General features: G+C 45.7%; 2 protein-coding genes across 2 annotated transcripts; one reads left to right on the top strand and one right to left on the bottom strand.

The window, feature by feature from the left end:
- The first annotated feature begins 29,911 nt into the window (after positions 1 to 29,911).
- Positions 29,912 to 159,843, top strand: LOC146856222 (transforming growth factor beta receptor type 3-like). Its single transcript, XM_085654283.1, has 12 exons — positions 29,912 to 30,294; positions 72,607 to 72,867; positions 80,308 to 80,552; positions 81,317 to 81,478; positions 83,045 to 83,137; positions 86,109 to 86,285; positions 87,074 to 87,394; positions 92,109 to 92,241; positions 129,235 to 129,300; positions 131,222 to 131,332; positions 143,253 to 143,368; positions 149,477 to 159,843. The coding sequence occupies exons 2-11, from the start codon at positions 72,774 to 72,776 to the stop codon at positions 143,342 to 143,344; spliced, it is 1,494 nt and encodes a 497-aa protein (XP_085510409.1). The 5' UTR covers positions 29,912 to 30,294; positions 72,607 to 72,773; the 3' UTR covers positions 143,345 to 143,368; positions 149,477 to 159,843.
- A 27,883-nt stretch (positions 159,844 to 187,726) lies between these two features.
- LOC146856221 (uncharacterized) lies at positions 187,727 to 253,324 on the bottom strand. The gene is made up of 7 exons (XM_085650712.1): positions 251,038 to 253,324; positions 231,693 to 231,779; positions 226,265 to 226,456; positions 215,814 to 216,037; positions 214,918 to 215,058; positions 198,839 to 199,004; positions 187,727 to 188,773 (listed from the first exon to the last, which is right to left on the bottom strand). The coding sequence occupies exons 2-7, from the start codon at positions 231,775 to 231,777 to the stop codon at positions 188,580 to 188,582; spliced, it is 1,002 nt and encodes a 333-aa protein (XP_085506838.1). The 5' UTR covers positions 231,778 to 231,779; positions 251,038 to 253,324; the 3' UTR covers positions 187,727 to 188,579.
- Positions 253,325 to 263,110: the final 9,786 nt, after the last annotated feature.

Below are 263,110 nucleotides of genomic sequence, written 5' to 3'. Positions count from 1 at the left end.
AATGCGATCCAATAAGCAGGCGATAAGCCGAGTTAGCAGTAACAAATTAACATCAACCTTTAACTGGTGTAAGGAGGTCGACTATCTACTCCGTGAATTGGACCCAACTCACAGCCACATTTAAAGACCAACACATGATAGAGCTACTGATCATGCAGCTCCGACACCCAACAAGGCCACAACACCCAGCGCCACCACCACCAGAACCTCCCCCCCCCCCCCATATCCCCCCCCGGACCACCCCCCTACTACCACCGAGGCAGCGCATAACGGGACAACGGACCTTCCCAAAACACCATGCCCCTCAGCCACACAATAGCTGAATGTTGGGAGATGTGACAACCAACTATATATGAAGGAGGCAAGTCATCCATCAATAATAAAGCACACAATGCCAAATGTAACGCTGATGTGCTGCACAGACCTCACTATGCAAAGCACAAACCTCTCCATGTGGAGATATACTATTGATACTTGTAGTGTAGGGCACAGTGAACGCAACCATGCTACCTCAGGCAGTGGGGAAGATCTCGTCATGTGGCTGTGTTGTCCCCCCTCCCCCCCCGGAAGCGGAAGTGGAGTGGGCTGCTCCAACGTACGCCACTCCAGCGTAGGAATATAAATAAATAGGCCAGGCCCTAGGCGTGGTTCACTTGTGGGAAGACCAACGAGTCTGTCAGAGCGGCAACCCTCACCCTGGTGACCGCGGGCCTCCTCGACACAGGCCCCTTGCATACCCAGTGGCACAGCACTGCAGACTTATGTCTGTACCGACTACTGCCTTTAATCTACACTGTGGACAGGAGGGCTCACAATTCAGATGCAGTGGCGATTGCAGATGACGCAGTCCAGTTTGCAAGACACGTTGCTCCCAGTGCGACCCGCCCAGACCACGCATCATCGCAGGGTGCGCACACACTGTGTGCTTCAGGTGCTACTAACTCACTGCACCATAAGTCATTGCCACGTGGCCTTATCAAGGCAGAATTCATTAGACAAAACATATTGCTCCCAGTGTGGCCCACCGGGACCACGTATCATCGCAGGGTGCGCCCACGCTGAGTACTCCAGGTGCCACTAACTGTGCAGCGCAACTCAACGCCACGTGGCTGTGCGCTCATCCTGTCTGCTGCCTCCGCCCTACACCGGGGTTACACGGTTCACAATTCAAGATAAGTAGCGACGCAAATTGTGTAAGAGAATATAATGGGTTAAGAAGACCAAATGCTCCCAATCTGTGCAGCTCAAGTCAACGTCACCTGCCTGTGGGCCTTTGCTGACCGCTACTTCCGGCCTACACTGTGGAAGACCGGTGACACGTGGTGCCAACTAACCCTGTTCAACACAAGCTGATCCCAAATGTGTAACTGGGTCCTGAGTCCTAAATGGCAGCAACCACAGCACCAGACTCCCTTCGATCAGTGAGGGGTATTTGCATATGGAAGGCCGGTGACACGTGGTGCCACAGAACCTGCACTACGCAGACCGGTGGGGCCACCAACATATGCACGTGGCTGTGGGCCCTTGCTCACCGCTACCTCTGACCTACACTGTGGAAGACCGGCGACAAATGGTGCCACTAACAGTCTTCAACACAAGCCGATCCCACATGTGGCACTGTGTCCTGAGTCCTGAATGGCAGTGACCCCAACTCCGTGAGACAACCACAGCACCAGACTCCCTTCGATCAGTGAGGCATATTTCCATATGCAACGGCGGCGACACGTGGTGCCACTAACCCTGTCCAACACCAGCCGATCACACGTGTGTAACTGTGTCCTGAGTCCTGAATGGCAGTCACCCCAAGTCTGTGGCAGCGACCACAGCACCACACTCCCTTCGATCAGTGAGGCATATTTCGATATGCAAGGCCGGCAATACGTAGTCCCACTAACCCTCTTTAACACAAGCCGATCCCACATGTGTAACTGTGTTCTGAGTCCTGAACGTCAGTGACCCCAACTTCATGACAGCGACCACAGCACCACACTCCCTTCAATTAGTGAGGGGTATTTGCATATGGAAGGCCGGCAACACGTGGTGCCACTGAACCTGCACTACGCAGACCGGTGGGACCACCAACGTATGCACGTGGCTGTGGGCCCTTGCTCATCGCTACCTCTGGCCTACACTACGGTCAGCACGCCTCACAATTCAGATAGAGTCCTGATTCCATATGACGCAGTCCAGTAGCCAAGACACATTGCTCCCAGTGCGACCTGTCCACACCAAGCATCATCACAGGCTCATACAGTCTCAATGCTTCTGGTGCCACTAACCCTCTTTAACACAAGCCGATCCCACATGTGTAACTGTGTCCTGAGTTCTGAATGGCAGTGACCCCAAGTCCTTGGCACCGACCACAGCACCACACTCCCTTCGATCAGTGAGGCATATTTCGAAATGCAAGGCCGGCGACATGTAGTCCCACTAACCCTCTTTAACACAAGCCGATCCCACATGTGTAACTGAGTCCTGAACGTCAGTGACCCCAACATCATGACAGTGACCACAGCACCACACTCCCTTCGATTAGAGAGGGGTATTTGCATATGGAAGGCCGGCAACACATGGTGCCACTGAACCTGCACTACGCAGGCCGGTGGGGCCACCAACGTATGCACGTGGCTGTGGGCCCTTGCTCATCGCTACCTCTGGCCTACACTACGGTAAGCACGCCTCACAATTCAGATAGAGTCCTGATTCCATATGACGCAGTCCAGTAGCCAAGACACATTGCTCCCAATACGGCCCGTCCACACCAAGCATCATCACAGGCTCATACAGTCTCAATGCTTCTGGTGCCACTAACCCTCTTTAACACAAGCGGATCCCACATGTATAACTGTGTCATGAGTCCTGAATGGCAGTCACCCCAACTTCGTGGCACCGACCACAGCACCACACTCCCTTCGATCAGTGAGGCATATTTCGAAATGCAAGGCCGGCGACACGTAGTCCCACTAACCCTCTTTAACACATGCCGATCCCACATGTGCAACTGTGTCATGAGTCCTGAATGGCAGTCACCCCAACTTCGTGGCAGCGACCACAGCACCAGACTCCCTTCAGTCTTATTTGTTGTTCTTTTCTTTAAATACATTTTTTTATATGTAAATCTATACATGACTAAGATTCTTCTTTGTCCAACTGCACAGGGACACTTCCGGGCCCAAGAAGGTTGTTGAGGGTATGATGGTAATGTGGGAAGAGGGTGCGTTACCTGCTGATGTGGGGAGAGGCAGCGCCAAAGGGGTATCTATCACAGAAAGAACTCCGATATGTTTTCACAAATGCCTCAGACAGATGCCAGCTGACGGACTGAATCACAAAATGATTTTTCAATACTTATGTTGTGTGAGTTATGAACAGTTCACACCCAGGCTCGCAGACGGACAGCTGCGGCCCGTCCGCTTGACTCAGACGCGGTACTACAAGCCGTCCACGTCATTGTAGCTATCCCTGCCCTGTTCTGTTGTACGCTACACCACGCCACTCCAATTACGTTCCGACGTTGGCCCCACATAGCTACCTGTCGCAGGCGTACTCGCTGTTGGTTTGCAGGTCAGTGGTCTAGTTCTCAACATCTCACGGCCACTCCCTGAGGGCAGGTTTGCACACACACCACACCCATCCGGCACATGCGTCACAGGCCATGTAACCACGCAAATATAATAGATCGACAACGTCACATCCTTTATTGCCGGTGCTGACTGCATGGCGGACGCTCCACGTGTCTCAACCATAAAGAGTCTTTGAAAAGTTGCGCAGAAGGTTAGTCGCACCCTGATCTGTATAGCCGTCAGGGGCCTACCATCCTCTTGGCGCGGACATCAGATGCACAGGGTTAGTGCCACCCGAAACTCATATGGCCATCAGGGGCCTACCACCATGTGGCACGGACTTGAGTTCCACAGGCTTAGTGGCACCAAAAGCTGATGTGGTCTCTGCCATTGATGACTCAGCGACATGTGTGAGAACTGCCAGGCCGTGGAGAAGATGATGTGGTCTCCGCCATTCATGACTCGGCGACATCTGTGAGATCCGCGGAGAAGCTGATGTGGTCTCCGCCATTCATGACTCAGGACTCAGCGACATATCTGGGATGCGCAGAGTTTTGACGGGCACGTGGAGTGCCCACTGCTGCACACTCCGGTGGCACCAGGTAATTATTTGCTCATGGATGCGCAGGGGCGGCAGTGTCTCTCTCTCTCGCTCTCTTTCTCTCTTTCCCTCTCTTTCTCTCTCTCTCACTTCCCTCTCTTCACTCTCTCTCTTCCTTCTTTTCCTTCTATCTCTCGAACCCTGTCTCTTCCTTCTCCCTTTCTTTCTTTCCTTCCCTCTCTTTTTCTCTCTGGCTTTTTTTTCCTTCTCTGTTTCTCTGTGTCTCTCTCCTTTGATATGTGCATTACAACCGTCCTTATTTAGTGCTTTATTTTCCAGGCTCTGTCGTCGACATCCATGGTCCCCACAGGAGTGTTCCACCTTGTTGTTTTGTATTATTTTTGTTAAATTTTGTTTATTGGTTTATCGTTTACATATATATGTTTATAAAAAAATAAAGTTTGGAGAAAAAAAAAATAATGTTTTTGGTTGTTTTCTTAACTGCTATGTGACTCTTTCTTGTTCTTATTACTGTTATTTGATGGTGTCCACCATGGTGTTACATTTTGGGGCACTTATCACGGGAATACTGGTGATGTCTGCAGTTTGCACCAACTTCTGAATAGTGTGTTAGATTTATCTCAACTTTACACCCATTAAAGTGCTGATAATGAAATGCAGACTAGCCGTTCCCGTGCAAAAAGACATGAGGTGCACCTTTGTGATTTATTCTAAATACTAAAATCCTGTATTGAATTGCACTGAGGTAGTGGCTGCACTTACAGTGTACACACAAAATCAATTAAGAAATCTCATTATATTTATCTTGATTGGGAATAGTGCGTCAGGTGCTAGATCTTGACGGGATGCACTGCACCTCACAACTTTCACACCAACTGCAATGCGAAACAAATTTTGGCGTTAAGCCATGTTAGCACCAGGGATTTTACACCTGCTTTCTGCTGGTGTTAAGCAGGACGACTACCTGCAGCATGAAAGGGAACACAGCCAAGAGCCACACCAGAACACCCACAGGTGCAATAGAGTCAATGGGCATGATACAGGGATACCCATGAGGGCCACAAGACTCATCGCAACAACCCCAGGACGCCCCCCAAACCCGCATCTGAGCAAGTGTGTCCCTGTGGTCATTGTGTTAGCATGATAGGCACGGGCCCTGCAACATCACAGTGTGCTGTCACCTCAACTTTGGCAGTGAGCCTGGACATGTAGCTATGCATGCATCCTCCTGCATGCTGGTCCGGCGTACACAGGTCAGCGCAGGGGTGTGCCTATCCGGCAAGGGGAACAGGGTGTCTCGGACATGTCCGTGTACAGGAAGTGCGGTAAGGGTGTCTCTGTGTTCTGGTGTGGCCTGCCACAAGGTCCGCAGCAGTCGATGTTGTAAAATGGAATGCACCACCTCCAAACGGCACTGTGATGGTGTAGTTGGAATGCAGCAGGACATGCGCGAATAGGCATTACAATGGTGTGCCGTACGAGTGCACAAGATACAACAGCGCACCGTACAAAAGTGTGGGGGCTCATGGGAGGGAGGAGCAGCTGTTTGGCAACGTAACACACAGTGAACTCGCCCATGTGCCACGTGCTGGGCATCTCATCCATGATGACCACGGTTGCAGACATCCCACAACACCCACTACCGGCCTTTGTACACATCCTGTATGAATGCAGCGTGGTTTTCACTTCTATGCTCATTCAGTGGTGTGATGTTGTCGGGTTGTGTGACTTGTGCTCCTTGTTGGTGTGTTTCATTTCGGACATTGTTTGTCTATACTTGTGCTGTACTTAATTGTGCATGTGTGCCATTCTGCCCATCTCACCCCGTCCCCCCACTCCCTGCTTCTTCCTCTTCCTGGTGCTGTTGTGTCTATAATTTTGTTGCTGCACACATAAATACATGTAAAGAACAAATTAGAATAGTTCCTTGATTCTTTTAGGTTTCAAAACTTCCTTCTATTGGTTTCTTTTTAATTTTCCCTATATACAGTTTTTTAAATATTCAACAACACATAGAAGTCAGAATTGCAACGTATTCTATCAACACACTTTCCAGAACATTCTACAACACGTGCAGGTTAAAAGTTCATCAATTTTTTTAAACTTAGCAATATTTTTTTGCAACATTCTCTCGAACATTTAACAGCACGTGCAGGTTAAAAGTTCACTATTGTTTTAAGTTCGAACAGTGCCATCCAAATGCAAGTAGCAGGTGTGGTTGAGTTGAGCAAATTTTATCCTATAATATGTACTCCACTTTGAAACTGCTTTTTCTTAACCAATCACAAAGATGTTTTTCCACAAAACGAATGTGCACCTTACTTTTAAAAAAGAATGCTTTTCATCTCCCAATCACGTATCGTTTTGTATGGCAAAACCAAGTAGTTCCCCATCTTTAAACATATCTCTTATTCTACGAAGGAACTGCATGAGCTACAGACATCTTTCCATACCTTCCAGCCATACCTTCAAAATGCTAGTGTGGATCGTAGGACATAGCTATGTTTTCTGGTGCAAGAGGTATGCAGAACACAGATGTATTGACTTAGACCTAGGTTTACAAAATGTGGACATTAAATGGTTTGCACAGAGCGGATTGAAGTGGCACCAATTGCTACCTTTGGTTAAAACCTCTTTGCATCTTCCACACCCTGACCTCATGATTGTGCATTGTGGTGGAAATGACCTAGGCACATTGACTGGGGTAGGTTTGTAAATGCCTATGAAGGACACCTTTGGACAATTGATGTTACTTTCGCCTCAAACTGTCTTTGTATATTCCAATATATGCCAAAGACAGAAGTGGAAATGGTCAAAACAATTTTGTCCTCATATTGAAATATCTAGGAAGAATGTCAACAAAGCTGTGTCTGCATACCTCAGAGACCATAGACTGGGGTCTATCTACAACAACAACATACGTTTTGATATGCCTGATATCTACAGTAGTGATGGAGTACACTTCACAGATCAAGGAAACAGGGTTTTTCTGAATAACCTGAAGTTGTGCATCCGCACCTACATGTAGCTCCAACTAATAAACACAAAGGCTCTTTTTAGAGCCAGCCTATAACTGACAACTTAGGCCCGCTATTTTAGGGCCAGGTAACAGCAACTCCCGGACACTCGACAAAATTTATTCTCCACAGAGCTGTGGCGCAGCGGCCAGACAATCTGACTTTGCAGCACAGACCTCTCGATTTGATCACCGGTTCTAGCGACAGCACAGGATACCACCATGTGACTCTGCACAATAGCTCACTTAATTTCCACGCCGGCCACCAGCGTCTGCAGACCTGTACGAGTGAGTAGTTTGCACTTTACAAATACCGGATTGATTCAAAACTGCAGAACTGAACTTCACACTCCCTCTATAGCACTCCCCCAATCACCCTACAGACGTCACACTGTTTAAAACAAAAGTTCCTCCTACTACGTATGCACACATGCTGACACTACTTGGACAGGTGTGCCGCAGCGGGCAGTAAACATGAGTTCAGAGCACAGGGCTCACGCTTTAATCCCCTGCTCCGGCAGCACCTTAGCTCAGCACCATGTGACTCTGGGCAATAGCTCACTTAATAGCTCACATAATTTCCATACCGGCCTCGAGGGCCTTCAGACCCATAGGGGTGAGTAGTTTGCACTTTACAAATACCGTATTGATTTGATACGCACAAATTTACCTTCGCACTCCCTGTATAACACCCCCTAAGCACCATACACAAGTTACAATGTTCAAACAAAAGTTCCTCCGAGTAGGTATAACTACATGCTGACACTACTTGACAGATGTGGCACAGCGGCCAGAGCACATGACTTCACAGCATATGACACACAGTTTGGGCTCACGCTTGCATCCCCGAGTACGGCAGCACCTCAGCTTAGCACCATGAGATTCTAGACAATACCTCACATATTTTCCGTACCCCAGGACTTTCAGACCAGTAGGAGTCAGTAGTTCATCCTAGTAGGTATAAACACATGCTGACACTACTTCCACAGGTGTGCTGCAGCGGCCAGGGCAAATGACTTCACACCATAAGACACACAGTTTGGGCTCACGCTTTCATCCCCGACTCCCGCAGCAGCTCACCTTAGCAGCATCAGACTCTAGGCAATACCTCACTTAATTTCCGTAGCCCAGCACTTTCAGACCAGTAGGTATGAGTAGTTCACTTCGCACCCCCTCTATAGCACACCCTAGATACCCCACAGAGGTTACAGTGCTCCTACCCTACTCTTTCCTACATTTTTCGTACTTTTTTCCCCTTACTCGCTTCAACAGTATCACAAAATGGCAGCCAACACTTCCTAGTTGCAACCGCTCGCAGCGCTCCCAACCAATAAGCAGCAAGCTCGTGCTCGTAACGCCTCAGCCAATCAGATGGCAGAATTCCCAAATATCGATATCTGTAAATTTCGATATTTCTCAAAAACTACTGAGCGGATTTACACCAAATAAACAAAAGCGTGCTTTCTAGACCAAGACCCTTCTCCCTGCCAAATTTGGGGTAATTCCGTTTACCCGTTCGACCTGTAGCCTTGTCTAAAGTTTCCTATGGAAATGAATATGGAGAAAACACGTTTTGGGACCCCCTTTTTTCTAGGCCCCCCCCTTGACGAATCACCCCCAAACTTTCAACATAGGAGCTGATATGAACAAAGAATTAGTTTGGAAAATTTCATGAAGATTCATCAAACAACGCCAACATTATAAGCAAAACAAAAAATTCTCTTCCTATGGAAACTTGGTCCGAACTATAAATACCTACTGGCGATCGCCAGTAGGTGATGTATGTTTGTGTGTGTGTGTGTGTATGTGTGTATATATATATATTTATTTTTTTATGGGTTCCAGAGTAGCGTGCTACTCGCCGAAAAAGCACTTCAACACCTCATCAGGGGTAGCAAGCACTATATAAATGCAAACCTTTTTTTCCATCTTCTATCCCTCCGCTACCCTTCTCCATCCAAAAAACTGATTAACATATCCACCACTCAAATTACTTTCGTATTTCACTATACTAGTTCAACACTAATCCTTCATGGGTTCTGGAGTAGCGTGCTACTCGCCAAAAAAGCGCTTCTACGCCTCGTCAAGGGTAGTAAGTATATCAATTCATTATGTGATCCCATCGTCAACGGGTCAGGCATATACTGTATTAAAGGACCTCTGGGCCCTTGAAGGCAGCTGGATGGCACAGATACAGGCTATGCATGCCTGCTTTAATATTACACTCAAGTACTAACAAGACAGGCCTGCCAACACCAAAGAGATCTACCACAAAGTGCAGGTTATCGGAGGACTCTTAAAATAGTCCATCCTGCAGGTCCAAATAATCACATACTCTGAGCAGTAACATCCTATAATGACAAAAACTATGACGATAACGCAGTTCATCTTGAAAAATTACCAACACAATAATGGTACCTGCACAGTTAATCAAACCTACCAGCATAACACAAATTATAAAAATGTGCATCTATCTCTCACACTTCTACTTCATCACACTGATAAGCTCTACATCCTCTAACAAGATATCTGCACCTCTGCAATCATCACGCAGGTCATGGAAACACATCCCACATTAGCTCGAAACAAAGATAACAGTCTTCCAGCCACACACCCACACAGGTAGCAACCTAACCCTGTGGACAAGCACTTCAGGGACCCACATGGTGATAGTAAGCGCCACACAAATATATAATACAACTTCTGTGTTCTTTGGGTCGAGCCTGTGATAGCTTGCGCTAACGTATGCGTGTCGCTTGCGAGACACTGTTGTCAACAGAAAGGTATAGAACCCTGCACATTGCTTACCCATTCTTTTGGCATGCATGGCACTCTTCTTTACAGCCTTGTAATTTGTCACGGCAGGCCTAACATAATTTCCGTTTCGCTGTGTGGAGCAGGGACCAAGCACTGATTGATTCAACGTAATCAGTGCCCGTTCGCTACTCCCGATGTGATTGAGTTACTTTTTTTTTTTAGCTTTTAGTGACCTGCAAACAGAAGGCGTGTGACTAGCAAAAACTTGCCCAGCAGGACAAACAAAATCGCAAAGATTTATTTTTTGTAGTTAACGTTCTTTTATATTGCCAACTCTTCTTTTCTCACTGTGCACTCATGTTTTATTTTGTTTTTGGGCGCTGTTCTCAAAAGATGAGGATTATTTTATTGCAAAGCGACATTGTTTCTTTCTTATGTGTAATTTCTGAATATATGTAAATATGTATAATCGTACAATACACCCCACTCCAATCAATGCCAATCCACTTTCCTCACCCCACACCAATCCACCCCACTCAATCCGATCCACCCCACACCAATCCAATCCTCCCCAATCCAATCCAGATTACTCACCCCAATCCACTTCAATCCACCACACTCCAATCCTCTCAGCCCACCCCACTCCAATCTGCCCTACTCTAATCCAAAACAATCTGCACCACTCCAACCTGCATCACTCCAGTCCAAAACAATCTGCCCCACCCCAATCCAAAACAATCTGCCCCAATCCAACACAATCTACCCTACTCAATCCAAAACAATCGACCCAACTCAATACAAAACAATCTACCCTACTCAGTCCAAAATAATCTGCCCCACTCAATCCAAAACAAGCTGCTCCAATCCAATAGAATCCGCCCCACTCCAATCCGCCCCACTCCAGTCTGCCCCACTCTCTAGTCTGCCCCACTCTCTAGTCTGCCCCACTCTCTAGTCTGCCCCACTCTTGAGTCTGCCCCACTCCAATCTGCCCAACTTCAATCCAAAAATATCTGCCCAGTCCAGTCGGCCCCATTCCAATCTGCCCCACTCCAATCTGCCCCCCTCCAATCCAAAACGATCTTCCTCACTCCAAACTACCCCACTCCAATCTGCCCAACACCAGTCCGAAAAAATCTGCCCCACTCGAATCCATCCCACTCCAGTCTTCCCGACTCCAGTCCAAAACAATCTGCCTCACTCCAATCCAAAACAATCTGCACCACTCCAATTCGTCCCACTCCATTCCAGTCCACCCCAATCCAATCACTCCATGCCAATTAATCCCACTCCAATTCACCACCCTACCACATCAATCCAATCGAGCCCGATCCAATCTACCCCACCCCACTCCAATCCACCTCACTGATCCAATCCACCCTACTCTCTCCCCAATCCACCCACTGCAATCCAATCCACCCCACCCCACTCCAAAACATTCTTCCTCACTCCAATCCAAAACATTCTGCCCCACTCAAATCCAAAACATTCTGCTCTACTCAAATCCAAAACAATCTGCCTCACTGCAATCCAAAAGAATCCGCCCCACTCCAATCCAAATGATTCTGCCCCACTACAATCCAAAACAATCCACCCACTACCACCTAAAATCTTTCCACCCCACTCCAATCTGCTTCACTCCAAACCAGAACAATCTGCCCCACTCCCATGTGACCCACTCCAATCCAAAACAATCTGCCCCACTCCAATCCAAAATAATCTGCCCACTCCAATCTAAAAGAGTCCCCCCACTCCAGTCCAGAAAACTCCTTCCCACTCCAATCCACCCCACTCAATCCACCCCAGCCCAATCCACCTCACCCCATCAATCCCACTCCACCCAAATCCAATCCACCCCACTAATTCAATCCACCCCAATCCAGCCAAATCCAATCTACCCGCCTCCTATCCACCCAATCCAATTCACCACAGTCCGATCCACCCTGTCCAGTTCACTCCACCCCAATCCAATCTACTAAATCCAATCCTTATCACTCCAATCTAACCACTCCAATACACTCCACTCCAATCAAATCTACTCCACTCCATGCAAATCCATTCCACCCCACCCCAACCCACTCCAATCTTATCTACCCCACTCCAATCTAACCCACCCCATCTGAGCCACCCCATTCCAATTCACTGACCTACAGTCCACCCCACCCCACTCCAATCCAATCCACCTCACTGATCCAATCCACCCTACTCTCTCCCCAATCCCCCCACTGCAATCCAATCCACCCCACCCCACTCCAAAACATTATTCCTCACTCCAATCCAAAACATTCTGCCCCACTCAAATCCAAAACATTCTGCTCTACTCAAATCCAAAACAATCTGCCTCACTGCATTCCAAAAGAATCTGCTCCACTCCAATCCAAATGAATCTGCCCCACTACAATCCAAAACAATCCACCCACTACCACCTAAAATCTTTCCACCCCACTCCAATCTGCTTCACTCCAAACCAGAACAATCTGCCCCACTCCCATGTGACCCACTCCAATCCAAAACAATCTGCCCCACTCCAATCCAAAATAATCTGCCCACTCCAATCTAAAACAGTCCCCCCACTCCAGTCCAGAAAACTCCTTCTCACTCCAATCCACCCCACTCAATCCACCCCAGCCAAATCCACCTCACCCCATCAATCCCACTCCACCCAAATCCAATCCACCCCACTAATTCAATCCACCCCAATCCAGCCAAATCCAATCTACCCGCCTCCTATCCACCCAATCCAATTCACCACAGTCCGATCCACCCTATCCAGTTCACTCCACCCCAATCCAATCTACTAAATCCAATCCTTATCACTCCAATCTAACCACTCCAATACACTCCACTCCATTCAAATCTACTCCACTCCATGCAAATCCATTCCACCCCACCCCACTCCAATCCACCCCAACCCACTCCAATCTTATCTACCCCACTCCAATCTAACCCACCCCATCTGAGCCACACCATTCCAATTCACTGACCTACAGTCCAACCCATCTCACTTTCGCCCATTCTAATCCACTCCACCCTACTCAATGCAACCCATCCAGCCCACCCCACCCCACTCCAATCCACCCCACTCTCATCCACCCACTCCAACGCAGTCCAATCCATGACCTCCACTCCTGTTCACCCCAGTCCAAACCACCTTACTTTATTCCAGTCTACCCCATCCCGATCCAATCTACCGCATCCAGTCCAGCCACTCCAATCCACCCCACTTCAGCCCAATCTACTCCATTCGACTTCACCCCAATACCTAAATCCACTCCAACGCACTCCACGCCAATCCACTCAACCTACGCCACTCCACTCTACGCTACTCACCTCTATGATACTGCACTCTACTCCCTACTCAAATCTACTCTAACAAAGCCAGTCTGTGACACTCTACTCCCCCTTGCCCCCCTTCACTTTAGGACACTCCACGCTGAACAGCAGCCACACTGGTGTAGAACATGGCAAAAACACATTGCCAAATCCAATAGCTCTTGTATAGGTTAAACCTATTGGCTTTGCCAATGCTTGTTAAACATGCTCACTATGTTTCACTACACTGGTCAATGAGGCAGGCTTCTCCTAAGCTTCACTTGCTTCAAATTATTCCCCACCACGAACCCTCGAGGAAGTAGCCTCAAACCTGCGGCTTTAATTGAGCCATTTCTGGCTGCACTCTGCTGGTAAAGGTAAAACAGCCCCTTGACACCCTTGCATTTGTTTCTGGCAAAGTCCTGCGTAGGTTTGGTAAATGCTGGCATGGCGCAGAGAGCATGCTGGTCAACGGCCCAGTGCATATCTAAAGGATGGCCTCGGTGCTTCCTCGGAGTTATTGCCTTGCTCAGCGGTGCACTCTGCAAAAACTCCCTGCTTCACAAAATGTAAATCCACTGGAGGACCCTGACTGCACAGGGCCCTCCGTAATTAAACTCTCTCCTCCCTGAACCTACCATTAAAAGGAACTTTAAAACTTTCTCTAAAAAGCTGACATCTGTTCTCTTTTTCCTATGGCCTCGAACAAATCTCTTATCACGTTGGTTGATCAGCATCTGCACCAAGACAAAAGCAAACCAGTTTCCACCACTTCTCAATTATGAAAAGCGCCTTGAGGTTGCAAAAAAAGGGACGCATTGCTGCATGAAAACGTTGGCCTAGCAAGTGCTCTTACACGGTGCTCATCCGTCAGCCAAAACAACTCTATAAGAGCTCTGTTTACTGTTTCTGCCATCGACATGGGTATGTCATTGTCGCGGTGCATTGTGGGGGTGGGGAGCCATTCGAGAAACACCCGAAACCATAACATAGGCCTTGGGTTTACAACACTGCGAGCTGCAAGCGACTGCTATAAGTATTCTGCGTTTCTTTTTCCTTCTCCCTTCGTTCATACCCAAATGGAAGGTTCAACTAATCTTTTTCATGCGTCATATCCAAGGCCCTTCTAGTTTCACCAGCACTGAATCAAACATCAATATTTCACTAATGCATCACTTTTAGATTTCAGAAGGAGGGGAGAAGAAATGATTGAGACTCCAGGTACAAAACATGAAAGTCAACTGCCCAGTTCAAGATGGCAACCTTTGCACAAGTGTGCGGTCCGCGTCTCTGTTTGTGTTACCTCTGTTGTTGTGTCCGCTTCATAAACGGTGCAAACTACAAGGTGTTAAATTGATTTATTTTCAGTCTCAGCAGCAGAGTGTGTCTTGTTCAAGAAATAAAGCCACAGAAAACAGCTTCAGTGTCTAGTATTGGTGTTTGTTTCAGAGCAGAGTGTCTGACGCGGAAACCTCAGTCACGCGCTATGTCACCGTCACATGGTCAGGCATAAACAATCTTTCACATTCAGTGTTGATTTGAACGTCTCTGTTTTTCCCCTTCATTGTTGCTGTCCTTGTCAGGATTGAAACAATCCCTACTCTAGGTACACTGACGAGGTTTGGTTTTTCCACCATTCAGGCCTCCTCCCAGACCTGGAACAGAAGACTAGAGCAGAGAGCATCTCATTGGCACTCTGAGCAGGGTGGATTGTCAGACTTGTTTGGAGAAGTGTGAGTAATTTTTTATTTTTTGTTGTTATTATTTTTTTTAAGACTAATGTGTCTGGTGAATGTTTTTTTATTGGGTGATCTCTTGGTAAGGATCTTGGCATGACCAGTGACGCTCTTTGTTAGCATTGTCTTTGTGATTGGCTCTAGAAAAGAATTTTTCGGAACAAATAAACTGTATAACATCCTCATGTTTTTTAAGAAGATATTTCCTTTCATTCCACACGACATGCAAAAGATGGTGGTGGTTGCTCTGATCATTTCGAGGATGGGTTATCGTAATGTCCTTTATTTAGGGGTAAACAAGCGATTGCAAACCAAGCCTCAATCATTACAAAATGTGGCTGCTCGGCTCCTATACACAATACCTAAGTTTTGCTTTGTCAGAAAGAAGTTACTGGAAATACACTGGCTACCAGTACCTGAAAGGATCTAGTTCAAGGCACTGTGTACAATGCATAAAGTGAGACAGACAGACAGACGGACAAAGCCACTTTATTCGATTAATTAAAATCATAAAAGTACAATACATAAATAGAAGGTTAAAATAACATAAATAATCCAGTCTACAGCAAGATGTCACAATCCTAGTTAAAATACAAAACCAATTAGAGTTCAATCAGAGTTGACCAAGGGCAATGTTCTTTTTCTGCGGCGGACAGCAGCAACAAGAAAACTAGCCACACAAAAAATGGTCCTAACATCATCCAGCAGTTGAAGGTGTAATAGGGCTGGTCTAACCTGAATAAAGCCCTTTTCCTTCAGAAGAGGGACTAAAAACCTCCTCCGTAGGTCGTTATAAGAGTCGCAAAACATGATAAAGTGCAAGGTGTCCTGTGATGAAAAGTTGTCGCACTGGCACTGGCCCATCTCCTCTATTTTACACCAACCAGAATAATTATCCAACAAGGGGTGAATTAAGTTAAAACGAAATCTAGTCAGGAGCCAGCGATGGTAAGGTTTGGTCACAATACTTAAATAGGGCTCAATCAATGGAGAGGAAATTGTTAGATAATGGGCCTTGACCATGGGTTTTTGTAACTCTAATTGCTCCCGGGCCAACATTACTGAGGTTAAAAAATGTGTTTTCACCCAGTTTACATCTTCTTTTTTGATCCCTGCTGGGATATTGTAGATATCAGGACGCCCTAGTTTATCAAACATGCACTTAACGTAGGACAGCCATGGGATACTACTAGCATTATCCAGAGCAACACAATCCCGCAAGATCTCGTGATTTAAGGTCAACTCCGGGTTTAGCCAGGTTTTCATCCAGCAAACTAATGGGGCCAATCTCAGTTGGTCAGTCACATACCCCAACCCTAGTTCCTGGTGGATAGAGAATGTAGGGGATGATTGGGGCACAGACAAAAGCGTACGTAAAAAGTTATTTTCCGCCGACTGCACCCCTATCGCAAGTTTGTAGCCCCAGATATCAGCACCATATGTGGCAATGGCCAGACATTTAGAGCGATAAATAGCGAGAATGGCTTCAAAGGGTCTGGCTCCCAACCGCTTTGAAAACCCCAATAATGCTGAGGTTGACCTAACTACTGCGTTTTTCTTGGCTTTAAATTGGGGGACCAGGAGCATCTTTCATCGAACAAGACCCCCAAATACGTAAAAGAGGACACTTTGGAGACCTCTGCCCCGTTACAAAAAAAGGTTCTGGCTTTTCTGGGTCTTTGACCCATTATCATGACGTGTGATTTGGACATGTTCACCACCAAGTCCAAAGATTTCATATGGGCCCCAAGTGCATCCAAAAGTCTCTGTAGCCCTATGACGGTCCGTGATAATAGCACAGCGTCATCCGCATAGAGGAGGACCGGGACAGACTTGTTCCCCATGCGAGGAACGTCCAAACTAGCCTTGTCCAGGAATTTATCTAGGGCATTAATATAAAGAGTGAAAAGTAACGGCGCCATGATGCACCCCTGTCGGACTCCTCTATCCGATTTAAAAGGTCTGGAGCATTTGCCATCCCGGGTAACTCTAACTACCGCTGAGAGATCATGATGTAGATCTGCTAAAAAATGAACCAGGCAAGAATCAATGCCCATATCAAGTAAAATGGACCACAGCTTCGATCTGTTGACCAGATCAAATGCCGAGCTGAGGTCCATAAAGGCCATTAACAGGGAACCTTTTTTAGCTATCGTATATTTGCCAGCCAGTAGATGCAAGTTGAGGCACTGGTCCATGGTACCTCTTCCTGACCTAAAACCGTATTGGAGGTTGGATAACACCTCATTGTCATTGACCCAGTCTGTGAGTTTGGCCAAGATGACTTTACCCAAAATCTTTACGGCAGAATCAATCGGAGATATGGGCCTATAGCAAGGTGGGTCCCCTCTCTGGCCGTTTTTTAAAAACTGGTATGATGGTCGACTGTGACCAAGATTCTGGGAACCCCTGGGCGACTGAAGCATAAAAACATTTGTTAAAATTTTATCCCAGAATTTGGGTTCACCTTTGTACATGTCAGCAGGAACACAGTCAGGACCCGGGGCCTTATTGGTGGGGGTCTCCAATATTGCCTTTTCGACATCGCCCACATTAAAGACCAAGGTGGGGAGTCAACGGGTCCTGGGACTCGCTTGAACCATAAATGGACTCAAAGTGCTCTAGCCACTGTTGTTCTGGGATATTAGAGTCTAGGCTATCGTTCCCTAGACCCACAAAAAAGGGGGTATTGACAATGGCCCAAAATTTCGAACTATCCTTGAGGACTTCTACCGACATTAATGCGTTCCAGGCCTCAGATTTAATTGTACTTTTACGGGTATGTAATGTTAACTTATAATGCTTCCTGAGACTGGCTATCTGCTTGCTATCTCTTGGTGTGCTTTTTCAGGGCTAGCATTAAGGTTTGGTGGGCCCTGGAACAGTTTGCGTCGAACCACCTTTCACCAAGTTTAGGTTTTAGTTTCGAAGGAACGGTCAAATCGGCTCCTATACACAATACCTAAGTTTTGCTTGGTCAGAAAGAAGTTACTGGAAATACACTGGCTACCAGTACCTGAAAGGATCTAGTTCAAGGCACTGTGTACAATGCATAAAGTCAGCGCTATATAAAACTCTGCAAATAAATAAATAAATAAAGTCCTGCCTGGATAAGGGCCGCTCTACTGCCAAAATATTTGTAAGTGGTATTCCCCACGGAGAGAGCTGAGGTCCTCTCGTACTAATCTGGAAACCATCCCAAAAATAATGAAGGCTAGTTGGGGTGGAAGAAGATTCACGTTCCTACCTAGCACACTGTGGGATTCCATGCCGTTGCATTTAGGATCGGAACCCTGCCTTATCCATTTTAGGAAATCTTTAAAGACATGGCTTTACTGTCGCTGTTATAAGTAGCCTGGGTTGTTCTTTGAGCTGTTTTGGTCTGCTAGCGCCAAGACACCTCGGTATTGGGTGCTCTAGAAACACCGATACTGGACCTTTGTCATTCCCCGTGCACGAGGTAGGAAACAGCAATGATGTCTAAACCTGTGTTTACTTGAATGTAGAGAATTATGTGTATTGTATCTGAGCTAATGGTTGAATAAGCATAATTCACCCCCCTCCAAAAAAAAACATACTTACTTAGGGTGCATCAGCTCTCCAGTCTGTCTCTTCTTGGGGCCTCAAGTGTTACTAAAAAGTCGATTTGTTTTGCACGGAAATCAGTTTGGGGGGCACTGATGTCTGTCATTATCTTCCACCATTCTTGCACTGTTCTTGTGCCTTCACCATAGACTTTTTTTAGGCCTCACTTAAACCTCAAAAATGGGGTGATGACCTGTTGTGGAGCAATGAGAAAGAATATTCCCAACGTTCGTTATGTACTCCTACCTTCCTTCTGCTAACACCCATATTTACCAAATCTGGAAATTCCGAGTTTGATAAAAACTTGAGGGTTCGTCCGCCGGCCAATGATGAAGCATGTCACATTACGTGAGTGAGCCCACCTCGTCCAATTCTTAGAATTGCCAGGTTTTGTGGTTTGAGTGTATACTAGAGGCAGGCATGTGGGGCCTTTCTCAGCCTCTTTATCTACTTTTTAGGTCTCGCCTGACCAAGCGCATGCGCTGGTCTGGCGAGACTTTTTGTGAGGGCTCAAAAAATGCTACCATGGCCAGCCTAGAGCTACAGTGCATGTGCGCGGGCGGGCGCACGTTTAGGAGCAGAGGCACCATATGACAAACCTCGTCATGCTCATTAAGCGTCCGTGATCACTATCACTTTCTCCCGCGATCACTTTCGCGGCGCCCCTTTGATGTTCTCGTTCAAAGAACATCAAACATCAAAGAACATGTTGTGTTAATGCTTTGCTGCACCCGTTTGACTTACAATGTGCTTTTTTTTCACAAACTCGATGTTTGTGTTCCTTTATTTTGAGATGCTTTTAGTATTACTGTTTTGTGACTTAAAGAACATTAAGGAAATGTTACTGTGAAACTGGACAACGTTCACAGTGTTTATTTCTGATCGCAGCGGCTGCTTCATGTCCGTTGCACCATTCAGGGAGTCCTTTTGTTGGTGCTTTCATGAGGACATGATGAGGAAGCTGGAAACTTTTGGCACATTCTCTTTAAAAGCACAGCATGTTGGTGACTGGTTAATCGATTAGACCTATGTAGCGCTTTAGATCTCAAAGAGCTATGGTGGGTGCAGCAGTTATAACTCATGAAATATGGGGTGCAACTCACAAGGAGGGGGCAGGTTTGAGTGCACATTGGCTGCAATCGAACTCTTAAGATGATGGGCTGTGTGTATCCATTATCAGCACTCAGTCTTCGCTAAGTGATCTTGTTTGTTTTGCTGTTGTGTTAATGCTTTGCAGTGCCCGTTTAACTAACAACGTGCTTTCTCTTTCCACAAACTCGATGTTTGTGTTCCTTTATTTTGAGATGCTTTTAGTTTTACTGTCAAACACACAACCACAACCACACGCACAACCACATGCACAACCACACACACGACACACACAATCACACACAACCACACACACAACTACACACACACATATCCACACACCCACACCCGCACCCACACACACAACCACACACACAACCACACACACAACCACACACACAACCACACACGACCACACACACACAACCACACACGACCACACACACAACCACACACACAACCACACACACAACCACACACCCAATAAACACAACCACACACACACAACCACACACACAAAACCACACACACAAAACCACACACAAAACCACACACAAAACCACACACACACCACACACACCCATGACCACACACACCCACAACTACACACACAACCACACACACACATAACCACACACACAACCACACACACAACCACACATCCACACACACCCACAACTGCACCCACACCCACACGCACACACACACACCCACACACACACCCACACACACACACACACAACCACACACAACCACACCAAGCATTGGCATAGCCAATAGGTCTCGCCTTTGGGACCTCATAAGTGTTTAGCCATGTAACAGTTGATGTGGTTGCACCAAGGATATTGTGCTGCATAACTAAATACTTAGAAGGTCCCAAAAGCGAGACCTATTGGCTATGCCAATGCTTGTTGTGCTTGTGGTGGCTTTCTAGTCCCCAGCCAGATCCGGTGCTAGAACCTTTTGAGGTCATCCAAGCTTCACTCTTTCATGCTTTGGGTTAAAAAAATTAGTTTAGCACTTCTATCTTACAAGGTGTGACCGAGCACTGTATAAACTGTAGGTTCATTGCACATAAAGGAAAAATTAGCTTGAACAGTCAATTCTGATGAAGTATAACATAAACAAGCATTTGCAATGCAATAGGTCTCGCATTAGGAAAGTTTGAGCTTTTTGTATTGTAAATTGACTAATTTTTTATTTATGTGTTGGTATTGAAAATATTGAAATTACTAGCTCCCTCATGTACAATGTCAATAGTTTTAACTGTTGCAAATGTAACACCTATAGCAGTGTCAAAGAGCAGTGTGGCTTGGGCTGGAGTTCCAGAACAATGCAGCATCACACAGACAAGTGTGCAGGGAGAAAGTTGTGTAAGATGCCTGCGCATGGGGCTGGACCTCAAACAGCATCACACAGCTGAGTGTGCAGGGAGAGAGCCGTGTGGATGTCTGCACATGGGGCTGGTGTTCAAAAATACTGCAGCATCACACAGCCGAGTGTGCAGGAAGAAAGAGACAAATAGATGCGTACGGAAAGGTCTGGAGTTAAGTGACACTACACCATGCCAAAACTGAGCGGGGGGGGCGCGAGTGGCTGGGATGGTGCGTGAATTTTAAGAACCTTTAAGTTTCAAAAGTCTGAGCGTGAAGGGGGAGAGCTGTTTGGAAGTCTGGACGCGGGCTGAAGTTCCCACATACAACAGCATCAGAGCTGAGTGTGCAGTCGCAGAGCGGAGTGTGGCCTTTTATTTTGGGAACTGCATCCTACCAAGTCCGAATCTGGAGAGGTAGAGCTGTGCATGTGGTGTGGGCAGGGTGATTTTCGGGAACAGCACATTATGATCACAAAATAGCAGGAGTGTGTGCGTGCTTGCAAAGCGTGACCGCTGTCTGAAGAGGGGGGTACTACAAGGCAGGCAGGTCGGTTTATAAATAACCCCATGGTAACAGCTGGCAGATGAATCTGTACAACAGCCAGGGCCGGACTGGCCGTAGCGGGCACCGGGCAATCCCCCGGTGCACCGCACGGGTGGGGGCCGTTTCTGTTACAGGGCCGTGTTTGTCGGCCCTGTAACAAAATCGGACGAAAACCGGCCCTGGCAAAGAGCTCGGCGCACCCCCGCCCCGGGGGGGGGGGGGGGGGGGGGGTGGAGGGGGGAGGAGGCTGGCCGGCTGATCACTTTGCCAGGGCTGGTTTTGGTTCCCAGTCCGGCCCTGACAACAGCTAGAGGCCCACACACCACAGAGCAGCAGTCCGATACAACTGAGTAAAATGTACATTATTTTGCTACAAGGACTACTTCTATACACTGGTTTGGCACTACAGCGCCCCATCCGGCACCTCTCATGTTACCAACCATCTATTTAACCTCATCAACGGCAAATGACAAAGTACACTTTATCAATAAGTACTGGCATTCAACAATAAATACAGCTAAATAAAGGTGTTATCACCCAGGAGACTCCGAGGATAAAGTGTAACAAACAGGAATGTCTTTCAGCTGGAATCTGGTGGAGAAGGAAGGTTTATGTCCGTATCCGGGTCCCAGGGGGCGAGATCTGTTTCACCAACAGCGTTTAAATGAGGTTCTTGAAGGCGACTGAGATTAGTTTTGGGATGAACGGAAGCATATGAATTTCCACAAGTACCCCGAATGATCTACTTCTAGCGGTGTTTAAGCAGCAAACCGAGATCCCGTTTCTGTCCACAGGTCATAAAAAGTAATGACGCGAATAGTGAAATGACAACAGCCACTATAAGGGAGAATGTATGGACGTGTGACCGGCCTAACACATTAAGCCACAAAACTACACCGACAATAAATAACAAGCGGCCGCGAAAGTGAAAGTGATCGCAATCGCGATCAGACATCAAAGCGGCCGTGTGCGGCCGCAAAAGTGAAAGTAAACGAATGCTTTCAGGCTGCCAAATGGTGCGCGCGCCCGGAGCACATGCACTGTAGTTGGCGGCCTGAAATGCATTCGTTTCCACTTCCAAATGTCCCTTACTAGAAGTCTCGCCAGAGCAGCGCTAAAGCGCTGTCTCAGGCGAGACCTAAAAAGCTAAACAGAAGTGCAGTGACGACTTGCAAGGGACATAAAACAGGCACAGATATAACAAGCATTGGCAAAGTCTATTGGTCTTGACAATCCGAGACTTATTGGCATTGTCAATGGTATTGTCTTTTAGCCATGTGTTATGGAGTGGCTATTTAGCCATAGTTTAATTAATTATTTAAAACATCCGTTATGTGCTCCAAGTTGCTACAAAGAGAGAATTCATAATTTGATTATAAAGAAGATGTGCATCCACCATCGAATAAACTGATGAAATTGGAATGAAGATATTTTACACAAAAATAGCAACGTTTCAGCATGTTTTCTGCTTAATTCAAGCCAAATCACTTGCAGCTTTCAGTCACAGGTGAACTAAAGCAAACAGGATAGGATGTCCAGTAATTTTGTGATCTCAATACTTGAGCAACGCTAGTAGACTGAACCAAACGTACAAAAGACCTGGGTGTTCCAGTGTGAACCGGGGGAGTGACCAAGTCCCAAGGGCTGGCCATGGCAGAGTCAGGCAAACCCTGGCCATATAGTGATGTCAGCATGGAAATAGAAAGGAGTGTAGTACATTATAGAAGCCTTACGAATTGCTAAAAAATGACTGAGCAGGCAACACTGTGGTAGCTTCCCTGCATTTGATCTTTCAAAATATTAAAAGTAGTGGATCGTGCTGCCTAAAAGATGTCTCGAGGAAGGACTAGAGTGTGAACCCTTTAAAAGGAAAATAAATTGCAGGCATACCCTGTTAGCTGCTGGAAGCATGTTTATTTTCAAAGCATTATCTCACACAATATCATGCTGGCTGCAGGTCTTGTTGCTGCAGCCGCTGTAAGGTAAGAGCCTCTTCTGTGCTGGAGGATATTAATGGCTGCTGAAAGAGGTGGGGAAGGTGTAGGGGTGGGGTGGGAGGAGAGCGAAAACAGTTTCTGGGGACCGTAAACTTTGGAAATCATAACATTTAACGGCAGGCCCTGAAGCCCTCAGGGTATTAAGAGCAAGGCTGAATGCACAGCAAATGTGACGAGATAAAAACAAGATTTCCAGGCCTGTTTACAGAAACGGAGCGGAGCTCAGAGTGAGTGAAAACAGGACCAATAATATGAATTGCTTTTGAACAAAGAAAAAGGTAGTTCCTAATACAGATGCTAAAATGGTGGCCAATGGATTGATCTAGTACTTGGTCCTTGATTTCAGGGAGGGCTAAACACAGAAAGAGGCATGACAAATGCATGTCATGGACAAATTGGGAAAAAGAATAGGAGAGTGACGATGGAGCCAGCAAATGGGAAGACTATGGGCAGGCTGAAGCACACAAAGTATATACAACATGTCTCAAAGAGACAGTGCAATCTCTATCTAGCCTAGACTTAAAAAAAGAAAAGACATTTAAATATATATGCAAACTGTAGTCAAAGGCCGTCATCAAGTAATGTTCACAAACAAAGTGTTGTACATCAGCAGGGATAAAAACAAAATACAAGTTATCTATAGACTGGAAAGAACTCCTCAGCAAAGCATGTTGAACACACACTTGTTAGAATGAGATTGACTAGCTAGAGTTTAGTAAATTATCCTATGAGTTGGATTTGAAAATGTGGAGTGATGGAGTAAGAATGATCTTGCCATAGCACAAACCAAGAAGAACAGTTGTAGACTAAGTGCGACTGATAAGTGTTGCCACCTCATTTTCGTGAAAGAGCCGTGGGACAGCGCTTAGTGGGCATATTAAAAAATAAAAGAGTTTGCAAAGTCATTAGGTTTAACCTTTAGCACCTAATGTCTTTGCCAAAGGCTTTTGGCTATGCCCTGGAGCACTAGCATGATGCTGTGCAGCATGGCCAAAAGTGAAAACCAAAAAAGGTGCAATGACGCAGTCCTGTTATATTGTAGGCATGCGCTTATATGATGATGTATGCCCAGATGTGTGATTATGCATGTGCTCCAACAAAATGACACAGGTGCCATTTATTTTTTTACCAATCAAAGATGGATCATCAAATTAAAAAAATAAAAAATAAATTGTGTGAAAGTGACATCAAAGAGCGGCATGGTACAGATTAGAAAGTAATGTGTTTTCCCCAGTCTTTCATTATAATAATGTTGCTAAAAATGGTTTTATGGGTGGAAATTAATTTGTATTATTAAAGTCAACCCTAACCAATGTGTTATGTTCTGAATCCTGGGTTTGTGCTTCTCCAGACCAAGCACTCTTAAAAAGTGCCTACCAGTATTGATGGCGTGTGAATCCTACACCTTGTAGTCTCCTTTACCTTATATGAAATTTTCTATACACTGAGGAACTCTGGGGTGCTAGAAAACAAATAAAATACATGTCAGAGGAGGGCAATGGAGATATGGGAGGCTCTGTAGGGGGGGGATAGTGAGGGAATCATTAAAGAGCCCCAATAAAGATTGTGGTATCCTGATGCACAGTAAGGGCATCATTCTTTAAAAGCTAATACAATTGAATATATAATGACAAATGTGTTGTAGAATGCACCATTTGTACTACTTTTTCTTGAGTCGGAATCTTCCCCCCAAAAAACTTTTGTAATCGTCAGGCTCACTTTCTGAACTATCAATGCACCGTAAGGGAGAAGGGACATCTTAATGATTTAGGGGCCCTGAGCCAAACCTATTTTGGGGGGCCCTTTTCAGAACAGCTTTGAATTTGATCCAATTTCGCCTCTTTCATGGCCTCTTTGGCCATATCACTGACAGGGCACAGGCACACTGGTCTAAATTCTAATTGTATTTACAACTAATATTCTGGGATAGTGATGTATTTTCAATGTTGTAACACAGCTGTAGCTCACTTATATTATTGAAAATAATCTCTGTGACCCCCTCCCATTTCTCATATGCGAGGTCCTGTTTGGTTCCAAAATAAACGTTTTTATGACTGTGGCATGAAACCTAAGCACAGCATTTCTCAGCAAAATGTCTGTAATGGACTCCGACACATCGCCCACAGTTAAAAAGAATTTTTTTTAAGGAAAACTGCATTTAAAATAACTGTTTAAAAATTATTCAAGTTCATCACGTTAAGATTCTCTGCAGAAGAGAGCTGGTTCTATCGGGGGGGCTCTCTCAATAGATGAGAGAGGCCCCATTACTCCAAGAAACAGGGTTCCTTATACAGTAAGTGTATCAACAGAAAAAATCTCTTGGAGGAATCAACACATTCAGGTATATCACACTTCACTTTCTTCACGATCAAACACTCCTCAATGCCAGTATTAAAGGGACCCAAAAGGCAATTATAAAAAAAATCGTTTAATGAAACATTCAATAAAAACTAAGTATACAGTTATAAAAAATGTATATGTTTGAAAACAATCTTGGCTTCTGATAAAAAAATATTGCACATATATCACAGAACTGTTATATCGAGAGAGACAACAACCAAGACAAATTTTTCATTAAAAAAGTGTTAATTTGAAAGACTCAACAAAGCAAGAACATCTAGGGATTAGTCCACTTTTAATTTATTGTTCTTCAAATTTAACAAAAAAACATGCGGGGTGTCGACGCGTTTCGGTGGATTAACAGTGTAGAACCATCTTCTTCAGGACAACAATTATTCAGTAGCGGCCCGTGGAGGGAGTTCCGTGAGGTGGGGCGGGGTAGGGGCTGGGTGGGGGGTAGTAAACTCCGGCTCACGGCCGACCGGAGTAATGTAGAGAAAAAAATAAATAAAACGAATTTCATTGCGCGCGCTGAAACGCCAAATGCGTTCCAGCGGGCGCAATGAAATTCTGTTTTTTTCCTTTACATTACTCCGGTCGGCCGTGAGCTGGAGTTTACTACCCTGCACCCTGTCCCTCGCCCACCCCGCCTCACTGCCCCATGGAACTCCCTCTACGAGCCGCTACTGCAATTATTATATCCCTCAAAACGAATTCTCAGTGTTCGCCTATATCTTATTAAGGTGAGGCACACTGATGCCGACAAAAGCTGGTCGTTGCAGATCAATCCTTAATTTTTTATGTCAAACTTTTTTATTTTGTTGCTCCCATAGATGTTAGGGGCCTACACGTCGAGATGCCAATGTTGCTAGATCTCACGTGATAATTACGTGAATGTTACATAGGCATACTGCCCTTCGCTCCTGTACTAGAGAGTGTGATTCCTGTGGGTATGAGTAGATCCTAACCATGATGAACAAGTTGTTGTTTGGTCCGAAATTATTTGAAAGAGCCTTTATAAAATGTTCAACGTCCAAGTTCCAGGACGTGGTAGTGGGGACTAAACAGCCCTCCAAATCTCTCAAGGTACCGACAACCACACCTATAGCATTTCCATCGTTTATGGTGTTTTCCAGTTATCCGTGATTTAATCGTCCCACGTCCTCCTTCAATTCCACACTAGAGATTATATGAATTTTACATAATTGGGTTTTATTGAAAGTTTCATGAAACGATTTTCTATCATTTCCTTTTGGGTCCCTTTAAGACTGGCATTGAGGAGTGTTTGATTGTGAAGAAAGAGGAGTGTGATATACCTGAATGAGTTGATTCCTCCAAGAGATGTTTTCTGTTGATACTCTATCAGGGGAGCCCCTGAATGTCTGGGGCCCCGGGCCAGAGACCACTTTGCCCATGCCTTAAAACGCCTCTGGTCTGACTAAATTTGCCTGGGCTGCTTTGGGGTCCCAGTCCGGCCCTGGACTCATGGCGGTGTTAGGTCTCACAGAAGATGGAGTTGGGGTTGCTTGGCCCGAGGCAACGATGTGTACAATTTTTGGAATGCTAAAATATTGCAAAATATATATTGAAATTTGGGTTTAGAGAGAATGTAAAGGCTCTCAGAGCCTCCAGTCACCTCCACGGTGTTTGTTGATCTGTGACCCGACACTCACCTGTGCGTCTAGTTCACAGCGAGAGAAAAGCATGTTCCCGAATCATTCGTAAACAGCCCATGTAATACGATGCTGGCCTATCTGGAGTCTGCGGATAATCCCTGGCTCAGCCCACGAGGTCCCAGCGCTTTGAATATTATATCTCAATGTTCGCTGCCACCGTCGTGACCAGCACACCGGGGCACAGAGGCCTCCGGCGCCGTATACTGAGGGCGACCTAGCGCCTGCTCGATGTTTCTGGGCGCACAGAGCCGCTTCAACATGCAACGGGGAGCAGAGCGCACGAAGCACAGAGCCCAATAACAACGCACTGGTGAGATCAGGGCAGGCGTCTCCGGGCGTTTGTGCAACACATCAGCTCCTCTCGCAGCGCACGAGTGAGATCAGGCTATTTGTGCAACACACCAGGAACACGCGAGCCCCCTCGAAGCGCACCGGTGAGAGCGGGGCATTTGTGCAACACACCAGGAACACTCGAGACCCCTCGCAGCGCACCGGTGACATCAGGGCATTTGTGCAACACACTTGGAAGACAGAGCCCCCTCGCAGCGCACCGGTGAGATCAGGGCATTTGTGCAACACACCAGGAACACACGAGCCCCCTCGCAGCGCACCGGTGACATCAGGGCATTTGTGCAACACACCAGGAACGCACGAGACCCCTCGCAGCGCACCGGTGACATCAGGGCATTTGTGCAACACAGTTGGAAGACAGAGCTCCCTCGCAGCGCACCGGTGAGATCAGGGCATTTGTGCAACACACCAGGAACACACGAGCACCCTCGCAGCGCACCGGTGAGATCAGGGCATTTGTGCAACACACCAGGAACACACGAGCACCCTCGCAGCGCACCGGTGAGATCAGGGCATTTGTGCAACACACCAGGAAGACACGAGCACCCTCGCAGCGCACCGGTGAGATCAGGGCATTTGTGCAACACACCAGGAACACTCGAGACTCCTCGCAGCGCACCGGTGACATCAGGGCATTTGTGCAACACACTTGGAAGACAGAGCCCCTTCGCAGCGCACCGGTGAGATCAGGGCATTTGTGCAACACAGCAGGAACACACGAGCCCCCTCGCAGTGCACAACGGAGCTCCTGGCATCTGTGCAACACAGCAGGGAGCATAGAACCTCTTGGTGGGGCACCGTGGTGGGGATCGGGGCATTTGTCTTACACACACAGGGGAGTAAAATCTCTACATATACCCACATGCAGAGTGCGGAGGTCTGGCAGCGTCCAGCCTCTGTATGAGACCGAGGGGAGCAAAAGGGAGCCCGAGCCTTAGAAAAGCGCACGGTTCTAGAGGGCGAGCCTTGGATGGGCAGAGCTCCGCGCAGCGCAGCTGAGAGCACAGCGCCCATGACGGCACATGCATGGCTTTAAGTGGGCCGGGTCCTGCCGGTGCTAAACAGCAGGTGCTGCGACGATCACGGATTTCCTATAGGGCTCTCCAGTTTTGCCCTCACCCTATATGAAAAAATAAATATTAGTTCTGCAGCAGTGCCACCCTTTGATGTAACTTCGAAGAGACTTGTTATAGTTCTTTCTTAGTCTCATCATTTCAGAACTGAAGCATTTCCAAAGTCCTATACAACAAATCCATAGTTGTTGCTTATTTATCTTATGCACCTAACCATTGACAAAGCCAATAGTCCTGGCTTGTTGTAGGTGTAATTACTTGCATAATATATCTGGAAGCAGTGACAGTAGCAGCCAAATACCAGTCAGGCGGCACACTATGCTAAGTAAGCACAGATTTTCTGTTTACGTGATTTTAAGCCACACCCTTAATGACACTGACCACGCCCGTTTAGGAGACCCCCACACCCCAGTTTTTTCATCCCACTTAAAGCCCTGGGCATACATACCACTGAACCCTTTAGCCGTGCACTGGAGAGCACAAAGTCTGCAGAGCATAGAGGGGAGTATCGTCTCTGGGCGCCCCAGCAGCGAGGGAAGGCTTCACAGAAGCGCTCCCAGGAGCACAGTGCTACTCTAGCCAATGAAGAACCCCGGGTGTAGCTTCTGGGGCCCCTGACAACATACCCGAGCACCAGGGCCTCACACCAGGGAGCACAGACCTATTGTGGCACTCTGGCCAGGGTGAGCATTGGTGCAGCTCACGGAAGCGCCTCTGAACGGCGTATCTGGGGGCCTCGAGGCACCGCTGCGTCACGAGCCTCTCAGAGCAGCGCAGCGGGAGCACAGAGCTCCGCGATGCAGGGGGTTGCAGAAATATTGTAGCACCTCGGTCAGCGCACAGCCTTGGTGCAAGTCTCCGGATCGCCGGAACAGCACCCGGAGCATTGTCACCTTGAAGAGCAGGCAGGGGTCGCAGTGCAGGGTGTGGAGATCCGAGCAGCTCACAGGGGAGGAGTGAACTGTAGAGCACATAGAACGCTCCCCCCGATCGCCAAGAATCGAAGGCAGTGGGCTGCACCAGGAAACACAAACTGTGTATAGCTTTCTTAAGAAGCACGGACACCCGGCGTAGTACACCGAGGCGCACTAAAGAACACGCATCCTCTACGCAGCGCACTCGGGCGTACGGTGTCACCGAGCAGCGCCACAGGGGTCTGCCCAGCGCACGGGGGTCACAGAAGCAGCGAGCAGCACTCTGGGAGCACAGACTCGATCACACGGTCACAAGAGGGAGCACAGAGCGTCTCCGGCTCAGCAAGAGGTGAGAGCCTTTACTGAAGTCCGGGGAGCACACCGCCTCCGTGCAACACCGCAAGGTAAACTGGAACATAAACAATGACCCCAGTGGCCCAAGAAGGGAAGAAAGAGAGAGCGACGGTAAAGTGTGAGATAGACGAGGAAAGCGATGTAGAGAGGGGGTGCAAAGGCGCGACGTCAGAGGTGTAAAATAAAGAAGTTTAGGGCATATGTACATATTAATACAATGTTGGTTAGGACTAAAATACCACAATAATTCGGCGAATAGGAAAATAGGAGAAGGCATGAGCTGTCAGGTGCAGCAGAAACATCCATCATTCTTGCCCATTTGACCACAATATTTGGTGTACCAAAAATAGCAAACGTCCAGGTACCCTAGGACACTCGAACTCGCCTCCTTCCCTTAAGCGGATATGCACGTTAAAAAACAGAACGCCTGTTTCTTTCTAGTAATGACGGAAGGACACCTTTTGGGATCAGATTTAAGAACCAAACAATGTTTTCCACCTGTCTTATTTTGAACTTCTCTGCGAGCCTTGTTCTCACTTCGGCTCTCCTGCATTTTGTAAATTGCCTTTTGAAACGGGAAATTACGTCAGAGGTGAACAGGAAGTGCAGATCATAACAGCAGTAAAAGTGCAAATTGAAGGCAGCATTTCTTTAATTAGTTGCTAAATAGTACAACAATTACCGAGCCGGGTGTGAGAACACTCTACACACATAGCAGCATTTGGTTTGATGTCAACAGCGATAAATCGAGGTAGATCTGAATGCGACAGTGAATAATAATGGTAGATAATACGAAGAGTGTCCTATTTTAAATTGTAAGTGTGCAAAACACATTTTTATGTATTTAGCAACAGCATCATAGCATATTGACCAGAAATGTTGTACCGAAAACCTAAACTGGTCAAGAAAGTTTGGGGTTTGTTTGCATGATAAAATAGGTGATTATCAGAGTGCGATTGGCATGGGTGATATGTAGGTGAAGAATATTACCCCATCACCCAAAGTAGGCATCTAGGCAATGGATTGTATGTTATCTACAGATGTTCACTACAGCAGGTTTGTATCTCGTTGTGATAGAAGTCCCCTCAGTGTAGTTTTAAAGTCCTTGAGTGAGTCTGAGACCCAGTGATGAATGGGAAAATGTTTTTTTTGTCTAAGTTTTTATTGGGATTTATACAACAAACAGTACAATATTGGCATACTGTAAGAACACTTCACAATGTCGATGTAAAATGACAAAGAGCCTAGCTCCTCCTCCCCTCCCCGCAGCCTCAATAACTTTGCCTAATGCTGGATTTAACACCACGTAACAAACCATGTGCGTTGTAGAAGGCATAAAGATGGTACATTCTCCTCATTAAAGATAATACTGTGGAACCCTCTTTGTCCCTTTCCTCAGTTAAACATCATGCGCTCTCTAACTCCATTCTACCACCATGCTCAAGAGGGTAGGTTATCCGGGGTCCAGTAGCTCTGAGAGCATTGCCACCCATGCTTGTAAGTCATTTGCAAGTTTATTCTCCCTGCACGTTTTACGCATGTGCAACTCCTTCGCGTTCGCCCACTCAGCCATATCACTCATCCATTCTGCGATCACCGGAGCTACTGTGGCCATCCATCGAATGGCAATCCTGGGTTTGACCAGTTCGAGGCCCAGAGGAGGGACTTTGTTGTATCTTGACTCCAATGTTATTCTTGCTCTCTCTGTGGAGCCTTGTGAGGATGTCATTCTACAGGATGTTGGGAGTCAAATCTTCACAGTTGGCTGGGCTGAGCAGCATGCTGGCTGCTCCTGGTGGGGTCTTGATATGGACTAGATCTGGTCTATTGTACCCTCTTGAATAAAACTACCTGAAACCCATCTTGTGTACCCGACTCAATCATTACAAGCTTTTGGCGACGATCCTGAAGCGAACCTGCATCTATCACCTACCTCATCAATCCTCAAGCTACGTCAAGGTACATATTAACTCAAGTCAACCTAAGGCAACTGACATCTTTGACCCCACCAGTGACCTATACATCGGTCGCCCCCAGCAGTCTGCCAGTTCGTGTTCCTGTGCTTTTGGGGAAGTGCTACTTAGGAGCTGCCCATCGACTCAATCACTACAGACTTCCTACTCAGTTTCTTCTTTTCCTTTATTGTAATCCGTCCTAACAGACATTGCCCTATATCACTGGGACTGGACCAACCAGTGGTTGCTTTCCGGGACTTCAATACCGCCTCCCAATATTCATCTATTTTAGGCATCCCCACATCATGTGCATAAAATCCACATCCACCCCGGTGCAGCGGGGGCAGGAGGAGGGTTGCGTGTACTAAATTACATGCAAAGCACTAGGGGTGAGAATTCATTTGAACCTCAAATTAAAAGAGGTGGTCATCACCCCCTCGTGAATTCCCTCCCATTTCTGGTCGTAAATGGCGCCTCCAACACTTCATGCCATTTGGCTTGTAGCGGTAGTTCTGCCAGAGGCAAGTTCTCTCTCAATGCCCTTTAAATGTGTGAACTCAATTCTCGACCCACTGCCAAATTCAACAGAGTTACCAATGTCAGAGGGGAGGTGCTCTGGGAAAGAGTGCCATATTCCACAGGCCGTTGCGGCTATTTTTACAAATTGTAGGAATTAACCTGTTCCGAATCGGAATTATTCTGTGGCGTCTGTCAGTGATAAAGCAACCATTGGAGTATATGTCCCGCAAGGTCTCACAGCCACCCCCTCACCACCCATCTATCATCATCGACTGCACGATAAGCGAGAATGGGCGTAGTGCCCAAATATTCATGTCCGATGCAAATAGGGGCCTAGGCAATACCAGTCGGACCGCTCTCTCTCTCGTCCTGCAAACCTGTCTGACCTCGTTGGGCATGGAAGCCGGAACCTTCGCACCTATCATTAATAGTTCCAGCAATGGAATGTCGTTACAAGTACCCCTCAGCAATCTGGATTCACAATTCTCAAGGTTGTCCATCCAATCCAACGCTGTATTTCAGCTGCAAGATCGTAGAGCTCCAGGTTTGGTAACTTGAGACCTCCCTCACTCCATGTACGCTTAAGAGTAGACAGACTAACCCATTTCCTCCCTGAGTCCCACAGAAGTTTGACTATTAATGTATCCATTTCCACAAAGTATTTTCTAGGTATCTCAAAGAGGGTCCTCTGGATAATAAAATATAAAGGCATCAGGGCAAGATTATCATTTTTTGATTTCAAAGTATTTTATTGATTTTATAAACAAGACATCAGCGTCTCTGTACAAGGTTAGCCTCTCGAGGTTTGTGCAACATGTTTGAACCATATGCTTAGCTAACCCCATCTGGTGTGGTTTAGTGAGAGCGAGAAAAGAAACAGATGTAAGAAGAAAGCAGAAGGGAAAGGAATGAAAGAAGGGTACAAGGCAGGTTCTGTGATTGTGAGGTGTGTGGGCCCGTGGTCAGCCGCCACGCCCCTTGCTTGCGAGTTAGGGAGACACGTCGGTCAACCCGCTCCGTAGGGCCTTAGTGATTGCTCCTTTATGTTATTTTTACCATACTTAACAAGATTATCATTTTAACTAATGCCAGTTTCCCCCCATCAAAGATAAGTGGAGGGTGTTCCAGAATTTTACTGATGGTTTTAGCGCTTACAGTACCCTACCTATATTTGCAGCCTCAAACTCCGGTGCACCATGTTTGAGTCTGATCCTCAAATACTTGACAATGTTCATTTCCCAGGGAAGATCTTATTGAGGAAGGGTCTTTTTGCAGCCAGGCAGCCAATTCGTTTGGATTTGGAGCAGTTAACATGCAATCCAGGCACCTCGCCAAATTTGACTAGGACTACTAGCGTAATGGGAACTGAGTATATAGGCTGGCGTATATGGAGTAAGCGTCATCAGCATAGAGGGAGACCACTTGTGTATTCTCCCCAATCTCGATTCCCCAGCCTCACAGCACATCCCAGAGGTGGCAAACCACTGGGTCGGCTCCTTTACTAGCGCAAATAGCCGGGGTGATAGACGTCAGCCTTGTCTGGTTCCTTAGTGTCGGGAGAACCACTGTGACACCATCCCACCCACTCTCACTGTCTGGTCGGTCTATAATAGTTGCACCCAATTTTAGATAACGCTCACCAAGGCCTACCTTCCGCAAGATCCTCCACAAGTACTTCTACGACAGGGAATCAAAAGCTTATTCGATGTCGAGAAGCGCTGGTGCAAATTTGCCTTCTCTGAGAATGGGTGCACGTATGACCAAAAAAAGCCTTCTCAAATTGCATAGGGTATTCCTGCGCGGCATAAATCTGTGTTGGTCCTCATGGGCCAATGGATGGGAAGATATTCCAATAAAGTGTGCCTAGAAGGGGAAAAGTTTGAGGATTGAAAGAAGCACAAGGTGGCTTAGGAGAAGTTAGAAGATTATGATTGGCAGATCGAAGGTTAACCGATAGCGAGTAGTGTGTTGGATGTCTGCAACATAGCCGTGGCCTGATTGTTTATTATTTTTTGTATACCACTATTAGTAAATTATATACAGTTCTGTTTTTAGGTCTCACCTATGACACCGCGTGTGCTGCATGCATTCTTGTTGGCAAGAGATATTGTACACAACAAGAGGCTTGCAGTCCACCCATTGGTTAACATTTGTTGGATTCATTGTCACTCTTATTTGCTGCCTTCTAGTTGGTCAGCGTGTGCTGGCTTCATTACCTTTTCTTTCAGCTGGAGCATGGACCAATTAATGATTGCTTCAGCTTGGTCACTGTCCTTCTGCTGATCGCGCTGTGATTTATGCACTTCTTTTATTTTTTAGTCTTCACTGTTGTCCTTCTTGAACCTCTTTCCATTTGTGTTGATTTACTGTGCCACACAGTTTGAAGAAGCCTTTTTCCTCTTTTGAAATTGATTTTTTTGTGGCAATGGATGCTTACACGTGTATTTTCACTCTTACATGGGCACAATTGCTTTCTGCATGTGATAGGATTGTTGCCATATTTTTTTTCTTTTTCACGCATAGAGAGAGTAACCAATTTGCTCAGAATCACAGGGGTGTTGTGCCAAGACTTAACCAGCATTGGCAAAGCCAATAGATCTTGCCTATGAGACTTTTCGCTCTGCCATTGTTTTTTGCCATGTTGTACAGAATGGGCATTGCTGACTTTGGCATTGATTTGTAGTCATGCTGTATAGCATTGTAGCTGCTGTGCTGTATTACTAAAAATAATAATAAACAAGCATTGGCAGTGCCAGTAGGTCTCACTTATGAATGCACTTTCAAGCCAGACCTAAAAATCCATGTAGATTAATGATTTCCCTCCTCTCATCTGTCGCGCTGCCAGAGAAAAAAAACATCATACATTATTTAGTGACCTAAGACTCATTAATAGCATTGCACTGACATTTGTGTGCCTCGAAAGTTCAACCTCAGGCTGCTGGATGAATTAACAAAATGATCACAGCTGTGAGGAGAGCAAACGCTTTTATTGTGGAATCGCACAACTTCTGCCCAATCAAGACATGTACTCCTGGCTCCCAACATGTGGGTGTAGTCAAAGCCCCTCACTAGTGATGATAACATAATTGTCTGGCGGCACCTGCGCTGTCAACCCAGGCCATAAAAAGGACTATAGGGCATCTAGCGTTAATGCACTGAAAAAAACTGCTTTAGTCCTGGTTGCATCACAGCGCTTTTTAAACTTAGTTTTAGCCGCACTGCAATGCATCAGCGCTGCTGTACAATATGGCTACAAAACATTGCCTAAGACAATAGACAAGACCAATTGGCTTTGCTAATGCTTGTTGTCTTTAGTCATATTGGCGACGGTAGATGGAAGTGGGGCAATGCTTGAGGAGAATAAATAATGTTCAGTTTTCAAAGTTCAAAATCTAGGGGCGTGTAGGAGTCCATGAGTGAGTCTGAGACTGTGAGAGATGGGAATACATTTCAATAGAGATAGAGGGGATCGGACCAATTGACTTGATTGTTTTACCTATGTATTAGTAGGATGCAAATGTGGAGTTTTTTTACGTCTCTTATGAGTCTTTTAAGTAATTCTTTATGACTGTATATATTGTTGATCTCTGACGAGATCTAAATCAATAAAACGGATTTGTTTGTTGTTGACCAATTAACTATTTCAGTGATCTGGTGAGTGGTTTTGCAGTGCCGAGCTGCATCAGGGAGTATATCTTACATATTTTTAGTTGTTGGAATCTTGTTGCTGTGGCTGTATCGATGATGAACATTAAAATGAACAAGGACAACCCAATACACGTATTGCAACTTGGGTCATGGGATAAAGTGGTTCACAAAGTGCTAAATTCAATCTTATTAACATTAATACAGCTCAGGTATTTGTAATGACAGCATTTAATGCTACAGGTGTTTGCAGAGACTGAATAAAACAACAGGTAACTTGATAAAATGGTTCAATCAGTTGCCCAGAAACAACAAAAAATATTTTAGCATAGAATCAACTTATAAAAATGAACCTCTAAATTGTGCTCGGTGTTAGTGCTGATCAAACAATGAACGAACAAAAACAAAGATTTATGTAAATATTATGTAATTGACTTTTGGATGTGATCGTATAATGTAGTCCACTCTTTGAATACACAATATAAAACATGATGTGGAACCTTCTCAGTGGGGCCAGGGGTTACTGGGCTCATAATGTGACAATTTGATTCTTTTACTGCTGGTGTCTTGTGGCTTAACCTTACTTTCTTGCCCAACACACAGCACTAGTACACCCCTTTAGACCCTGACCCTTAGTGAAGCAAAGCAGAGCGATACAAGGCTTACCCAGGGAGGTGGTGTAAGACTGAGCACTCAATAAATCATCTAACAGAAATGAATAGCACAATGTTCAGCCGGTTCTTTGTCTTAAAAGAGAAGGTACTGTTCTGTTCTTGCACAACACAATACTGTGCATACGTTTTGGAGGGCAACGGTGTTTGCTCTGTATTCAAGTAAAGAGTGGTGTCTGGGCAACAGCCTGGTGTGCTCCCATGGAGCAATTCTCAATTGTACTCTTAGTACAAAGCAAAACAGTCTAAGGTGCTCTCCCTGGATTCTAGTACAGTAGGTGATTGGAGAGAAGGTGACCAGGTGTAGGAAGGTAGGATCCTTCTGCATGGTTATCCCCACTTTTTGCCTGGTGCTAAGCTGTATTTTACTAGTCTGACTGGGATCCTGCTAATGAGGACCCCAGTCTATCTGCTTTCTCCCTAAATTGTTCTGTTCAGTATTTAGGTACATCCCAGATTGGATACTGGGGTAATCGTAGAAGTACCTAGTATATGGAACCCATATACCCAGGACATAGTTACCCCATAGGCTGAAGCATGCATTATGCCACCCATGGGAGACCATTCAAAATGGAACGACAGGCCTGCCATTGCAGCCTGTGTAAGCTGGTGCTTGCACCACTTACTAAAGATATAGGGTTTCCTCATCTAGGGTCACTGCACTTAAAACCTATAAGTCACCACTGTAGCAGGCCTTTGTAATCCTGAAGGCAGGGTGCTTGGTTCTAAGTGTGATGGGTGCCCCTGCATGAGGAGGACACCCCTACAGCCTACGGAGTCCATTCTCACGGGTTGTCAGTTAAGCAACCATATACTATATAGAGGAGCACTGCATGAATACGCGATGACCATCTCAAAACTGGAGCAACAAATCCTATCATGTTTGGTATTAAACATGTTGGAATCATACCCACATACCGTAAACGGTGTGGGAGGTATGATTCCAAGCACTGGAAGAGCCCTCCGTTAGGCTCTCAGTGTTCCCGGTACCAGCCTTCTTGACCCGGACAGCACAAAATGGTTGCTGCCGATCAGAGACACAATTCTGTCCTCCTGCTGCTGAGCTAAGCTCGAGCAGGGGAAGGCACAACAATCAGCATCCTGTCACAGGGAGGTGTGACCACCTCACAGACAGGAATTAGTGTATTGGGGTAGGGTAGGTACGCTTGCCAGCGCCACTCATTCTGCACGAGGTACACATTTGGGGTCCCTGTGCACAGTCCAGTTCAAACCAGTCCTGGGAGCCATTGGCTCCCGTTCTGGCACGAAACTTGACAAAGGACATGGGAGTAACCTTCCCCCCCCCCCGTCCAGACCCTCCCCTGGGAGGGTTTCCTGAATCACCCTAAGCATTTTCATATGGTAATTAAGGGCTTACCTGGGTGTAGGTCCCTAGATTCGTCGTTGGACAAGAGTCAGATCAGATATCACTTCTTCTACTGTCTGGGCACTCTGGACTTCGTTTGGGCTTGACTTCGACTCCCTTCCAGTCTGCTGTATCGTCTGTGCCTGTGCACCATACAGGAAACTTCCAAGGCTTGTGGGCATCAAAGACACCCGAAGGAATCTCCCTTGGAGTGAATGAGTCACTCCCCTGCATTTGCAGGCACTGCAACTAAGTCGACCGGTCTGCTGATCCTGAGTTCCTCCGGACTCCGTAGGGTGTGCAACACAGGTGGTGGTTTTCCTCAATTCCAGAGGCCTGCCCTGCCCTCTCACCAAGTTTAAGGCCAGTAACCCTGTGGGGATTGCAATAACCAAACCCCTGTACACACAATCAACTTGCAGTGGCAAAGGCTTGTTGGCTTCCTTCCAAGAAGATCTTCAGGCTCCAAGTATCCCCAACCTCAAGCACCTCCAGTGACCAAAGTCTTCATCCACATCACATTGTGTGCATCGTGGCCTGCATCTTTTGGTGAGCTGCTCGAGGTCCTCTCGAGACCCCAGTGCCTCCGGCCTGTGGGTCCATTTGAGGGTCACACTTGTTTCATTTGGGCTCCCCTGATTGCTCGGGCCTGCCCTGACTCCCCTGCTTGTGGTGAGTCCCCTGGAACTTGCTGGTCCGGACATTGCTCCTTCTTCACTTCCTACGTTGGTTGCATTTGCCAAGACTTGTTGGTGCTTCACCCGGACCCCGACCCCTCAGCACTCGACATCCTTTGTGGAACAGCTCGTGTATGGCTCCTGGTCCTCCTCAGCATCGCCTGGTCCTCACAGCTGCAGAGTCAAGGTCATTGTCACCCATCCTGCAACACCGACATCGGAAGACATTCGTCTTCCAAGTGTCCTAGTCACCCTTGAGTGACATAGACTATGTCCTCTCTGCTTGCAGGTACCTTTCAACTAGAATCCACCTTTGGATTCCACCGGACACTTTCCTCTTCTGCAACAGCGGCACTATCCTGAAGTCCTCAATTGGGTTCGACGGCGGTTTCCGACACCACTTCACATGTATGCACCCGTCTTCCCTGGTGTAGGTAACGTGGGTACTAGGGTATACACGGGTGGAGTGGCTCTCCAACCTTCTGTCTTCCACGGGGTTTCTTCATGGTCCAGCGGGAAGGGTCTTTAATCTTTAAAAATCCGACCGCAACTTACAAGTAGAGTTGTACGGAGCACGCAGTCGTATTCCCACACTGCACATGCTCTCCGTGGGGTTCCTAGTCACTCACCTTGGGTGGTTCCTTGGGTCCACAGCACTTCTACGTCCTCTAAACATTGTCTTGACTTGAGTCGTGGTTCTTATACCACTTTCTTAGTATATATTTTGGTCCCCCCCCCCCAGGGCCAACTGTATTCTGTGCTATTCACTGTGTTTCTTTGCAAAGTATTGTGTGCATTGTAATTATCTCTGGGTAGGAGATATCTAAACGTTAGAGAGTATTATATAATAAATACATATTTTTATAAATACTTTATGTGGTTGTTTTTCACTTAATCTATTCTATAAGATTGCATTCTGGTAAAACAAGTTGCTTTACACTCCTTCTGGACTAAGCCTGAAGGCTGCCCTTCACAGATACCACTTAGAGAGCTTTCTAAGGTTGTCTAAGACCTCTTAAATGACCATAAGCGTTGTCTGGACTGGTGCAAGGTGCCCACTTACATTAGTGGACATCATATACCAGGCCCACCAAGCCTTTGCCGAAGCTGGTAAATATTCCTTCCCCTACACTTTGAGCTTCGCCCGTCCTATAGTATTCTTCTCTTTGCACCACTCTTCGTTCGTTTACTTTTGCCAGGGCAGTAGTAACTTGTGGCCTCCGTTGGCCAGTGGGGGCAGTGTTACCCCCGATCAGGGTGAGCTCTGCATGGCCCACTTAGCTAGGATGTCTGTCTTTTGCCTTACCCAACCAGTAAGCTCAGGGCCCACGACTGAGGTGCTGGCACGCCCCTGTTAAGCAGAGGCAGTACCAGTATCCGCTGAGGAGGTTGAGCCTGTGTCGCAATGGTTGTGGACTGATTGATGTTGTCCCTTAGGATGTTCCTCCTGCTCAATCATAAAAACAAAACAGTATTCAAACAAGCTAAGTACACACCCTGGTCACGGCTGTAAGTACTTTGAACTGGTTGAAGTCCCTCTCCGTCATTGTCATACATCCTCTGGCACTCTGGTTGTTTTGTCGAAGGATGGTGAAATTGAATCGGACTGCTTCGGTTTGTCCCTCCTCAGCTGTTTCGCAGCCTCTTCTTCTAAGCAGTATCTTCCTCATGCAAGGGCACCTCCAAAGCCCCACCAGAGCAATTGGTGAGCTCTATCCCTTGAAGGAGGGTCAAGACAGCCTCTCTTGACTGACCTTTAGAACCCCCTAGATTTCTGGTCCTGGACGTGGCAAAGGGAGTTGACAGTAGTTACTCCAACACTGAATTTAAGAGATTTTGTCACCACTAGCGCAGAGACCCTGGGTTCTGGTAGAAAAATCTGGGCACACTGGTTGGAAGTTTCTGATCAATCTTTATATTAAAGTTGTAGATAGCGTTTGTGTTATGAACAGTCAGCTCTGAGGCTAGTTCTGGGCATATCCTACCTTTTCTTTTTTTGTTCAGACTGGTCCGACTTCATTCTTTGATTCTAGGTGGCACCATGAATGTGGGTAGAGCTGGGTATCTCCGATTAGGGGAGACCCAAACCCAGAGCACAAAATTGGGGTTAGGTTGTCCAACTTAATTGCCACTGTGAGACTGGGGATGCGGCTCTTCCAGTTAACATAGGGGCAGAAAAGGGCTGGGGAAATGTCCAAAGGTTGACACCCAAAAGACAAATCCATTCTACGGGACCCCTGGAATGTCCTCGAGGAGCCTTGCAATTCACACTGCTGTCTGTGTCTCTCTCCGCCCTTCATCATAGGTACCACTAGAATTTCGAAAGGTAAACTGGGTTCTCTATTGCCACATGTGACTTGCAAGCTCCACACACTCCTGTACACAGAAGTATTTAAACACATGTGACATCCATATGCCACATGGATGGCCAAAGGACCCGGTTGCAGAGAACTAGCAGATCAATTTACAAATGCAGGACAGCCCAGTAAACTAGTCTGTCTGGGTGAGACAGGATAAAAAGTCCTGTGGTGCCATTACAATCATATCACTGCCACCACTGCCACTCCTCCACAGCCTCACGAGCTGAAGGTAATCACACTAGATAACAAGCATTTGCAATGCAGTAGGTCTCGCATTTACGCGAGTTTAACCTATAGGCATTGTAAATGACAATGCCTTTTATTTATGTTTTAAAAATTAAAACAAAAATAAAAGGCATTATTATTTGCAATGTCGCTAGCTCAAACTTTCGTAAATGCGAGACCTATTGCATTGCAAATGCTTGTTTAACACATGTGACTTGTTAGTTAAGCTTCAGTAGCAAAATAACAAAATGAAAGATGGATACAACAAAACAAAGACGTTGGTAGACATTTTGAAAGCTTGTAGCTTTTGCCAAAATGCCTTATATGCAATACAGTTTCTCACTGAAATTCGCAAATGCAATACATTTCTTTGATTATTTGACTAATCTATCATTCGGACGGGTTTCATCCCAGCAGTCTATTTCTAAGCAAATGAAGGACTGAAACATTTGTCGAGAGACAAGATAGGAGAAAGCAATCCAAAACAATAGTAAAAAAACAGGAGAAAGTACGCCAATACAATAAGAAAAATCAATAGTATGTGTGTTATTTATTACCGTTGCAAACAATGATTACATATATCGAAAGCACACAAAGCAGCACATCTCGTCAAATTACATCACAAGACGCAATGAAGCCAGCTTTCCCACAGTCAGAAAATGTAAAAAAAAACCCTTTAGATCCAATCACAGACGCAAACAAGCACATCCGTAACCATCATGGCGAGGTGTGGATCGATTACTAATCTAAACGCAAAAAGAAGCTTGCCCATGAACCTGATCCCACAGTTAATTCCATTCCCCATTATTCATTCGAATAGCGAAAAAATACATATAAATTCATAAGTACCGAAAGGTCACAGCATGCTCGTTAGGCTGTAATGGCTAATTTAAAAGTGCACCATTGCGTGGACCAACATTTTAATCACAGCACGGGCGCTTAAAATGCCATTACGGCTGCTGTGTACACTACAACCAGCTTCAAGAGATGACGGGCGCAGAGCTGGAGAACAGTTGTTCAAAGAATTATGAATCCGTGCCACCGAAATAAATGACTGTATTGCAGTCAGCGTATAAAAAAACAGGGCTCTTCTGGTTTGCCCTTGGGCACCTGACTGCTCTCCCCGCCACCACGAGCTGGTGTTTGCGACACGTTTGTAACGTCATTTTATGCAAGCACCTCGCAAAAGCATCCACACGTGGGTGCGAGCTGCAGCGCTGCGAAGCAGACCAGCTTCCCCTCGGTAGCTGACTCCTCTCTGTGGACACTGACGGCGCCTGAAAGGTCCATCGCACCCTCTGACTCCGAACAGGGAGCGTGCGGCTGCGCACGGTTCAGTTTCCTGTGTTAAACAGTGTTTTATGAGCAGCGGAAACCCTTCCTGCCTCGCATGGTATCTGCAGCTTCACGGGTTTACTGATAGCAAGAGATAACAAAACCTTTAAAGCCGCCAGCAAGTATTTTCGTGACATAAGGAGTTCTCGTTCTTTAGAAGAGTTCTTTCAGGGCATTTTATATAGACTTTTCTAAATCTCCGGGGGAACCAGAGGCTGGCAGCTGGCACAGAGCGGTCGCCCAGGATTGAACGCGGGGTTCAGACAGCAGTAAAACCATTTCTTTCCTCAGTTTAATCGGCAGCAGTACACAGCGGGACGCTCTTCAGTGAGTCCAGGACATTATATGAAAGGCGTTATCTAAGGATCCGCCCCTTCCCGTGCATCTCGGAGTGAAAAACTGCCATATTAGGCAAGGGTGGAAGAGTGCACCGGCGACACATTTACAAAATGCCCATACGGGCGGCAGCTCCTTTCCGGAAATAGGTTGTGTGATTAGCAGGCATGCGTGATTGAAAAAATGTGTAGCATAGCTGGGGAAGAGCTTTCATTATTGGAGAAAATAGGGGTCGATGTCGATGAATCAAAGGCTTTTATTGACCTCATGCCTGCCACTTGCAACAGCTTGGCAACTCATTCAAAACGAGTGGTGCGCGCGCGCACCACAGCGAGACATGTGGTTTCAATTATCGCGTCCGTGTCTGGGCACGATAATTGAAACCACATGGCGGCGGTGCAGGTAACCGACACCAATAGGCCATGGGCGGAGCAATGCGCCCGCTTTTGGCCAATTGCGTGCTGTCTTTGTTGAAAAGACGCACGCAAAGGCCAATAGCGTGTCCCAAAAGGAAAAGCACACACACGAGCGTGTGCGATTCCTAGGTCAGTTTTGAAACCCCCTACAAGAGGTCTCTCGCTGCGCGAGCAGTTCTGCGCACTGCAACGCTAGGCGGGAGACCTAAAAATGAAATACACTGTTTGCCTCTCCAGTCCATGGGCCTGGCTCTTGATTGTAATCCATGTCACAAAAAAGCCTCCCGCACACACGATTGTAATGTGTGCTGAGGCTGAGGTAGGAGATTCTTGTAGATTTTGTGGCTATGTTATATGTGCGTCAATATATTGCAAGACACTCATCTTGGTATTTAGAGCTCTGTTGTCACTGAGTTTATGGCCGTCAGCCTATTAAATTTGGGGTAAAGGTACTCAGTGGATCAGGGGCGCAACTAGACTCGAACTTCGGGGGGGGGGGCCTAACACTCCCAGCCAGGGCTGGCCCTAGCACTGGTCGCACATAATGCAACAGGCTTTTTTGGCGCCCCATCCGCCAGTTCCTCCTTCTCCATGAATTCCCTCACTATCACTCACCAACAAGGCACTTCATCTCTCTATAGCACCTTTCTGACAAACATTTAATTTTTTTGTAGTTTAATCGCACTCAGTCCTGTGATCTGCATGGTACACGTTCTTTGTAGGAGGCACATTAACCCTCTGTGCTGTGTGGGTGTCAGGCCTGCCCATGTGAGTGCACGGTGAGCGGTGCGACAGTGTGAGAGTAGGGTAAGAGGAGTGACTGCAGGGTGAGTGAGGTGATCATATGAATTTGGGTGTGGATGTAACTGCAGAGTGGGACAAATGAATGCATGGTTAGTGATGGGCTTGTTTGAGTGAGAATGCAGATTGAGCAGTGAGGGGGACATGTGAGTTAAGTGTCACATGGGTACAGGGTGAATGGCGCAAGTGCATTGTGAGTGTAGAGTAATTACTGTGAGTACAGGGTGAGTGGGTGAAAGGTGTGAGTGGATGGTGATCAGTGTGAGTGCATTGTGATTGCTGTGAGTGCAGGGTGCATGTGAAAGTGAAGGGCGAGAATGAGGAGTGAGTTGTCTGAATACAGGGTGCATTCCCAGACACTTGAAGTAACTCAGCTTGTTATTGACGGCAGTGTAGGGTTTCTGATATAAGTTAAACTATTGCTGTTATGACATTAATCAGGGATCGAGGGTGGAGGAAATAAATAATGTGCAGATCCTGCAACAATCTTCAAGTCTTATGATTAGGTTTGCCAGCTCATTATTTGATGTCCCAGATGGTACAAAAATACCAGTCACCTAAAGCCGTATTTTCAACACTTATCTGTGCACATATAAATAGAAAGCACTTTTAATCGTGTTCTAGGGCAGCCTGAACGATCCATGAATAATAATAAAAGGGAACAAAGACAGTAAAAGTCACATTACAAATGAATACATACTTTTTTATGTATAACCCTGTTTAGTGTCAAGATGAGGCCTTTGCTGGCTCTTTAAGCTACATATGGCTGGCATTTTATTTTTGGCAACCCTACTTTATATTCCTTTTCATGAAATGCATTCTTACACAACAGCAGTAAATGTATAAATACAAATGTAAGGGGGCCCAGGGGGTACTGGAACCAGAAAAAAAGCTAAGCCTCGTAACCAGTTTACAGAGGTATGTAAATATGCAAATGGTCTTTAAAGACCTGTGAAAAACTTGGGCGTGCCGGAGATAAGACTCCAGACACTGCTCAGCTGAGCCCACAGCAGCTCGAGCTGCAGCAGGCCGGGCTGAGACACACGAGGTGGCTAAAGCCCGTTTATCCCTAAGGGCGATGCGCGTCTGCAGTGGATTGTGAGTATTGAAAGTGTGTCTTAGTGTGAAGATAAAGAGTGTGTTGTGCAAAAGTTTCTGCCACCATCATGAGTTTGGTGGAGGAGGGCTTGAAGAGCACTCGGTTATTTTTGTAAGGGGAGGCGGTACAGGCGGAATATTGACTGTCGTGTATCACAATGTGATCTGATTGAAGGTTGACGGAAGATGTGGAGTGGGACAGCGTGTTAGACACGAGTGTGAGATCTAGGTGTTTGCCGTGTCTGTAGGTAGCTGCAGGGCCGGACTCGCTTTTTATTCCTCCGGGCATTTCCACGGTGGTCTGGACCTCTTGGTGGCCGGTTTTGAAAGCCTGGGGCCACTCCTGGTGCCTCTGTCCCTATCCCCAGCTCCCACGGTGTTAATTTGCAGCAGGCGTGGAGAGGCTTCAAGAGAGAGAGAAAGAAAGGGGGTAATGGAGAAAGAAAGAGACGAGAGAACTAAAGAGGAGAGAGAGAATTATTGGGTGGATGGAAAGAGATTGTGTGAGGAGATGGTAGGAGCGGATTGGTTTGAACATTTTTCCAGTGATGCTTTGGTCCCCCAATCCAGCCTTGGGTAGATATAAGATGTGTGTTGATTCAGGATTGGCCAGAGAAGGAGGCGTATTGTAGATGGTTACTGAGTGTAAAGTTGAAATTGACAAAAAAGATATTTGATGTAGAGATAGAAAGCAGATCAAAGATTGTGTCCAGTTCTTTAGAAAATGCATAACTCTTGGTGGGCAATAGATGATGATAGTATTTACTTGTTGAGCACCATGTCCACTCCAGAGAAGTGCTGCAGGTGTGGCGGAGTCTTTCAGACCGACCCAAGTCTCTTTGGCAGCTGTGAAGCGAGCCTGGGGTTCGCAAGAGTCAGTCATGAAGGAGGTTTCGTTGCCAACAGATCTAGCATTCCACAGGGGAAGGCGACAAGATGTTCTTTGGGGATTTAAGGTTTACATCAGCTGTTGTTTAGTGCCAATAGATATTGTGGTTGGGTTTTTGCACTTTGGCTGCGATAATGTGCGGGGTTTTAGGGTGTGATGAAATGTGAGGGCGATGGGATGGTGATGTTGCGAGTGGAGTGATGTGTGTGCAGGTAGTGCTAGGGAAACCCAGAGGAGAGGGGACAGTAGGAGCATGATGAAGTGAGCAAAGGTGCATTTAATGTAGTAAAGGGGTTTGGGTGTTAGGTGGTGAGAGGAGTGTCAGATTATAGTGGGTGGCAGTTCTACAGTGGATCGCAGTTCTCACATTAACTCACAGGGTGAGTACATCTGTAGAGAGAACGCATATTTGTATCTTTAACTCAACCCGTGCCTTTGCTGAAATGTCAGTGTAGTTGGAATAAGTATACTGCTAGTAAGTACGCGTCTGTCGTGCATGACAGAATGACATGGGTAGCCTTGTCAAAATAGCACAGATTTTCTATTGGGGGCAGCGTGAAGAAAGCTTCCATGTAGGGTACCCGTTTAAAATTATTAGTTAATACCCTACACACATGGTACAGTCCACAGAGATGCATACAGTCCGATGGTGAAGGCAAGCAGTTCACAGTCGTCATGACAACCTGGTAGGAAGTACAGAAAGTGGTTGATTAAGTTGGCCTGGTGGGTGGTGGAGGGATGTCAGTGGAGGATAGGGGCAGGGCCATATAGAGACAGCTCCCTCGAGTCTACATGCATATATAAGGGTTCAGCGAGAAAGTGTTCACAGATGTCCTAGAGTTTCCGTAGGCATTGTTGTTTGAGGGGTCTCTAGAGCGAGGGGAAGGAAGTGTCTTTTATGTTATGTAGAGGAAGGACATTTTGTGGTCTTGGGGCATTATCAGAGAGAGTGCATGCAAGTGCAGATTTTTCTATTTTATGTATAGGACTTTTTTTTGTATTTCTGGCATTGCTTGGACTGAGGAAGATCCTCGCTTTCTGTTCAAAGGAGATTGTGGGTGCTCTGTACTAAATATACTTTGTACACTGTTTGGGGATACTACAAGATTCTAGGGGAAACCATTTTAAAGAAGCTAGAACAGGCATGAAGCAGTTTAGCACTGTCCCGCCTATGCTGATCCTTGAATGCTGCGTGTCAGTCAATATGCTGTGGTCAACCATGTGCCAAAGGCTGATGAGAGGGTGTCAGTACAAGAAAACCGCATTCTTCCTGGTTAAAGATGTGCAGGGCATCATCCAATGCTTTCCAACAGGTGGAGTCAGCGCTTTGGCATGGACTAGGTACCCAGGAGCCAATTTTGAGATAGGTAAACATTCATTGGGTTGCGACACACCTTCCCATGATTTTTGCTAAATACAGGAAGCTTGCGATTGGCTGATAGCTTTTCCAAAATGTAACACATCTATCCTGCATTTAAAGAGCCAGGTATAGGGCATTGGGTAAGGGGTGTGCTCAGAATGCGTAGCCAGTGGGTCAGCAGTGCGTTTAAATGCTTTTTAGTCAGGGCAGTGGAATAAGATCAGCAGATTGACTGGTGTTCAGTGCTGCAGACCAAAAGGCTTCCATGATTATTGATTGGCCCATTCCAGCTAGCCTGTGTTTCCTATTTGTTTGGCATGTATTAGTTTTGAGAGGAAAGACGATGTAAGCTTTTAGGATGCACCTTTATTACTTTAAATCATCTACATATTGCACTTCCTGTCCTCCTCTTATGTCACTTACTGTTTCATGAGTGCAAGGTCAATAGCTGCATTAGAAGCTCTGAAGGGCCATGCCCAAGTGTCAGCTAACATTTACCTTTGACTGGGGAGGCCTCTTAAGAAGTACACCCCAAGTGTCATATGAAAGACCTCACCAAGCCTGTCAAGCAGCCTGCATATTCTGTCAGGTTCGGACAGGTCATCTCTGCCCTTTCAGGTCAGCCTATTGTTTTCTCCTTGGAGCAAGTTCACACCTCATTCACACCTATTCGAATGTTAATTACTGGCTGGCGGAAATGATAGAGCAAAATGCAGATTTAGCTTACAGGGACTTCATGCAAGACAAAGGTAACTTTCTAAATGTCCTTCTTCCAAAATATCTTTGACAAATCTGGCTTTTCTGGTGAGTTTGGCTTGTAATAAATATTTCTGATAGAGGCTTCTAGCTGCACTGATGACGTCCCTCTCTAAAAATGATCTGCAGGGCCTTTCTGGGCACCACTCCTGCTTGCCGACCTCAGTTCCATTCTTTGTGCACCACCAAATATGGGTCTGGACTCCAGAGCTCCCTCTCGTCTCTCAGAGACACTTACTTCAATATTTTCCACATTTTCTTCACTGTGTTAGGGATTTCACTCCCTAAAATGACAAGTTTCAAACCATGTAGCAACTATCACAAATAAATGACTGACGAATCTTCGTCAGGTGTGCCTGTGGTTCCTGGGATCGAGCCACAACTCCAAGGCCTGTGGCGACTGTGCGCTGATAAACCCTAAGGCCATCACGGAATGCGAGGTGAAACTTTATCAAGAAATCAGTACTTGTAAAGCACAGCACTGTCACCTCCAGGGTATCTGGGCGCTGAGGATGCCTTGTCTCTGTCAAACAGCCAAGTCTTGAGTCTCTTTCTGAAATCTGCCAGGGAGGGTGCTGTTCGGAGTTGGAGGGGCAGGTAGTTTCAGGTCTTGGCGGTGATGTAGGAGAAGGAGCGGCCCCCACTACAGCTGCAACTGCTGTGGGGTGTGGGCGAGTGAAGAGGAGCGCAGGTGTCTGGAGGGTTGATGGAAGTTCCGTCGCTGGTTTTAAGTAGGGTGGTCCTTCATCTGTGGAAATATGGATTTTTATGATCAGTTATGTCCCCTATCTTGGACCCCAACGGTTTCATGTATAAATCACAAGTACATGTATGTTCCCTCCAGTTCCAGTTATGAAGACGCAAATACATGTGCGTCCACCGTTAACATGTCCTCTTTTCGATCCACCATGAATGGGCCGGATATTCCATTCCTAAGTATGAAAGGCCACCGGCTTTATATGGTTCACTTATGCCATTTTACAGTCCAGGCGAGTAGGCCCTGATTCTGCCATCAAGCTTTTCCTGCCTTCTGCCTCTGAGAGCTCCAGTCTGAGCCTGCATCTGTATCCATGAACTTTGTCTCATTCTCTGCGCGGCTCACGGTGCCTGACATCAGCTTGTTGCCTGCCAAAAACTGTATTTCACCTTCGAAATTATCTGCTCCGCTCCCTGCCCAATGCATTCCTGTCTAGTAGTTTAAGTAAACATTCTTCCAGCTACCGAGCAAAGGCCCGGCTTCTCTGTCTTTATGCAAGTAATTCATAGCCCTATTATTATGGAAGACTTCTGCCCTCGCATCTAGTGTAGACACTTAGACGCTTGTACACGCACTAACAGTCAGTATAGTCAGTATAGAATAAGATTCTACTCTAAGAGACCTCTCTTTTGGATAACATAGTTCTTAAAACATAGGATGTTAGATATGATTTGGGATAAGGTTGACTTGACCCTCCAGACATCTGTCGCCACATGTAGAGTTAAATGTCAAATCCCCTTCACCCCCTAGTCGCACGTCAATCATACGTCATGCTGCTGCGCGCGCATTTCTGCCAAGTATTTCTGCTGACATTGCGAAATTCTTTCATGGAACCACCCTATTATGACATCATACCTGATGACGTTCTTTAGTTACACCCAGTTACGCCCACTTTGGCTACGCATGTATGTTTTATCTCTATTATCAATTGTTACGCCTCCTGCATTTGCTTCACTGTAATGCCTATTGTATTAAAGTGATTACTTATCAATAAAGTATGTACTTCACTTCCTGAACCTCCGTGGTGATGGAACCTGGAGTCAACGATTCGAATCGTCCATTGGAATAAAGCCCATTCCGAACCTCTAATGTCACGGATTTTGCCTCTTATTTTACTGAGCTATATTTATTATTTTTCTGTATCAAATTAAGTCCCGGTAATTAAATTATTTACCACATGAATGGCGCCCGAACAGGGACACTTTCTCATCTCACGCGCCGGCGGTGCGTTGCAGGCCCGGTCTCCTGCCACAGCTGGACGGACAACAACGCGTACCAGCAGGATTTCCTGTATCTCCCTCCGGTCAAGCGGGGGCGACTGAGGCTGCGATCAACACCCAGACGAGGCGGTGAGAAGTGCGAAGTATCCCGACCAGAGCCTAGCTGAGAGAGCAAGATCCGAGGTATACAGAGGCCCACCAAGTTCCGAAGTTCCGAGGTTTCCGATGTTCCGAAGTTTCCGAAGTTTTCGAGTCGAGTCCAGTCCAGTTCAGTTCAGTTCCGTTCCGAGGCCTTCCGTTCCGAGCTACCCGGTGAGTACCATTACTGGGGAGGCGTTCTGGCGTGCACATAAGTTGTGCCGGTCCAGACGGGTTTGGGTACACAAATCCGGTCTGCACTGTTTTAGCAGTGTATCTGTACTGTTTAGCAGTATATCTAGTATATCAAGTATATAAATTCAGAATAATTCAGTTAATGCCGAGGATTATGTCTTGTGATTAAGTTTTCTTAGATCGTCATCATCATTGTTGCTCATTTAAACGTTAAATGTTAAATGTGTTAATACGTCCTGCATATTGTGGTGTGAATGACTGTTCATTATTGTGTTTATTGTATTAAGTTTGTTCAAAACCAAGTATCAGATCAGTTCTCAATATGCCGCTCTTTTCGAAACTAAGACAGATCACAACTAGAAAAGGGGTACTCGAAGAAGCTGTTCCCATTCCTCCTAGGGACACTCCAGGGTACTTCATGTATCATAAACATGGCCTAGACGCCATATTATTTCTTGATCTATGGGTAGACTACACTAAGGAATTACCAGAAAGTCAGAGGTGGCCCGCAGCTGGGACCTGGGATGCAGATTGCATCGTGAAAGTAGAGGAAGAATTATGGAAAAGGAAAGCTAGACAATCACAGAAAGACGCCATTGAATTATGGCGTAAAGAATCGTATAGACGTACAGAAAAAGCACATAGACAGGAAGAGAAGAGTAAGGAAAATTCAAATAAAGTCCGAGAAAATCTATTAATTGAAGAAGGTACACGAGTGAAATCAGAACAAGTAGACAGACAAAGAAATGCCCTTATGAATGGTATGTATCCCCTTCTGGCCGAGGGATTACCTAAGGCTACTCCGGAGATACCAAAAGACTTGCCACCCCCATTGTTCCCAATAAAAATGCATCCTAAGGGGCATCCTAGAACAGCAGAAGATGTTTTTCTTTCCTCATATTTAGACGAAGCAGCTCCCGAGTATGCTAACCCCGCCCCACATAGACCGTCGGCCGGGGAGGTTCAACGCCAAGATCCTGTATCTGTATCCCTACAGCATCAAATCCTGACACAAGTTCCGGCAAGCACATCTGTTTCCACATCTGTTCCTACAGCTGCTTCTACAGCTGTGCCCACACCTATAGTTGCTGTATCGCGTTCAACGAATCCTTTCACGCCCGATACCCCAGATGGGGCTACCGGAGGTGCTACCAACATTTTTTCTACGCCACCCAGAATAAATAAACTTACTTTTCAAGAATCAGCACATCCACGTACCCCCAAACTCATAAATTCCCGCACGCTTAAGGAACTTCTTGTAGATTGTAGATATGACCCTGTGCCCGGAAAAGAGGACGAAATGATCCTGGCATCATTACGTATCAGACGAGCTGCGGTGTATTTAGGAAAGCTACCAGGAATGACTATGCATCTAGATAATATATATCATTTTGTCCAAACAGGGCGAGATTCTGAATATATTAACAGAGCTATGGAATACCAGAAAGTGGAGATACAGGGGGAACTGTTACGTTTCCTCATAAATTGTGTAATCAGAAATCAAGACCGACCGGGGGTAGATCCGGAAATAATGCAAACCCTTACCAGATGGAGCCAGAATATATCAGAGGGGAGACATGATAGGCAAAAATGTATAATAGCCATGTGCCGAAAGATCCGTAAAGAAATAGAACGCCTACACGAAGAGAGATTAGCGGTAGACCAGTTTGAACAAGATGAGGAGGAGGAAGGATCAGGACTGCCCACAGGACAGTCAGAAACCATAGCCTATGTAGGTAGAGGAAGATCTTGTAATAGTACTAGATGTTTCACTGACCCGATACGTCCGATATGTCCAGATAATAACAGGAATTTCCAAACACCTATAATAAATATAAGGTCCCCCGAGCATTCGTTCCAAGCCGCTGACAAATTACTCCGAGAACGAAGGGGTTATCATTTACTCGATTCTATGGATGAACAAGAATTAGCCAGGTCAGCCGTTCATTGGGTTGACAGTCCCGGAAAATATGGTGATGATACAGTAGCACACACATTTTTGAACCTCACCCCAGATGAACAGCGTTTAGCTGGGATTTATATGATTCAACAACTTCTTATACTTTATCAAAGTCAACATTCCGATCCTGGTCCGTTACCTGATATATTGACTGAATTACTCACGAATAGATGGAGAGGTTCAGGTACTAAGTTAATTAGAGAAATACTAGAATCAAGAAAGCAGTACATTCTTTTCGTATGCCCAGAACATGTCTCACTGCCCATCAAGGAAAGAACGGCGTATTACATGGACAGACAGAATCCCTTACGAGAAGTACACCCAATAAAGGGCGAGGACAATCAGTTTAAACGTGTATATGTATATACGCCCATATCGAAAATAGAATTGTTAGAAATGAAGAAAGTGGTACCCAGTCATGACAAAGACCCAGCGGGTTTTCACCGAGAAATTAAAGACATGTTACTCATGGGAGAGTATACCTATCCCGACATTATGACAATATTAAAGGTATTAATGCCTGCTGGCATTTATGAAAAACTCAAGGAAAAAGAGTGGGAGGTGGGAGACCAAAAGATAGACTGGACAGCATTAGAAAATGAAGAAAGGGCCCGAGGTCCAGGTTCGGGGCTTGGGGATAAAACTAAAGCACTACCAGGTTTACTAGTACAGGTACTGCCACGTTTATTAACCACGAAAAAGGAAGACTGGGGTGCAATCTCAGCCTGTAAACAAAAGCAAGATGAAGACACTAGTGATTTCTATGCCCGATTCGAAAAATGTTTTGGTATAAATAGTGGTATAAAAGCAAGTAGCGAGTCATACCCACATCTGTTTGTGACAAAATTAGTTGAAAATTCCTTGCCCCAGGTGAAGAATCGAGTATTAAAATTCGAGAGTACCTGGCAAGGTAATACCCCATCACAAATGTTACAAATGTTACAGTACCATTACAATAGAATTAGAGAGGAACAAGAACATGAACAGAAACGCATGAAAGACACAAAAATGAAAATGCTAGTCTCCCAGACAGTTCCAGCTGAAGGTCATAAAAAGGGTACGACACAGTCCGGTGATTCAGCAGGACCTGTAAAAGGGACATGCAACTATTGTAAACAACTAGGTCATTACATACACGATTGCCCAGTCTTGAAGCGTAATATCGCCACAGGTAAAACACAAGAAAGACCACGGCCACCTAGACAGGATCAGAATGAACAAGGAGCACCGCAGCATGCACAGTCCATGCCAGCTCCACAACAGTCTATACAGTTTGTGCCAGCTGCACCAGCGCTGCCTGTTGCTGCCACACAAACCACGACACGACAGCTGTACCAGACCGCACAGTATGATTATCCTGATTATCAACGATACGCATGAACCAGCCTAGAGAGGGAAGTTGACTTACCCCTTATCGAGGTCCCTGTAGACCAAGAAGGACCTTATGTACATAGTGAACTATTAGGCCAAGATAGAAAATTTTTACTTGATACAGGGGCAAGTCGAACAACTATAAAACGTAGTGAAGTTCCAGGGGCACCCCTCTCAGGCTCACAGAATATTTCCCTTGGTTTTTCAGGAAAACCTATTGTTAATGAAGTATCACAGCCTCTTCCACTTACGATAGGACCCTTAACCCGAACTACAGATTTATTGCTTACTAAATCATGTCCAGAAAACCTGTTAGGTATAAAAACACTGAAAGCTCTAGGAGCTATAATATGTTGTTCTCCGGAAGGAGTAAGATTGTTTTTACGTGATTTCAAAGGTCACTATGTGTCTCGAGACATGGATCCCCGACTGCAGACTTTACCTACACATTTATGGGCACAAGGCCCTACTGATGTGGGTTGCATGAATATTACACCATATCGAGTTACACTAAAGGCAGGAGTGGTACTACCACGAATGCGACAATACAAGTTACCACCAGATGCTGTAGTGGCTTTACTGCAAATTATTGACGAGCTCATTGTCCAAGGAGTGGTTGTGGAAACAGACTCCAATGTATGTAATTCTCCCATAATTCCGATTCTTAAACGAACAGATCCAAAGGCCCCGCCAGTATATCGATTGGTTATTGATCTGCGCGAATTGAACAAATGCATTGTGCCACAATTCCCTGTGGTCCCAGATATCTCGTCATTACTGACAGCTATTGATTCCGAAGCAACATTCTTTACTGTAATTGATCTCAAGAATGCCTTTTTCAGCGTCCCAATAGATCCGGAAAGCCAATACTTGTTCGGATTTAGTTTAAATGGACGTAGCTTTAAATTCACACGCGCACCTCAAGGATTTACAGAAAGCCCCAGCATCTATAGCCAAGCACTGAAACGAGAACTTGACAGTATCCACATGCCAGTCAACACTGCCCTGCTTCAATATGTCGATGATCTGCTGATCACCGCTAGAAGCGAACCTGAATGTGAGAAAGCATCACTGACGGTATTACAATTTTTGGCCGAAAAGGGGCACAAGGTGTCCCCTTCTAAGCTGCAATTCTGTGTCCAGCGAGTTGTTTACCTTGGTCACTCGCTGTCCAAGGAGGGAAGGCAGCTTACACCAGATCGCATCCAGCTAATTGCAAATATGCCAATACCCAAGACACAAAAGGAGGTGCGGGCTTTCATAGGCCTCACTTCATATTGTAGGCAGTGGATCCCTCAGTATGCATTTCTAGCAAAACCACTCATTCAATTGACAACACAGGAGGCAGCCACATCGACTGTCATCCCTTGGACTCAGGAACATACACACGTTTTTGAAAGTTTAAAGAAAGCTTTATGTCAAGCACCTGTCCTAGCAACACTATGTTACAATAAACAGTTTACACTCTTTGTTACAGAACGCGAAGGTACTGCCTTGTCAGTACTCACACAGGAACAAGCAGGATCACACAAACCATGTGCTTATTTTTCTAGTACATTAGATCCCGTAGCTCAGGCTTTGCCTGCATGCCTAAAATCAGTGGCAGCAACAGCCTTAGCAATCAGACAAAGCGATGCCATAGTATTAGGACATCCATTGACAGTACAAGTACCACATGCAGTAGAGGTTCTTTTGAACCGCACACAAACACAACACTTGACTATAGCACGACTCACCGGTTACGAATTAACATTGTTTCAGCCACATATAGAAATCAGACGTTGTAGTACATTGAATCCTGCCACACTGTTACCTGTAAATGGAACAGACCCACTTGCACATGATTGTATTGAAGTTATCACTATCACGACGAAACCCAGACAAGATTTAACAGACGTTCCATTATCAGACCCAGACCTGACGTCGTATGTAGATGGTTCATGTATGAGAACAGGTACAGGAGAGTTAGTGGCCGCTTATGCAGTCACAACAGACGCTGAAATCATTGAAACAAATTGTATAAATACCTTGTCCGCTCAAGCAGCAGAGCTCATCGCTCTGACACAAGCCTGTATTCAAGCCACAAATAAAAAAGTCAACATATACACTGATTCACGTTATGCATTCGGAGTTGTACATGACTTCGGCGTGCTGTGGCGAGAGAGAGGTTATTTAACTTCTCACGGTGCCCACATTCAGCACGGACCCCTCATTCATGCCTTATTAGATGCAATACATCTACCCACTGCAATATCAATTATGAAATGTAAAGCTCATACGAAAGTTACTGATATCATTTCTCAAGGCAATGATCTAGCTGACAGAACAGCTAAACAGACTGCTCAAACTCAAACATCCGACATGACAAAGACAATAGTCCCGACACCAACACATTGTATGATGGTTAAGGATCCCGCTCTTGACGTAATTGACATACAGACACATGCTACTCCAGACGAAATAAAGAAATGGACTGAATTAGGAGGGATCCAAACGGATCAAGGATGGATGATAAAGGAAAAATCTGTGTGGTTCCTTCCTGATTCAATGGTCCAAGTCGTTATTAACACTGTACATAGTCCAGCACATCTAGGAGAAAAAGCTATGCTAGACAGCATCCAACACATTTGGTTCAACAAACATTTACGAGCAGCAGCTAAACAAAAAGTCCGTACCTGTATGATCTGTTGTCAGTTTAACCCAGGAAAAAGCATTCCCGTAGAACAGGGTGGATTTCAGCCTCCTGATCACCCTTTTGAAATCCTCCAGATGGATTATATCCAGATGGAACGATGTCGAGGATTCAAATATGTTCTCGTAGTTGTCTGTGCTCTTTCCCGTTGGACAGAGGCATACCCGGTTTCAGATTACACTGCCCCGACTACTGCCAAACAGTTAGTTCGAGAATTCTTCCCACGGTACGGTTTACCACGTGTTGTCTACTCAGATAACGGCCAGCCGTTCTCATCCGAACTAATGAAACACGTTTCACTTTTGTTAGGTTATCAGTGGAAGTTTCACTGTGTCCGACACCCCGAGGCAGCAGGCCTCGTGGAAAGACATAATCAGACCTTGAAAATTAGATTGTCCAAAATTTGTAGAGAGAAAGGTGTCGACTGGGTAGTAGCTTTACCCGTTGCACTCTTTTACATGAGAATGGTAGCACATTCTCGAACAGGGCTATCCCCTTATGAAGTGATCTTCGGTAGACCACCAAATATGTGGGGGACGCCTATACCACGCAAAATAACTGATATTGACTGTAATATGCTGACAGATTACTTGGCTTCCTTGATGTCTGCACTACAATCTTGTCGTTCACAGGTAGCTGCAGCTTTTCCCGACAACACTGAGGTGAAACCCCATGACGTAATTCCAGGAGATTTGGTCTTAGTGAGGAACTTTGATCGGAAGTCTCAGCTGGATCCTAGGTGGAGGTCGCCTCAGCTCGTATTACTAACGACGAGGACAGCCGTGAAGATCGAGGGTCGAAAAGGCTGGATACATTCAAGTCATATCAAGAAATTTCATGGACTACCATCAGATGTAAACGACACACCTTGCGTGTCTTCCCCGAGTGACTCTAAACTTCCTTTGGTTGAATTGAATAGTCGTGAACTATATAAACTAAAACTCAGGTCTAACCAGTCAGGCAATTTGATTGTTTAAGTCCTCTCCAAGGTGAAGCGGTCGAATTTGTCTCTGACATGTATCCCTTAGACCTGTACAGAGAAAGAAACAAAAGGATAAAGCTGAAACGACATGCGTACTGTAAATCACTGCGTAGTCATTGCACAGTGACGTTATTAATTCTGTTTTTCCCAAGTCTTTTAATAATTACTGCAAGTATATTGTTGCACATATGTTATCCTATTTCTAGACATGTTTATAATGTTACTGCTGAACATTCTTTTAGTGAATTACCTCCGCATGAATTGTCATATAGATTTGCGCTGCGCAATAACACTTTTATTAGTATGTTACATCATTCCCATCAGGTTAGCAATGCTACAAATTGTTGGATATGTGGCCGACTCCCTCCCTATCAGAATTATAAAGGAATTCTACCTCTCTTTCCATACCCGTTCACACACAACGGCTCCTGTGGAGCATGGTTTAGTTTAATTAATTCCCAAGATTCGAATTCTGCAGTTTATCAAGACAACTGGGTATGGGGAAATTTGAACTTAGTTTTACTTAAAGTCTGCCACCCCAACAAGGAGGGACTTCCCAAAAGAACAGGAACTGATCTAGAAAATGAAGTATATGGATTAGGTAATTTTACGCTTAACCTTATGATCCTAAATGTCGAATCCGAAGCTACTCCAATTTTGCCCGCCATGTCAGTATTTCCAGTAAAAGGTGAATTATGTGTAAGAAAGAATGGTTCCATACATATGGGCCATAGTAGATGCACCACTGTAATAGAATTTAGTGATCAAGGCAAGTCGACATTTAGAGCTTCCCGCCATTCCTATTTTATATGTGGTCAGACGGCATATATACGTCTGCCTCTAGATTGGGATGGTACCTGCTACATCGGATTCCTTTTGCCACTTGTTTTCCTAGCTCCTCCTGATTATCACAGAAATACTCATTTAGTACACAATAGAGAAAGGAGAGATCTCCCAATAGTCGATTACACTGAAACAGCATGGGAAAAATACACAGATTTCAATAAAGGTCTCTTTCCCTATATAGGTACCGTTACTAATAGTAAGCTGATACGTAGATTAACTAGAACCCTTGAAGCAGTAGTGAACGAAACTATTTCCGCCTTAGGCAATTTAACAGAAGAGCAGTCTGCTATGCGGATTGTTGTGCTTCAAAATCGTCTTGTCCTTGACGTCATCCTGGCCGATAGGGGCGGAGCTTGTAGGGTCATCGGATCAAGTTGTTGCATTTTCATACCAGAAAATTCGCCATCTGTATATAAAGCCATAACCCGCCTTCATAAGATTGTAAGCCAGATACACCAGAATCCAGGCACCTGGACCTGGTCCGGTTGGTTTTGGAGTGTATTATCAACCTTTGGATGGAAGGTCCTATCCTTCCTAGGTATTGGCTTTCTCATACTATTCAGTTGCTGTCTATGTTTACAATGTGGACCAGCGATCTGTGGTCTGTGTGCCACATCGTGTATTCCACCACCAAGATTTCATTCGTCCCAGAAGAAAAAAGAAGAACAAATGATGCTATATGAACAGATCAATGGATTGATGAAGATTGATATCTCTTGACGGGCAAGTAGGGGACAAGGAGGGAATGTGGAAATATGGATTTTTATGATCAGTTATGTCCCCTATCTTGGACCCCAACGGTTTCATGTATAAATCACAAGTACATGTATGTTCCCTCCAGTTCCAGTTATGAAGACGCAAATACATGTGCGTCCACCGTTAACATGTCCTCTTTTCGATCCACCATGAATGGGCCGGATATTCCATTCCTAAGTACGAAAGGCCACCGGCTTTATATGGTTCACTTATGCCATTTTACAGTCCAGGCGAGTAGGCCCTGATTCTGCCATCAAGCTTTTCCTGCCTTCTGCCTCTGAGAGCTCCAGTCTGAGCCTGCATCTGTATCCATGAACTTTGTCTCATTCTCTGCGCGGCTCACGGTGCCTGACATCAGCTTGTTGCCTGCCAAAAACTGTATTTCACCTTCGAAATTATCTGCTCCGCTCCCTGCCCAATGCATTCCTGTCTAGTAGTTTAAGTAAACATTCTTCCAGCTACCGAGCAAAGGCCCGGCTTCTCTGTCTTTATGCAAGTAATTCATAGCCCTATTATTATGGAAGACTTCTGCCCTCGCATCTAGTGTAGACACTTAGACGCTTGTACACGCACTAACAGTCAGTATAGTCAGTATAGAATAAGATTCTACTCTAAGAGACCTCTCTTTTGGATAACATAGTTCTTAAAACATAGGATGTTAGATATGATTTGGGATAAGGTTGACTTGACCCTCCAGACATCTGTCGCCACATGTAGAGTTAAATGTCAAATCCCCTTCACCCCCTAGTCGCACGTCAATCATACGTCATGCTGCTGCGCGCGCATTTCTGCCAAGTATTTCTGCTGACATTGCGAAATTCTTTCATGGAACCACCCTATTATGACATCATACCTGATGACGTTCTTTAGTTACACCCAGTTACGCCCACTTTGGCTACGCATGTATGTTTTATCTCTATTATCAATTGTTACGCCTCCTGCATTTGCTTCACTGTAATGCCTATTGTATAAAAGTGATTACTTATCAATAAAGTATGTACTTCACTTCCTGAACCTCCGTGGTGATGGAACCTGGAGTCAACGATTCGAATCGTCCATTGGAATAAAGCCCATTCCGAACCTCTAATGTCACGGATTTTGCCTCTTATTTTACTGAGCTATATTTATTATTTTTCTGTATCAAATTAAGGCCCGGTAATTAAATTATTTACCACAGATCATGCCATGCTTGTATGGGAGCGTAAAGATCTTGAACTGGCATCTCTTCTGGATGGGGAGCCAGTGGAGGTTCCTGAGATGGGGGTGATGTGAGTCCATTCGGGAAGGTCCAAGATGATTCTGGCGGCAGAATTCTGTATAGTCTGGAGTCTTCTGAGGAGCTGGGTGGAGATGCCGGCGTAGAGAGCGTTGCCGAAGTCTAGACAGCTGGTGACAAGGGCCTGGGTGACGGTCTCTCTGGTGTTGATTGGAATCCATCTGTAGATTCATGGTCAGTTGGCTGTTGAGGAGGATCCTTAGGTTGTGCGCATGGTCTGTTGGTGTTGGAGTTAGTCCAAGATCAGCTGGCCACCAGCTGTGGTCCCAGGCCGAGGTGTTGTTCCTGAAGATTAGTACTTCGGTCTTGTTGGAGTTGTCTGAGGCAGTTTTCTCTCATCCACTTGGCTACGTTAGTCATGGCGTTGGAGATGTTTGTTGTGGCGTTGGTGGGGTATTTGGTGAGAGAGAGAATAGGTTGAGTGTTGGCTGCGTAGGAGATTGTTGAGGTCATGGGATCAGATCACGTCTGCAAGGGGTGGGTCATGTAGGTGATGAATATGGTGGGGCTGAGAGATGATCCTTGGGGTATGCAGCATGTGATGTGCTTGGGTGCGGACGTGAAGGGAGGAAGTCGGATGCTTTGTGTGTGTCCTGTGTGGTAGGAGGCGATCCACTTGAGGGCGTTTTGCTGTATGCCGATGTTGCGGAGTCTGTTGATCTGGGTGCCGTGGAAGACGGTGTTGAATGCCACAGAGAGGTCGAGGAGGATCACGGTCACCATTTCTCTGCAGGCGAGGAGCATTCTGATGTCGTCTTTGGCAGCAATCAGCACAGTCTCAGTGCTGTGGTCGGCTCAGAATCCTGATTGTGAGGCATCCAAAAGATGGTTGTGTTCCTGGAATCTGTAGAGTTGTTTGTTGATAGCTTTCTCAAGTACTTTTGCCAGGTAGGGGAGCAGGGAGATCGGTCAATAATTTTGGAGTTCACTGGGGTCAGCGGAGGGTTTCTTTTAGGAGGGGTATGACATCTGCGTGTTTCCAACTGTTCGGGAAGGTTGCTTTGGTGATGGAGGTGTTGATGATGCTGGTGAGTTCTGTGCTGATTAGGTTCGATCCCATGTTGTGGTGGGGCCTGGGGTCGGTGGGTGCTCCGGGGTGGATGAAAGACATAATGGCTGTTGTAGTCTGGGTGGTGAGCTGAGCACAGAAGGTGATCGCTTGACTGGTGTTCGCTGGTTGGTTGAGGTTGTTGAGGTTGAGGGTGGTGGGTTGGGGGTCAAAATAATGGTAGATGGTGGCAATCTTGCTGTGGAAGTAGTCTGAGAGGGTGTCACAGAGTTCTTGGGAGGAGTGGCTGGTGTTCTCTGTTGCTGTTGGGTTGGAGAATTTCTTGACTATTTTGAAGAGTTCCTTAGTGTGGATGTCCGTGGTGTCGATCCGGGTGGTGATGACTGCTTTCTTGGCTTCCTTGTTGTGTAGATGATAGTTGCTGAGGGCTGTTTTGTGGGCTGCTCTGTCGGTGGGGTTCTTCATGATGCGCCATCACTTTTCCAGTTGGTAGCAGTTGTGCTTGGTGGTCCTAAGATGTGGGATGCACCAGCTGGCTTGTTTTGAGATTTTGTTGGCCTTTGTTGGTTCCAGCGGGGCAACTCTGTCGTCGCAGTTGGTGATACAGGTGGTGAAGTTCTGGACGGCTTGGTTGAGGTCTGCTGAGGCTTTGGGTTGGGTGGTGGTGAGAGGTTGTGTCCACTGCGTTTCGGTGACTTGCTCCAGCTGTGGTGGGGAGAGATGTCTGATGGCGGTGTGCTGAGCATCGGAGATGGTGAAGTGCACAATGACGTGGTCAGTCCAGTTGAGTTCCGTGGTGTGGCTGAATTTGATTCGGTCGCTGGAGGTGATAATGGGGTCGAGTGTGTGTCTGGCTTTGTACGTGGGTTCGGTGACCAGTTGGATGAGGCCGATGATGTTCATGTTCTCCAGCAGGGCAATGGAGTTGGCGTCGTTGGGATGATCGATGTGGAAATTGAAGTAGCCGAATAGAACGTAGTGGTGGGAGTCGATGGCCAGGGGGGCAATGAGATTGGAGATGGCATCACAGAAAGCTGGTCGGGGTACCAAGGGTCTGTAGGCGAGGGTGCCTTTTATGATGGTCTTCGCATCAGTCTGTAGTTGGAAGTTGCTGTGTTCCATGAGGGGTCTGGGGTCATTGTTGGTGATGGTGCATCTGTGGTTTCCTTGAAGACGATGCCAATGTTTCTCCCTTGTTTGTTGGTGCAGTCTCCGTGTACTCTCCTGTAACTGTCAGGAGTGGCAATGGTGAAGTCAGGGTTCAAGTTGGAGTTGAGCCACATTTTGGTGATGAAGGCAATGTCTATGGAGAGGGAGGTGATGGGGTCCCAGATTTCTGTGGCGTGTTTGCAGAGGGAACAGGCGTTGAGCAGGATGCTTTGGAGTGGTTCTGGGTTTTTTGAGCTTGTCTGGGATGGCATGGCGTGGGATCCTTTATAGATTGTGTTGCAGGAGAAGTGGCAGTGTTGGCAGGTGAAGTGCCCTTTGGTTGATCGTGGAGAGGCTGTGAAGCAGCTGTTGTTTCGGTGTCCAGGGTAAAGGTCCCGGAGTTGCTTTGTGCTGTATTTGCAGGTGGCGAGAGGGCCAGAGGTTATGGCTCTGGGCACGGCCCAGACACGGACAGACACAGGCGGGCTTGCCTTTGGCATGGCCGCAGAGTGGCTACCATTTGTAGTTCTGGGAGATAGGAGGGGCTTTCAGGGGGGCGGGAGGGCAGGGTTCAGGAAAGGGTGGAAGCAGGAAAACAGCAGGTTTGGGAGGGGGCGGTGACTGTAAGCGAGTCCCCCGGGCACCTGTAGGCATAGTAAACCACAAAATAAACTAAAGATTATGGTGCAATTGAAATAAAATAGGGGGCACAAGTGTAAAAAAAGAATATGGCACAAATAAAATTAAAAGGGGCATTTGTGGAAGTGGTTAGGCCGGGGACAATTCAGGGATGTCAGGCAGGCTGTGGTCCCTGGGACCGAGTCTGCATCCTCAGGCTAAGGGCGATAGGCAGGCTGTTGAAGCTGTAAGGCTGATGGCAGATGTGGCTGGAGAACGGCGCACTGGACCAGGCGGTCTGGGGCTGCCCCATATCGCCAAGCATAAGAAAAATCTGTCACAGGACCATTCCAAGTCAGGTTCGGCATCCAAGGTTCTATCTTGATCCCGTTCCTCAAGTTGACAGAGCCGCTCCAGTGGTTGGACTTTATTGTGATCCAGGTACTCAGCTAAGCATAAGAAACACAAGAAATCAAAGTGGTATTCCGCTCCGTTGCACCACTTACAATCGCCAAAGCAAGCACGGGGACAACTCTACCCTTTTCAATGTCCCTTACAAAGTTGGCTGACTCCGAGGGCCTTAAGCCATGCAGCATCAGATCAAAGAGTTCTGCACAGCCATCTTCCAACTCTTTTGATCTCTACTGACTTCCCCTGGCACATTTCAGACCCCCAAGGCCACCCACCTGGGATACTGCTGGTGTGTTCACCTTCAGCACCAACTGGTACCTCCAAGCCTATTTTACCTCCAGCTCTTGTTCTGATTCTGCTGCCAGCGCCCAGATCCATGCTGGCCCTGGGCACGTTGACACTGATGCTGACTTCACTGCCTGATGAGATGGCCCGATTGTTCTTTACTACCCAAGTTGGACCTCAACCGACGTTGTACCCTAATCTGCCCAAGGCGCCTCTTCCCCCACTTTAATTACCATGAGGTGGACAACACTCTCTGCATTCCCTCTTTTGGGGACTGATTTGGATTATGACTGTGACCTGGGTGATGAGTTTGCTCTGTCTTACCAGTATGACGCTACTCACAAGCCCTTTGGGATTCAGTGGCATAATTTCTTTCTGGTGTGCTCAAAGACCTTCTCCCTGGGGTATCCCAGGCAATCCAAGATGGTCATGGTGCAGCCAAGTTCCCTATTGGTTATGTCCTGGATACCACTGATTCCATCAGACAGGCCATAGGCACCGGTATTGCCATTCACTGCCATGAATGGCTGTGATCGACTTGGTTCTCTGGCGATGTACAGTCCTCCCTCATGGACATGCCCTTTGAGGGGACTCGCCTGTTTGTGGATAAAGCTTATTCTGCTCTTGAGCGTTTTAACGAGAGCAGGGTTACCGCTGGCTCTCTGGGCCTTTCAGCAACCCAAACAGTCCCAACACTCCGTTTGTAGCTTTGGCCAAGCTGTCCTTTACTGCTAACCTATCCAGCCCTATAGGCAACCCAGCTGTTTCACTGTAGACAACGTGGCAGCCCACAGGGCAGGGTGCACTTTAATGAAAATGCTGGACATGTACTTTAAGTTTTACATGTCCTGCTAGTAAAAAACTCCTAAAGTCATTTTTCACTACTGTGATACCTACCTCTCCCATATATTAACATTGGTTTACCTTATTACATTTAATAAGTGCTAACTTTTGTTTGGGAGAGAGTAGGACTTTCATGTTTGGTGTCAGATAAATTGTAATTTAAAATTCTCTTTAATGGTTAAGCCAAATTTCAAGTCTCAATTTTGAACATGCCACTTTTAGAAAGTTTTCATTTTCCAACCCTAACTATTTGGGGCCTGCAGCCTGTCCTGTGTCACATGGCGAGGTGTAGTTGGGGGTTGGCCTTTGTGTATTGCAGTCAGACAGCCAAACAATAGAGGAACTTTATGTTGGCTGGATGGGCAATCTCAGGCAGGATGGGGGGAGCAGTACACAGCCTCACTTGCACTTCAAAAGACCGTGCCTCAGCTCTCACAAAGGAACTTCACACTAGCCTATCGTGTCTGCAGACAGATTGGGTCCAGGGCAGGGAGGCATGAAATTTCAGACACTTCTGTGGTCGGAAGCCTCAAAAAGTTTCTCCCATTTCAGAAATCGGAATCAGTTATAAAAATATGTCCCTCAGACTCATTCTTCAGTTCACTTCTGGACCTGCGGAACCTGGACCTGCAGAAAGACTCTCAGAGGACTGCCTGCAGCTGTGGCCTTCTGTCTACTTCAGAGGACTGCCTTGCTACACCAAAATGATGGTCCTTCTGCCTGGAGCCTGTTCTGTGCCCTCAGGTGACTGCCCTGCTGCTTGAGATCTGCTTTTCTGCTTGAACCCAGGACTTCTAGAGTGACTCCAAGGGCTAGTTGGCTGACCTCCTGAACAGAGCCTCAGGGCCAGAAAAGGATTCCTCCATCTTGAACCCGCAACTGGACCCAGCCTGAATGAGCCCTGACACTTCAAGTCTCGGACCCTTAGAAGTGGTGCTAAATATGCCCAAATAGACAAAATCCAAAATGTGGGTCTTACTCTTAAACCACAAATTTTCTGAGAAGAGACCGGGACGAACCTGCTCCCCTATCTGACTTTGCGGCAGCTCCCGCTTTGTTCTTCGCTGCAGCAACACATCCTATTTAGCGGTCCATCTCAGAAGGGATATCTGGTGTTGTGGAACCCTTGCCAGCTACAGTCTTCAGCCTTGTCCTGCCGGAGATTGTGGACTTACAAAAAAGGGACTGTCTGAAAGTCTGAAAGTGGAAATCCTCACTATTTCGTCCAGCATTTCTCCGCCTCCTCGGACAGCGCCTGCAGCCTTGCCCCACTGATACAAATGTTTCACAAAATGTCTTATATGTCTGAAGGTAAATGCTGATTGAGCCCAATCTATTTTTCACAAAACAACTAGCACTTAATCGTTGTTGCCACATTTTTCGCCTTTGACCCTGTCTCGGGTGACTAAATGTCCACAGTTGGTGCTTTGATCTTTTGGGTGCTAGTGTTTACCTTAAACTCTAATAATGTATAACTCTAGTTCCAACGATTAGATTTTTGTTATTTTGGTGTCAAATAATTTATTAAAATTAGCTCTATTTGTCTAAATTGCTGTGGGATTTTTCTTGTGTTGTGTTTTCACTTTATTACTGTTTGAGTGCTGTATAAATACTTCACACATTGCCTCTGAGTATAGCCTGACTGCTTGTGCTCAGCTTCCAGAGGGTAAAGCACAAGTTAATTTAGTAACTTTAGTGGTTCCCTGTGATAGGGATTGTGGTTGTTGGTTGCCTGAGCAGGGTTAACACCCCACTCAACCAACTACCCAATTTCTCACAGTATACCACTTTAATAGGGACTTATAAGTAAATTAAATCTGCCAATCAGGTGTAAGCCAATTTTACCATGATTTAGGCAGTGAGCACAAGCACTTTAACACTGGTTAGCAGTGGTAGAGTGCACAGAGCCCTAAGGCCTGCAAAAACAAATTCAGAAAAAGAGGAGGGGAGTAGTCAAAAGGTTTGGGAGAAGACCACCCTAAGGCTGAAAGGTCTAACACTGCACAATGACCAAAAAGCAGAACCCAGGAAGGAATGTGCGCATATTCCAACACAATAAAGCTGCTAGTAGAACCTTGGATTGCGGAGTCCCTGTCCTAGACATTTGCCAGTGGCTGCATGTGCTTCCCACCGTACGTATGCAAAGCACTGCTGCCTGGACAATCAGGTTAGCAGAAATGGGCATTTTGCTTGCTTGGCCCTGCGGAACTTCCTGATTTGAGTCCATTCAGAGTCCTACCTTCGAGCAGATATTGCTTTGGTATCCATTGAAAACATGAGGAGTCTGCAGCTAGAAGTCTCTATTAAGTTACCTACCTTTGGTAATGCTCTTTCTGGTAGAGACTTTATCTAGCTACAGATTTTTCACTGACCCTTCCCTGATCCCTGTTCCAGCCACGGTCGGTAGTGGGAGTAGCTGCCGGGCGGTGACGTGGGGAGGGGCAGGGTGGTGGGTAGTAAACTATGGGTTATGGAGGTTTACAGGTAAGTAAACATATAAATGAATAAAACCAATTTTGTTGCATGCACTGCATCGCATTTGGGGATGCAGTGCGTGCAACGAAATTCGTTTTATTAATTTATATGTTTACTTGCCTGTAAACCTCCGTAATCCATAGTTTAATACCCCCACCCTGGCCCTCCCCCTCCCCACGTCACCGCCCGGCAGCTACTCCCACTACCGACTGCGGCTGCCCTGTTCCGTGATTGGACTCTAACCATTAAAAAGATTCCAAGTCTAGGAATCTGTATACTGTCTAGCAATTTGCTTTTGGGGCACTGACAGTCTTGAAAGCAACTGACATCAGCGCACAGGCATGGTTGTATATGGTCAAAAAGAACAATTGATGGACAGAATGCAGAACAATGTCATAGATTCACCCCAGTACAGCGATCTGGGCCTAAATCCATTGTTGTTTTGCTCACCATGCCATTCCAATTTGGACCCAGCCACATGCAAATCAGTCTTGACCCTGTGCCCAATGGGAACAGTCCAGCCCGAACTGCCAGGCCAGGTCCTCCCTGGACTGGAAACAAGCATCCTATGTGAGGAATCTGTGGCTAGATAGAGTCTGTACCAGAAAGAGCGTTACCAAAGGTTTGTAAATTGTTCGTCAAAAAGTCCCAAAATGAAATTTGTAGTTGTTTTCTAGCCAGAGAAAACATTTATTAAACATAATATTGCATCCCAGTGCTTTCCAATGGAACAGCCACCCCTCCTACAATGAAAATAGCTTTTAGGGCCTTTTCACCATAAGGACGTTAAACCTTTATAGTTCCTTCTTTAAAACACAATGCAATAAGGCCTACTTAGGAGCAACTTATTAATATTTGAAGGAACGTTTAGGCCTGTCAAAAGGGGCATTTTGACAGGCGAGATTGGCACTTTTAAAACTTACTAGCCAATATACAATGGTAGGCCTGGAGATAGGATTTCCAGTGCTAATGCAGTGGGGGGCACAGTGAGTGTTGTAGCCCACTGGTAGCATTTATTTTCAGGCCCTGGGTACACTTGGTACCATATACTAGGGACTTATGAATAAATTAAATGTGCCAATCAGGAGTATGACAATCTTATCAGGTTTAAAGGGGCACACAAGTACTTAACTATTGGTTAGAAGGAGTAAAGTGTGTAGAGTTCTATGACCAATCGAAATTGGGTTCAGCAAAAAGGCAAAAAAAAATCTGTGTGACCATACAGAAAGGTCAAATTTCCAACAGGTATGGATGAGTGATGACAGCATTTGTTATCACTGAGTTGGACTGCTCTTTAGACATCAACTAACCCTAAATAGTGTATAACGTTAAGTATTTGGACATAGAGAAGCTAATTGTATGTTAACACACTGATATTATAGAGTACCCAGAATACATTAATGTTTATTTCACATTTAGGACGCTATTCACAAAAGTAAATATACATGTGAACATATCTGCACGTTTCAGTTTACTCTAACACCCTCAGGCCTCGAAAAACCTACTTGCCCACTCGCTACGGCGAGGCAGATTTCATCAGGTTGAGCTATTTTTAGGACCCACTGGTCCGCGCTGGCGAGTGAACCTGATCTGGAAAGGAACAGGTGTTCTGATCATTTACAAAGTGAATGAGGAATGAAGATGCCTTCAAATCTTGTTTTTCTCATGACACGTTTGCTAATCTGTTCATGGACAGAGGTCAAATGTCAGTTCGTCTTTTTACTAATTGCTGCTTATCTTATTCTGGAAGATTGTGTTTACCTTTCTTTCTCTTACTACAGTTAGAGGATTTTTGTAAAGTGAGCCGTCACAATCATTATGAAACAAAAGGCTGTAGGATGTCAGTTTTGTTCTAACACACAACATTTAAATAGCTTGAAAATGAATAGTACAAATATTTCAAAATGTATCAGGAATAACGAAAGCACATTTTGTTTTGTAATTTGCAAACAAAGAATTAAATAGGAGCAAAACAAATCACAACTCTTTACTCGGTGATGTGCAAATGACAAATATTTGCAGAAACTCGATTTTCAAACATTATCTTTTGTACATTATATAGTTTTATCAGTAAAACAAAGTTTAGTCTATTAAATCAAACAAAAGAGTTTTTTGTACAGCAGACATGCTGAACTCACATATTCAATGGTGCTCTTATATGTGATAAGGACGATAATGACAAAAAAGACAGCTCAGTGAATTAAAATATTTGTCCAAAATCACATAATTTAAAACCAATTTATGGGTCAATAGTATTACAATTAGGTCCAGTAGATTATTTAAGTCACAAAACCTGCAGGCATGGTAATATTTGTAAGATTTTTTCGAGGCATGCACTTTGTTGTAATTTTACTTCTTTATGCTAATCACCATTTAGAAATGTAAATTTACCACAAAGTGGGCACACTTGTCTCCATCCCCTGAATTCAGGGGGTGGAGACTCATTTATAAGTGTAAAATTACTACTTGTAACTTTTCACATGTAGACCAAGATCTCCCTATGATAAAGTATAGGGAAAGGTTGAAAAGTTTAATAAAGTGTTCTACAAAATACTAAACACATTTTGAGATATATATATATATATATATATATATATATATATATATATAGTAAATTAATAAAAAAATATTTTTAATGTAGAACAAAATAAAAAAGCTACAACATTAACTTAATTTTTAATTACATTTTTAAATTATTTTGAATACATTAGCCTCAAATTCTTTTTCTTAAGATTTAAAGAAAAAATCCCACATAACGTTTAAAAGTTATATTTATTTATTATGTAGTGAAAAATGATAAACATTATATACATAATTGATGTAATTATTTCATAACAAGGTACATACATTTTTACATTTAAAAAGCTTAACATATTTAGTGCTAAAATAATAATTGTTTTTTTTTTTTGCATTAAATCAACATTTATTTATATTTGTATACAGTTAAAATAATTTAATTTAATGTAACATTAGATCCTAAAGGCCTTTATTTTAAGTCCCTGCCTCCATCATCTTCAATGGGAGGGTGTTGTACCAGTGGCTGGGCATGTGTGGTGCTGGACTTACCCAAGCTCTGAGCTGGAGTACATTTACTACTGTTTGGGTCCTTTTTAAGTGTATTAATTATAGAATAGCAGTTTGTGAGTAGCAATTGGTTTGCTGGTTTGTGGGTGGCTGCATGTTCCTCCATAAACCCCTCCTTCATACTCTCTTAGCCACTCCAATTTTGTAGTAAGTTTTCCCATTTTCTAGGGACTCTTCCCTGTCCGTCCCACATGTACTACTAAAACTTGTGTACGGAGATCTTCGCAGTAGGATAGCAGTTCTCTGCACATAAAAATAGGAGAGGTGGAGGTACAGACCTGCGCATGTAAGTCTGTGAATAGCATTTTGTAATTTGTTAGTAGTACTATTGTATAACTACCAAATGTAGTTTGTGAATAGGCCCCAATGTCTATCCTACACCGGCCTCAGACGTGTTGTACGTCCACCTGAGAGATAAAGAATTGCTGCTAACACCTCTGCAAATGACAAGCATTTGCACAAATCGGAATTTGTGTCAGTCTTAGATCATAGGGGAGGATGAGAAGCTACTCAGATGTTTATCCCAGCAGTTATGGCTCCACAATAATGGGAGCTGCCAGCATGTTTGTTGTCCTATGCTTACCCTAATAAAAAAGCACTTTAATGGTTCAGAATTGAACAATAAGGGGCAAATTTACAAGAAAGTGACGCATCTGTAGAGAGGAGTCACTTTCCTTGCGCCACCCTAAAAAATGCTTGCGCCACCATGGATGCGCCGTATTTACAATACGTCGCACCATGGCGTAAGGATTGACAGATGCATCAGAAATTCTGACGCATCTGTTGAGGCAAAAGTCACGCATTGCTGGAGTCGTGTCGCAAGCACAACGCAACTCCAGCAATGCATTTTGTGGCCTATTCCCACTACACTGCGTCACTCCTTACGCCTGCTTCAAGTAGGCGTAAGGAGTGACGTCCTAAAAGTGACACAGTGAAATCTTGTAGATTTCACTGCGTCACTTTTCCATGGCTTTCCTGCGTAGGAACGCCCCCCTGCATACATTATACCTGACGCAGGTATAATGTGACGCAGGGCTTTACAACGTAACGCATCTCCCCAGATGCGTCACGTTGTGAATAGGGAGCATTGTTTGCGCCGCCGTTGAGTAAAAAAAAGTGACGCAATGGCGGTGCAAAGAGGCGCAAGGGGCTTGTAAATCTGCCCCTAAATCTTTAAGAACACATTTTTGTCAGCTTGCCAAAAGCTACCTCTGACCTGCAAAGATTGCCCCAGATCACCCATACTGCACTAAACTCACATCACACTGCACACCAACGTTCTGTGGTATGATGTAAAGCTTTATACTCTGTGCCCCAGAAACATAGCACCCAGGATCAGCATCTAGTTCTCAGGCATGATCATAGTTTCCAGGTAATGTTTACAAGCTTGGAGAAGAAAGAAAAAGATTTACTAATGATTTCTGCTTTATAGGCATTACTTTTGTAACCCATGGGTTTTGACACAAATTCAAATTTACAAACATTCACAGTCAGGGATTTTCACCAAAATCTTACACCTCCTCATGACGGGCATAACCATGAGAAATGTTTTAATTTTTCCTTATTTTTCCAACTTTGCATGCATGCTGCATTGTACAGCACACATACAAACCAGGCAATGGCGCAAGAGTGTGTGCATTAAAAGTGAGTGTGTTGGTGCATGGCAGCCTAAAGTGCACCAGCACAGGGAGATTTGTTCATAAATCTGTACCGAAGTGTGATCTTGAGCAGGCATTATCTACCAACATTGTATCATTTTGTCATCATGTTTGTGTTTTTTACCTCTCTGCCCACATGAAATTTAAAAAAAGCTTGCTTCATGATTTGACTTGACTATGGTCTGGATAATGAAAGTCCATACATTGATGGTTTTATTTGTTTTTCAGCCTGTGGTTTCTGCCAATTTCATTTTCTTTAGTTTGAACCCCTATTTCTGGAAACCTATGAGATTCGGGGAGGCTGCAATGTTGGCTTGTTGCCTCTCACTTGCAGAGGTCTAGAGAGTCACTTCAAGAAGTCGAAGGCTAGACTGGAAACAGCCTACTCTCGCGCCATGTTTCGTCCGGACTGGCCTCACGCAATGTTGGTGGTCGCCTGTCTGATCCCGCCCCTCATGTCTCTGGCGCAAGTGGGTGCCAGAACAGTAGGTAATTCTTTTTTTGTTTTTAAATCAAGATTGTGTGTTCATGTTATTGTGTTTATATTTAAGATCTCGGTAGTGCTTAGGAAAACATAATTGAGAGTTGATGCAGTATCAAGAGTGGATGTGTCATAAAATCGAGGCCCAGATTTAGCAGGGCCAAAGCATACCACATGACACAAAACAGTGCAAATGGCAGCATTGGTCACATTTTGCTGGCAAAATGATTTTTGCACCAAAATGTGAAAAGTTGAGCTCAGTGCTGAAACATAATTGTATTGCATATATAAAAAAACGAGATATTCTAGGCAAAGTGTAAAAGGAACAGCAAAAACAGCCATTGACTTCCCTACAAAGCCAGATCTAAAATCCTTTGCATTTTCTATGTAATAACACGTTAAACAAATGTAAATAATGTCAGGAGTGGCCTTTTGCATGTCTCTGTTGCTGACACGTGTTTGACGACACGAGGAAGAGAGTGTGCATTACTTGCTTCCACACAAATCAGGATAATTAATTCCCTGAAGGAATATATGATCTATTTTTAGAGGTACGAATCCTTCAGTTGATAATGAGTGTATTGTTAATTCATGCTAAAGCTCCTGCTCTGTTTTTAAAGAAAGCCACTTTAGCTTTAAAATGTGTTTTTATTTATTTTACATTGTCACTTAGTTATCATAAATCTGTATGACTTCATACCTGTGTAACAAATTTGCCTTTGTATGAAATCGGAAGAAGGGGAGGGCTGTAGACGATTGTGTCGGTTTTTGTTATGGGGCGAGACTGTTTTGTCTGTGTCCCTCCCTGCTGGAACAAAGGAAACGCTGGTTCACTACCAGTGTGGCGCAACAAGCCTTGCGTTGTATGATAGATAACCTAAACCTGTCTTTTGTTCTTGGTAATGCCAGGTGTTCTCACTACCTTGAGAGGCTGTGAAATGAGGAAAATTGTATATTTAGGAGATATAGGAAGCTGTGTATTTCTATAATATTCTACGGTAGTCCATACTTAATTTGTTTACCAACTTTTAAGTTGGTTATTATTCTTTTGGTAGCAGGTGTATTTGCTTTGCTAAGATCCCTCGACATCGAAAATTGGATGAAACACTTAACAGCCTTTAACTGCCTTCCACACATTATAGATTCCACAAGATCACTAGGAATTACACTTGACAAGAATCTCAACATGCAGAAACACATCAGCTCAGCCACCAAAGTTGCAAACTTTCAAATTAGCATTCTAAGAAAATTAAAACCCTTCCTCCCCTTCGACAACCTTAAATCAGCAGTGCAAGCTCTAATGATCCCCAGATTAGACTATGGGAGTGCTACACTATGACGTCTGCCGAGAACCAAGTTGGCTCCACTAAGGGCATCCCTTAACTCTACTGCAAAGCTTGTCACCGGATCGAAAAGGTACAACCACATCACTCCAGATCTAAAGGCACTAAACTGGCTCCCTAATGAGGCAAGGATTCAGATGAAAATTGCTTGCATGACCCATAAAGCCCTACACTTCAACACACCGAAGTACCTAGCTGACAAACTGGAACTGTCCGGCGGTGGCAGATCATCCAGAAGTACCAGCACCTTACTGTTGAAACCTCAAAAATGTCGGAAAAAGAAAACCTATAACCGAGCCTGCTCCGGATTGGCCCCTGGAATCTGGAACTCCCTGCCCCCTGCAATCAGACTGATCACTTCAATCGTTTCATTAAAAAAAAAAAAAGTAAAACTGCTTTTAATGAACAAATCTCTGAACTAAACCCACTGATTCTTTCTCTGGATATTGATATGACACCGTTCTCCAACCAGGGCTTGCACATGCCATCTGAGTCCTGGTTTATTACTCACTGTCTTACTCTTGATTTGCAACAGACAATGTCAGCGTATATGTTTCTTGGTTATCGATTTTCTACTTATTGAACTATTTGTAAAGCACTCTGATACCCTTCTAGGGTCAAGTTTATGCTATATAAAACTTTATAAATAAAGTGGTATGACTTGGGCAAAATAAAACACAACACGTCTGAGGACCAAAGTCTAACATGCGCTTATTGCAAAAAGAGCAAGCAGCTAAGCAAAATAACATGATAATTGTCAAATCAATGGGCCAGAACAGCCACTCAAAATCCAGTTGGAGCATATAATGCAAAAATGTATTCAAATTACACAGGTTTATATTCACTTTCTTCCCAATACAAGTCAACTGCAACTTGAACACATGATCAAAACTGTTACTTCAATGAAACTAACTAATGAGAAGGAGGCAGGATCTTCACACAAGAAGAATGAGATGCAGAGTAAGTTACATGAACAAATTACTGGATGTACTACTTTCTGAAAATCACACTTCTGATTTCCAATATTGAAGCAAGTCCCAGCCTTACTACAAGATGCTCAAAATGTGCAAATGAAGAACACTAAATAAAAAGGCTAATGAACACTCCAGACTAATACAACAACATTAAAACTTGGTTGAGTAATATATCAGTGGATGTTAAGGCTACATGTGTAACATACTGGTACTAAGCCAACAAATAGGAGGTTGTGCCTTCCCACTTGGTTTCTGTTGAATGCTACCACCAACTGAAATCAGGCACACACATGGGGCATGCTCAATATCACTTGGTATTTACAGATATAATATGTAATTTTATGAAATGTGTACTTTTTTAGACTGCCTGCTCTTGAGTGATAGTCTGCTTGTAAAAATCTGAGGTGGAAGCCGGTGTGCCCAGAGTACAAACTCAAGCAAGACACAACTCGCTCACTTTTGCACTGCGGTATGCTTTAGCCGTGTGTTAATGTGGCATTTTCAGCATGACTGATGAGATGATCAGTGAGCGACTCTTAGTAAATATGGTGCTGCACAATTTTTTCCCCATTCGAACAATGCAGCACTGCACTGCTTCATTTAATTTTTCTTTTTGTTTAGTATATCTGGTTTAACGTGAGCAAAAGATATAGAAAACACTGGAGGTCAGAAACTATAGTGGACATCACCTATGAATACATGAATGGATATAAGTGATTTTGATGGATGTGAATGAGCTATTTGTGGTGGCGGTGTGTGTTTGCTGTGGCAAATGTACATGGCTTGCAGTTGCCAACATGGCTTCTGGCACCTGCTCCTCGTTTCTTCGCTTCAGCAGCCATTACCCATGAGCATAGACTTGTAGACCTGCGTCTGCTTGCACAACTTCTTAATCTGTCAGCTCAGCTTCCAAGATCCACTTGGTGTGGCACCTGGAATCTGCTCCTGCCTGCACTACTTTACTAACTGGCTGTTTTCCTGCGAGCATAGTTATTAGTACTGCCTCCACCTCCGCGGCTTCCTTGATCTGCTCTTACCATGATAGCTTTTTGGGCATTTGCACACAAGCATAGTTCCCTGGGCCAGCTCCATCACAACACTGTGAACTATGAACTTGATGGACTGTTGTGTCTTCTCTTTGATTGTACCCAGGGCCAGACTGACCGTAGCAGGCGCCAGACGCCTCCCCGGGAGGCTACTAAGGGTGGGGGCTGGTTTTGTTACTGGGGGCAGGTGTTGCAGTGGTGGTGGGGAGGGGGGGTATCTTGTCCCACAAAATTGCCAGGGCTGCTTTGGGTTCCCAGTCTGGCCCTGACTGTACCTTGCTGCCATCAGTGCGAGGAAAAAACGGGTCAGGGGCAGGGCAGCTGCCAAGTAAGAGCCACTTGTAGCTCTGGCGGACAAAACACATCTCAGGTTACCCACGGTGACTAATCCTGCTGCCCTTGCAGCAGCCGCTGCCAGTGTAAGTCTATCTCCTACCACAGCAGGGTGAAATCTCAGAAACAACAAGGAAGAGGAGACCGCGGGGGTAGGCAGGACATCAAATTAGCATAATGCAGAGTTATCCAACATAGGTGCAAAAGTGTCTCATCCAATATCAGTTTTTCAGAATAACTACATCTAAATTTATTTCATGTGGCTATTCCCCAAATCTGCCTCTCCCCTCTGCTGCACCCGCGTTGGATGACACTGGGCTTCAGCGTTTACCCCACCTTTTACCGCTCAACAGAAAAAAAAACACAGGACTGCTGTATTGAAATTAAGAGCCTTCTCACAACTGATGGGCTGACGATTCCTTTACAGATAACACCACACCTACAATAAGGTACCAAGAATGAGTGGTTCTTATGAAGATCACCTCCTGTCGTTACTTTAACCACTAGTCTCCTTTACATGGGCCAGACTGTAGGAATGTTTTTTTACCTATTTCTATTCATTTGCGTCAGAAGTGCTGTTTGGAGTGAACAACATCATCTTGTAGTTCAACAGGAAATTATGTATCAAGCGCTTCTGTGTTGGTGATGTCAATTCCTTCGTTCCATGCCTGTTATCCAGGGCTGTTAGGGATCCTCTCAACTGTTTTCCGACATTGTCAGCACCCCCAAAAGGACTTGTTGCTCTCTACTGATAAACGAATGAATCCAGAAACACATGTATAGAGTTACACACCACAGGTTACACCAGCAAGGGTGCAAAATTAAAGGCCGCTAATGAAGTAAGTGTTATCATGCACTGCATTTACAATGATGCATTGGAGCAAACTGGGTGCTGGGATGTGAGGCAGTGTGCTACCACCCTCCTTCTGTTTGAAAAGGCTGATGAGCTACTGAGCAGACAAGCTTGTGTTGATGTACCTGCGCCCAGTGAGTGCTACAGAGATCTGAGAAGACTTTGGGAAGCATTTCCAGCACCACAAAAGGACTTGTTGCTCTCTGCTGATGAAGGAATGAATCCAGAAGCACATGTCTAGAGTTAAACAGCACAGACTGCACCAACAAGGGTGAAAAATTAAAGACTGCTACTGAAGTAAGTGTTATCATGCACTGTGTTTACCATGATGCATTGGGGAAAATTGAGTGCTGGGATGTGAGGCAGTGTGCTCCCACCCTCCTTCAGTTTCTTTTTTTGACATTGAGTTGACTTTTTTCAACATTTTTGAGATATGTTACCACCGAAACCACCTTACTTCAAGTTATCGAAGACTCGTTGCCGGCACATATCACTCACAGGCATTCACGTATCCTGCATTTGTTGTATGAGGAATTATTATGATCCTGGTTCATGTGGTCTCCGCCAGCTGATGCATCGGAAGACCCTTAGGAAAAGATATGCCAACGTTTTTATGAAAAGTCCTAGACTTCTTTCTGGTCCAGGTGAAGATCCATTGCTAGATCGAATTACATGACTACAGGTCCAAGAAGCATAAAAAATAGCACTTTTGTCCTCACTATGACAAGAAGCAAAAAAGAAAGAAAGATAACTCCACCTTCTCTTCACCGAGTGCCTGTGCGTCAACCTAGCCTCCTCAAGTTATTCCCTCTGTCAGTGACTTTAGATGAAGAAACTGCAGCATTCAATAAAGTAATAGTGGATATATTTGGCATTCTCCCCATTTGCAGCACTCTTCCAGCGCCCCCAAGAAGGTTTTACCCCAGCAGGCACCAGTGGCATTAAGTGGTATGGTTCTGACATAGGTGATTCTCCTCTTGACTTTGATGTGTGTTTCGGCTTCCATGCCGTCGTCTTTGCTGGTGCTGAAGCCTACTGTGAATCAAGTACTGTCAACCACTGAGGATATGATGCTGACGTCTGCACCATTAGCATCATTGCTAGTGTCATTGGGCTCTTCTTCACACACTATTCAGATTTTGCAGTCTTTACAAGAGAAAAGTGAAACCCACATGCAGAAGGAGTTTCTTCAAATTCCCATGTTTTCTAGGTACGAGTGGAAATGGAGAGGGTTGGTGATCTATTCAGTTCAGTTTCAGATGCATTATATTTCCAGAACGTGGCGGAAAAGGATATTGACAATAACACCGATGAGGATGGTTTCTTGCTTTCCTCTAGAATTTAGCATGGATGTGCATGTGAACATTAAGCATGCAAGTGTTCAGAAGACCTTACCAGAAAAACTAATTACCTGCCGCCAAATGCCCTTCTTTGTCAGACTAAGCTTATTCCATTACTGTGGTTCAGATTATGAAGGCAGCAGAAGCACTTAATATTGCTCAATCTTCAGAACAACTGAAATCTTTTGCAGTCACAAAAATCTCAATGGAAGTAATCTGAAGAAGAGATTCTCCCCTTTGACAGGGCCAAGTTAAGTTAGCTAGGGCCAAATCATTGACCGCTCCACCCAAGTATTGTGTTCAGCCTCACTAAAATATTAACCAGCTTCATTGAGCCCGCTTTATTTACAAGGTCATCCTTTGGTGTAGACAGTGGCGTAACGAAAGTTGAGAGGGCCCCCCTGCAAGGTACACGTAGGGGCCCCCGCTCCGGATTTAATCCAGGGTTCTCAGGCCCGAGTACTGTGCTGAGGGGGCCCCCTGCAGCTCGCCCCCCCGCACCGCCGGGACTGCGGGGGCTGTGTTACACCCCTGGGTGTAGAGTTTGAGAGTTGATGCTTTTTCCACTAAATTGAAGTAGAAGATCATCCCCTCAAAACCTATGAATAGTTAAACCATGAAACTAGATGCTCTTAGTAAGAAGTGTTTTGCATCAGAGATTTTGGTCTACAGATATTTACTAACCAGGTACTCTCGCACCTCCCTTCACTACTGTAAGGTAGCACCTCAGGTGGAATTATCTTTTCTACTTAAGGTGGTAGAATCCTTCTCTAATCTCCCAGTCTATTACACTACCAGCTTTCTTCCCTCCTCATCCATCAAAGGGAGAGGTGAGGCTTCACAAACGTCACTTTAAATTACTACATTCATAGGTCTAAGGAACTCAGAAATTATGACAATCCTTTTGTGTTCCTTTGAAAAACCTGGAATTGGCTTTTCTGGTACAAAACATACCATTTTCCAGAGGATCTCAGTTACAGTTATAAATTTTGAGTAGGCTAAGAACCATCCGGGAAACATCCTTTTGGACAAAGCCGGAATCATGCTGTGCCAACACAGCACTGGCAATAGAACGAATGCGACATTAGCACACATTCGTTCATCATGCAAGTCGTTTTAACAACTTGCTTTTAGGGGGGTACATTAGTGAAATGGTGTTGAATTTGAAGTCCAACATCTTCCCTACTGTTGTGCAGACTGGATTTGGAATAGTAAATTAAACTATTCCAACATCCAGCAGCCCCCTAAGGCAAGTCGTTAGAACGACTTGCGTGCTGAACAAATGCGTCCTAAAGACGCGTTCCTTTAAAAGACGGCATTCTGAATGCATGCGTCCTAAACGCATGTGGAATACCCTCATATATTCAACCTTCCTCCTGGAGGTTTAAGGGCTCATTCCAGCACAGGCTGCTCTTTTGATGGGGGAACCTCTGCATCTAATGTGATTTAGGGTGGCCCGAACAGCCAACATTTTTTATTATGACAGCCTAGCAAAGTTTGTGCTCTCCACCCATAAGGCAGATAGATGTCTTTGGAGTCTTTCTTCTTTCTCTTTGCAGAGAAGCCGCTGCTGCGAAACCTTGCCCCGCAATTCTGGCAAAGGCTCTCGACCTCATTCGCTAGGTCTGGACACCAGGAGAACTTCACAGAGAAGTTGATAGATGACTGGAGCAAGGCCAACCTCTTCATGGCAGGCATGAAAAGCTGGGGAATAAAGGCAGCGAGCAGCGGGATTGAGGCCGCACTCACGGTCAGCTGTCGCAGGAAGAAGATGGTGGCCCAAGTGAGGAAGGACATCCTGGTGGTCAGTGATGCTTCCCTCTGCATAAGTTGGTTCTTTTATGACACTTTACACCTGTGAGGCATTTTTGTTGTAATTCTCATGCGGTTTCAGCTGTTCTATATGGCAAAAAGAAAGGGCAGGAATATTGCATATTTCTCCTGGAAACAGGTGTGCCATCATCTTTCATCGCACAGAGGTACTGGGGCTACACAATAACACTTACAAAGAGAACAAGTACAGCGCATGCTTCATATACTTCCACACACAAAAGGTGATGCACGTGCGACTGTAGTGCAAGGTTATCTTACCTGCAGGACAAGTACAGGAGTATCCAAGTAGAGAGAGCGTATGCCACTCAGGCAGCAGTAGTGCATAACTCACCAGGTACCAGAAGAGGTACAGCCCAGACATGCGCAATGCAAGCTTCCCTCACATGCAGAACAAGTGCAGCTCAGATAGCCAACTTCACCAGCATTCACATGGACAGCAGCAGTGCAGCTTTACTTATTCAGAGCAGGTGCAGCTCACACATTAGAAGTGCAAGATTCAGTCAAACACTGAACATGCATATATGAATAGTAATAAGAGCAAGCTTTGTTCACTCTCAGAACAGGCACTTTCAGGACAGCATTAGCATTTGTTCTTTCTCTACCAGATAATGTCTTTCAAATTCACTTTACAGGAGCTTCGAGACACCCCCAAACCTGTTCTTCCTAATTTCGTAACTATGCGATTGTTCCCTTTGTTTCCTCCCTTCCCCTATAACTTTCCTACTTTTGTCTTAGGCCTTAGGCTACTCCAGAGCCAGACTCACTCTTCAGGATCCACAGTGCACGGCTGAGTCGAATAACAGCCACTTCCTGTTGAGCTCCCCTCTTACTTCCTGTGGAACGTTGAGGCTCAAGGACCAGGACTCTGCCCCCCACGTCGTCTTGTATCAGAATGCAGTAGGTGCACGGCAGGCAGCTGTACTCTACTGTACGAGGGAGACGGGAGCGGGTTGGAACGTTAACCGGCTTTAACGACAGCATTTCAAAATGGGCGTTGGGAATCTGGTCTATGGACTCTAAACGCTTTGAATAAATCACTGTGTTTGCCTAATTGACAAATCTGGGATATTCATAGATAGTTCTCAGGGGCTCAGAAGCAGGTATATGTACACAAGCTGTATCTCCTGTTTACTTCTTAAAGCTGCCCAAAGAGTAAAATGCTCTTCAGTGTTCCAAAGTGGGGTTGTGGGCTCCAATCTCCAAGTTAATGCGCTCTAGTACTGGGATGGTACTGGCTGAAGACACCTTATTGATTTGCTTTCTACTTGGCTTTGACATTAGAGTTGAACAACGGCCGAGATTGCCAATTGGGAGTGTACTAAATCTAACTCCGAGATGGACACCACAAACTTTTATTCCATTGACGAGACCCTCAGTATAGGTTTTGAGCACAGCGCTCTGCTACTTTTTGACTAGGTTTGCTCTAAGCAAATATCACATACATACATACATTGAGGTAAACCATTGCAACTGAAACTCACTGGCTAAAAGCGTAGCTCCTGCGTCAGAAGTAACATGTCTGCCTTCACATTCTTTTAGAGGCAAGGACATCCAACTACGAGAGTCTGTTGTACATGAGTTACGTTTGTACATAGATACGATCCAACTTTGAAACTATTCTGTTTAAATTGAACTGGTTCATGCCAACATTAAGCTAACCCGATGGGTCCAATTACAAAAACAAATTGGCTGACTCCTTGATCATTTGTGATTTAATTACAGTGCAGGTTTGGCTAAACCCTTTGCGCCTTTCAGATCTAATTACAATACAAGGTTATCCAGCTCTGTCCTACATTTGTAGATTTTTTTGCAGTCTAATTACAATATGATGTTGGCTAGCTCGGTGGATCATTTGTGATCTAATTGCAATACCACATTGGCTAGTCCTATAGAGCCTTTGCAACCTAATTGTATCACAGGCTTGGCTCACTCCTACATAATTACAGTACCAGATTGCTAGCTCTGTTGATATTTCCATGTCTGTTTACTATTGAAGGCTGACTATATGAATTGGACCTTAACGTTCGAATGACAACACCACAATGGCTAGCCCCATTAATCCTTTGCAAACAGAATACAATGCAGTGGTGGCTAGCTCTGCTTTTTTTCTCTTTTTATATTTGAATGTGATGAAAATATTGGTGAGCCCCGTACATCCTGTGCAACCTAAGAACAATACCAGAGTAACTAGCCCTGTTTGTCCTCTGTGACTTAATTACAATGTCTGGTTGGCCAGCTCTGGTGCCTGTGTTAACCCACTGGAGGTAGGCTACACCAGAAAGGGGGTTCTGGGAAATCAGCAGGAGTTAATAGGGAACCAGAGAGGTGCTCGCTTTCTAGCCCTATTTGGAAAAAAAAATCATCCCATGTGACTATAATTTTTTTTATGTTGTTAGTTAACTGCTCGTGATAGCAAAACATTTCCACTCAAGATGAAGCATGTTCAATTGTTTCTTCTGTTAGATTTTGCTTTGGAGGCTTCCAGAAGGGCCCCCTCACAGTAACAGATCAGAGGACACCCCGCCCCCCATGGAGGAGGATCTCAAAGTCATCAATGTAAGTGCAATTTTGCCCTGATATGATCCTTTGAAGTTTGTCAATGGTGAAGTGACAGCACTGTGATCTAAAACCACATGGCATAGTTGTAAGCACTTTATGTTGTGAACAAAGTTATGTGAGTTTTTAGGGCTTTGAGAAGCCTCCGAAAGGGATATACATTTTCACCGCTGAACTAGATGGAAAATCTTTGGCAGGCTTTATTTATTGTAATTGTTTATTGTCAACGGACCGATCGGATCTCGGTGCTAGAAAAGAAAACGACTGACGTCACAGTAGCAGGTGGCTAGCCCATAAGCTCCTTATTTACTGCTTTATGAACTGATAAGAAGGAGTATGGCATGGCATTGAAGAGGGATTTCTTCTTCAGTGGTGCATCAGCCATGAGGACAGCTCATTCCAGGGCTCAGCCTACCAGCCGGAAAAAGAGCATGAAAGCTTACCGTATGCACCTGAGGGGGAGCTTAATTTGCCCCAGGGTGAGCTAATCACCAAAACTGTTGACCAATCTTTCCAGAATGAAGAAAGAACAGCACTGAGACTTCGTTTCCTGTAGCTCAGGGTTTCCCAAACTCTGGGTAACAAGCCGATTTTTGAGGGTCGGGAAAGTCCAAGCAAAAAATAAATATGCCTTTAAATTCTGTATTTATCTTGTTACAGTTGCTTTAAGACAGAGGTCAGATGTCCGGCTATGTCTTTTGACAAATTGCTGCTTATTTTTTTAAACATGGGTATTGGTTTTTCAAACTCCTCCCACTTTGCAGGCAGGGAAAGAACAGTAAAGTGAATTGTGTGACAATGGCTGGGGTACAGGGCGTGTGAAAGGAAAGGCTGTAGATGTCATTTTTGTATCACACAACAAAGTGTAAACACCTGCAAATTAACTGTACACATTCAGCAGTTAGTAGAGCAAAAATGAAGCACATTTGTTTGTAATTCTGAAGTGTGATGGAAACAAAGATTTTAAAGGGCTCAAAACAAATCAAAACACTTTTCTCTGTGGTACACAAATTATAAATATTCACTGAAACATGATTTCTGCACATAAGCATTTGTGAGCAATATAGTTTTATCAATTAATCTGTATGTCTGTGCAAATTTAGTGGCTATTTTAATGGAACATTTGCTGTCTGTAAATAACAGTGCGCTAACGTGATGATTTAGTTACATAAACAAATAGCCTCATGTCCATTAAATCTAGGTGGATTACGTAAGTTTGTCCTACAAATTGGGCCATAGATCTAAAACGTTTGGGAAGCACTGTTCAATTTAGAGGTGCAGAAGAAAATCTGAGAAGTTGAACCTCTGATAGGGTTTGGAGCTCTGTGTCTCTTCACCTCATTGGCCAAAGTTAGGTTCACACAATGAGGTGGATTGACTGCATGGAGTTTATGACTGTTTCACTGTTAGTTGAGTGCACGTGTGTACTGCTATGTGAACATTAGTTAAAGAGGATATCCAGCCCATCAGCGGGAAATAATTCAAGCATGTGAACCTATGAAAAATAGCAGCGCTGAAAAATAGTATTTACAGTAGTTATCTTGCACCCAAATCCTTGAACAGCCTGCACATCAGAACCTTCTTCTCAGTTCTTGAATTTCCACAAGAAACTGGCTCTTCACCTAACCCCGACACTGGCTCAGCCAATACAGCTCCTGCTTCAGCGCCAGGATACCCTCCCGGGTGAGTTGGTTGTTAAGCAAATTCACATAACTTAACAGGTGAGTCACTTTTCTTCATTCCAGAGGTGAAGTGATAGATGACGCCAGGGCATGTGTCTCAAAGCTAGAACCTCCGGCCGCCATGTGACTGCAACTAGATTGGGGGACCACTGCAAGAAAAACATCCGCTGAATAGAGATGTTTGCTATACCAATGTCATATAACATTCTTTGCTGCGTAGCATGGTGCCAACGGGTTGAGGCCCTCATATAAAAGCATAGGAATTTTTGAATGCACTCTGGTATTTCACTGGTAACTAGTAAATGTTGTTTCTCAAATGAAAGACATGACACTGTCTGCACACACAAAAATGTAACTGTATCGCGGCAGTTCATATTGTAGGGTATTTCTGTAATCTACATTGGATCTGATCAAGGCAACCACTCCTACTTTGTGAGAGTCCAAAGGGAGGAAGTAAAGTATTATGCACAGTTGATATAGCCCAAACTAGCTATGCACAGACACAAGGCTCACCACTGAGGTGTTTATCCCTGGAAGTAGTGCTATACCTGATGTATCCTCTGCATGTAGACAATATCTGGTGTACCTCTCTATTTACTGAACTTCCTTCACTTCTGTGTACATTCACTAATGTGTTAAAAATAATGTGTGTTTAATTTGCTTTTTAATAACTTCTCCTTATTACCCTTTCATTCAGTACTCTCTATCATTGTTGAACCGTGTGTCTGTTTTACTGAAATCCAGTCATGAAGAGGATCCCTCTCTTCCTGGAACCTGAAGCATGGTGGAGTTTCATGGACCTTATCTTCATTCACTTTGAATGAGATAAGGCATCCCTCAAGATTGTCTTTTCACGTTGGAGATTTGTCTCCAACATGTCTCATGGAGTTCAATCCTGCCCTGTCCTGTCCTATCCTCCACTCTTTGTTTAGTTATCTCTCGATGTGTAGTTATGTAGTCTGTTTCCTGGTAACACTGATCTGTTTTAGAAATACTTCATTCATCTGTACATGCATCCTGGGATTGCAGTCATGCTACCTTGTTATACTGACCAGCTGAAGATATCTACATATTTTTTTAAGTCTGGCCAAATCTAACTAATAGGTTTATGCAGAAATCCTCATTTGATAACATGCAGGAGAAGCCTTTGCTTGTTTGAAAACTTGACAGACTTTCTTTTGTAGCATAAATACATTTTGTTACATCCGCAGTCTAATCCGATTATGGGCTGAATACTTTATTAATACTTTCTTCACAGTAATGATTGGACGTTTGTTTTTGTCTTTCAGTTCACCTGTGTTTACCTGATGCGAGCCTTGCCTCATCCCAATGACCAAGATGGTGCCCAGTACCAGCCACCTCGTTCAAGTCGTTCTCTATTCAGCCTTGAGGTCTGCAGTTCACGCATTTCTTCCCGGCATCCTGGGCCCTGCATGGTGGCATCCAACAGCCGTGTGTTTGTGGAGGTAGGCAAGGGGCCATAAAGAAGAGGGCAACAGATGCTTTGCTACTACACAGGCCAAAAACCCCACAATTTTTAAGAGGATCAGCAGGAGTGTTGGAAGTACCTCCATTACTTCCTATGCCTTCCCTTTGTCTCACCTGATTACCTCCTTGGGAGACCTGGTAGCTCCAGGGGAAGGTTAAGCATATGGGTAAGTATGAATATTGTATTTTTATAGCGCAAACCTACCCAAAAAGCAGGTTAAAGCATTGTGTAGTAGTGTTCCTCAAATATGTTCCTCAAAAGCTCTTTTCAAATTGGAGCAGCGTGGGGCAGTGCTAACAGATATGGAATGTTATTCCAGATCCTGGGTGCATAGATGGAAAAGGCCGGTAGTCTTGCTTTTTTCTTTTTGACACTTCTTAGTCTGCAGTTTGGTGGTATCCTGGCTGTGCCAAGAACCACCAGTGATGGTGTGGGGTGCTGGTTGTTTTGGCTTTGTCTATGATGTCGCTGGTTTTAAAGTTGCTACGAGCGGCAAAGGGAGTCAATGGAGTTGTATCATGGGTTGGGGTTGATGTGATAATATGCTATAATATTTCTTCAGGCTCTGGATGATATGTGCTGTGTAAAATATCTTCAAAATGGTATTATGTGACAGTCATTTCATTAAAAATACAGTTCTGAAATGTATGTGAAAGATTTCTTTGTTTATAGGGCTTATAATACTAAACCATTACTCCATGTTGTATAACTGCTTTGATGATGAGTATTGTTCTGCAGTAATTTGTTTGTGTTTCCAATTCCCAGGTTTTCCCATCTCCACTGGATCCGGACATTCATTTCAGCCTACAGATGTGCTTTGTCTCCCCCTCTTCAGACCCCTGGGTGCCATCAGAATTTCTCCTCATCTGCAGAGGTTGTCCTGCTGACTCCACCGTGACCTTTTCCACCCAACACATTGCCTTCCGGAAGCGCCAGCACTTCAGCTTCCAGTTGAGGCCTGTCTACAATGAGTCAATTCAGTTTCTGCATTGCCGACTGGTTCTAGAACCAGGGGAGGCTGTGGTGAAGGCCTGCGATAAGGAAGAAGAAGCAGGGACTCCAGAAGCTGAGAGAGGCAATGCCAGGGTCAGAATTGGCTTTATCAGCTGTCTGTGTACCCTTGAGTTTTAGATGTCTTTTGGGTTAAATACCTCAATTTGTCAGTGTGTGGTTGACAGGAGGGTAGGTGCAGCTTAGACTACACAAACATTGTGTGTGAATCTTGCCCTAAGCATACAACTACTGCTTTACCAGTGCAAGTCTAGCAGAACTGAATCTTCAATTTTTTTTTCTTAATTTTGTAATCTTATTTGCTATGTTAGACAAGAAATATAGATTAACAAGTAGAAGTTTAAATATTGCACATACCGTCTTTATAGCCATCAATCTTAGAATCTACCGAACATTATTCACATTTATAGTATAGAGGAAGGTTTAGAAAGAGGAAGACAATGTTAGAGGAAAAAACATGTCATTTCCATCTGCAAGGGTTTACAACATATCTATTAACAATCTCTAGCATTGACCACTTATTTTAATTTATACCGCACATCTATGTGTGATGCAGAAAGCACCAGTCAAGTCACAAATAAGATGACACCTCACCAATCATGGAACACTTCCAACTCCACACCGACCACAAAACCATCAGCAAAGGCACCCCCACATGCAGGACCGCGAACAGGCCTCAATGACGCAATCACAGAATTCATCACCGTGCTCGCCATCGAACCCGAACACTACGTCTCCCTGGGAGATCTCAACCTCCACTACCAGGACCCCACAGACACCAACTCCACCGACCTCCTGGATCTAATTGGCTTCACTCACCTGGTTTCAGACCCCACAAACAGAGCAGGACATGTGCTGGACCCTTTCTTCACATCCAGCAACAGAGTCAGATATAGCCTCATCTCAGAACTCACCTGGTCTGACCATTTCATTGTGCACTTCACAACTGCCGTCCCACACTTCACCCCCTCCCCCAACCGCCATAGCTTCCCCTTCCACAGCTGGACTAAAGTCACACAACACCAATGGACAGACGTCCTCTGCATCACCCTGCTGGATGTCACCACCAACCTGGATCAGGCAATAGAGAACTTCAACACCAGGATCACCGGCGCTGCCAATCGAGCCACCCCCATCAAACCAGCCATAACGCACAGATCAACCAAACAAGCCAGCTGGTACACCCAAGAACTCAGCGCAGGGAAAAGCAGGTGTAAACAACTAGAGAGAAAATGGCACGCCAGCAGAAACAACACTGATCAAGCCTACTTCAAGTCTGCCCTCAACAACTACCACCAGCAACTCAAAGACACAAAAAAGAGGTCCTGGTAAACCGCATCGAGGCCAATGCCAACCAGACCAAGGAACTCTTGACCATGGTCAGCGAGTTCACCTGCCCATCAGCCTCCGACAAAGCAATACCCTACTCTCAGAAGCTCTGCGATGCTCTAGCAGACCACTTTCACAAAAGATGGCCACCATTTACAGAAACATAGATCTACAACCCACGGACCTTTCTAGCCTCCTCACTCCCTTGAAGACCGCCACTGACCACCCGCTCACCACATGAGAACAGCTCAGAACACCAAACATTACTGCCTAAATTAACTCAATCCACTCATGAGCACCCTCCGACTCATGCCCCCATCGACTCTTCAACCTCAGACGCGATGACATCAGCTCACCACCATCCTCAGTGCCTCTATCACCACAGTCACCTTTCCCAATGCCTGGAGACACTGGGAGATGAGACCCTCTTCTCAAGAAACCCTCAGCAGACCCCAACGATCTCCATAACTACTGCCCCATCTCGCTTCTCCTGTTTCGCGCCAAGGTCCTGGAGAAAGCCATCAACCTCCAAATCACCAAACACCTGGAGAGAAACAACATACCGTACCCCTCCCAATCAGGATTCAGAGCCAACCACAGCACAGAGACATCCCTGATCGATGCCACAGATGATATCCGCACCCTACGCTACAAAGGAGATTTGGCTGTCCTGATCCTTCTCGACTTCTCTGCAGCCTTCGACATCGTCTCCCACGACGCTCTCATCAAACGTCTACACCAGATCGGAATCAAAGAGGACGCTATTAGATGGATGACATAATTACTCTCGGGGCGCACCAAGAGAATCCGCCTCCCTCAATTTACCTCACAAGCCAAGCTCAGCATCTGCTGCGTCCCTCAAGGTTTGTCTCTCAGTCCAACCCTCTTCAACAGCTACATGATGCCGCTAGCAGACATTGTCAGGACCTACAACATCAACATCATCTTCTGTGCCGACGACACTCAGCTCGTTCTCTCACTCTCAACCGACCCCACCACCACAAAACCCAACTTCCACAACTGCATAAAGAACGTCTCACCTTGGGTGAAGGACAGCTGCCTTAAGCTCAATATGGATAAGACCGAAGTGATGATTTTCAGCAGCCACACCACCCTCTGGAATGGCACCTGTTGTCCATTGAAACTCAGCCCAAACCCACACTGAAAGATTACTCTTGCAACCTCTGCATCATTCTGGACAGCAAACTCTCTATGAAATGATAGGTCAATGCCATCTCCTCACCCTGCTTCCACACTCTTCAAATGGCTCCCCATCAGCACCAGGAAAACAGTAATGCAGGCCCTCATCACCAGCCACCTGGACTATGGCAACGCACTCTATATAAACACCACCAGAAAACTCATGAGAAGACTTCAGGCGATACAAAACACAGCAGCCAGACTGATCCTCAACCTAAAAGGACCCACATCACCCAGAAACTGAGAGACCCCCACTGGCTCCCAATCCACAAAAGATGCCTCCTGACCCACGCCTACAAAGCTCTTCACAACCTAAGACCTGCGTACATGAATCACCTTTGAACTTCGACAAACCTTCCAGGAACTTCTGCTATACCCACCTCGCCCTCGAACAGACACCACGCATCTGCAGTTGCCGCACAGGAGGATGCTCCTTCTCCAACCACACGGCCAAGTCCTGGATGCCCTCCCCCTACACCTCAAAACATCACCCTTAATGACAGACTTCATTAAGAAGCTCAAGACCTGGCCCTTTGACTGAATACCGCAGCCAACCGCCTCGATACCCTCATGGGTGATAAGTCACGCTCCACAAATACAGTATGATTGATTGATTGGCAAACTAGAAATAAACATACTTCTCTTCAATAGCCTCTATGTGGTAGGCATACCAAATGTAAATAATTCCAGATTTGCAAACCTTAGTAAATCTAGAATTGAGTGAAATCCATGGGTGAATGCAGGGGAACGACAATGCTCCCCTTGAAATGCCTACTACAACTAAATGTAACGCAACGCAGCACAAGCTGCTGCATTGCATTACATTTCTTTACAAAGCAATGCAAGGCCAAGCAAATCAGGCCAGGTGTGGCTTATAAATCCCAAATCAGCCTTTGTGTTGTCCTGCGTGACGCAAGGGCCAGGAAAAGGCTCAGTAAATCTGGGCCAATATATGTAAAATTTGACTTATGCAATTTCTGCCTTGTCGCCTTTTTTAAATACCCTGGTGTATTTAAACACTTCATTACCGTTTCTAATCTTGTAGCCCAAATCTTAGTCCAATTTGTTTAGACCACATAAATTGGTAAAACAGAGATATAACTCATAAAGTCCATTAACTCTTTTCCATTCTTAGGCACCACTGCTATTTGACTCTTCACATTTTTTTTAAATGGCTTAATATTGTGATTATTATTGAACATCCCTTGCACAATTGATTATAAAATGCTTTGTAGAAAAATTAGTATTTCTTGTTTTAAGATGAAAGCCTTACTAGATTTGTAATCCTATGAATGATAAGGAACCAGGAGGGCATCTAAAAATATTTTGGCTCTGGCCGTATCAATTTGCATTTTCCTAAAATGTTTCCTACAGCTTCATAGCAAAGTTGCAGAGTATTTCATTTATAGAAGACCTTTTAGTTAGATGTTACCACTAAAGATATCAGTACCCCCAATAAACTGGCTTTTTACATTTGGATCAGTCTATAAGGCAGTAGTTTTTAATCTTTGTCCTATTTTCCAGAAGGATTGGTCCTTTCTGAAAAGTGCTTTAGTTATGACAAATGCTTGAAAAATAGTGCTTGCATCACCTCCTATAACCTCAACTGTTTACACTTTTTACAAATGCACCACAATCCACACGTATATCACCTCTGGCTAATCCAGTACTGGGACCCACACTGTCATTGCACCTCACGCCTTCTTATTAGAGAGATGGTTAAAGAATGCATGCATGCCAATGTGCAGGGGGGAATTGAAGGTAATGACTTGGTGGTCTACCATCCATTTGACAGGGATGATCTCATTGTACATAGTCCATAGGGAGACCACTAGGCGATAGTGATATTCCTTTGATAGTGTTCTACTTTTTTGCGTATTAGGATGTTTTGTGTCTGTGGTGTCTTTAGGTTGTTGATATACTAGAATTCCATCAGTAATGTTTTAAGTCAGTCACACAATAATGTGCACCTGATTGTGTAGTTCTATACATTTTCTTACCCTAGAATACCATTCTGACATAAATGAGCTGTAAATGTGTCATGCTTTAGGGCAGTGTCTATGTTGAAACACAATATGAACACTGCCGCTTCAAATGATATCTTTTATACAATTGCTCTGGTGCCAGCATATTGGTATGTGTATGGTGCAATAGTAGTGCATGTGATCTGCAGCAGTGCAAAGGTATCATAGTAATTGTTCTTTCTTTGTGATCGCTTTTAATTTTGGGGAGTCTTTGTATCCCCTTTTATCCCCTCTAGGTTCGAGCTTGTGCCGACCCGGGTGAGAGCACAAACAGAAGTCATATTCGAATTATCTCTAAACCAATAATTGTTACCGTGGCTGGTGAGGTTGGGGTTACGGGAGGACGAAATACTCCTAGTCTTAAATCAGGTGAGGCGCTTAAAGAGACTTGATGCATGACCATGTGTAGATCCCCTAAATTGTAGACTCATCTCTAACAATTTCCCAAGCTGAGTTAAATGTAAGCTTCACCTTCTAAGGTTGCATTAGCTTACACAGTAAACCTGTTATATTGTTAAACTTTGTTTATACATTGAGTTACTCTTTGTTCGATTATCCGTGTGATTATGCGAAGAGTGTGCTGTCTGCTGGGGCAGCACCAAAAAAACGCACAAATGGTGTTGCAACAATTTTTATCCCGATGCTTATTGTAAGGTGAGTGCACATAATGCTACTTTGGTCAGATTTTGAAACCCAGTTTACTACCATCTACTAGTTGATTGTTTTGGCAAGCCTTGAAATGTTTGCTAGTGCTTCTTTAGGAGAAGACCAAGAGGGCTATGGATACATCGGGTGTTGGGAGGCGTGGCCTGCAGGGGCAACATGGCAGACGCGTCTGAGTTCGCTCCGTCACTTATCCCCTTAATCCGGAAAGTTTCTCTGTTTTACTGAGCCATATGCAGCGAGACGCCGTGGTGGATTGCTAGACAAACCCCCAGGCACCTGATGGAGTGACAACGCCTCCATGGTTATTCTCATATGAGCGCCATGGCCAGGAGTCGGGTCCCGACTGGACACGCGTGTCCTTGGAGGAGCCTGTGAAATCACCCATAAGCGGACATGGCTGCCGTACGAGAAGGGAACGGCAGCAGAAAGAGGCGCACGTCGCGCCACTCCACAAAGGAGCAACAAGGCAAATTAGAAGCCGCAAACAGCGCTGCCCGGTAAGAGAAGGGACAGGTGGCGCTGTGAGGGGATTGATCTTGGCCTTGGGAGCGGCCTGGGCCCACTCAGGCCAATAGAAGAGGCGTCGCGAGCAAAGAGCGTATAATACAGGAGCGAGGTGTGGAGGTAACCGCGAACTGCGCCTCCTGGTAAGAGTGGGTACGCGCAGCACAGCGACTAGAGGAATTGACCGCGGCCTTGGGAGCGGCCCAGGCCTGGGCCCGCTCAGGCTGGCAGAAGAGGCGGAGTGCACACAGCTGCTGGTGGGCCCGGCTACAAATAAAACTACTGAAGCGGGGGCCTGACTTTGCGAAGTAATCAAAATCACTAACAGCGCCACCCGGCAAGGGTACGGACGGGCGAACATTGCAAAGCACGAAACTGCGAGAGACCCCAGGAGTGGTCCGGGCCCGGGCTGCCCGAATTGCCTACAGAAGAAGACTGGGTAGGCATGGGAGCTAGCAGGAGAGCCTGGTGAGGAGACCGAGGCTGCCAGTAGGCCCCACGATAAAGCGTGGCGCTGGTGCTGGTGCCTGGCCTGGAGGAACAACAAGCGTTTGAATCCCCGTGCATGCAGGCGCTGAAGATAAGCTTTGAGCGGCACTGAAACCAGAAATTGAAGCTGTGAGAGCGCTATAGGGTGAAGGGGCACTCTGGTGAACAAGGGGGAACCTCGTCAGGGCCAAGATTAGTTGGGAGAAGACTGAGGAGTATTCCTTCAACTGTTGCAATCCTAGGTACGGCTGGGCCTGAGGCAGTGTAAACTGTTGGCCACAGTCACACTGGCAAACAAAGGCAACTGCAGATGGGAATAAAGGAAAGAAGGCCTCCGCCTGTCGACATCCTTGCACAGAGGATTATTGCAAAACGTGCTTCATCCAAAGGAGGGATTGATAGCCAGGACCATGGCATGTTGGAGAAGGGGGCGGCATATGATGCACCATTACAAAGGGGGAGCCCTGGGCTCATAACACAAGGCGCGGGACTGGTGATATAAGGAAGCTGTGTGGAAGGCCCAGAACACAGTAGCTGACCATCCTAGTGAGGGAATTGTGGGGGGGTTCATCTTGTCGCTCCTGCCTGTAGGCATAGCGCAGCAAATCGTCAAGTCCTTCCAATTATACTGCTCTGCCCTGCCGGGAGCACCGAGACAACAGGTGTGCACTGGACAGCGTACCTGGGCTGATGGGTCATACTAAAGGAGCAGGGTCGAGGGCCTCCTCGCAAGTTGCAGACCCGGTAGACATGGATCAAACGCAACCACTAACACAACAGGACCCCCCCCGAATGATTGCTTAGATGCCATCCTGAATGCCATAGAGCAATCCAGGGAGTTGATGGAATCCAAAATAGATAAAGTTGAGCTTGATCTTACACTGCTGCAAGCGGATCACCAGAAACTGAGGGACAGAGTCACTGCGGTCGAACAGCCTGCCATTGACTTCCTGGAAAAACAGCACAATGCGCATGAGGCCAGAATACGATATCTGGAAGACCGAGTGGAAGATGCAGAAGGTCGTTCCAGTAGGAACAATGTTAGCCTGATCGGGCTGCCGGAGGGAGTGGAAGGTCAGGATGCAATAGCCTTTTTGGAACAATGGCTTAAGGATATACTGCCCTCCTCCTCCTTCTCTCCCTTCTTTTTACCATAGAACGAGCACACTGCATCCCCTGCAGGAGACCGGTGCCAGGCACTGGGGCGCACCCACTTATATTCAAACTGCTACACTTCAGGGACAGAGATATGATCCTGCGGGAAACAAGGAAAATGTCTGAGGTAAAGTTTGACAATGTAAAGGTCCTCTTCTTTCCGTACTATACAATTAGGATCCAGTGTGAAAGGGGGTATTTCCTGCAAATTAAACAGAAGCTTAGGCAGCTAGACATTGCATATTCATTGCTCTATCCAGCATGACTCCGAGTGGTCTTTGATGGGAAAACAAGATCCTTTGATACACCACAAGACACCTGGGACTGACTGGAAACCACAGGTCGGGTCCCAGACCAACAGGCATACTGGGCACCTGGCGTGGAGAGGCCAGCGGAATGAGGAATCGTCGTTGACGGCCCAAGAAACAGAACCCTGGCCTAGCAGCAGCACCTGGCCCAGATCAAATTAGACAGGAGCGACAGGCGGCGGTTTGAGTAGCGGAGCGGATAGCTGAAGTTTCAGAGACGATCAGCAAAGAGGAAACTCCAATTCGCTCTTAGGAGGATGAGGGCTCGTTGGCAGCTGGACTATGGGACGTAGTATCGCTGCGAATGCCTGATGTCACGCCACAGACTTCTGATAGTATCGTATAAATGCTGCAGTCACAGTGATGGCATCACAAACTATCTAAAGAACTGCACCTCAATGACATTTGGTATTGTCACTCTTGCGTGGTTTATTATACTGGGGGATTGCACAGTTGGTGATGCACCTAGGCTTACACACGGTGCTTACTGGTTATTTCAGCTGTTTACATTACTATATGCAAAGACATGATACACTGGGGGATATCATAGTGGCATGCCCCGCACGGCCATCCACCCCCTCACGTCTGACCCTCAGATGAACTGTAAACTGGTAAAGTTCTTCCGCATAAATGATCAGGCAACAAAGTCAATACAGCAATGAGTGGGTCCACCAACAGAAGGTCTAACGTCAGCATTAACTGATTCTTTTGAACAACCATCCTGAGGATGATACCCCAAGGAGGGAGAAAGGGGACCGGATCACCTCAGAAGTAGAGACTTCTATTCTTAATCTTAACGACTTGTTGCCGGTATCGACCCGATTAACTTTTGTCACCTGTTAACTGCCGGTTTACTCCTACAAACCATGTAGTAAAAAGTAGGGTACAGGCACTATTTCATTGAATCTTAGAGTGTATTTATGGTCAACAGTTGATTTTAAATTTGTGATATATTTATTGGCGGGACATCAGCCAGTTGTTTGATTTTTTGTTTTTATCATAGCTGTTACAAACAGTAAAGAAAAATTGTTATGGTTTTAATTAACTAAACAATAAAATTTACACACCCTCACATTTTCCCTCATAAAGGGAACCAGTTGGTTACACGGACAGTTTCCTTTCTGTCAGGGTTTGGGTAGCACCTCTTGTTTATGGGGGCCGCTCTAGTAATGTTTCTACTCTGCCATGTTGGCCCATTCACTTTCCCTTTAGTTGTAGAGGCTTTCCTGGGGGAAATGGGTGATGATATTGTGTTCTGCCGATTCACACACATGGCTTCATGCAAAAGTCAGATTACATTCCATTTTCACATCAAGTAGTGTCATGAGAGACCATACGATACTCACCTGGAATGTGCGGGGTCTCCGCACACCATCGTGCAGGTATGCGGTTTATTTTTACCTCAAAAGAGACAACGTGCACATTGCCCTATTACAAGAGACACACTTAAATAAGGTTGAAACGGTCAGGCTGCAAAGAAAATGGAGGGGTAAGGTGTATGCTACTGTTTACTCACTGTTTGCATGTGGGACCTTAATTTGGGTTCGCCTGGGTACACTTTCATGATGGAGGAGGTCCCTGCTGACAAAGATGGCAGATATGTGTTTCTAAAAGGTATGCTAGGTGCCATATTCTGCTAGGTAATGTGTATGCCCTTAACACAGACCAAGGGCAATTCCTTAGATCGCTCTCCCAAATATTAACAAAATGGTGCGACATACCGTGGCTGATCGGAAGGGATTTCAATAGCGTTGTGTACACTGGTTTAAACAGATCCTTTCCCCCATAAGATGTACGACTGCCACAGCCAATTCCACGGTACTGAGCGGATGGGTGCATTGGTGGGATCTGGTTTATGTTTGGAGGCATCGTAACCCTGGAGAGATGATATAGTCATTCTACTCCGTGCCTCACGATCTACATGTACAATTGGATAGATTTCTAAGCTCACCCTCCCTAATTCCCTACATAACGGCTTGGATTACCGGGGTTTTACGCATTCTGACCACAACCCACATTACGTTACACTGGCATGGGAATGCGGGACTCCTGACATCCCTACACGGCGGCTACAGCCGGCGATGTTGGAGGACCCGTTCTTTCGAGACTCAATAGGGGAGGCCATCAGTGAATATTTCACACACAACACTGGGACTGCTTCATCCACTATAGTGGAGTGGGCTGCCATGAAAGTTACACTATGTGGGGAGTGTCTGGGCAGGGTGTGGCATGATAAGGAAAATAGAATTGGAACTGCTTGTAGTGGAAAAGGACATATTGACAGTAGAATCTCAAGCAATAGAAGATGTCCGAGACTCCACCCCACTATTAGAGGTGCTTAAAAAACATACAGAACTCCTTGAACACCAGAGGAGTTTGAACTTCGTGGCACATTCAACAACAGCACACGCTAAGGCCTAATTGGCCTGGTTGATCAAACAAGCTCAAGCCATAGAACCCATCGCTGACCACGCACTTTACTCAATTATATAGATCTACCTTGAACGTCCCCTAGACAGACATACACTCCTTTCTTGATGGTCTCACCTTCCCCACTCTTACACCCAAACAGCGTAGAGAATTGGATACCCCGCTTACACTAGAGGAAGTGAGAGGCACAATGTGATCACTGCCGCCTAGCAAGGTCCCAGGACCGGATTGCTTTCCCCACAAATTTACAAGACATATGCCGATCTTTTAATCCATCAGTTATTAGGGGTGTACACGGAAGCATTGGAGGATACCTCCCTTCTAGCCTTTCTGACAAAGGCAACCTTGATTACACTCCCGAAATCGGATAGGGATCCCACACACACAAGCGTTTACCAACCCCTGGTGCTGCTAAATGGAGACTACAAAGTACTGGTATGTGTTCTGGCAGGCCGATTGGCACCTGTCACCCCGCTTCTGGTCCATCCGGATCAGAATGGCTTTGTTCCGGCTTGAAACACCATTTTAAATATTCATAGGCTTTTTCAGGTAATGCGCAACGCTACGGCGGCTTGGCCGGCGGCTAGCTGCCTAGTCTTGGATCTAGAGAAGGCCTTTGATACGGTGGAGTGGCCTTAAATGTTTGGGGTGTTGCGACGTTTTGGTTTTGGGCCGTACTTCTTAAGATTAGTTAGACTATTGTATGGAGCACCTGCTCTAGTGTCAGCTTGGGAACGCTATTCTCAAGGCCCATACCGACTGGGGGAGGAACTAGGAAGGGGTGCCTCCTTTCCCCTCTAATCTTTTCCCTGGCTTCAGAGACTTTGGATATAGATTTGCGTCAATCAGCAGATCATTGGGGTATACAGCTAGGAGAGGAGACACATGCCATTTCGCTCTATGCGGATGATATCTTGCTCACCTTAGGGACCTACAAGTGATACCCCCGATTATCTCCAACACACTAAAACTATTTGCTATGATTTAAGGACTGGGCGTGAACTGGAGGAAATCATGTTTATTTCCCTTTACTCCTAACACAGACGCCCTTCATTTGGTGGTAGATAGTGCGTTGGTGGCTTGGCAGCCGGTTGTGTTTCGGTATTTGGGTGTAAGAATTTATCACACTGACTGGATCTCCTGGATGGTAATCCAGGAGCTTTAAGATCCCAAATAGAGTTCTGGAAAACGCTCAACTTCTCAGTTGCAGGAAAGATAGCACTTATTAAAATGGTGATGCTGCCCAGACTGCTATATTATTTCGCTAACCTTCCGATATATTTACCAGCATCATTTTTTCGACCGTTGGAGGGTATAATGAGAGACCTCATATGGAGCAATACGCACTCTGGGGTGGCGCTTGTTAATTATACTTACCCCAGACACAAGGAGGGTTGGCTCTGCCCAACAATGAACACTATTACCTGGCGTCCCAAATACAATGGGTGGCGGATCTACACCTTACAGATACAGCAGAATGTGGTCCTCCATACACGTTGGGCAGACTCCTCTTTATCTTTCACCCATGCACTAGGGCACTTGCATCACTTCCTCTCCTGGTGTAGATAGCTAAAAAATGCTTGCGTAGAGCTCTGCATCTTACTAGACATGTCACACCATTTACGCCTGCAATCCCACTGCTAGGAATGCTTAAGGGGGGAGGGGGGAGGGGGGAGGGGGCAGAGTTAGAACTGCAGAACTCATAGACTGGCAAGACGCTGATATACACACACTGGGAGACCTATATGTGGAGGGTGCGTTACAGCATTTCCTTTCCTTGACTGAAGAAGAGGGCATCCCTCCGAGACAATTCCAAAACCACACCTCCCTGATGGCCACTTAGGGCGTCACTGGGGCAATATCGCGCAGGAACCCCGTGTCGTGGTCTGGTATATAACAAGAGCCACTAACCTGAAAGCCGGGTACAGCAGGAACGATGCTAGGTAATCTCCTCCCCTAAGAGGTGACACCTGTGCGCAGTTTTATCTTTACGACACAAATGACACCCCCACCGGGGAAGGGAAAAAAGGGACAAAGGAAACAAAAACAGAGTTGTCGCCTGCACTTCGGACCCACTTGGCAAGAAAGGTGATATCTCTCTTCGGGCTTCTATCCCTATGCCCTGCAACGAGAATACAACATACATTCAGCAGGTTCGAGGTCATGCACATCCTAACCCCCTCCCCATCCTTAATCCCTAGGTTGTCACTTACACGTGTAATAGCAGGGAGAAGGACAAGGTAACAGGCGAGTTCTCCAAACAAAATAACCCCTCAATGGGATAGGTTCTATTATGCAGTCTTGTAAATAGAGTTAAATGGATACTTATCCGTCCGTTGCGTGCCTGGCAGTCCATGCACCAACGCTGTTCCGTTTCTTGCTGAAATCCGGCGCTATCATAAGCGCGCAATGTACTCAGCCTTCCACTCTTGGACCAAGGTTACGGCACTCTGGAAAGTGGAAAAGCGGACGGGACCCTGGGGAGCGTGATAGGGAAGAGTTTGAATCACCGCTGCTGTGTGGCTTCGCTATGGGGGTCCGCAAGGAAACGGGGGCAAAAGGTACTGCGGTCTTACACGGGACTTGGAGCCTCCGCGGGTTCAGAGTACTTAGAACGCTGAGAGAATGCCCCTTCTACTTCCGCATCGGTGACGGAAAAGCCACGGAGTAATGGGTAGAGCGGGTTGGATGCGCAGCGCTCTCCTGCGTCTTGAAGAGCCTGCGTAGGTCTCGTGATGAAATACGACCGTCTCGCCGGTTCGCGTCGTGGAGGGCGAGCGCTGATCTCTTCTTCTCCGGTTAAAGCCCGTAACGGCTTTGGAACGTTGCCGGCGTTGCGGTGCTTCCGCGCTGTGGTGAATATACGGTTCGCTCCTTCTGGGGGTATTGTCTTCAGTATTCAGCCTCAGAGTAGAAACGACGTGACTCCTCGGAAGGTCTCTGGAACTTGAGTGACAAGCACCGATTCACGTGGGGGCGGGGCTTATATAATGAATGCAGTTCTTCCCCAGTGCACCTTGGGAATTGTAGTTTATAAGCCCCTCTGTCATACATTTTCACTCCGTACCTGCTCTACGGCGTCCCCTCTGCTGGGCCATGACAGTACCCCCTCTCAATGTCCGCCGTCTCGGCGGACCTCCTGGCTTAGAAGGGTGTTGGGCATGGAAACGTCTCACCAGACTGGGGCAATGTAGGTTGTTCTTAGGTTCCCATGACCTGTCTTCCGGCCCATAACCCTTCCACTCTACTAGGTAGTGGATCTGAGCTCGTAGTACCTTGGAATCTAGAATAGCCTGTACCTCGTATTCTTCCTCCACTTCTACGTCTATTGCAGGGGGTCTAACGGGAAGGCATGTGCTGGCGCGGCAAGGTTTCAGAAGGGACACATGAAACACCGGGTGGATATGCCACGTGGGGGGCAATGTGAGTTTCATGGCCATAGGGTTAATGATTTTGCTGATAGGGTAAGGACCTATATATTTGGGTGTTAGTCTATTGTTTCCCTTGAGCCGTAAATGTTTTGTGCTCAACCAGACTTTATCACCTACAGAGTATGTGGGTTCTGGGGTCCACTTTTTATCAGCCTGTGATTTATCTCTTGCTCGAGCTTCTTCGAGATGTATCTTAGCTGTGTCTAACACGGTTTTGAGGTGTGCGTGGTGTTCTTGAATGGAAGGGAGTTTTGAGATAATGGGATTGTCAAAAGGTAGCATGTTGGGATGGAAACCAAAAAGACAAAAGAACGGAGAGCATCCCAAGGATGAATGGGTGGCATTATTGTATGCAAACTCAGCAGTCCATAGGAGTGTACTCCATTCGTCGGCATGCATCGGGGTGAAACATCTGAGATATTGCTCCAAGGTTTGATTGAGCCTTTCAGTTTTCCCATCTGTTTGGGGATGATAACTAGTTGATAGTCTTGCGTCCACTTTCATTATGGCACACAGTTCTTTCCAGAATCTGGAAGTGAATTGGGTCCCTCGGTCAGTGATAATGACGGCTGGTATTCCATGTAACTTAATCACCTGTTGTAGGAAGATCGTGGCGACTTCTGCTGCCGTGGGTAACTTGGGGAGAGCAATGAAGTGCCCCATCTTGGTTGGATGATCTATGATTACCAGGATTGTGTTGTTCTTACAACTAGGCGGCATTTCCACTATAAAATCCATGGCAATGGTATGCCAAGGAGCCGGTGGCGTGGGAATAGGTCTAAGGAGACCGCTGGGTCTTTGGTGAGAGGCCTTTGCCTGAGTGCAGACGGCACAATCTGTCACATAGGTGGCGGTGTCTTGTCTTAATGTTTCCCGCCAGAAATAGCGTGACATTGCTTGTTCTGTTTTTTGTCTTCCGACATGACCGGCTAAGGTAGTGTCGTGGACCCAGTGTAATGCTTGTTCTTGCAACGGCTTACTGGGAACGTACAATTTATTGTCGTGAAACAGTAGCCCTTCTTTATGTGTTCTCCGTTGAGGCCCTTCCTGGACCCAGGCTGTCGTGTCCATAGTCTTCACGTGACTTTTTACTTCGGTAAGGAAGAGCTGGGTGGAGATCGACGCCGTTGTCTTAGTAGGGAAGGTCGCCTTTTGTAAGATTATCGGAGGCTCTTCTTCTGTCTCAGGTACTGAAGGACCCTCGAGTACTGGGCTTGACAAGGCATCTGCCTTTCCATTTTGTGGTCCTGGTCGATATTTAATAAGGAAATCGAAATCCGCGAAAAACAGGGACCATCTTAGCTGTCGGGGGGTTAAGGCCCGGGCACTCTTCAAGAAAAGTAGATTTCTGTGGTCGGTATAGATTTCGACGGTGTGTCTAGCCCCTAGTAGATGGTGTCTCCACTCCTCACAGGCGCGTTCCTTGTCAGTGGTGCTGTAATTGATTTCGCAGCTTGTCAATTTCTTCGAAAAGAAGGCAACAGGGTGGAGTTGCCCGGTGTCCGGGTGTCGTTGAGAAAGGATTCCTCCTAACGCGTAATAGGAAGCGTTCGTTTCTAGCATGAAGGGCAGGGAGGCATCCGGATGTCTTAAAATCGGTGCTCTGGAAAAACACCTTTTTAGGTCTTGGAAGGCTTCTTCAGCTTCAGCTGTCCACTTGAAGGTGGCTCCTTTCTTCAGTAGATATGTCATTGGTTGGATGCGGGTAGAGAAGTTTTGTATAAATCTTCTATAGAAGTTTGCAAACCCCAAGAAACTCTGTAGGGCCTTGACACTAGAAGGTGATTTCCACTCTTGGATGGCCTGCGTTTTCTTTGTATCCATGCACACTCCATTGGGCCCAATGACATACCCTAAGAATTTTACCTCCTGAGTGTGAAAGAAGCATTTCTCAAGTTTTGCGTAAAGTGAGTAGCTCTGGAGCCTATCCAATACCGCTGCTACATGGAGTGTGTGCTCTTCTAACGAAGAGGAGTAGATTAAAATGTCATCGATGTATACGATGCAGGATACATCTAGTAGGCCCCTCAATACCTCATCCATGAAGTACTGGAAGGCGGCAGGGGCATTACAAAGACCAAAGGGCATAACTTGGTACTCGTATAAGCCAAACTTTGTTCTGAATGCCGTCTTCCACTCATCCCCCTGCCGCACTCTGACCAGATGATACGCTCCCCTGAGATCCAATTTCGTGAAGAATTTGGCTCCTTTCAGTTTATCTAGCAATACCGGGATGAGGGAAAGGGGATACCTGTTCTTCTTGGTAATTCTGTTTAGGGCTTTATAATCTATGCAGGCCCGTAATCCTCCTTCACGCTTCGGAATGAAAAATAAAGGAGATGACGCAGGAGAGGAGGAATGTCTAATAAATCCGTTGGCCAGTAACGAACTGAGATATTGCTGAAGGTAAGTAGTTTCCGCTTCCGTAAGGGCATAGATGCGGCTACACAGGATACTGGCCCCTGGTTCCAATTCAATGACGCAATCATAAGCCCTGTGCGGAGGTAGTTTATTGGCTTCTTGTTCATTGAACACGTCTTGATACTTCTGGTATTCGGGGGGTACTTGTGACGTACATCCTATATTCGTGGAGCAACTTCCACTAGCCAAGAATGCTGCGGGGTTGTCTTTCTTCGAAGGCTCTTCCTTTTGACTGAGAGTGCAGTGTTCTTTACAATATGCCGAATTCAGGGATACAGTACATGCGGCCCATTGGATAAGAGGGTCATGGAGGGTTAGCCAGGGCATCCCCAATATCAAGGTAAACTGAGGGGCGTCGATCAGATCGAATTGGATGGATTCACAGTGGTTTTCGCCTACGGTCATCATGAGGGTTTGCGTGTGATATTCCACCGGCCCTGATGTTAGATCTGTGCCATCCACGGCCTTCACCATCTCGGGGATAGACTTTTTGACTGTTTGAAAACCCGTTTCTTTTGCATAGGTCTGATCCATAAAGTTACCGGTTGCACCGGAATCTAGTAAGGCGTGTACTGAGACCACTCCGACCTCCGTAGCTGCTAGTTCCACGCATACGTTCATATGAGCCACCGCACTTTGGATTGTATTGACGAGGGCAGGACAGACCTCTTTCTCCCAGGGTCTCAAACAAGGGGTCTGGTTCTTGTCTGAGCTCTCTAGTTTTCCGACGGTTCGAACAGGGTGTCTGTGGTGTTCACATTTTGTGGGCTTTTTACGTCTCTGTACGGGGCCCGGGTTCTGGCCTTGCATTCTTTTATAAAATGCCCTGACTTTCCACAATAGAGGCACAGGCGTAGCTTCCTCCGTCTTTCCCGTTCTTCTTGATTTAGTGGGCCCCGGATACCACTTATTTGCATGGGTTCTACCCCGTCCACCCCGGGGAAGGAGCAGTGCTAATAGGTCGAGGTCGCGGGGTAGCATAACGAGTTTCCATACGTGTTTTGTCCCCTCTCCTTTCTTGTAAGCGGTGATCCAATTGGACTGTGAGGTCGATGAGTTCCTCACAAGAGGTAGGGAGATGCACCACCTGCGCGAGGACATCTTTCAACTCGCCTCTTAACCCCTGGTAGTATAAGGAAGTGCGCTTCTCTTGAGGCCAATCCGTTTCAGAAACCAGTCTATTAAACGAGGTAATGTAAATCAATAATTCTTGATTTCCCTGTTTCAGGGTAATTAGTTCACGATCTAGGGAGAGGGAGTGAGCCTTCCGGTCAAACAACTTGCGCATTTCCTCGCAGAAGGAGTCAAAATCCCTCAGGGCCGGGTCATTCCGTTCGATGAGGGGGAAGGACCAACTGGCAGCGTCACCTCCCAGATAGGACATCACGAAGGCCGTTTTGGTCTGGTCATCGGGAAATACTGCAGGTTTGCACATGAAATGCAGCTTGCACTGCCCCATGAAAATGCCAAATTTCTTGGGATCCCCAAAGAATCGCTCGGGGGGGCTAAAGGCAAATGTGCTGGCTGAATGACCTGTATAGTAGAAGGTCCCACACTACCTCCTCCTGCCTGTGGGGTATGACCTGCATTGGGACTACTAGTGTTTGGTGGTGGTAGGGTCCACTGCCTAATGTAATGCGCTCCTCTCTGCTCGCTGGGACCTGGGCGAGATAACCCAGCTACCTCTCGTCGCATAGTGCTCATCGCACTACGCAATTCTAGCGCGTCCCTCCGAAACGCATCTACTTCCATCCTGGGGGCAGTCAGGGTTTCTAATACTGACGTTAGTACGGTATTAGTGCCCATCGTTCAGGCTGTATATCGCCGAGGGCTTGTCACTCTGTCGTGGTCTGGTATATAACGAGAGCCACTAACCTGAAAGCCGGGTACAGCAGGAACGATGCTAGGTAATCTCCTCCCCTAAGAGGTGACACCTGTGCGCAGTTTTATCTTTACGACACAAATGACACCCCCACCGGGGAAGGGAAAAAAGGGACAAAGGAAACAAAAACAGCGTTGTCGTCTGCACTTCGGACTCACTTGGCAAGAAAGGTGATATCTCTCTTCGGGCTTCTATCCCTATGCCCTGCAACGAGAATACAACATACATTCAGCAGGTTTGAGGTCATGCACATCCTAACCCCCTCCCCATTCTTAAACCCTAGGTTGTCACTTACACGTGTAATAGCAGGGAGAAGGACAAGGTAACAGGCGAGTTCTCCAAACAAAATAACCCCTCAATGAGATAGGTTCTATTATGCAGTCTTGTAAATAGAGTTAAATGGATACTTATCCGTCCGTCGCGTGCCTGTCAGTCCATGCACTAACGCTGTTCCGTTTCTTGCTGAAATCCGGCGCTATCATAAGCGCGCAATGTACTCAGCCTTCCACTCTTGGACCAAGGTTACGGCACTCTGGAAAGTGGAAAAGCGGACGGGACCCTGGGGAGCGTGATAGGGAAGAGTTCGAATCACCGCTGCTGTGTGGCTTCGCTATGGGGGTCCGCAAGGAAACGGGGGCAAAAGGTACTGCGGTCTTACACGGGACTTGGAGCCTCCGCGGGTTCAGAGTACTTAGAACGCTGAGAGAATGCCCCTTCTACTTCCGCATCGGTGACGGAAAAGCCACGGAGTAATGGGTAGAGCGGGTTGGATGCGCAGCGCTCTCCTGCATCTTGAAGAGCCTGCGTAGGTCTCGTGATGAAATGCGAGCGTCTCGCTGGTTCGCGTCGTGGAGGGCGAGCGCTGATCTCTTCTTCTCCGGTTAAAGCCCGTAACGGCTTTGGAACGTTGCCGGCGTTGCGGTGCTTCCGCGCTGTGGTGAATATACGGTTCGCTCCTTCTGGGGGTATTGTCTTCGGTATTCAGCCTCAGAGTAGAAACGACGTGACTCCTCGGAAGGTCTCTGGAACTTGAGTGACAAGCACCGATTCACGTGGGGGCGGGGCTTATATAATGAATGCAGTTCTTCCCCAGTGCACCTTGGGAATTGTAGTTTATAAGCCCCTCTGTCATACATTTTCACTCCGTACCTGCTCTACGGCGCCCCCTCTGCTGGGCCATGACACCCCGACACCTCCCCTGATACAGTATTTACACGTGATGGATACGGGACGGCACCTTATAAAATGGTTTGCAGAATCAATCCACGAACATACTTTGACTGACTTAACACCCTTGTTTAATAGGTGGGAGGCAGATCTGATACAACCCAGTACACCCAAAGAATGGGCCATGTTGCTGGAGAGCACTAGACAAATTCCCAGAAATGCATGAATTAGGCTGATTCAATTCTATATAGTCCACAGAGCATATCTATCCCCTGACAAAATCAATAGGTATTTTAATAGAGTGAATACTTGTTGCCCAAGCTGCAAAATGGCAGATGCCGATCTCCTACATATGCTGTGGTCATGCCCCAGTTGCAAGGTTACTGGCACGGAGTGATTCAGTTGCTGACCACAAGCACAGATAGGGCCTTGCCGAGTATGTGGGAGGCCTGCATTACAGGGATATTTCCCAGAAATAAGAAACACAAACCCTCCTCTAGATTTTTAGACCTGGGTTTAGTGGTGGCCAAAAGACTTGTTATGCATCGATGGAAAGCAGAAGACACCCCACCACTTAAAGCCTGGGCTCAATCTATGCTGAACTGGGCTAAAGCTGAGGCTGTCTCATTGCTAAGGGAAGACATACTAGAACTGCACAAGTACTCCATTTCAACAGCCTGGAACACAATTCTGACAGCGCTTCAAGTAGCAATAATCTAGCCTACACATAGGTTGTAGTGTGACCTGACAACAATGCGGTCTGGAACATGCATCACACCTCATACACACTGGCCCAGCATGCAATAGTATGACACTAAGGCTGACACATCAAAACTTGTGAAAATTGCATTATTGTAGCAGATATGGATCGACTCATCCCACCCTAGGCTACCCTGCCCCCCCCCCTTTTTCTCATAATTTGCTGTTAGATGTTTTACTGTTATATATATGGTAGTTTGATCACCAACCCTGACGTCACGGCACAGCTGAAAGGAGTCATTAGAAATGTGCAAGTGGAACAAATTTGTATGCGAAAAAGACACCTGTAATATGTATATATTAATATGGTAACCAGCCATGATCGACATTATCTGATTGTTGTATTAGACGTAAGATATTACGATGCACGGATCTAGATAGAATATCTGCCATCTGCTCATATGCCGGTATATTGTATTGAACAATTTGATTCCTGTAATTGCTTACTGATTCTACAAATATTATGTATGGTTGTAACATGTATCACATATATCAAAATTCAATAAACAGATCAAACAAAAAAAATGGATACAACGGGGGTGTTATCCTTACACACGGGAAAGTAGCTGTAGGAAGGTGGATATCTGACTATGGTTACCCCCAACTTTTTGCCTAGTGTCTAGCTGGTTTTTCGACTTAGTTGGCCTGAGATCCTGCCATTCAGGGTCTCAGGCTGTCTGCTCTCTCTTTAAAATGGACTCCATGTACCCTAGGTACATTCCCAATTGGTAAGGACCACCTTATTGGACCCTGTACAGTGTACCCTAGGTACCCATGGCATAGGTGTACCCTAGGCCTCCCAGGGGCTGCAGCATGTATTATGCCACCCCTGGTCTGGCCTTCCAATCAGACACAACTGGCTGATCACTCAGCTGGGGCAAGGTCGTGTATCACCACTTGCTTAGATATAGTATACCTATATCTACCCTTAAAATAGACACATGTGTACCTATCAGCCACTCCTATGGCAGGCCTTAACAATCCTGGAGGCAGAGTGCTTGGTAACATGTGAGATGGTGCTCTAGCATGAGCTGAGCCTGTCTGCAGCTTTCGGAACCGTGTCCTTATAGCTGTTCTATGATATAGCCTACCATATACTCTTAAAGTACATTATAATCTTAAACGGTTATGGTAACTATGGTTTGGCTTTATCAAAACATGTCGTGTAAGGTGTCTAACACTTTGGAATAATACCCCCATACCATTTCTGGTGATGAGGATATTATTCCCCCCTTCTAGAGGGAGAGACATGTTAAAATCCTAATTTGCTGTTTAACTCTAACCAAAGCCTCAGCATCACAAAATGGATGCTGCTGCCACAGACACGAGTCTGACCTCCTGCTGCTGGGAGTGATCCCGGAAAGGGAGGCTTGGACAATAGGTTTCCTGCTTGGGGAGGCGCTAGCACCTCCCCAGACAGACTTTAGTGTATTGGGGCAGGGAGGGCTGAAAGGAATGAGACATGCCTGGGGCACACAAGGTGTCCCATGCATAGTCCAGTTCAAACCGGTGCTGTGGCACTCCAGCCCCAGTCCTGGCGTGAAACTGGACAAAGGGAAGGGGGTGTAACCACCCCCCTCCCAGGTCCCACCCATAAGGCGTGACCTAGCAGGCAACCCAGCCCCCCAGATTAGTATAAGAGTGGTAGCTGGGCCCCAGGAGATTAGATTATCCTGAACCTGCAACTTGAACAGAAACTCTGGACCTTCGACATTCGACGAAAGAAGAAGACTGAAGAATCTCCCTTGTGGCCAAGGAGTGGCTACCCTGTGCAAACAGGAACCATCAAGAGACTTACCCTTTGCTTTGCTGAAGTTCTACGAGGGACCGACTGCAGAGCCCGACCAGAGCCTTGACTTCCAGACTTCTCCGACCCTGATCCACATCCACAGCCGAGCTGAGATCCGTGGAGGCGACGAGAGACGTGGGACCGGCTACCTGGGAAAAGTGGCGAGTATCTTCCAGCGCAGCTTCTGAGGTACCCTCGAAGTTGTGCACCGGGGATTGAGAAGCCCCAACCCCAAGCACCATCTGCACCGAAGATCAGCCCCCCACACTCCACGAGTCCTGCGTGGGGCCCTTCTGCATTTTCCTGCTTGCCGCGTCTGTCCGGTTGCTTGCCCGTTGGCTAGCGGCCTTTGCGACGACACCCCTGTGAATCTTCACTGCTGGTTTGGCTCCTCCAGACTGGCTCCTGCTCCTCTGCAAAAGAGAAGCACCCCAGACCTTCCTGGTCTGCACCAGAAGCAAGTCCTCCATTCTTCGTGGGTTCCGCTTGCCAAGGCTTGGTGAGTCCTAGTTCGACTTCGCCGCCGCCGACAGCAAGAGCCTTCGTGGGACAGCTCGCCTCCTGGTCCTGGTTGTCCTCGACGTCTCCTGGTACCCGTGGCTGCTGCGACAAGCTTCACCCTTCACCTGCAATCTTCACAACATCGCCTGGTTCCTTCCTGGTTCCACGTGGTCACTGGCTAGTGACCTTGACTCCGTCCCTTCTGCTTGCAGGTACCCTTCCTTCTTGATCCCGGCCTTGGGATCCACCGGACAATCTGCACTGACTGCCTGTCAGCAACTTTCCTTCAGGCATCCATAGAAGTCCACGACGAAACCCGACGCAAGTTCACACCTATGCACCCGCAGCCTGTGGGCTAGGTAACTTGGGTACTTCAGTGCTCACAAGGGTAGTGACTATCCTAGGGTCTAGTTTCCGAGTCTTGACTTTCTAGCTACTCCAGAAGTGTCCTAAAACTACTTATTTCAGAACTGTACTATTTCTATCGATTATACGCATTACGCGTGAGTGTTTCCACTCTGCACCTGAATCCCGTGGGCCTCCCACTTCCTAACTGTTGGTAGTGTAGTGTAGCCCCAGCGATTCCCTAGGCCTAGGCCTATCCTATTTCTGTGACAGTGGTCCTTATGCCACTTCTTTAGTATATGGTTTGCGTGGCCCCTAGGGCCTAACTGTATTACTTACCTGTGTGACTTAATGTATGCTTGAATAAGACTGTGTTGTACTTACCTCGAATCTCATAAAGAGTGCTGAGGGTTTGACTAGAATAAATACACTTTATTTTATATATATATATATCAGTTGTGGTGTCCTTTCATTTGGTATTCAAGGGATTATATATGATATCACAGCTGGCTTCACATGCCATTCAGAGTTTAGCCTAAAGACTGCTCTTGTCCATGCTACCACTAGGATAGCTGGTCTATAAGGTTGACTTTACAACCAATCACCATAAGGGTTGTTTGGACTGATATAGGGTGTACACTAGAACTAGTGACATCATACATCAGGCCAACTTCTCACAGTAGCCTGTTGTGATCAAAGCATTATGATCCCCCCCACTTTGTCTCTATAACAAAACCTTGAGAGAGTCAAGGTAAAAAGCCCCTGGTTGCAAAGATGTAATCAATAACTGAGGAATGCCCTCACCCTCTGAAAGAGGCGGCCGGATGGATTCCATCTACGTTGAACAAATCACCAAAGTCTACAAGGTCATGAATGGCTAAATAATATCCTAACTCCTTCCCACGACTAACTGAAAGACTCATGGTCCCTTGTTCCTCTGTCTCACCCGTTAACTTAGCATTGAAATCCCCACAAAGAAGAAAATTTGGTTGATACGAGACCACCCCTTGGGGGCTTCAAGCAACTTAAAAAGAAAAACAATTGCGGATAATAGGCGCATTCAAAATTCATAAAATCATTATTATAAAAATGTACTAAGTAAAAATAAAAGGAACTTTCGCTATCTTTGATAACCAGAGCTTGAAATTTGGAGCTTCCCATATCTAAAACTGTTACTTCAATATTAAGGTTCAAATGGACCCATACGGAAAGGCCACCCTTTGCTCTGCCATATATCGAAGGGATTGTGGGACAAGAATAACAAGAGAAGCCTTGTTGGACTTGTCAGCCCTAGGGTGGTCTCCCCTTCTATTTTTGATCGTGCCTCATTTTTTCCACCCTCATTTTTATGTTGGACTAGGTCTCCGAGTGCCTTTTCATTGCCAACCAGTGTTAAGGTGCAGGTGCTCCCTTCTCCCAAGATGGCTGCCACAGACCCCTGCTACTGCAGAGTGGTCTTTCATAGTAGCACCCTAGCTGCCAGGAGCTGGCTGGGACCCCACAACAATGTTGCGACACCAGCCCGCCTTTTTGTCCCATAGGTAGAATGGGGAAGCTCCTGGAATGTGCTGGAACCTTCTAGAAGGGAGGTGGGGTTTTACTTTTGCCGCCTTGGCTAGAGATCACCTGACCTAGGGCTACTTAAGTGAGGGAGGGAACTTTTTGGAGTGAGTTGGCCAGTGGGGTGAAGCAGAGCTGGAAGAATCCACGCAGGAGTGTAGGCGGTAGGGCCTAGCCAGGGACTTATGCCTCTGGGAGTGACAGGATTTAGGTGCTGCCTCTCAAGTGAGTGAGGGACCCTGTGAAACCCACTGATCTTGCCCAGCAGTAGGAGGACCCAGAGAACCTCTGCCCAGCCTGACTAGGAAGGACCTAGTCGTCATCTCCATCCCTACCCCCCTGTAACAGAACCCCCTTAAGGGCGCCAGATACATCTGCGCCAACTAGATTTCATCTAACATCTGAGAACAGAAACTGAATGCTGAGACTGCGTGTCCAGACTGAACTCTAAACTTATATGCCAAGTGCTGAGACTGCGTGTCCAGACTGAACTCAACTTATCTGCCAAGCGCTGAGACTGCGTGTCCAGACTGACCCCTGAAACCTGATGCAAAGCCGATTGGAGAACCACCGGGGATCGACCAGGTATTAGCGCTGTGACCCCCGCGCTCCCTGACCTGGCCTGAGTCCCCCGGTAGCGTGCTCCGCTGAGCGCGGAACTCCCTCCTTAACTTGAGCCCCCCCCTTGCGACGTGGAAGCCAGCGCGCTCACCGCAGTGGCCCGGAGGCCGGAAGAAGTGCCCTGCTGTGTCGCGAGGCCCGCGGAGAAGCCCGGGGACCCGTCGCTGCCGTCGCAGCTGCGAGAGAGGTGCGCGAGGTCGAGGACGAGTTCTACCATCATCGCTGGAGCGGACGCCTTCTGACGTCGAGATCGAGGTAAGCCCGGAGGCTGGGATTGACCCTGGTGCGCCCCCTACTGGTTGGGAGCCACACCGCACCCTTAGCCCGGGTCCCCTCTCCGTGGGAGTCCCCCGGATCACCCCAACAGAGAGACCCCGCCGAGGGATCCTTTCCTGGTGCCCCCCTTGACTGTACTGAAGCGTGGTGCCCTACGAACTGCACCGGAGCCCGAGAGACTCGCTCCGCAAGTCCCGTGCGCTCCCTGCTAACAGCCCGGGGTGAAGCATTGACTGTCCTTGAGTACGAGTAGCGCTCTGGTATCCCCGCTCCGTATAGAAGTGCTAAATGTCACTGCTCACGAGTAGCGCTATGTTATTTATGCTCCGTAGTGAAGTGCTAAATATCATTGCTTACGAATAGCGCTCTGTTACTCATGCTCCGTGTTGAAGTGATAAATATCATTGCTTACGAATAGCGCACTGTTACTCATGCTCCGTGTTGAAGTGATAAATATCATTGCTTACGAATAGCGCACTGTTACTCATGCTCCGTGTTGAAGTGATAAATATCATTGCTTACGAATAGCGCACTGTTACTCATGCTCTGTGTTGAAGTGATAAATGCCACTGCTTACGAGTAGCGCTATGTTATTTATGCTCCGTAGTAAAGTGCTAAATGTCATTGCTTACGCATAGCGCTCTGTTATTCCTGTTCCATATTGAAGTGCTACGTGCCATTGATTACGAGTAGCGCTCTGTTATTCATGTTCCATATTGAAGTGCTACGTGCCATTGATTACGAGTAGCGCTCTGTTATTCATGTTCCATATTGAAGTGCTACGTGCCATTGATTACGAGTAGCGCTCTGTTATGTATGTTCCGTTCTAAAGTGCCAATGTCATTGATTACGAGTAGCTCTCTGTGCTAGATGCCCCGTTCTGAGGTCTGTCCTGGGTCCCTGCACTCCCCCAAGAGTGGCGCTACGTTCCCCCCAAACCCTGTGGAGGGGAGCCTGAAGCGCAAGGGTGGGCTAGGGCCTGCAGCGAACCTGCTAGTACATGGCGCGCTGGGGAAAGTGAGGCGCGCGCGTACATCGCATTGAATGGCCATTGTCTCTCAGGTAGTGTTAAGATCTTTCATGAATTGCATTTATGGTATGACCAACATTCCTAGCTCCTGATTGACATGTACACCGCCAGGAATTGTATTACCAACTTATGAAATGTACTGCTACCTCATGAACTGCATCTAACGTGATCTACTTGGATAAACTTGAGTATTTACATAACTTCTACAGTGTGGCGTCCCTTATTGTGTGTGGTCCTCGTTTCATGAGAGGTGCGTGTTGTATGGTTGCTTTACACACAGACCTTTGGTGGCCCGACTGCTCGTGTCACGTTACCGCCCCATAGGTCCTGGAGACCCCAGGTCCTACATTGTTGGCGAGCGGTGGGATCCTTAGGACCTGTGACCATACAGCGCCCTTCCGTGAGGCGAAGGGCGCCACAATTAAATGCCTATTTGTTCCAGAGCTTGAAAACCATTGATTGCTGCATTGTTATTTCCACTGTCCAGGTTGAGAGTGCAAGAGTCCTGGTTAGCTGATAACTGTTGCCTATACCCTTGGAATTTTCTCCTTAGTGTCTAGGTCCCCACCTGCCAGAATGGAATTCCGGTTAGCTGACCTCGAGGGGTACACTGTGAAGCAACTAAGGGAGTTCGGGCAGGGGATGGGGGTGCCTGGGATGCGGAAGGCCAAAGGACCGGAACTCCGCACCGCCATTAGGGCATGGTTAGAGGCCCACCCAGAAGGGAGAGGGGATGAGGGACAGGAGGCGCCAGATGCACCTCAGGAGGAGAGCGCCCAGGAAGTGATCAACATATTAAATGAAGAGGGGTCTGAAAATGTGCCCCCAGGGAGACGTTCTGGGGCCAGTAGTAGGACAGAGTCGAGGAGGAGCGCGTCTCCCGAGGAGTAGGAGGACAGGAGGGAGGAGAGGCAGTTAAGGTGGGAGCTGGCCAAGTTAGAACAAGAGAAAGAAAGGGAATTGGCCAAATTGGAACAAGAAAGGGAAAACAAGAGATGGGCAATGGAGGAAAAGAAGCTGGCGCACGAGCATCAGCTAAAAGAGCTGGAGTTACGCGCCCTCCAATTGAACGTGTCCAATAAGGACAATGGTGGCAGCATACCTAAGGAACCTCACGAGTCAAAATTCTACCTACCTAAGGAAGTAATTGCCAATTACACAGTGGGGGACGACATCATGAAATGGTTGGAGGCATACGAGGTAGCCTTGACAGCCCATGGGGTACCCGAGAGTTATTGGGGAGGTGGTTTATACCGGTATATACCTCCCAATGTCAGGGACACCCTGCTATATTTGGCCAAGGCGGATCAGGTCAGGTATGCCCCCATGAAAGAGGCCTTGTTAAAAAAGTTTGGTCTTAACCCCGAGAGGTACAGGCAGAAGTTTCGTGGCAGCCATAAGCTGACCACACAGACATGGGTAGATTTTTTTGATTATGCGAGGAAGGCACTAGATGGTTGGGTGCGTGGCAGCGAGGTGCAGGACTACCAAGGGTTGTTCGATCTTTTTTTAAGGGAGCACCTCTTGGATAAGAGCTTTCCGGAGCTGCGCCAACATCTGGTGGACCGCAAGTTGATGGACCCCCGTGAACTTGCGGAGGAGGCAGATATTTGGGTGTGTACCCGGGTGTCTCACATGGGCCCCGAGGGAGATGGCTCGAAAGGCGGACAGGGTTTCCCCAGAAGAAAGAGGGGGGAGATAAAAAAGTGGAGTTCTCGAAAGGTCCCCAAAATAAGTTTGGGAAGGGAGTAGGAACCCCACCCCCGTCCAATTCCACAAGACCCACTTACCCTGACAGGAGTCAGCAGCCAAGGATTGTGCGGTGCTACGAATTTGGGGAGATTGGACACTACAGGGGAGATCCCAAGTGTCGCAAGCGACCCCCAGCCCCAACGGGCGGGAAAAGTCCCGGGGTGAGTAGTATAGCGCTTGGGGTGGAGCTGCCCTTAGATAGGGAAGGGGAGTGGACAGGCCTGACGCTGGTTTCACTCGGGGATAGAGAGGTGGTCCCCGTAGTGTCCCTGCCCCCGAACACTGCTAAATATCAGCAGAGGGTGAGAATTAATGGGGAGGAGGTGGAAGCTCTGAGGGACACAGGGGCCAGCATGACCACTGTCGTGCGGCGGCTGGTGTCCCCAGACCAAGCAGTCCCCGAGGAGTTCCATCCGGCCGTATTGGCTGACGGCAGTCTGAGTCACTATCCAGTGGCTCGTGTTCCATTTGAGTGGGGAGGAGTCAAAGGCCTACTGAAAGTTGCTGTGAGCCCTGCCTTGCCTGTGGGGTGCTTGCTAGGGAATGACCTGGAGCACACCAAGTGGAAAGATGTCGAGTTTCACGCTCACACCGAGATGCTGGGATTACCAGGGTGGACTTGCGTGAGCAAGCGGTTCATGGCTGCCCGGCATGGAACTCACCCTGGGTTGGAGCCTGGAATCATGGCCCAACCCAAAGCCAAACATGGAAAGAAGGAGGTGATGGAGGACATGCCCCGTGAGATGGATGGGGAGGCCGCAGAGGTGCCCCCGGAGTCCGCGGAGGTAGATGTCGTTCCTGTGGAGGACTTGCCGACCCTTGCTGACTGGCATGTGGAAGGAGGACCTACCCGGGAGGAATTTTGTCAGGCACAAAGGGCGTGCCCCACGCTTGAAGGCATGCGGCGGCAGGCCGAAGCCCAAGTGGCCAGTCAGGAATTGGGAGGTTATCATGTGTATTGGGAGGATGGTCTCCTATACAGTGAGCCCAGGGTGCCGGTACATGGATCTTCGAGGGCCATAGTGGTCCCCCAATGTTACCGGGCCTTCCTGCTGGAGTTAGCGCATGAGATACCCTTAGCCGGACATCTGGGTCAGGACAAAACCTTTGCACGGTTGGTCCCCCATTTCTATTGGCCCAGGATGAGGATTGCCTCAGACACCTTTTGTAAGACCTGCAAGTCTTGTCAGGCCAGTGGCAAGACTGGGACTAAGTTGAAGGTCCCGTTGGAACGGCTCCCCGTGGTCGGGACCCCTTTTGAGAGGGTCGGTATCGATATTGTGGGGCCATTGGACCCTCCGACCGCAGCTGGGCACCGGTTCATCTTGGTTTTGGTGGACCACGCCACAAGGTACCCAGAGGCTATTCCTCTGAGGACCATCACTGCACCGGTGGTGGCGCGGGCACTGTTGGGAATTTTTACCCGAGTGGGATTCCCCAAGGTCGTGGTGTCGGACAGGGGCACGAATTTCATGTCGGCCTACATGCAGGCCATGTGGAAGGAGTGTGGGGTGACCTATCGGTTCTCCACTCCTTACCACCCCCAGACTAACGGACTTGTAGAGCGCTTCAATAAGACATTGAAGGGGATGATCCGAAGCCTGCCAGAGGGCTTGAGGCATAAATGGGACGTCCACCTCCCCTGCTTGTTATTCTCCTATCGGGAGGTACCGCAGAAGGGAGTCAGGTTCAGCCCGTTTGAATTGCTCTATGGCCATCCCGTTAGGGGTCCCCTCAGTTTAGTGAAAGAGGGGTGGGAGAAGACTTCGCAGAAGCTTCGCCGTGACATTGTCAGCTACATGCTGGTGTTCCGCAGCCAGATGGCCAAGCTGTGGAAGGCGGCCACAGAGAACCTGGAGGCTAGCCAGACCGTGATGAAGGAGTGGTATGACCGCAATGCTCGGACGGTCGAGTTGGACGTTGGACAGAAGGTGTGGGTTATGGAACCTGGGGAGCTTTGTGCCCTCCTGGACCGGTGGACTGGCCCGTACAACATTGTGGAGCGGCGAGGCCAGACCACATACGTTGTAGACTTGAAAAACCCCCGTCAGCCCCTCAGGGTGCTCCACGTCAACCGCCTGAAGCCGCACCATGAGCGATCGGAGCTTGCTCTCCTTATGGTGACGGATGGGAGCGAGGAGGAAGAGTGTGAAGCTCTTCCTGACCTTCTAGCGGTACAAGAGAAGGATGGTTCGGTGGAAGGTGTAGTCCTCTCCCCATCCTTAACCCCAGAGCAACAGAGGGACTGTCGCCATGTCCTGGGACAATTCGCCTCGTTGTTCTCCCTCACGCCTGGAATCACTCATCTGTGTACCCATGATGTGGACACAGGGGACAGCCCCCCGGTGAAGAACAAGTCTTACCGGCTCTCTGACCGAGTGAAGGATAGCATCCAGCGTGAGGTAGCAAAGATGCTGGAGCTGGGGGTGATAGAACCTTCCAGCAGCCCGTGGGCTAGTCCAGTGGTGTTGGTGCCGAAAGCGGCCCCACCGGGTACGACGCCAGAACTACGGTTCTGTGTGGACTACCGGGGGTTGAACTCTGTCACGAAGACAGATGCTCACCCCATCCCACGTGCAGACGAGCTGGTGGACCGGCTGGGAGCAGCCCGGTACCTCAGCACCATTGATCTGACATCCGGATATTGGCAGATTGCCATGGCCGATGGAGCAAGGGAGAAGACAGCATTCTCCACCCCAGAGGGCCACTACCAGTTTCGAGTGATGCCCTTTGGGCTCAAAAATGCTCCGGCCACATTCCAGCGGTTAGTGAATCAGGTACTATCTGGCCTGGAGTCCTTCTCAGCGGCCTACCTGGATGACATAGCTGTCTTCAGTAGCACCTGGGAGGACCATCTGCAACACCTCCAGGAGGTATTGCAGGCGCTGCAATGCGCTGGCTTAACCATTAAAGCCAGCAAGTGCCAGATTGGACAGGGATCTGTCGTGTACCTGGGACACCTGGTGGGCGGAGGTAAGGTGCAACCCCTCCAGGCCAAAATAGAGACCATCTTGGCTTGGGAGCCCCCCAAGACCCAAACAGAGGTCCGAGCTTTCCTCGGCCTCACTGGGTATTACCGCCGGTTCGTCAAGGGATATGGTACCATCGTAGCCCCCTTGACGGAATTGACCTCAAAGAAGCAACCTCGCAAGGTCATATGGACAGCGGCATGCCAAGAAGCCTTTGACACGCTGAAACATGCGATGTGTACCGCTCCAGTACTAGCCACACCAGATTTCAGCATGGAATTTATTGTACAGACAGACGCCTCGGAGCACGGCATAGGTGCGGTGCTCTCGCAACTCAATACCGAGGGCCAAGATCAACCAGTGGCCTTCATATCCAGAAGACTCCTCCCTCGGGAACGGCGATGGAGCACCATTGAGAGAGAAGCCTTCGCGGTGATCTGGGCCCTGAAGAAGTTGAGACCATATCTCTTCGGAACTCACTTCCTTATTCAGACCGACCACCGCCTCCTTCGCTGGCTCATGCAGATGAGAGGCGAAAACCCCAAAGCTCTCCCCTCTTTCAGCTGGGTGGGACGCATGTTGGACCTGTCAGCCCTAGGGTGGTCTCCCCTTCTATTTTTGATCGTGCCTCATTTTGTCCACCCTCATTTTTATGTTGGACTAGGTCTCCGAGCCCCTTTTCATTGCCAACCAGTGTTAAGGTGCAGGTGCTCCCTTCTCCCAAGATGGCTGCCACAGACCCCTGCTACTGCAGAGTGGTCTTTCATAGTAGCACCCTAGCTGCCAGGAGCTGGCTGGGACCCCACAACAATGTTGCGACACCAGCCCGCCTTTTTGTCCCATAGGTAGAATGGGGAAGCTCCTGGAATGTGCTGGAACCTTCTAGAAGGGAGGTGTGGTTTTACTTTTGCCGCCTTGGCTAGAGATCACCTGACCTAGGGCTACTTAAGTGAGGGAGGGAACTTTTTGGAGTGAGTTGGCCAGTGGGGTGAAGCAGAGCTGGAAGAATCCACGCAGGAGTGTAGGCGGTAGGGCCTAGCCAGGGACTTATGCCTCTGGGAGTGACAGGATTTAGGTGCTGCCTCTCAAGTGAGTGAGGGACCCTGTGAAACCCACTGATCTTGCCCAGCAGTAGGAGGACCCAGAGAACCTCTGCCCAGCCTGACTAGGAAGGACCTAGTCGTCATCTCCATCCCTACCCCCCTGTAACAGAACCCCCTTAAGGGCGCCAGATACATCTGCGCCAACAAGACTTCATCTAACATCTGAGAACAGAAACTGAATGCTGAGACTGCGTGTCCAGACTGAACTCTAAACTTATATGCCAAGTGCTGAGACTGCGTGTCCAGACTGAACTCTAAACTTATATGCCAAGCGCTGAGACTGCGTGTCCAGACTGACCCCTGAAACCTGATGCAAAGCCGATTGGAGAACCACCGGGGATCGACCAGGTATTAGCGCTGTGACCCCCGCGCTCCCTGACCTGGCCTGAGACCCCCGGCAGCGTGCTCCGCTGAGCGCGGAACTCCCTCCTTAACTTGAGCCCCCCCCCTGTGACGTGGAAGCCAGCGCGCTCACCGCAGCGGCCCGGAGGCCGGAAGAAGTGCCCTGCTGTGTCGCGAGGCCCGCGGAGAAGCCGGGGCCTCGTCGCTGCCGTCGCAGCTGCGAGAGAGGTGCGCGAGGTCGAGGACGAGTTCTACCATCATCGCTGGAGCGGACGCCTTCCGACGTCGAGATCGAGGTAAGCCCGGAGGCTGGGATTGACCCCGGTGCGCCCCCTACTGGTTGGGAGCCACACCGCACCCTTAGCCCGGGTCCCCTCTCCGTGGGAGTCCCCCGGATCACCCCGACAGAGGGACCCCGCCGAGGGATCCTTTCCTGGTGCCCCCCTTGACTGTACTGAAGCGTGGTGCCCTACGAACTGCACCGGAGCCCGAGAGACTCGCTCTGCAAGTCCCGTGCGCTCCCTGCTAACAGCCCGGGGTGAAGCATTGACTGTCCTTGAGTACGAGTAGCGCTCTGGTATCCCCGCTCCGTATAGAAGTGCTAAATGTCACTGCTCATGAGTAGCGCTATGTTATTTATGCTCCGTAGTGAAGTGCTAAATATCATTGCTTACGAATAGCGCTCTGTTACTCATGCTCCGTGTTGAAGTGATAAATGCCACTGCTTACGAGTAGCGCTATGTTATTTATGCTCCGTAGTGAAGTGCTAAATGTCATTGCTTACGCATAGCGCTCTGTTATTCCTGTTCCATATTGAAGTGCTACGTGCCATTGATTACGAGTAGCGCTCTGTTATTCATGTTCCATATTGAAGTGCTACGTGCCATTGATTACGAGTAGCGCTCTGTTATGTATGTTCCGTTCTGAAGTGTCAATGTCATTGATTACGAGTAGCTCTCTGTGCTAGATGCCCCGTTCTGAGGTCTGTCCTGGGTCCCTGCACGCCCCCAAGGGTGGGCTAGGACCTGCAGCGAACCTGCTAGTACATGGCGCGCTGGGGAAAGTGAGGCGCGCGCGTACTTCGCATTGAATGGCCATTGTCTCTCAGGTAGTGTTAAGATCTTTCATGAATTGCATTTATGGTATGACCAACATTCCTAGCTCCTGATTGACATGTACACCGCCAGGAATTATATTACCAACTTATGAAATGTACTGCTACCTCATGAACTGCATCTAACGTGATCTACTTGGATAAACTTGAGTATTTACATAACTTCTACAGTGTGGCGTCCCTTATTGTGTGTGGTCCTCGTTTCATGAGAGGTGCGTGTTGTATGGTTGCTTTACACACAGACCTTTGGTGGCCCGACCGCTCGTGTCACGTTACCGCCACATAGGGCCTGGAGACCCCAGGTCCTACAAGCCTGCACAAGAAATAGAGGGAGTATCCAAGGTTTCCTGCAATACAATCAAATCATATTTAGCCATAGAATTGTGCCAGACAGGGTTGATGATCTTGTCCTTAAGACCCCCAGTGTGTTCCAGTTAACTATGAACACCTATGCCTGTGTATTAGGAATCATTTGCTGAAACCCATCCGGCATACTCAGGTCAGTCATCGGTGGTTCCATAGGCATTGCTCAGCCACTAATCGCCATCTTAGGATTGCACTATTAGCTACACCCAGAGATCCCATCAAGGTCCACGCGGTTAGGATGTTCTACCAAAGTTTCCTGAAGTCTAGAAAGGAGGCCATGAACAAAAGGGATTGGGAATGACTAGAAACATCAGCATTAAGAAACAATATTAAAGTATTCTGGGACACGGTGTATCAGGTTCGACAACTTTTAAAGGATGTAATCTTCCGGAAGAGTGAAGACGCATTATTTTATCTTAGGCTTTTAGGTAGTCCTGACATTTGCTATAGAGTTTGTTTCTTTCTCAAAGCAGCAGTAAGATGCAGTAAATCGATGAAGGGCTGGGCTTAATCATAGATTATAAGCAAGTGATAGGTGCAATATTTTTTACATATTATGATTGATGATTTATTTATTATTATTGAATCCTGCTGCACCCTTTAGTCGCTTTGCTGTAAGTATTTTAAGCTATCTCCCCTGGTACTTTTAGTAGATACATTTGTAAGAATTTTTAGGTTTGCAATTTTAGTATTTTGGATGCCAACTTTCTGGGATTTGGAGTGGTGTTTTTTATGTATGTTTTATATATTCACCATGTTACGGTGACTGTTTTTACGCTGTTGTTGATGATTGTGTACTGTAATTTGATGGTTTATCTTTTAAAACCGAATAAAGCTGATGATGATAATACTAGTTAAACATAAAAAAGAATGCAAACATTTTGCAAAATGGGTGGAAAGAAAGTGTAAAATATTTCATGAGCTTTTGGCCATTGTATAATACTAGCAGAATATTCAGTATTTATTATTGTGAGGCAAAACCCAACTTAACAAAAACGTCGACTAAAATATTGACACAGAATATATATATATATATATATATGCCATTCCCTTTCAACAAACTTTGTTTCGGTCATAAAAAGCCATAAAAAGTAAAAATTCATATACAAGTATAGCATTGTTAAAACAAATCTTGAGAATTCATTGATGGCAAATTACAAAGTATAGCCAAAGGAGCATTTTAGTTTGTCCAATATCTTTGCACCAGTTAAAAACAAGAATGATTAAAACCAGATAAAAAAATATTAAAATTTAAAAGCTAAAAGCGACAAGAATGCAGGGGACATTTTTTACAGTTTCTGAGTTGTGTTAAAAAAAGCCCTACGCCTGTGCCACATAGAATTAAGGAATCGGAACACGGCAAAGACTATGGGGGGGTGTATATCAGATCTTAGAATTCTATGCACCTCCAAACACTGTGTACAGCCAATGTTTCTACATAATGGTATGAGCCAACGCCGTCTGGCAGATTTATAGCCAGGGCAGAAGAAAAGAACATGAAGGTCGGTCTCATCAGGGCTGTTAAAGGCGGGACACCCAACAGAGGTATCTTTTGACCATTTATTCGTAAAAGCATTAACCGGGAGGGTCCCTGTTCTAAACTGGATATACAGCTTCCTTGCCAAGGAGTGCTGTATATCATCCAGAAAAGACTCAAAAAGATACTCGGCTTTTATATTAAAAAATTCAGCCGTTAAGTTCCCGAGTTTGGTGTCTGCCTGCAGATCGACTAGTTTGAGTGTTCTATAAGCTCTAACAAGTTGTAGTCGAGATATTGTTGGGGACACTTCCTCGGGATTACTCCACAGGTTGGGCATACCTATTCTGGCACATGTTTCTTTGATGTACTTGAACCATGGCAATTTTCCCACCTGTGGTAGTCCCAGGACCCCCTTGAGTTCAGTTTGATAGGATGCTAGTTCAAGGGTCGCCCATAGTCTGCGCCAGAAGCTCACTGGTCTTAGTCCAATCTCTTCTGCAATGGATTTGATTCCTAGATCCAGGCGCAGGGGGATGAGGGGAGTGCTAGGCGGTAAGCCCAAAAGCTTTCTCATAAATTGGTTTTCTATTTTGGCCAATCCGCCAGAGGGGTGGTGACCCCATAGTTCTGCCCCGTACATTGCAGCACTCCATACTTGCACTTTATAAATTTCGGCAACCGGGCCAGGCAGTTTGTATAGGGAGTTCCTAAATGTTTTGTGATTCCCCCCCACTAACTGCGCTAGCCTCAAGCCTGCCTTGTCTAGTTGTGGGCCCCATTCGAACGTTTCGGAAAACGTAACACCAAGGTAATCAAAGACAGTCACCCTCTCTAAGAGGGTGCAATTTAGGGAGGGGTTTGGGCGAGATGTTTTGGCTGGGTTGAAGACCATGAATTTGGTCTTTGCTGTGTTTATCTCCAGCCTCGATTTTTGCAAAATAGAGAGAAACTGTCTAGGATCCTTTGAATGCCCATGGGAGACTTGGACAACAGCAATGTGTCATCCGCGAACATCATTGCTGGCACCCTGCCTTGCACCCGCTTCGGGGCATAATTGTCCGCTACTTCATTTAGTTGGGCAACCAGAGCGTTAATAAAAAGACAAAACAGGGTGGGGGCCAGCACACACCCCTGTCTCACTCCTCTGTTAACTGAGAAGCGGGGGTCAGTTCTCCGGATTTCCCATACCTGAGTAGAGCAAAGTTGCCTGTATGCAATCGCATGATCATTGTCAACAGGTAGGGCGGAATACCCAGTTGCTCAAGAACATCCCACAATTTTACTCCAGGGACCAGATTAAAGGCCGATTTGAGGTCAACGAATATCAAATAGAGGCTGCCACCCTCCATTGACACAGTCTTCCAGTATAAACGTTGGAGCCTGAAGAGCTGGTCAAATGTGGAGGTGTTCTTCCTAAACCCAGCCTGATACGCACTCAGAACTTCACACTCTTCCATCCAAGAGTGGAGACGCTCAAGGAGGATGCTGGCAAACAACTTCTGAGTGACATCTATCAGGCTGATTGGCCTGTAGTTAGAGGGCAAGAGGGGTGAGCCTTTCTTGAACACTGGGAAGATTTCGGCCCCTAGCCACATATCCGGGATCTTCATGCCTAGCAAGATAGCGTTAAATATTGCCCAGAGATAGGGTCCCCAGATGTTAGGTTCCTCCCTGAATAAGTCCCCAGGGATCTTGTCTAAACCGGGGGCCTTTCCTAGGGGGAGCTTCCTAATTGCGTTTGAGACTTCTTTTAAAGTAATCCATTGGGGGTCTTCATTAGGATTCCCTAGGATTGCTATAACCTTTGCATCTTTGGGCTCCATGGGTTCCTCAGTTGAATAGAGAGCTTGGAAGTGCCATTTCCATGCAGCTGCAGCGATGTTTGGCTCTATCGCTGAGTTCTCAACACTGCCGTCTGCGCTCACTAAAGACCAGAACTTCTTCATGTCCCTCTTATAAAGTGCTGCCTTAATGTCTTCCCACCTTTGAAGCTCCCAGTTCTTCTTGGCCAGCTTGATGCAATCTCTATACTGGGCCCTGCTTGATTTGATTAAGAATCTATCCTTGAGCTTAATAGCATCTAAAATGGCGCCCTTTGCCTTGCGGCAAGAATTGTTAAACCAGGTTTGCTTGACACCCTTGTTGGGCGTAGAATGTGTCATAGGGTTAAAGATGTTAGTCAGACTTGTTGTCAGTTCTTCATGCTGTGCCTCTAGTCTACTGATGGTAAGTGGAGTGTTAAGTGTTGCAGCATCCAACTCCATTTCCATTAAGGGCGAGATGATTACAGAATATAATACGGCCTCCTTATCTGGTGACTGCTTAAATTTTCCCCACCTGATTTTCCTTCTATTGTTAGCGAGTATTAGGTTGGTAAATGCGGGGATGCCAAAACACGTGGAATTGTAAATTTCTGGTGGCTCAAGCTCCAAAGTCAGGGCGTTATTATCACTGTCAATTCTTGGCATGACAGCGAAGTCGACCACCCACCGCCACATGCTTTTCTCCACTAAAATATAATCCAGCAGGGAGGGTTGTCCTGTTCTGTTAAAGGTTAGCTTCCCTGGCTGATCAGAGTTGGTACGGCCATTACAGCCCCTCAAGTAGTGGGTTAGGGTTGCTGCATTTATCTGGAGTACCAGAGGAGTCCAGGCCTTTACTGGTGGAACTTGAGGGTCGGGGATTAGCCAGAGACTGTCCTCTTCGCTAGAGGGGGCATCCGTGGGGGCAGCCAGGGGCTCGAATTGGCAGTTAAAGTCCCCCCCAATAATCAATCTAGCATTTGGGTGTACTGTGTCGATGAAGGTGTTAAGTAGGTCTATGGTCGGGGATTCCTGGGTGATGTTTACAGGAGGGGAATAGATGTTGATGAGAGCAAGTTTTAGGCTGGAGGGGAAAATGAGTACAATACACTGCAAATCGTTGGATGCGGTACTCAGCTGAAACGCAGTACAATCCAGGTGGGTAGCGACCCAGGTGCATAAGCCCCCCGAGGATCTGCCTCTTCCCCCAGAGGTAGCCAGCACGTTGAAGGTTGCGAAGCCTCCCCTCTCTATATCCTCTCTTGCCCATGTCTCCTGAAACATACACACATCGTAGGTGCCCACAAACTGTCCCCAATCTGGGGTGTGGAGTTAATTTTTTATTCTAGCGATATTCCAGGATAAAATCCTTAACTGGTGGCCAGCGGAAGGATTGTCGCCATGGGCGTCATGACAGTTGGTATTGGGGCTTCGGATGACAACTGGCCCAGCCATAGGGATTACTTTAACTTCCTCCGTTGTAGGGGCTGGGCTGGGGATTACATGATCCATAGGAGTTAAAGATGATTTATTATACATGACTGGTCCTATCCCATAATGATCAAAGGCTCCCATGGGAGGTGAGGCTTGTTGAACCCCTGATTCGTCTTCTTTGCTACTGAGGGTGTACTGTGTCAGTAGCCCAATAGTATTCACCCCTGCTGCCCTCTTGGGCCCCCCGTCCCAATGTTGGGGTTGAGGCCCCCTTGCAACCCAAGTCAATCCACCTCCTTGAGGGGCCCATATCGATTTGCCTTTGGAATGTTAAAAAGAGGTCTAAGGGGTTGGCCAGAGTATGAGCTCGGTGCGCAGTGCCTGGGTGCTAACAAACGGGCCTGCAATATTTTGTATGGTCAGGGGGTTGCTAAAGTTGATGACTATACAATCTCCTTGGGTTGTTTTGGGATTTTTGCCCACCCATCCCACTCTTCGTACCATTAAAATTCCGCCAGCCCTGTCATGGAGAACTGCTTGTGCCTAGTTAACCAAAAAAGACACTTGTTCCTAACCTCTAGCTGCAATTCTTTATGCCCATTGTTGATCTCAGGGACCCCTGTTAGTATGATGACATAAGGGAGTGAGGCAGGAGGTAGGTTTATAGTCGGTGTCGTCAAGAGCACTGGTCCTGTATCCTCGGCCTTTGCTGGATATAGCCTTTCCCTGCCTTCCCTCTGCTCTAAATGGATAGGTCCTCTTCTATGTGTGACCTCCCTAGGAGGGGCAGGGCCGGAGGTTGCCCTTGGATCATGGGAAGGATAAATGCCAGGTGTTTCAGGTGTGTCGAGAAGTTAGCAGCCGCCATGGCACTAAGAGCCTCTGCCCTTTCGTCACTTGGTTGGGCAGCGGAGATTGAAGCCATCGTGGGCCCCTTTTTACCAGTGGAAGATTGGACTATGCTATCTGTCTTTGGGCTACAGTCTTTCCTGAGACAATGGTGGTGCTACCAAGGGGATTGCCCTTGCTACTCGACCCAGTCAGTTTACCTGCGTCAAAGTGCTTGAATATGAGAGCAAGCTCTTCCTTTACAATAGCTCTGATCTGGTTCTCCAGCGCCACTATCAAGTACCTCACCCACAGAGGACAATCAGAAGCTGTTGGGAGGTTGGCGGGGGGCTCGGTCGTTCTTGCACTGCTAGCTATTTCAGCTACGCTGATTATTAAAGCTGAGTTTTTCCTTCTCTTAGTTTCTGCCCCATTTCCAGTCTTGCGTTTAGTAGTCTTAAGAGAGGAGGTGATGGTGCCACCTTTACGAGTTGTTGGCTTCACTGGGAGTTGTTGAAGTGATGGTGAGGATGACTCTAGTGTTCTAGACAGGGATTCTGTTGGTCTCAGTGGGGAATCAGGGGTGTTTGGTTGGGGGCTGAGTGATTCAGGCCATGGTCTAAATAAGTCTGGAGTTAGAGACAGGCGCCTCTCCGTCAGTTCTATTTCAGTTGAGACCACCCCAATAGCCCTCTGAAGCATCCTGTTATTGAGGTTTGGGGCATAGGGGCCGGAATGGGGGCCTGAAGCCCTTTTTTTTTTGCAGCGCATGTGCACCTACCCATGTTCGATAAAAAGAAAAAAAGAAAAGTCGCCCCTGGAACAAGCCTATAAGGCGTTGGGCCACCTAAGGCACAGAACCAAGATTATGATTTAAGACGGGAGATCTTTTCTACATGAGCTATATGCCAGAACAAAGACACTAAAATTGCAAGCGAAAAATAATAAGGGATCAAAATGTACAGGTGGCCTAGATCCGCCACCAGGTCCAACTAGAGGATACGAGGAACGGACCAACGCAACTGCGAGATATATTTAGTGTGCCGGGTAAAAACAACTGGATTAAGAGTCCCAAAGCAGTCTTACCAGAGTCTCTGGAGCGGAGATTCAAAAGTCAAGGGGGTTGGCCCTGGCCTGCCTCTTCCTGCCACTGACGGGCGAAGGACGGGCCCGCCCTTGGCCCGGACGCGGCCCGGGCATGGCACACGCCGCGGGGAGCAAACCAGCGCTTTGAGCGTGATGGTAGCTCCTCCCCCTCGTTAGCGGTAGAGGGAGAAGGAGTCTGCGGCACCCTGGGACTTGTGGTCCCCCAGGGTGTGGTGCAGGTTGACGGGAATGCGGGCAGTGGCAGGCAGTACTCCCTGGGACTTCAGTCCCACCAGGGTGTTGCTGGAAATGCCCCCGATCACGGTCCCAGCATACAAAACACAGTGGCAGCGTCCCACGCCACTGGGAGCGAAGCAGCACTTTGAGCGCAATGGTAGCTCCTCCTCCTCGTTAGCGGTGGCTGGAGGAGACCGTTGCACCCTGGGACTTGTGGTCCCCCAGGGTGTGGTGCAGGTTGATGGGAATGCGGGCAGCGGCAGGCAGTACTCCCTGGGACTTGTCCCACCAGGGTGTTGCTGGAAATGCCCCTGATCACACATACACATAACCCAGTGGTGGCTGCCACTGGGTAGTTCTAGTTAGGACCACGTTTCCATAGGATAGCATTTTTTATTTTGCTAATAACTTTGGCATAGTTTGATGAATCTTCAAGAAACTTTCCCCAAAAATGTTCTTTCACCTCAACTCCTTCCTGGAAAGTTTCAGGTTGATACGTCATATAGAGGCAGAGAAAAAGGGGGGCCCAAAATGCGTTTTCCCCTATAAATTCAGAAATGTAGCCATAGATACAACCCTAGCGGCTGAACGGGATTACACAACATTTGGCTGAAAGCTAGAGCTTAGTCCAGAAATGTGCTTTTTAAAATTTGGTGTGAATCCATTCAAAGGTTTTTGAGAATTTAAGACTCAAAACTGTATATTTCATGTCATGGAGGATCTGCACACTCAAACATTTGTTGTGATTGACTGGCCAGAACCTGATGGAAAAGTTGCTGCTGCCATTTAAGGGTTTAGGAGTTTGGTCCCTGAGTACTAAAAAATAAAACAAAACAGTTGAGTATAAATCTGACCTAAAGATTGGCGAGAACAAGATGGAAATGCTGTTTAGGATGTTTTGCTCCCTGTTTAAAGCCAAAAACATATAAATTGCTTCATTAATGTCATCAGGCATTTAAGATTTTTCAAACTGGAGAGTACCTTTTTCGCGTCATTTTGCCAGCAACTAATTTTCCCATTTGATAGAGATAACTACTTTTTTTATGAACCCTGGGCCAGTGACCACCAAACATCACAAGTATAACCTTCAGTGGCTTTTATATTAAAATGCAGCATATTGTGAATCGTTATCAAACATTTCCAAAATCAGAGACCAAAATGCTTTTTGATGTTCTTTTAAACTGTGATATAACTTCATCAGAATTAGACAAAAACACATATGTATTTATGTAAAATGATTATGGGTTGATTATTATTACATATTAGTGAAAACCTCAGATACTAAACATTAGATACAATTGCTTGAATCTGCAGCATTACATAGCAGACAAGTTTACTTGTATATGTCCTACCATTCAAGATATTCTGGTTCAATTATAGTAATGATGAGAGTTTCTGAAAAATTATCAGGGGACGATTATATTTCTGATACAATGACTTACTTTTATAAAGGCTTTTCTGAAGAATTGATCTCTCTTCTGCTCTGTTCATTGTTTATTATATTCTCCTCCTCAGGCTGGAAACCTCGCATTATGAAGAAGGACATGCCTCCTGACATGCATGTAGGTCTGCTGCACTCTGGTAAGTGTTTTCGTATCTAGACGAGGGATTTCTACACATTGGCCAAGTATTGTACAACTGTATTCATACACTCTCACCTGCAGTCTGGGATCCTGTTTCATATTTCCTACTTCATTTCTATATTCTAGGAATTTCATAATGTTGCTATACTCTTGAATTTCTAACACCTAAAGGGTTTACTTCATCAAATGGGTTACTTCATCAAGATGCATGCTCAGAGCCATGCGGTGGGGGGGTTGACATTCACCAGTTATCTATAATAACTATAACTCATGCCCTAAAGTAACTTGTAAAAAGGCCAAGAGGCCAAGAGACCTCCCTTGCCATTTGCCTGTCCCTGAACAGTGCCATTTATTGGCACTAGCCACAAGCACAAGCGAGGCTGGGACGCCCCGTCGCTGGCGCAGCCATGAGCTCTACAAATCTGATAACATATTATAACATAGTGCTAGAGAGCAGCAGATACCATTCTGGTTTGATGCTGTTTGGTCACTTGATGTATCAGAAGCAACCCAGAGAAGGGCTACCAGGCCATTTTAAATATGGCCAGGCTCTGGTATGTCTACCAGAGAATAGCCAAGTGGTCGAGCAACCCTAAGGCAACCAAAGAAATTGGTATAAGTGAAGCAAAGTGAAGAATGTAATAGGTGGGATCCAACGCTTGGGAGACAGCATGAAATTCCATTGCACCCTACAAGAGACCGGTAGGTGACAGACACATTTGAATAAGAATTATATATCGTATATGGAGATTTTCAGTAGTAGCCCCAGCTGATTCAAGAATAAGCAGTCTAATAGAAAGGGAGCATGAGGTAACAATGTTATATGTCTCAAAATCTGTATAAAAAGGAAAATTCAACAAATTTTAGAGTTTTCTTTGGATTATTAGTATAATCCTCAGTTCTCTCTTTTGAACGTTTTGTCATCTTTCTAGAGATTAGTAGGTATTATTGCTGTTTATGCTATTTAAGAGGCAATTGTGAAACTGTGATATATTGTACATAAGTATTATCCTTTTCCAAAGTCAGTATTCAAAAATGAGATATGTGCAATAGAATGTTTCTAAATGCCGCTGAGTGGTATGCATTTATACTATTTTTCTTCTATTGATTTGTTGCCAATAATCTTTTGTACTGGAATTTCTTATAATCCACATAAGCTCTATGCCTTATACTACTGCATTAATATCATTTGATGTATGGTATATTTACATCATTGAATCTTTAATGTAGTAATACCGTTCTAGCTCTAATTCCTTTATAACATTAAATCATTAATAGACTAATATCATTAGATCGCTAATACCTTTTTGGCATCATTGCTATATTATATCAATACCATTAAACCTCTAATCCTGTTATACCGCTTCATTTCATGTCTGTATATCATTTACTCTTTAATATCTCTCTCTTTATACCATTTAATGTATATGTGTACCACAACATGTTTAACATCTTTAAACCATTCAGTCTTTAATACTTTATACAATTTAATCTTCAGCATATTTGTACCATTTAGTGTCTTTCACTATACCACATAATATCCAATACGTTTATACCTTGCAATTGCTAATGTCTTCAGAGCATTCAGGCAATAATGTATTCAGTCAATTAAATCCCAAGTGCCTTAAAACTGTGCAATCTTTAGTATATGTATATCATTCACATAATCTTTTAATATGTGTATACTAATTGGTTTCTAATATCTTTATACCATTACATTTTTGTTATATTTGTACCATTTTATATCAGTTTTTATACCACATAAATTTGAATATCTTCGCACCATTCATTTTGTAACAATATATTCTTTAAAATATATATTACATTCAATTCAATCTCTCATGTCTTTACCTAATGATGCCTTTTCCCATTAACCGCTAATTTAGGTATTCTATAATTACCTTCTATTTTCTTTGCAGCTAACATGCAACAAGGGCTTGGCTTGGAAGCTATTGTCGGTATTGTTTTTGCAGCCTTTGTGATTGGTGCTCTTCTGATGGCAGGACTCTGGTTTATATACTCCCAAACAGGTATGCAATGTTGGCAGCAGGTATGCAGCAGTAATGACAAAGCACATCAAGACTGGGCATTCATGTTGGGCTGTACCAGGGGAGAGACAGACTGGCGACTCAATCTTCAAGGATGAATGAATGGTTTAATTTCTAAAGCAAGAACAGCTGCCCTAGGGTCGTCCCAGCGCTAGCCATATAAACAGAGTAAATTGCCCAATGCACAGTAAATTTACGTCATAGCAAATAACCAGGTTTTGAGCATTTTTTGTGACGGAGACTCCTGGTTGGTGGAGAGAATGGCAAGAGGGTGCTTGTTCCAAACTTCTTATGTTAGGAAGAAGAACAATCTATCACGCTTTCTTTGGAATTTGAAAGTTGGAATTTTTTTAATAACAATACTTTGCTAGACCTAAGAAGTCTACTTGGAAAGTAGGGATGGAACCTATCTCAAAGTTATTTTGGACCCATGCCATAGTATGCTCTATGAGCCAACACTGCATTTTGTGTTCCTTGCTGTCGGCTCAGCAGCACTTTAGGGAGGCCTGAATACAGGCTTTTGTCATAATAAAGTCAGAACGTGATTAAAACATGAACCGCGGTCTTGTTCTGGGAGACAGCCCCAACATTTTTTTCAGTATCTCAAGATAGAAAAACATTTGCCTGTTACCTCAATCACTTGGGGACAATAGGAAAGTTCATCGTCGGAAATAAATCCAAGGTTTGTGGCTACAGATGCTGGTGGTTGAGGGGATGTCAGATCTTCTGGCCACCAGTCACTGATGGAGAAACTGGAAAGATTTTTCTCTTGGAGCAAAGAGAAGGATCTGCATCATGTCTGAGTTGCATTTAAGTAAGGTAATAAGCATCCACTCAATGACCTCAGATAAACACATTTTAAAAGAGATTACAGGATTGTTGGTAGAGTGATCCATCGAGGAGATCAGCTGTGCATCATCAGCATATGATACTACTTTAAATCCAAATTATTCAATTAATGTTGCTAAAGGAATCATTTATACATTGAATTAGGTAAGGCTCAGTGACGACCCCTGGGGAACGCCATATTTAAGCTTTTTGTTTCCTGAAGAGATCCAGAGTGACTGCTTGATGTTGGTCCAAGAAAAAGGACTGCAGCCATCTAGGTGCTAGGCTGCAAATGCCCAGCTCTGACAGGTGTTGGCAAAGTTATGAAACAGTATCAAAGGTGGCTGACTGGTCAAAAAGAATGAGGACGGCCATCTTACCCTTATCCAAGGCAAATTTGAAATGATAATGATGTGTTAGCACTGAGGGGGAATCGCGCAAGGCTTCTTCGTCAAGGTAATAACAATCTTTCCACTTACACTAAAGGAGTGTGCTACATTTGAGGCTGAGGACAGTGGGGGGATTAGTAAATATGTGGCTAGGCTACCTTCTTCATTGAGACACCATAACATACACACATAACTAATTTTTAAAGGTCAGTTTCATTACAAAACCCTTCCCCTGTCATCAAGAATGCAGGACAAATTAACAAATCTTCTTAAAATTGTCTAGTTTCAGAGAGATTTGACATGCTAAAATGCTTCAAGCAAGATTTGTAATGATTGGTGCAGCTACAGCTGTAACTATACTGAATAATTAGAATGGCTCTAACCAGGAATGCAGAGTTTACTAAGACTCAGGAAATGCAAGGGTGAAATCCAAAGTTTGACTCCATAGAAAGACTTTAGCAAGTTTTGGTGCCAGATGTATCAATGAGGTGCACCATGGAAAACCTGTAACCTGCAGCAGTTAATGTAGACTCTTTTCCCTTCCTGTACAGTGTGTTGCTCCCTTGGAAAATAAAGTATTTCCAGTGGTTGATCCTGGAAAATCTGAAATATGGCATTACTTGCTTTGCGTATGTTCTTATGACTATGATAGATCTGAGGTGTGTAGTAGCTTAACGTGTTCTGTGTTTATTGTGGCATTTTCAGCATGTAACCCTTAAAATGACTATAAATAATATAAATATTTGTCTAACCAAGTAAAGGAATTTGTAAGAATAAAAAATTTAAGGTGAATCACCAGCAGTGGACTAGGTACACTATTAGAATTAATCTGCTTTGTTTTTAATTTAGAGGGTTAGCTACCATGTTCTCCATAGTCAGTTTAATATCATAAATCATCTTCAGCAGATTTTCTCTAATATTAGAAATAACTTACTTAATATTGTAATTAGGGTACATCTAGGTTACTCATTTATTTTCTTACCGGCATCATACAAGGAGTGAAATGTGTATGTAACTAGGGGGAAAGCTGCATAATGATGAGGAAGTGTTTTCGTAGTTGATAAACCTTTTTCGAATGAGAATTGAGTGATTGGGCAGACATTATTGCCACCTAAAAACTTGAGCCAAAGAGAGAGATAGCGACCTAATGGCGCTCGACTGAAGTCCTAGTTGAGCCGACACCAGGAGAAGTGGAACGAAGCAGGGCAATAGAAAACATGGTGGAAAAACGGGGGAAGTCACCGCCCATTAACCAAAGAGGATCCACAGAGCTGCCTCAGTGGCCTCTACAATAACAGTTCAAATATGGCCACCATACAAATGCAGTAGCCCTCTCAGATATAAAAAAGATTCTTCAAATGTTAGGAGAACGAGTGTCAGCCACTGAGGATGACGTAGTGTGTATGAACCAGAATCTGGAAAAGACTTAAGACGTGCAGGCTAAGATAGAAGACGATATGTGGACAGGCCCTATCGGACAAGTCACAAGGTGACTTTAGGTTTCGGAACGTGAGGTTGAACGCTATTGCCCAAAATTATTTTGCTTAATCCTAGAAGAAGGCCCAGATACTGATAATCTAATTGTTAGGGCATAGAACAGGAGCTCCAAGCATCTCCCCGAGAGCTCATCTCAAAGACATTATTGCACATCTGGCATCCTCCTTAACCAAGAGCAAAATAACAAGAGACCCAAGAAAGACGGAGGGAATTACTTTTTTTTAAACCAGATTATAGACCACTAACAGTACATCTCACCAGGATACTCTAAATGCCACCAACTGGCACTGATAATAGTGGAACTATCAGAAAGGCGAATTTGCTACCAATAGACTTTTCCATTTGCTTTGTGATTTCAGTTTGACTCTAGATTCTATGCAATCCGCACAGTGAAAGAGGCACAGGAAGTTTTGAGACTGGCGAAAGAGGCCCCGTCAATGCAGGCAGAGGGGAAAATCAACAACAAGTAAAGCCTAAAGACAAATAGAAAAATTGACTCCCCTTAAGAAAATTGATACTGAAATTACACTGAAAGGTACTGAGAGAACAGCAATGGAAGAAAAGCAGGAACACAGAGAACTAGTGTCATCTTGATATAACAGGACATAGATTGGTTTATAACTATTACCCGATATAACTTCACAAAGTCCATGATAGATTTATCACGAAATGAGTAGTCGGAGCAATTGCATGAAGTAAAGGGGGAGCTGGCCGGGGAGGACGATTGGCAAGTGGGCTGCAACATGCCTGCATAAAGTGTTATTGGATTTTCAACACCTGTTTTTTTTGGGGGGGGGGTAGGGGGGCGGGGTAGGGGGGCTGGATGGCCATGGGGAGAGGGAGGTGGGGACAGTTCCAAAGTTAGGGAGTTGACTGGAACCAATAAGTGCAAACACAAATAGATACAGCTTCCATGAGTTTAGACACTGGCTACCTAAGTAGAACCCACAAACCCCTTATCATGAGTTGACAGAACAGTTCCTGCACGCCCAAATTATGAGAATAGTGTCTTGGAATTCAAAGGGGTAAAACTTGACCATTAGCCAATACAAAATGTGAAGGGAGGCAAGGGAAACTTTCCCGATGGTATATTTCTCCAAGAAACATACCTCCGTTCTTCTTATGTACACCCTATACAATTTTCCACAGCTACTAGTAAGAAAAGAGCTCGTGTCATGATTGGTTTACATAAGGACTTCCTACTGGATAAGATCACAGTATTGAAGGACATGAAAGAGAGTTGCTTTATATATTAGACCCACGTCGTTCTGAAGGGAGCTTTAGGATCCCTAGTATATATGCCCCCAAATGGGGCACAAGAAACCTTCCTACCTCAAATGCTGGTAAAAATTTGAGACATGGAGCCCACACAAATTGCTTTAGGTCAGAGATTTTAATATATGCACACAGATTGACAGATACCATCAGGAACACTACTTCCAAGGTGCAATGACATAGCCATTATTACAGGGATTCAGAGACGTTGGGTGAGTAGATATTTGGACAGACAGGAATCCCACAACACAAAAGTACACCCATTTTTCACACATGCACAAATCACTAGTGTAGGGGACACATAAATGGTGGGAAAGGACATGTAGCATCTCGCATGGTTGATGCCAATATCAGATCACTCTGTCTTAATTTAGAAGGGAGATTGGCCGGACGGCACAAACAAAAGGGGGTACTGGAGATTCGACAAATCCCTCCTCTGGGATAGGGTGGCTGCCCAATCACTCATAGAATCAATTTGAAATTACGTTCAAGAATATTATAATAGGGGTATTTCTACAAGCATTCTATGGTATGCCTTTAAAACTGGTGTTAGGGGCAAGTGTATTGCTGAAAGAGCAATACAATAACAAGGGGTATAAACTCCTCTACGAAACACTAACAACTGAGCTTAAGGTGGTGAAAAACCCTTAAACTGACAGGGACAATTAAATCTTTGCATACCGTACCTAAAGCAAGAGGGAGCCTGAGCCTGTTGGTCACAGAGAGCTCGGAAATAACTTTACTGTGTCTACCTCAAACATTTTATGAAAAAACCAACAGGTCAGATTCTCTTTTAGCACGAAAAGTTGGTTGTGAATGAAAATTGGGAGGATTCTCGCTATGAGAGGAAATGCGGGTGAACCTATTAGTGGGGAAAGGGAAAACACAGGTATTCCAACAGTACTACTCAGCATTATACTCAGCAGACCCTGTAAGCATAAATAGCATAGATAATGTAATTGGCACAGCAGAGACGCCATTTCTGGCAAGTACAAATAGACTTGCTCCGGAAGAATTATTAACCTCAGAGGAGATCTTGAAAACTTAAACCCCTAGGATCTGATGACCTGATAAACGCATTCTTTAAGCACTTCTGGTTGGAATTCATCCCCAAGATTAGTGCCTGAATGTAACTCCTTCCTGTAATCAGGCACAGTTATATTACAATTATACATAAGGAGGGCAAATCTCTGTTTCTATACAAAGCGTACTATCCCATAGCTGTTCTCAACTCGGACACCAAATTGATGCACCATATGCCATTCTTAATCCACCCTGAACAATCTAGTTTTGTCCCCAACTGACAATCCACGGACAACATACATAGAGTGCTACACCTCACAGAGATGATGTTGTATGGGAGAATCCTGCTTACAACAGTGCCACTTGATGCTGAGAAAGCATTTGACAGGGTAGGCTGGCTTTTCCTATTTAGGGTACTTAAGGAGACCGTGCTATGAACCAAAAAGGCAGATGCGGACTGTGCCAATTACAAGAGACCATCTGCTACAATACTGGCTGATGGTGAGAGATCCAACTGTAATTATCTTTCAAAATCTGTTCATTCTCCTCAGTCTCTTTCTTCTCTATTAGGTTCACCTCCTGAGTAATTTCAATAATTAATAACATCCAATCTCTACTGAAACAATTATCAATTAGGGTCCAAGTATGTTTAAATTTCTCATTATCAACAAACAACCCTGGCTGATCCTTAATCTGAAGACCAACTGGAATCACACCAGTTTTGCAATATTGAATAAAAAAATGGTATGTAATTTGGTCCCTTTCAATTTCTTGATTTCGTGCTAATACTTTGACAGAAAAGAAGATGCTTGAGGTGAGCAAATTCAAAGTGTCGCTGGTGTTGTAGGGTGTTCTATACAGGAGCTGCTCTCCACCTAAACTTAGGAAGTACCCAGAGATCTCTGCTTCTTTTTTGCACACACACATATCTATATCTATATACATATTCTCCCCACTTCCTAGCCGGCGGAGAGAGTTTCACGGACTCCAATATAATGTGGCAGATTCAGGTCTTTATTTTCATAGCCATATCACACGTTTCGGACAACAAGGTGTCTATATGTATATATATATCCAAAAGCAACTGTGGTCCACAGGAGGCGCGCTCAGCTGCTGGTGCGGTGTTGAGGGGTCAGACCACACCCCCCAAAAACATGTAATAGACCAAAGGAGGTAGCACCGCACACCCAGAGATGAGATTTCAAGGAAACTTTATTATTTCTATTACTCTCTCAAAAGCAGTCCTTTTTATCACCACTACGCGTTTCAACTTATCGTCTTCATCAGGTGGTGCTTGATTGACTGTTTGAATTCTGCCGTGCCTTCAGTTCAGTACTAGGCATTATGGGATATGTAGTTCCACGATTAAAACATAATCGGAATTCATCTTTGAGTAGGTTCATTTATTTGTTAAGTGCATGTTTCCATATGTAAATCTTCAATACTTCTGGCATTTGTTTGTGCAAATTATATCCTTGTACATCTCTGCGCCTGTCCTCCATTTTTTTAAATTCAGGCCGCATCAGTGTAGGAATTCATGTAGGACACTTCCTCACCTGTATGAAAGTAGATGAGGCAGTCCCAACTTCGGAGACACGCATGGCGGGTTTCATAGTCTTTTATTTTCGCCGTCTTTGAAAGCTAAGTGCATTCCGCAGGAGAGTAGTATATTCCCGTTTGCTCAGTGAATAACACCGGGCACCGCCACCTTTCCGATCAAATCCAAAAGCAACTGTGGTCCACAGGAGGCACGCTCAGCTGCTGGTGCGGTGTTGAGGGGTCAGACCACACCCCCCGAAAACATGTAATAGACCAAAGGAGGTAGCACCGCACACCCAGAGATGAGATTTCAAGGAAACTTTATTATTTCTATTACTCTGTCAAAAGCAGTCCTTCTTTTATCACCACTACGCGTTTCAACTTATCGTCTTCATCAGGTGGTGCTTGATTGACTGTTTGAATTCTGCCGTGCCTTCAGTTCAGTACTAGGCATTATGGGATATGTAGTTCCTCGATTAAAACATAATCGGAATTCATCTTTGAGTAAGTTCATTTATTTGTTAAGTGCATGTTTCCATATGTAAATCTTCAATACTTCCGGCATTTGTTTGAAATCTCAAATGGCATTACTGATGATATCATCCAGTGACTATGAGTGTTTTAAAAAAGGTTACGAGTGTTAAATATATATATCAATGTGTATTGGTGAATCAGTGGGTGCATGAATGCCTGTATGGATGATTCAGTGGGTGCATGACTGACTGTTTAAGTGAGTGATTATTAGGCGTGTCAGTGAATGTACAGGTGAGTGACTGGTTGGGTGAATGTTTGTATCAGTCTGTCAGTTGGTGTCTAAGTGGCTGTATAGGTGTGTGAATAGGTACGTGAGTGGCTGTATGGGTGAACGATTGGTTGTCTGAGTACCTGTATGGGTGTCTGAGTGTCTGTGTGGGTGGGTGAAGGGGTGTGTGACTGCCTGTACGGAGAGTGAGTGGGTGAGCAAGTGGCTATATGGGTTACTGAGTGTGTGTGTGTGTGAGGGACTGTATGGGTGAGTGAGTCTCTGTGTGGGTGAATGGATGTGTCAGTGGTATATGGGTGAGTAACTGGGTATGTGAAAGGTGGTACAGGTGAGTAATGGGGTATTTGAGTGTATGGTTGAGTGAGTGAATGTGAGAGTGGCTGCATGGGTGGGTATCTGCTTGTGTCAGTGACTGTACAGGTGAGTGAGTACATGTTCCTGTCAGCATGAGTAAGTGGGTGTGTGGGTTACTGTATGGGTGAGTAAGTGGCTCTATGATTGACTGTATGGGTGAGTTAGTAGGTGTGTGAGGAGTTCTATGGGTGACCGTCTCAGTGTGTGTAAGTGGCTGCATGGGTGTATAAGCGGATATGTCAGTGGCTGTATTAGTGAGTGAGTGGGTGTATGAGTGGTTGTATGGGTGAGTGAGTGGATGTGTGTGTAGACCTCTGAATCAGTGAATGGGTGTGTAAGTACTGATATGGGTCTGTAGATGAGTTTGTGTATGGTTGCGTTAGTGATTTTGTGGATGACATCAGTGATGCCATTAGTAATTTCATTTGAGATGTCATCAGTGAATTCACTTACCATGTCATGAGTGATGTAATATGTGAGGTCATAAGCAGTGAGTTGCGGGGGCGCAAGGTATAGTTAGCTCAGCTAACTATAACTGCTGAATTTCACTGGTTTTGTATGAGTAAAGCCTGAGCCTAACTATAACGCCCCTGGAACCTTTGGTTTTGTTCAGTGAATTTCTATGGTTTTTTAAGCAGTAATGGTGTTGAAAGGGGACTCCAGAGGGTCCTTTGGGACCAACAATCCCCCCTGTTACCTCCACTAAGGCCCACACAGCGGGATTGGAGAGGTCTTCGGAGGCCACGGCCCCTTTCTTCCCCATTTTGCAAACACACCTCCTGGTGCACTGCTGGCTGGGGGAAGAAGTACTCTTGGCTCCAAAGGGTCCTTGAGGCCAATTACCCCTCCTGTTACCTCCAGTAAGTCCCACACAGCGGGATTGTTGAAAGGTCTTTGGAGGCCACGCTCCTTTTTCTACAACTCTGCAAACACGCCTCCTGGTGCACTACTGGTTGGGGGATGAAGTCCACATGAGGGAAGAGAAGGGCGGATATGCATTAGGAGGGTGTTGGATGCTTAGGTTACTTTTTGACAATAAAGATATTAAAACATTTGTGCACTGTAAGAAAGAATTCAAATGAAAGAAAACTGACTGCATGAAGTACTGGCAGATGAGGCACTGGGCACTCTACGCAGTTAAGAGAGTGGCCGTCATTGGACAGCCTACAGACTGGGGAAAGCTTTTTCCTAGATATTCCTCTCCAAAACGGCTTATCTCTCAAATATATTTGATACTAGTAGCTAGAAACTCTGAGGGGCAGTGGTCTTACATAAGGAGGTGGTAAAATATCCTGAAGCACTTGGTCCAAATAAAACAATCGATTTGGGAAAAAGGGGGTGGTGATGGACAGAGTTTCTGAATGATGCAGAATACTCTTACCAAGTCAAGAGATCATGGTTTTAATCCATCACCATTTTTTAGCTCACTGCACCATCCCAGCTCAGAACCTGGCTACATGCAAATTAGTCTCTACCTGTCCCAGTGCATGATGGGAACAGGGCAAACCAAACTACCAAGCCAATTCTTATACTGGGAAGGAAACAAGCTTCCGGGGACCGGTTTCTGGCATCACAGCCTTCGTCGGCCCAGCTTGCCTGAATCCTGATGGTGCAATGAGCAAGGGACTCACGTCTGAGCATACCCTCCCACACTGAGTGTGGATAAAATCGATTTGGGAAAAAGGGGGTGGTGATGGACAGAGTTTCTGAATGATGCAGAATACTCTTACCAAGTCAAGAGATCATGGTTTTAATCCATCACCATTTTTTAGCTCACTGCACCATCCCAGCTCAGAACCTGGCTACATGCAAATTAGTCTCTACCTGTCCCAGTGCATGATGGGAATAGGGCAAACCAAACTACCAAGCCAATTCTTATACTGGGAAGGAAACAAGCTTCCGGGGACCGGTTTCTGGCATCACAGCCTTCGTCGGCCCAGCTTGCCTGAATCCTGATGGTGCAATGAGCAAGGGACTCACGTCTGAGCATACCCTCCCACACTGAGTGCGGATAAAATCGATTTGGGAAAAAGGGGGTGGTGATGGACAGAGTTTCTGAATGATGCAGAATACTCTTACCAAGTCAAGAGATCATGGTTTTAATCCATCACCATTTTTTAGCTCACTGCACCATCCCAGCTCAGAACCTGGCTACATGCAAATTAGTCTCTACCTGTCCCAGTGCATGATGGGAACAGGGCAAACCAAACTACCAAGCCAATTCTTATACTGGGAAGGAAACAAGCTTCCGGGGACCGGTTTCTGGCATCACAGCCTTCGTCGGCCCAGCTTGCCTGAATCCTGATGGTGCAATGAGCAAGGGACTCACGTCTGAGCATACCCTCCCACACTGAGTGTGGATAAAATCGATTTGGGAAAAAGGGGGTGGTGATGGACAGAGTTTCTGAATGATGCAGAATACTCTTACCAAGTCAAGAGATCATGGTTTTAATCCATCACCATTTTTTAGCTCACTGCACCATCCCAGCTCAGAACCTGGCTACATGCAAATTAGTCTCTACCTGTCCCAGTGCATGATGGGAACAGGGCAAACCAAACTACCAAGCCAATTCTTATACTGGGAAGGAAACAAGCTTCCGGGGACCGGTTTCTGGCATCACAGCCTTCGTCGGCCCAGCTTGCCTGAATCCTGATGGTGCAATGAGCAAGGGACTCACGTCTGAGCATACCCTCCCACACTGAGTGTGGATAAAATCGATTTGGGAAAAAGGGGGTGGTGATGGACAGAGTTTCTGAATGATGCAGAATACTCTTACCAAGTCAAGAGATCATGGTTTTAATCCATCACCATTTTTTAGCTCACTGCACCATCCCAGCTCAGAACCTGGCTACATGCAAATTAGTCTCTACCTGTCCCAGTGCATGATGGGAACAGGGCAAACCAAACTACCAAGCCAATTCTTATACTGGGAAGGAAACAAGCTTCCGGGGACCGGTTTCTGGCATCACAGCCTTCGTCGGCCCAGCTTGCCTGAATCCTGATGGTGCAATGAGCAAGGGACTCACGTCTGAGCATACCCTCCCACACTGAGTGTGGATAAAATCGATTTGGGAAAAAGGGGGTGGTGATGGACAGAGTTTCTGAATGATGCAGAATACTCTTACCAAGTCAAGAGATCATGGTTTTAATCCATCACCATTTTTTAGCTCACTGCACCATCCCAGCTCAGAACCTGGCTACATGCAAATTAGTCTCTACCTGTCCCAGTGCATGATGGGAACAGGGCAAACCAAACTACCAAGCCAATTCTTATACTGGGAAGGAAACAAGCTTCCGGGAACCGGTTTCTGGCATCACAGCCTTCGTCGGTCCAAATAAAACAATGGCACAAATTCTGGTCAGACATACCGCCCATATGTAAAGGTGTTCAAAATAGAGAATCCCTTACAAGTACACAACACAATTGCATTTAACACCTTGACGACTGAAAGGGATGTACCCATACACATCGGAGATGTGTTGGAGAGGTTGTGGCTAAGAGGAGATAAAAGATAACATATTTGGTGGTCCTGCAACAGTTTACGAATGTTTTGGAAAGAAATTGTCAGCCTTTTAAATGGGTCATGGGTTACCCTCTGCATCCAGAACCTGCCATCATACTGTTACAGCTCCAACCCACAGATTATAAGTTACTTTCTAAAACAGATGAGCGTATAGCAACCAACATGATCTTAGCAATGGAACAACTGATTTAACAAAAGTGGAAATTGGCCTTCATTCCGACATTCCATGAGTGGGTAGGTATCTTTTGGTTGATGTTGGCCAATGAAAAATGTACTTCATCAATACAAAACATGGGCCATTAATACGAACAGACGTGGAGGCTTCTAGTAAACTCTTTGACAACCCAGCTGATAAACATGGGTGTCTGTGATCCTCCAGCTCTTTGAAACTAGTGGATGTTCGGAACCATGAAGGGAGGATATAAATGTAGACAATAAGCGGGAGAAGGATGATCTTTGAAGGCACTGGAAAATTATTAAAATCATGGCTATGTCAACCTGTCGAGGAAGCTGGGGGGTGAGTGGGTTTATTTAGCATTTTCCTTTGTTTTGAACCAAGGGCCAGATGATGGCTTGATTTAAATTTAAATATCTTTGAAAGAAATAAAACCATATACCATTATGACAATGTTTTCTGATTCTGAAGTAGTGAAAAATTAAAAGCGCTTTCCATTGTACAGAGTAACTTTTTGGATGCATTCTCTTCTAGACCCAGATACAACTCCTGACCTAGGCCCTCCAACTTCGCAGGCCCGCGATAAAGGTGTGAAAGACGCGGCAGCATGCACAGCACATGGATGAGGACTCGGGGAAGCCTAATCGGAGGTAAGGATTTGACGGCTTCTCTTTCTCTCCACTAATTGTAAACAAATCGCAAGAACTCTAACATGCAGGGTGGTTGTGCCCTGCAAGAGGAGGCTGGTCTTCCCTTTCAATGCAATCCACACTAGGTGGAGGCTATGGCTTTGCCGATTATCTTTATAGAGTTTTCTCTCTGTCCCACAACAGGATGGTCCTATGTCCATTTTGGTCAATCTCAGCTCACCCACTGAGTGGTAGACAGAGGTTTGTCTGCAGACCTGTCTCTCTCATAGCCTCCACTTCACTCATATTTACATCTTTCTTTGTTCCTCTCTGGGATGTGTTTCAATCCCGGTCCCCTTCATAGCTCTTGGACCTGCACCAGGAGGAGCCTGACTCTCCCTCCCATGTTCAAAGCTCTCAGACCTGGATTTAGTAAGTGTTGTGTGGGCTCTAGCCTTGTGCAAAATTGCACTCCACCCACAGGCCTTTTTAACGGTAAGTAAATTAATGCAATGTTCTGTGGCGCTTTGCACCATGTGAACACTGTAGAGAACATCTTTTTTCCTGTCTACAGGAGGGATCTTTCTATATCCACTCAAGTCTCTCACAGCTCTTTCCCAGACCAGAAGATAATAGTTTTCTTCCTTGCTTCCTAGCAGTTGTCTTCTTTTTTGACAACCCCAGGCACCTTGTTCACACATTATAAATGTTGTAGCTTCCGTATTTGGCCAAAACATTTGGTTTTACATAAAAGATGTAAGGCACATTCAATAAAAAAAGCAGCTACAAAGTATGAACCAATTACTACTTTGAAGGCATCTTTAATTTTAACTACATCACATGAGACCAGTTTAAAATGAGTGGACCCAAGGAAGCGTAAAGGTAATGGTATTATTAGCTAATTCTGGTGCGGGGACAAAGGTAGCAATTAATAGGTGTTTCGCTCCTGTTGCCTTTTTAAATGAGGTGGTAGGTTTGCCTAAAGAGGAGAGGAGTGTTGGGTTGGGAAGGCGGTTGGAACATAAGCACAGTGCTGAATGTAAACGAAGTATACACCATACACTTTTGCTTTTCTGCAACGAGGTCCGGGCCAAGGGCCCGTTTTATCTGCTTCCCTCACTATGTTGTGGCCATTACCATCGTGACCACACGTAACAGGGTCTTTACCGTGAAAATAACAGGCCAGGACTGCATTCTGTCAAACATTTGTAAGAACCATGGGCAATACATCACTACAACAAACTCTGTCAAAATCAAATGGAGAACTAAAACAGTACAGCCGCACAACTGGACAAAAGACATCCTAAATCTGGATAAAATTCTTCAGTTATGTGGAGACCACTGGGCGAGGTATCTGGTGATATCTTGCCATCCCTTGCCGACGAGGACCGGGCTCCATCTCACCAGGCTCAACTGGTTATAAAGGAACCCCCGCAATGGGGCATTCCCCAAAATCAGATTTCGTGATGGCCTCTCGAGACTCAGATTAATCTGTTGTTAATGACCAACAACCTCCCAGGCTGAGACACAGGTGATTCACCACTACCAGCTTGCGAACCTCTCATGACATTGTCATCGCATCCCAGGTCATCTACTGGAGGTGCACAGAAAGAGTGACCAGACCCAGTATCCGGCTGCTTATAAAGCTTGAAGAATGACACATTCCTCGTGATGGTTTCATGACCTTTCTTGGCCATGAGCATTGTTTCTCTCAAAGCACTCACCCTTCAGGGATCTACCTCAAAAGGTAAAAAGAAATGTGCTCCCAGGACGTCGATTCTTAACAAGCACAAAGTCACCAATTTGAACATGGCTCTGCTTGGCTCCTCTTCTCCTTGACCTTTTGTCATTTTGTACTAGGCGCTGACTTAAAGCATCGGCGACCTGGTCTCTAAGTGTGAATGGTTCTCTCACGTGAGGAATGGTGTCATCCACCATTTGGTTCATGCATAAGGCACTGGGGGATAATTTGGTTGTGGTATGTGGAGTGAGTAGTACTCTCGGAGTAAAGCATACAGGGCACACTTTATGTTTTGGTCATTGGCTACTGCAATCCTCAGCGTTTTGTTTAGAGTTCACATAAAACGTTCTGCTTCACCATTTGCCTGCAGCCAGCAGGGAGTGATCTTCCGGTGATGTACTCCTTGGGAAGTCCTATAGTAAGCATACTCCTGAATGGAGAAAAGAGGACAATTGTCAGTCCATAGTTTACTCAGCAGGCCATGAGTGGCCATAACCTTCTCCAGATGAGGTACAGTCTGGCTAGCTGTCACAGACTCAAGAAATTAAACCTTAGGGTAGTTTGAAAAATCTTCTATTACCACCAGCATGTGCCAACAATCTAGAAGGCTTCTAAAATCCACACTGGCTCTGTGCCAGGGAACAGGGGAATGAACTCTGTAATAAGAGGTGTAGGGGGTTTTGCAGGACCAGCAGCTTGAAACAAGGAACATTCTGTCACATTGCGTTGCACCTAGTCATCCAAACCAGGGAGCCATACTTTACACCTGAGCGTTGACTTAGTTTTGACTACCTCTTGGTGGGCAGTGTGAGTGCGATCCACCATTTGTTAGTGCAGGGTTCCAGGAATTACCAGATGGGAACCTCTCAATAAGCACCCTTCCGGAGTTACAGCAAGTTCATGACAGACATTATGCAGAGACAACAGAGTCAGTCGCACTTCATCAGTGCTAAAGGATGCATTGTGAGTAAGGGTGTGCCAGTTCCCTGACGTTACTGCTGATCTCGCTAGTTGGAGACACTTGTCTGAAAGGGTAGCCGCAATGATCTCCTCCAGGGAGATTGGCAGTGGCCTTGAACATTTAAAGACCAGCCGCACATATTCCTCCACTTCCTCCGCGTTCGATGTCTCACCAACCATGGCTTGTCTTGTGTGACTGGAAAGAGTCTGCAGGAGTTTTAGCCCTCAGTCGGAACAACACGGAGAATCGGTAGTCCTGTAACTGGAAGATCCACTTTTCAATCCTGGGGGGTGATTTTGATGAGGAACCAGTGAACAGAGGTATCAATGGTTTGTGATCTGTATGAACTCCAAACGGCTGGCCATAAACATGTATGTGAAAGTGGCAACATCCCCAATGAACAGCAATGGCCTCCTTCTTAGTGTGAGAGTATCGCTGCTCAATCTCTGTCAGAGCATGACTAGCATATGCTTCGGGAGCCCACTCACCATCATCTTGTTTTTGGGACAGGATGGCTTCCAAGCCAGTGGGGTTAGCATCCACAGACAAATCCGAATCACGGCGAGGATCAAAGTAAGCCAGGGTGGTGTGTGCAGACAAAGTTTGTTTGGTCGCCTGGAATGCTTCTTCTTGGGCAGCCTGCCATCCCCAAACTGCATTTACTTTAGTTAAATCTTGAAGTGGGGTGGTTAAGTTCTGAATGAAATGGCTATAGTAATTGACTATCCCCAAATATCTGCGAACACCTGAGACACTGGAAAGCACCTGGGCTGACTGAATGTCCAGGACCTTTGTGGAATCACACTTGACCCTGTTATCTGAGGACCGGTACCCCAAAAAAGCTACTTCTTTCTGGAGCAATGCACATTTCTCACAGTGTAGGGTGAGACCACTATCCTGCAACCATAGGAAGGCCGCCCTCATTCTTTCGAGATGTCCTTCACTAGTAGGTGTGTGTACCATAATGTCATCGCTGACTATAAGGACTCCATCTGGGCCAGCTAGCACTCCTCTGATCATGTCTTGAAATACTTACGTGGCACTGCACACACAAACTGTGGCATTTGTATCTCCTTAAACCTACATGGGTGGAGAAAGTGGTAATAGCTTGTGATTCCAGAGCCAGCATCAACTGATGATAGCCTGCTCGGAGGTCCATTTTGGAAAACCACCTTGAGCCGCTGACTTCTGCCACAATGTCATCAACAATGGGCGTCAGATGACATTCACACCGGATGGCCATATTGGGTAAGCGCATATCAATGCAGATCCTAACTTCACCTGGTTCTTTGGGTTTGCGAGCCACCACAATCGGAGACACCTAAGGTTAGGGCCATCGGCCCTCTCAATAATGTCTGCCTGTTCAACCTTTCTAAGTTCATTCTCTACCTTCCGGCGCAGATGGAAAGTTACCTAGCGATGTCTCAGCACAACAGGCTGGATCGATTCGTATATGAGATGTATGAGACAGTCCTCAAGACACTCAATGCCAACCAACAGCTATGAGAATTCACCCACCAAATTGTCTACACTCCTGAGGTGCACACTGAAAGAGAAAGAGACTAGAAGTAGGCGTTCTACTGTCAACATTCCGGAGCCACCTTGGAACGCGTCGAATAGGACTCATGAGAGATGTCTGTCATGAAAACCCCTGCTAATGGGAGTGGCTTTGTTGACACAAAAGGGCTGGGAATTGATGGCCCGAGAGGAGGATAGTGCACTTGGGGATGCGCTTTTGGGGGTACTCTCCTGGTTGCATAGCATGTATGACGTGTACTGCCCCTTCCACATCATCATCATCCATTTCCTCTTCGACATCTAGGACCCCTGGTGCCTCCATGACATTCACTGATTTGGGTTTTTGTACTTTTTGAGATGCATAGGAGCGGCATATCTTAGCAAAATGGGTTAGTTGGTTTCATGCGGATCATCTCTTCCCTTGGGCAGGGCAGGGCAGGGCACTTGATGAGGATAGGGTCTCCCGCACATGTAACACACCTTGGAAGCTGCGGCAAGCTTGGGACGGACCTACTTTGTTTCTGCCCCCACTGTTGCCACTGCGTTGACAGGCTCTGTTTTTACCTGGCATTGTAGAGCTGACTTCATGTGCACAGAGCACACCTTAGAGAGTTCCTTTGAGCGTCCCATCATGATCATGTCAGCCATGGACATCCCTGAGGCCTGTAGAATGTTATCCCTCAGTTTGACAGATGCGCAACCCTGTATGAACTGGGCCCAAATTTCATCAGCGTCGGGCAGCGTGCATGTGCTAGCAAGTTCTTTTAGTCGAGCATAACATGTGCACTGATTCTTCAGGAAGCTGACAAGATTGGTGTAGGAGGAACCGCTCATTATCAGGATTTGCACGATAAAGTAGTGCCTAACAGGTGGAGAGTACACACATTGGGCAACACAGTATGTCCCAAACGTAACAACTAGAAAGCCATGAGCCCCCAGTCCAGGCAATGTCACTGAGAAGCCGTTCACTTGTGCTGGCGAGGTAATTCCCAGTGCGTGACCACGCATACGGCAGAGTCAGGCAGGCGGATGAGCACCTTTGCACCACACACGACGACTGTAGGCAGGGAAAGGCCGCGACAGCACGCCCAGCAGCACAAGGAACAGGAAAGGCAGTACCACTCCGGCACACCTCCCGTATCGGCAGTGTCCACGGTCAAGCAGCCCTCCTCATCAGCATGTATAGCTGTTCGACCACTGCGGCCAGAGTAGCTGCGAGCAACAGGAACCGCTCCCGAAGAGCATGCACAGGTGGCACAGCTGGCACCAGCAGGACGCCACAGGACAGCAGGTGGGCAGCGGAACAGGGCAGAGGGTACGGGAGGGAGAGCAGAACTCCCCCGCATTGTCAATTGTTGGGTTGGAAGCATGGCCTGGAACATAAGCACAGTGCTGAATGTGAAAGTATACACCACAGATTTCTTTCTTTTCTGCAGCGAGGTCCAGGCCCCGGGCCTTTTTATTTGTTCCCCTCGTTACAGCATGGCCATTACTACTGTAAGCACACATAAAAGGGTCATTCCCTTGAACCCCCCTCACTTGTTGTATATTGGGATGTTCTATACCGAAACACAATAAGGAGGTGTGGGATAGGGTTTTGGATGGGTTTGGGATAGGTTTGCTGGGGGTACTCCTTCCACACCAAAAATTGGTGTCTGAGGAAAATTGAATCAAATTAAAATAGGATCAGTGCACTTCGTAAGTGGAAATCTAATGAATATTTTGTTTCTAAATCTTCTCTGTTTTCATATATTGAGAGTTGCATGTCCTGCCTGAATGTTACGGCTCTCCCTCATGAACACAAATAAATTAATACACAAGACATTATTGGATTTGAAGCGATGAACTCAATCAAACTGTTTCTCAGTCTTTCATATACTGTATAATATCAGAGGTTTCTTTCTTCCAGGTATGGTCTGGGCTCTGCACAGCGTTAAGTATCACAGGGCATGAAGATTTTGCCCTCATAATCAGTTCAACACATGAACCCAAAATCAACCTGCTTTGAAGAACGAAGCTGATGCCGTCCACCTTAAGCTCCTAACATTCCTGCTGAGCCACCAGTACATCCTGAAATGCAGTGCTTTAAGCTGGCTCATGCCCTTCATTTAAACAAGCATGTGACTGAACCCCTGTAAACTGCACATCTGCCAGATGGCCGCCAGCTAGTAGAACAACAGCATGCATGCATGCACCATGCTTCTCTAACTAACTACAGCTCGGAGTTGCTTCATGAATGTAGGAGAGGCGCCCGGTCAATGCCCTAAAAAAAGAATCTAAGGGCTCGATTCACAAGGAGCCTCCGTACTCATTGCAGAGACTCTGCAGCCGTGGCGAGATGCAGTCGTGGCGAGATCTCGTCACTCATGGCAAGATCTCACCACTCATGGCGAGATCTCCGCACTCATGGCGGGATCCCCGCATTGACAAACTGCAGTGCGGAGATCCTGCTACGAGTTCGGGGATCCCACCACGAGTGCGGAGATCGCACCACAAGTGCGAAGATCGCACCTTGATTGCCGAACCCCCCCCACAATTGCGGAGCTCTTTGTGAATCGGGCCCTAACTGTTCTCCTCAATCCCTTTTATAGAAACTCTGAACAATAACCTTTAAATCACCCGTGCAACCGTTCACCCAGGCAAATGTGAGTCACATGTGTATTTGTCTAACCTTTCGACATCTACGTTGCTTCTCAAGGCTAGGATTGCTGTTTGCAGCATACAATTTAATTTTAAAACTCTTGTCATGATACCTGGGATCTTCTTTGCGAATTTTCAGAAATAACCAGATGCCATTGTTCAACCCTGGGTCCCAGGGAGGTATACATTGGTTAGATAAGAACAGTGTTTCTCTTGATACACAGTTCATCTGTATCTTTCCTCCATGATAAAATGGCTGTCATATTTTACCAAGAAAGCCTTTTCTTTACCCGCTTATTTTTGGAGCACAAAAGGGCAAGCATTTAGTATTCATACTAAGATAACATAGGCACTTATAACATGCTAACAATATGGAGTTTTATTATAATCGTGCGGGAATTTACACCATGCCTACAAAGGCATTCATGCCAGAAAACCACAGGGATTCTCCCAATGCAGCACAAGGCACTATACTAGGAGAAAAAGAGTAAGCCATGTATAAATATGAGGTTAACGAAGAAACTAACTGGCATTATACCGGGAATGCAATACAATACACCATATACACATGCGTAATATAAGGATTTAAATGAAATAACACAAGAATATTTACAAGGACAAGAAAGGCATTTGAACAATGGTTAAAACACCTGTGTGCAAGGGTTAATAAATGCATTTATGCCATAATCACACGATTTTATATGATACCACAGGCCATTTCAAACTGGCAAATAAAGGAACTTACACCATTTATATGACTATTCCACAGACATTAGAACTAGGATATTAGCCATTATATCAGTAATATACGCAAATATATTCAAACAGTTTTAAAAGGATCGCCTAGAAATTAAACCAAAAATAACTCAATCATTTATGAAAAGCTAACACAAACATTCAAAGGAGGATAATTCACGTATTTTACCACAATAAAAACAGATTCATACCAGAGTAAAGAAGGGATTATATCAAGAAACCCAAGTGGATAGTTAATCACAGAGGCATTTATTCCTGGATAGCAAAGACACTTATATATAAAACACAGGCATTCACACGACGAGACGAGCCAAAGCCAGTACACCCTTCCATACCTGTGCAACACCCGCCATTTCTCTAGAAGAATAAAGGTATTTATACCAATATAACTTTGGGCTTTATACCAGGATAAGACTGGCAATCACACCAGAATAGCAAACACATTTAGATCAGAGTAACATATGAATTCACCATAGGATGATATAGGCATTTATATCAAGATAAAAAGGCACTTGTACCAGGGTAACGTATGCTTTGATACCAGGATATGAGGATACTCACAGCAGGAGAACATATATGCCAGCATACCCGATTCAGACATGAGACCCCATACATTTAAAGCCAAAAATGACATTAATTTAGCTTTCTCCAAAATACATTTCCCCCCACTTCAAAGCAACCCAATGGGGAAAATAAATCCCTCCGATTACATTTTTTTCCCAAACTTCCCTCTTTCCTGCTTCCAAATGTTTGCATTTATGGTATAACAAAGGCACCTATAGAATAATACAAATGACAGTCTTAGCACGATAAGAAAGCCGGTTGTACATGACGAGGCACACATGTATGAATGCACAACAAACACATTTATACACGGATACTACACACAATTACACTTGGATAACCAATACCTGGGAACATCTACCACTAAAACAATGGCATTTATACCAGGGCCAAAGACATTCATATAAAGATACTGCGGGTACCAAAAGCACCCAAAGTGTTGCTTGTTTTCATAATACCACTCATTCAACACTAATGGCTTTCGTGTTAACAGTAACTCGTTAACCGCGGCGTAAAATCCGCTGCAGTGCGGACGTTTGCGTGCGCGGGCGGGGCCACATTGGCCAACGGACGTGCGCAGCACTACGGAGGTAGTGCTCGCGATGGCCGTTGGCCGACGCACGCAGCGAGCGGGTTAATAGTATGTGCGAGCAGGGACAGCGATTCTATAATATCGCCGCCTAATGGCTGCATTACATCTAATGATCAAGTCTCCTTGCAAATGGTGACAAAATAAACGTAAATGTGTGCCCAAAGTCAGGGCCAAATTGTGCCCATCTGAAGGATAAATATAAGTTCGAAGCAAGGCTCAAATTGCTCCAACAATAATAGTCAAATTGCACCAAAAGCGACAGTGAATGTGTGGCTATAATATTAATTGGTTTAGCACAGAAAAATGACTAATCGTTTCTTGCATTAAATTGAGAAAATCTACAAATAAGCTAGTGGTCAATTTTGAGCGTGGCTGGCCAGAAAAAAATGTATTTCCAAAACAACGATTCAGCTTTTACCACAGAATGGATCAATTTGTGTTTTAATTAATTGGTAAATTTGGGTCCAAAGAAATTTGGCAATTTTGTGGACTTAATAAAGGTGCAGCCCTAGTACCTGGTGCTAACAAAATCCCAGTATTTTTACATGGTAAGGATTGCATTGGGTGCACAATAACATCTGGAGGCACAACACTGGAGGACGACACCATTGCAAATTAAGATATTTGAAGGGTTAAAGGTACGGGGGTTAAGACAGTATGGTAAAGGGTTAATGCTATAGGATTAAGAGAAGAGGGGTAAAGGTTAATGATACAGGGTTAAGGAAGCAGGATCCATACTATGCAATACAGGGTCATAAAAGTGACTTTACCATATTACCTCCTATAGAAATCTTTACTGTCTGATACAGAAAAAAGAGCCATAAGGTAGCAGGAGAAGCATATCCTGACAACCTGTTTCAGATGGTTAAAACTAAAAAAAAAATGAATTTTCTTCACTGTTTTCAGATCGCAGCTATCTGTGTATCTCCAAGTTCTGCAAACCCTAAACTCAGGTCCACAAACCCCGTCAAGGGCTCCTGACCACAAGCTGGACCTCTCTCAGGTTTGCAAACCAAGGCTCAGGTTCTGCAAACCCAAACAGATTTGTGGACCCCTTTTTTAGCCTCCAGCGGGGTTCACAGACCAGGTACGTTGCCGAAGGACCTACCCAGCAAAGATTGTCCACCTGTGGGAGATTGGACACCAGGGATCATATTAAGGTATGGGCGCATTTTCCTGGTTCGCACTGGGCACATCTTTCAAAAGGTGCACCTAGCACTAACCAGAAAAATGTGCTGTACTATGGTGATGCACTGCCCCAGGGCAGCTGCGAACTCGCGCTGCCCCGGGGGCAGCACATTCAGGTGAAAAATAGAGCGGTTGCTTTGAAGCCGCTCTGTGTTTCACAGTGCAGGTGACAATCCGCCTGCACTTTGAAGGGGGATTAGAGATGGGTACTGTGAGTAACTGCACACGCCTGCTAGGGGATGTCTCGGGTGTTCATGGAGCCCCCATTCCTCCCTCCAGAGGGCTGTAATCAGGGGGCGCACCTTCTAGGTGGTGCACTGTCAGTGCATCTCCTGACACCTTCTTTGCCTCTGTGCCCGCGTCTGTAACAGGGTGCGGGCACAGAGGCAAAGAGATTCCAGCTGTTGCATGGGGTCATGCCCCATGCAAATGAGGCAACGCCCTCTGTTATTTCCACATTTTTAGACAAATTAGATGCTCCACTTAAATCAGTAAGCAATGCTATGTCAGTGATAACTAGAGAGTTTTATATCAGCCTACTGCAGAATGAGAAAGATGACCTTACAGAAAACTCTCCTGATTATTTGCACTCAATTCGATAACCTATTTATAATAAAGCCAGAATAAAGCCTGTCGGAAAGACCATTGTTCAGTACAATCTGAGCTACAGATATCTCATGGGAGGACTAGAACCAATAGTTCAGCCCAATATACATTTAACGCAAATGGATTCTACACTATCACGGATTACACTTTTATCCATGCCACAGAATTCAGCAACTCTATAGACCACAGGTTAATCGCAACACCTGAAAGTGACCGTCCTCCTCAGCATTTAAGTATTCACTAGAACTATACATTGCACTATTCAGCAGTCCCACTTAACATGGAAAATATCAAAACGATTAATAAAAGTAAATTGATTTGGAATTCTGCTCTAAACAAATAAGCAATCAAACTATTGGGACACAGCTTTGTGGCACATCTGCAGAACACAATAGCCTGGATAAATCAAAACAACAGCTGGACTCACAAACGAGAGTGCCTCATTAAAAGATATATAATTACCAACCTGCATATATTAGCATGAAGCAAATGTATACCGACTTGGGTAACAAAACAGAAATACTTCTCCAAATTGAAAAAAAAGAATGCATAGGAAAAAACTGAGGCACATACTAAAAACACTGGCTTCAGTGTCAAGGGCCCATGAGATCTGTAAATCAAAGCACACTGAAAAGAAACATCTTCTTAATTAATCTTAAAAAAACTAGATGAAGCATAGGTCAATCTTCAGGAAGCAATTAAATCAAACTTGGGTGTAAATTCTGGCAACCTGTAGGTCGAGGAACACATTCACAAAAATGTCTGCGACTATCACAATACATTCAGTCAATGGAAAACGTTTATCCTTGACCTATATGGTACCTGGATATACTTCTGCACACTTAATGGAACACAGTCAGATTTCAGACTCCTACATAATTACCTAGGCAATTATACTTAAATTATAAATAACTGCAGACCATCTTGAGCACCTGACCCTAATGGCATACCTACAACATTAATAAAAATGGACCCCACTAAACATAGTTCAATACTGACTCCTCTATTTAACAATGTGCTCAACAGGGAGCAAATCCTATCATCCTGGCAAGGATCTATCCTTCAACGTATATATAAACGCAAATCAAGAAATGAACCAAGCAGCAATGTTGAATAACACTACTAGATGCCGAGGCGAAGGTCTTTGACAAACACCTTTTAATTCATTTAACTGACTGGGTAACAGAGATTCGGGTCATGAAGTATCATCAAACAGGAATCAGTCAGACCCCAGTGTTCAACATTGGATGACATATTGGCAGCATCACTTCTGGCAAAGAAGGCACTACCAACTAAAAACAAAAAAACTTTGTATATGTTACATAGACTATTCAACCTATTTTGATCAGGAAGACGGAAGCAGGCTTTGTAAAACATATGAAGATTGCGGTTTGACAACAAGAATAGCAATCTGACTCACGCAATGGTGAGCTCTGGCACCCCTTTCTTCTCTACAGTTGCAGATGTGCCAGAATACTTAAATGACTGTGACAGAGATTACCCAAAACTCGTAAGAATGCATGCTACCCACCTTGCTAGTGATTCTATCCTCCACACGGCTTTGTTTATTGAGACAATGAAATCGAGTTCAATAAAACAATAAATCAAACAATGTAAATTATAAGAACATAAAAATTATGGTATTTGAATCTAATAAATCAAAACTTAACTGGATCTTAGGAGACCATAGATTCCACCAGATCGAAGAATACTGTTATCTTGGGGCAGAGATGGACAACAATCTAACTTGAAACATGCACACTACCCATTGCTCTATCGAACGTGCAGAAACATGTGGTGCCTTTAATCCAGGAAATATGGAAGGAGTGTGATAGGACCAATGCATACTGCTGCTAAAACCAAAGTGAACCCTTGATCCTTTACAAAGCCCTAGCCTTAAAAGAACAATGGAAAACTAGAAAAACGGTTTATAAAATCTATTTGTAGCATATTCAATTTAAGAACCTCCACACCTCATTTCTGCCTTAGGTTAGAACTAGGTCTTCTATTGGTAACTGCTGCAAAGAATATTAACTTCTTTAATTATGTTTGTGACTGTTTTAACTAAATTATGATACATTAAAAACTGGCTCAAAAAGAAACTAATAATCATGAAGACATCGCAACCTTAAACTTTTTATAAATATAACATACGCTGAATGCGTACAAACTATCATTAATAAACATTTTATTAAATATGGTCAAGACTGAACATAAACCTTTAATCAAGATCTCAGTTTACCTTGGACCTAACTAAATCTGCATGCTACAAAAACTCAAATTATCTACAACTGACTTACAAGGGGAAAATACTTTGATTCTGCAATTAATCCATAAAACTTAATACACAAATACGAAAATCCCTTTTAGTTATCCTAGTGCAAGCATATTTGTTAACCAGACATTGCCTTTGTTCTTCTCAAATATATTTGTTAGCCAGATAAAAATGCCTTTGTTCTCTACTGTAAATGGCTTTCTCATCCTTACGTAAACACCTTTATTTTGATGATGTAAATGCCTATGCTGTCTAGGTATATTCTTACCGCAATATGAGTGCCTGTCTAAAGCAGGTATACAGGTCTTTGTTATCTTGATATACAGAAATTTCTCAGCCCTGTAAGAATGTGGCGAAGATGCCTTTGTTATTCTTGTACAGATACCTTTAATTAATACTATGTTATCTTTATTTAAAGATGTGCTTACCTTCTCAAAATAGCTGTATTATCCAGGCATAAATCCTGTGCTATTTCATTAAATTGGCCTTTTTATGTCAAGCCTACTAGACAGAATGAGCTGTCTGGTTGCAAGACAAATGTTGTGGAATTTCCAAGAACATACAAGACATTGCAGCCTGCCAATTGCTTACCATTGGTTGGTTTTACTAGCACTCCTATTTGCTTTCTTTTTATTGGATGGTTTTTCTTGTTTCAGCCTGTGTGTCTTATGTATCTCCCTCCCCTGGACAATAGCCACTTTACATCTCTTTGATTGGCTGGCTTCTATGCTTCCTCTGCTTCCTTTTTTCTTTCTGTTTAAGTACTCCATGAAAGTGCATGTGTTTTCCAGGTGTCTCCCTCTCTCTCGCCCATTTGCTTCTCTCCCTCCATACTTGCTAATGTTGCTCTCTCTGGCCTGTGTGTTTCTCCCCCCACCCGCAAAATCCATGTTGCTCTCTTCTGCCTGTGTTCTCTCCCTTGTGTTGCTTCGCCACCAACCGCTGGTTCTATTCCCCATGCTCACCATGTTGCTTCACCCTCCCACTCCTGTGTTACTTCAGACCTCCCTCCTCAACCTGCAAACCACTCAGCCGTAAAACACATGCATGTGCCTGCAAAAGGACACGCCAATCATCACTTCTTATTATTTTTTTTAGCCATTCTGCACAGCAGTTGCAATGCTGTAGAGCATGGTTAAAAAAAACTGGAAAAAACAATAGGTCTTATAGGTAAGATCTATCGGGTTTCCTAAGCCCTGGTATGAATTCCGGCATTTTCATGTTATGTCTTTTTTTTTTATCATGCTACAAATGCATACGGCATCCAAGTATAAATGCTATTGTGGCTTATATTCTTTGTTTCTCTGGTATAAATGCCCATATTGTGCTGGTATCAGCCTATGCTTTATCACGATACACATACTTTTGTTATCTGGGTATAAATCCAGTTATTGTCTTCTTATAAATGTTTAGTTCTCCAGGTATAATTACTTGTGCTATTCTTGAGTACATTTTTGGGTAGAAAAACCTTTGTTATTTTGGTACGACTACCTTTGTTGATGCCGAAAATGATTTGTTATCCTATCATGAAGGTCTTTGATATCTGGCTACATTTTCTTTTGTTAGTCTAATTTAAATGCCTATGCTATTCCTCTGTTATCTTGGTGTACTTTATTATCCAGTGTTATTCTTGTATAATGTTGGTTTTCTTGCTATACTAGCCAATGTTATCTTGTTGTGAATAACTGTGCTATTCTGTAACCATTGGCTCTCTTACTCTGGTATGGATGGTGGCCACATTGTTATAAATTAGCTTTTGCTACTCTCATTTAAAGGCCTGTTATGCTGGTATACATTCCTTAGTTATCCCCATGTGGATGTCTTTTTCATCTTGTTATAAGTTTCCTTGACTGTCCTGGTGTAAATAAGTTTGCTGCCTTGATATAAATGCATTTTCAGTCCTGCTATACAGGAGTTTGATATCCAAGTATGAATACCTAAGTTATCCTCGCATTAATATTAATGTATATTGTTCATCTATAAGTGGCTTATCTTCTCATATGTGCCTTTTATGTCCTGTTTGCATGCTCTGTGTTTTTTTCATAAATGTATTTGTTCTCCCAGAGTAATTGACTTATTCTGCAGGTGGGAATTAATATTGTATAACTGTTTATATAACACTACTACAAATACACACATCATCCATATAGGAAAACCTGTCTAATCCTGATATAAACATATTTTTATCCTAGCAAAAGTGATGTTGTTATCCTATGAACAGCTATGATATCACGGTATGAATTTCTTAGTTAACCTGGTATAAATGCCATTGATTTCCTTGTCTGAATGCAATTGGTGCCCTTGTGTTTATGCATTTTTTTATACACATTTGAATGTATTTGTTTTCCTGGTATGTATTTTTGACATATCCAGGAGGAAATATCTGTTTTCTTGGTATATTTTCATTTATGTAATGAATGCCTGTGCTAATCTGGGATAAGTGCAGCTGTAATCCTGGTAAAATTAATGTGTTATTCTAGTAAAAATGTATTTCTTATCCTGATACTAGTCCTTATGTTATCCTGGTATTAATAGCTCTATTCTCGTAGCTTCTTATCTATGTTATCCCTGTCTAGATGGCATTATCAACAGTATGCTATCTGAACTTTTTTGTCTCAGAAATGTTTTTATTTTTAATTTGATAGTTATATATGTTGTCAAACAATTTTATATTTTTCATACAAAAACAGAATGCGTTTATCGGCTGCATTTATTACTTCATAGGTTTATTCTGTTTTTGTATGTTAAAAAGAAACTGGCATCACTAACGTACACATAAATACAATTAAGAACTAAAGAACTTCATAAAACAAAAATGCAGGGAACATGCATTTACCAGTGACAATCCACGCAGACCAATAAGATATGGAGGAAGGAGTCCAAATATGTGGATTATTTGAAATGGCATACTAAAAAGACCCAGTCGGAGCTTTGGTTTTTATTCGGTAATAAAGTTACAAATGCCTTTGCCCTCCTAGTGTAAATACCTATGTTATGCTAGTATCAGCATTTTCGTTGTCCTGGTATTAATTCCTGTTATCCTGGTATGAAACCCTGTGTGTGTGTTCTCCTGGTATGAATACAGTTGTTACCCTTGCATTAAGGTATTTGTAACCTTGGTATAAATGTTGTTTTCATTCTGGTAAACATGCCTTTGTTATCCAGGCATATATAACTGTGTTATCTCGTTGTAAATACGTTTGTTCTCCTTGTGGAATTGCCTTGTATCCTAGTGTTATTGCCTACATTATCTTGGTATAAATTCCTTTGCTATCCTGATAGAGATGTGTATGCTACATTAACATCTGTTTGCTTTTTTGTTAAGAATGCCTTTGTTACCCTGGAATTGCTCTGTCTTATTATGGTATAAATATCTGTGTTTTGTTGTATAGATTGCAGTTATCCTGTTGCACTCCTTGTAAAAAACGCTTCTGTTATCCTTGTACACACAATTCTGCTATTCTGTGATGGATACCTTTGTTGTATGAATTCCCTTACTGGCCAGGTGCAAAATATTGTATTATTATTATCATGGTATAAATGCATTTGTTACCCTGATATAATGTCTTTACAGACCTAATATACCTACCTTTGTTTCATACGTTAAAAATTCCCATGTTATTCCAAATTAAATAAATATGTCATGGACGTTTTATCCTGTGGACTTCATTAACCTTTATTATCCCTGCATAATGCATCCTATTCTACCACTAAAGCCCACGTACCTGTGTTTAACACCTCTGATATCCTGGTATAAATGCATGTGTGTTCATGGTATGAATGCCTTTGATATCGTCTTTTACCCTGATATACCTTCCAGTGTTATGCTTGTGTCTTTCTGGTACCTGTGCTGGAGTGGTACACTCGCTAATTCTGGGCAGACATTTACAGAAATCGAAGTAAAATGTTACTATTCTGTGGGAATATGTTCAATAATGTTATTGTCACTAATGTATTCTAGATTTGGGCTCCAATTGACTTTTATTTACTACACAAATTCATCCACATTTTGGGCACTACATTAGCAATCATTTCCAGACACCTTTTGAACTTTATGTTGAATACAAATGTATGTTTTTAGTATTTGGATATAGCCTCGTTTATGCCCAAATGAACCAGAAACCGTTGAATACATCGACTGTTGTACTTAGCTCAGTAATGATATTTGTCATATCACAGATATAGCAGCAATTGTAAGTGTCAAATGGATCAATTAGAGTAATCCTACACAGACCTCCATTTTATTGGCGAAGATGTGCTCAATTTGGGCACACACCAGCCAGTTACCTTATTTTGGCGCCTTACTTTGACGTGACCCTTATTTTTGTATGTGTCTCTTATTTTGGACACATGTTCACTGCCATATTTGGGCAATAACAGTTCGCAATTTTAGCACAATTTGAACAATTAATTAGGATCTTTATTGCAAATATTCTTTTCTAAATTCAGACCACAATTCTGGCTCTAAATGACCTATGTAGACAAACTTGATATTTGTCCATCATTGCGGGGTGAATACATTTACAGCTGTATTAGGATTTAGCTGACTCTCAATCTGGGCACATACTGACTATTAATTTGGGGACAGATTAATCTTTTCACACATTGAGCACTATTTTGGGCACTTGGTGGCACTCATTCTGTGCAATTAATAATACCTATTCTTGACAAAATAAACGAGTAATCTGTGCATAAAAAGGCCACTAAACCCAGCTCAAATTCATTCCAATTTCACATACAAATTTGATAGCATTACATGTGTAGGACAATCGCCTTTTCCATCCTCGATTTTTAAGATCTTGCTGGATCCTATATTTTTGCTAGCTTTAGAAGTCTGTGCCCTTTAAACATGCTATCCAGCAGTAAAGTGCCCATGCGCCCCCCCTCCCCCATTTTGAATAATTATTCACCCTCATATTTGGGTACTTGACCACTTTGGGCACTAATCCACTATTCCTTTAGCCGCATGCTGAACATCATTTTAGGTGTCAATGAGCCTATATTTTGAGCACTTACTGACTAATATTTGGGGCACCATCTGCACTCCATTGTGAGTACAAATGACCTTTATTTCTGCCACCTATTGTCCATTTATATGTGCACAAATTGTGCATTCGTTAGACAGATAGACACATCAAGAGCATTATCATGTTCATAAATTGGCACTGTTGAGAGTGAAAATTGACCAACATCCCTAGCACCAATTATATTATTTTGATTTGCAAAATATTTACAAGGCCAACATAAATCTGAAATCATTATCAACATTCAGAAAAAATATTTGGATCCAGAACATTTTTGGGTACTAATTACCCTCATATCTGTATGTACTTGGTTTCTATTTTAAGACATATAGGGCCTGATTACGATGTAGATTGGAAAGCCTCCGACCGCTCGTCGGAGGCTTTCCGACCTACATGGTTGGTTTACATTCCGACCGCCGGATTATAATGTTGGCGGTCGGAGTGTAAACCGGCCAGGGAAACGGACTGGGTTTTGATGGGCTCAAGGAGCCCATCGGCCAGTTGGAAAGGCCACATAATCCCTTTAGGGAGGCGTTTCTGACTTCAGGATTATGATGACTAACAAGTACGGGTTCCAGCTCCTATCAGCAAGGCTGATCCTGATCATCAAAAAACAACATGTAATATGTCAATGCTGATATTTATTTACTAAATTATTTCTACGTGGGTATAAAAAATACATTCAATGTAACCCAAGGTCAATCTTCCATATTTCTTTATTTATAATAGAAAAGTTTTTTCTTTATATTTTTAGTTTTTTATCCTCAAGTTGTAAAGTTTTCAAATATTACAACCATCACAGCCTAACAAGAAAAAAATCATTACATTATTTTACAAACAAATACCATAAGATGAAAAGACATTAAATGACAAACAACGTATCAAAAACCACAAAACATTTAAGACATGACACCAAACACAAGCCGAGACAGGTGAGTTTCTATTTACAACTTTTAAACCTTCTATTTAGAGCAAGATACAAACAGTGCGTTGTATATAAACTAAACTCCAAACTGTTTCATATTATATTCAATTTTCAATTTGCAAACAATGTGATTATTGTAAGAAACAGTTACGGGTAATTGCAATTTTTTGACACTTTTTGAAAGAAACAATGGTCGACGCGTTTCGAACCCCTCTTTTAATCTTGGGGTTCTCCTCAGGACCATACAAACTGTAAAAGAAAAAGGGGGGGAGGGAGAGTTCAGCTCTTGTTCTCTCTGTATGATTTAAACTATCTATACTCAAACCCTATATAAATGTCCGTTTCAGCCGATCTCAAATGTGCCACAGCGTACGGGAACTTTTTCTACAACGCAAATTTTAAAAAAGAGAGAAAAGAAAAGAAGAGTCGGTCAGTCCTCTAGTCATATTTAAAAAAGGGGGGTGGGAGGATTCCTGTGTATGTTTTACTGCCGAACTTACTTGGTCAAATCATTTTAAATCTTTGATGGAAGCTATTCTTTTATTCCAGGTCTGTGAATTGTAAAGAGAACAATATGAAAGGAGGGACCACTGTAACAAAGGGACTTTCATTACTATTTGTTTTTAGTCTGAAGCAAATTTTGGTTGAGCATGTTTTAATTTCTGGGCGGAAGAGCACCGCTGTCTACGTGCCACGTTTAATTCTACATGAAAAAGAGGAGGAGTTTTTTTTTGTCCTGGCGGGCTTTTGTCTGAAAAACTCTGCTCTACAATCTTCACTTTAGACCTCTACTATTGGTGCGGTTAGAACTTTGAACCGCGTGCTGCTTATATGATTTTGCTTGTGAACGCAGTTTAAAAAAAAAAAAATGCCATGTGACCAGCAATTTCAGGTTTTCTAAAACCCGTTGTGGCACCCATCATGATGTGTGTTTAAAAGTGATTCCAATAAAAAGCTGCTTGTTCCGATTACTAGGTGGACGAAAACGTCGTTTTATCATACCTGGGCAAGCGCGTTTCTCGTGTTGGCGGCATCCTCCTCAATCTTTGCTTGTTCTCGGCTGTACGGGAGCATTTAGTTCCTGAGCTAATCATGTGACCGTCACGCTTGACAGCGTCACTCTAGGAAACTTGGGATATGTAGTTTAATGAGATTTTGTTGCTTGATCGCGAATACTCAATCTCCGATGAGACAGGTCGCCAATTTGAGGATTTAATTGTTGGTGTTGAATCGGCATCTACTCCTATATTTGAGTGTACGAATAGCTTATGCAATATTACTCATAGAATGTGTAATCTAATGTGATCTGTGAATTTTTTTATCAGACACATTTTAATAAACCGAGGAACAATCCCACGGTGTTGTGGTAAATCATATTAGAAAAAGGAGAGCAAATGAAAGCTTTTTGCATTTTAAGTGCCGGATCGACATTTTTAAAAACGCTGTAGAGGAAGTAGAACCAATTTATGTATGGTAACTGGACAAGAGTGAAATGTGCTTTGGCTCAATGGCTGTCTTTCATAGATTGTAAATTTCTGACAACTCATTGAGTCCGTCAACTGCAGTATTGAATTTGACTATTAACATTGCTTCTCTTTGTACTAGTTTACAGTCAAGGTCTCCTCCAGGAGGATCTTGGTCATCTTTGTTATTAAAGTCCATGTAAGGTCTTTCTCAACGTGGTTGTGATTGATCCAATGATTTACTAACGGTGCAGACTGCACATTTTTATGAATCCTTGATTTGTGTTGAGTAATCCTTTGGCGTGCCTCTTGATTGGTTTTACCAAAATACAATTTGGGGCACGGGCATAAAATGCCACACACAAAATATTTTGATTTACAATTGCTGAATGTGTCATGTTTCCAATGTACGTTTTTGTGGGGAAAAAAGTGAGCCTTCTATGGTTTGATTGCAGCAAGCACACGTTCCACATTTATGATGTCCTGTCACAGGCGGTAAACATAATTGTTCACGCAAAGTATTTTTTATTGATGTCTTCGGTAATGAAGCTTTAACCACTTGGTTTGCTAAACTGCTTTCCTTTTTCAATGCGAACAAGGGAGGATTTTCAAGTGATGAGTCCAAATTTTGGATCAAATGCCAATTTTGATGAATTATTCTTTTCAAATGATTGGTATCAGGGCAGAATGTGGTCACACAGACTGCACGATTAAGAACTGGGTTTTCCTTCTTTCCTAAAAGAGCCTCTCGTGGTGTCCACCACGCTCTTTTTGCAGCATTTTTTAGCATTTTGTTTTGGGTACCCTCGGTCTTTCAATCTTTCTTCCAGGTTGTTTGCTTGAGTAGCGTATTCATCTTTAAAGTAACAGTTTTATTTAATCCTTAAAAACTGACTGTAGGGTAGATTGTCACGTAAATTTCTTGGATGGTGACTTGAATAATGAAGTGCCTTGTTTTTATCCGTCGGTTTTTGATGGATAGTGATGACTAACTTCCCATTAGAGGCATAAACCTCTATGTCTAAAAATGTCATTCTTTGTGTGGCATGGTTCAAACTAAATTTGATGTCTGCTGTCCTTGTGTTTAGCCATCCATGAAATTGGAACAAATGCTCTGTATTTCCAGCCCATGCCATAAAAATGTCATCAATATAGCGGACCCAATTTGAAATCCATTGGACATACAGGTTGTTATTGTAAACAAATCTTTCTTCAAATTTGGCCATGTACAACACCGCCAGCTCTGGAGCAAAGGGACAGCCCATCGCTGTTCCTTTGGTCTGGAAGTAAAAATCATTTCCAAATTTAAAATTATTTTTTTGAAGCGTGAAACTGGCCAGTCTCATGATAAATTCTGTTGGAAACCTTGTTGGTTTTGATCTTTTTTCTAAAAAGGATTCTATTGCAGATAGTACGTCTTCCTGTGGTATCTGAGTGTACAACGACACTACGTCAAGAGTGTTGTCCTATTTCAAAATTCATGATTTGAACTTTGTTTAAAAAGTTGGTTGTATAGCGGAGGTAAGATGGTACCTCTTGCATGAATGGTTTAAAAAAGAAATCACCGTATTTTGATATAGGCTCGAGTACAGACTCGTACCCAGACACTATCGGTCTTCCTGGTGGATGAGTTTCATCTTTATGCACTTTTGGCAGAATGTACAATAAAGGGTTTCTTTGATGTTTTTTATTTAAAAAGTCAATTTCTTTTTGGCCTACAATCCCTTGATCGAGACATCTTTTAAGATTGCAAGAAGATCATTTTGAATTTCCACTGTTGGATCATTATTGATTTTGCGGTAACAATCCTCCGTACTCAATTGTCTTTTGACCTATGCAATATAATCCAAGGTGCTCCATACCACAATAGAACCCCCTTTATCTGCTTGTTTAATTATTATTGAAGGGTCATTTTTCAAATTGGTAATTGCCTCTTTTTGTGCCTTTGATGTATTATGTTTGACATACTTTTTTTTCTTTTCCCTATTAGTAATGGCTGAAACGACCGTCCTTTCAAAGGTTAACACTTCTTTAGGTATTTTCATAGAAGGAGGACAAAATGTCGATCTATTTCTCATTCCAGTAACTTCTGTGTTCATAGGAGTAGGATTTTCAGAAAAATAAGTTATCAACCAAATCTTTCTACAGAATTCGATGACTTCTGATTTCATTTTAACAAAGTTTGTATTTTTAGTTGGAACAAAGGATAAACCTTTCCTTAAAATACTTTCTTCTGCTTCAGTAAGAACGCGATTGGACAAATTGTAAATGGGTGATGGTGCTAGGTTTTGTAGTACCTCTGCCTGATTGTCATTTCCCAAGGTTGATTGACGTATCTGTTCCTTCCGCGTGGCTTCTGCTGACCTCTGCCTAAAAAAGACCCACTTTGTTGTTGTTGATTATTTCCACGGCGGTTACTATTAAAACATCCTTCATTATTATCATTTCCACCCTCTGAGGATGAGGAAGTGGCTGAGAATTAAATTAATTTGTTTCTTTTTTTTTTTTTTAAACTCTGTTTATTTAACTTAAAGAAACAGTGGTCATGGTATACAGCTCTGCACCGCACATATTCCAATTGCATCCATTTTTACACGTATCCGTACATAGTGTAGTCTTAGCAGGTAAAGTTACAATACATGCATTGCCATTTTAAAACATACAGTGGTCTTCTGGGGATGAGACAATCGGTGGTTCACACAATCCCCCCCGGTACACATTCCATTCAGACCAAATAGCCAACCATTTTTTGGGACATCCCCGTGCAACATAAACAGTTTTCTTGCGACTCATACACCAGTCCATATCTTCCTTCCATTTCTTTAGCGTAGGTGAAGCAGCGGCCCCCCAGAGCTGTGCTATGTTGCGCTTGGCAACCGTCTGCCCAAGTGTGACCCATAACCTCCCTTTCACGTTTAAATCTGTGGGCTCCCAAATGTTCAGAAGGCATCTCTTGGCCTCCGGCAGCAAAGGCACTCCCCACACCGTACTCATAATTTTCAGGATTTTTCGCCAAAAGACTTGAACCAATGGGCACTCCCATAGTACGTGTATGAATTCGCCCTGCATTCCACATCCTCTCCTACATAGCCCGTCCACACTGCTCCCCATGTGAATCAGTTGGGTCCCTGAGAGGTAGACTCTATGCAAAATTTTCAGCTGTATTAGTTTTAATTTCGCCGATATAGCCACTTCTTTGGGTGAGGAAAGTGCCTCCTGCCATTCCTCATCGTCTATTTCAAGACCATCCCGTACCCATTTCTCCCCAAGTGTCGTGAGGGGATCAGGGGTGTGGTGGATGAGTTTTTTGTACGTGAGGGAGATACATTTATCTGGGAGATGTCCATCAAGTAGTCTGTCCTCAAGCGGGGATGCCTCAGGTAGCTTTGTGTCTGGTTGGATGTTGGCCTGTAGAGCATGGCGAATCTGTCTATAACGGAAGTGTTCTGATGTGGCCAGTTCGTATGTCAGTTGCAGAGCAGTGAACGTCACCACTCCATCCCGCCCCCACAGGTCCCTAATGTGTGAAATGCCGATGAGGTCCCATTTGTCAAACCCTTTGGTTCGCCCCATAGTCCCCAACTGTTCCGTGTCCCAAAGGGGGGTGGCCAATGTGAGTTTATTGGCCTACCCCAGAGCTTTGTTGGCCGCGTGCCAAATCTGGACTGAGTGCTTAATGGGGCCCGTGAGCTTGTATCTAGTATGTCTGGAATAAAGTGCTCTTGTGAAGTCACCACCCAGCAGCAACCACCTGTCCATTCCGTAAGCAGGGTCATCGCCACTTCCGTACTGGCATTGATTAATCGCAGCCAGTTGCGCTGCCCAATAGTACTTACGAATGTCTGGGAGGGCTATACCCCCGTCGTACCACCCCAACGTGAGCTTGCCTAGTGCTATTAGAGGTCTACCAGCCCATAGTAAGTCTCTCTGCAGGGACAAATTAATTTGTTTCTTGACCTTCCCTGATAGTCTGGTAGGAATCTTCACGATTTAAAAAAAACTGCGTTCACAAGCAAATTCGTATAAGCAGCGCGCGGTTCAAAGTTCTAACCGCACCAATAGTAGAGGTCAAAAGTGAAGATTGTAGAGCAGGGTTTTTCGGACAAAAGAACGCAAGGACTAAAAAAAACTCCTCTCTTTTCCTTACTTTTTTTATGTAGAATTAAACGTGGCACGTAGACAGCGGTGCTCTTCCGCTCAGAAATTAAAACAGGTACGTGCTCAACCAAAATTTGCTTCAGACTAAAAACAAATAGTAATGAGTCCCTTTGTTTTTTTGTTTTTTTTATTGGCATTTCAAATTTATACAATATACAAACCAACTAAACATAAACTCACAGACTGTAGCATAACCACATTTGTCTTACAGTGTAGACCGTTCCTGCCGACGAACAGCACGTCACATGTACCTCAGATGTCGCACACAATCTGATTAATCCATTGTACAGATTTGTAGATAGTCAGTTAGGTATGTCCAATAGTTCATGGATTTAGTTCCAGTGGGTAGTTCCTCCATATAGGTGTGGAGCATGTCCTTACAGTATGTCAGGTCACGAAGCCATTGTCGCAACGTAGGAGACGTCCTACCATCCCAGCACAAGGAGATTCTACGTTTTGCCATCAACAAAGCCACAACACAAAATTTACGTTTACGAGCCCGCATGTTTTGAACAAGACCCAACAGACATGTGCGAAAAGTACAATCAACATCTCCACCCACCATTTTCCCCAGTGTCGTAGTAACATGATGCCAGTACTCATGCACCTCAGCACAATCAATCAATCATAGCATTTGTATAGCGCGCTACTCACCCGGAAGGGTCTCAAGGCACTGGGGGAGAGGGGTCCGTTACTGCTCGAAGAGCCAGGTCTTGAGTTGCTTCCTGAAGGAGAGATGGCCCTGGGTCAGCCGAAGGTGGATGGGGAGGGAGTTCCAAGTCTTGGCTGCCAGGTAGGAGAAGGATCTTCCTCCGGCGGTGGCTCTGCGGATGCGTGGTACGGCGGCGAGGGCGAGGCTGGTCGATCGTAGCTGGCGGGTGGGTGTGTAGAAGGTCAGGCGGTTGTTGAGGTACATGGGGCCCAGGTCGTGGAGAGCCTTGTGTGCATGGATGAGGAGTCTGAACATGATCCTCTTGCTGACGGGGAGCCAGTGCAGGTCTCTCAGGTGGCCGGAGATGTGGCTGTGTCGGGGGATGCCCAGGACGAGTCGTGCGGAGGCGTTCTGGATGCGTTGGGAGTCTTTTCTGAAGTTTGGATGTGGTTCCGGCGTAGAGGGTGTTCCCGTAGTCCAGTCGGCTGGTGACGAGTGCCTGGGTGACCGTCCTCCTGGTTTCGGTGGGGATCCATCGGAAGATCTTACGGAGCATGCGCAGGGTGTTGAAGCATGATGATGAGACGGCGTTGACTTGTCTGGTCATCGAGAGGGAGGAGTCCAGGATGAAGCCCAGGTTGCGTGCGTGGTCCGTTGGCTTGGGAGTGGTGCCCAGGGCAGGGGGCCACCAGGAGTCGTCCCAGGCGGAGGGCGATGATCCCAGGATGAGGACTTCCGTCTTGTCTGAGTTCAGTTTCAGGCGACTGTACTTCATCCATTCGGCGACGTCTTTCATCCCTTCCTGGAGGCTGGTTCTGGCGGTGGCGGGGTCGTTGGTGAGGGAGAGGATCAGCTGGGTGTCGTCGGCATAGGAGATGATGTTGAGGTTGTGTTGGCGTTCCATGCCAGGTGCAGAAAATCAGCACCATCTGCCTTACAGCGCTTACAGGTTGCCTCTGAGCGTAGGCCATAGGCATACAGCCTGGCTGGAGTGTAGTATGTTTGGTGGATATATTTAGAGTGCACCATTTTCAAATTGCCGTTAGGAGCAAGTAAGCTAGTCAGTGCGCATGCCGTGGACCATTCTTCCTCTGTGAGTGGGATATCAAGAACTGCATTCCATTTCCCCATCGCCTGGGGTGTCTTGCCATCTATATCGTCCTGCAGTTTAGTGTACAGCTTGGATACCATGTGTTTATTGTTGGGTGTAGTGAGCAACCACTGCAGCGTAGACATCTGTGATGGCTCCTCAGGGTAAGAAGGGTACAGTGACTTGATCGCATTTTGTAGCCTGTAATATGTGAATCTAAATAGAGTCGTTTGATTACTAATATATGTGAGTTCTGTGAGTGTTTTAAAAACTCCATTGCAATAAAGATCCCCCATCTTATCTATATCGGCCTGTTGCAGCTGTTTCTGACCCACTTTTTCTTGTGTAACAGATAATTCAGGATGGTGTAGCAGTGGTAGTGCTTGTGCGTATAATGGTTATTTACCCGCTAATTTCCCCATTCTATGCCATGCAGCAACAGTTGCGTCTATAGAGTTAATATCTCGACCGTGGAGCGGAGATCTATGATGCGTGATGATGGCATTCAATGGAATTGGAAGTGCATCCCCTTCTTCTATGGCAACATGAGGGAGATACGGGACACTGTGATACCAGTAATGCGCAAATTGCGCTTGCGCACACAGGAAATACAGCAGAAAGTCTGGAACAGTGAGCCCACCACGTGCGTAGGGTAGTGTGAGGGTGTGCAATTTAATGTGGGGTTGTTTGCCAGCCCAGATCAGCTTTGTCACCATGGTGGAGATTCGCTTGAAAACCTGTGCTGGGGGTGTAATTGGTATGTTATTGAACAGATAAAGAAATTTCGGCAATATAACCATTTTGACAATAGCTAAATGATCAGCCAACGTCAATGGCAATTGAATCCATCGCCCGATGTTGTCTTCCATTGTATCAATTGCCCTGCCATAGTTATAGCGAAGCACCACCTCTGGATCCCGGTGGAACCAAACTCCCAGATATTTTACCGGTTCTAATTGCCATTCCAAGGGAAATTCAGTTGGGTGCGGAACCACGGAGTCCGTTAATGGTATTATTAGAGATTTGGGCCAATTAATTTGCAGACCTGAATGTAACCCAAAACAGATATATTCCCTCAGCAATGGGGCCAGATTTGTCTCCGGATCGCGTACATATAACATCATATCATCTCCGTTCAGAGATATGTGCAGCAGTCGTTGCGGGAATTGGAGAGCCGAATAATGATGACCCTGCCGTATCTTACAGGCAAGGGGCTCCAGGGCTAGTGCGAATATCAACGGGGAAAGCGGGCATCCCTGCCTCATCCCCCTTGCTATGGGGAACGCACCCGATATACATCCATTCACTCTGATCCGTACTGTAGGGTCTGCATATAAAGTCTGCACCCAGCGCAAGAAGATAGGTGGAAATCCCATGTGATGCAAAACGGTGTATAGGTACGGCCACTCAAGAGAATCGAATGCCTTCGCCGCGTCCAGGAGAACCGCAACAGCCTTAGTACTGGGGATTAAGTAATGAGATAGCGCAAACAGTGTCCTGGTGTTATGGCTGGTCGATCTAGTCGGGATAAATCCGGACTGATCTGGTAGTACTAGTCTTGTCATTAGGGGCTGTAGTCTGGTGGCAAGAAGTTTGGCCAATATTTTAGTGTCCACGTTTATAAGAGACAGCGGTCTATAAGAGTCGCTACTCTCTGGGTCTTTGTTGTGCTTTAAGAGTGCAATGAGTACCGCTTCCCTGAACGTTGGTGGGAGCAACTGTTTGTCGTGTGCATCTCCATATATTTCGACTAGATGAGGAGCTAGCTGACTTGCAAAAGCCTTATAAAATTCGCATGTGAACCCATCGGGCCCAGGGGCTTTACCGTTAGGGAGGGAGTTAATAACCGCCGTGACTTCCTCCACAGTGACAGGCAAGGATAAATACTCCCTATGTGCATCGGATAACCATGCTATAGCAATGTCATCTAGGTATTCCTTTACTTCAGTCACCCCAGCAGTGTTGCGCGCAGCGTATAGTTCCCCATAGGTTCTCTTAAATTCACCCAATATTTCCTGCGCTTCTTGCTTCAACACCCCTTGTTCATCCCTGATTGCTAGTATGGACTGTTGTGGTCTACTCGTGCGTATTCTGTCCGCCAATACCTTACATGGCCTGCCCCCCTGTCCATAGGAACGTGCTATCCCACGTTTCGTGATGTACTTCAGTTCATCGTCAGCATATTTTTGGTATTCAGAGAGTACAGTCCTAATATCCCCCAATACCTTGACCTCTTGTGTACGTTCATATTCCCGCTCTAATGCTTGCAGCGTATTCTCCCGCTTGCGTTTCTGCTCACGTATATCTTTTAATATGCCAGCACAGGTACTGATGCACACTCCCCGGATCGTCACTTTGAAAGCCTCCCACAGGAGACCCGGGTCATCTGTACTGGGCGTATTCAAATCAAAATATTCAGTTATGGCTTTACCCAGTGTATCTGCAAACACGGTGTCTAACAGTGCTTTAGAGTTAAAACGCCAGGTGTATGGTGGAGGTATGTAATATGGTATGTTTATAGACAACAGCACAGGATTGTGATCCGATAGTGTTCTAGGAACATGACTCACACTTCGGGTCCATAGCAATACGTCACTGGTCCCCAACCAATAGTCTATACGGGACCAGCTATTGTGAGCTGCTGTAACGTGCGTGGACTCCCTCCTATCTGGGTAATGAGTGCGCCAAATGTCATATAGCCCCTCCTCTCTCATAATGTTGTGCAATACTTCCACAGTTCTCAGGTGTGGTTCTCTAGAGGCGCCAGATCTATCTAGGTTGTCACACAAAGCAGCGTTAAGATCCCCGCCCCAGAATATAGTTATCCCCTTTAACTCATGTATTTTACGCCATATTTCTCTATAGAAATCGGGGTCATCTACATTTGGGCCATAAGTGTTAACAAGGGCTATACGCTGGCCACGAAGTATTCCTGTTATGATAACATAGCGTCCTACATCCTCTCGCATTGTACTATCTATTTGAAATTGTGTCCCCTTTTTCACCAATATAAGGACTCCCCTGGAGTAGGATGAGTATGATGACTTATAGAGCGCCTCTGCCCATTTTCGTCCAATAGTGTTATTAGCATCAGGGGCAATGTGAGTTTCTTGTAGTAACGCTATGTCGATATGCAGCCTATCCAAGTAAGCAAATACCTGCTGTATTTTTTTCGGGTTGTTGAGTCCCCTAACATTCCACGTCAGTAGATTTAGCGTGGTTGGACGCAATCTATCTGCAGACATAGACTCCTATTGCAGTACGGTCCAAAAGCAAATATTCTGCAACCCGCAGGTGCATCAACTGTGACTTCATAACATGCTGGTAGATACATTCATACAGGTGTTCTGCTGTACAGCTACATTGCATCTTGCGCACTATAGTCTGTGTAACAATCCGCCTCCTCTCCTCCCGCCACCCACTTTAGCACCCCAACTTTGCCAAAGCCAAGTCCCCAACAAAAGTAACAACATCTCAGAAACATTTTGTGGGGAGCACCCGCATAAGGGTACCACTGAGGGCACACATCTCCATCCACCAACATGGATGTGGTCAGGTATACGTTATATGTGCAGATCATATAGCGCTCATAAATTGGCAAGTATCTTAATGCTACCATAGAGCTATATAACACTGTCTGGAATATGCTGTAACGTACTTTGAGCAGGGCGCGTAGTGCGGTCTGTAACAGTTTATTGCGGACAGTGTATGTATTTCAGTGATAGTTAAACAGGTGCAGCGTGGTCCAACTGCATCCCAACATAGCACTTTGCCAGTTCCTTGTCCAAACCAAGATCACCCTCGTCAACAGCATCCAATATGTACAATATGCATACTATTACTCATGTCGTTCAGTGTGGTAATGCCGCAGACGGATAGTCAGTGTCTAGTTACAGAGTATCTTTTCCTAGGTGCTAACTGTCTGATAGGTTCCGAAGGGACCTCTGAAAAGTATTGGATGCATACCAACCTTACAGACAGAGTTCGCAGGCCGCAACAAGCTCATTCTGAGTTACATATCCAAGTCGATCTGATATCAGTGGCCCCGCCAGACCGGATCACCCCGCTCATGCTAGAGGACCAACCCAACGAGTTTCATTTGGAATCACGGGACCGCTCAGCATGCCCGCGCTCCCCGCGCCAACCAGCCAGCCTCTTGATGAAGTCATGTGCAGCCTTTGGAGAGTGGAGGATCGTCGACTTACCATCCTGCGTCACCTTAAGCCGAGCCGGATAGAGCATTGCATACTCTACCCCAGTTCCCTCAGTCGCTTTTTCACTGGATTAAATTCTTTGCGCGCCAGTTGTACCATCATGGTAAAATCCGGATAGAACGCCAATTCGTTGCCCTGATATGATATTTTCTGCTACTCCCGTGCCATACGCTGTATGGCGTCACGATCTCTGTAATTCAGGAGCCGGGCCACTATAGGTCTTGGCGTGGCGCCTGGTGGTTGTCTTGGAGCCAACGATCTGTGGGCACGCTCCACTATGAGGACTGACGAGAGCGGATTAACATCGAACAACGCCCGCAACAGCCCCTCTACATATGCCTCCATACGCCCAGTATTGGTGGATTCAGGTATTCTCGCGATTCTGACGTTGTTGCGGCGCCATCTCGCTTCTAAGTCCTCCACCTACGTTTTAAGGGCCTCCATCAGTTTCTCCATATCCGCACATTTGCGCGCTGTGGTTTGCGACTCGTCTTCCACAGATGATATACGTTTTTCTGCCTCATCCAGACGCACACCTTGCTTATCCAGCTTTTTTGATATATTATCTACGCGATTTGTTAAGGAATTCAGCTTACCATTGATTTCTTGCAGGTTTTGCTGTATTGCCGTAAGGACCTGCTCCATGGGTGCACTTGCCTCAGCTCCCCCTTCTATTTCAGCATCCGGAGGTGCCGTTGCACTTTTCGTTTGGCGTTTTGTATCAAAGGAGAGCTTTGACTGCTGTTTGTCCGACTTTCCCATGATAGGAGTAGTAGATCCCAGCTGTCCCAGTGCCGGATACCCATAGACTTCACCCACGGAGATGCCGCCAAACTCAAAACATCTCGTCACTATCGCGACCACCAGGCCTCGGCACCTCCCCAGCGGGTATCGTGGGCCTGATCGGCGCGTCGCACCTGCGTCAGGTGCCAGTCAATTTAACGTAGGGTGCAGTGCCCCACGCGCAGTTCACCCCCACGGTGGCACTCAGTGACAAAGAGCTGATCCTTCACCGTAATCACAAGGCGTCGGGTCCGCAGACGTTCACAGGCTTCCACTACACCCAAGGGAGCAGGGCGCCGCCCAGGGCATCCAGAATAGGTTCGCCGTCCGTTTGCTCACATTCAATGCCGCCAGCATCACATCGCAATCAGTAGTCGACATCCGCGCTTGTCAGTATTTGGGTGCAGCATACTGTAGGCACTACATGCGCCGCAACGAGTCCCACCTCACCGCTATGGATATTTGCAGCAGCACCATTCCATTGGGCAGTTCACGCACGTAGAGCACGCAAGCTAGCAGCAGATATGTCCGCACCTAGTGTCAGCATGGCGCGCTGGGCACAGTCTTTCCATATTGTTGTCATTCTCACCTCCAACTGGTCTCCCCCCTCTATGCAGCAAGATCCAGTTTCATCTCACGATTGAAAGCTTCAGGTCGAGCCTCAGCAGAAACTTATGGCTGCCATTTTGTTCCTGCACTCCACTCCTCCTGGTCATCAGCTGTACAACGCTCCAGGCAGCCGACGCAATGTTGCAGGCGGTGGCAGTAGCTGCATCAAGAGCTCTGATCATGTAGGGGCCGGTTTCTGACTTTGTAGTTGGTTGCTAGGCTGTCCGAGGCGCCGCCGACAGCGGGATCGTTGCGCCGCAGGGCGCCGCCATTTTGAGTCGCCGACAATCCCATCGCGGGGAAACCAACAATTCGATCAAATCTGCTTTTCCTGCCTGAATTTAGGCTCGTTTCGCCAGCAAACCATGCCCCAGCGTTTCCGACGCTCCGTCACGCCTTTCAGCGATATTAGGTGAACCGCATACCGATCTTTTTTGCCGTTTATCGGACCTGACCGGCGGAGCTGCCTTAACAGTCAGCCATTCCGCTGTGCGCCCTCTAGCGCCCCCGAGTCCCTTTGTTACAGTGGTCTCTCCTTTCACATTGTTCTCTTTACAGTTCACAGACCTGGAATAAAAGAATAGCGTCCATCAAAGATTTTAAATGATTTGACCAAGTAAGTTTGGCAGTAAAACATACACAGGAATCTCCCCCCCCCCCCTTTTTTTTAAATAGAACTAGAGTACTGACCGACTCTTCTTTTCTTTTCTCTCTTTTTTCAAATTTGTGTTGTAGAAAAAAGTTTTGGCACGTTGTCTCACCTTTGCTATCGGCTGATCTCCTTTTAAAAAATGGTAACTATTTTTTCTAAATATTATAAATGAAACGTACATTTAAATAGGGGTTTGAGTATAGATAGTTTAAATCATACAGAGGGAACAAGAGCTTAACTCTGCCTTTCCCGCCCCTTTTTCTTTTACAGTTTGTATGGTCTGGAGGAGAACCCCAAGATTAAAAGAGGGGTTCGAAACACGTCGACCGTTGTTTCTTTCATACAGTGTCAAAAAATTACAATTACCCGTAACTGTTTCTTACAATAATCACATTGTTTGCGAATTGAAAATGTAATATAATGTGGAACAGTTTGGAGTTTAGTTTATATACAACGCACTGTTTGTATCTTGCTCTAAATAGAAGTTTTAAAAGTTGTAAATAGAAACTCACCTGTCTGGGCTTGTGTTTGGTGTCATTTCTTAAATGTTTTTTTTTTTGTGTGAAGATGTGTTGTTTGTTATTTAATGTCTTTTCATTTTATTGTATTTGTTTGCAAAATAATGTAATTTTTTTTGTTAGACTTTGATGGTTGCAATACTTTAAATTTTTGCAACTTGAGGATAAAAAATAAAAAATATAAAGAAAAAAACTTTTCTATTATAAATAAAGAAATAAGGAAGAATGACCTTGGGTTACATTGAATGGTTTGTACCCACGTAGAAATAATTTAGTAAATAAATATCAGCATTGGCATATTACATGTTGATTTTTTTTTTTGACAGGATTATGATGGCACTTTCCGACAGCAGTTTCATGTTGGCCTTTCCGACATGGAACTGCTGTTGGAAAGTGTCTTAGGGGGCCCTAGCAGGGCCCCCTTCTCACCTGGCCCTCCGGTTAAGGCCCTGGGGGGCACCTATGCGGCCGGCCGAAGGGATGTGTAAAAACTCCCATTTCTCAATGGGGGCTTGTGCTGAGGTTGGTTTCCGCCCTCAGCACAAGCTCCCATTGAGAAATGGGATTTTGCGACCGCACCATGTGCGACCACATCGTGATATGGTGTGCGGAACCACCGACCTATGGTCGATCGGTTCTCACACCGAGAAGGTGTGTCCGCCCAACATCGTAATAGGCCCCATTTTTCTCCTTAATTTGGGCAAAATGTAATTTTTGACACCCACCAATTGACCATTAACTGTGTACAAAACATATCCTTTATTTGAATCCTGACACTCACTTTGGGTACTATTCACCATCATTAGGGTATGAAATTAGACTAATCTGAGCCTGAATTGTTGAATAGTCTGAGCAATGGTAGTCCATCATTCAGCGAACACTATTCAGAGCATAAACTTATCATCATTTATGGGCACCCTTTTAATGTCAATTTGGACACAGTTTGACATCTAGGGACTGGTTCAGAATTTGGTGGACAGAGTGCTCCGTCACACACATGACAGAGTACCCTTTCTGCCAACTGTCTGTTTGCCCGCCCTAGAGTCAGGCAGACCCAGAGCTTTAAGTGGGCCGGTCTCACCGGGTCTGAGCACCGTCAGTTCCTTTTATGGGGGCCTCGAAACTGGTCCCTATCGGGCTCTGTTTTGTGCCCTGGCACAGGCGGTTCGTTTTTTTTTCGGTCTGCAGTGACAGCAGGCATGTCGATGTGCACATGGTGAGCGTTGTAGAGGAAGGGAAATCCTTTAAAGAGAGTCATTTTCTCTCTGGATTTCCCTTCTCTTTTTGAAACTCAGGAGCAGCAACCTTTCTGTGGTGTCACCAGGACTTTAAGTGGAAGTTTTTTCAATATTATATACAAGCCATAGTTGGTGCTTATTTATCTTATGCAACTAGCAACCATTGACAAAGCCAATAGTCCTGACTTGTAGGTATGATGTGACTTGTTGTATCATATATCTGGACGCAATGACAGGAACAGCAAAATACAAGTTGGGCGGCACACTGTGCTAAACACAGATTTTTAGTTTACGGGGTTTTAAGCCACGCCCTTAATTACATTGACCACGCCCCTTTGAGAGACCCCCCCAGTTTTTTCATCCCACTTAAAGCCCTGGGCAGGCCATCGCTGTTGCCACAGTTGGCTCTGTCATTAGGAAACTTATTCCAGCTTACTAATGGAGTGCTGAACGTCAGAGTAACGGAATCACACCACCCCCCATGATGGCAGTTCCTCTGAAGGTACAGAAATCACTGATGGGCCAGTGGGGATCACCGCTGGGCAGCTAGCGATCTCTACATTTAATGCCTGTTAATCTGTCAGGGTGGCAGACATAATGTCCTCTGCCACCACAATGGACAGTAGGCTGCCTGCCACAATTTGATCAATAGTCTAAACACAAAATTATAATTAATCTAGGCTCAGAGTTACTAATAATTTTGCACATGTGAAATCATTATTTAGGAATAGAACAGGTCATGTTTTAGCTACAAATGACTTGTCGTGTAACAACCGTGTTTTCATTTAGACACAAAATAACTGCAATTTTTTCAGCCTCTTTACCATTACTTTGGGCCACACTTTTGTTCTTAAATTGAGAATACATTTAGCAATAATATGGGCAAGAATTGACTGTAGGTTTCAGGACACATTGACCAATATTTCAAGCATATTTACCATTAATTTTGGTACATGTAAAGCAATATTTTTGTCACTAATTTTCCTTCATTTATGGGCACATTTTTTATATTAAAGTTGCATTAACTCAAAGCCTATTTTAAGCACAAGTTGATTATCATTACTGAACACCTATTGACAATTTATCTGGGCACAAGATGACATTTTATTGTAGGCACAAATTGACTAATAGGCTGGGCACAAAGTAAGAAATATTCTGGACAAATTAACAATAATTTTGTTCCGATTGGATTTTAGTTTTTAGGACTTAGGGAAGGGCTGACCCTCAATTTGTTTGTCAGTAAGAAATCTGCAGCTAGATAGAGTCTCTACCAGCTAAGGCGTTATAGGAGGTAAGTAACTTGATCATCTGATAGAGACTTCTAGCTGCTGATTCCTTACCTTAGAATTGATACCCAAGCAATACCTCCCAGAGGTGGGGCTGTGACACAGATTAGAGCAATAAATCCTGTAGGCCCGAATGGACAAAATGACCATCTCTCCAGACCGGACTGTCCCGGCCGTAGTGCTTCGTAAACATTTTGCAGAGAAGCGCATGTTGCTGCCTGACAAATGTCCAGGACAGGTACTCCACGAGCTAATGCACTGGTCGCAGCCTTGGCTCTTGTAGAATCAGCTCGCAGCCCTTCAGGATGTTGCTTTTTGGTCAATGCGTAGCAGATTTTGATGCAGAGCACTACTCATCGTGAGATGGTCTGTTTCTGCACCGCCTTTCCTTTTTTGGTTCAAACGTACCCCACAAAGAGTTGATCATCCACCTGGAACTCTTTTGTACGGTCAAGTTACAACAACAGCAATGTTTTGTGTCAAGCCAATGGAGTCTCTTCTTTAGAGGGATGAGGCGGAGCATAAAAGGTATTCAAAGTGATGGACTGGTCTACATGAAAGGGAGTCACCACTTTCGGTAGCAATGATGCTCTGGTGGAAAGCACCAGTTTGTCTGGGTAGATGGTGTGGTACTCAAACACTATTGGACTGTGGTTTTGTTATTAGGAAAATGGCGCCACTCAGGAGAATCACCCAAAATTAGAGCAAGAATACCTATCTCATTCTTGGTGCTGCAAGGAAAGGAGAACCACCAAACTCCCCAAAACCGGTAGCCTAAGCTGTCTTCAACATGAACATGAAAACACCCCAGCACACAAATTAATGTCACAAAAATCATCACAACGGTGCAGAATGTGAGCACAGATTAAACACAGAAAGTAAATTCTTGTTCTCTTTCTTTATTCCTCGGATCTTCAAACCAGCCGACAATTGTGGTGAGAGTGTTCTGTATTCGGATTCACATAGAGAGCAACGTCCGAAGACTTATCTTCAATCATGACGATTCAGACATTGTCAACAAACTGGAACCATTGAAATAGAAATAGACGCGCTACCATATTGGATGTCGCAAGATTCAGAACCCCTTGTGGGTCGGAAGTCTCACCACAATGTAAAGAAACACATGCAAAGAACATAGCCTTGATAAAGTCACAGGACGATATCCCTGTAATGCGACGAAACATGTGTCGGCTGTTTTAAAGATTCGCGGAATAAAGAAAGAGAACAAGAATTTACTTTCTGTGTTTAATCTGTGCTCACATTCTGCACCGTTGTGATAATTTTTGTGACATTAATTTGTGTGCTGGGGTGTTTTCATGTTGATGGTGAGGTACGGAGGATGTGATGACAGTGCCTGTAGCTCACTGACCCTCCGGGCAGATGTCATCGCTACTAGGAAGACCGTTTTTATGGTAAGAAGCCTAAGAGGGCAGTGGTGTAGGAGCTTAAAGGGAGCACACATCAAAAAAGTGAGAAATAAGTTGAGGTCCCACTGTGGCATAATGAAAGGAGCCGGTGGAAACATATGTTGAAGACTTTTGAGAAACCTATTTACAATAGTAGATTTGAAAAGGGATGGCTGATCTGGCAACCGCATAAACGCTGATACAGCAGACAGATAACCTCTGAAAGTGCCCAAAGCAGAGCCCTGCAGGGCTAGGGTAAGAATAGAACTTGGGAAAGGGGTCCATAGAGAGGGTCAACTTGTTTATCTGTACACAATGCCATGAACTTGCTCCAACCTTTGGTGTATACTGTCTTGGTGGAAGGACACCTATCTGTCCACATAACATTGCAGACTTCAGGCATAAGGTCGAAAGCTGCCAATTGTTGCCACTCAATCTCCAAGTATGAAGGTTAAGCAATTTCAGTTTTGGGTGCAGAATCCTGCCATGTTACTAAGACAGAAGATCCTCCAAAAGAGGCAGCCTGATTGGGGGACCTGTGCTCATGCTCAACAGCTCTGGACCTCTTCATGCCCTCAATTGTGACTTGGTCCTGGTCGTTCTTGATCTTCTTGGGAACTATGGGCAGGAGTGATAATTTTGAAAAGGTGTACAAGAGGCCTGAACTCCACTCAAGACGAAAACCATCTCAGAGCTAGAGCTGTCTTAGAAACACCAGCATGCAAAACTGCTGACATTGTGCTTTCTTGAGGGAGGCGAACAGCTCCAAGCAGGGCTCTCCCAATTCTTGGAAGAGACTTTGCTCCACCTCTGGATGGAGACGCCATTCGTGATCCGCAAGGAATCGATGACTGAATTTGGCTGCCCTGGGCTTCAGAGTGACCGCCAGGTGTTGAACCACCAGGGAAATGCCCTGATTTTCCAGCCATGTCCAGAGGCTCAGCGCCTCTTGACAAAGGGTCCATGACCAAACCCTGCCCTGTTTGTTGCAATACCACATGGCGGTGATGTTGTAGGTGACCACTGGTACCAGCCTTCCCCTGATTGAAGCTAGAAAGGAATTCAATGTCAGCCAGATCGCTCGGAGCTCCAACAGGTTGCTGTGGACTCCGGATTTCACTGGAGACCAGTCCTCTGATCTCCACCTCGCCCCAGTCCAGAAGTGATGCATCTGTCACTGCAGTCAGCTCTGGTTGGGGAAGGGAGAGGGTTCTGACACTAACCCAATCCCTGTTCATTAGCCACCGTTGCAGGTCTTTTGCAGTTCCCTCCGAAATCTGGACCAAGTCAGAGAGATCCCCACTGGACTTCAGGTCCCACTGCAGAACCCTCATATGCCAGCAGGCATGTGTCACAAGAAGGATGCAGGAAGCCATGAGGCCCAACAGCCTCAGAGTCAGTCTCACTGATCTCCAGGATAGAGGTCAAAACATCAGTATCGTAGCTTGATTTTTCTGGACTCACCGCTCAGGAGGCTAGACCCGAAACTGCACTGTGTCCAAAACAGCAAGATGAAAGGTAGCGTCTGAGAAGGAGTCAGGTGTAACTTCAGCATGTTGAAAGTGAACCCCAGCGAGTGCAGAAGATGTGACGTAGTCTGAAGGTAGAAGAAGACAGCCTGGGGTGAGCCCACCTTCAACAGCCAATCGCTGAGGCAGGGAAAGACTGGAATCCCAGACCTCTGCAGGTGTGCTGCAAACACTTTTCTTCATACCCAAGGGGTGCTGGTATGGGGAGCATGGCAAACTGAAAGTGCTCTTGGTCGACCGTGATGCGCTGGTAACCCCTGTGGGCAGGCAGGATGGGGGTGTGAAAATAAGCCTCCTGTAAGTACAGCAAAACCATCCAGTCTCCTGGGTCCAGAGCAGACAGGACTAGTGTGAGACTGAGTATTGTGAATTCTCCTTTTTCAGGAAAAGGTTGAGAATGTGAAGATCTATAATAGGACAAACGCACTGAGAATAACAACCATGACCTACATCTGATGCTGGCACCTTCTCTATAGCTCCCTTGGCCAAGAGAGCCAACACCTCCTGATGGAGTAAGGAGAGGTGGTCCTCCCTCAGCTGATCTAAAGTAGGTGGCATGGGTGGGGGGATGGTCACAAAGGAGAGGGAGTAGCCCCTTTGAACAATCTGCAAAACCCAATGGTCATTTTTTCTTGACCTCCAGTGGTGCAGATGATGGCCTATCTTGCTCCCCACTGGATGCCCATGATGGTCGGCAGGGATTCTAAAGGGGTTTGGAGTCTATGGCTGCCAGGGGGTGGTGGACTGGCTCCACATCTAACTGCCTCTCCCACGTCTGTGGGAGCCATGTCCTCGTCCATGAAAGGATTGTGCAGTTTGCTGGCCAGGGTGGCTGGGCATGTACAGACATGGTTGGAAGCCCCTTCCGTGGCCACCAAAGGGGCAAAGGGTGGACTGGGAGTGATGAGGGGCTGTGGCAAAGGGCTGCAGCCCTACTGTCCTTGAAGCGCTCCGAGGCTGAGTCCACCTTATCTCTGAACAGACAAGTGCCATTAAACGGCATGTCCATGAGAGAAGCCTGTACAACCCCAGAGAAGCCAGTGGTTCTCAACCAGGTGTTGCATCTCAATGCCCTTGACAATAAAATCACTCTACCCAGCAAGTCGGTCCTGTCCAGTCCACATCAGATGATGAACTTTGCTGCATCTCTGCCATCTGCAATTGCCTGTGACAGTATGGCTTAAAAACCCTGGCATAGTGCAGGAGAGCATTATCAGGAGGGTAGCACCATACACCCTGTGGAATTGCTTTGTTGGGTTGGAGCAAATAATAGTTAAATGGTGGGATAAGTATACTCCTACAATGCGGAAATCGTGAATATACAAACAAAGACATAAAGGCTGACGTACACTCTCCATGCAAGTGCATGAAGTTAGGCCGATACGCCTGGATCGTAGATCAGGGAGTTGTGAAATATGCTGAATATGGCCCAGTTAAATTTACCAACACTGAGATACATTCAGCAGCCCCCGCACCGTATCTGCTTTCCGTTCTGAAGGGCAACCTGCCGGGAATGAGAGGGGTTTCTTATTTTCACATCTACATAGGCTCAGCATAATGGCCTCACTTAAAGGACCATCAGCCCTCATTTTGTTGGAGTATAATCCTAGCTGAAGGCTAGGAGGTGTCTAAATCTAGATGCCAATGAAATTAGAGAGGGGGAAGGGTGAGGGAACAAAGGCTCCCAGTTTGTAAGTGCTTAGGACAAACTAGGATTTGGAGGCAGGTTTTTGACTTTGTTCAACCATTGTATATATGGGATATCCATGCACTGTAAGAATGTTGGATGAATTTGTCTGTAAGATTAATTACATTAATAGTGATTTAAATGGCACTCAATTATTTTTATTTATAGCACTACTCATCCCCCGAAGGGTGTTTGAGCGTTTACATCACACAATTTATGCAGAGATAATCAATTATAAAAGCCTATCAATCAGTGTTCTTGGAAATGAAACTTAAAACAATGAGGAGTACATGGTGTAGGAATCACGTCATCTGTGTACTGTTAGGCATTATATGTTAGAGTTATGAGTGCTCGGTCTGGAGAAGCACAAAGTCAGGATTTAAAACTAAACAGTGGTTGGGGGTTTTCTGTACCAGTAAGTTTTTATCACTACCATAAGAACCCTTTTTAGTAACCATAGAATAACGAAATATTGAGGGGAAAAACAATAATGTTCTAACCCGATTACTTGCAGTTTGCATGTAGCTGCTCAGTGCTGATGAACTGCATTGGGACAAAAGCGGTAACCCACTGAGTTATCTACATAAAATACAGATCTGTGACCTGCATGTTACACGTTGTGCTTTGCAGCATGCAGGCCTCTATTCTATGTTATGATGAGTCAGAGCTGTAACTAGACAAAACATAGATCTCTCCAGAAAGTGCATTAACCACCAAAGTTATCTTGTCATCATTATCCTGTGAAAATTGCTGGGCAGACACAGATCGCAGCAGCAGGTACCTTAACCCCATAAGATATTTTAATATGCAGCCTGTTTGTGACCATGTAAGCTAGAACAGATTTACTATCAGATTTGATGTCTTGGCAGTTTCTGTGCAGCAGAGTTTCAAAAAAATAAATGTATAAGTTGACTGTCAGACTCTACTTTATATGACTCCACCCGACGTGAATCCACCATCTTTCTAAAGCTTTATCCTGGACCCCAACTTATGGGATCTCAGAGTACATTTTTTCCATTTCCAGTACTGCTCCAAACTCACACTAATACACAGGCAAACACACAGACATATACATAGCACATGCACATATAGAGGCTCACACTCAGTCTTTCCATAAAACACACAAGCATGTACACTGAAGTTTGCCTCACTGTTTGGAGTTGTTTATATACAATGTATTTGGCTAGAGTATTAACCCGGCAGAAGGCACTTACATAACATAAACATATCATAACGTGTATTTGTTAAGCGCACGTTCACCCAAGAGCATCTTGGCGCTGAGTAAAAGATGTTTATCTGATAGAAGTGCCTCGCAGCTGGTGGAAATTGGCAGGGAAAAGATAAAGGCAGCCTCAGAAAGAAGGAAGGTGAAAAGACCCAAGATTGCAGAAAGAGATGAGCCGCCCGCACCGGTCGCCGTGCAAAGGATGAAATGGTGCATACCCCCGACCAATGAGTGAGGAATGCGCTAACCAAACGACCCAATAAGGGATGGGACTAAAATGGACTTAAAACCCCACACTTTGGTCAGTGGTCAATCGAGGAGGGGGCAAGGAGGCGCGGCGGTCATACCCACCAACCGCCCACATCCCCAGCAGATCAAACCAGATGTTCTCATAAGAAGCAGGAAGCAGTAACATTATGAGCAAAACTCGGAAGCCAGGTCGCAGATGTATGCCATTGGTCTCGGGATGCACAGGGGCGTAGTTTGGTCAATGATATTGGGGGGATGGGGTTGAGGGAGGGTGTAAGCTTCAGATGTCCCAACAGTCACCCTGGGATATCTTGTTAAAAACATATGAGAAACTGGACATGAGGGGGCCTTAAGGGGCAGTGGAAAGAGAGAGGAAGTTGGATTGTTAGGGCACCTAAAACACAACATTTTTTCAAACTAATCAAATTTTTTAAGGCCTTAAAAACATGAGAGATGGTGTGTTTGTTTTTGTTAATGGGGCCATGTAAACATCCCAGATGAAATCCGACAGGCACTTCACCATACCTTACTAAAAGCACTTGTATCCAACTATTTACTACAGAATAAACTTTTTAGGGGGATGCAACACACCAAACAACCTCCCTGAAGCTACGCCCCTGGGGATGCCTGACGGCGGAGGAAGCATGTGGCGTGTTGGGGGGGACCAGGACGAATGCACAACACTCACAACCCAGGCCCTCTGGTAGGCCGGCCCCAACCCAATGCATAATATAGCGAGTTAAGCCTACCAGAGGTTAAGGTTGGGCCTCCTAACCTCGAGGACTCCAATACAAACACTACATTTCAGTATTATCACCATCCCATTGATGATAACTAACCATGTTTGTCTTTTAAAGTGATTGAGTATTGAATCAAGTGGTTTATGACTTAAAAGGTGACTTAATTGATTTACAAATTGATTTAGGACCTGATCCATGTCTCTTCAGAGTTATAACTTGATGTGATTTCTTACCTGATTTATGACTAGCCGCCTTCCAGTAGTCCTGAAAATTCTGATTATACTGCAACCTTTACTTCCAACATTCAAGGGTGTCTGGTCTGGTTAGTCCATGTGGTGGTGGCCTGAGTGCCGGGGTAATAGTTTTAATTGCTTTTCTTTGTGGAGCGTCTGAAGTTACTGGGCATTCATTTCCGTCTGCAGACTAGTGAGCACGGGGGCTGGAGAGGCACAGCCGAACCGATTAGGGGCCTGCGACAAACCCCTACTCGGGGGGGGGGGGGGGGGGAGGAACTGAGAGCGGGCAGCAGCAGAGCCCGGGAAAATGCTGGGCACCGACCGGTCAGCTTGGTTTTTAGCGCAATAGCTAAAGGTGGAACCGCTCAAGCGTGTGCCCTTGGGATGCCTTACGGCAAGGGAATGGGGAGCAGGCTATGGGTCAGCATGGGGTCAGCAGAGTGGGGACAAGGCACTTGCAGCCCAGGTCAGGCACAGGGCCGGACTGGCCATAGCGGGCACCGGGCAATCCCCCGGTGGGCCGCAAGGGTGGGCCCGGTTTTGTTACAGGGCCGTTTTTGCAGCATAGCTGCAAAATCGGCCCTGTAACAAAATTGGCCGAAAACCAGCCCTGGCAAAGAGCTTGGCCGCACCCTCAAACCCGGGGGGGGGGGAGGGGGTGGCCGAGCTCTCTGCCAGGGCCGGTTCTGGTTCCCAGTCCGGCCCTGGTCAGGCATGAGGGCCGCCCACAACTGTTGGCAGCAAGGTGTAGCCTAGAGGCCGCAGGAGAGGTGCTAGACCCCAGCTGAGAAGGGACATTCGCTTAGAGCGTACCACAGGGTGCTCTATGGACCAAGGACTGTGCATTTTTGGGGGTGGATGCAAGGGGGAGAGGAGTTCCTTTGAAGTACAAGAGCTCAGCAGCACCTGTGAATCTCCCTGTTTGTCTGCTCAAGTCCTCCTTTTCTTCAAACTGTTGTCTTCTCATCTATAAAGCAAGATTATCCTGTGGAGCAGGCTGATCAATGATGACGCGCTAGCACCTTGAAGGGTCTCTTGTCGCTGCAGATTTCCTGCCTTCATTTATGGCTCGGAGTTGGGCATTTGGAAAGTGGTGTAAATTAGCAGCTACTGTTTTATGGGCATTTCGGTTGTGAAGCTACAGTGCATATTTAAAAATAAGAGAAAGCACTGTAAGGGGCAGATTCTGTGGAATATTGCAAAGTATGGGGGAAGCAAACATGGGCTGCATGAAAGAAAGCAAAGTACTGGGGTAGCAACCTACATTTCAGGCTCCAAAATGGAAGGCCAGGGATGAGCATGTGGGTAAGGGGGAGCATGGATGAGTGGGTGGCGAAAAATTAACAATAACGCTGTGTGAAGGGAGGAGAGAAGAAGCAGTATGCAAGGGAGACCACAACAGAGAGCGCCAATGGGTGGACATTTAGTTGGGGAGAGGCATATGAGGAGGCAGCTGAAAAACGCATGCACTCTCATGGAGGGCTTAAGCAAAGAGAAAAAGTAGCTCCCTGCAAGTGAGCAGTGGAAGTACACAAGCAAAAAGACTACGCCCCTGGTGAGGGACAAATGCTAGATGGAAAAGGAAAGTCATCAAATAAGAAGCAAGCAAATGAGAGTGACAATAATGCCAACTAATGGTAAGCAGAGGGGCGGGCTTTAAGCCTGCTGCAAGTTATTAGTAAACTGACAATATGTCTTTTCCAAGCGGACAGATTGTTCTGTTTTGTAGACTCGGCTGAAAAAGGACTTAAGAGCATCCCATCTAAAAACGCCTTCTCTGCATGTTCTCTAAAAAGTTAAATGTATTATTCCAGTTGATTTCACAATGTAGACATTCAATGAAGCCAGAAAAGTAACAACATGTAGGTGTTTACTAAAGGGGTGGATAACACAATATAAAAAATACATGTTTCTGCTTGAGCCACAATACCAGAGTCTTGATGGCTTGTGTATAACATAGATGCTCAAACAATAGGGGACTAGAATAGAGATTTGCAGAAAGTTTCATCAGTTTATGTCTGTCAAAACTTGGCATGTAGCTTTGATTTTTCAAATACCACATGAAAATAACAAAAAAAGAAAGCATCACACATTTAACATTTCTCCATGCTCCATCTGGAACTCTCCCATAGCCAGAAGTAGAACACTGTCAGTCCCAAAGTGCTCAGCTACATTCCCCACACACAATTACACAAATATATATCCCTAGAAAGTATCTAGCTTGAGTTGTCAACAGCACCCAGTAGTGTCTCCCTGCTGCTTGTAAGCAGGTCTAGCTTCCAGGAGTACAGATTTGCCTCAGACACTTGCGGGCAATGTCTTAGGCCATAGGCACTCTCAGCAAACAGCGCTTTACACTAGACATCTGTGTGATGTTGGGGTCTAGCGGCTATTGGGTGGGCCCAGTACTGAAGACATCCTCATCTCACCCATAACCTACCAGGCCATAAGAGATCACATACCTCCCCAACCACACCTCTCACAATCTCCTTACTTAGCTAACATCTTAATCACTCAGGAAAACACAACACCACAAACACAACACATCATGATCCATGGAATACGGCTGCTGGTGTGAGGTGCTCGTGGAACGGCACTCGATAATGAACTAGGTCATTCAGTCCTCATATTATAGAGACACCGAGTAGCCACGCAGACACCTACGATGGTTTGCTCCATATTCCTGCACTGGGAAGTTCCTAAGGAATCAATTATTAGGAGTCAACTTAAAGGCAGTGTGCGTGTCCTGGTGGCGCCGAAGGTCAACCTTGCGTTGAAAGCCCTTTCCGCAGATGCTGCAGCCGAATGGCTTCACCCCGGTGTGCTTACGACTGTGAGTGATGAGGTTGGAGCTCTGGCTGAAGGCTTTACTGCACACCTGGCACTTATGGGGCTTTTCTCCTACAGGGAAAGGGAGGAGAGAAGACCATCACATTAAAATGGCAAAAACTGTTAAAAAAAAATAGGTATGTGAATACTCATGCTAAATTGTGATCTGGTTAGTATTATAATGGCATAGGATCATTGAAGGCAGGGGCAACTCTGTTGCAAGACATTCACCCCCCAGAAAGAGTTGCACTTTCATTTCATAAAACTTTATTCGGTTTTACAATGTGAAAACCATAAAAGTCATAATGTATATACACAACCCATAAAAAAGTACATTAAAATAATGTACAGTCCATAGCCATAAGAGATTACAAATAAAATATGGCAGGTACAATAAGTACGTTTCTGTGTTAAAAATAGAGAACACTTAAGAGACATACTTTAAAACTATGAGTACCTCCTCCCCCTGAAATAGCTAATATTCCAGGCAGGCCCTGGTTCTCACCAAAGATTTCAGATAGCCTACAATAAAGATTATACAGTCTGGTTTCAACAGCTGTAAATACAAAAGTGCTGGGCGAACCTGGTTAAAATTAAGCCTCTTAAAAAAAGAGTTGCACTTGAAAGAACACACGCAAGAGACAACTCTGCTAATATAATAAGAAATAATTCTGTGGTCCTCTGGAAGATGCAGGCATGAGGCTTCTAGTATTGTATTTGGGTGTTTAAAGTCTGCTATAGCCGCAAAGACAGCTTCAGGACATAAAAGTAGAACTGAATACAACCACTCGAGTTCAGGTCGTAGAATTAGAGAGCGGCAGCGTTGGAAGGAAATCTAAGAATTGTGTTCATCCCCCCTGATATGCTGATGGCATTACCAGCCTATATTGTGGACTACATTATTTTCGTTACTACAAGAATGATATGACTTCAGAATGCATCTATTACACCATAACAATATCAGTACTAGCTCGTAATGGCTTATTATAAGCTGGTATTTGTTGGTATAACCTAACTATTAGGTAGATTATAAGGCTATAGAGGGAGGGACAAAGAACTTAAGAAGTCACTTGCCCTTCCGCCTCCATTTGGTCATGCAACTCCTCGGTGAACTCGAAAATTCTTAAAATGTATAATTGAGGGGCATTATGGCATTTATCAAGGATTTGACTGAATCAATGACGCAAGGAGCTCCCATCCACTCACATGGAGGACTATTGCAGCAATTAATTGCTCCTGAGTTTAGAATGCTTTTTCTGCTACCCTACATTATTTTCTTCTTGTTTGTCACCCCTAACCCCCCGTTTTAACCTTCTTCACATATGTATATTGTGCGGTCATGGTCCCATGCAGTCTTTTGTTTCGAAGCAGAGCTTGTACAATTCTTGCTGCTTCACGTGTTAACCTCCCCTGCCCTTTACTCCGTGGTGACTCTCTTTTCCTTACTTGTTTTAGATCTGAAAGTCTTTCATGCTGTTGGTTTGATGATTCTCATTGCTGGTGCTCTCAAGCTGAGTCTTTGGTCCTGATTCTCTATTATTTTCAAGTATATAAACGGTATTAGGGCCCAAAAACACACATCACTGAATATACATTCCACATCCTATTCTACAGATACAGGATGGTAGACTCTTATGTTTCACAAGTGTATTTACAGGGGGCAGGTAGTGTGTGTTGCTGGGTGAAGCATCCTGCAGAAGTAGGTGGGCCCTTACATATATCTTGCAGGCAGTCACTCTCGCCATCAAGACATGCAATTGTGCTAATTTGAAAGGACTAAGTGTCTTTCCAAGTAGGAAAGGGGGAAACATCACCATCCTTATGGAGTGCATGGTTGGGCTGAGAAAATAATTTTTGTCACTGAACAAAAAAGGTTACATGTCCGAGTGCACTTTTGCGTTTGCATTGGCAAATATTTCCACATTATGGAATTTCCATATGTGTACATTTTGTGCACAGGAGTGCTGCAGGAAACTCGTGACAGAAGCAGCTTTCCTACACTAGTCCTAGGATTGTTTGTGAATCCATAATATCAGAAAACGTTCCAAACATCAGAGTAGTCCTACAAAATCAGACTTCATCTTTCTTTGTGACCCGAGTCTATAGAGGGGGCAAAAAACATAGGGTAGCTCCTGCCCCCTCCTCCCACCAGTTTCAGGCTAAGTGGTTGGGCAGGCCCCAGAGTCACCTGAATCGGGGCATACACGTAACCCCCCCCCCCCCCCCCCCCAAACAGCCCCTTAAGTTTAGAAAGGGGGAAAAAGTAGCCAACTTTACTGCCCTGCAGGCTCTGTGAGCCTTTGGCATTGTAGGAAGAAAGGCCAGGTGGAAGGTGGTAAGTGCAGGCATTTTTTTGTACTGCATTTTCATTTGACTCTGACTCTGAGGGTGTGTGTGTTTGTGTGTTGAACTTGTTGTGTTAAGAGTTAAGTTGGAGGGTTTAGAGCATATAAGATCTGCTTGCTTGTGTTGTATCTAATTGACTCTACATAGCAGATGTTTTAGTGCTTAGGAGACAGATTTTTTAAAGTGTGCACTACAATTAAAATATTGTAATTTAGCTTACCTGTAGTACAAGCTAGAAGCTAAATACATTAGAGTGGTCTTTAACTAAGGGGCATGAGCTCCTGGTCCCAACCTCACGCCAGCTGCAGGCAAGCTGTTTGGGCAGGGCACAGTCACCTGAATCCCCTACCGCTCCAACAGCCCCTTGAACTAAGGTCACCTGCCCCTAGAACTGCGGTTTACATTGTCTACAAGTCACCTGCGCACTCTCATTGGGGACATTTAGACAGAATATCGGAACCACAAATATTGTGGGACAAAATATCGTGTCAAGAATATCAAGGGCAAAAATATTGTGAAGGTAAGTTTCTATAGTAAGGTAAAGTTTTACTATATATAGCTTCACATATATGTACCTTGACTATATATATATATATATATATATATATATATATATATATATATATATATATATCTTTCGTGTATTTAGATGAGTTAAGAATAGTAAATCTATATTTACCCATTCACACTGGCCTTCTCGATATTTTGGTCCTTGATATTTTTGACACAATATTCAGCCCACACAATATTTTTGGTACCGATATACTGCCTGCTCCATGCTCTTTCCAACCCTGCCTATGCAGCACCATGTGCCCCAGCCCCTCCCTTCTTTACACTTGAAACCCTCAGAATTAAAACATTCCGACAGTGGGCTAACTTCCTGTTTGCCTGGTATCCAGGAAGACCAAAGATGGAGAAAGCCTAAACAGAAAATACCAAAACTGAGATGGGCTGGTATGAAAATGAAGAGGCTCAGAAACTTCAATGAATACAAGCATAAAGAGGACATATGACAGTAGGCAGCAGAATCCAAGGAGTGCTCAATTCTGAAGGTAATTGACTAGAAGACTAGAAAAGTAATGCCGACGAATCGCAACTGTTTACGGAAGCTCTTTTCCCCGCCCGAGAATACTGCCGTACACGTCTTACTGGGATAGGACCGCTATACACTCCTAACCCAGCTTTCCATTCCGAACGCCCTGAGGAAGCCCCAGGCCAGATGGCAGATGTAAGTGGGCGAAACACGTGTTGGCAAACACGTGTTGGCTATAAATGTTCTCCCTCTGTTACGATGCACCACAAAATATATTGGAATTGATTCAATGGATTGGATTGCCTTACTCATTCTGACACATCAACTAGAAAAGTAATTATAACCTTGCTACCTCATCTCGCGGTACATCACTTTACATTATTATATTATTAAACCAGGATTTTAAGGCAGGGCTTTAATTCAGAATGCTGGAATTTTCCCCTACTACCCCATATTAGTATCATTCAACCGTATTATAGTCTGCATATCTTCCACCCATATGTCATTTATATTCAGATTGCTACACATCAGCCATATTTGACTTTATATCTATTGCAACTATAATTCATACCATCTGAAGCTGTGGAGTTTGCTAGTCCGCAACTCTCTGTCTCGCTTATCTGTCTTCTATTACCCCAAGTTTTGTGCCATGAAAATCTTTTTAAGAAAACGATAACATGATATCAATTTCAGATTTGTACTTGTTTATTGTCATGGTGTACTGCAGGGCTGTTTAACGTTGGACCACCAGTGGCCGAAACCATGTTGGATTTTCTGGATAACTATTGACTATGTAAATATTAATTTAGGTCAATTCATGTGAATTTATTCCATGTGGATATCCCGAAAATTTAGCATTGAACTGGCCCTCGTGAACAATATGGAGAGGGTTGTAAAATGGTTGTACATGAGTTCTGGATCCATCTTTCTAGGATAGTCACTGACTATTTTAATGATATTCACTGTATGTAAGTATGTATGTAAGATATCTGGAAAATCCGTCATGGAACATTGTATGCTTCTGTTGGACAGCATCAAGCACTTTTTTCAAAATGGTTGGGGACAGTTCTGTGCACCCCAGTGTATTACTAGTCGATTTCGCAAATAAGGCAGTCAATCAATCCGATACGAAAGCCTTTTCGTTAGCCCTTGTTGGCTCTAGTTGATTAGCTCACCGTCCCCCTATGTCTTGCATGTGGTACGTCTTCTGCTCTTTTATTTTACTTGTCACTGGAGTCAGTCCAATTGGTCACATTTTTCTAAATTTGTGGTCTTACTCACTTAGTGTAAAGATGACTTATTTCTCCTTTTCAGCCCTGGCATGCTCCCATGACAATCCATGTTAGGTTTAGACTTTGTACAAATGGAATCGCCTTTCCTTCTGAGCCAGCACAATGAAAGTTTGACTAATGTATGCCCAGCTGCTTATCTCTGCATCAGTTACGAGGCCTTAAGACAATTTTGTGTAAATCTGTGACTTGTCCACAAGACATTTTATGTTGATACCCCTCACCTTCACTTTTTCAGAATCCTACATTATCAACCGGAGAAGACGCCAAGATAATTTGTGCAGCAGAATATATGTGTCCCTAACTCTTGATAAGTTAGAACAAGTGGCAAAGTCCTCTCCTGTCTCAAGAACTAAGAAACTACAGTGTATTCTCTGCACTACAACAGGCCGCTTCTTGCAACTACAATATGTTCTGTTCATGCTTATTCGTAATGTGCCTTTAGCACATTATCCTTTTCCTGCGAACATGGTTCGTGATGGCCGAACACCTCATCAAAGCCAGTACTGTTTTAGGAGATATGATGCCACCGAAAGCCTCCAACACTATCTCTAGGGGGAAAACTGGTGGAGGGCAAATTTTTCTTAGGGATTTGGGGGAAATTGCAAACATTGTTTCTAGCACCCTTTGCAAAGTTCTGGAGAAAGCTTTGAAACTTCATGAAGGTGCAACGTTCTAAACTTTCCAAGATTTGTATAGAAAACTGTACTTTTTGCGACAATTTATATTGCGAAGGGTTAACTTAACAGAGAACATTGATCCTGGATTTGTAATGGTGTACACAAATCTCCACTAAATGTAAACTTGCTCTACATTTGACAAGGTTTGCTGGTTTATTCGTGTAAAAATGATCTTGCAATGTGCAGAAACACATAGCACGGATGAAGACAAACAAACTGGGCAAATCTGCAACCTTATCAAATGATGAAAATGTTCTATTTACATTTCGTGGCATATGCGTACCCGCCGTCACCACTACATTTCCCACAGTCCTTTGGGGCAACTTGCTGGTGTGACGAGCAGTGTGCGACCTACTCTTCCACAATTTAAACGGCTTCCTTGAGCTAACGGGCTGACGAGCCTTGGTCTGCACCTGCGCGCCAGGAGAGGTACTTGACCTGCTTTTAATTACATTTTGGCAGTCCACACGGCACCCCTTAACATTGACCTGCTCCCTGCTGACGAGAGGCAACTACCTCGAAACACGTGTCCAGGGATGGCTAACGCAACACATACTGTTCTATTTACATTTCGTGGCATAGGCGTACCCGCCGTCGCCACTACATTTCCCACAGTCCTTTGGGGAAACTTGCTGGTGTGACGAGCAGTGTGCGACCTACTCTTCCACAAATGATGAAAATCAGGAACTGTCTTCGCCCACCCCTAGTTTTCATACCAGATGTAGTGCATCGTGGTGTTTACTTTGCTGAGGTTTTGTTTGGATAAAGCACTTTATACCAAAGGTGTCCAATGAAAGACAACGAGGACAAGATCCAGGCCTGGTTATCAATAATAGGCTGCATGCAGATGAGATCCATTTCAATGCATGCATTAGCGGCTGCAGTGATGAAACATGCGAGGAACTGATTAGCACAATAATAACTACAATGTCCAAAATGCAACGGAATATCAGAATGTGTGTTTTTGGTAACTTGGCAACTGTTACTGCCCTGTACCATACATACTCTGAAACATGCAATCCGCATTGCAATGCAAGTTCAGAAAGAGAAGAAAGACTATTATAATAAAGGTGCACAAAGATAAGCACGGTACACAATCTATAGTTATTGATGCTGGTTTGTTACAGTGTGGTCACAGGCACTTTTAGTTTATTTGTATGTAAACGTATCTTATTGGCTGATTAATTGATTTAAACTGTTATAGAGTCTGCAAATACACAACAGATGTCCTGGTGCCAAACACAGCTTAACACTACAGAGAGGTGGCCACTAGCTTGCAAGGAGCACAGTCTGCAGGAGTTTCCTGAATGACTTTAACTGATCCGAAGCTCTTAGATGTGGAGGGAGCGGACTCCAGTGCTGAGTGGCTGCAATTGAGAAAGCTCACCCTCCCATCGGAACACGCCGATACGTAGGAACATCTAGGAGGCAGGCGTTGCTTGATCTCAGCTGCTGAGGAGAAGACTAATGAATACATTTATGTCTTAAATATTATTCAACACAAGGATTCTACCATTAATTACATGGATATATACGTGCATATGTGTGTGCTATTCTTATTTTGAGTGTTAATCATATTGAAGTGCTACGTAAATGATGGTGTCATAAAACAGATTAAAGCACCTTATTTTCATTTAGGAAGGGCAATATAAAAAAAATTGTAAAGTACCCCTCACACATTGAAACCTGATTCAGTGTCATGCTTCATCATTGGGGTCTTCCTGCCCCTCTACGGGACAGGGCGTGCTATGACCTACGTAGACGCGGGAGCACTTTGTTTTGTGATTGGTGATTATGTGTAGTGCGTGGGATCATGAAAAAAGTGTGCGACGGTTAAAAATTCTCTGGCTAGTGGAAAAAATATACTTTATTGCCTTCCCTAGCTGAGAATAGTAAAAATGGGGAGGTGTAGATGGTGTACTATGATGGGTCACCCTCTACAAGGTCGACATGTTTCAGAAGCCATCCCCTTGGCTTTCTTCCTCAGGACCAAAAAACGATCCCTGTTTCACCTCACTGGGTGATATAATAATGAAGAATGTATATATGCCTGTTGGTCAAAAGTACTGTCCTTTGTTCCCAAATTTGGGTAGTTTGAAAAAATATACCAGTAGTATATCTTGCAACAAAATCTGAAATGGAAAAACATTGTGAATAAACAATGGCATTCATCACATCATGTATTCACATCACCGTCACGTGGAAAGTATAATGCTCATTATCACTGTGATATATTTCTCTTATGCAGCTTTATCGTCAGTATTTGTATCGTCAGTATTTGTACCACTTGGTAAATATCATCTACTTATATATCAGTTAAAGGAATACTCCTCATGGTTGTTGTGCCCAGTTTTACGTTTATTCAGAACTCATTTTCACACATGTCAGTTTTAACCTTCGTATTGCCAAATGAAATCTTTCATTCAAAAACATTCATATGTATTTAAAACGGAAGAAAGTTATATACAATCGTTATAACCTCCATGTGGTCTTAGATAGATTTTTAAAGACAACTATGCACTCGCTTTTTTAGAAGTCTGTTTTCATGACATGCCTTTGAAGTTGGGTAGATTATCAACAAACGTCGAACTGTGCACTCGCTCTTTATAAAATGTGCTCCCATGGCGTGTCGTTAAAAATATACTATCGGTATACATTCCCCACAAAAGAAATGTGCCATTGAGGTTGCCGTAAAAATACATACATCCATATGTTATCGTTACCGCTCCATGAGCTGTCACGAGAGGAGTAAGGGCCCCTTCAGTCAGACACTGTGGGTATTTATAGAAGGAAAAAAGGTTTTTTTTTTTTTTTTTACATTTTTTACACAGGAGTCGTTGAGGTGTACGAATTAAATAAAATCGCGGTCTCTTTTGGCTCTTTTAAAGACATGCCATTGTCTTACTCACATGCTGGAAAGAGCGCGGTCTCCAAGGAATTACCTTCTCATGGCTAGCCGGAATCTGGTCTGGAGTTGCGTCCGTGTGTCTTGTTTTCGCCTGTCAGATTCCATCTGACAGTGGTGAGTTTTTGGATACCGAGGCGATAGCCTCATTACTCCACATTCATTTTGAGTTTTTTTAGTCGCTGTTTAGGTTGTCCTATTGATGTGTGACGCTTTGTCACAGTTGAGGTTGGATCACAAGGTCAGCACTGTGATAGGCCGCGGGTTGCGGTCAATTTGGTTTGCGGAATTGTCAGCAAGTTTTACCGCAGAGTCTTGTATTCGTCTGCCAAGTGTCTTCTGGTGGTGATGAGCTTTTGATGGCTGCCGCGGCGGTTGCCTTCTGACAGTGATGAGTTTTGGGTACCTGCCGGGGCGATTTGCCCTCAGGCAGTGATGAGTTTTTGGATGCTGTGTTGCTGTTTCAGTTTCACAAGTTTAGCGCTTCGATGGGTCTCGGGTAGCGGTCAAATGGGTTTGTAGAAATGTCTGCAAGTTTCCTGATCAGTGGGTTATCTTTTTGATCCAGTCCTTTGTAGAATGTCCTGTTGAGTTTGCGGAGATGGTCATCCAACATCTCAACACCTAGGTCTCTGTGGAGGTCTGCTGTTCTTGTGAAGATTGGAGCACCTGCTGCAATCCGTAAGGCCCTGCTCTGTAGTCTCTGCAGGTCTTTCCGAAGCTGCGGGCGGCAGCCGCTCCAAACTGGTGCAGCGTACGTCATGGTTGGTCGAATTATTGCGGTGATTACTCGCACCTTGCTCTGGTCTGGAGTTCGTCAGAGCTTGGCGTTTTATCTTGTGTGCCGTGTATGGAGGCGCGCTCGAAAAATGAAACCAGCTGGGGAAAGAAACACTAGACCCGGCAAAATCAAAGATGGCCACCGGTAAATGGATTTGAAAAGAGGCTTATTTTAATCCACTTCCTGTTTGAAAACTTTTTCCTTTGCTGGTTGAAAAAGTGCATATTGTCATGTTTGCTTGTTTGAAAGGCTGGAAAAAGGTATAAACACACTTAGAAAGGCTGGAAAAACAGACAGGGCCTGGCAAGGTTTAAATCTAATGCAGGATCCTCTTGAAGATGGGCAACAAGTGTGGCATTTTCAATCAGGCTGATTCAGAGGCAGTATGCAGGGCGTTAAGAGCCAACCTGGCCAAACAATTCTGAATTTGTGGGAGTCTTTATAGTAAATAAAGTGGAGAACGAAGAAGCAACCCATTGAATTTATCCAGGTGCCCGAAGATCGATGCCTGGATCACTAACGGATGTGACTGAGGTGGTAAAAGTGGAAAACTCTTGTGCAAGACTTTAAGCAGAAAGCAGGTACCTTATTGTTGTAGTGAAGAAAGCAACCGAGCCACCCAGGAATGTTCATGGATGCATTACAAAAGTGAACAATTCTTTCTGCATAGTACTCGGCCCTCAAATTATATTTAAGTCTTTTGTAAGAGCATAGAGCTGTCTGTAATTTACATTTGTTTAGAAGGGCAATACTCCTTGCACCATGCTTTCTCCAGCTTTTTACAAATACATTTGGCTTCTTTAAGTGTGTTTTTTCACCAAAGAGCTGATGGCCAAGCATGATGAAAGATGCTAGTATGGAAAAGGATTCAGTCTTATCAAGTGAAGCATGATTTTGATATTAAAAACCACAAGGTAATCTTCCAATGTAGAAATGGTCAACAAGATATAGGAGACCCAACTTCTGAGAGAGCATTACAAAAGCTCTCTTATGTAGATATCATTAAAATGTTGGCTGGTGCTCCAGACCTAAGGTAGAGACCCTTGCTTTAAAAGTACTGGCTCAAACTATGCATACACCCATGCAGCAGCCTTCCTTCTTACCTGTGTGGATGAAGGTATGCTTCTTCATGTCAGATTTCTGATGAAAACGCTTGCCGCAGTAATGGCAGGGGTAGGGCCTGGTATCTGAGTGGATCAGGAGGTGAGTAGACAAGGTGGACGAACGTTTGAAGGCCTTGCCACAAATGGTACAAGGGAAGGTTCTTTCCTGCATTTGGACAAAAAACTGCCTCTTTATAACCTAATCTCTTACCTGTTTCAGAGAGTAAAAACAACCAAAACATAACAAGTTTGGAAATTCACAGCAAGCAAGCAGTTGTTCTTTGAGGAATTTTGCACTGGAAGGCCTTTCCACAGGTTATAGGAAGGTACATAAATATATGAAAACACAAAGAGCCTTCGGTGGTCGAGGAACATAAACCCCTCACTAAAATTAGTGAGGGGTTGATAGGGTTCATGGATTTGTAGAGTCAAGGGGTAGCTGTGCCTTTTAGGGTTTAGGGAAGGGTAGCGTTAAGGAGTAGTAAGGGTCTTTTTATGGTTCAGGGAAAGGAAGCATTAGGGGGCAATTTGGGGTTTTATGGGTTCAGAGATGAAAAGCTTTAGGGGTACTAAGGAGTTATTAGGGTAGAGTTAGATAAATTAACAGATGGATGTAATAAAAACAAATGTTCAAACTTATTTATTAGAATGTTGTATTAAGCACAATACAATAATTCACCTGCAAATATGAGTGTCTAAGTCGATCTCCATTGTCAGTATTAACCATTGCAAAATACATATACAACTTCACCCTCCACCCTCCCCGCCCCCCCCCACACACACACAAGAAAATACAGAACAAAAACTAGCATGGAAGAGATTAAATAACATAATTAAACACACAATATCAAGCTGCATAGAAGTAGGAAGGCTTTGGATGTGTAACATCTATGCAGAGTTAAGGCTAGGAAGATTACAAGAGACTTTTGAGATTGTTATGCCTTCAGCATACTCTATAGTACATTTATAGATATCTTAGTAGCGAAAGAGATTTATGGCTCACAATCAGAGCAGGTAGGACAGAGGGGATGAGCCCATTGAGCGACAATCGAACAATGGCCCCCATTTGGCTGTGAAGTTTGTGTGAATCAGCAAGCGGATATGTTAAGTTCTCCCCTACTAGTAAATTCCATTACCGGAAAAACCAGAGAACAATAAAGGGTGATATTGTCTTTTTCCAGTGGCTGCCAAAGTCAACTCAGCTGCTGCTCTCAGACAGTTCCACATATTTAAGTATCCAGTCAACTTTCATCTGGTGCTTATGGTGGGTGGAGTGTAAGCCTAATATTGTACAGGAGAGGTTTGCCTTCAAAGGGTATCCCTTTATTGTCTTCATCGCCGTCAGTAGCTCTGCGCAAAGCATCTTGATGTGTGGGCAGTCCCACCATATGTGCTTAAAGGCTCCTCGCATGCCACATCCTTTCAAACCTAGAGCACTTTTTGTAGCTTGACTGGGCAAAGATACTAATCAAAAAGTACTGTATAATGTACTTCTCTGCCTTATGTACAATGGATATTTCTAGAGATTTCTTGCCACAATATATCTTATTGTTTGCTACCTACCTCTTTCCCTGTGATTTTAGCACAATGTGTTTTATATGGACGGGTCGTTTTGTAGATGTGGTTTGCAGAAGAATATCAAAAAATGTGGACATCTGACCATTGGCCTCTCTGGTGGAGAGCCCAACCTTTTCTAGGTGTAAAAGGTCTTAGGTTTTCGCTGCTTTATTAGTGGGGTGCATGACCTAGTGTCTAAGTTGTGTATAGTAGTAACTTTCCTGTTTACCGAGATGGAACTTCCATTTACAGGCCTCAAAGGATAATATTTCTTTATATTTCGAATAAATCTGAAATCATGAGGTAAGCTTCCATTTTCCAATTATCAATGAGACAAGGGAAGAGGGTTGGTGTAAAGGTTGGATAGTGGATCGGGGTATGGGGGAAGAGGAAGGGGATTTCTTTTGGATGTCTTGTGATGAAATTCCATTCCACTAGTATAGTATGTGTGGGTCTACTCAAGCATGCATTTAGGGGCCTATTCCCCATAGGTCTCCACATCAGATTCCATATAGTTCTACCCACCACTGCCCTACCCATGTGTATCCATTGTTTTCATTGTTTAAATCAATTATCTTGGTTAATAATTTTCTACACAATTTGTGGCCGGATACAGCACCGTTGTGCAATGGCCTGGGGAGAGGAGTTTTGGGGGGATGTTTCTTATTATTACATGTGTGTACTGTTGTGTGTTGCGAACCACCCCATCTTACTCTTCTATCTCAGAATCCAATAATGCACTAGACTAACCACCTACATTAGTTTCCAGTAGTACTGTGCAACTCACGCTATAGTGCCCTGTTATAGGTTTTAAGCGCTATATAAATTAAATTACAATACAATACATCTGCTACATCAAAAACTGTGTAAATGAAAGTTAGTGTTAATATGGCTTCAGGGTAAGATATGATAAGAAAAAGTTTTAAAACTGAAACACATTTTAAAGTGCTTTTATATTTTTTTAAACGTAGCGCTCTGCAGATCATAACATTTCCTGAATAATGTATGGTCATGGGTTTTTTTTGTGAGTATTCAACGATAAGGAGTGTATTCAAAGGCACCTTATGTCATGTACTGCTGCCTTATTGCACTACCCGGAAGAGGCACCAAAGAGTCCCATATTGCAGTGGGATGCTGCAACTATAGCCCTTTTGTGGAACAACAGCCACAAAGCACGTTTGCCTGTGGCACCAATAATCCTTAAACGAAGCCTGTCTCCTAACAGAAACTTTGCATCAAGTGAATGATAATGATAAGTAAATATAGGTAGTGGCTAGTACACAGATGTTCAGTCTCAAAATGTGTCCTTTAGTTCAAATGAATGTACCTTAATTTGCCCGATTGTACGCTCATTAGAATAAATGTACATTGATTTAGGCTCAGTTCCTATGTGCCAGATAGTTACTTCATACCAGTTTCTGTTTGCAATGCCACATCATGTTCACTGGATAATAACCATACCTACAGATGTTGTTTTGGTAATGGCTTGTAGAGTACTATCTTATATGTAGGATTTGTATACCACTTTTCTACCCCTAAAGATGCCTCAAAGTGCTTTTGGGGTGATCGAGTAAGCATCTACTTAGGTTGTTACTTATGGCTTAAAGTGTGTGTTCCTTATTGTGGTCTATGTCGGAAGTATTTTGGAGTTTTGTGTGAGGTTCAGAGACTTGCCTCAAACATGTGGTAGTAAACATGTGGCTGTGGTTAATCATGGCATGGAGCTGAAAGATATGTGAAACCAAGCCGCATTTACATTTACTCTATCATACTTACCATCATCATTTGTTATGGTGACTGAGGGGTGAGCTGTCCCTGCTGTGCTTGGTGAACAGGAGCAAGTTTGTAATCTAGGCTAAGGAAAGGCATGACCCAATGAAAACCAATAGACACCATTCTTACGCGGTGCACTCAAGAGCAGAGATTCTCTTACACACAAAAACCAAGCAATCCCATTCATTTATGTTTTTGGGGGATCCACCCAGGGTTGTAGATTTGGTGACCCAAGAAAATCAAGAGACACTTTTCTTATATGCGCCTCAGTGGCACACAGCGGAGTGGATGTGCAGCAACCCTAAGAAATCAGGTATCTGTTGGGTCCACTCAAGAACAGAAAATGCTGTTTCAGGAAAATCAAGATACCCCTTTTACCTAAGTGTTCAACATTTATATAAAAGCAAAATGAGGCAACCACAGGAAATTGGTTGACGCCTCTCGGACCTGGGCCTCTGAGGCCATCTCAAGAACAGAAGATGCTACATCCCAGTCTTTTGGTGAGAGCAGCATTGATGAATATGCTTGTTTTGTTATAGGCAATAGTCTAAAGACAGAAAGTCCATGTTAGAACAAAAATCCCCTTGCATGGCTCCATAGAGGGTGCTATCTGCCCTTGTTGTTTTTCCATTTACAGTGTCTGTGTTAGTTTTCTTTTCTTCGAGTGAGCCCAACAATTCGTCAATATCCCCGATGCACCTACATGTTGCATAGAATTAGCCCCAGAGCATTGCACTCTTTGTCTGGGCTTTGTGGGATTGGCAGTAGTGACAGCATAATTCCTACTGAAGTTCCAGGCATTTTCCCTGTCTTCTTCATTGGTGGTAGAGGGTCTGCTCCATGTTAACCTTTTAGTGCGTCTCCCTTAACCATCACAAATGATAAGGATATGTGTGGAGAGTACGTACACATGAGAGGATCTGTGATTCATGGCCAGAGTCTCCCTGACTACACCCTTCTGCCAGATTGTGGACTACGTATAGAAGATGAATCCTCTTGGAAGCTCTGTGAGACGTAGTCCATCAACCCCCTTCGGCACAAGGTCTGTTGCTGAAGGGGGTGGTTGGACTACAGAGAAGAGCCTACCCAGAAGAAGCTGACCAGTCTAGCTGCATGCGGACCTGTGGAAGACATTGTAGTTGTGAAGTCTATGCCGCTGGAGGAGACAACAATGCCAGAGATCTGTACAGGGAAAACACCTACACCTGCATCACTCAGGACCCAGAAGAACGATTGTCACCGCCACCACTGTTAGGTGAGCCCCTTTTGTCACTGACCCTACTAGTACTGTTCCCATTTGTCTCCTGTAGCTTTGACGAAACCCTTAGTTCATCTCCTGGCTTGGAAAATCTGCACGGTAACTAAGTGAGGCCATGCTGAGTACATAACTGTATACTGTATCTAAATCAGTTGCATAGATATATTGATTTCAACTTCAAGTCCCTGCCTCCAACTCTACTTTCACTGAGGACTGCATGCTTCGGAGTTCATGTCCCCAGTACTGGGGGAATCCTGCACCACTGAGAAAATCCAACTGTGACTTGTTGCTTCAAAGACACAGGGGTACAAATGGGACCATGGCAATATAAAATCCATACTAATGCACTCACATCTTTGTGCTGAAGGTGGGGTGCAAAGGAGCCCAATGATTACTGTCAGTAAAGACTTACTTCAGCATGTTATTCCAGCATGTGGATAGGCCTTGACATCGTGTCTCCATCCATGACAAAAACAACCAAAATAATAACTGCAAAGAATGATCTTTGTCCAGGATGCCATACTACAAGGTTGTCACTGTAAGATTTTCAGAACAGTTTTTTAAAAGTGCTTGTGTTGGAAATGCACTCTGAACATGACGGATTTCAGTTTCCCAAAGTTCATGTGTGGAATCAAAGCAATGGCAATCCTGCTAGAGTAACAGAAGTGAGAATGGTGTTGCTCTGGCAAATTCATATGCCTGTAGTGAGCAGGAGGCAGGTGTGCTTTCTGAAATTATAGGTGATGAAGAAGCAGGTTCAGGTGCTTTCTTACAAGATCATAAGAGTGTAACTGCACTACATTTACATATCCGAGATGGGAACAATGCAGCTGCAATATTGCTGATCTGTTCCTGAAAAGACATATTTGTCTCATGTCAAACTAAATTATAAAGGAATTCTTTAGGATTGTTCCTCATTTAACCCAGCCAGTATGGAACTGAAAACCAACTGTGCGGGATCAATAAAGGATTCTTCAGAGAAGCTCAAATGAACAAGTTACTTACCTTCGGTAACGCCTTATCTGGTAGAAACTCTATCTAGCCGTGGATTCTTTACCTTAGAATTATCCCCAGGCGTCAGACTGGATCTGGTCATTTCCGGGCAGTGCCCCAGTGTGCAAGTAGGTGGCATCATTCGACTCCGCGTCATCCATGCCGGAAGTGACGTACACGTTACCTATATAGGCGCCGCCTCAGCGCTTCTTATGTCAGTTTATTTTTCCAGATTTACACACCAGGAGTATGGCGCCACGATTAAGCACGACCACTGCAGTGAGTTTCTAGAGCCCTTTGTAAGGGAAAGCCCTCATCTTTTAATCAGGCCGCAGGGAGGGGAAGATGGGAGGGCCGGTAAGGAATCTGCGGCTTGACAAAGTCTATATCGGATAAGGTGTTATTGAAGGTAAGTAGATTGTTCATCTGATAAAGATTTTAGCCACAGATTCCTTGTCTTAGAGTAGATACCCAAACAATGCCTCCCCAGAAACGGGTCTGCAGACCCAACTTAGACCAGGCACAATGCCCATCCAGATGAACCTGATTGTCCAGGCAGTAGTGCTTAGTAACATGTACAGTGAAGCCCATGTTGCAGCCTGACAGATGTCCAGTACTGGAACTCCACGAGCTAACGCAGTGATAGCAACAGGGAACTTAAATAAGGAAGGTTGGTACTGCAACCAAACAAATGCAGAAATGGTTGCACGCTATCCCTCAACTATGCAGAGAGCAGAGCCCTGTTGGGCCAAAGAAAGAACAAATAATAGGGCCTGAGAAAGAGGAGCAGATAGGGGATCACTGTTTTTCGATACGCACCTTGCCACAAATTTGTCCCAGCGGCAGGCATATACCGTTTTGGTGGAGGGACGCCTGGCTGCCAGAAAAACATCACAGACTTCAGGACAAAGGTCAAAGACTGTCAACTGTCGCCGCTCAATCTCCTCGCATGAGACCGGAGGGCTGCTGGTTTGGGCGCAGGACCCTCCCCTGTTGCTGCGACAGAAGAGTCTCCTGAAGAGGCAGCTTGACCAAAGGACCATTGCTCATGCTCAAGAGCTCGGGACACCAGACTCTCTGTGCCCAATACAGAGCCACAAAAATAACTGGGGCCCAATCGTTCCTGATCCTGGGAACTCTGGGCAGGAATGGTATTGGCAGAAAGGCGTACAGGAGGCCGGAGCTCCACTGGAGATGAAAAGTGTCTCCAGGCAAGAGCTGCCTTGGAAACTCCAGGACACAGAACTGCTGACATTGCATGTTCTCAGGGGTGGTGAATAGATCTAACCAAGGCTCTTCCCACTCTTGTAAGAGAACTAGCACCACCTCCGGATGGAATTGTAATTTGTGATCCGCTAGGCATAGATGGCTGAGTTTGTCCGCCTTGGCATTCAGAGAATCTGCCAGGTGTTAAAACCACCAGGGAGATGCCCTGGTGTTCCAGTCATGTTTAGAGATGCAGAGCCTCATGACAAAGGTCCACGACTCCACCCGCACTGCTTACTGCAGTACCACATGGCGGTGGTGTTATCAGTGAACACCTGCACCTGCCATACCTTGATGGAGGGTAGAAAGGCCTTCAGTGCCAAGTGAATCACCCGAAGCACCAACAAGTTTATGTGTCGTCTGGACTTCGCAGGAGACCAGAGTCCTCTGAGCTCCACCTTCCCCAAATGGCTGCCCCAGCCCAGGGGAAGGGAGAGGGTCTGCTGCTGACCCAGTCGCGGTTTGTCAGCCACCACTACAAATCTGTTGCAGTTCCCTCTGAGATCTGAACCTTGTCAGAGAGATTGCGCTGATGCTGCGCCCGTTGGAACTTCAATTCCCACTGCAGAGCCAGCATATGCCGGTGGTCATGCTTCACTAGTAGGATGCAAGAGAGGAGACTACGAGGCCCTGCAGTCTCAGAGTGCGTCTCCCTGAAAACACCAGAATAGAAGTTGAAACAACGGTATCATAGCCTGAATATTCTGGACTCGCCATTTGGGAGGATAAGCTCGAAACTGCATTGTGTCCAGAACAGCTCTGATGAAAGGGAGCACCTGAGAGGGAGTCAGGTGTGATTTCAGAACATTGATAGTGAACCCCACCCAGTTAGTGCAGGAGGTTCGTCGTAGTGTGGAGTTCGGGGATGAATTCTGGGGTGAGCTCGCCTTCTACAGCCAACGAAGAAATTGCTCTGCCCAGCGAGTTGATCATGATCAGGACACAGTGAATAGTGAACTTTGCTGCATGCCTCCCATCAACAATAGCCTGAGAGAGCATGGCTCGGATATCCTCTTAGACTATAGGCAGCACTTGCACAACTGAATCCCAGATTGCGTGGATGTAACGACCAGAGAGGCACGCGGTATTCACCGACTGCAGTGCTAGGCTGGCGGAAGAGGGCACTATAGTTCCAAAGGTATGCAGCCTCTTGGATTCCCTATCCAGTGAAGTGGAAGGGAATGCACCTGGGTTTATTCTGGAAGTGGATCACCAAGCTGTCCAGAGTGAGGAAACTGGGCTCCCCTGGAGTGGGGCATGGCAGCGGGCACTCATCCTGTGCACAGGAACCCCTGTGTAGGGCTTGGACCAGGCCCAGAGAAGGACGTCGGTGAGAGCTTAGTTAAAGCAGAGCCTTTGCTCGGAGGGGGCAGTGCCTGTCTGAAGTACTTCTGTCAAGACTTTAGTCTAGACTGCCACTGAGGGCAGCTGAATGTCCAAAACTTCAGCTGCCCTATGCACCACCTTAGGGAAAGAGGCCCCTCCTCCATAGCTACAGTAGGAAGGGAGACCAAGCTAGGGTCAGGAGAGGTTTCTAACCCATTGGAATCTGCTAGATCCTCATACCAGGTGTCTTCTGTATCATTAAATGGATGGCGATATTCATCAGTGTCGCCACACTATTTGTTTCCTGTACCAGGCCTGTCAAAGACAAAAGGCACTGGCCCTGACCCGTAAGGCATGGCTCTGGACAGCCCCAGAACCGGCCTCATGTGGCGCTAGTCCTATTCCATCTCGGAGTCGAGGAACATGGGGATGGCTTAGTTGATGGGCGTTGATGGGACCAGGGGCATCGGCACTGGAGTGGGCTCCGGAGGACGTTTTTAGTTTCACTGGCAGCACCACTCTGCATCCAACACCAGATCCAAGGGGCCCGACTGGTGCCAAGGGCGTACCCCCTGGTGGGAATCCAGTAAGGGTCCCTCCCGAAGCCATTGGGCCTGACAGCGATCCAGAGGGGTTGGGTTGCCCAAAGATGAGGTGCATGGCCTCAGGGAACTTTCTTAGTTGGGAGCCGGTCGCCCCGGCTAACTCGACCAACAGGGAGCTGACCCAGATTGGGGCCCGCGGAGGTGTGGGGCCTGGAATGCCGGCACAGAGAAACTGAAGACCTCTTTGACTTCTTAGATTTCTTTTTCTTGTGTGACTTACCCTATGACAACTTCGACTGGGACGACAACCTTCGGGAACGGCTCCGCGAGCAGCCTCGGGACCCTACATGCGACCGGAATCTTGATTGTTGCAGGGTCATTCGATGTCGGGCAACGAGGAGCTTGACAGAGCACTTCCTCATCACCTTCAGGTGCATGGCACAGCAATCCTCGCAGGTCTTTGAGTCATGGTCCTTCTTGAGGAACCATTGACAGATCAAGTGGGATACCGCCACATGGTTTGAAACCAGACTATTTTGGGTGGACATCCTGTCACCAGGAGAAAGAATTTCTAAAAAAATGTTAGACAATAGTCGGAAAAAAGCAGTCAAAAAGTGGTTGAGGGTTAACTCTTAACTGATCTGCTCTATCTGGCGCTGAAAGGATAGAACTGATGTCAGCTCTCAAAGTTGGCACCTCTGTAGATACCGCGTATGTCACTTCCAGCACGAAAGATGCTGACGACGCCGATGGCCTAAAGCTGAACGATGCCACCTACCAGTGCGCAGGGTTACTGCTTGAAAATTTCCAGATCCAGTCTGATGCCTAGGGCTAATTCTACAGTAAGGAATCTGCGGCTAGAAGTCTCTATCGGAGGAGTGATGTTTAAAGCAAAAGTACAAGGATGTCTTCTGCATAAACCTTTACATATGTGAGGGACCTCCAACTTGAGCCTTCAAACACTGTGAATATCACCCTCCCACAGCCCACTTCACACTCTTTGAGTGAGAAACTCACTTAATATGACTTTATTTGTTTGGCAACCCCAACTCTTGTAAGTTGTAGTATACTATAGTATTTTCTAGGCTTCTCGTTGGTTAAAATCCATATGCAAGAAACATGAACAACAAAGAACTTCATTTTATGACATCAATACAGAGCGATATAGGTTGAAATATTAGTATTATGATCAAGATCTTTTTACATTGATTTTTACCAGTTATGGTTATCCGTTATACGATAGCTCTCTCAAATGTGCTGGTCATGCTGTTACGGCATGACCTGTAGCAGATAGCCAAGTCTGCAGCAATCGATAGAAATGGCTTTGCCGGATTCGACAGTCCAAGCTTGTACAGTACCCATACATTGCAAGACGAGATGTCCTATAGACGCAGCTTTCTGTACTTTATGACATTTGGCAACATTCTATCTGCACCACCTTCTAAATGTACTGTACCTGTTGAATGCATGCTGCATGTCACAGAGATCATGCAGATTTTAAACACTCATCAGAGGCTCTGAGTAGTCAAAGAAATTGTAGAAATTAACAGAGAAGATATAGACGAGGATTAGGGTCGAAGTGAATCCCCTGCTTTAGCAGCTACAGAGGGGGTGGGGTTCTTTATGGACCTCTTCTGTCTGCAACGCAGCAGGCAAAAGCTCATAATTAGAGCTGTAAAGGAATGCCAGTGTTGACAGGAGAGCAAGCGGGAGCAAGGTAGAAAGAAAAATGGATGGGTATGTAAAAAAGAGGAAAGAGAAAGGAATACTGGATGGAAGGAAGATTGACAGGAACGAAGGGTGGAGAAAAGGAAGGAAGGATGGATGAGTGGGTAGATGGAAAAGTGAATGAAAGGATTATTGAATGGATAGGTGGATAGACAGGTGAAAGGATGGCAGAGCAAAGGGAAATCTCAGAGTGTGGATTGATTGATGGATGGATAGATGGATGGATGGGTGGATAGATAGATAGATAGCTGACCAGCTTTATTGATCAATGGATACATCAAGGAATGGATGTATGGGTGGATAGGAGGCTGAATGAATGTATGCTTAGGCGATGGATGTGTGAACGGATGAATGGAATGGTTGATGGATGGGAATGGGGAAAAGCTGAATGATGGAAGAAAGAATGAAAGGATGACTGAATGTGAAGGTGAAATAGTGGATAACAGAGAGTGAAAGTATGGATGGAGGAGAAAAGGGAGGCCTTCTAGGGAGGGTCTGGCTCCCGTGCTTCGCTTGCTTGGAGCCATCAGTGCTTTGGTTCAGAGTGTGGGGGGAGTATTTTTTTCTGACTTCTCACTTGAAAAGGACAGAAGGAGAAAGGAAAAAGAGATAGGAGCATAGCCAGCTAAGGAGGCAAAAGATAAAACAAAAGAGAAGAATATAAAGATAAAAGCTATACAGAGAATGAGTAAGAGAAAGATGGAAAGAGAATGTACACAGAGAAAGGCATAAGAGATGTTATGCTATAGAAGTTTATAACGCACACAGCTACTCAAAAGAGTGTTCCGGCGCGAGCCCAAGTGAGGGAAAAGCAAGGGAAAAAGCTCAGCAAGAAAGAAGAGAAAGTTAATTGAAGAGGAAAGTTTTGACTCTCTTTTTAAATTGTTTGGGGTCCTGCAGGCTGTGTAAGTCAAATGGGAGTGTGTTCCAGGCTGCCGCCACCGTAAAGGCCAGGGAACTGCCACCTGTCCTTTTAAGGCAAAATCTGGGGGTGCACGCCCTCAGTGTGTTGGAAGAGCGTAGTTGCCTGGTGAGGGCATAGAACTGAAAGCGCTTCCTGAGGTACACTGGACCAAGCCCGTAAGGAGCAGCATTTGTCATTACCATGGCTTTGAATTTGACCAGTGCTTTCACAGGTAGCCAATGCAGGTTACGCAGGTGCTGCTGACGCTGGTTCTTTTAGGGAGGTTGAAAAGAATTCTAGAAGCTGCGTTTTGGACAACCTGCAATTTATCTAGTAGGTAACTGGGCAAACCGGCATACAGTGCATTTGCATAATCAATACAAGAGGTGATGAGTGCTCTGGTGACCGTTTCCTTAGCCGCTAAGGGGAGTAGAGGCAGATTTTTTTTTGTGATTTCAGTATGCCGAAACACAATCCTGTCAGTTTATTAATCTGAGTACTGAAACCTAACTTTTTGTCTAACCAAATCCCTAGGTTCTTGACTGGGTGACCTCAAGGGTAGGCTTGGGAGACTCATCCGGCCAGAAAGCGTTCCAGTACTGGGGAAGAAAACTACCAAAGAATAAAATCTCTGCTTTATCCTCGTTGCATTTGAGCTGGGCAGCGGTGAGCCTATCAAACAATGCTGTAAGACATGTTTTGACATGGGAGGAGGACGACTCATATTTTTTCCAGGTAAAAAGAAGCTGAGTATCGTCAGCATACGCGATGACTTTAGCGCCCAAGTCTTCAGCCATCTGGATGAGGGGTGACATATAGACGTTGAACAGCAGAGGGCTCAAGACTGACCCCCTGGGGAACCCCGGTCAGGAGTTTCTGGATGGTTGACGCAAAGGGGGTGGATCCAGACTTGCTGAGTTCTACCCTCCAGGAAAGAGTTCAGCCACTTCCTAGCAGAACCTGTGATACCAAGTTCCTGAAGGCTGGCCAGGAGCAGGGTGTGAGGCACAGTATCAAAAGCAGCCGACAGGTCCAAAAGGACCTGAGCTGCCCTGCACCCGCTATCTAATGTTTCATGTATGGCCTCCGAGATGTCCACTAGTGCCGATTCCATATTGTAGGAGGCTCTAAAACCGGACTGGGCTGGGTGAAGGATGCCATGCTGTTCCAAAAACGCGGTCAGTTATTTATTGACCACTTTCTTGCAGACCTTAGCGACAGGGAGCAGACGAGATAGAACCATAGCTGGCAGGGAGATTGGGGTCCATGGACGCCTTCTTTAGGAGTGGGATAATCATCGCTTGCTTCCAGGATGGGGGAACAATGGCAGATGCTAGAGAAGCATTCATCAACAGATTCATGCAAGGATTGATCACTGCCGCTGCACTAGCCAGAGGTTTGGCAGGGCAAGGATCATTTGGGAACTGGATTAAGAGTAGAAAGAGTGGCCAGAGAGTACGCCAGCGAGATGGATTCAAAGGTGGAAAATTTGACTCAGGTGGAAAAGACCAGAAGAGAGAATGAGCAGAGAGGGGGAAATGATAGACAAGAAGGAGGTGAGAATAAAGAAGTAGATAGAACCTGACCAGTTACAGGAAAGGATGATTATGGCAAATATGACCCAGGTTAGAGATGACCCTATGTTGGACCAACAGGAATGTCACTTATTGAACAGGAAAATGCCAAGAGCATGTATTTATTTATAATGCAGTACTTGTTTTCTCCTTAAAAGAGCCAGAATCCTACCTCTGAAATTAAAATGAGTTTAGGATTAGGATGTCTTCGTTTATGCATTCCTTTCACCTCCCTGCTTGCTACAAGACTATAGAAATTAGTATGCCTGCAATATGTTATTTCCTTAAACTGTATATACTACAGGATGTCCAGAAACTTTTTCAATTCTATTTCGGGTTTGATTTAACCTCACCACTCTTGCTAGTAGCCAGTTTCATGCATTTATCATTCTTTCTTCTGTTGGGCTAGTACTGAACCTTTTCTTAGTCGTATTCAATGACTCCTACACCTCATAAAATAAAATGCGAATAAAAGATATTTATTGCCACCCACCTCAATGGTATTGCTTTTATCGACCATAAAAGAATAAAAGGCTAGTCGGGCTACTCAAATTCACATTTATGAGAAAACATAGATCCCTGTAGGGAATGCATTAACCTCACACAAGCATTCCACTGAAGGACTCTTACTATGCCATCTTTAACATTTCCACTGACATAAATTGAAGCTGAGTACAAGCAATCTTAAATAAATTGTTTTAAAAAAAGTGTATTACTATTTAGTATTCTATAGATACTAATGTTTAGGGGTAACTTGTAAATGTTGGCAATGAGTTTGTTTTATTGTGGCACCTTGGATAATCACACTTCATGTTCAGTTTCTGTATTTCGTATTACAGTCAACATCTTTCCATATGCTGGCTCCAATTCAGGACTTGGGAAGGCCTTAGTTTAGCTCAGAAACAGAATACTTGATGGCAGCTAAAACTCGGGGTACTATTTAGGATTATTGAAATAAAGATTCAACATTATGTCTGTTACAAACCCCGGACAAGAGACATTCTTCTTGACTGTAAGAAAGTTGATTCATGTATTAAGGACAAGGATTTAGAGTTTGGCTGACAGGGTACTCCATCGCAAATATGACGAGTACCCTTCCCACCAAACCCTTGGTCCACCCGCCTTAGATAGAGACAGATGAAATACTTCTTCCAAGGGTTCAGCCAAGTATGGCCCGGAATCCTACACCCTACCAGGTCTAACGGCTTAATGTGTCACACAACAATATGAAAGCTGCTAAAATTCTTTATAGGTGATCCTTGAACCCAGTATAAGCATTGTTAAGACCAGGGATTTAAGTGGGATGAAAAAACTGGGGGGTCTCTCAAAGGGGCGTGGTCAATGTAATTAAGGGCATGGCTTAAAAACACGTAAGCTAAAAATGTGTGTTTAGCACAGTGTGCCGCCCGACTTGTATTTTGCTGTTCCTGGCATTGCATCCAGAAATATGATACAACAAGTCACGTCAGAACTGTTGGCTTTGTCAATGGTTGCTAGTTGCATAAGATAAATAAGCAGCAACTATGGCTTCTATATAATATTGAAAAAACCTTCCACTTGAAGCCCTGGTGACACCACGACTATGTTGCTTCTCCTGAGTTTCAAAAAGAGAAGGGAAATCCAGAGAGAAAATGACTCTCTAAAGGATTTCCCTTCCTCTGCAACACTCACCCCACACACATGAATTGCCTGCTGTCACGGCAGTCCGGAAAAAAAATGGACCGCCTGTGCCAGGGCACAAAACAGAGCCCGACAGAGTCCGTTTCGAGCCATCCTTAAAAAAACTGCCGTTGCTCAAACCCAGTGAGACACGGCCCACTTAAAGCTCTGGCTAAGACTTCCTATGCTGAAAATAGCAATATTTGACAGTGCACTTAAAATGCATTGGCTGCATATTTTTTAGAGCAACACCCCATCATATTGTGGTATTGTACAAGAAGAGTGAAGGAACCCCCCCACACGTAATTTTGATTCAGCTATAAAGATGGCCGCACCCCCATTTTTCAGAGTTATAGCCCCTGCTGAAGTTGGGTCTAGTTGCGCCTTTGAGTCAGACAATATTGTGCTAAAAGAATAATTTAGTCTATCATCTCTAAGAACAGTGTCCCGAAAGTGAGATATGCTACCCTGAAATCACCTGCCCTTTGACTAAAACTACAAAAGTCATTGTGAAAGGCAGCATTCCTTTGTTCTTAGAGTGCAACAGGCAGGGCCGGCTTCAGGGCGGTGTGACTGGTGCAGCCACACCTGGCACTGAGCTGGTAGGCGCTGTGTTTAGAAATAACATGATTCAGAGCACCTGCTGCAGTGTTCCTTGTGCATTCAGCAGTTTTAAGGCACCAATAAAAATATCAAGATAACTCTGGTGATTAATGTGCCTGCTGGAGATAGATGAGTTTTGTTTAGTGGCAGTTTTAACTCCTAATAAAGCAGTGAGTGGGTTCATATGTCTGCTGCAAGGAATGTATATCATTACAGAACTGTATTTTATGTAGGCAGCTCAGTGGGTTACGACTCTTGTCACAGGGATCTTTTTGTTCCTTGCAGATCATAAGTCACAATCCTAGTATAGCACAGTGACCTATGAACTGCCCTCAAAGAGCTGCATGCAAACTGCATGGTACAGGTTTGAATGTTGTTTTTTCCACAGTGCTACATCAGCTTGATGCTACTAAAAAGGGTTTGGGTAGAAATACATTCTTATTAACAAAGTCAACCCCAACCACTGTGGTAGGAATTAAACCCTGAGTTTGTGATTCTCCAGACCAACCATTCCCAAAATATACTGCCTACTAGTACGGATGACACGTGATGCGTACACCTTGTATTCCTCCTTGTCTTATGTAACATGCCCTATAGACTGATTTATACACGTATGATTCACTGTCTCTATATGTGTGTGTGTAATGTAAAGTGCTCCGACTCCCTACACTGGTATGAGTAGCGCTATGCAACAAATGAAATGCCTGCGAGAGAGGGGCTCTGGGGAGAGCAGAGACACTGTTGGAGGCAGGTAGTAAGGGAAATCGTGGAGAAGAAGGTCATGCGGGTGGGGGGGGCTGTAATCACACCGAAATTGATTGAATCACGTGCTCTTTGTCTCCTCTGCTGGAACTCAGGTCAAAGAGACACTAATAAGTCAGAGCGTCACTCACCTTGTAGGGGTACAGCAGGCCCGGATGCTGCGGGTTCAACAGGTGGGCACAGTGCTTGTCAGAAAATCCACAGGAAGACACCTGTGCAGGGCTCGAAGACCGTCCCAGGTGCTCACCGAGTGCCCGAGGGGTTTGGAACATCTGGAGAAGGAGGAAGTAGGGGGTCACAACAGAGGCCACGTCAGAGATCGAGCACAGCATTAGAATCTGGCTTGAAGTGTTTTGATAGTGTTCGGAACCCCCCATGTAGACCTGTACTGAGACCAACTCCAGAGTCCAGACACTGAGCCACAGGGCCGGGCTGGGAACCAAAACTGGCCCTGGCAAAGTGCTCGGCGGCCCCCCTCGCGGGGGTGGGGTTGGGGGTGCCGCCGAGCTCTTTGCCAGGGCCGGTTTTCGGACGATTTTGTTACAGGGCCCCCAGGGGCCTAAAACTGGCCCCACCTGTGCGGCGCACCGGGGGATTGCCCGGTGCCTGCTACGGTCAGTCCGGCCCTGCTGAGCTTACGCCTCACGCGCCACCTGCACCGCCTCCCGTGCCTCCTCGGTTGAACCAACCACAACTGCCCCACTGCATCTCTGTCCTTGCGAGGCGCACCCCCATAGCTTCCCTACAGAACCTTCCAGAACCCCATCACGCACAGGCAATGATTTACTGACGCACCCCTATCCTCATGTATTTCGACGGTTTGGAAATACACACCGGACTGCCAACAAGCCCTTCTATGCCGCCCACAGCTGCTCCTGCCAGTTAAAGAATGGAACTTTTACATGGTTCTGCTAGAAGACACCCCCCTACCCTCCCACCCTCCCCCCCACCCTCAATTTTCTTTCATTAGGTATGATGGAGTGTAACATTCTTCCATTAGGTATGATTGAGTGTATGTATGCTGTACCTTGTCACACCGTGAACACCGGAAAGAGGACTTCAGGAAAAACAGTGGCGATCCCTGGTGCCCAGCACGTTTCTCCTGGCATCGGGGTGTCCCCAGGTTACGCCTCTCCCCCTGGGGTTCCATCACAGGTAGCTTGACCTTTCGAGGCAACCCTCTTTCTTCTGAGCTGGGATATCTGGCCAAAGGGTAGGGTTTGAACAGGACTCCCGAGGCTCCCATAATGCCTACAGTGATACAGAGAACATTCATAGCTATCAGGCCACCTTAGCCCTTGATTCTATATATTCAAATCTGACCAGGAACTCTGCTCCTCAGACTGTCCAGGCTGGACACTGCACCTACCATGAATGCAGTAAAATTAAGACCGAAGGAAAAAGTACCTGCTGAGTGTAGCGGACAATTCTTCAGAAGAGTAACTAGGATTATGGAGTTTTTTTTCTTTAGTTGCTGTTACACTTTCCTGTGTAAATCTTTTGAGGATTTCTGTGGTATTTGCTAAGTATTTTCCATTTTTTTTTCTCAAAATAAGTGCTTATTGGAGTTTATTTAGCTGGCTAACACCAAAACAGTTAAAACTGAGTTTTTTAAAATATTTACTAAACATGTTGCTTTTTACAGTTATTGCTATAAAACACATACTTAAATTAAAAGAGGAGTAGTGCAAGATATGACGTGTCTTTCCACTGGCAGTGTGTCCAATCAACTTTTAGGAGACTGTCCTGAACATAAAAGTCCGTGTATTGCACTCTCCCTGAGACTCTCAGACTCTCTCACATCTCATGACCTCACACTCACCCTCTTGGGACTCGGTCTGCTTTACAGTACTATTAGTGGATTAAGAAATTAAGACCGTGTAGTATTCTAATGTTGTAGTGAACACATTTCTGGTCACAATGGGGAGGGGGGTGTCCTTCGCCCACTCCTTATTAAATTTTAAGACATTTGATACTGCCAACAGCATAGTATCTTGGGAAATGTTTACAATTTTTATTACATCAGAATCATTTGTTGCCGTGTATTCTAAAACACTTGAACCCTGGAGCTTACAGCATGCTTGGCATCACTTTTCTGCACTCTGCATGACTACATGAAAGTGGTGCCGCTGTTGTTGCATGGGGTTTTTTAGCTGCCATGTCTTCCCATGGCATGTGTTACTATTTAAATCAGTCCCAACTTTTTAACCAGCACCACATTGTACTCTGGGGCTTGACAATTTGATCAGTTATTATAGGTTTAAACCTAAATCAGGAAAGCCTAGTTAATGTAATTATAGGACTTTACTTTTAACTATATGAGTAACATAATGGTCAATAATAAAGAATTTGATCCATACAGAACTACTATGTTTACTTTGAATAGGATTTTGTTGGAAACCGGGCAACCGGGTTAGCAGTCACCAGGTACCCAGCACAGTGGTAGCTTGGCTCGAGCGGTTGGGGGTCAGGCACCGTGTTAAGCGTACGTCACACCCTCACAATAACCATGCGTTCATCCGTTCCAAAAACGACACTACACCGTAAAAATCATGGAAGTCAAGTTGAAAATATATATGTCTTTATCTTATTTTCTCTTAGTTGCAGGTTTCACATCATAAATACAATACAATAGGATTTTCCTTCAAAAGAGCAGGTCAAATAAACAATGCTACTTCGGGATCTCAATAAATAAGTTCAGGTCATCATTAAGCAAAGAATAAATAGGGGTGCAATAAATATAGACGGCAAATAAATACAGTCAGACAATAAATACAGTGCAAGAATAACTTAGTGGAAGACAATAAATAAAGCACCTTCAATAAATAAGGTAACACAATCAATGACAATTACAGATCAGATCACTTTCATGAGGTCACTTGGTTTTACTTTGCCCAAACACAGCTTATGGACATTCAGATGGCATGGGATGATGTCCCACCTAGATTGGTCAAGGCTGGGGCCTAAGCTGAGGCAGAACAAGGGTAATCTGAAGATCTGGCCCTCCAAACTACACAGCCCTTTTCAGAGGTCACTGTACCAGTCTCAGTTCACCCCTGGCACTCCCAGGCTGGTCCTAACACCCCTCTAACCCCTAGAATGGTCTTTTAGGGCTCCACGGGGCCTCAGACGCCCCCTCTACCATTTACTGTCCCTTCCTCGATGATCGGCTCCGCTCGGCGCCGTGTCGACGCCGTGAGGCGGCTCCGGATTGATGTCGCTGGGCGGCCTCGACTCGATGTCGCTGGGCGGTCTCGACTCGATGTCGCTGGGCGGTCTCGTCTCGATGTCGCTGGGCGGTCTCGACTCGATGTCGCTGGGCGGTCTCGACTCGATGTCGCTGGGCGGTCTCAACTCGATGTCGCTGGGCGGTCTCGACTCGATGTCGCCTTCCGGCGTCACAGGGACACGGTCTCCCCGCTTCCGGGTGTCTCCGGAGTGCGATCTCCACTCCCGACCTCCGGCGCGCTTCACCTCAGTTTCCGGCGACTCCGGTGGGCGGACTTCACTCCCCCGTCGACGCCTCACCTCGACCTCAGATGACTCCGTACTCGACCTCCGGGGCCTCTCCACGACCTCCGTCGGCGTCCTCACTCGACTTCAGGTGACTCCGTACTCGACCTCCGGTGCCTCTCCACGACCTCCGTCGGCGCCCTCACTCGACCTCTGGCGGCTCCGGGTACGACGTCTGCTTTCTGTCAGCGTCGCTTCTCCACCTCAGGCCCCAGGTCTCCAGGCTTCTCGACGTCAGGACTCCAGGAGGACACCGCTGAACAGGTCAGGAGCTTGCTGTTCTTCCTCTTTAAGGCCTGTTCCAAATGTTCAGTTCCTTAAGATGGTTCTTCTGGTCTTGGTCCCACACAGGGCTTTAGGCTGGGCTTGGTCAGTAGGGACTAGCATCAAGGGTGGGTTTCTGGACCCCACTCCAAGCACTGGTTTCCACCTCTGCTGCCTTACTCCGACCTCCTTCTATCTCTGTCCTCTCTCTTCTCCAGTCAGTTGCCAACTGCCACTCTGAGATGGCCTCCCAACATTCTAAACTGCCTCCCACTATCACAAGATTCCAGAATGTTCCAGGAGGTTCTAGATGTGTCACAGGTGACAATGGGTGGCCACCATTTTGTGTCTCAGGCCCTCAGACAGAAGTTCCAGGGGTAGGGAAAATGGCTCCCTGACCCTGCATCAACACTAAAAAGTCTGGTGGTTCCCAAAAAGGAAAAATTATAACAGGGTTTGAGGCAGTAGTGGGACAAAATAAATAATGATGAGGAGGGACCACCCAAAGGGCTGACAGGTCTAACACGCGTCCCCCCCAGCTGAAAGTGGGGAGAGCTACCCAACCCCTTGGGAGTTCTCATCACTAAGGCGGAAATACCTTGAGAGACCGTCTGCATTGGCGTGGTCCACTCCAGGCCGATGTTCCACCTGAAAGTCCATTCCCTGTAGGGAGATAGACCACCTTAGCAACTTGGGATTCTCCCCCTTCATCTGCATCAGCCACCGAAGGGGTCTGTGGTCGGTCTGAACTGGGAAGTGCGAGCCAAACAGGTATGGCCGCAACTTCTTCAGAGCCCATACCACTGCAAAGGCTTCACGCTCTATTGCACTCCACTTCTGTTCCCTGGGAAGTAGTCTCCGGGATAGGAAGACCACGGGTTGATCCAGACCCTCTTCATTGAGTTGCGATAACACTGCCCCAATGCCATGTTCCGATGCATCCGTCTGGACAATGAACTCCTTGGAAAAGTCTGGGGCCCTTAAGACCGGGGCCTCGCACATGGCTTGCTTCAGTTTCACAAAGGCCTGCTGACAAGCCTCCGTCCAGACTACCCGTCGAGGTTGCTTCTTGGACGTAAGCTCCGTGAGGGGGGCCACAATGGTACCATATCCCTTCACGAAGCGGCGGTAATATCCGGTGAGGCCCAGAAAAGCTCGGACCTCGGTCTGAGTCTTGGGGGGTTCCCAGGCCATGATGGCCTCGATTTTCGCCTGGAGGGGTTGCACCGCTCCCCTACCCACCAAGTGTCTAAGGTACACTACCGACCCCTGCCCGATCTGGCATTTACTGGCCTTGATCGTTAAACCAGCGTGCTTCAGGGCCTGGAGAACAGCTTGCAGGTGACGCAAATGATCCTCCCAGCTGTTACTGAAGACGGCAATGTCGTCCAGATAAGCAGCAGAGAAACTCTCCATCCCAGCGAGGATCTGGTTCACCAGACGCTGAAACGTGGCAGGTGCGTTCTTGAGCCCAAAGGGCATCACGCAGAACTGGTAGTGGCCCTTGGGCGTGGAGAAGGCTGACCTTTCCTTAGCTCCATCAGTCAGAGAGATCTGCCAGTACCCAGAAGTAAGGTCAAAGGTACTCAGATATTGGGCAGCTCCCAGCCGGTCAATCAGTTCATCCGCCCTCGGGATCGGATTGGCATCAGTCTTGGTTACTGAGTTCAGTCCCCGGTAGTCCACACAGAACCTCAGTTCCGGTTGGGCACCCGGTGGTACAGCTTTTGGTACTAATACCACCGGACTGGACCAGGGGCTGCTGGAAGGTTCAATCACTCCTAGCTCCAGCATCTTAGTGACTTCACTGTGAATGCTGGCCTTCACCTTGTCTGTCATCCGGTAGATCTTTGACTTCACAGGTGGGCTGTCTCCTGTGTCCACATCATGGACGCACAGGTGAGTCCTACCCGGAACAAGGGAGAACAACGAAGAGTACTGCCCCAGGACCTGGCGGCAGTCCTCCTGCTGTTCAGGAGTTAGGGACGGGGGGAGAATCACTCCCCTCCACCAACCCATCCTTCTCTTGAGACGCAAATAAGTCGGGGAGAGGCTCGCTTTCCACGTCCTCTGCTCCGTCAGTCACCATCAACAAGATGACTTCGGGCCTCTCATGGTGGGGTTTGAGGCGGTTGGCATGCAGCACCCGTAGGGGCTGGCGAGGGGTCTTCAGATCCACCAAGTAGGTAGCCTTACCCTTCTTCTCCAACACCTCAAAGGGTCCTGACCAGCGATCCTGGAGGGCGCTAAGCTCTCCTGGTTCGATCACCCACACCTTCTGGCCAGGCTCCAACTCCACCGGATGAGCATTGTGGTCATACCACGCCTTCATCACAGCTTGGCTGTCTTCCAAGTTGTCAGAAGCTTGCTTCCACAACTTAGCCATTTGGCTCCGGAAGGCCAGCATGTAGCTCACCACGTCCTGGGGAAGCTTTCTGGGAGTTCTTTCCCATCCGTCTCTCACCAGGCCGAGAGGTCCACGCACAGGGTGCCCATACAAAAGCTCGAAGGGGCTGAAGCCCACTCCCTTCTGTGGCACTTCCCTGTAAGAAAACAATAGACAGGGTAGGAGGACGTCCCATTTCCTCCGCAGGCTTTCAGGCAGACTTCTGATCATGCCTTTCAAGGTTTTATTGAACCTCTCCACCAGACCATTGGTCTGGGGATGGTAAGGAGTGGTGAACCGGTAGGTCACTCCACACTCCTTCCACATGGCCCGCATATATGCTGACATGAAGTTGGTCCCCCTGTCAGACACAACTTCCTTGGGAAAACCAACTCGGGTAAAGATTCCCATCAGGGCCCTTGCCACAACAGGTGCAGTAATGGTCCTCAGAGGTATAGCCTCTGGGTACCGTGTGGCATGATCCACCAGAACCAGGATAAACCTGTGACCAGCTGTAGTAGGCGGATCTAACGGACCCACAATGTCGATGCCCACCCTTTCAAAGGGGGTGCTAACGACAGGACGTGGTTCCAGGGGAGCTTTCAGCTTCACCCCTGTTTTCCCACTGGCTTGACAAGACACACATGTCCGGCAGTAGGTGTCGGACGACACTTTCATTTGAGGCCAATAAAAGTGTGGGACAAGACGGGCAAAGGTCTTGTCTTGCCCCAGGTGTCCTGCCAAGGGGATCTCATGAGCCAATTCCAGGAGGAAGGCTCGATAACGTTGAGGGACAACCAAGGCCCGTGACGATCCGTGCATGGGTGTCTTGGGTTCACTGTAGAGGAGGCCATCCTCCCAGTAAATATTGTAGTTCCCCTCAACGTTCCCTGCTGCCTGGGCTTCGGCCTGTCGCCTCAGTCCCTCAAGGGTAGGACACTCCCTCTGGCCCTTGCAGAATTCCTCCCTGGTCGGCCCTCCCTCCACGTGCCACTCGGCCGGGATGGGTAGGTTCTCCAGTTCGGTAACATCCCCCTCCGCGGACTCCTGGTCCACCCCCTCCGGTGGCCTATCCGTCACACGGGGCGCGGATGCCGAGGCAGGCTCCTCCTGCCCTCGGTTCTTCCCTTGATCGGCAGCCGGCTTTGCCTTTGTTCCAGGCTCCCGCCTAAACGTACTCCCCCTCCGGGTAGTCGCAGACCCTGTGCTGACACAGGCCCAGTCAGGTGTACCCAGCATCTCAGCATGAGTCCGGTATTCCACCTCCTTCCAAGCATTATGCTCCATGTCATTCCCCAGCAGACAATCGACTGGCACGGCAGGGCTTACGGCAACTCGAAGCAACCCTGCAACCCCTTCCCATTCAAATGGAACCTCGGCCACCGGATAGTGGCCCATTCTGCCGTCAGCCATCGCGGCAGGGTGGAGTGGTTTGGGAATCACCTGCTCTGGAGACACCAGTTGGCTACGTACCATAGTCATACTGGCTCCTGTGTCTCTCAGAGCCTCCCCTCTTTGGCCATTGATGGTGACCCACTGCCCATACTTTGTGGTATTTGCGGGCACCTGGATCTTAGAAACCATCTCCCGTTCTCCCAGGGACACTAAAGTGACACCCACCCACTCCCTTCCCTTATCTAAAGGCATCTCCTCCCCGAGCACTACACTAGCTACTCCGGGGGCCTTTCCTCCGATGGGAGGGGGTGGTCTTTTCGGGCACTTCACATCTCCCTTATAGTGTCCGACACCACCGCACTTGAAGCAATGGACAACCCTTGGCTGCTGACTCTGGCCAGGATTAGGGTTTCTGGGTGGGTTAGCCCTAGGGGTGAATCCTGTTCCCTTCCCTTGGAAACTATTTTGGGGGCCTTTAGAGAACTCCGTTTTCTTTTCCCCTCCCTCTTTCTTCTGGGGGGCGCCCTGTCCGGTCTTTTGAGAGTCCCCTCCAGTCCCCCTTGTGGACACCCGGGTACTAGCCCAAATGTCCGCCTCCTCAGCAAGCTTCCGGGGATTGGTCAGCTTGCTATCCACCAGGTGTTGACGCAGTTTGGGGAAACATTTTTCGAGCAGGTGTTCCTTCAACATCAAATCAAACAACCCCTCGTAGTCCCTCACCTCGCTGCCTTGTATCCAACCCTCTAATGCCTTCTTTGCATAGTCCAGGAAATCCACCCAATTCTGTGTGCCCAGTTTGTGGCTACCCCGGAACTTCTGTCTATACTTCTCGGGTGTTAGTCCAAACTTCCTCACGAGCGCCACTTTCATGGTGGGGTAGTGGGTCTGCTCATCCTGCTCCAGGGCCAATAATGTATCCCTACCAGCTGGAGGCATGTATTTATACAATCCCCCTCCCCAATATTTCTCTGGAACCCCATGGACTCTTAAAGAGACCTCATAGGCCGCTAGCCACTTGGCGATATCATCTCCCGCACTATAGCTAGCTACTATGTCTTTTGGCAGATAGGGTTTGGGTTCCCTGGTGATTTCTCTGTCTTCGCTGCCACCATTAGGAACAGTGTGTGCCCCGACCCGTAGGATCTGGAGATCTATCTCCCTGAGCCTCAACTCGTGAGCCATCCTCTGTTCCTCCTTGGCTTTCTCCAGCTTCGCCAACTCCCATGTGAGCTGTCTTTTCTCCCTCCGGTCAGTTAATTCTGCTTCTAATAAGCCGTTGCTAGAGACACTGCTGCCCTTCCTTGAAAGTGTTCTGGGCCCCGCTAATAGGTTCCCCACCTCAGATTGGTACAAACCAGCCCCCTCGCTGTCAGGCTCTCCATCCTTGTCCTCCTTCTCAACCTTACTTTCTCGTCGTGCCTCCCCCCAAGCCCTCAAGCTGGTTTGGAGCTCACCCTTCTTTGCACCTTGGGGACAAAACACCCCCTCTCGCTGACAAAACTCCCTGAGTTGGGCCACAGTGTAAGTTTCCACATCCTGCAACACAAACTCCATTTTGCCCACTCAGGATAGAAGACAGTTGCTTACAGAAGCTATGCAGGGGGGTACCTTTTGTAATACCTCCTCCCACCACCAGAAGTAAATTTGGAAAAAACAAAACTCAAAATTAGGAAGTCCGCTTGGAGAAAACTCCCGGTGTAGGCCTATGGACTACCCAAAGTTATTGTCGAGTAGACGCAAGCACAGCTCTATCCCACTGCTGAACACCAATTTTATGTTGGAAACCGGGCAACCGGGTTAGCAGTCACCAGGTACCCAGCACAGTGGTAGCTTGGCTCGAGCGGTTGGGGGTCAGGCACCGTGTTAAGCGTACGTCACACCCTCACAATAACCATGCGTTCATCCGTTCCAAAAACGACACTACACCGTAAAAATCATGGAAGTCAAGTTGAAAATATATATGTCTTTATCTTATTTTCTCTTAGTTGCAGGTTTCACATCATAAATACAATACAATAGGATTTTCCTTCAAAAGAGCAGGTCAAATAAACAATGCTACTTCGGGATCTCAATAAATAAGTTCAGGTCATCATTAAGCAAAGAATAAATAGGGGTGCAATAAATATAGACGGCAAATAAATACAGTCAGACAATAAATTCAGTGCAAGAATAACTTAGTGGAAGACAATAAATAAAGCACCTTCAATAAATAAGGTAACACAATCAATGACAATTACAGATCAGATCACTTTCATGAGGTCACTTGGTTTTACTTTGCCCAAACACAGCTTATGGACATTCAGATGGCATGGGGGGGTGTCCCACCTAGATTGGTCAAGGCTGGGGCCTAAGCTGAGGCAGAACAAGGGTAATCTGAAGATCTGGCCCTCCAAACTACACAGCCCTTTTCAGAGGTCACTGTACCAGTCTCAGTTCACCCCTGGCACTCCCAGGCTGGTCCTAACACCCCTCTAACCCCTAGAATGGTCTTTTAGGGCTCCACGGGGCCTCAGACGCCCCCTCTACCACTTACTGTCCCTTCCTCGATGATCGGCTCCGCTCGGCGCCGTGTCGACGCCGTGAGGCGGCTCCGGATCGATGTCGCTGGGCGGCCTCGACTCGATGTCGCTGGGTGGTCTCGACTCGATGTCGCTGGGCGGTCTCGTCTCGATGTCGCTGGGCGGTCTCGACTCGATGTCGCTGGGCGGTCTCGACTCGATGTCGCTGGGCGGTCTCGACTCGATGTCGCTGGGCGGTCTCGACTCGATGTCGCTGGGCGGTCTCGACTCGATGTCGCTGGGCGGTCTCGACTCGATGTCGCCTTCCGGCGTCGCAGGGACACGGTCTCCCCGCTTCCGGGTGTCTCCGGAGTGCGATCTCCACTCCCGACCTCCGGCGCGCTTCACCTCAGTTTCCGGCGACTCCGGTGGGCGGACTTCACTCCCCCGTCGACGCCTCACCTCGACCTCAGGTGACTCCGTACTCGACCTCCGGGGCCTCTCCACGACCTCCGTCGGCGTCCTCACTCGACCTCAGGTGACTCCGTACTCGACCTCCGGTGCCTCTCCACGACCTCCGTCGGCGCCCTCACTCGACCTCTGGCGGCTCCGGGTACGACGTCTGCTTTCTGTCAGCGCCGCTTCTCCACCTCAGGCCCCAGGTCTCCAGGCTTCTCGACGTCAGGACTCCAGGAGGACACCGCTGAACAGGTCAGGAGCTTGCTGTTCTTCCTCTTTAAGGCCTGTTCCAAATGTTCAGTTCCTTAAGATGGTTCTTCTGGTCTTGGTCCCACACAGGGCTTTAGGCTGGGCTTGGTCAGTAGGGACTAGCATCAAGGGTGGGTTTCTGGACCCCACTCCAAGCACTGGTTTCCACCTCTGCTGCCTTACTCCGACCTCCTTCTATCTCTGTCCTCTCTCTTCTCCAGTCAGTTGCCAACTGCCACTCTGAGATGGCCTCCCAACATTCTAAACTGCCTCCCACTATCACAAGATTCCAGAATGTTCCAGGAGGTTCTAGATGTGTCACAGGTGACAATGGGTGGCCACCATTTTGTGTCTCAGGCCCTCAGACAGAAGTTCCAGGGGTAGGGAAAATGGCTCCCTGACCCTGCATCAACACTAAAAAGTCTGGTGGTTCCCAAAAAGGAAAAATTATAACAGGGTTTGAGGCAGTAGTGGGACAAAATAAATAATGATGAGATGGGACCACCCAAAGGGCTGACAGGTCTAACAGATTTCAATAATTATATAAAATAGAGAACTTCCCTGGTGCTAGGGGTTGCTTAGCCCTGACTGTGTGCTCAAAGTGAAGTAGTGAGGAATACACAAAAACAATGGATTGAATGCCTGGCTTAATCTACTGATTCTCTGCCACTGGTAATTACGCAGCCCGCATCCCGCACCATCATGAAGTAGTACCTTCAGAGGCAAGACAAGGCCAGATGTCCACCGACTTGTGCTCCTTGAAGAAGGGAGTGAATGGATAGAGGAGCCTTTCTTCAGTGCTTTCATTGAGGTGTTCAGTCCCAGGGTACACCAGCGGCGGACCATAGTTGGGTTCTGAGCAGACGGTTCCACTTCTGCTCGCGTCCGGATCTTTGGAAGATGATTCTAGGTGAGAAGAGTATGCAGTGATGATCAGGACAAAAACAATTCCCTCCACCATCATGCCTAAAGATAGCCCTAAAAATTCCTGAAATCAAGAAGTAATTAATGTGATGAGGTGAATTTGGCAATTAAGAGAACAGGGGAAGAACCAGTCCTCTGATCGGTGGAACACCTTTGCATAACTAAAAATATTATGCAGGATTTAAGCATTTCTTGGCTTTAGTTGACACAACCTTGTATTGTAGACCACCGCAAACCATCACCACAAACCACTACCACAGAAGCACCTAGTGACCCTCACGGGCTCTGTTATAATGACAGAGGCCTGAGGCAGAAACACTGAGATGGTGGGTTTCTCACTGCTGTTACCAACTGCACCCTACTTGTTACGCAGTTAACCAAAAATACCAATAGTTATTCTTTTTCTTCCCTTCCCGTCTACCAATATTCACCCCGACTACCTCTCTGCCATCAAATACTGGATGTGGCCAAGTATTAACCGGTCAAGAGTAAAACGATCTACTTTCCCTTGTTCATTTCACAAAGCAAATCACTTCACAAACTTCTTTCTCAAGAGGCTCTATTCATTTTTTCAAAAGAAAGGAAGTAGTCTCTCACCACGACAAAGACCTCTGCCTGCTCAGCACCAGCAGAATCTGTCTCACAGCACACTCACCCTCGCGCAGAGCTCTTTTCACCTTTCAGTGTTTGGTGAGCTTGCTTGACAGATTTCAATGTTAGCCTGCAGTGGCCCTGCAACTCTTTGTTTTTATGCACCACATGATTGCTTGGAACACTATTCCCTTTTTAGGTCTTAGCCTACCAGACAGTGCAGCTGTCTGGTTTGCTAAAGAAATTCAGAAAGCTTCCATGGAATGCATTCCTTCCATTGCTTACCATTGGCTTTGTGGTTTCTAACTCACATTTTCTGGCGTTTTATCTGCTGGCTTTGTTTTAAGCTGTTCAGGATGAGTTTGTTCCTTCCAAGTAGCAAAGCCTTTTCACACCAGCGCTCCTTGTATTCTTCCACGAGTGCTCCTTTCTGTAAACATCCTGTAAATATTGTTCTTATCTTGACACAGTTTCTGTGCATTCAGAGACCGAGGTCAAATGTCAGGTTCTGTTTTTAAAGGGAGCTTGGTGCTTATTTTTCTTTCTCTTACTTCAAAGTGAGAGAATTTATGTGGCAATCTGGGTGGATGCTATGCTGGGGTTAAGAAAGGGTATTTGTTTTCTAGCACACAATAATATTTAAATGCACTGTGCAAGTATTTCAGAATATATGAGAATTAGGTACACTAATGAACCACATTTTCTGTTAATGTTAATTCTGAAGTGTGTTGCAAACAAATACTTTAAATATGATCAAAACAAATCATTACACTAGGTAATGCCATTCCCACACATTATCACTAGTGAGCTGTACAGTTTTATTAGTGAAACTGTATGTCTGTGCAAATGTAATGGTCTTTTCAATTGAAAATGTGTTGTCTGTAATGGCAGTGTGCTACAACACCATGCGTACTCCACTGTACGCGACTCTTCTCTACTCTTCACTACTCCATGCCACTGCAATCTGCTCTGCACTACTCCACTTTACACCATTCCAGTGCACTCTAGTCCACTCTGCACCACTCCACTCTATGCCACTGCACTCTATGCCACTTCACTCTACGCCTCTCTACTCTACTCTGTACCATTCTACACTATGGCAGTCCACTCTGTTCCACTGCACTGTACACCACTCCAGTGTAGGCCACTCCAATCTACTCTTCACAACTCCACCCTACTCTACACCATTCTGCAACACTGCACTCTATGCCGCTGAATTCTATGATGCAACAATCTAATATATGGCACTGCATTCTACGATGCTGCATTGTATGCCACTGCACTTTACATCACTATATTCTGCAACACTCTACACCACTCTACACTACGACACCAGTCCACTCTACTCTATGCCACTCCACTCTAAGAGACTCCACTCTATACCACTCCAATACATGAAACGCTGTGCCACTCCACTCTACTCCAATCTTCACCTTTCCACTCTATGACACTCCAAACCACTCTCCTCTATACCACAAACATTTAGCCATGGCTAAAACACATTGGCAAAGCCAATAGCTCTTGCAAAGGCAAGACCTAATGGCTATGCCAATGCTTGTTACAGAACAGTTGTCAGCAAGACGTTCTGTTATCACTAGAGTGGGCTGTGCTTCCATCCAGAGGAGTATCACTCTCTCACCTCGTGCTATTAGTTATTTGGTATATCATCCCGCCTGCCAGTAAGTGCTTTGTTTGACTACATCAGTGACTATTTTACGAATGGAAATTACATTACACTGGTTGTCATATTCAATTATGTATCTCCTGTATGCATTCTACGCAAAAAGCAATCCTTTTTTGATACTTTTATACAGTTCTTAATTTGTGCCAGGGTCCTCGTCAGGAGGCCACTGCAGCTTGCACCACCCATATCCCTTGCAGCACTGCCAGTAATAGCACTAACACAACTGCTAGCCATCACACGCCTACTAGTGTGACGATTCAGACTATTCCAGACTCCCAAAACTACAGGAATGGTTTGTGCTGCAGGTATTAATCATTTTGCAGGTATTTTGAATTAATAAACAACTGTTGTTGTTCTCATCACTATATTAGACAAACAGCGTCATCACCTGGCAGATTGACATAAATGCCGGTGTCAACAATTAGGTGAGGATAAACTGTCGGCTCAAACAACCACCGTTTTTAGAGCAGCATTAGCAAAGGGCAGTTTTTAATGTGGTAAACATAATTTGCTTATGTAACACACGTAAACAGCATTTGTGAATGCCTGTGTTTACATGTGTTGACACATTGAAGCCAGACCTCCTGGCTTTGCCAATCCTTGCTTGAGAATGTGCCCTGTATCTTATAAGTCTTTCATTATCTCCTTTACAGTGCAGTTTTTGGTTTCCAACTTACTTCCATTTTGCTGGACTGGAATTTAGCAGCCGCAGAGTCACCTTTTATGCAACTGTATGCATAGTTGTTTCCTTCACTGCAGTTTTAAGAAGGAGATTCAAAACATCCACTCAAGCTAAAATCAAGTGTATATTCATGAGTGGATTGTAGTAGGTCAATATTCATTGAGTTTCTTGTCCTCACTGTGAGTGCCATTTAAACCTAATGACACCAACCTACCTTGGTGTAAATATCCACTCTTGCTCTAGGTCCAATGCAGGAAAAGGAGGGTCGATTCCATGCCAGATTTTTGTAGGATAGCCCGTTAACATACAATTAACCAAACTGAAAATAGTTTGCATGGTCAGCAATCATTCTAACCCTCTTGTATGGATCTGGCTCTCCTGCGCCTACAGTGGGCACCGCTATGCTGTGTGTCCACTCTGAAGGTTCGCATTCTGTGCTACTGGATCTCGTGGCTAGTAACTGTGTCTGCGTCTAGGTGAAGCTTCTACCATGTCTCTTTATCGGGCGCCCACAATTCAGAAAACTACACAACACCTTTTTTGTATTGACCCTTTCCTTGAAAGTGTTCCTTTTCGAGAATATCTGCGTTTATTTTTAAAGCCTTAAGCTATAATTGCAACAACAAGCCCAGAAAATTCATAATTCCAGTTACAACTCTGAAGAATTAGCCTCACTATTTTCCTGTCAGACTGACACAGCTTACCCTCTCAAGTGCATTGTTTTAATCTTCTTTTATTGTTAAGTATATTGTGGTTACTTGTTGGGAGTTAATTTGATGTAACAATAATAATAAACTACTTCACCAACAACTAAAGCAAGTAAAAGAAAAAAATAACATAAGGTCCTTTTAATTTTTACTGTGTCCTAATTTCCAGAGTCGACCAAAGTCCTAATTGAAAGCAATAGAAATTTCATAGCATGGCTCATGGCAATGTAAAAACATCTTTCTTCTGGCAGCGTGTGAAGCAATGTCTCCTGTCTTGTGAGCCTTTTTATTAGTTCTGTGAAATTAAACCCTCCCTGTCAAAGTCTGACATAATGGTAATAGTAGGCCAACAGGGTAGTCAATACACTTTAGACTATTTTTTTTTGTTCAGGAAATCAAATCCTACCAGTTCAGCCTCACAACATAACTCAAATATTTAATTATTGTATTTGTTTTGGTGGTTCACCTTTGAACCTCCCCAGCTTTTACAGCTTTTTTCTTTGCTTTCTTTAACTTGCATAAAATGTTTCAAAAGTAGGTCCGAGAGAGGTAAATGGTTCTTCTATTCGTGCTTTCTGTGCCGCTTTTAATGCCATCCTGATGAATATCTGGATATTCGAGCTGCAGCATGGCATTGCGCGCTCACGTGCAGGTTATTGTCTGCGAGAGCTGAGCACAGCTGCAGTGTGATCCTGTGCACGCGCACGCAGCTTCTTGTCTCGTGCTAGAGAGAGGCGCGTCATGATCTTCTGCTGGAAGAAGCTCTCTATGTTGTATGTGCGCTAGCGAGCTGAGGCACAACTTTGAGCAGTCATGCAGCGTGTTGTCTAAGTGCTGGCGAGAGCGGCAGCAGGACACTGTGCACTCGTATGCAATTTATTTAAGTCGATGCTTGTCCTGCCTTGTGATTCCAAGGCCCCCCAGTTTAACGTTCATTTTCAGGTGTATTATTCTTCATTTCCAGTCTTAGTTCATCTTTCTTAGTTCATCTTGCCCTTAGTGATCTACATCCCTCCACTGGTGACTCCACCTGTTTGTAATAATCAGTGTTTCCTGCTGGGTTTTTATAAATTAATCACGCAAAACAAAGAGGCTCAATTTCTCACCTTCATTTCTAAATTAATTATTGCCTTAAAAAAGCACTGGACCCAGTAGAGAAACCTGAGGGACTCAGCTATGCATCTTCTCTACTCAGACCTCCCTCTGGCGCCTTGAGTGGTTGCTTCACAGAAGGTTTGAATGTTCAGACTTAGTACAATTTCAAACCTTGGCCTCTCAATCGAAATGGTCACTTTAAGTGGCTATTCATTTCTAACCTTCTCGACAAAGAACTCTCCACGACGGAAAACATTTGGTTTGGCAACCAACGTCATCAAAAACAGTGCCCAGTCACCTACCCAGATCAGGGGGATTTTTACTGAGATGGACAGGAGACACTCACAAATATCCCTCTGGCCATTGGCCACGAGCAACTCTTCCGTCTACAATGTGACACAGTCCTCATGCAACCTGTGAACAGGAACAGGTCTCTCCACGACACGATTCTGTACTCACCAGCGTCATCCGGTGCCAATGGCTCACTTCTGTGCGCTTTGTAACTGAGCACCCTCTTACTTTTTACCAAGAAGGAACGCGGCATACCTGTAAAAAGAAAAATGCAATGAAAAGTAGTCACGCTGTATTTACATATACACCTCCCTTCCTCATTCAAACAAGCATAGGCATAGCCAATAGGTCTCGCCTTTGGGACCTTATAAGTATTTAGCTATGCAGCACAATATCCTTGGTGCAACAACATCAACTGATGCATGGCTGAACACTTATAAGGTCCCAAAGGCGAGACCTATTGGCTATGCCAATGCTCGTTTCTCCAGCTGACAAGATAGTGGGACAATTAATTGTGTTTCCAGTGGTTGGAGGGGGTGGAGTGGAAGGGCCTATTCAGCTAGATGTGGTCGAGTGTCTGTCTAATGGCCATCAAACGTGCACAACGTAAAAAACACAATTAGTGCCTTTAACATCAATGTGGTAAGGTTTATCGTCGACAGTAAACACTATTGTTTATTTCGCTCTTTTCTGCCCAGCACGGGTTTACACTGACCAAATAAGTGCAGTGCAGAGCAAACAGTACATTTTTAAGCAAGAATAATCGTGCTAATATGGTTTTACTAAGCAAAACCAAAGGGGATGATGGACGGAGCATTTGAAGAAATGCAAACACTCACACCCAGTCAACAGATCTGGGTTTAATCCATCATCATTATTTAGCTCACTCCGCCACCCCAGTTCAGACATGGCCATTTGCAAATCAGTCTGACCCTGTGCCTCATGGGAACAATCCAGCCCGAACTGCCAAGCCATGTCTTCCCTGGACCGGAAACAAGCATACTGGGACTGGTTTCGGGTTCATATCCCTCATCAGCCAGGCTATCTTGAATCCAATGGCAAAGTGAGCAAGGGACGCACGTCTGGGCATACCCTGCCAACTTAGGGCGAACAAAGCAAAACCAAAGGGGATGATAGACGGAGCATTTGAAGCAATGCAAACACTCACCCCCAGTCAACAGATCTGGGTTTAATCCATCATCATTCTTTAGCTCACTCCACCACCCCAATTCAGACATGGCCATTTGCAAATCAGTCTGCGAAACGATGCTTGTTTCCGGTCCAGGGAAGACATGGCTTGGCAGTTCGGGCTGGACTGTTCCCATGAGGCACAGGGTCAGACTGATTTGTATATGGCCATGTCTGAACTGGGGTGGTGGAGTGAGCTAAAGAATGATGGATTAAACCCAGATCAGTTGACTGGGGGTGAGTGTTTGATTTGCTCTAACGCTCCGTCCATCATCCACTTTGGTATTGCTTTGTTCGCCCTAATTTGGCAGGGTATGCCCAGAGGTGGGTCCGTTGCTCACTTTGCCACTGGATTCAAGATAGCCTGGCTGATGAGGGCTATGACCCCGAAACCGGTCCCAGGATGCTTGTTTCCGGTCCAGGGAAGTCATGGCTTGGCAGTTCGGGCTGGACTGTTCCCATGAGGCACAGGGTCAGACTGATTTGCATATGGCCATGTCTGAACTGGGGTGGTGGAGTGAGCTAAAGAATGATGATGGATTAAACCCAGATCAGTTGACTGGGGGTGAGTGTTTGATTTGCTCTAACGCTCCGTCCATCATCCCCTTTGGTATCAATTTGGTTTTACAGGCGTAACGCCTTAACATCGATTGTGGCTGGTCATTGTAACTACAAAGTAAAAACTTGTCCGCAAAAAAAAGATTTCCCTTTGCCGCATTAGAAAAAAGCTACTTTTGAGACGTTCTCCTCGTGGTTTGAGGAAAACGCACATCATCCGTAATTCAAAGGTCTGCACAGAGGAGCAAGGCAGATTTGACTTCCACAGAAACAAAACGCCGAGGTTGAGTGCGTCGACAGGCCCGCTGGCCGAAAGCAAGCCCTCCCACTGATTTCTGTAAAGCTCACTGCCATGGGCCCTTCCTCTTTCCCCATAAAACCGACGCATGACCCTTGACCTGACGACTTGTCTTTCTAGAAGCTGGAACCCGCCAACTTAAGACAAATTCATATCTGTGTTGTACATCGTTGCATAGAAACACAAACACTAATACAGTGAATTCTTTGGACCTACCTGAACTGGATTGCACCATAACTAATACAGTGTGTGTGTTTAACTGGATTGCACCATAACTGAGAGAGAGAGAGAGAGAGAGAGAGTGTGTGTGTGTGTGTGTGTGTGCGTGCGTGCGTGCGTGTGTGTATGTATGTATGTATGTGGGGGGTGGTACTGTAGGACGGGGAGGTGCGTGTTCTATTCAGCGTTTGTAATGAAGCAGATAGTGGCAGGCGGGGAAGGCGTGCTCAGTAAAGAAAACAACTGCACTCCGGTGGAAATCTACAAAGCCCTTTTGCCGAGTAGAATCATCTTACCTTGAGCCCGTAAAATGGGGATTCCATATTTGTTTAAGTATTCTAAGCAGGTGTACAGAAAAATGTTATTTTTACTAGCGAGGCAGCCTGCAAGAAATGCAGGTAAATTGCTACTAATTATGTAAAAATAAATGTAAAAAAGTTAATGGAACAATAGTAAGTTGATGCAGTGTTAAAGCAGCCAACTGGGATACGGAAATGTAAATGTAAAGTGATCATTTAAAAAAAAACGACAGCTCTTCAACAAACAAAAATGAATCCAGGCCATGTTGCATTCATTGTTGTCTTTTGAAGAGCATGAAGCATTGGTGTTAATTTAGATATAGACGGAGATGGGACTTGCTCTGCTCATTAAGACACTCGTCTTATGTCCGCGTCCTTCCACACACCCCCAATCTCATTCCGCGATGATTAGCTACTTAACTTCCAAGGAGAAAAAACAAATAAGAATTCAAAATTTGCGAACATACGTGACAAGAATTTTCAATTCTATTAAGGACAAGGAGGCGAGGATTATGCTTTCTCATTTCTTTATTAGAAATGCTCAGCAGCCAATCAGAAAACAGTAGGTAACGAAAAAACTACAGTACCCATGAACACTAGGGTATCACGTGACCAACCATAGAGACCATACTATAAAAGGTCTTGAGGAAAGTATCATATCCTCTTTCTTTGGTGAGGAAACATTTCAAGTCAAAACAGTAAGTCCAAGAAACGTAGAACAGCAGGGATACAGCAGAAGTCCACTTCGAACCAACACAGGACTCAGCAGCAGTAAATTATTGGAGAAAGGAAGGCTTCGAAAATCGGATGAACCAAAAGGACCAGCAACCGCTACTTTGGATCAGAACCTGAAAAGAGACATACAGCCGTAATACACACCCAGTATATAGAATGAAGTCATAAATAGAGGGGGGGGTAGAGAAAAAAGGTACATTGCATTAAACAATAATCATATGCAGAAAAAACCACAATATAAATGCATAACATGAGCAAAAAGATAATCACGGGTGGGATAATCCTCGCCTCCTTGTCCTTAATAGAATTGAAAATTCTTGTCACGTATGTTCGCAAATTTTGAATTCTATGTCAGGACAGGAGGCTCCGATTATGCTTGTTCAAAGCTGATCCACCACTACAGAAGCAATATGATCAATAGGTTTATAATAGTAAGTTTTAAACACTGAGTCAGAAGACCAGTCTGCGGCCCTCATGATGTCAAATAAAGTAACACCCATGGAAAAAGCCTTAGAAGCCATAGCCCCACGTGCCGAATGAGCACCAAAAATAGAAACATCAATGCCGGCTTCAGACATGAGCCATCTGACCCAGCGAGCTAAAGTAGCTGGGGTAACAGGACGAAAAGGCTTCTGCAAAGCAATTAATAATTGACCATGCATATCTGAACGTAAAGGGGCAGTACATACCTCATAATCCTTGACACATTGAACAACACAAAGGTTGGAATGATTGGGAAAAGACGGGTAGGTAATCTCAGAAATATTAGTCTTGGTACGTCTGGAAAGGCGAAAAGTGACACCCTCAGGTGTAAAACTGCGACCCGCCAAGTCCAAAGCACGAACATCAGAAACCCGTTTGCAAGAAACAAGACAAAGCAACATGGTCAACTTAGCTGACAGTTGTTTACGAGAAAGTAATGAATTGGAAGGCCATGCTTCCAAAAACCGCAAAACAACAGATACATCCCATAAAGACACGTACTTGGGAGTAGGAGGTTTCGATAGGCGAATACCCCTAAGCAATTTGGCAATCAGAGGATGTTCACCCGCAGGTTTACCATCAATTATAATATGAGCTGCCGAAATGGCAGAACGAAAATTGTTTACCGTGCAATAAGCCAAACCGGAGGAAGCAAGAGAGGCAAGAAAATTAAGGATTAAAGAGATATCCGCTGAAGAGGGATCAGCCTCCCGTTGAATACACCAGTCACACCATCGCTTCCATGACCCTCGGTATCGCTTATGAGTATTGGGGGACCAGGCGTCACTGATAAATTTGGAAGCGTCAAGAGAAAGGCCTGGGAGCGACCAGCGATCCCCGAAATTCGCCACGCTAGCAGAAGGAGAGTGCCTGACAGAATCAGGGGATGCGGATTGCCGAGAGGATTCAGCAACAGGTTCCACTTCTGGGGAAGAAGGAGAGGGACTGCGCAACACATTTCCAGGAGAACCGGGAACCACGCCTGAGCCCTCCACAGAGGAGCAATCAGAATTAAGTCCATTTGAAACCTTTTTGCGCAAGCCAAGACCCTGGGAATCATCATGAATGGGGGAAAGGCATAGCACAGGACCAACGGCCAAGTCTGTAGAACGGCATCCGTGGCCAGAGCCTGAGGGTCCGGCCTCCAGCTGAAAAACAGAGGAAGTTGAGTGTTCAGACGCGAGGCGAACAGATCTAAGTGGCATTGACCTCAAATCCAGATGAGAGAGCGGAAAATGCGGGGATGAAGACGACAGTCGCTGAAGTCCCGAAAATGGTGTGAATTCCAATCCGCAATCTGGTTTTGGCGACCGGGTAGATATTCGGCAATAACAGTGATCTTCTGTTGCAGACAAAAGTGCCAAAAATCTTTGGCGATCTCCGCTAATAATCTGGACTTTGTGCCCCCTAACTTGTTGACATATCGGACCACCGAAATGTTGTCCATGCGGAGAAGGATGCAACAATTGGAACGAAGAGGAGAAAAACAACGGATCGCAAATGATCCCGCTAGTAGTTCCAGGCAATTGATATGGAGAGACAACTCCTGGGAAGACCAACGACCCCCAATCGAGATGGGACCGCACCGGGCTCCCCAACCCCACAGGCTGGCATCGGACTCTATCACGAGATCCGGAGAGGAACCGAACAGGGCTCGCCCATTCCAAGCATCCATGTGGTCCAACCACCATTGCATCTCCGTATTTGCCTCCTCTGAAAGAGGAATGAGATCGGAATAACGAAGACCTTTCTGGAGATGATGTATCTTCAAACGTTGAAGAGCTCTGTAGTGCAGAGGGCCCGGGAAAATCGCCTGGATGGGGGACGCCAACAGACCGACAACTCGTGCTAACGATCTCAGTGACACAGTCTGTTTGGAAATAACTGAATTCAACTCCCTCTTGATGTACCGAATCTTTTGATTGGGCAACAGAAGTTGACATGAAAGTGAATTGATCTGAAAGCCCAGAAATTCTATTATCTGCGATGGAATCAAGATTGACTTCTGAGGGTTTATCAGAAAACCCAGAGATTGCAAGAGATCTATAGACCATTCTAGATGAGTCACGACCTTGAGGGGACAGTCTGCTAAAATGAGAATGTCGTCCAGATATATTATTAAGCAGACACCCCGAGCGCGTAAACACTCCACGACGGGCCTCAGAAGTTTCGTGAAGCACCAAGGTGCTGACGAGAGGCCGAACGGGAGAACCTTGTACTCGTACCAAATCCCCCGCCACAGAAATGGTAGGAATCGCCGATGAGGCTTGAAGATGGGGATCGACAAATACGCATCTTTGAGATCTAGGCGAACCATCCAATCCCCCTCGCGAAGCAGATCGCGTAACAAATGAATTCCCTCCATCTTGAAGTGTCTGTACACGACACCTCCGTTGAAGTCTTTCAGGTTGAGGACTAGGCGAGAACCGCCCCCTTTCTTCTGCACCAAAAAGACCGTGCTGACGAACCCTTGGGGATGGCGAACAGTCTGTCTGAGTGCCCCTTTTGTCAGGAGCGAATGTATTTCTGCGGAAATAAAATCTTGGTCTTGAAGAGAGAAATACAGAGGAGAGGGAAGGAGGTTTTGATGTAGGGGCTGATAAAACTCTATGCGGAAACCCTGAACGGTTTGCAGCACCCAAGCATCTTTGGAGATCAAACGCCAATTGTGGAGAAAAAATCGAATTCGACCCCCCAGAACCAGATTGGAAGCTGGAATCAAGCTCACCTGAATTGTTGGAATCATGGTATCCACCTTGCTGTCCGCCGGAACGTCCCTTTTTAAATTGTCCTCTCCCTTTGCGAGAGGGATAGAATTGAGAACGGGAGCTGTATCCGAAATCCTGGCCACCGCCTCTTTGGGACTGGAATCCCCTCTGAGAATTCTGGGAGCCACGGCCGAACGATCGTCCCCGATGTCGTCCGGCCCTGGCAAAAACCGGTCGAAAGGCTCGCCGCAGGGAAGACTGAGCCTTATCTAGGCCACTGAAAGTTGCCACAAACTTAGTGAGCTCCTAGTGAGCTTAGATGGCCAAATAGAAGCCCCTGAACTAAAGGGCCGGACTCGGAAGAGGAGAGCTCCGCCAGCTTAGGGTCTAATTTTAGTAGAATAGAGCGGCGTCGCTCACTTGAAATTGCACAATTTGCATTGCCCAATTTGCAAATAGCCCTCTGAGCCCATTCGATGAGTTCATCTGGGTTGACAAGGACCGAAGACTCCTTAGCTAAAAATCCGAGGTCTAAAATCTTTGCAAGTGGCCCTAGTAAGTCCAGTAACTTGTCCTGGCAGGAGCGCCAGGATCTATCCAGACCCTTCTTGGGGTCTTTGGCATATTTTTTAAGATAAGAAACCATCGTTGGGTCCAGCTCTGGAGTGTCCGCTAAATGGTCGGCGAGATCCGGATGCGGACACTCGGACCGAAGGCGGGCCCTAACATCCTTCTCAAAAGGTTGCCGGATGTGAGCTTGAATATACTCCGCCACAGCAGGGGATGGAAGCCAAGGGGAAGAATGAGGGTGAACAATCTCGGAAGGCTCAAAAGTCAAAACAGGAGGACGTGAAGGAGCATCCACATAATGCTCCTTTCGCGACTTTTTGCGAGGTGGAGATCAGACAGTTTCTTAAAGTCTGATTTATGAGGATTAGTATGAGTCTCTGAAGACGTACGTGTGGCAGGCAACCAGCCTTGTTTCTTGGCGTAATGTGTCAAATGACGCTTCAAGGGGTTTATAGCACAAACAAGTGCCTTATTCACTGAGTGCTGTACACCCTGGTCTAAAGCCTCCACTAAGTCATGCTCTGAAAAACCAGAGGCGTCCTCCTCATAGTAATAGTCATCTTCGTCAAAATATTCATTCATTGTGACACAAAGTGTTACCGTAATGCCCACAAGATGACAACGTTTTTTATATGGCCAAAGGCACAATGCAGGGGGAGTGAAAAAAACCCTCAGCAAGCCAACAGTACAGATGAAAAAACCTGCATACACTGTTAAATTATTTAAATGTGGAGGGAGGGCTTGCTGCAAAAATAATCACACTTTAGGCAGAGCCTATGCTTAATTGTACAGCCCTTCGCAATTTTATATGCAGAAGACGTCAAATGGGGCCGAAAACGCGAGGCTGTGGGCAGCAGTTGTGTGTAAAACAACCTTCGTCATGCAAATACGACAGAAATGCATTAAAAATGGCCGCCGCGCATGCGCGGTAACGGCCGCCTGCGTGAACATAGAAAGGATGTCGCGCAAAGCGAGAGACCTCCGGCCCCCTTTCTCCCGCTCCACCAAAGTTTAAATGTAGGCGCGAAGCGACCGAACGCCGGGGGGTGAGTCACACGCCCCGTTAAGAAGCCGCTGACAGCGCGCGGCTCAAGCCGTAACCACAGTAACCAAACAATGAGAAATAGTAAAACCATACTCATGTAAACTACAGTACAAGCCGCTGACAGAGCACGCGGCGTGAGCGCTACCAATATATGGAACAAAAGCACAATGTAGTAACAAGGAAATAAATATAAAGCACTTAACTGGCTGCGGAGCAGCAAAGAAAGAGGATATGATACTTTCCTCATGACCTTTTATAGTATGGTCTCTATGGTTGGTCACGTGATACCCTAGTGTTCATGGGTACTGTTGTTTTTTCGTTACCTACTGTTTTCTGATTGGCTGCTGAGCATTTCTAATAAAGAAATGAGAAAGCATAATCGGAGCCTCCTGTCCTGACATAGAATTGCCTCCTGCCCAACCGCTAGCATCAGGAACGACCTCATAACTGCCAGGAGCTGATATGCAAACAAAGCAAAGACTGCATAGCTGAATAACCGCGGTACTATTCTCACAGCTCACTTCGATGAATAAATCCTACCAAGAGCCTTGAAGCGTCGTCGTTGTCATTTGGCACCCTCTCAATATCCAACAAAAGTTTTTGAGCAACTAGACTACCATTTTTTAATTCAACCTCTCCTATGTGAAATGTCCCAAGCACTTGGAAGACAACCAACTGCACCACCATCCCGTCTTTTCTCTCTCCAGCATAAGACACCCAAGCGCCATGAAGCATTATCTGGGAAGGCAACTAGCACTACAAAAAGAAAAAATCGGAAAGTACTATCAGAACAAGCATTTGCAATGTAATCGGTCCGATTGCATTGCAAATGCTTAAGTTTAAAACTGAGCATGCGCCGCTTCACGGACACCGCGCTCGGTTTCTTTATATATTTCTTAACTTCAACACTGAGCGCGGTGTCCTTGAAGATGGCGCTGCCGTACTCAGTGCTAAAGTTAAGAAATATATAAATAAACCAAGCACAGTGTCCGTGAAGCGGTGCCGCGCTCAGTTTCAAAGTTAAACAAGCGAGACTCGCACAGCATTTACCTTGCGGGAGCTAGCAGGGGCACCATCTGTTTTCAAGATAATTACAAACAGATGGTGCCAAAGTTCGCTCCTGCAAGGGAAACGCCAAACGTGCACGTGTTGCAATAGAAATCAATGCACAAAGTGCACGCTTTTTGACAAAATGCTGATCAATTCCGAAAGGTCCCCTCCTATGCATCGCATGCGCGCTGAGTATGCGAGACCTAAAAATGATGTTCCTTTCCGATTCGTATATCATATACCCCTGATCACTGAATGTCTGAGGTCCGAAGAATTTCCTCTATCGTATGCAGAGACCCCAAGGTGGCATGCTTCATCAGGTCATGCACCAAATTGGGTGTGGGGTGCAGTGCCCAATGGGCTTCAAAATAAGCTATTTTCGGGATTTTTTTTGGGGGGGGGGATCCAGGAACCCCAAAATTTGAGGTACCTCTGAATTGTGTGTTTTTATGTTTTTCCTCCTTGTGTGTGTGTGTGTGTATTTGTGTCAGAAAATCTCTAATTGCTCATTCTCCTGCACCACTGCTTCTTATGCCCCTTCTTTTCTGTGTGTGTATGTGTTTGAGTGGAACCTTGCATTGATACGTCATGCTGCACCTTTTCAGTGTATGTGTGCAAGTGTGTAACCTTGCACGGCTGTGTTTCAGGGTGCACCTTTTCTGTGTGTGTGTGTTTGTGTGGGGGGAAACTAGAGCCTTGCACTGCTGCCTCTCTTGCGTCACGTTTCTGTGTGTGTGTGTGTGTCGGAGAGGGCCTTGCACTGATTGGTCTCGTGTTGAGTGTACGTGAGTCGGAGCGCAGCTTTGTCCTGCTGCTTCCTATGCTACGCCCTTCCTGTGTGAGTGTCTGTGTCAGGAGAACCTCGCCCTTCTAGTTCTCGTGCTGCGCATTTTGTATGTGTGCGAGGGTTACCTTGCACTGATGCATCTCATACTGCACCTTTTTTGTGTCAGGGGTGCGTGTGTGGCTTTTTTTGTCGGAGAGGAACCTTGAACTGCTGCGTCTCATGCTGCACCTGTTAAACGTATGTGTGCTGGAGTGTAACAATGCCCTGCTGTTTTCCTGTGTGTGCTTCTGTGGGAGGGCAGCCTTGTGCTGCTGCTTCTTGTCCTGGGGGGAGAGGGAGAGAGAGAGTGAGAGTGTGTGTGTGTTTTTTTTAGGGGAAACCTTGCACTGATGCGTCTACCGCGCCTTTTGAGTGTATCTGTGCCGGTCTGTAATCATTCACTGCTGCTTTCACACAGCACCTTTTCTGTGCGCGTCAGTGGGACACAGGGAGGGGGTTGTGGTGCTGCCTTATGTGCTACGCCCATTTTCTATATAAGCATGTCAGGAGGAATTTTGTAGATCTGGTGCACATTTCCTCTCTGGACGTGCGTACGACCATGAGCTGTTGCTGCCTGGGCTGTACCTTCGTGGGTCGAATGATGGGGACGTTTGTCCACCGTGTTTTCTGCGTTAAAGAAACTTGTGCTGCAGGCATGGGCGCCCGCAGAAATTTTTCCAGGGGGGGGGCGAACCTGGCAAATGAAGGGGCATGGCTAATGTTAATCAATGGGGGCGGGGCTAAAATGGCAGACAATCAGGATCGGGTAATATTCAGGCCAACCTGAAAAAAACAAGCATTGGCATAGCCAATAGGTCTCGCCTTTGGGACCTTATGACTGACTCACTGACTGAAGAACTTATATAGCTCACTTTTGCCGAGGCGTCTTGGCGCTGGGTAAGTATGATGCCGGCAGTATAAGTATTTAGTTCTGCAGCAGGTCCCAAAGGCGAGACCAATTGGCTATGCCAATGCTTGTTGTTATATCTGGGCATGTTGAGAGGCTAGGGGACTGGGTCTCGATGTCTGGTTGGGAGCACAGCAATGACCTACTCAATTTGAATGCATAGGTAATACAACCGGAGGGGTGAAATGAAAGGTTCGCTACCAGGAATAACAGGAAGGTAGAAAGTTAGGCTGGTTAGAAAGATAAGGAGGGGTAGAGACAGGCATGGTGATGAGGGGAGAAACAGATGCATGCTAGGAGAGCGCTGTGAGGGAGTGAGGCGAAATGGGAAGAGGCACTAAAAGGTGGGTCGGGTAAAGACCGTAGTAAGGCAAACAGAAGGGTAGCGAGGGGTGAAGGGTAGACAAAGAAGTGAGGTGTAGAAGAAAAAGATTCAGGAGCAGCGACAGGTAAATCAAAGCTGGAGAGGGGAGAATAACGCAGTCGTAGAACGTGAGGGGGCCAGGTAGAGAGAGGGAGAGGTGTGTCATAGACATGTAGAGACAGCTGAGGAAGAGGGAATAATAAAGACTGAGGTAGACAGGTGAGGTAGAGGGGTGCGTTGATATAATGGAAGTGCAGAGATGTGCCACAGATGTTACTGAAGAGGAAAAGAAGTAGAGATATTGAGAAAGATGTAAGGCACTAAAAGAAGTAAGGGGGTGAACAGAGGTAGAACGAGTGGAAGGGGAGAGAATACGTAGAAGATGAATGGCAGGGTAAAATGAGCGATCAGGCAGTGAGTGTGAGGAGTGGGATACAGAGGCATATGTGGCAGTGAGCGTGATGTGCGGGGTACAGAGGGATATGTTGTGGCAGTGTGCACAAGGTGCGGGGTACAGAGGGATATGTTGTGGCAGTGCGCACAAGGTGCGGGGTACAGAGGGATATGTTGTGGCAGTTAGCGCAAGGTGTGGGGTACAGAGGGATATGTTGTGGCAGTTAGCGCGAGGTGTGGGGTACAGAGGGATATAAGGCAGTAAGCGCGGGCAGGGCCGGCTTAAGCGCTGGTGGCGCCCAGTGCGACAATGCTTTTTGGCACCCCCAATGACCCCCTCCACTACAGGTTCTTCATAACCATCCTTTCACAGCGCCCCTCAAGCCTCCGTAACCATTCAGTCTCAGGTGCATTTAATTCATTTTATAGCGCCGCTCCTATCCGTGTAAGGTGTCAGAACACTTTACATTACACAGATTACATAGAGACAAACAATCATAAGTGTGTAAACAGTGCATAGGAAATGTTACATAAGAGAGAGGACAAGAAGGTTTAGGAGTCACAGGTCATCCGTACAGGTAGGCAGGATAGTTTAAGAGGGCTTGGCCAGGAGAATCAGAAACCTAGAATTTAAAACCTAGCACCATGGATGGGGGGTTCCCTTTATTAATAGGAATTGATTTCTACCCAAACTAACCCATTTTGCCACATTAGGATAATGAAAAGCTGGGGGGAAATCATAACGCTCTAGCCCATACCATACAGTTTGCATGCATCTTTCATAACAGTTACTTGCTCACTGTTCCACATTAGGATTTTAACTCATAAAGAGTTATCAACAATATGGTCTCTCTGACAAAAGTGTGACCCACTGACCTATTTACATTACATTATACGCACTTTGTGAGCTGCACGTTCTTTGCAGCAAGCATAGTAACCCTCTGCGCTACCTTAGGATGAGTAGAAACTTCCATTACACAAAACTTCGATCTCTCCCTCTCTAAGAAGTGCATTAATCACTGCAGTCATTTAGACATTTTTATTGGTGGCTGAAAATTTCTAGGAGTCCAGGAAAGAAGCAGGTGCTTTTAAAATCATATTAGCGCCCCCTACACAAAGTCAGCACCCGGGGCGGTGGCACCGGTCGCACCGCACTAGAGCCGGCCCTGAGCGCGGGGAGTGGGGTACAGGGGGATATGAGGCAGTGGGGAGTGGGGTGCAGGGGGATAGGAGGCAGTGAAACACAGGGTCAGCATGTCCTGCCAGACATGATAGGGTGCATACTGGCAGATAGATATGTTATTGACACGAGTCTGTGTACGTTTTGGTGGGATCTGAAATCTGGGTTATGGCGCAACCTCAATATTTGACTTGGGAGAATAATGCATCGACCCCCCCAGAACTTCATTCAGAAGACCTCTTGCTCTCAAGCTACACTGTGTTAAAAGCAGTGCTTAATTTGAGCCGGTGCTTTCCGGTGCTCAGCACCGGAACTTATTTCACAGGGCCGGGGCTATGATTTCTGAACCTGCAGGTGGTCGTCTCAATATTAATTATTCCATTCCAAAATATAAAGTATAACATACCTTGCCATGGTGACTGGCTGGTATGTGTTCACAGGCAGGCATACACCGGTTCAGGCAGGCATGATTGTGTATCACCACGTTAGTGATGATGTCATCACACCTGTCACAAATTCAAGAAGTCATCGTCAAAAAATGGCTTGCGTTCGATTCCCCGAGTCTGTTGCACCCTGCCATTGCCTGAGCCTCCCATTGGCTAATTGTAGGTGGGGGCTAGCTCATGACGGATTTCAGGCAAGGAAGCTCCGAGAGCTCATTTGGAACTTGGGAGTGAGGTCGCGAGGAAGAATAAACTAAATTAAGTGTGCATTTTCAAATTGCTTCGTGACCAGAGTGGTATAGATGGCAGCCCTACATTGCTGCTATCCGCAATGTGCTCAATACGGCTGTGGCCGAACACAACTTTTGTGCGCCATGGAGTCACCTGTTTGTGCGCTGCCCCCCAGCATGCTAATTGTTCAGCGCGTGAGTCCAGCAGGCGCCACAGCCATACACACCGGCATTGGCAGCATTACGGTCGGGGACAATGCTTGTGCTGTAGCAGTCAGGGTCACAGCAAGCTCAGCATTGGATGCCGATGCCGTTGTCACCCCTGGACCTACTAATTGCAGGAGGCACTAGCAGTGACCTAACCTGCTGTGCTGGAGCAGCCGCCTGTTCCGCAATGCACTGATTAATATGTGCAAAAAAGCATTTTATTTTGGTGTGCATTTCTTTTTTTTGCACTCGTGTCGGTTTAGATAAAGAATTAAAATACATGTCACCTTGCCCTTCTTTAGGAATGACAAAATAGCAGGGACATGTACAGGCTAGAGACAGGGCTGAGAGCACTAGTAAAGATGAGAGAGAGCAAGAGCAAAGAGGGGAAAGAAACAAGGAGAAGAGAGGGATAAAACACAGCAGAGTAGAAGAAAAGGAGGAGAGCAAATCAGATACAGAGAGAAAGAGAAGGCAGACATGGTGCGCAGCAGACAGTGATAGAAGGGAGAAGATAGATTGAAAGGATGTAGAGGACAGGACATGACAGAGAGAAAAAAAGAGCAGAGAAAGGATAAAACGGAGATACAGCTAATCACTGCTAGAAGAGTGAAAGTAAAGAGCCAAGATCGAGGGGAGAGAAAGCAGAATATGGATAAAAAGGAAGATGAAAACGGGCATGGGTAGAATGCATAAGGAATAGAGGGCAAATCAGAAATACAGGGAAGTAGGTAACACACCAGGTGTGACAAAGACGATAGAAAATGATTAGAGAGGTGAGAGGATAGACTCTTAGAGAAAAGACCTATGGGACAAACATCAGAGCAAGGTTAGAAGATAGACTGAGGCAGTGCTAGTGTTTAAGGTGGGGCACACCAGAGATAGAAGTGGGCTATGGCCTCCTTGGAAACATTTTCGGCACCGGCACTTCTGCTTTTGCAAATTAAGCACTGGTTAAAAGGAGGTCTTTGTGTCCAGACCTAACCACTCCTGCTTGAGGCGCGCAGCTCAAACTGGCCATTGTCATTCTGTTTGTGATAATCAGCCACAGACAGCATGACAATGGGCGGGAGGGGCTGCGAGGAGGAGTGCGAGGCGCCCGATCAGGGAGTTGAGGCCTCTGGCAGGGAACAGCTCTGCTCCCTGCAGGGCCCGTAATTACGGACAAAAGGCGTCCGTAAAAGCATGGATGGCCGCAAGGGGGGCAAGGAGGAGCACTCCAGGGGGGGCAAGCGCCCCTCCTTGCCCCCCCCCTGCGGACGCCCATGGCTGCAGGGCTGAGAAGCGAGAGAGAAGCTTGCATGGACTTTGTGTCTATATCTGCACAGTACACTATGTGTGAGTGACAAAAGATTGATCTGCCGCACGACTTGCTGTACCCACTGCGTGCAGGAAGGTGGCGCAGCTGCTTTCCTTTGTACACATTCTCTCTGCGGGGTGTTTGAGTGGGCATGCACTGTTACCACCCCTGCTCTACCCGACGTGTGTCAGTAGTTAGGTGTGCTTGAATGCCTCGCTCTGTATAAAAGAAACCTGCGCTGCATGAGGGAGTCTCACAGCTCCACTGTGACTGCTTGGCCTGTTCTGTATACAGGGCCGGCATTAGGGCAGTGCAGCTGGTGCAGCCGCACAGGGCGCTGACCTGATGAGGAGGGCACTGACCTCGAGGAGGGCACTGACCTCGGGGAAGGGGGCGGCTGTTTTTAGCGATAACTTACGATTTAAAATACCTGGAACAATGTTCCTTTTACACCCAGTTTTCAGGCTGCATTACAAATGTCAGGATAGCTCTTGTGATTAATGTTCCTGCTAGAGAGAGAGAGATCTGAGTAGTGTCTAGTGGCAGTTTTCTCTGGCCATTAGGTAGCGCAGAGGGTTAACATGCCTGCTGCAAAGAACGCATACCATGTAGATCACAGACCTGTATCTTATGTGGATAGCTGAGTGGATTACTGCTTTACCACAGAGATCCTCTTGTTACCGCAGTTCATAAGATAGAACCCTAATATAGACCAGTGACTGTTAAAAACTGTCATCAAAAAGGATCCTCCCGAGGAACAGCTTTCCTCCTAACCCTCTTTCCAGCTCAGTATGGTTTATGGACTTTTTGGCCTCTACAGTCCCTCTTCTTCCTCTTTACTTTGTACTGTAACTGTTAGATGAGTGGGGTCCGGCCTCCCCTGTGGGGCTCATCATGGGCTTTCAGTGTTCTTGCCTTGCTGGGGTTTGTTGTGCGTTTTTGTATTTAATTAAAATTGAACCTTTGCACTTCTCCTTTCATGGTACTGGGGACGCATCTCTGTTTTTATATATCGATGCTGCCGAACCTCCGGGTTGTCGGCTGAATAGCTGTGTCCTGACTTTTGAAAATAAAGGTTTTAAAAAAATAAAAAAAAATCTGTGTGCAAACTGCATAAAATAGGTCAGGACGTTTTTTGAACTCCCAGGCTTTCATAATGTAGTCTTAATATTGCTGAAAAGAATTTGTTTGGGTGGATATACACTCCTATTAGTAAAGTCAGCCTTTACCAGTGCTTTAAAACAAATGAAATGTATGTGAGAGAGGGGCTATGGAGAGATGAGGGGCACTGTTGTCCGGTGGCAGTGAGGGAATCCGAAAAGGAGGCCGGGGAGAGGAGAAGGGGAACCAACAGCGCTAAAGCCAGCCCTGTTCTGTATGAGGGAAGCTTGCACCAGTGCCATCTATCCCCCATGCCTGTTCTCTGTCTGGAGGAGGCTGCCTGTGTTTGTTGTCGTGCAGTGTGACAGCAGATTGGACTTCTCTTATCTGCACTACCTCTGCAGAGCGAGGCAAGCTTACAGTGCAGCTGCTTCTGGCTTCTGTCTAAAGCAAATCAACAGCCGTGCTCTTAGTGCTGAGGTTGTGCAATGTATAGGGGTAGCTTGAATTAGTAACTCTCTGTGCTGCAAGTATAATGTGTGTAAGAAAAGATTTCACTGCTGTTGCCGGCGCTGCACCTTTTTTGTGTGTTTGACAAAGCGTGAGCTGTGCTTCCTCTAAGAGTTTGGTGAGAAGCCTGTGCTAAACTGCATGTGATAGACCTTTTCGTGTCTGAGTGGTCTGCATTGTTGCTGCCCATGCAGCGGGTGCATGAGGGAAGCTTGCATTGCTGCTTCTGCTGTGATAGATCTTTTCATGTCCAAGTGGACTGCATTGTTGCTGCCTATGCAGCGTGTGCATGAAGGAAGCTTGCACTGCCGCTTCTGCCTGTGATAGACCTCTTCATGTCTGAGTGAAGTCTGCATTGTTGCTGCCCATGCAGCGGGTGCATGGAGGAAGGTTGCAATGTCTGCTTCTGCTGTGAAAGACCTTTTTGTGCCTGAGTAAAGTCTGCATTGTTGCTGCCCATGCAGCGGATGCATTAAGGAAGGTTGCACTGCTGCTTCTGCTGTGATAGACCTTTTTGTGTCTGAGTGAATTCTGTATTGCTGCTGCCCATGTAGCTCCTGTCTGTGTAGGAAGGAAGCTTGCACTGCTGCTTCTGCCTGTGATAGACCTCTTCGTGTCTGAGTGAAGTCTGCATTGTTGCTGCCTTTGCAGCGTGTGCATGAAGGAAGCTTGCATTGCTGCTTCTGCCTGTGATAGACCTGTTTGTGTCTGAGTGAAGGCTGCATTGTTGCTGCCCATGCTGCTGGTGCATGAAGGAAGCTTGCATTGCTGCTTCTGCCTGTGCTGGACCTGCTCTGTGTGTGATGGAAACCTGCATTCCCACTGTCATACAGTGTGTGCCTGTGTCTTTGAGAAACTTGCAAGTTGCATCGAAACTGTCGGTGAGGTTCCTTTGTAAAGAAAGATTCCCTGCTTCTGCTTATGCTGTGTCTGAGTAAGTGAAGCCCACTCTTCGGTTGCATATGCAGTACCTGCTTAACCGGTGTGCAAGGCTGTTCCACGCATGAAGCCGCCTCACATTGTTGTGCCTGTTGCCTGTGTGATACAAACTTCCATTGTTGCTACCTGCACTGTCGGAAAACGGTTACACTGACCCTAACTCGATGCAGGTGACCAGCGTGCACGGATGGCGAAAGGCAATGATCATACTCATGGTCCATGATTCATTTGCAAGGAGAAAAGCATAAGTATATGGCACAACCCTTTCTTAGTAGCCTGCTGTCGGCACTGTCAAATGTGGGGTTTGCTGAACACCAGGGCTTGATTCCACCACATCCTCCTCCTTTCTCCACCCTACACATCCTGTGTCTCTTATCTCACGCTTACAGATTCCTTTCAATCCCTGCTTTCTCTCTTTATCACTTTCCCTAACTTTCTCTTCCTCCTCAACCCCTTTTCTGTCTTTTTCTCTCTTGCTCTGGCTTAAGGTCTGGTGATGAAAAGTAAGTCCTGGTTCCCCAAAAATGAGTGTCGGGCCCAACACCTCCAACTACCAGCTCAAGTTAAGCCCTGCCTTGTACTGAAGGTCCTGGAGAAGGTGGTGGATTAATCGACCGAAAACCTCCCAGGATCATTTCCACCAGTGGTTAATTTGTAAAAAAAATATATGTGCCCAGGGCTCTCGTCAGGAAGCAGCTAGCAACAGCCCATTTCTCCTGTTAGCCCACATAAAACAGAACCAACTACTAACCATAAAAATGGGGAGAGGATGTGGTGTAATGGCCAGAGCTGCAGACTTCAGAGCTAGGGAACCAGGTTCGAGTCTGGCGTCGGCTCAACATCCTGAGATTCTGGGCAAATCCCTTAATCTCCCCGTAAATGAACGTGTTCTTAACTGGTGCTCATGAAAATTGCCGGTGTTTTATAAGTGCTGGTGCTGAGCACGGGAAACCATTGTCTCAAATTAAGCACTAACTTCCACCCCATAATACGGTTTGACTCTATTGCTTATTTAACTTCATAGCGCTTTTTAGCAAAAAATCACTGGATTGTAGATAAGCCAAATCCAATTGTAGCTGCTCTTTTAGCTCACACATAGTCCTTATGAATTGGATTCGGACATCAGCATTAAAACAAATTATAATCTTCCATCTCCTAAAAAAACCTATACCTTCCCTACGTCTACTTTGGAACAGCTTTTATAAAAATATAAAAATAAAAACTTTGCACTTGAGTGAATAATCACAAGTCCCATTGGTTCTGCTCTTGAGGGGTACACAAGAACAGTGCCCAAGGGTGCATACTTGATCCTGGGCATTTACTTACTCCCACATTAAGTTGCTGTAAATTTCCTTTACTATCCATGTACAATAGGTACATATATATAGGACCAGTGTTACTGTGTTTCTAAGTGAAATTGAGTGTGTACATACCGTAGCTTTGAGGGTGTCCCTTGCCCTCCCACTTGTGCCCTCTGCACTGTCAGTGCATGAGGGAATCTCACACTGCTGATGTTTGTGTTTTGTCTGTTGTGTGGGATTGAAGCTTGCACTACTGCTTCTCAGAGCGCGCCTGTTATGCGCATTCAGGAATCTTGCACTGCTGATGTGAGTGCAGTACTCCCTGTGTGACAGACGCTGGTACATCTATTGCTCGAGGTGTGCCTGTTCTGTGTGTAGAAATGTTGTGCTGCTGCTGTTGACACGCGTGTTCTATGTCAAAGGAAGCATGCACTACTGCTGCCTTTGCCAGCCCTCCTTTGAGAAGCTTGCATTGCTGCTTCTGCCTGTGTCACTCCTCTTCTGTGTGTGGGGGAAGTTTGCACTACTGCTGCCTTTGCCATCCCTCCCTTGAGAAGCTTGCACTGCTGCTTCTGCCTGGGTCACTCCTCTTCTATTTGTGCGGGGAGCTTGCACTACTGCCCTGACTGTTTTATGTGTAACTGAAATTTGAACTGTACCTTCACTGTGATGATGGATCCAGGGATACACGCTGTTGCCTATTGCGAGCTCCGGAGACACCAAGCGTTTGATTGGTCTACAAACAGCTCCTGGTTGGTCCGGCGTTGCTCATGGGTAGCTGTTTGCCGCATCAAGGTTTGGAACAGACGCATTTATGATCTCTGGTGTCTCATGGGAAGCCTGGAGTGTGTGGTGGTTGGTATCTCTGAGTGGCATCTGGATTCGACTAGCATTTTTCTGGAATTTGTTGGCCCTGGATATTTCCACGGTTAGCTCAGGGGGTGCAAATTGGCTCTAGAACTCTTCATAATTAGGCAGCCTGGCCCTGAAAAATGCAATTCGTTGTTTGGGGATAACGTCAGGAGTGGCCCAATATGTACCTTGGATTTGTGATGTGTTGTCCAGGTATTACTAAATGGATATAATTATTGTCTGCAATTTCAGAGTTACTCAATGTTCCTCAGTGGGTGTCATCTGTTGTGCCTGTATCACGCCAGGGATATCCCAACGAGCTTCTTGGAGAGCAGTATTTTCCCTCCCGTGTAGCTCACTGAAGGTCTCCGCGGCTCTTGGTATATAATTGATTTTCCCTGGACCGTCAGATGTAATTTGTTGCTTCTGTAAAGCTTGGGAAGCCCAGCATGACTTTGCTGGGTGTGATTTGTGGCCTCTGTTGCTCCCTGGATAGTCCAGTGTGAGATGTTACATGTGGATTCGTCTTGAAGTAGCACAGTGTAGTAGTCTTTGTGATTAGTTGACTTTGGTTGTCTCTGGGATAGTTGCTGGGGCTTGGTTAAACGTGATTTGTTGCCCCCGGATCCAAGAGATTTGCTGGTGTGCCCATTCTAGATGTGATTTCTTGCCTCTGGATAACTGAGGTTAGCCGGCAGGGTTCTCCTTTGATGAGATTTCTGGTCTGAATATTCTGGGGTCAGCTGTCGTAGCCCCCTTGGATGAGTTTTGTTGCCCCTGGATAGGCCGGAGGTTTGCCGATGTGGCTCTGCTCTGTATGATTTTATGCTTCTAGGTCCCTCAGAATATAACCATCGTGGCACCAGTCTCTGCAATTTGTTGCCTCTTAATATCTCTGATGTAGTCCAGGTTGGCTCTGTTCGATGTAACTTCTTGCCTCTTGAGCTCCCTGAGGTTCACCAGGGTGTATATGCTTTGGTCTCCAAATGCTGCAGCAGATTGCCCAATTTGTTGCCAATCTGTGTGATTTTTTGTCTCTTGATCTCTCTCTGGTTAACCGGAATGAGTTGTTGGACGAAATTTAGTCCCTTTCGATATCTCTGAAGTTATCTGGGATGATGGGCTGGTTAATTTTGCTTGTAGTCTCAAGATAACTGTGAGGTTAGTCGCCGTGGCAGCATTGGAAGTAATTAGGTGTATCAGGATATGCCAGAGGTTGTTCAGCTTGGGTCTGTTGGAAATATTTTTTTGCCTTTGGATACTTGCATGGATTAGCCAAAGTTGCATCAGTTCATTAGATTTGTTGCATGTGAATTCCTCCAGAGTTGACCCAGGGTGGTGCCAGTCTGTGTGAATTGTTTCCTCTAGATTGCTCTGGGGAAGCCCAGCGTGGCTCACAGACCTGGAAGGACTTGTTTCGCAGAGGCTGAGGAGAAAATGATTTTAAGTCTTGCACTTCTGAGTTCTGAAACCACAACCACAAGCTGCTTCCTCTCTGTGCAGTACCGTACTGCTCAAGCGGGTAACCACAGAATGAGGAGTGAAGGCGTGGCCCTCTTACACACCTTGGGGAGGGGGTAGGAAGAAGGAAGAATAATTTACATTTAGTTTGACTGTATCTTAATTTCAGTTGTATGTATCAACATTTTCGAGGCTATGATTGGATCCAATGACTGTAGCCTATTTGAACAAGAGCTCCCGTTGGACATGAAGAGTAGCGCTCCCTACAAGCTGAACCATAAAGCGTGTGCCTGCGCATCATTCCTTGGGATGGTTCCCATATCCTATAAAAAGCATAGCTCGATAGTTTCATCCTTTCAGAAAGACTTGAAAATGCTCATTTTCATGAGCTACCATATGGGCAGATATAAGTGGGATGTGCCCAATGTCAGTCAAGGAGGAACGGGTCCATGCCAGATTTTCAGAGACCCACAAAAGATACATTAACATACACCGTGCCTTATTTACAGAGCCATTGCTTAAATTGAATAACTGACATACCCCCGCAGATAATATAAAGACTCTGGTCTAAGGGACCGATCTAGAGTTTGACGGAGAGTGTCATCTGTCGCAAAGGCTACGTGTACCCTCTATGCCGAACTGAAGATCTGCCCACCTCATTTAGAGACAGGCGGACCTTCTGTATGTCAGAGGCAGAGACTGCCTATGACATATACTCCTTTGACAATCTAATGAAGTAAGGGCCCTTGGAGGTTTTGCCACTTGTCCGTCTGCCCTATATAATAAAGTGGGGGAACAAATGGCAAGGTGTCACTGACCATCACTGCCAGGGGCAATGAAAACTGCAAAATGACCCTCTCGCCATGGGAAGAAACTCCCATGGTGAAAAGGGTCATTGCTTTTTTTATTTTCAAAAACTAAATCCTGTTTTTGGGGTTTGTTTTAGAAAATTTATGTTTGCCATACAGCTTCGTCATGTTGAGGGAGCGGTCTGTCAAACTTTCAATGCTTTGACTGAAACCTCAATGACAGCACTTTGTGGCAACAGAAGAGATGTCCGTTTGCGCTGGTGGACATCTCTAAATTCAGCGGGCAGGTACTTCCTCAGGATGACGGAGTACTTTATTTTACTGCCCTGACAGAGTAAAACCCATCTGGCGAACTCTAAAACAAGCCAGGAGTCTAAAAACCCTTCATGTGGCACCTTCTGACGCTGCACCACTGCGAACCCTATGAGAGGTGGAATTAATCTTTGCTTTAATCTCCACCCCCGGATTATATCTGAAGAGATCCTTCCAGTGTTGTTTCTGTTAGTGGCTGCTAATGCCTTTGCTTGCCTGTGTCTTGTTCTGCTTACCACTATGGTGGGTCTGTATACCTCTTCCCTTTGCTCTTTCCTCCCATGAGACCCCACTCACTACCCAAGAGTGAAACAGCCTCCCGGATAATACACCACCTTCCAGGAGATTTCCCCATAAGCACAGAACCTTCAGAAACCCTAATCCCCGTTACACTTTGATGCATTGCCATCTCTCGCTGCAAGAGCACAATAACAGATTCCTAACTGAGCTTGGGCCAGACATCCTTCGACGTCGTAAGCACTTCTACTCTCTCACCCCAAACTCAGTGTTTCACCTACATGCGAATAAGTAATCCTGTTGCGCTCCTTCTCACCTGCAAGTTTTTCTGTACCTTGGTGAGTCCATACCTGTCCGAAGACTAAGGCTTGAAGAAGCATACAACGATTAACCAAGAGGTTAACGTGTTCCCCAAGTTTGAGCGATCTCAAAGCACTTTTAAGCAAGCATTGGCAAAGACAATTGGTTTAGCCTATGAGAGAGCTATTGGCTTTGCCAAAGTCTTTTAGCCATATTGTACAGCAATGCAGAGTACAGTAGAGTGGCATGGCATAGAGTGGTGTGGAATGGCATGGCGTGGGGTGGGGTAGAATGACTTGGAGAGGTGTAGAGTGGAGTGGTGTACAATACAGTAGAGTGGCACAGAGTGGAGTAGAGTGGATTGGCATAGAGGGGTGTAGCACGCAGTGGCGTAGAGTGGACTGGCATAGAGTTGAGTGGCATAGAGTGGAGAGGGATAGACTAGAGTAGAGGGGAGTGGCATGGTGTAGGATGTTGTGGAGTAGCATTGAGTAGAGTGGCATAGAGTGACTAGAGTAGAGGGGGTAGAGTAGAGTGGTGTAGAGTGAAGTGGCGTAGAGTTGGAAAGAGCAGAGTGGAGTTAAATAGAGCAGCACACAGTAGTCTGGCATTTTGTGTGGAGTGGCACTGTGTGGAGTGGCGTAGAGTGGCATTGAGAAGAGTAGAATGAATTGGCATAGAGTGCAGTGGCATAGAGTGGTGCAGAGTAGAGTGCCCACATAATGCAGTGGCATACAGTAGAGTGGTATGCAATGCAGTGGTGTAGTGTGCAGTGGCATAAAGTAGAGTACAGTGGCATAGAGTAGAGCCATATGGACTGCAGTGGTATAGAGTAATGTAGAGTGAAGTGGTGCGAAGTAGAGTAGCATAGAGTGCAGAGGTGCAGAGTAGAGTGCAGCGGCACAGAGTACTGCAATGTACAGTGGCAAGAGTGGTGCAGAGTAGAATGCAGTGGCGCAAAGTGGTGCAGAGTAGAGTGCAGTGGCATAGAGTGCAGTGGTGTAGAGTTGCGTAGTGTGCAGTTAAATAGAGTAGAGTTTTGTAGAGTAGATGAGAGTTGGATACAGGGCAGCGGCGTAGAGTGCAGTTGTGCAGAGTAGACTAGAGTGGTATACAGTGCAGTGGTGCAGAGTGCAGAGTAGAGTGGCATAGAGTGGGTTGGTTTAGAGTGCAGAGGCGCAGCGTAGAGTTTTGCAGAGTGCAGTGGTGTAGAGTGCAGTGGCCTAGAGTAGAGTGGTGCAGAGTAGTGTCATATAGTGCAATATCATAGAGTGGTGTAGATTGCAGTGGCATAGAGTGGTGAGAGTACCGTGCAGTAGCATAGATTGCAGTGGCATGGCGTAGAGTGGTGCAGAGTAGAGTGCCGTGGTGTAGATTACAGGGTAGGAGGTGGGAGGGAAAAGAAGCAATATGGAAGGGAAATGCTTGAACACATAGAAAAAAGTAGCTCCAAAAACAGGAGCAGTGGAGGGACATAAGTACTTGGTCCATGCGACAAGGGAGGGCCAAACACAAAAGAGGACATGATGCCTGCATGCCATGATAAACAGGAAAGAAGGAAATGAGAGCGACGCTGGTGATAACAAATGGTACTCTATGGGTAGGCTGTAAGCCCACTGTGTGTAACCAACACGTCTTGCACAGACAGCGAATACGCTGTCTAGGTAAAACCTAAAAATAGTCCTGTTAAGGGTGCAACCCCAGCAGTGATAGGGATTAAGCAAAGTCAACCATTGATAATTGCCTATACTACCAGCAGCTTCATGTTTGGCTGCTCCCCTGTTTATAGAAAAGCACTACAATTTATTCTGAAATTTTACTTGCAGCCCAGTGTAATATAGCTTCTTCACGAAGGACTTTTATTTGAAGTTTGTCCTACTGTTCTATGTCTTGTTCTGATTAGTGACTTAGAGCAATTTATACTGTGCTTTGTCTTTTTCTGAAGATAAGGCATGGTAGAAAAGAGGAGTGCGGACTGAAGAAGATAAGCGAGGCATGTGGAGGATGAATTAAAAGTTAAGACTAAATCAGAGGAGTACAGTGAAGATGGTTGAGGAGTGAAAAGAAGGCGTGAGGCGCAAACAGAACACTAGTGTGAGGAAGAAGAATGAAAAGTGGAGAGGTGAGGAGGCCTGAGGACCAAAACGAAAAGGAGTAGTGACAAGCAGCAGTAAACAGAAGTGAAGAGTAAAGAACGAAGACAAGTGACGAAAACGAGTGTAGAGGAATGAAAAATGAGTAGAAAAGCCGAGGTGAAAAGAGAAGTGGGAAGGAGTGAGGAAAGGCAGGGAAACAATGAAAACATTGCAAAATGGGGAGATTAACAATAAAGAGGAATGCGAGGTGAAGAGGTATGAACCAGTGAGGATGAGGAGTGAGCTGAGAGGAGGAGTGAGAATAGAAGTGAGGAGCAAAGAGTGGGGAGGAGGACTGTGGAGTTAGGAATAAAGTCGAATGAAGTGAAGAGTGTAGATGGGTGGGTAGGAGTTAAGAAAAGAGTGGGAGTTAAAAGTAGAGGGGCGACGAGAAGTGAGGAGTGAAGAAAGGAGAAGGGTGAGCAAGAGGAAGATTGAAAGCTATGGAACAAACGAAATGAGGAATAATTCAAGGATTAATAAATGAGAAAAATAGAGCAGCGAAAAAAGAAGAAAGGAGTTAGCAGCAAGTAATAAAGAGAAATGAGGGGAGAAGAGCGAAGACTAGTGGAGAGGGGTAACCAGAAGTCAGGAGAGAAGGCGAGTGACAGTAGAAAGGGCGAAGGAGGAAAGCTCAATCTGAGGGTCAAAAGGCTTGTAAAAATGTGGTGGGCCAGGGGTTATCGTGTGATGGTTTGCTGGTGACTTTGTGAAAGTGAGAGCGATACATGTCCGTCTCTTGGGCTAGGAAGCAGTAGGATTGCCTTTGTTATATATTGTACACTGCAATAGTCTGCAGATGGCTCTACATGGGTCTGCTGGTAGTACATGACGGGATGACTGCTTTCTAGAGGTCCAATAAATTATGGAAGGATCTGGAGAGCCTGACGGGTTTCAATCAGTTTTGTGTGTCTGGAGGATGTGCAAAAGTCCTTTGAGGATGGCTTTCCGCCTATGGACGAGGTGATGGTGTGATAGAAGCTATGAGGTGGTCTTGCAGGGTATTTGAGGGCTCAGATGAAGTTGTAGGAGAGTGTGAGGGTCATATTGGACTATGTGATTCAGCTGAGGGTGGGTTAAAGGCCTCTATGACTAACTATGGGTGTGCTGGTGGTGTGTGAAGGTTTGTTGGAAACTGCACAAGGAGGTCTTATATGCTTATGAGTCTATTGTACACAATCTGAGTTTATTGTGCTGCTCTGTACAGGTTCAAATGGAGTTCAACGGAGTTCTGATGCAGCCATTAGTTTCTGATGCGCTTAGCATGTCTATTGTAGTGTCCGTGGTGTTCCGATGGGTGTGAGGTTCTGAGTTTCGTGATAATTTATGTAGGTCATATGACGATATGAGGTTCTGGTTGGTTCAAAACACCTTGTAAGTCTTGTAGGCTCTGGTAGGGTTTGATGGGGCTCTAAAAGTGACCCATGAAACTCCACGAGAGTCTGATTGGCCCCTCAAAGATTCTCTGTGCTATGTAAGAATCTATTTCAGGGTCTGCTATAAACTATGGGCCGTCTCATGAAATTCTTGCAGTCATATGCACTGTCAGAAAGTCACTGACGCTCCATATGTATATTTGAAACTTCTGTTAGGTAAGTGGATAGCAGTCTGGAAGTTAGGATATTTCGGCTGGGCGCTTTTTCGCTAGTTACAGGGATACACAGTGAGATCCATCAACCGATGGTTTGTTACAGCCACTTTAGAGATAGCCATTGCGTAATGATGAATGGCCACTCTATATATCTTATTGACTGATGCACATACAACCCATGAGAATGGACTCCGAAGATTGTAGGGGTGTCATGCTCATGCAGGGGTACCCTCACACTCAGAACCGAGCACCCTGCCTTCAGGATTGAAAGGCCTGCCTTAGGGGTGACTTATAGGTTTTAAGTGCAGTGACCTCAGATATAATCCGTCATAAGTGGAGCTAGCACCAGCTTACACACGCTGAAAAGGCAGGCGTGTAGTCACAATTTGAGTGGTCTCTCATGAGTGGCATAATACGTGCTTCAGCCCATGGGAGACCCTTGGTGTACCTATGCCCTGGGTACCTTAGTACCATATACTGGGGACTTACAAGGGTACACCAGTAGCCAATATGGAGTGTATGTAAGTACTCACCAGGTCCAATTTAGGGAAGAAGCACAGAGATTGGGGTCCTGATTAGCAGGATCCCAGTCAGACTATTCAGAAAATATAACAACACCAACAAAAAGTCGGGGTAACCATGCAGAAGCATTCTACCTTCCTACAGTATTATAAAAATAGTAGGTGGGAACATATGTGTCAGCCCCTTTAAAAGAAAAACACATCAAAACAGGTGATCTGAAGATGGATGGCCGAGCCGGTAAATGTAAAAATGTGGAAAGGACCGATAAGTAACCTTTTACTGTGAACACAGCAAGGCCTTTCTTGGCCAATGCTAAACAAAATAACAATATACCAGATAAAGAAGCTAGCATTGGTTGGAAGACGAACACCACAAAGCAAACATCTCCCAGTGTCCTGCATAGACAGACTTTGTTGAAGGACACCTGGCTGTCAGAATAACATCATCTACCTCAGGAGAAAGGTCGAACATCCTCAAATGTCACCGCTTAGGCTTCACGGATGAAGCTGTAGGTTGTGTAGGCTCGGTGCAAGACTTGGACATACTGCTGCGACAGGAGATTCTCCCGAAAAGGCAGCCGGATTGGAGAACATGTGCTTATGGCTTAAAGAACAAGTTACTTACCTTAGGTAACGCTTTTATTCTGGTGGATACAGTATCTGCCTGTGGATTCCTCACCTTTTGAATTACCCCCATGCGCAGCATTCCACTGAAACTTTTCTTTCCAGCTCTCCCGCATCGACGAGGACGTCACGATGGAACGGCTCCGCATGACTTCATAGGAGCCATAAGAAGACCATGTCTGTGTGGTGACATCAGTTCCAACCATTTTTCTGTGCCTTTGTGGCGAACAGGCAAACCAACAACATTTTCACAAGTATACATAGTATATAAATCACAGCTAAAACTGGAAACTCTAAATCATAGACATTTCCTAGTGTCAAGTATCACATTATTTCAACAATAAAATACATAAAATACATGTCAATTATTTTTCGGTATAAACAGGCAGGCAACGGGGAGGCAGGTGGGTCAGAGAGGAATCCACAGGTAGATACTGTATCCACCAGAAAAAGAGTTACTGAAGGTAAGTAACTTGTTCTTCTGATGGATACATCTGCCTGTGGATTCCTCACCTTTTGAATTGAATCCCCAAGCAGTCCCACTGCTGGCAGAGGGTGCCTACCTACCTATACCAAATAATCCTGCAGCTCAGAACGTGCAACGGGCCATCCCTCCTCACCTCCGAGTCTAAGCAATAGTGCTTCGCAAAAGTGTGGAGGGAGGCCCAAGTTGCTGCCTTAGAGAAGTCTACAACAGGGACACCTCTAGCTAAGCCAAAGAAGAAGACTTAGCTCTGGTAGAATGAGCTCGAATACCTTTAGGAGGCTCCTTCTTGGCCAAGGGGAGCAGACCCTGATACAGAGGATGATCCGCCTGGACAGCGTTTTTTGTGTGGACAGTCTTGCCCTTCATCTTGCCCACATATCCGATGAAGAGTTGGATGTCCAACCTGAAGTCCTCAGTCCTCCTGTCCAGGTAAAAGCCGACCGCCCTCTTAAGGTCCGGCGGTGAAGTCTCTCCTCCTCCTTAGAAGCGTGAGGGAGAGGATAGAAAGTGGGTAAAGTGATGGATTTCCCTAGGTGACCACCTTAGGCAGGAAAGCAGCTCTGGTCCTAGGAACCATCTTATCCGCATGGAAAGATGGAGATGGAGGCTTTGGGCTTAGAGCTTAGAGCTTGCAACTCACTCACCCTGCTAGCAGATATGATTGCAACCAGAAATATCGTCTTAGACGCTAGGAACCTTAAGGGACAACTATGTAAAGGTTCAAAGGGAGAACCCAGAGGCGCAACTAGAGCCAAATTTCGGGGGGGGGGGGGGCTACTAAATGTTTCAGGGGGGGGCTGAGTCTTCCAGCAATATGCAGAGTGGAGATGCCGGGGCTCTAAGAAGGAGAGAAGACACAACAAAGCCTCGTTAGCAAGTAAATGGCCTTTTATAGACCTGCGATGTACTCGGGTGTGGCTGTGTGTGCGCCCGGGAGGCTGCCTCAGCTGGGCTGACACACACGACGGGGGTGGGGTGGGGGGAATTGAATCCCTTTGAGCCCAATGGGCGCTGCGCGCCTGGGAGAACCCATTAAGAAAGTGAGAACCAAATTTAAATCCAACTGAGGCATGATAAAGGGAGTGGGAGTGAACTTATTTGTGATTCCTTTAATGAATCTCATACCTATGGTAGATTTAAATTAAGAGGGTTGATCTGGTAAACAGAGAAAAGGCAGACAAGTAGCCTTTAACAGTAGCTACTCACAACCCTGTTGAGCCAGGGAAAGAGAGAAACTCAGAATATCAGACAAACTGGCCTGCAAAGAATCATTCGATCTCTCACCACACCATTTAACAAACTTAACCCACCTACCAGAATAGACAGATTTGGTGGAGTGTGTCCTGGCCGATAAAATAACAACCACCACATCCAGTGGGAGAGAGAAAGAGCTCAGGTTGACCCATTCAATCTCCAGGCATGAAGGTGCAGGCTCTGGAGGTGGGAGTGTAGAAGCTGCCCCTGCGACTGTGAGAGGAGGTCTGCCCTGAGAGGGAGACGCAGCGGAGGGTGCCATGAGAGGTAAAGGGGGTCTGTGTACCACACTATTTACAGCCAATCCGGGGTGATCAATTTCACTTGGGCCCGGTCTTGGCGAATCTTCCTCATAACTCGAGGAATCAAGGGTATAAGCAGGAACGCGTACAGAAGCTGTGAGCCTCAATCTAATTTAAACGCATCACTCAACGCTCCCAGCATCGGATACTGGAGACTGCAGAAGGACGGGCAGTGTGCGTTCTCGTGAGTGGCAAATATGTCCAACTGAAGAAACCCTCACAGCCTGAAAATGTGACGGACCACCTCTGGATGGAGACCCCACTAGCGATCGGCCGAGTACTGCCAACTGCACAGCTCTCCGGCCAGATGATTCACGATCCTGTAAATCTGATGGCCTTGCGCCCAAGACCAGAGTCGCAGAGCCTCTCTCCAAAGAAAATACAACCCTTCTCTTCCCCGTTTGTTGATGTACCACATTGCGGTAGTGTCCGTCAGGACATGAATTTTCTGACTGCGAAGGGAGAGAAGAAAGGCCTTGAGAGCCAAACGTATCGCCTGCAATTCCAGAACATTTATGTGAAACAGTCTTTCCTCTGGAGACCAAAGACCTTCGACCTCTAGATCCCCAGTGTCCACCGAGAAAGAGGTTGAAACGGCTTCCCTTGAGACCGGTTACCTGAAACCCTTCTCCATAACGGCTCCGCTGCTGTGTCTCTGGAGATCCCGACCACCTCTATGAGATCACCGTTGTGTTGAAACCACTGCATGCGAAGGCACCACTGGAGGGCCCTCAAATGCCAGTGTGCATGGTTGACAAACAGTATGCAGGAAGCAAACAGACCGAGCAGATGCAAGACCTTCAGGACTGGAACTGCTGCTCCATTCTGAATAAGTGGAATCATAGACTGGATGTCTTGAATCTGTAGCGGTGGGAAGGTATGACTCACAGTAGTGCCAAGTACTGCCCCTATGTACAGGTTGCACTGAGAGGGCACCAGGTGAGATTTGGGTACATTTATAGAAAATCCCAAGTCAAACAACAGTTGTGTTGTTATTTGCAAACGATGCAGCACCAACGCTGGCAACTTTATATTGAGCAGCCAGGTGTCCAGATAGGGGAAAACAGGAATTACCAACCTTCCGAGATGTGCTGCCACCACCGCCATCACCTTTGTGGAGACCTGAGGTGCGGAAGTAAGACCGAACGGAAAAACCACAAATTGGTGGTGTTGACACCCCACTGTAAAATGGAGATACTTCCGATGCGACTTCAGAATGGGAATGTGAAAATATGCATCCTGTAAATACATCAACACCTTCCAGTTTTCCTTCTGCAGCGCCAGAAGAACCTGAGCCAGGGTCAACATCTTGAATTTCTCCGACTTGAGGTAAAAATTCACGACCTGGAAATCTTGGATCGGCCTCAAGTGACCGTCCTTTTTGGGAATTAGGAAGTACCGGGAGTAGCATCCCTGACCCCTTTCCTGCTCTGGAACCACCTCAATCACACCTTTTTGTAGTAAAGATAGAACCTCCTGCTGGAGAAGCAAGAGGTGCTCTTCTGAGCACAAACCCTGACGGGTGTGGGGGGGGGGAGAAGGAGGAGGAAGTTCCAGGAAGGGTAGGGTGTACCCATTCTCAACAAGATACTACACCCAGAAATCTGAAGTAATCAATCTATCAATCAATCAATCAATCACATAATTTGTAAAGCGCGCTACATACCCGGGAGGGTTTCAAGGCGCTGGGGGGAAGGGGGGTTGCTGCTGCTATTGGTCAAAGAACCAGGTCTTGAGTTGTCTCCTGAAGGTCAGCAGATCTTCGGTCAGTCGCAGGTAGAGGGGAAGGGTGTTCCAGGTCTTGGCGGCGCGATGGGAGAAGGACCTGCCTCCGGTTCTCCGGATGC

This window comes from Triturus cristatus, chromosome 4_1 (genome assembly GCF_964204655.1).
Source record: "Triturus cristatus chromosome 4_1, aTriCri1.1, whole genome shotgun sequence".
Lineage (NCBI taxonomy): Eukaryota > Metazoa > Chordata > Amphibia > Caudata > Salamandridae > Triturus > Triturus cristatus.
The sequence above is the reverse complement of the archived record's forward strand: the minus strand, read 5'-3'. Positions and strand labels throughout refer to the sequence as shown.

What these genes read in the sequence shown, in the direction of transcription:
- LOC146856222 (XM_085654283.1), top strand. Translation starts at nt 72,774, where the DNA reads ATGTTTCGTCCGGACTGGCCTCACGCAATGTTGGTGGTCGCCTGTCTG. An exon ending in AGTGGGTGCCAGAACAGTAG is followed by an intron (nt 72,868 to 80,307) that starts GTAATTCTTTTT and finishes TTCTCTTTGCAG; the next exon opens with AGAAGCCGCTGCTGCGAAAC. An exon ending in TGAGGAAGGACATCCTGGTG is followed by an intron (nt 80,553 to 81,316) that starts GTCAGTGATGCT and finishes CTTTTGTCTTAG; the next exon opens with GCCTTAGGCTACTCCAGAGC.
- LOC146856221 (XM_085650712.1), bottom strand. Translation starts at nt 231,777, where the DNA reads ATGCCGCGTTCCTTCTTGGTAAAAAGTAAGAGGGTGCTCAGTTACAAA. An exon ending in ATTGGCACCGGATGACGCTG is followed by an intron (nt 226,457 to 231,692) that starts GTGAGTACAGAA and finishes CTTCTCACCTAG; the next exon opens with AATCATCTTCCAAAGATCCG. An exon ending in GCCTTGTCTTGCCTCTGAAG is followed by an intron (nt 216,038 to 226,264) that starts GTACTACTTCAT and finishes GTATCACTGTAG; the next exon opens with GCATTATGGGAGCCTCGGGA.